We start from the raw sequence: 248,177 nt of genomic DNA on the forward strand, positions 1-248,177 counted from the left end.
TTTGCACGGCGGTGAAGTATTCAGATCCTTTACTTAATTAAAAGTACTCATTCTGCAGAAAAATGTTCCCTGTCAGTGTTTTACGATATCTGATGTGTCTGGATCAATATCACTGCTGCATTCATGTGTATGTTGCACTGTACTGCTGTAGATGTTTAAGGCTGAGCTCATTTTAACTACTTTATATAGTGTTGGGTCGTTTAATCTACAGCAAAGCATCGTATTCTATAAGATCATCATGTGTTTGTAGCGTCGCTGTCCTGTGAGAACCACGTATCTCTAAAAAGTAAACTTTTCATGAGCTCAGAAAAACAAAACAGCCCCGTTTTCAGCTTTGTGCATTTTCCAGCTAATCCATAAAGGAAGACTTAATCCTTCAGTTTATGAGAAACATTCAAAATCACCAAATTTGGAGATACGTGGATGTACGTTTTCACTGGACAGGAAGGGTACAAAAAATTGAAGCTGTCAGACAAAGGTAGTGGAGTAAAAAGAACAATATCTGCCTCTCAAGTAAAGTACCTCAAAATTGTACTTAAGTACAGCACTTGAGTATATGTACTTAGTTGCATTCCACCACTGCTTTTGCACACTGTTTACAGTGGGATTCTCCATTTGTCAGTGCAATAATATATTGAAATTTAATTTAACAGCCATTTTAGGTTACCATAGTTTTAGTAAGGGTAGGGCTGTAGTACAGCACATTTATAGGCCTTCACTGTATTTATGCATTCTCTGAATTAAACAAAAGCTGCCCTTCTATGTAGCAAATTATGTTTTTGTTGTCTTTATTTTTCACAGTTCATATTGTTGTCTTTTTCAGTCTTGTGATACTTGTCACTTTACAACAAGTGGTGTTGTGTGTGATAAATAGAAATCCTTGAATCCTTGAGTACTTCCATTTTAGGCTACTTATACTTCTACTAAAATACATTTCAGACTCAAATATTTTACAATATTGTATTTACTTGCAGATTAAGATTTTACATACAAAGTACTTTAACAATGATGCACTGCTGTAGTATAAACTACCCAACAGTATGTAAAGTAGTTACAATCAGCTCTCTGTTGACCAGCTACAGAAAATGAAAATGCTTTTTAAATGTTAGTGCATCAATAATATAATGAAATACTATGATATACACAGGGTTTACTCTGCTGCATAATTAGTACTTTTACTGTTAATATATGCATTTTGCTGATAGTACTTCCATACTTTTACTTAAGTAAAATTCTGAATACAGGACTTGATCACTATAACATTCATGTAGAAATATGATCAATATGTGCAGTTTAAAAAAATATAAGGTTTATGTGAACATTTCTATTTTTAGGCGTAAAAATGTATTATTTATATGTATTTTATCATTATTGTCTATTCATTCTATTTTATTTTATTAATATTTTACTTTTTATTATTGTTTTTTATTATCATAACTATACATCTTTTATTGTTGTCTTATTCATTTAACATTTTGTTTTTGATTGTTTTGGTGCGCATTAGTCTCTAAATCCATTTTTAAAATCCTATATTTTGTCAATCTCTTGTAAAGTGCTTTGAATTGCATTTAATTTGTCTGAAAGGTACTATATAAATAGTGTGACTGGTTGATTGATTCAACCCCCTGCCTCTCTGATCATTCTCTGCCACATATGCATCTCAAGTCAAGTCTTTGTAGAGGTCATCAGATGAAGGTAATCCAGAGTCCAGAGTCTAGAAAACAAATTGGGTTTATCCTCAAATGTTGAGAGGACTCAGTCAGTACAGAAATCAAAGAGATTTGATGGATTTAGAGATGCCAAACACGTGGCTGCACCAACAGATGGTCAGAAACCTGGATAATATTAGAATCAGGTGTGCAGAGAGCTGAATAACCAGGTTTAACTGTAGTCCATGTAAACATTATATCCCAAATATGATCAAAACCAGGACAAGACTTAAAGGAGCAGTGTGTAGGATTTAGTGACATCTAGTGGTGAAATTGCAGTTTGCAACCATTTGAATACCGCTCGCCTCACCCTCCCCTACCATTCGTGTAGGGGAAACTATGGTGGCAGCGAAACTCATGAAAAACGCGAAAGGCCCTATCTAGAGCCAGTGTTTGGTTTGCTCGTTCTGGGGTACTGTAAAAACATGGCGGTGCAACATGGCGACCTCCATGGAAGGGGACCCGCTCCCTCTGCAGATATAAACAGCTAATTCTAAGGTAATGAAAACGCAACGATTCTTATTTTCAGGTGATTATACACTAATGAAAACATACTTATAAATATTATATTCCATTTCTGCCAATAGCTCCTCCTAAATGTTACACACTGGACCTTTAAAACCAGGATCCTAGTTTGCACCTCCTATAAGAACTCATATAATTAAGATCTCAAAGTGTGTTTTGTCAGGCTGCAGCACAGGTTTAGCAGGTCCTCCTATAGAGAGAGAGTTTTGCTTCTGCTTAACGAGATCACCATGATAAAAGTAAAATAAATCAACACTATCTCGCCCCTGAAGGTGAAGACGTGTACACTTTATAGGTATATAAAAAGATCTGTGGCTATAACAGCAAATGTGTTATTGCATTTGGCTCATGAGGTTATGCATCATTTTATTTGACATAAGAATATATCCTGTTTCCTTGAATTTTGATGGTTGAAATGGAATTTACCTTTCGATTTTCTTTAAAAGGGAAATATTTTAATATTGAAACATGACAAAATAATGAATATTAAGTAGATACTGGCAAATATAAATATGTTAAATGTGACTTTTTTATATTCTCAAAGATACTTAAAGGAATTTTTACGATAATTTCATTGAAAATTGGTTGTTTTATCGTAAATAAAGCAAAACTGTTTTCTGTGCCAATATTCCTTAATATTGTTAAAAGAGGTTCTCGCCGCTTCCTTCCTTGATGTTATTCTCAGTCTAAAAGAAGTTTGTGGTTTTCTGCAAAAGCACACATCCTGTAATATGTTAACAGTCCTTTAAAAAAAAACTCTTCTCTTGAATAGCATCACGCTGTGTCTTTCACATACAGTATAATAAGAGTGACATGCACAGAGAGAGATTGTCTTTGGTTAAAGCTTCATTGCCATGGCATGCAGTTGCAATGGGACAAATGGTAAGTCTTGACTGAAGATATAGAAAATCTCATCTAAATGTGAGCTGTAACATGATAATTCTTGATGTATGGGTTGCTGTGCTTCTCAGGTCTTACATATTCAGTATTCACAATTAAGAATAACACCATCAGATCAACACAGACATTCAAAGTTGATATTAAGTGAAAGAGTTGCAACTGGAATAGCTAGAAGCTGATTGTTCCCTACACTGGATTTACAGTATATTGAAATAATACAGGGGAATCAGTTATACCTTTTTGACCGTAGAAGGAAGTTAAGAGGCAGTCAGCCAACAAGCAGCGACATGTCGTACGGCTTATCGCAGTATATCTGATAGTGTGGAGACTAGATAGGTCTCAGTCCATATTCTTTTTGAAAAGCTGAGTCTTTTCCCAGGAGATCATTCAATCACTGGGTTAAATAATAGACACACTGTAGGATTTGTTAATTAATTAATAACACAGTTTTAAAAGATAAAGCAGAATCCACAAATGAATACATTGAGTAGCTTGGTATTTTGAGTACTGATCAGCTGCCCATTTGCTTTTGCACTTGCCATTTGCCACCAACGGCAACCCAGAGAGTGGTGTATTTCTCCAGTTAAGTGTCAGGAGGTTTCAGCTCTCAATCATCTATTGCACAGCCAACTCTAAAACTTTGCTAATCAATGTTTTTAAATGAACAATTGCTCAAATGACTGTGTGTAATGTGAAAGGGGTCACTTGTAGTGACAAACTCTCAGAGGATTATCACCTGACTGCAGTTCTCTTCAGCTCCATGGAGACAATGTCAGTGACTAACTAGTGAACATAGTGGAGCATTTTGCAGCTAAAAAGACAAATATTTCCTTCGGGAGTTGGTGGAGACCAAAAACACATCTGAAAAGAGAATGAATATTAGAATTCGATCCATCAGGTGGACAAAAACACAACTCCAAACAAATGAAATGTGAAAGAATGTCTGCTAGATATCTGCAAGATATGTAAATAGGCAATAGGTTTGCTAACACGTTTACTATAACAGCTTTATAAGGTGATAATATATCAATGTTGTGTTTACAGCTTGTTCTTCTGTTGTTGTTTTTTTTGCTGTTGGCCAAAAAAAAAAAAAGAATGCTGCTTTAAAGAAATTATGTCTGTACCAAGCCCAAAGAAAGACACCAAAATTGTGGGATGGATTTGTCAGCCCATGTGTGGATCCTGAACAGATTCAAAACAGACAGAAATAAGAGGCTTGCACAAGGGTGTGATCCCTTTTATTTATTCCAGATTTTTTGCGGTCCACTTAAATATATGGTAGCGTCTCTGTAGAGGCCAGGGTGACAGGACTAAAAGGTCAGCTTGTTTTTTATGCATCTCTCTGACACTCCTCACTTCCTCAACACCCCCACCTCCACCACCACCTCCACCACCACACACACAGGACTGATCCAATACATTGTGAATTATTTTATCCAGTAAACATCAGCAGTTGAATACTTGATCTGTTCACATCAGTCATTATGATATTCTGTAATCACCACCAGTCAGAACTACGGAACCGTCACAACTAACGTCTAATGTAAATCCATGGACAACTTCATAATTACCCAGCACTATGAGTACTCTGATGTGATGCTACCATGGTAACAATGTGATATAATTATTCCTTTCAGAAACTCTCTGATGAAACTGCAGCGAAATGAAGGCAGTCAGTGAAACACACTCAGAGGCATGTTTAAGTATCACTCATTGGGTTAATTAGGTTGGTGCTGCTTCGCCCAAAGGCGACATACCACAATGTAAATAATAACATTAATATTATATTATGTATATTAAAAAGATACATATTTTCATACTATAGCCTATAACAAAAATGAGAAATGTTACCTCTAAGCCTCTGTATTGTTAAAGGTGCCCTGTGGAGTTTTCTTGTGCTACTCACTGAATATCCTTGTGTGTATCCCTCCGGTCAAACAAGGTTCCTTCCTCATAAAACATTTACAAAGCCGATTTTTTAAGTATTTGAAATCCTGTATTGTTTGCATCCATGTTTGTTTGTGTTTGCTAGCAGCCTGCTATTGCTGGCGCATTGCTGCATACTTGTTGATATCTTGGCGTCTTACTGCCACAGTGGAATAGTGAGAAACCTTTGGCAGGAGTGTGTATGGCATCACCCGTGTGCATGTGTTTCCTCGTTTGCGTGCATGAGAGAAACAAAATGGGGACCCACTCATAGAAAAACAGCTCCATAGCACTAATAGAGGTCAAAAACTCCACAGGGAACATTTTGTCAAGCTGAATTCAATTGCAATTTGTATGAAATGTTGCATAATACATCTAGAATTTTTCCATTTGATGTTTTGGTGTAGCAAAACAAATATTGTATTCATTATATATTTTACTTTATTCAAGTCTGATATAGGTTCAGTGAAATGTTGGAGTGAAACAAGGCTTTACAAATGTTTTCTGAGGTAGGAAATGCATCCATGCTGAGCATGTATTCTTGCAACAAAAATCTGCTGCACTGCATTCACACAGTTCATACATTCATGTGTGCAAGCAGCTCAGTAAAACCACATCTGTTGCAGATGACTGAGCTGTAACTGTTGAGCTGTTATCTTTTTAACAAACCTTGTTTCTGGCTCATGTAATGACCAACTTATTTAGCTGAATTTAGCATGAATTTCATTTGTATCCAAAATGTCAGATGAAGTGTTCAGTGCTAAAGTACTGAGCCTGGCATTTATTAGGCCTCTTGAGTTTTATAATACGTCCAGTTAAACAAACCCAAATCCCTTGATCCTTGTCTCACTTCTAATGACAAACCAATTGGCAGCAACTATTGCATTATTTTTATAGTGTTGTATTGGTACGTCTACTTAAGTTAAGGATCTGAATACTTCTTCCACCACTGCAGAGCCTGCAGCACTCTCCAATTATGTGCCCAACTTACAACTTACCTGCCCTGATAATGAGGTTGGGGATTGGCTCAGGCTTGGTTTGTGTTATAAACCTTGTTTAATTCTGTGTTTGGTGGTGGTGCTGTGTTACTGTGTGGGTGGGATACATTTCCTATTTGAATTTTTATGTGCGTAGTAGCTTTCGCCTTTCATACACAGGGTGGAAGGTGGATTCAGTCAGTGTTGTTCAACAAGTCCCCCTCCACTCAAGTGTGAAATGGAAACTTAGAGCCTCCAGACACTGAGAATGGACATCTTGTGGTTTGCAGTTAAACTTTTTTAAATTAAAATGTTTGCATATTCATAGATTCTGGATTTTTCAATGCAGGAGGAGTCGATATGATTTCAAAGAAGAGTATTTTCACCTGTGTTAAAACAGGTCTGGAGGGCATCTTTAATTACTTTAAATGATCAATAATAAACATAGTTCTTTTTCTCTCTTTCTCTAGAATGGACCATTTTGTGTATGCCAGTTTTGCAACAGGTGATATTCTGGGTTATCGCCGCAATGCTGATCCTCTCACTATCTTGGAATATTTTTTGCTGTGTATCAAAATATTGCTCAGGTAATTACATAATTTGCTTTTTAAAAAATCCAGTGAAAACAAATTAATTTCCTGTATCTGATGGTGAATGTATTATTCTTTATATTGCAACAGGAAAAGGGATATGTCAAGCAATGATAACACGAAGGTATGTAGCCTATATTCCCTGTCCAAAGAAAAAGGAAAAGTTACATCCTCCGTAATGGTCTGCATTTTTAGAAGTCACTGCCAAACTAAAAAAAACAAAAAACAAAAATATTTCCTCTCTGTTTGTCCTATTTAAGACGGAGCCTGAGGCACATGGAAGAAAATCCTATCTACGGAAATATAAGCTACATGCAGACAAGTAAGTGTGTTGTACATGTGTGTCTCTCTCCGTTATCTGTGTCTGTTTACAGTGTGATGCTGTTTTCCACAGGCATGGCTTTGACCGAAGTTGATCCTCCACACTCGTCACTCAGCTCTATATCTCTGAGAGTCAATCAACAGAGAGTCAATTCTGACTCACAGGTAGAGTCTTTAAACTCCTTTTACAGAGATTACAGGTCTTTCCTGTAGGTCTACCATCCTTCTCTGAATCTGCTGTAAATTCACACACATCACTAACCTTCACAGCAACATTTTGTTATAAAGAATAAAGGAAAGCAGCAGTAGCATATAAAAAAGTAAAAATCGGTTCAAAAGGCCTTTGCAAGGACAGGACAACTTTGCTAAAATTTTCACTGTCAACCTGTCCTGTACACATAATGTTGTGTAAAGACGTTACATTACTGGTTTTTGTTTCTCCTTCCAGTCCAAAACTCAGGACTGCTACGCCAACCTAACTCTGAAGGCTCCCAGGGTGCAGTCTGGCCGCAGCTCTCCACAGATACATTACTCAGATGTAGTTCAGTTAGAGGAGCTGCCGCCAGAGTTAGAGAAGGAAGATGAAGGCAACACAGACGCTGTCTCCACCATGTCTGATCTGTATGCTTCTGTGCAAACTCAACGCACAAAAACCGTCGACACTGCAGACAGTGGAGATGGCTACGCCAACCATCTCTGAGAGAAGCACGATTGCTGAGGCTGAGATGCCACAAATGGCCTTTGTGCAACTTGACCTGCCACCACAGGATGGCACTGTTTGTTGTTTGACAACCCTTCTGTGTAGCTATGACAAATCATACCTCTCATGCAAACTAACTGAATTGTACTAGTTTTACTGTTCTATGCATTTCTTTGACTTGCCTTGTTCTGATGTTGCTGATGTTTCTGTAAGAGCAAAGCATTTGATTGTTAATTTCCTGTATTTTTAAATTGTTGGTTCTATACTAAATCACACTGGGATTAATTAATTGTGTGATCTTTACTGAAATGCATTATTAAAAGATTCCCTCCAGACATGTTTTAAGACATAAAAATACTCTGCTTTGAATAATAATTTGCCTCATATGGTTTTTCCACCAAAAAGTTCATTTCAATTTCAAGTTTCAGTTTTCAGGTTTTCTCATCACACTTGGCTTCCAAACTAGTTGTAATGTTACAAAACCATGCTCGTACAGTGCATACATGTGTCAAACACAGGTTTAAGGTGAGCTCAGAGAAACTTTCCCCCTTCATCAGACGAAAGTGAAAACAGCCTTCTAGTGTCAAACTCCAACATCCAAGTAACAATGAGCAAAACGCCTTATTTTGTGGAAACGGACTTTAAAATAGACTCCAATTCTCTACTAATGAAGTCAGTGGTGTTATAAATGTTTCCTCTCTCTCCCCTGCCTTTCCTGGCTCTCTCCAGCTATCACTATCATAATAAGGCAGAAATGCTAAAAAAAGAAAATGTGATGTGTGTGCTTATTTAGTACCCAAAATCATTCGCTGCCATCTGTAAACGTGACGCAGAGGAGCGATTTTCCATGAAGAGGAGTATCAAATCAGTAAAAAGTACGTATCAGCACTTTGTGAGTTATAGACTTTATATAGAATGTAATTTACATGGAAACTGAACCATTGTCCATGATTAGATAAGGCACTTTGTCGACCCTACAAAAAGACACTGTGATGATGGGGGAAAAATTCTTTAACCTTTTTAACTAATGGCACTTTAATGTAGGTATCACAGTCCTGGCTGGACAAACCAACACCTGTTATCTGTTATTTATCATCTTTTTTCTTAAGGGCACAATAAACTTTTTATGGACTCTTGTCTTGTTAAGGTACTAATCTTGGTTTAAGCTTTGGAGCTTTGCCAAATTTTAATAAAAAAATAAAAGAGCTAAAGTGGCCTAATAATCTATAGATAAGAAAGTAGTAAATAAAATGCAAGCACTTAAAGTGTAAATCAATACATTTTCTAACTGAGGAATCAAATAAAGAAGAGTTCGCTTTGCCTTGATCTCCAGACGAGTTGGCAGGATATTTGGCAGGCGTTTATAGGTTACTTAATGAGATAACTATATCTCATATGCTTGATATTTTACACTCTTTTAGCTAGCATGAGCAGGACACACTGTATTGTTAGGGCTGGGTATCAATAGCTTTTGAATCAAACTGTGCCCCTATAGCACTGTCAAATACCGTCAAGAACTTGTTCTCATCACAGTCCTGTCTGAAGTTAAATCTCTGAGAGTAGATTTTGAGAGCATGATTTAGGGTAAATTAAAGATTAATAAAGATACTGTAGAACAAAGGCTTGACTTAATTTGACACAACAAAAGCACAATGAAGGCTGCATTCTAACAGTAAATGCTGTGCCACTCTGCACTTATTAAATTTCAGTTTTATTCACATTTACCTTGAGAGTAAAAGGTGTAAAATAGGGAAGTTGTGCTGGACAGAAGAATTAAGCAGTAAAGATGGAAATATGGTGCTCATCTCAATTAAATGAGCACACAATTTTCAGCAGTGTGTTACAGTATTATTTTGTAGTTAACAAAACAATTTTAAGATTCAATTTTTGGATTTTTACCTTTGTTGGATGGTGTTTGACAGTAGAGACTAAAAAGTGACAGAAAACATGTGGAAGGACATGCAGCAACTGCTAGAGACAGGGGACATTATGGTTAGGCTAGATGGTATATGCTTACTGTTAACCGCTGGTCATGAAGATGCTCCATTTTCAAGATTAATGGGATGAATGGATAATCAAGGTGAAACCTAAATTGAATTCACATTTGTTCTATGTATTGATGAAATTCATGTCAATATTCAAATATTAGCTAAGCATGTATGATAGGCTATGTAGTTACACTGAAGATGCAAGACAAGTTTATTTGCATAAGAGCTTTCAGATGTAATTCAAAATGCTTTACTTGAGGCAAAGAAAGTGGGGAAAGTATTGCAGGCATGAAAATGGGTCTATCATGAACAGCCTGTTTCACCGAAGACATTTTGACATGTCACAGTAGAAAAAGCAAAGTAAATAATAATTAATGATGGCTGAATTCCATTTAGTTGCTTCAGTTTCAGGGTCTTGTGCATGCTGGCTCACTCTCACGCTGTGGCTTACTGGGACACTTGAATAAAACAGTCATTGTTAATGTTTTTAGTAACACCTGTGGTTTTCCTGCTATGACAAAGTCAAAATGTCTGCTGTACAAAGGACCTATTGTGATGAGTTGGAGAAAGACATTTCAGTTTAGCCTACAAATTTCTGCTAATTCTGCCCAGACCAAGACATTATTTTTAAGATGTGACACTGAGAGGTGATAGCTGAACTAAAATTTAGATTTTGTGTATTTGTAAGATATGCTTCTATGAAAGAAATGTAGCTTTATGGATATCCCGGGCTGGTCCACGTTAATGTTCACACTCCGAAGCAGTGGAGGTAGCAGAGACAAAAACAGGGAGAGAGAAGAAGAAGACGAAGAAGAAGCGGAAAAAAATGAAGGAGGAGAAAGAGGACTCCCATGATGCATTGCACTGCCAACGTATGCAAACAGGAACATGGCTACCGGTGTTTAACATCAGCAGTCCATCGTAATAATACATTTCTGTCGGCCTGACACAGTCTGTGACAGTATAATATTTGCTGTGCCTCCGCCACAGAAGAAAAGCCTTCGTAGAGTTTATCGGCGGAGCCAGCAGACCCTCTGAAAACAGCGTCTTCGTTGTTCGTCAATCACAGAGAGGTAACGGATCAGTTAGCTCGGTCCACAGCCAACGTTAGCTAGTCACCAAATCAATTCACTCAAATTTGATCATTTTGGTGTGATGTCCATTCGGAAACAAGCTTTAAATGATAAACTGAAGCAAGACATCGCACAATCATCATACTGTTTTAGACGTATATTGTTAATTATACACGGAGCAGGATGTATGACATCTGTAGTGTTTGTTACGACTCGAGCAGCGTTGACACGACTGCAGTTCTGTGTGGAAACATTTCGTTTTGACATTATTGAATTTCCTTAAGAGACGTCAGCATAACCTCAGACATTTGCGACATGTTGTTAAACTAATAATTATATAACTATGGCTATTTGCATTTAGGGCCTTGCTTCGAGAGAATCTTGACAAAATAAAATGATAGATTAAAAAAATCTGAATAACGTTAGTTTAACCAGCAACCTTGCTCGAGGACAAAACTGGCTTTGTTTTCGAAGAGAATATCCATCAAAACCAATCACTTTTCTTCCAGGACTCCCAAAAATTTCCAAAGCTTGTTTGAGACGAGAAACATTTTGTTCCCTATCTTGTTTATCTTGTTTGAGGAATGTAAATTTACCAGTCGACTAAGAGTTTTCTTTGCTGATGTTTTCCCTCGGATTCACCTGAATGTCTGCCTTAAATTGCAAAGAGTGCCTCTCTGTGAAAAAATCACACTTGTCTGAGACTTTGATGCTCTTATATGTACTGTATTGTATCTACGTGTGCCATGCACCAGCGGCAGACATTTCCTTTATTGTCTGCACTAATGGAGAATAAAGTTTTGAACCTTGGAATTTTTAATCTTTAAGAAGAATCACCCTAATACAGAAGTTGTAATGTATATTGTGCTGTTTCAGTGATTTTTGGATAGTAACATCAATATCTTTAAACCACTGCTGAACTGATTAGATGGAAAATGGATTAGGCGATCATTATCGTTGTAAACTTAATATATTTGGCAATTTTAACGTGTCACCACGTGATAGGAAGTTTTCACTATTTTCTCACATTTTATAGATTAAATAATGTATAAGTTAAAACATACCCGGAGGTTTAAAGGATAAGGCTGGCGTTTTCTATATTTCTGTTATTGTTATCAAATGGCATGAAAAGACCAAAACCAACAATGCATTCTCTTAATACTTTCTGACTTTCATTTCATGTGGCTCTCAGTCCCAGGCCAAGTCATTCCTGCTGAATACGTAAATCTTTAAAACATTCACTCAATTCATTCAATATATAGTGTAATTCCTAAAAAAAATGCCGAGTCCCTTTCTAAAACAGATGGACACTGTAGTTTTCAGCTATCATTATTTAAACAGGACTAAATAGTGCATTTATGCACATTTGGTGCTCTAGTGAATATTTACAGCAGTAGGACAGTGTATTTAGGACTGGCTCTAAATAAATTACGGTGCCGATGTTCATTGAATTGAAGGGTCACTCAGTCACCCAGTGCAACAGTGTGGCTGACTGATGCGTTTTAATAGTCTTTGGATGACAATAGAGGTCTGTGGCACAGAGGAATATGATATCTCATGAGAATATACCCTTTTTACAGAAGACATTTTGACATGTCACAGTAGGAAATGCCCAGGTGTACATAATACAATTAATGATGGCTGAATATGATTTAACTCACTGGGACAGAGCCATTGTTAATGTAATTAGTAACACAAAGGTATATGTCTCAAATTCATTTGCTTCATTAATCACTAAGTTGGTTTAAGGTCAGCCAGGCCTTTGCAGTTAACAGTCCTTGGTGATCACTGAACAGTGCATGCTGGTTAGAGGTCTGTACAACGTGCTGCTGAGTTGCTGTGGCGTCATAGTGCCATGGGCAACGATAACCTCTTGAGATTGAGGCGGCTGCAGAAATTTCTTTATTCTAAGATGGTAATAAGTTTGGGGTGGACAGGGTCATTACCTGAAATTTCTTTGTAAAATAATAAATCTTGAATTAAAGAAATAAAACCTCACAACTATTTCAGAAACAATCAGTCGGTTAATCGATTAAGTCGATCAACAGAATATTAGTTAACAACAATATTAAATCATCAGTTGAATCATTGAAGCCATTTATCAAGTGAAAAACATCCACTGGTTCCAGCTTATTACATGTGAGGATTTGCTGCTTTTCTGTTCTATATCATTGTAAGTTGAATACCTTTGGACAGTTGTTCCAACAAAACAAGCAATTGAAGACATCACCTTGGAATGTTTTACTATTTTCTGACACATTTTATAGACCAAACAAATAATTGAGTAATCAAAAATATAATCCAAAAAATAATTGATAATACAAATAATCATTAGTTGCAGCCCTACACACAAATTCAATTACATTTATTTTTTCTGGTTGTCAGCTGTAAATTGCATTCTAATGAATATTTTTCTGACTTCCTGTATCATTCTGGGAAGGTTTTAATGCAGCTTTTTGTCACTTACCATGGCTGCAGCCTGCTGCTTTCATCCACTTTTCAGACGAAGCACAGTTCATCTCAAACAAGTCTACTGTCTATGAAGCAGTTCCAGGTTTTTGTTAGATGACATCATCAAAACAGTTTTTCTCACCGTTTTCCAGCTTTTGGAGAGATTGGTTCAAGTTCACAAATTAAAACTGACCTCTATTATATAATAGAAAATAATGTGTCACTTATATTTTAGGGTGGATGTTCTCTTGAAGAGACAGTCCAATAAGAATATGTGATTTCAGCAAGTGAAATAGTGCTCTGGTATTGATACGATTTTATTCAATTATAGGCTGTCCCTTCAACATGTAGCTTGGTAACATAAAGTTGGGTTCAGGTGTATTAATTGCCAGGAGTATGATTTGTTGTTTTGTTGGTAATTCTCGTTCTCTGAATTCTCTTTCAGCGTGGGTCAACATGGCGAGTCCAAGGACCAGAAGAGTTCTGAAGGAAGTGAGAACCCAAGACGAGAATAATGTAGGTCTTCGCTTCTTAGTCAAAATAGTGTCACCTCACTGCAGCCTTATAATTCACACAGCAGGTAGCTGGCAATGTAGCACCTTCCCACAATCCTTCACAAAATGTCCCCGCTTTCATCCTTGTTCAAATAAATCGTGGGAGTAATTTTAGGTGGCAATTTCGCTGCCAGTGGACATCTTGTTGGCTTGCATCTTTGGCAATAACAGTAGGACAGATATAATGTCTCCTAGCCTAAAAATAAATGTATTATATAAATACATGTATTTTTCTTCTTCTTATTATTATTATGGATTATTTAAATGACTTAAAGAATATAACTTAACATTTAAACATTAATCAAGTAAATGTTTACAGTACAAAGAGGTTTTTAATTGTAATAGTTTAAAAGTCATTGTTTTTGTCTTTTGACAAGTTAGGATAAAAAATTTAAATTTGAGATCTTTGCTCCCAACAACTTCATTGAGTGTGATGATGCTGTACAATATTAAAATACATAGGTTTTAATGAACTTTTTGTAACATGTCTTCTTTATGCAAAATGAACATTAGGTCTTGGATATTTTCCTTATAAATGCAGGGTCAGGCTACACTTCAATGTACAAAAGTCTGGAAATCCTCCTCTGTAGTTTTTACTGAACAGATGTCAATTGTCCAATGTGTGTTGCTCTTTTTTCAGCTATGTTTTGAGTGTGGGGCTTTTAACCCTCAGTGGGTTAGTGTGACTTATGGGATCTGGATTTGTCTGGAGTGCTCTGGCAAGCACAGGGGCCTGGGAGTACATCTCAGGTAAGAATAGTGGAATGTATTATCGTGTTGATGATTTTTGGAGGGGTTCACGTGGCATATGGCGTCTGTTAATCTCACATAACCAGTCTGACTTTAGGGGACAGCACTGATGATTGCATGTTTATTGATGTTTGCAGGTTTTTATTGTTTTATTCAGCAAACTATGAAATTAAATTCTATAAAGGCGTACACTGAGCTTTTAGACAAACTTACCCTCTAAAAGTTCAGCACATAGACATCAAAAGTATCCTTGGAACACCAAGGTGTATGATCTATTGGAAATGCATGGAGGAGTCTGGTGAATATGTTCCATTATTGTAACAACTTTGCTCACCAATAGCTGAACAGCCCAGAGAAGTCTGAAATATTAGAGCCATATAATGATTTATTTATCTCTTCTGCCCTGTCTGCAGTTTTGTGCGCTCTGTCACCATGGACAAGTGGAAAGATATTGAGCTTGAGAAGATGAAAGCAGGAGGAAACGGAATATTCCGCTTGTTTCTTGAAGTCCAAGATGATTATGATCCCAACTGGACTTTACAGGAGAAATACAACAGTAAAGCTGCTGCACTCTTTAGAGACAAGGTGAGCTTTCATTGACCTAATGGTCTATGATTAAAAGATGTTCAGTTTTCTTGCATAATAAAGACCACAGGTAAATTCATTTTCTACACATTTTACATTTAGGACTAAATGCTCCATTATCTCATTCAGGGAGTTAAAGCATTTTAGTGGAGGTTTTTTTTCCAGTAGAAATCCATTTGTCCATTTGAAAGATTTAAACTTTAACAACAGATCAACTAACACTGCGTTTCCACCAAGCAGTCCAGTCCAGTTCAGTTTGTTACACATTACAACGGTTATTTTCGCATTTCCATTGGCAAAAGTTGTGGATGGTACCAATAAATTCACTGCATACCATCACAATTTTTCGTTACCCCTCTGTTAAGGTACCTAGCACGCTGACCCGGGACTTAAAGGTGCTCAACAGAATCGTCACTTCTTGCGCGACAAAGGGCTCTTCAGCATTTCCCAAACTCTCGTTTTTTTCAGAAGTATTTTTCTTTGCTGCCTGCAGCCTTTTCTCAAACAGAGCTTGTCTCCTTGTAATAAACAGCCCCATACCGAGAAGAAAGAGCACGAAACATTTGATGTCCTCAACTGTGCATTTCTTCTTTTCTTGTGTTCCTTTGTTTACTGTGTCGCGTTAGATATGATGTCATGCTACTTACGTGGTCGACATGGCTATTACCATCTGGTAACAACCCCACCAGCATTTAAGAGTACTGTCTGCGGTGGAAACACAAAACAGATTTAGGGGTTTAGGTACAGGTTAGGTACAGGATTCAAAGGTACTATACCGAAAGTGTTTGGTGAAAAGGCGGCTTAAAGTAACAGCTGACTATGAAATGGACTAAAGAGGGGACTTGATTTTAAATTCTTAATTGTAAGTGTGTATGTTAAATAAATAAATTAATTAATTAATATCTTTAAATTGAAAGCTGGATGCAGAATGGTCCAGTTTTGGCTGAGGCTTCTGTGATATTTCTAACTTGTGAAGGTGTCTTGTGTTCATCAGATTCATTCACCCTCTTTTGACACTGTGTATGACAGGTCGCAACTTTAGCCGAAGGTAAGGAGTGGTCCATTGAGACATCTCCTGCCAGAAACTGGACATCTCCTCAACCCAAGACCAGCCTTTCATCCTCTCACCGGTAAAACTAAAGGAAATTTTTAACACACACAAGCTGTGTGAAATGCCAGATACCGGACATGCGTTAAAGCAGTGAATTCATGTTTCTGTTATACAGCTCTGGAGGACCTGGACAAAACTCAGCGAAATCTAGCGACAAAGCTTTTGAAGACTGGTTGAGTGATGACGTTAACTCATATCAGAGGTAAGAGCTTCACACACCTGTCTTTTATTATGCACTCTTCTGTTGTTTTCTGCAAATTAAGTGGTTTTTTTTTTTAAATTTTTATGCTTCTTCAGTGGTGGGGGTTACAGTGGGAATCAAGAGAATCGGTATGTTGGCTTTGGCAACACGGTGACCCCAGAGAAGAAAGAGGATGACTTTATCAACAATGCCATGTCTTCTATTTATTCAGTAGGTCACGATATACATCTTTTGGCTGAGTTGTTCTTTTTGTTGTATTTTTCTTCCCCAGTGATTTTTTTTCTTCTTTTTCTTTTGGCAGGGTTGGAGCAGTTTCACTGTTGGAGCTAGCAAGTTTGCTTCTATCGCTAAAGATAATGTAAGTGTATTTACACAATAAATGCTGTATTGTATTTGTGAAGCATTGAATTTGGGTTAGAATTTCTGCGTGAAAACTCATAAAAAATATATTTTTTAAAATTATTCCCCTCATACAGACAACTAAACTGGCAAACCAAGCAACCTTAAAGGTAAGACTAATATAGTTATGGGTAACCCGTTACCAGTACTGCTAATAAAGGGTTTTTGTTTGTGAGGATTACATTTGAACTAAGTTTTCCAATACCTTTCCTTTTCTGTCCATTGTATTGTATCTTACTTAAGGGAATTAGTTTGGGTGTTCATTAAAATGTATGCCATTTTGCTTGGTACACCTCTCAACATATAATGTAAACTTTCAAGCTGTAATAACTGTGTTACTACTTTAATATCTCTTTGCCTTCTCTGGATGTAGTTAAAGGGCTATAAAGCGCCTCCAGAACCGGTAAAGCAGATAATAGGTGCATGGCGCTTTTTCAGCATCATGTTTTTTTAAGATACATATTACCCATTGTATTTATTTTAGTCAGCTTGTTAGTCTTTCTGTGTTTTTTTTGTTTGTTTTGTTTTTTTACAGTAAAACTAAACATTTTGCAAAATGGTGAATGTCATCTTCATGTGCTTCTGCTTGGATATGCCAGCACATGGCATTGTGTCCGTCTTGGTACCTGTACTTGAGTTTATGGATAACCTGTGAAAGACAGCTGGCAACTGTATTGTGGGATGGGGATTGCCTTTAATTCCTACGCCTAATATAGAAATGTTGTTCCATGAACTGTTCGCTCACATCCATTGACAATGGTTTATCCATTCATGCATGACAGTTTTTGTAACTGACTGCTAACAGTACTGTAGAGGTGTAATGGTATGTAAAAATATTTACATTTCAGCACACTTAACTGATGTTTGGCACTTAATTGAAATCAATGCATAGCAACATTTGGTAGGTTTTTTGATGCATAGGTGTTGGCTGCTCAACTATTGTGTTATTTTTCTATAAATATGGCAACAAGAAAACAATCCTGAGGGACAATCATAAATCCTTTATGCAACAAGTTACTCTGCAGACCTTAGGAGGCAGAGTAAAAAAGCTAAGATGATGTCTTTTACTGTACACTGATGATGCAAGTTTGTTGAACCATTACACCCTCTAGTGCTTGTTTGGTGTCATGGTGAATGGGAATGATCAGTCACTGGTTGAACAAGCAGCTCAGTGTCTTGCTCTACTGTGAATGTTAAAATGTGTTTCATTCAAGTGAATTCTCCCCTCTGACTTCCAACTAGGCCACAGAGTTAGGACAGACATTAAATGAGAATGTTATCAAACCTACCCAAGAAAAGGTAACATTGATGTTTGAAGTTGTTGACTTGGTGGCGGGATAGAGTGCTTTAGAAATTAAAAACAGCTTCAGATGTGAATGTGCTATTTTCTACATTGCTCGTCTGTGCCAGTTTATCTGCTTTATGCCAGCTTACATTAAACGACAAAAGCTGCGGTTTCAAGGATGCAAAAAGAAATCAAAGCTTTGTTTCTCCCTGTTAGTGACTTAGCCATGGGATTCGCAGAAGCATACAGCTGTGAACTGTTTATTTGGGAACGGGTGTGAGTCAGTGTGAACTCCAGCTCAGTCACTGGACAAGGCTTAAATGTACATTTAAACATTTTTAGGAGCCAAAGTCTTTGTTCAGATATGGGATTAGTCAGTTTTTAGTTTCAAAGTATTACCAGGGTAATTTATTGAATGCGTTTTAAACATTAAAGTAGGTTGTCAGTTACATAAGCCGCCTTTACGCTTAAACTTACAGAGCATGTTACATTGGCATGGCTGCTGGAAGTAGGGGTGGTTCACCCGCTAAAATCAGGCATAATAAAAACCGTCACTTTTTTACTGGGATTTATATGCAATAGTATTTGAAGTAGGAAAGAGGTTTGACAATCCTCGTCTCCTGTATGAAATGTGCGTCCAGGTGCTGTCTCACTCCCTCTTCCTCTCCTGAGATGCATTAGTGTTCAGTGTTCCTGTAGTTGCTGTGGCTGCTTTGCCATACAGTATGTTGGTGTTCATGTTTGCTGTCTGCTCGTGAAAAATTGTGTAAATTGTTAGATATAATATACATATACTAAGCCTATATTAGATATAAATGATCCTGGCCATTCAAATTAATGCAAAAACCGTGAATGTTGTACAGCATTTTGTATGACATCATTAAATACACTGAGTTTCTCTCAGCACCCCCAACTCTGACTGACTTCCAGCATCCCTGTACATTGGCATCAATCCTAACATCATTGCTACATTTAAAAAAAACTTAGCAATTCAGCTTCAGAGCTGGGCCACACCCACCTTCACAAATAAGGAAATTGACATTTAATTGACCAAATTTCTTTTCCCATTCATCAAACAAGGTAACTGAATTAAAAATCTCTTATTTGGCCTGAAATTTAAGCCAAGCTTCACTGGTCTGTGGTAAAAGATAAAATGCCACAGTCTTGGTCCTTAGGTTTGTGAGATTTTCTTGTTGTCTTTCCATAGACATGAAATGACACAACCTGGAGCTCTTCACTTGACAATTAATTGCTTACCTGCTTTGCAGTTTTGGTGTGCGATGAGCTTTTGCATCGAAATAAGCTGTTTTCGGCAACATGAAATGAATAATATGTCACCTTCCCTGATGTCATGGTGAGTGTTTCCACATAACTGCTCTAACTCTTACTGTCAAGTGAACAGCTCCTAGATGTGTCTTTCAATGAGATCAAATGAGTCCCGTGTAGCTACAGTATAATAAATCATGCTAATAAGTCAAAATACAAGAAGATAAAATAAGAGAGAGACTGGTATTAAACAAAATGTTTTTGTCTTCTAATGTACAGCTGGCATTGGTGAATCAAGGTATCTATAGTATGTGCTTTTGTAACACTCTTCTTACTCTCTTGCAAAATGGTTGTAGCTGCATTATTTAGGAGTTATTTCCTCTTGAGAAGAATAACCTTTTGTCAGGCTCAAACAAAATGTTATTGCTTTCTCATGTTGATCATCAGTGCCCTTAACAAAACACAAATCACTTTTCTCACAATCAAAAACAAACTGTTGCTCACTACATGTTCTGTTTGGCAAACATATGTGGATGGAGACTGTTGTTTTTATGAGTTTTTAATAACAATTTGGCTCATCCAGGTGAAAGATGGCAAATTGCTAGATGAAATGGCTGTCAGCATGACTGGGCTGGCAAACAAGGTAGGATGGGCAGACCTCTGCCATGCTGTACAGATGCAAAACCAGTCTCCTGAGTAAGGAACGGCAGCTCTGATCCAACACTTCTCTGGTCATACCTGGACCTCTTAGTGCAGATATGCAAAGACTGCAGCCCCCCCCCCCCCCTCCAAACATCATAACCCTCAAAGGAGACTGGTTTTGCTGTGATTATGAATGTTTGAACAATACTAATTTAATGTAATCTCTCATTTTTTTTGCTGCCCTTTTTAATCTGGTGGTGAGTACTCCGTAGTCGACCTTTCTGATGTAAAGTGTTAGAAAACAAACATCTGTGTGCAGTTTTATTATTACTGCCTCCATGACTGTTGCTAAAATTAAAATTGCAGCATAATATATTTTTGTTGTTCAGCAAACATCGATTGTTGTATTTAAGTTCCTTCATTCATCACTTCTACCACCTTTAGTTTGAGCTTTTGGATTCAGTTTTCTGATTAAGACAAAGAATATGTATCAGTAATTGTCTTTAAAAAGTAATGATGTTTTAACACTTGAAGTAACAAATGCATAAAAATGTCAGCCTAAGAGTTCTCTGTTCTTTAGGTTCAGGGAGCAGGTGCAAAATTGACTAATCTCTTTACGGGAAAACCGGAAGATGGGTAATAAGAACGTCATACAATTGAATCTCCTTTTGTACTGTGTGATGTGATGCTATGCAACATGAATTATTCGAGCATCTCTTCATGTTTTGACTGTGTCCAGGTCTGCTGGAGAGAGCTACCAGAACATGGATGCCACTGAGGGATATCAGGGCAGTTCTAGTCAGCCTATGGCAAAGGACTTCTGGGAAACCTTCGGCAGCAACAGCTCCTTAAAAGCCAAGAAATCTCCCAGCAGTGACAGCTGGACCATCGCAGATAATTCTGCAAAGAAGAGCTCTGACAGTTGGGACAATTGGGGCTCCGAAGCAGCGTCCAACAACAAACACAGCACAGAGGAGAGCTGGGAGGCCTGGGACAACAACTGGGAGAACGCGGAGGGTAAGACGAAGAAGAGTCCCACAAAACCTGCTGAGGAAACCTGGGATAATGCGGACTGGTAGTGACCTCACAACCATACATCTCTTCACCTTTTTTCCCACTCTGGCCTTTTCCCTCTGTTTTCTCTCTCTCTCTGTTCATCTCACTGGCACTTTCAGGGAAAGAGCTGAGTCAGCTTAGTTCATGTCAATCCATTCAAAATAAATTTATGATAAACCCAAGCAACAATAAATGAAGCCCAGGGTAAAGGTGAGCTCATTAAATTAATATTCTTAAAATGTACAGCTACATTGAGCTGCAGTCATTTATTTTATTGTAAATTACCTTCATCACAAAGAACTAAGATAAATCAGTGTAGGTATGGTCATAACCTTCTGCCTGTGCTCCCCAAATATAATACTCTTAATGGTAAATAAGCCTGTGAGTTTAATGATACTGGTTTTCAATTCACCACATAAAAATGATGCATGAAAGAGAAAATCTGACATTGTAAATATATATCCTTGTAGATACAGTATGATTGACTAAACACAAATGACATTATTTTCTGTTTCTTCAATCAGATTGATTTGCTCTACTCCTGGACCTTTTGCACATTTTATTTTTGTAAAATTGATTTTGAAAAGCCTTTTTGACGGAATAGAACCCTTTCCACACTGTAGTCACAAAGTGTTATGTTAAATTAAAGGAACAAATTGGCTACCATTAATCAAAAGCTGTGTGGATATGTAAAATTTAAATGAAATAATCTAATGTGTAAAGAGTTTGGGCTAAATGACCTTTATAGTTTTATTTGTTTTTTAAAATATATTTTTTGTTAAAAATGTGCAAATAGTTTAGGGGTTTGAAAGCAGAGAGCTGCTGATGCATCATTATGATGTTATCAAGACCAGAAAATGATACAACAGCCTGCTTAGAAGTTGAACTTGGTGTATTCTAAACAAATTAAGTTTTTCAATAATTGTCCTTCTGGTAAAATGGTTAAGTTGCTTTATAATACATACATGTATTGTATCACATTGGTGACAAGCTGACTTAAAACTTAGCTTTTTCTCAAAATGGATGTATTTAATTTAAGATCGATGAGCTGTTGAAACTGATTTTGATTGGTTGATAAATTAATGTGATTGTACTTTTTTTCCTGTTGTTAATAGCATCTCCAGATCCGTCTGTGACTCCCATTCAAATGTTCATTGCAAAGGTCTTCAGTGACAGTATTGTTTTAAGCACATCCCTAACATCATATTAGCATTATTAGGATTTTTTTTTGTTATGCAACTCCTCAAGTAATTTTACTTTATACTGCAACATTTAGCAATTTATCACATTGTTTCTTCCTTAATTCACAGTGGTAATTAATTTGTTTGTGTTGAAAATTTTCAAGCTAAAATATGCCAGAAATCAATCGGTGAATGAAATTCATTATAATAAACTGTCACAATACCTGCCAATAGTTATTGATCTACTGGGGGAGATGAGGGGAATTTATTGTAATATTATGTTATGTATTTTTTATTATTTTTTTCTGACCTCGAAGCTGGCCGATACTATTTGAATCGGAATTTAGTGCAGGCCGACTTTCAAACAACGGAACCCAGGCTCATGTCGGGCCAGGCATTTTGACAAACTTGCATTCTCTTATAATAACATAACACTGAGTAATGGCTCATATTTTATATATATATACAGTTTATTGTAGATAATTTGACACAGAAATCACTCATTGCACGGTGATATACTGTGTGTACTGTATGCGAGGTGGAGGTTGTGTTTCAATAACTGGACACAGATCGGGACTGTAGACTACATTGTTAACTGCATGGTGTGGCCTGTGAGTCTGCAACATGTGACCTCCACCGAACCGACAGTGTCGATGTAGCTCTGTGTGAACTGTTCTCTCCACATCTGTGTTATTGCACCTTGGTCATTATGTATTGTGAGGATTCGGTGTCACAGATATCTTCACCCTTGTATTAACATCTGAATTGTGGAGTGATGTTAATGAGGTTTATTATACCCCGGATGCTTAGATGGTCATAGCTCTCAAACGCTTGTTATGAATAAATTTAATCAAGCTAGTACATCCTTCAGTCAGATGAAATGGCAGCTGCACTCACACTGTTCATCGTGGATGCAAATGTATCATGACAAGCTCATTGTTTCTACAAGCAGGAATGTAATCAGTGTGAAATTGTGTATTTTACAAGCCTGATAATCTGGTAATCTTAAAATTTAAACTAGCTGTCAAGGTTGAGAACTAGGCCGATTTTGCAGCACCTCACTTCCCGACGTGGCCTTTAATTCCCTATAACATAAGGTGTTGCAACTTTATCATACTGTAAATGACTGTAAAGTTTCATTTGTTTGTACATGTAATAACCTACAGTTGCTCAGTCTTCATAAATGATGCAAACCACTCAAACTAAGCTCAAGTTAAGTTACACTTGAACCAATTCCAACCCCAGGGTTGATTTGTCTACATTTGTTTAAAATTTCACAACAAGAAGGTAAAGTTAATTACGAATATCAGAAGACATCTTAACATGCTTGGTTTGCATCTGATTCTTCGTGTCTGTGATCATGAAATGGCCAGTAGTTAATTATTTACTGCCCACGGAGCAGTGTACCAGTCCAATATAGCTGCTGGATTGTTGTTTGTGATTCTGGAGTTATAACATCCTACTGTTCTTTTGATAGGCAGTACTCATTGGGCCTCATGATTGGTAAAAAATAATGTTTTACTATCACAGGTTTTAATGTGTAAAGGATATATCCTGGGAACTTAGTCCATACCCATTTCCTACCTCTAAGAAGTCTTCAGTTTACTGCCGAGTTTTCAGTATGGAACATGCTCTCTTTTTTCTTAATCTGTCAGCATTGTTTTGATGTAGACTTTATCACAGCAGGCTTGGTTTGCTGTGGCTCATTTTGTCTTTGCTTTGAAAGTGTTAAAGCAATGTAACAAAGATGGGTCTACAGTGTTGGTGTGTTCTCAGTGACAATGCAATGGTGTAAAAAAAAAAAAAAAAAAAACCTACAAAAGATCACTCCTGGAACATTAGTGTCGCTGAACCTCTGCAGTCGTGTGCTCATGTATGGTCATGTGTTAAAAAACCTTAAACAGCTGAGATTGCTTTCTGTTGCTGTGTGTGTCTGATGCAGTGAGGTGTACAAGTCAGTAGATCACCATCAAAGATAATGTCAAATGATATATTGTTACCCTCAGCCTTCCCTATATTACTGAAGTTTATGTCAGTTTTTGATTTTCTATTTTTTTATTTATAATGGCATGGCATGAAACATATAAATTGCCAGGAAATTAATGGAAGACGATGTGCTGTGATATCTCACAGTTCAAAAAGGGGAAATGTTTGAACAAAATGTTGTCACTGGTCTGAAATCTGTAAAAGAGCTTATAGTTCTGAACTTTTTTATTGGTGAATGTCCTGTTGGGGTTACTGGTACACTCGATTCACGGAAGTGATATAAGGTGATGATTTTTTTTTTATAAACCCCATGAAATCTGAATCTAATTCTAAACTTTCCAGAGCAGCAGTTTAGCTCAGTGTCCGTGCCTGTCGAACATTTGAGATTGGGTATGTCTGTGTTTGTTGAGGAAACTATTATATCAGAAATACTATTTTTGATGTCATGCATGAGATGTAACGTGGAGCTCAAAACATTCAGCTGTTGTTTAATTTTCTAAAGTTGTTTCCTCAGTGAATTTAAGTGCAGTTGTCTGCTTGCCCCTTCAAGTTTCACCAGCAGCCATCCCATGAAGTGAGCCATTGTTAGATGCTCAGTTGAGGCTGTGGATATTCTTCCTGTACACTTGGTTTCTGTGCTCAATAAAAATGTATTGTGCCGTGAATGCAATGGTCTTTTACTTCCTGCCTGTGTGGTGCAGAATCTAGAGGCATTTGTTGACTTTGTTTGTTGTTTATGTTGGTTAGAGCCAAGTTTTCTTAAGCAATACAAAAATGTTAGGGAAAGGGATTGCTTTGGGTCAAAGAGATAAGTTGTTAAATGATGGGCAAGTTTGTATGACAAAATGTTACACAAGCTTCTTAACAAAGGTTTAGAGATGCTTATTTATTTGCATGCATGTCAGACTATAATCATGCATCATGCAACAAAGAATTTTAAGCAAGTGGGTGCACAATGCTACACTATATGTTGGGTGTTGTATCGTGCATCATGTTTAATGTGGGTGCTCTCCAGCCATACAATGTTTTATTTTGAATGTATATGAATTGCTGCCTGTTAGAACTCTGAGAGAAAAAGATAAATATTTAATGACGACTACAAAAATTGTGGTGACCGTGGGAAAACAAACTGGTCAGTCTAAAAATTTAGAAAAGAGTAACGTTATCTGTATCATATCCATATAGTCCACAACAAAGAGATAATTATTGATTATAGCTATTGGCCCTGACATTCAGTACAAGTGCATCTTTAACATGTTTGCAGGATTTGCACTGGACAGTATTTATGGATGTAGTTTGACTTTTTTCCTAAGTAAAATGCACCTGTGAAATTGTGTGTTATAACGCAAAGCGACCAGAGAGTAAATGTTACATTTATTAATCAATATTGAGCAAAATTAACCAGTCCAAGATCTGAAAAACACACGGTCCACATATTTTAGGTTTGGCATCTTATTTAGTGATATTCTCAGCCTTAGGTTTTCTTGGTTCGGGCTTAAATGGTACAAACCACTTAGGAAGAAAAGCCTAATTTTATTAAATAAGAAAAAAAAAGAAGCAAATTGATCACAAGTGTTCCTAATAGAATATATGATAAATGGACACCCACATCCTGTGTACAGTAGGAGGTCTAATTAAGCCTCACTAATATACTTCTGTCAAAGATCTTGACTGTCAATTACTGCACCTAAATCAGATGTCGCAGCCTCTCATCAGTACCAGACTGTATTTGAGGAAGATGTCAGTTTGAGTGCACAAATGAAGAAGAATGGCCTGCCTCGTGTCGCGGCGGTGACATTTACATCGTGTCCCGCCTACAAGGCGTGGACTTGTGTCTCCTTTCCCAAAGTATCTGACTGGAGAGAGAGAGGGGGGATACCGAGAGCATCATCGATGGCGCAGTCACAGCAGGGTGAGTAACACTGAGCACCGACATAAGCAGCCAAGTACCCTTCAGTAAAATCACACAGCCGTTCAAAGTGGAGCCCGAAAGCATCAGGACGTCATCTGGACAGCCGACGGGAGACGGGCAGCATCATGACTGCAATGGAGGAGCAGACAGGGACTGGCTGGATGACTGAATAACATTAGCCGCCTTTTGAGGAATAACGCTGCTACTGGCTGTAATAGCGAGTGAGTTTACTGTTTAGTGTTACTTTCAGATAGATAATAGCAAGAGGTACTACTGTCTGTGTTAGCCGCTGTTTAATATACCGATATTATCGCGAGTTGTGATTGATTTCGCTAAAGATCACAAGGTTGCAAATGCAGCCGTTGCTCCACCAGTCTGTTAGCTCTTTCTGGCTACCATTAAACCCAGCCTGATCCATCACCTATAATCAGACCTTAACCCTTTTTACAAGTTAGGTTAAAGCTTCTGATACAAGAAGCGTGTATTAAAGGTATTAACAGTGACTAAAAGCGTCTGTGAGACGATAGCTAACAGATCATGCCAACAAACCGTCCATCCCCTATCATGCACGCGGGTGACTGTTATCGCGTTTCATGCAAAAAGACTGTAAATTTGCATTCATTAAATAATCTTTTTATGTGAAGAGGTTAAAGGAAAATTGCCAAAGCTGTTTTTGTGCACTAATGGAGCAGCCATCTTTTAATAAGCAGTGTAACCAGAGGGGGCGCCACTCCACTAGCTTACTTGCTATTATAAAAGTTAGGCGCTTCACAGCCTACATGTGTGAATCCTTGATTTGATCCAGCCTAGACAGGAGCCCCAAACCACATTATAAGAAAAGTAAAATGGCGTCAGAAACATCCGGGTCGCCGTGAAAAGTATGTGGAGGGAGGACAGGAGAAGTTGGGAGTCTTTTGAAATGAAGCTCAGACCACACTGTGGGATTTCTTTTCAGCCTGGCGCTCCTTAGCAGTTGTTGCTATGCTACCACCACAGCGCGTGCAGCCAAATAACTGCTGCTAAGTGGTCGCAGTTAAAACCTCCCAGTACAGCAGCCCAGTGCCCACCTCCAGTCAGTGACAGGAAACTGTTCCCATCACTCCACTTTGCAGTCATACGCATGTCTCTCGGTTCTATGACGCACTGAGCCACCAGAAAAATAGACACACTTGTACAGTGCAATACAACACAGTAGGACTTTTTTAACAGCAGATATTGTGACATGTTACAGCAGGAGTGGCACAGGTGTAATTAACAGCAATAATTGCAGGTGTGTCAGTTCAAGGGCTTTTTGCATGCTGGCTAACTTGCTCTGGCTCAAGTCAATTCTATTCATAAAGCCCAATATCACAAATCACAAATTTGCCTCAAGGGGCTTTACAATCTGTACAGCATATGAATATGACATCCTTAGACCCTCGATTCGGATAAGGAACACCCCAAAAAAAACCTTCAAGGGGAAAAATTGCAGAAATAGATAGTTTGCAAGCATATTTGAAGAATATGAATCTGGGAGGACATCAGGCAACTTTATATATACCTTATACCTTGATAATAAGGTATAAGCAACTAACTGAAAGTTAAAGCTAGGGCAGGTAACCTAACCTAGCCCATTTCTGGATGGGCTTATTACAAGCCTGCGACAGCCACAGATACCAGATTGTTTCAGAGCATTTGATTTATTGATTGCTGTTGGGATACAAAGAGAATTTCAGCAGAGGAAGAGGGTATGACAGGAAAAGGCCCTGCAGCCTGGTGACTTCCTTTTAACTCTGGGGACAGAGTTCTGAGAGCGGATGAGAGCGTTTCATGCAAAAAGACTGTAAATTTGTAAATTAAATTAACTTTTTATGTGAAGAGGATAAATGAAAATTGCCAAAGTTAAAATTGGTGTAATATGATCAGATTTTCTAGTTTTAGTTAAAATTCTAGTTGACTTTTAGTACTGGCATACAGCAGGCCTGACAACAAAAAGTTCCAGTATTCAAGTAAGGATGAAACAAAGGCGTGAATTAGGGTTACTGCATCAGCCATGGACAGAAAAAACAGAATTTTAGCTATGCTGCGTAGGTGAAAAAAGGCTGTCTCAATCACATGCAGTGAATGGAGCCAGGACCACAGGAAATTGCTCACCAAGTGCAGTTAAAGTTCAAGGACCAATGTGGTGAATGGTGAATACATCAGCACCAACATTACAAAGACAGGCTAGTGTCGCTTCAAATTTAATAAGAAAGTGATCTGACACCACAGAGCTCCAGTTTCATCTCCAAGTGTTGGACTGCTCTGAAAGTTAATAAATAGAAAATGTTGGGAAGTCAAACCTTTCATTTTCAGTTGCATTCTCAATTTTTTTCACAAATAATTCATGGAGCAATCGAATGGTCAATTACTTTTTGAAGTGTTTTAGACAAACAATTATTTATCATTATTCGTAGTATTACAGAAACTCAATATGATTCTATTGATAGATGATAAATCATAAATATCAATAATATGTGCATACTGCTCGGCCCCACAGGGAAGCAACTATGTTGCATAGATAACAACATAGCTATAATATTTTGCAAATCTTTAGCCAAACGTCAGTGCTGAAAAATGTAGTTTAGTACCAGAACTTGTGGAGAGCATGTTTTTTGTAGGAGAACAAACTTTTCAGCAGGGCAGGCTCAGAGATCACACATTATGTGATGTGATTCACAGTCCGCTTGAGGATGTGGAGGCGGTGCAGTCTCTCCATCAGATGGCTGCTTGGAATCTGAATTTAATTGGCAGTTTTTACTCTCTATCATTTGCAGAATCCACCTTAATTTGTTGTAGATGTTAATCACATACATGTCACCCTATCTCAGGCTGGTAATCTCTCTAACCTGTGACAAATCATGTGGAGAATTCAATGCAGCCATCCCGTGGTTCAACGCTCGAGATGAAAGGATGCGGGCATGCTTATTATTCATAGTGCCACAGCTTAAATTTTTATTCCAACTTTGAGATGTTTTCATCGTGAGGAGGCAGCAGCCGCAGACAACCGAGTCTGTTGTCTCAAAAGAACAAGCTTATGTTTGAGAGCAACGTTTCCTTTATTTTATGAGTGATCAAAGGACACCGGTGTCAGACGCCAGAGCCATTGCTGATGTAAACTGACAGGCGAACATATTTATAGAATCAGACAAACATTCAAACTCCTCAGAAAGACTGCGCTGCAGTGCAAGAAATTCACAGTCACTGCTACATCTCTAAGGGAAGATAGTCGTCGATTCAGGCTGGTTCAGATTGGGTTGTTTCACCTGTAACAGTTTGGTAATGATTAAGGTATCTTTTGAAATGAGCAGCTGTAAGCTGGAGAAAGTGTTTTGTGTCCTGAAAGCCCCCTGAATGCAAAGAGCCATTTGGAGAACAGCAGTGCCTTTTTCTCGTTCAGAGACCTCTTTCTGTCGCCAAAGACCTGCTGTGTCCCTCTTGCTCTTGTATTTTAGAGCTGTTGCTGCAAATAATGAAATAAGTTTAATAAGTGCCAGTGCACAAGTACATTTTAGTATTAAAGGTGAGGTAATGTGGCTAATAAAATAAGCAGGAAATGTTTCTGGGTAGATTATAGTGTGCCTATGCAATGAAATAAATTAAACAGTTGTACAAATTGAGTCAGTATAAATATGTGATCTACATGAGCGTTAGCAGTAAAATGTCATTTGAGAGCAGATGGCCACAGTTATATTCCATTTTGTTCTAATTTGTAACTATCTTTGCATGGTTTTTGGGGCATGCAGTACTGTGCATACAATTCATTTGTGAATTAATTTATTCATTGCTCAAATGCAGAATGTGAAGAGAGTCAGGGGACCCTGTTTTTTTTCAAGTATGGTGAGAACAAATAGGCCTTGTGGTTACTATCATGCCATTTTCTTTCACATACTTCTAGAGACCGATACTGGATTTTTGAGGCTGATAACGACATCAATAAAAAACCTGATAACAATATAGCAGCTGATATAGAGTTATAACTTGAATTTGGTTGTTGTGAGCAAGAAATGTACTGAGTGCGACATTTTACAGTTAAAAAATAAACTTGTCAGTGCTCTCTGGTGGACACAGTATGTAACGACAAATTTCTTTCTAAATGACCTCAAACATATCTTTGGCATTTCAGTACTGCAATTTCTTGTTACTTATCGGCCAACAAATTAGATATATCTGTGAAAGGCTAAAATCAGGCGATAATGCCACTATATAGGTCAGACTCTACTTTATTTAATGAGAGGTCCCACCATTAAAGAGTTGTGTTGCAAATTAAATTGTGTCTTTTTATTTCTCCACAACAGAAACACAGTTTGATTCCTTCAAGCTGTACATGATGCCACAACGACTGGAACAAAACAATTTTGACACTAAGAAGTAAAATGTCAAAAAAGTTGGTCGAGAAGGGTGTAACACAAATGGGATGTAAAGATTGTTGGCATATTTATTGGCAATAATAATAACATGTCAAGGGCAACAAAGCACAGCAAACCCAGAGCCCAGTAGGCAGAAGGCTCGACCCAGTAAATATCTGTTTGTGTGTGTGTGTGTGTGTGTGTGTGTGTGTGTGTGTGTGGTGGGGGGGGGGTTTGTAAAACAGTCAGGCTTATTGATCCGTTCACTAACAGCTTCAGTTCAGTGGAGAGAAAATGTAGGGATGGAGCAAAGTGAGCTTTTGAGCTTTTAGGAAAATATGGTTTTGCGCTGACATGACCGCTGTGTGGGATTGTGTGTTCCCAGGCGAGCTGACACAGTGGTTTATACAGCAGAGCTGTGAGAGTGATTGACCCCCTCAACACTTCTCCATTAGGTGATGTATAACCTTTAGTTCATATTATTCTGAAGTTAATTAATCATCCGACTGAAAACCTGAAACTCAAAAATGTTTTTACTTGGCTAGGGTCCAAACAGTTTCCCATACTGAAGAGGGCAGAATAAGGAAAGCACTGAGTTATAGCAATAAAATAATACTTATATTACATTTTGAACGGGTGAGTCATCAAACATGTTTCATTATTTATGATTTTAATGGAATTTATTCTCAGGGTCACATTTAAATGTAATTCAGTGTTCAAGTGACAAGTGTTACAACGACTGGTGTTTTAAAACCAAATACTGTCTAACAGGTGACGTTGTATTAGAGATAAAAACAAATTTCTTTTTTCTTCTGTAGGGTGCTACGATAAGACAGCCATGCCGCCACCCGCTGACATCGTGAAGGTGGCGATTGAATGGCCTGGTGCTAATGCTCAGCTTATAGAGATGGACCAGGTCTGTATTTGCATAAAATGTGACATTGTTATAAATACATCTCCAGTTTGCCTCTAATAACTCAACTTCCGCCAGCTGTTAGTGGCTAAGCCTTTAGAGAGTAATTTGATTGTTGAATGTGAAAGGCATGAGTAATGCCTGAGATGTTAGTTATGCAGTATACAGGTACCTTACATAACAAATAACTCTTTATGAGTAATAAGAAATGTAATTTAGCTTTTTTTAAAGTATATGTTCTCGCCACAAGCTGTCATCATTGAAATATTAGAAAAAAATGGCAGAGTGAGTAGTGATGATTTATGTTTACTGTTTAATTTAAGTTTGCAATGTTTTTTTCTGTTTGTAGAAAAGACCTTTGTCCTCAATAATACGGGAAGTATGTGATGGGTAAGCATCACTCACACACATTATAATAGTTTCCTGAAGATTTCTATTGTCTTTTATTTTCTTTCTGTTCAATTGCCAAATGATTCAATATTGGCAAACTCGCAATTTGTTATGCTCTTTGATCTTCCTCTCTATTTTAACTAAAGGATATAAGAGGTTTTATTTAGGTCAAGTGTAGGAATTATCTAAAATTGCAATCAATATGGTCATTGGTGGTTTGAATGGATAGATTAGTGCAGTCACATGTTAGCATGTCATTATCACATGCAAAGATTTATTCCAGTTGACACAAAGTTAAAGTTAAAGCTACTATTTTTTTATGAACACTCTTAACCTGGTCTATATTCAGTAACAACAACCTGTTGAACTTGTTTTTTATGTTGTGTTTTAGGCAAAACATTAGGATGTCCAGAGAGAAAAAATGTCCCACTTCTACTTATGTTTTAATTCTGACTCAAAGTGTTTTTGATTGACTGGGGGTGGCGTGGTGTAAGGAGTCCAAATGTCTGTGATACTTGCGCTTACCTTTATGTTAAGTGTGTGGTTCTTAAATGTACTTTGTAATAAAAAGTTGGCATGTCTATGATGTAAGACTAAAATAAATCAGAATGGCAGCTGATGCCGTGTTTTATCACAGCACTCCAGTGGGTTCACACAGAGAGAAGATCTGACTGTTGATATCTTACATAACCATTCTCACCCATTATTTCTTTCCTTTTATCTATTATCTTTTCTTGTGTTTTAACCTGTGATTTGGGGCTTCACTGTTGTCTTTGTGTTTTTCTTACCTGCTCTTTTGTCTTGTACTTTAGGGATGAATATTGCAAATTTTATTTCACCCTTCCACCTTGTGGCTGTATCTACCCACTGCCTCCCTTTTCTATTTGAAACTGAAAATTCTTTGCACTTTAATGTTTACACCCACTGAATAATTCTCCTCCACAATCTCCCAGCTTTCTGCTTGTGTAAATACAACTGCTGGAGGGACTTTCGACAACATTTTGTTCATGCATACTAGAGTATGCTGCATTAAAACATTCAACAAGTTTACTTTATGCCCCACTGCTGCTTTAGCAAGTATCTAACACTTCTTAACAGACCTTTCCTCTCTGTCCTTATCCTCAGTTGGTCTTTGTCAGGCTCAGAGCAGTTTGCTCTGCGTTATGCTGATGGCCCTCAGCTTTATATCACTGAGCAGGTGAGCTTCACTGTTTGCATCCTAAGCTTGTGTTGATGGCATTGGTGGCAATCAGTGTTGAATGTGTAGAAACATTCTTCCTTTGTTATCTTTTAGAGCCGCGGTGAAATCAAGAACGGGACCATCCTTCGTTTAGCCATTTCACCTGTGAGTCAGCTTTGTTTATTCCTCTTCAGTTGTGTCTTTACTAGGAAGTCTTGAAATCGTAATTTCCTTAAAACAAGATACGGGGAGCTATTTTTCACATATGAACATCACAAAACTCTGTCACAAACTTTTTGTGTCTTGCAAGATTCATCTTAAGACACGCTTGTCCGTACACGATAACCTGACTGTCAGCACAACATGGTGGGAGAGCACTGCTTTTAAAAGGATGAAAGGAGTTGATGTGATTTGCCATGGTTGACACCAGCCTCCAAGTGCTCTGTGGGTGCACCTGACGCCTCCACCACCAAAAACAAAAGTGCTACCCAATGCACTGTGCACTTGGCTGTTCTTTAAGGAATAATTCAGATTTATTACAACTTTTTCTGGCCATCATTGTTACTGATAAAAATAACATTATTCTTGCCAAGTACATCACTGAGATCTGGGAATGTGGTAACATCACAAAAATAGGTCAGATGGAGCAAGAAACACAAGCAGGCAGACAATCAGACAGGTTTTAAACATTCCCAAGTTAGAAGAAAAGATGTAGGTAAACGGTAAAATGATCAAACCCAAACTGTCTGTTGTAAACATCTATCATAGTTTACAGACCGACTTCCTGGTTCAATTTTGACCCATCACTCACCCATACTTAAAGTAGTTGCTCTGCACCTAGATTGCCAGAAATAGAGCCCTTTATGTTTTATTTTGAAGTTATCTTGCTAGCCTTTTATAGTCATCTAAACTCAAAAAAATATTTTGGACATAGTCAGGTAAAAATTTATACCATACAGGCTTCATTAACCATGTCAAATGGAAGCTGTAGTGACACCCACCTGTCATTACATAAAGCATGTCATGTGTACAGCTTTTCATAGATTATAGTCTCATCAAATTAATTCAAAACAGCTAAAAATGTCCCTGCAGTGCAAAAAGACTTAGGTTAACCTCTGGCACCCCAGGTTTGGTTGGTCATTTTTAAATCACTATAGTTATTGTTCAAATACGTGAAACCAACAGAAAGTACAAATACAACAACAAACCTTTCATAAGTACTTTTACATGGGTCTTATTAGGAACGACCTGAAGCATAGCCTGGATTATAATCATAATCCAGTGTGTGTGTGTGTGTGTGTGTGTGCGTGTGTGTGTGTGTGTGCGTGTGTGAGGTAAACTTATCATGAAAGTGATGTTTCTTGTGGCTGACAGGCTCGTGCTGCTCGTCAGCTCCTGGAGAGGATCCAATCCCACGGCATTGACGCTCGCCTGGAGGCTCTAAAAGAGCTCGCCAAGCTGTCCGCAGACCCCACCTTTGCCACAGAGTTCATTAATATGGAGGGCATTGGCACACTGGCACGTCTTGTTGAGAGTGGCACCCAGTGAGCAACTAATTTAGTTTTTCTGATGGCGATGATATTTTGCACATTGATGTCAGTGTGAGGTCTGTGTAAGAGTTGCATGTTGTAAGCCAGGCTCATCCTGCATTTAGTGCTGAAAATGGTTAAAGCTATGCTACTGAGGCCAATCTGAGTTTAGTTCTTTATAGTTGTATTTTTATTTCTTTAAAGTTGGACCAGGTCAGATGATGTGCAAAGGCCTGTACTAACTGCTCTTTGCTTCCTTCAGCTTTGGTGAAATGCTGGCCTTCACTCTCACTGCCTTCCTGGAGCTAATGGATCATGGCATCGTGTCCTGGGACCTCATCTCCCTCTCCTTCATCAAACAGGTACCTCCCCAACAAAAGAGCAATTCAGTTGACACATTATAGTTTCACAGGGAGCACACTGGACAAATCTGCACTGTTTAAAATGTCATGGTCTAGCTCTTTACTGCTTTTTATTAATACACTTTTATTTAATTACTTTACCTTCCGGTCTTCCTACATGCCGGAAATGAGTGGGTGCTATTGCCTAGCAACTCGCATTATGTGCAGCTCCTTCAATGTGTATGTGACTAGTTTTCTTCTGAACACTTTAGTGTGGCCTTGACAATCACTCAGGGGGAAACTCCTGATTTACTTTTCTTTTATAGATAGATTGCATTTTTTCAATAGAAGAGGGGACTCTATTGATTTGACTCAGAAACGCACAGTTTGACATGTTAAAGATTCAGAGTTATCTGATTCAGAGTCTTCTCCTCTGTCTCAGATTGCGGGCTATGTAAACCAGCCGATGGTGGACGTGTCCATCCTGCAGCGCTCTCTAGCCATCCTCGAGAGCATGGTCCTCAACAGCCACAGCCTCTACCATCGAGTGGCACAGGAGATCACCGTGGGACAACTCATCGGGCACCTGCAAGTGTGAGCACACACACACGCACAGGGGCTTCACGCGCTCTGATATCGGGGGTAATTTAAGAAATAAATTATTAGAAATCTGCCACAATATTTGGCTTGTGGCATTATTTAAAGGGTGAGTTCAGGATGCTTAGATGACTCCAATCAAACATCAAGGCTGGTGTTATTTTATATTTTACTTATTGTCAGCAAATCCCATTAAAAAAAACAAAAACAAAACCAACAATACGTTAGTCCTTCTCTTAATACTTTCCTTGGTTTTATTGAAGACATAAATCTTTAAAAAACTCTTTATGTACATTTCATGTACATAGTTTCCTAAAACAGCTGAGCATTATAAGTTTTTAGCAAACATTACTCAAACTGAAGCAAATAGTGAATTGTTAGGGACTACTTTCAGCAGCGGATTAATACACATTTGGTGCTCTAGTGAGTATTTACAGCAGCAGGATGTTGTATGTGGGATCGCTAAAAATAATAAAAAAAATACACGTTAATTGTAATGGAACATGTCAGCCAGTGCAACAGTGTGGCTCTTAGATGTGTTTTTAATAGTTTTTGGATAACAATGGAACTCTATGGCACAAATGAGTAAGCTATAATAGGTTTTAGCTACTCAGGCAATACTTGTTCGCAGGATCAATTTATTGTTGGTTTTGGTCTTTTTATGGTAATACAGATCTTGCCAATGTTCTGTAAAATTTCCAAGATACTCCTGCACCCATCCATAGTATTAGTAGTGATAGCATTAAAAGTAAGATGAATTGTTATGTAGCATAGTTGTTAGCCTGTAGTTTAAACTCTGTGTGGAGATTCGTGGAGCATGATGCTTCTAACTGGTTGTTACGTTACTTGATATTCCTTCAGGTCAAACCAGGAGATCCAAACCTACGCCATTGCCCTCATCAATGCTCTTTTCCTGAAGGCACCAGAGGACAGACGGCAGGTCAGTGCCCAGCACCCCACAGCACAGTGTGCTGTATTAGAGAAAAGGACTGAGCACACATAACAGATAGCCGTAACTAGAATACTAATAATGTTTCATCCTCACATTACACTCTAAAAAAAGCCACCCATACATAATAGACTGACATTTATTCATAATAGGGGTCTGTTTTTGTCAGAGAGCTGCAGATATTGCCTCACCCTGGCAGCAGTAGATTAGTTACTAACGCTAATCTCGTGAATAGACGTCTGTCTGCCAGCTGTCATGTTGTGGATTCTGTCTGACAGTCATTGCTGTAATGACACACGCACTCAAAATAGTGCTTGCTTTCCTTTGAAGTTTGCACATTTGTTATGCTGCAGTTATTTCAGAATTGCTCAGCGAGGTAGACCAGCAATCCAGCTGTAACTGAAGGATGACTTGATATTTAAGGACTTTTTTTGTAGGTTAAATTCAGTGAAAAGTGCTAATTTCTATTAAACTCAAGGGTTAGACTCGATGCCAGCCAGTGGTACAGTATATCACATACTTTCCAATGTGCTTATTATGGAGAGTAAGTGTGAAAAAAAACACTGAGATGATTGAGTGGCATTCAGTTTGATTTAACAGACAGAAACATCCCAAACAAATGCATTCTGATTCTGAAATATCTTTGTAGCAAAGCCAAATGTACAAAAACTTAAGGTTTAAGTGCTTCTTAAGATGTCTGTCCAGTATGTTACTCGTCACTGTCATAATGTCTCGTTTGTCTGTGCTCTGCTCGCCCTGCAGTGATAACGTCTATCCCTGCTCACATAGTGCACTAGCATACTGCAGCGTGTCATCCTGTTTCATACACTGTCTTATCCTGTGTGTGTCTCGTTTATAAATTGGGGTTTTCCATGTTGAACTTTGTTTTGTCAGTTAATGCCACAAGTTAAATAATGTGTTTCTTGTGTATTTTCATGTTTTTACCGTAGAAAAAAACACAAACTCTGTTCTATTAAAAGCTGTTCTATACCAGACCTAGAAATTATTATTTCAGGAATTAAACTGGAGGAAAATTTAGAGAATGAAAATTAAACAGTAGATACCTGCTAATTACATCATACAGCATGATCAAATCTCATTTAAATAGAACAAGTAAAACAATAAAAATATTGTTACTTGTAGCAGCCATAGTGTCATAAAGTATCATTTAAATACCATACATTTACAACTAACTCAAAAGATATATTTTCATTCTTTTGTTTTCCAAAATTATTTTCCAACAACAAAATAAACAAAAAAACTTGAGGCAACCATCTGTTTATCCATGAAAAACTGCACATGCACATGCAAAAATCCTCAATCCTCAAAAAAAATCACTCAAATTTTTCAGTTTTGAAAGTGCTAATGAAAAATGCAAGAGAGTGGGTATGTTAGATGTGAGAAGAGGAGTTGGAATGTTTGTTTTAATTTTATTGTGGGTTGTAACAGTTCCTCTTTTTTTTTTTTGGCCATATGACGTACAGTATGTTCGGACAGTTGTCCTTGAACATGCATTCATCTCCAGCTGCAGTTGTTGACCACTGGAGGGCGAACTGAGTCAGTTCTTTTGAGATAAATACAGCAGAGGGACACACAGCACATACTGAACTGTTTAATTAATTACTAACATTACGAAAAGCCAGGTTACAGCTCCGTAAGTGCATTAGACTGAAGTTACTCTTTAAAATGTAGATTTATGTATATTTTTTTTTTGTTGAAAACCGTCCAATACATCACACCATAACTGATGGGTTGTCACTCCAGTTTTGGTGTCTTTCTCATTATTATGTTTTTTACAGTGAAGAAAATCCTCTACAGATCAAGGTTGCATGATAAACATTTCCGCTAATGGAGCTACAAGGACACCACAGTGATTTTCATGCCTAAATTATGGTTTAAAGATAACCTTTTCCTCTGCGGGTTGGTCAAATTTTACAGCTCTTAGGTTTGTGAAATCCTTTCCGAAACCAGTTGGACAAACCAATAAATGCATGGTCGTGTGATACTGCATGTAGGGCATGTGAGGTTTTTTAAGCAGCTATACAGTATGTCGTGACTACTTAATGTTCTTATTTGACACTATGTTGTTTCATGTTCTTATTCCGTCGCATGCTGTGCCGGTGATGTATCCCTGTATCTCATTGTCCGTGTGTGCACTCTTTGTTTCCATTACTGTTACACCCACGTCCCTCCTCCCTCCCTTCAACCTGTAGGAGGAGTATACTAACCCGCTGGAGCAGCACCTCACTGTGAGTACACATCCCTCTGCATCTCATACCATCCTCTCTCCACCCCACAGCCCTTCTCCTCCTTCACTCTCTCGCTCTTTCTGTGTCATAGAAAGCCACTGCATAATCCATGCAAATTAAGATAGAGCCATAGCTTGCTGCAGCAGCAGACAGACTGTATTGACAGATTGAAGTTAGACCATGTTGTCATGTTTTGCAGAAGGTGTGAAGGGCAAATGGTTCAAACCAGTGCTGGAAATGTAGTGTCAGAGTGTTGTTGCATTTCAGAATTTGTCTAAAATTCCCATTTATTGTAGGTTGAGTCAAGTAAAGTTACCTCATAAAGCATCTTCCTTCATCTGACTTGGGCGCTGAATTGATGTATCTCTTTATTTCCCCCCAGGAAATGGCAAGCACTTTGGCTCAGAAACACCTGCGATCCATCATCCTCAATGTGAGTATCAAGTCTGAAATGCAGAAAACAAAGTATTTCTGGCTATTTCGGTTAACGCTCTGCTCTACTGGCTGTTAAGCTTTCAGACGGCTGTGAAATATCCAGGTGTGAACACGGGATTTTAACAATTCCCAGAGATTGTGTTTGAAAATAGTTGCTATTAAAACATCGGAAAACATTCTACGTACAAAATATTTCTGTTCAAGCTCCTTTGAGACTACCCTATGTTGGGGTGTGGTGGACGTTGGGGGTTGGAAGTTTCATCCCTAGGACCAGTAGTTCACAAAGTGGAAAGATTTACTCACTTGGAGAGCTGTGACACAGAACCAGTAAATGTGACATGGCATTAAAGTCATGAAAGTGCTCTGAAAGTGATTCCTCTTGACATTGACATTTCTGGAAGTGCCTAACTGATCTGGCTGAAAATGTCAGTGAGGAAGACGCTGCACTGCTGCTTCCTGGAGCAGGGAAACATCCTGAAGCAGCTCCAGCATTGTGTGCACTGAGTCTGTACAATGTTAATGACACCTGCTTACCCGTCGGACTCTCACAGTGTGTTTTATGATGCCACGTTATTTTCTTAGTCATTTTGTTTCCCTTTTTTGTTGCGGTTGATAATTAACAAACGTTATGTATGGAGCATAATCAGTCCATAAAGGCGATTAGCATTGTCAGCTTTCTGTCTTGAGTCTTCAGGTGATTTTCCAAACATTACAATCTTTAGTTCCCCTTTAGAGGAGGAGAACAATTTATTAGACTTTTTCTTTTTTTGTTTCACAGGTAGACTTGTTTTGTGCTGTGTTATTTGTTGTGCAACATTGTAGCCGAAACAGAGTCGTTGCTCTTAACTTTGTGCTCTTCTTTTCCAGCATGTCATTAGAGGAAATCGACCAATCAAAGCAGAAATGGCACATCAGCTTTATGTGCTGCAGGTATTGACCTTCAACCTTTTGGAAGAACGAATGATGACCAAAATGGATCCTAATGACCAGGTAAAAATGTAGATAATGAATTTTCTGTTTTGGCAGGTCTTTAGCTTGTGTATTTCTATAATCTCAGGTAATGTGTTAAAACATTCTCCCACATTACTAAGTGAAATACAACAAATACCTTTTAAATGTAAAAGAATATAAGAAATCTTTGGTTTGTTTAAATTAACTACATGGTTAACTGAACAATGATAATCTGCATCCTTAAAAGTTCTAATAATCAGAGACAACATTCTTTCAGTTGGCTTTAGACTGATAGATCTGCTTTAAGTGTAAAAAGTAGAGACTAGAAAATTAAGTGCACTTACTGTATCTCACACAGTATAAAAGTGTAAAAGTTCCATAGACAGGAACATAATTTCTGATCTATTTTTCCTGAGATTAGATTTTTTATTCCAAAAAACATCAACAGTCAAAAACCGTGTTCTGCCATCTGCTGAGCACTGATTCTCCTAACTTTTTTTGGGTTTCTTCACTATTTTGCTGCTATAATGTTAAAAGTGTCACTTATGCTGATAACTTGTTGGCTTGCTGTGGTTCAGGCTCAGAGAGACATCATTTTTGAGCTGCGCAGGATTGCTTTCGATGGAGAAAATGACCCCACTGGTACAGAGAAAAGAAAGGCCATGTACACCAAGGACTATAAGATGCTGGGGTTCACTGTGAGTCTCCACTGCAAATCTCAGTTTCCTATGTAATACTTGTAAAACCAGCTGTATAAATAGATTTAAGATAGAAACTGCTTTATTGCCTCCTGTCTCATGTTATTTCTGTTTCAAATGCAGAACCATGTGAACCCGGCCATGGACTTTACCCAGACTCCTCCGGGGATGCTGGCTTTGGACAACATGCTGTACCTCGCCAAGGTTCACCAGGACACGTACATCAGGGTTAGTTTTGACCTCCAGCATGACTTTGCTCATCTCACAGAGGTGGAAAAGTCAGCCACACCTAACATGTCTTCTCATTCGTGACAGATTGTCCTGGAGAACAGCAGCCGCGAGGACAAACACGAATGTCCCTTTGGCCGGTGTGCCATCGAACTCACTCGAATGTTGTGCGAGATACTCCAGGTTGGAGAATTGCGTAAGTAGATCTGTATTTGACAAGAAGTGTAACTGTTTTAGTAATCCACAATCTTAACATGTCTCTAAAATGGGATTAAGTTAGAGAAGTCATCAGAAATTGTGGTATGACATGTCATTACTTCAGCCCATGTGTGTGTGAGAGAGGAAAATACCTCTCATACTAATTTTCTATTATTTTATTTTACAATTGAAATATTTTCTTTTGTGTAGCTAATGAGGGCTGCAACGACTACCACCCCATGTTTTTCACTCATGACCGGGCATGGGAGGAGTTCTTCTGTGTCTGCATCCAGCTGCTTAATAAAACCTGGAAGGAAATGAGGGCCACAGCTGAGGACTTCAATAAGGTCTGAGATTAAAGGGCTTTCACATTTGTCTTTAACACATTCACATATACATGTTTACATTCCCTGCTTTGACCCAACTTTCATTGTGTACTTGCCTCCTAACCCAAACCTAAACACACATATATATATATATATATATATATATATATTCAACAACAATGGACAATATACTGAATTTGTTTAGGCATGATCAAAGGAAGCATCCAAACAAAAGTGCTGAATTAAGGAATGAACAGTATAACTAAGAATGCTGTGCTGCCTTAAAGTTTCTTCTTTTTAATTAAATTTAAAAAATCTTAATTAAAATATGAAAGCACATGACTAATTCAAAAAAGAGAACTGGGATTAGGACAGGAATACTCAACTGTGAACTTTGAGTGTCAAAACAGCAACAGTGATCAGGGAAGGAAATTGGCATTTTGGGTGCTGTTCAAGTAAATTGATCAGTTAAATGATCATTTACATGATGCACAATCTCTTGTCTACTCTCTTGTTTTAGCTAAAAGTGCATAGGTGCTGCTTTATGTTTGTACAGACATTCATGGTCCCCAAACAATGAATCCCACTGACTTTGGTCATCCCCTGGCTTTTCCCCTGGCACCACCATTCACGCTTTATGTGAAACGTCCCCGTCAGAATGAATTATAATAACTTTGGTGATCCCCTGACTTTCTCATCTAGCTCCATCATCGGGTCAAAACTATGTTAAACTATATGACATTCCCATCAGCCTCTGCTGTACTTTGTGTTTAATGCTAATTAGCAAATGTTAGCATGCTAACACACTAAGCTAAGATGGTGAACATGGTAAACATTATACCTGCCAAACATCAGCATATTAGCATTTACACTGTGAGCATGTTAGCATGCTGACGTTAGCATGGTGGCTGCCACTAGCATCACTCTTACTCTTGTTAAAATAAAACATTACTTTTGTCGGTGTAGTCCCTCATTCGTCCAGGAGTGTTCTATCGTAGAAAAGGTTTCAGTCGTAGTCATCTGGACACTGTTTTCAGAATCAAGACGTTTCGGCTCCCATCCGGAACGTCTTGATTCTGAAAACAGTGTCCAGATGACTACGACTGAAACCTTTTCTACGATTACTTTTGTCAGATTTTTATACAGGGTAAATGTCATTAGTTCCAAAAAAAGCAACACAGACACTGCTAGACACATACTTTTATGTGAAAAGCAAACATACAAAGAGGTGAAGGAAGATGAAATGTTTAACTTGTCAATTACTTAAAATGAAAAACTGTTTCAGTAGGTTGTTTACAGTGGGTGACCTCATTACCTAATACCCATCATCCTTCCAGATGAGGTTTGCTCAACATGAATGTGAGTGATGTCAGGCTTCACATTTAAATGCTTAAAAACTGCTATAGCGGTTCTATTCTTCTACTGTCTGTGACTGAGCAGCCAACTGAAGCAGACAGCTGAAAGGTTTTTGGTTTATTATGTAATACATGACAATTATATCCTTAATGCTGTCTATTTCAGTTCAAATTACATTGTCAAAATGATCACATTTAAATCAATTTACTACTCATAGAGACATTTATTGTTACAGAATACCTTGGACCATCTAGTATATATTTTAATTATTCATGCCTTTAGATGGGGAAAGACGTCTGTCAGCAGAATGAGTTTCTGAATGGGAAAATAATGGTTCTGTGAATTACAAGTGTAAAAATATTCATGGTCTGAAAATGTGTCAGTGACAGCAATATATCTGCCAACTGAATACCATGTCCATCACCTCTTAATGTGTATGTGTGTGTGTGTGTCTGTGCTTAAACTGACCAGGTTATGCAGGTAGTCCGTGAGCAGATCACCAGGGCTCTGGCGATGAAGCCGTCATCTTTAGACCAGCTGAAGAATAAACTGCGAGGTCTCAACTACTCAGAAATTCTGCGTCTGCGGCAGTCAGAGAGAATGAGCCAGGATGACTTCCAGTCTCCACCCATTATGTAAGTCTGTGTCTGCACTACCTCTAATTGTAGTGTCATAGTTTTAAACTGGCTGTTTCTAGACTTTCCTATAGCCTTCCGCAATTGAAGATTATAACCTCACTTAGCAACTTCAGGTTTTCAGCCTTTTACCTTTTTCTTAGCAACAGATTACGTTTGTTGCTGCTTAATTCATCTCAAATCCGAACCCTGCTCTGCCCTAATAATAGTATATAGTATAGTGTTGTAGACATTTGTGTGCATGTGTGTTTGTCCCTGTTGCTCATGCTGTGTTTGTGATGCAGTGAGCTGCGGGAGAGAATTCAGCCCGAGATCTTAGAGCTCATCAAGCAGCAGCGACTCAACCGGCTGTGTGAGGGAAGCTGTTTCCGTAAACTGGGGAACCGCCGAAGGCAAGGTAGATACAGTATCAATGCACTCTGCTTTTTTCTACTGTGGGAGTACTGCTGCTGTTGATTATGAGCTAAGCATTGTGTTCCCTGCCTCTTTTGTAGAGAAGTTTTGGTTCTGCAGACTCTCACTGAATCACAAAGTGCTGCACTATGGGGACCTTGATGAGTCACCTCAGGGTGAAGTGCCTTTTGAGCTACTCAGTGACAAGAGTAAGATACTTTGAAACCTTTATTTCTCCAAGTGGCTCCATCTCCCAACTAATAAAGTTTTTCATAACACATATGATGACTCATTCACTAGCAGACCATACTGTATCTGTCAGTAGGCTGACCTTAATAAACTTCTCTAATTATTAAGTTGTTTCTTTTCTATTCTTCCTAGTCCCCATCTCGGATATCAAGTCTGTGGTGACTGGGAAGGACTGCCCTCATATGAAAGAAAAAAGTGCTCTGAAACAAAACAAGGTAATATGATTTTCATTTGTTTTTTATTGTCATTCTAGTCACATGGCTGTTCTTTCATTCTTTGCTGTCACTGAGTGTAGGAACATTGTGTTGTTTGTCCTGTTTGCTTCTCTCAGGAGGTGCTGGAGTTAGCCTTCTCTGTCCTCTATGACCCCGATGAGACTCTCAATTTTGTTGCACCCAACAAGTATGAGGTAAGATCAGCAACAGTGAGGCGTGAGGCTTAAACTGCACTATTCAATATTTTTGTATGAACAAGGGGTCAAATATGTGTAACTGGAATGGCGTAGCTTGTAGCGACGGGCCAACAGAGAATTATCACCCAACTCTGCAGTTCCGCTCGGCTATAAGGACCATTTTAGCATCTTTCAGCTCATTGTTTTCTCGTTGTTTTCTGGCCGCAACTTTACTGCTTTGGTTCAGTCTCACCGGCTTTCATCAACTACACTTCCAGCTGCAGCAGGCAGTTCTAAAAACTCACCTGCCTAATACCAAACAGCAGACAGACACAGTTAGCAACTAGCTAACTTGGTGCATTTAGCAACTAAAGAGCCAGATATTTCCCTTAGGTGTTGGTGGAGACCAAAACAGAGGGAAAATGAGAGTGAATATTGGACTTACATTCATCAGTTGGCCAGAAACATGACTCCCACGGAATGCTAGGTAACACTTTATTTGGATAGTCTGCCTACAAATAGTTATTATTATAGTATTTGTAACATTTCAGCAGTTTTGCTTTGTCTGTGGATGTGTAACAGATTATCAATAGAGTATATGTGACAATTTATGAACATACCCTAACCTATGTTTTTTGTGCCTAAACCTAATCAAACCTAGAAAATGGTTTTATTTGTGAAACAGTTGCATTGTTGAATCTCAACTAATAATCTGTCGAAATGTTACAAATACTCTATAAACTATCTGTAGGCGGACTATCCAAATAAAGTGTAACTGAATGCTAATGTTTTTCCATGTCTGTTGTAGGCAACTATTTGTTAACATGTTCGCTATAACCACTTTATAAGGTGATAATATGTAAGTGTTGTGTTTTCAGCTTGATTTGCTGCCCTCCAGTGGCCAAAAAAGTTATTGATGCTGCTTTAACTAAAGAACTTGGACCTAGTAGTATTTGTGTAATAGCTGCTCAACCATGCAAATTTTAGGGTATTATCATTTACATAGCACAATGTTGCCACTGTGACTGACCATTTTGACACACTGTTCTCTGCCTTCATGTATGTTCCTTCGTGTGTGTGTGTGTGTGATGTTTTCGGAGCAGTACTGCATCTGGACTGACGGGCTGTGTGCACTGCTGGGCAGAGAGATGGGCAGTGACCTGACACGCAGTGACCTAGATACTCTCATCAGCATGGAGATGAAGCTCCGCCTCCTCGACCTTGAGAACATCACAATCCCAGAAGCCCCGCCCCCCGTGCCGAAGGAGCCTAGCTCTTATAACTTCACCTACAACTACAGTTGAGATGTGTGTGTGTGTGTGTTTGCAATGCATGTGTGTGCTTGTCAAGGATGAGTATTCTCGATCTTTTGATGAATTTAGCTGCAGATGTGTGCTCCGGAAAAGGTTACTTTGAATTTTTTATTTTAATTTCAGAATGCTGGAGACTTCTCTCCATCTGTGTTTGTGATGCTGTGTGGTTTGTCAAGTAGGAGAAATATGTTTATAGCTCCACAGGGAGTTCAGAGGTCAGGGTCCACTACAGAGCAGTACTCCTGGAGCTGCTAGACATTCAGTGAGTGAATCCCATTTATCAGTGCAGTCTCCAGGCAACGTCTTGATTTGTATTCTCCATTGTTTGTTATTTAAAGGTATAAACCTGCCTTTAAAGTTAAGGACTACTGTGCCTGATGGTGAATATGGATGACAAGTCTGCAAATTAGTCTTCACTCGAGTATATTTTAGTCAAATTGTGGCTTAATTGGTCAATCAAGCCATGCGTGTGGTCTCCATGGCAACAGCAGATGAAATGGCCACCATTCCAGTTTTAATACTGTGTTCTGTCCTTCCCTCCACATGACGGACGTACAGTGAAACATCACACAGAATAGAGTGAGTGGGCAGTTCAGAAAAAAAATGTGCTGAAATTCAGTGATAAAGAGAGCTAGAAAGGAATAAAAAAAAATCATCACAATCTGTTACTTTTATCATGCCTATCATACTGCGACACAAAAGCCTAGGGCTGCTACTAACGATTATTTTTATGATTGATTAATCTGCAGATTATTTTCTCTATGAATTGATTGTTTGATCTAAAAATAACAGAAAATAATGAGAAAAACCCATCACAATTTCCCAGAACCCAAGTTAACATATTTAAATAGCTTGTTTTGCCTGACTAATGTTCCAAAACCCAAATAAATTCAATTTGCTTTTATGGAAGACTAAGAAAACCAGCAAATATTTGAGAAGCTGGAACCAGTGAATTTTGGTATTTTTGCTGAAAAAATTACGTAAAAGAAAGTGTTTGCCAACATTTTTGCAGCATAATTGTCTGTCGATCAACTAATCAATTAATCGTTTCAGCTGCATAAAAGTGGTGCTGTCAGCATATATCTGTTAGAGCGTCTGTTTACTCAATATTCATGCTGCTTCAGATCGTGTGACTCACTTCTCTCCTCAGACTTGCACACCTTTCCATATCCTGTTAAACAGTGTGAGTAAATATATCCCATTGAATTGAAACTGTTCAAGTATGTGTGGTGTGTGAAGATTCTTGCCTACTTTTTGTGTCTGTGAGTGTGTATCTGTGTGTATGTCTGTTTGAGATTTAGTGTAAGTTGTTTATGTTGAGAGGAATAATCTCAATATTTCATGAGCATGATGCTCATGGAAGTTGGGGCCAAAGCTCTGACATCCAGTGTATTACAAAACATGAATGATAGGACCTTTTTTTGTTGAATCATAGTCACTGCATTGCCTTTCTTGTCATACACTCACTATATATTTTGGGTAATATTAGCATTTATATGCAGTATAGGAATAGGAATATAACACATTATAACTCTATATGCTAACACTATAATGAGTAGTAGCAGATAAGAACATTTTTAACTGTGTACTAATGTTTCTGTTAATAACTATGCCTTCTCCTATGAAACATTCATAACTGGTGTTAATGAATGTTTGATAACAGTATAACATAGTTATAATCATTTATAAACATATATCTTCAATAGTTAACAATTAGTCATATGTTGGCTTACAGTATAACAATTTTACAGTTTGTTAACTGTTGTAATGTACAGCAGGATTAAAACTATTCATAGGTGTATTTAAAACTACTGAAAATAATTATGTATGATTACAACTATGTTATACTGTGTTATCAAACATTCAATAACTGTTTATACACCAGGTATGAATGCTTCATAGGAGGAGTAACAGTTGTTAGAAAAGTCTTTAACAATTAAAACTGTCCTTATATCTGCTACTACGCTACAATTACATTATAGTGTGTTATAAACCATTTATTACTTGTTTATCTACTGCTTATAAATGCTAAATTGGGTTTGGGTTAGTGTTACCATATTTGGAATGATTATGTTACGGTGGGGTTTCTCTTCGGTACAGCCATTTTGTTTAAAACAAACAACTTATATTCCAAGAGTGTCTGATGCCCCTGATGTTAGAATTAATCAGCAGTTTTGAGGCTTGATTTCAGACTTTTTGTCATAGCACAGGCAAACGGGACAAAAGAGCTGCTCTGTTTGCTTGTTTTACTTAACGTGCCAAATTATTGGCAAATTAATAGCAGGTCCAAAACAGCTGAGTGACACGGCCGTGGGCATCAGGACATCTAGTACTGCTCATGTAACATATGAGCATACAGTATTGTGTGCTTTGTGTACAGTGATATAAAGTATCGTACTATTGCTTGATGTCATCTTCTTATTTACATTGTGTCACTGGTTCTAAACTTTTTTGTGTATTTTATTCATGTCATTTAATGTCCCGTCAACGTCTAAACCAGTACTAATCACTGCTGTCATTTGTTAATGCAGAATAGAAGTATATTTTTGTAAATGATTGTACAATCTTATCAGCTGTGAAGAGAATGGGTATCGAACTAGCATAGCATTTTCTCTTTGCGTCACTCTGTACAGTACATTCAACATGCTCATTACTGTGGAAGGACATTTCACACTGAAAAAAAAGTTTTTGGTCTTCACATTTTTTAAAGTCACAACCACGTTTTCATACCACAAGCACCTCATATTGTTTAGGAATGACACCCACTCCAGCACCTAATGATGATGTCAGTGTTAATGTATCTTATATTGCTAATGGGAATAATAAAAATTGCCATTGCTATCGATGATTTGTGAAAAGGAATACAATTGAAGTTTGTTTTTTCAAATAATGTTTTTCTGTTCGATTTTTAACTAATGTTGGAGATTTTAAAGGTTCCCTGTGGAGTTTTTGACCTCTAATAGTGCTATAGAGCTGTTTTTATATGAGTGAGTCCTTGTTTTGTTTATCTTGTGCACGCATAGAGGACACACGTGCTGCCAATGGTTTCACACTACTCCACTGATCAACAGGTGGCAGTAATTCACCAAGATTTACAGCAATGCGCCAACAAAGGCAGAATAGAAAAAGACTTGCTTGCTAGTAAATATGGATGTAAACAATACAGGATTTAAAATACTTAAAAATGCTTTTCAAATGTTGTATGAGGAAGGAAATACATTCAATACATCTTTTAGACATCAAAGATACACACAATGTGTTTTAGTGGGTAACACTGAATGTAAACATAACTTTTGTTTGTTTACAAGAAAACTCCACATGGCACCTTTAACTGCTTAAAAGGGTTAATATTTTTTATTCCAGTAAGTCATCGTACCCTTAAGCTGCTCTCAGAAAACTACAGCTAAAATATATCAATACCACAGTGAGTAACGGATTGTTGCATTGGATGTACTAACAGTATGACTTGAAGTTTTCGCATCTGGTACTCTTTTACATGACTTGCTAAACTATTTATTTACACTTGCTAGTGATAGTAAATAATGACATGTTGTTAAGAAATAACAGCATAAAATCTAAATATGGTATACATAAAGATCATTGTATGTATATACAGTATTGTGTTGCCTTATTGAAGAAAATGTATTATGTTTTGTGTGAATAAATACAAAGTCTAACTACTGTTGAAAGTTTGTTTTTACTGACCAATGCTATTCCTTATCTACCTTTTTCATTAAAGACCCAACCTGTATTTTTTCAACCACATCATTTAAGGTAAATTCAAATATCTAACTGAAGAGTGAGTTTAAGATAGGAAAGCAGGATTCATGAACAGTTTTTGGAAACACAAACAGAGAATTTCATACTGAAAAGACTAACTTTGGAAGATGATTGATCTGACTAACTCAGACTGCTGAAACCTCATATTACCCGTGGCCGATCTTTGGAAGTAATTTCTACACAAAACAAGGACTGTGGATTTAGTCCCCCATCTCTTATGTTGGTGTCACGCTAAGAAGAGATCTCTTCACTTCCAGTATGGAGAGGAGGAATGATCGCAGTGACCAGTAACTCAGCGTACAATTAGGCATGTGAGTATTGTATTAGGACAGACTTGAAAAAATGTGAACCTATCCTTTAACCTGGCCGAAGCCTCCGCTCAGTTCCAGATCTTATCCAGCAGGGGACACACTGTGTCTTTTGTTTACTGAGTAGGTGTCAGATGTCCTGAGCTACTTACTCTTACTGTGGAACAACGGCAGCTGCATACAGATAAGCAAGGAGTTGTAACTGCAGATGAATCCCTAATATGTGAGTTTTATGTAGAGAGTTTGGTTTAAGGTCTCTCATCTGCAATGCTATGTTTACACCACTGTTTATTGATTTAATCCCCTGTCAAATCATATTATTATATTTTCTGTATAATCTAAACTAAATGTGGTAAAAAAAAGAGAAATAAACAGTCAAATTGTGTAAATTAAAAAGATTTTATTGTATAATAGCTCAAAATAGAATTTAACACAATCACTTTTAGATCACTTTTATACTGAAAGAGAATGTGGGAGGTTAGGAATCTGGATGAGCATACTGTTTATGTACTGCAAGATGGACAACCCAGTCCAAGGTACTGAAAGCTAAGCAAAAAGGTTGTTTACATCAATGCAGGAATTTCATTCAGTATCAATTTCAAGACAGAGTTTCATCTGTTTGGAGAGAGTACGGTTCAGTCTGTGGAACAAGAAAGATGACAAATACCCTGAAGGTCTGAGCCGCTCTCCTCTGGATTGAATCAGGTTTTCTTTTGTTTCAGTCCAGTGGTCATCGGCAGCTCAGACTCATTTGTTTCTCCTGTGTTCATTCACTGTGCTGCAAGAGCATGATTGTCCAGTTTAATTTCCCTGGTTAGGGTTTAGGCATTCTTTACAATACATCTTAACACAGAAACAATGTCAATATATACTTTATATGGTATATAAAATAAATACAAATCTCTTTCTACACCACTACTCTGATCTCTGACTCCTCTCTTCTAGCTGTGTTTCACAAAGTGGATATTTGACATTTTGTATGTGTGTGAGAGTGTTTTTTTGTCTGAATTTGAATGTACACAAACATAATTATCTCAGCAGTCCTGATGTAATAGCAGTTTCTCACTCTGCTTTGGCTGATGTTCATTCCTCCCTTCTGTCTTTTGATTGATGATCAGAGACTTGGGACTTTTGATTTCCTGGAGGATGGTACTGTGGTGCTTTCCTGCCCCCTCGCCAGACTCAGTGTCCCAACCCTTGCCTGCCAGCAGCAGCAGTATGAGTGCGAGGAGCAGTAGTGTGACTGCTGTGGAGGTCAGCTCTGGGCTTAGCTGCAGGCTGGGCTGAGGCTCTGGGACATCCTTTGTCCTGAATGAAACACACTGAGTCTTTCTGCTCTCAATTGATCTCCTGCTGGTATGCTTGGCACCTTCACTGAGCCCTAAATGTAGACACACTCGGTAAAACGTCTCTGCTCGCAGGTGGGTCAGGTTGAAGCTCTGTGTGCCAGCCAGGATGCGTGTGGTGTATGTGGGCATGTGTGCATTTGAGTATATGGCTTGCCAGGATAGACGAGTCGAAGGGAGGTTGCGCTCGTTCTGCCAGGACAGGATAGCATAGTGTTGTCCGACCCCCCTCACCTCCAACCTGGCATCCGCTCTGAATAAAGGATATCCCTTCATATTAGCAGCCATCCCCCTCTTTCTTTTCTTTTCTCTGCCATGCACACCCACAGTAACACTGCGTGTATCTGCTCCCAGTGCATTCTCAGCTACACAGGTATACAATCCTGCCTCGCTGGGGGTTACCTTGTTCATCTCCAGAGTTCCCTCAGGCAGTAGCCGGTAGTGTTTGGAGGGGTTACAGGGAGTATCATCTTGAGCCTGGCTGGGAGAGATGCTGGAGGCGGATGTGTGGTTGAATCCCTCAGAGGCTGTCAGGCTGTGGCTTAGAGCAGGAGCTGGTAAACCTTTGGATGCATGGCTCGGTGCAGGACCAAGTCTCAGCCCAGATGGAGTCACCCAGTACAGTTCAGGCTGTGGATCTGCAAGAGCTCGGCAGTGTAAGACCAGTTTTCCTCCTTCTCTTACCCCAACATAGGAAGGGAGGGAGCTGGTAGGGATCATGGGGAGGCATGAGGCCGACATCTCACTGGAGGACACCTCTCTCACCCTGCGAGCTCTCAACTCTGGTGGTTCAGAGCACAGTGTGGCCTGGGGTTGGATGAAACGCACCATCCGAGGTGTTTGTGTGTCCGTTTGTGTGTCTTCAATGTGAGGGTGAGAGGCCTCCTTGGCGGCCCAGTGAAACAGGCAGTCACATCGCAGTGGGTTGGAGTGTAAACTGACCTCCTGAAGACTCGGCAGGGAGAGCATGATGTGCTGGTGCAGAGCACTCAGAGAGTTGGAGTTGAGCATTAGACTCTCCAGCCTGCTCAGCTGGTGGAAAGCCTGCGGATGAATGTAGGACAGTCGTGGGTTGTTGGTGATCTCGAGCTTGGTGAGCTCTGGAAGGTTCTCCAGGGCGGCTCTCTCAATGGACACCAGCTCCTCCATGTTGTTCAGGCCGAGCTCCTTAAGGTGGACCATGTCTCGGAAGTCTCCTGTCTCGATCAGTTTTATGCGGTTCTTGTTGAGGTCGAGGAACTTAAGTCCTGGCACTCTCCTCAGGGCCTGAGTGGGGACCTTTGTAAGCAGGTTATCGTAGAAGGAGAGGCTCTCCAGGCCCTCCAACCCTTCCAGTGCTTTTTCAGCCAAGCCTCTCAGACCCATACCACCAAGGACAAGACTCCGGAGGGATTTCAGGGCCAGGAAGCCTCGCTCTGGCATGGCCTCCACAGGGTTTCCTCCAAGCATGAGAACCTCCAAGCGAGGCAAAGCCCTGAACCACCTAGGGTCAACAGTGGTGAGTCTGTTGTTGTTGATATGCAGACGCAGTAGGGAGTCCAGACCAATGAAGGCTCCAGGTGCTATTGAGTGTAAGTTATTGTGGCTGAGAAAGAGTTCCTGCAAAGTTGGCAGTGAGGAGAAGGAGGCATCGGGGAGACGACTGAGATGGTTTTCCTCCAGGTGTAGAGACAGCAGAGAGGGCAGGGAGGAGCTCTGAGTTATTGTCCTGACACGGCTGAAGCGATTCTGGGAAAGGTCAAGGTCGGTGAGGTTGGGGAGTCTGTGCAGCACCGCAGTGTCGAGCTCAGACAGAAGGTTACTCTGCAGGCGCAGGGTGTGTGTGTTCGTTGGTATGGGTAAGGGGAGCTTGGTCAACAGCAGGTCGTTGCAGTCCACAGTAGGAGCTTCATGGTAGACAGAATCAGGGGAGAACCACGGCTTGATCTGACACACACACTGCACCGGACAGGAGACGTGCCATGGTAGTGCGTGAGGTAGTGAGCCCACAACGCCAGGCACACATAAACCAGCGAACACACACAGGAGACACTGTGTCTGTAGAAACACTAAAGTCGGCCTCATAATCCTCACAGGTCACAGGAGCTAATTCAGACAAGAGTTTGTTATGAGGATATGAGATGAATCATTTGGACCAGAAATGTGTGTGAAGTCGTGTTTCTAACAGTTTCAAGTGTGTATGCAAACTGTAAAAGGTAGGCCAGATGGTTCAGTGACATCATTCATAAAATCTTAACCAATTAAAGAGCAATTATAGTGTTGACAGCATGCTACGGTTGCTTCAGACACAACTAAAAAACTGAAATGTGTATGTTCCCTTTGTAGTTAAGGTCTGTGTTACACCAAGAGTGTTTTTATGTGCAACTTTGATTACAGTGGTAGAACAGGAACACTGTCGCTCGGTGACGGCCTTTGTTGTCACACCATCGATTTCACATCCTGGCCACAGGTGGAGGAGTCATGGCTCACAGCGTGGCAGCTCACTGTTTTGTCAGACACACAAGAGAAAAAAAGACATTCAGAACAAAAAATAGACAAACTTAAAATAACCAACTAAGACTAAAATCAGCTGTTTGAGTGAGTTTGAAAACAGTCTGTTTAAACTGAACGTGTCTATCTGATACAAACACATTTTTAAGCATCATATGTCATCAGTTCCCGCTCTAAACCAAGTTTTCAAGGATGTATTTTGCAGACTCATAAAAGCAGAAATGCTCTGCAGCCAAGAAGAGCAAGGGAGAAGTGAAGAAGAGAAGATGGACGGAGCATGGTGAGAAAAGGCTGAAAAGGAGGATTTCTGGCCTTGACTGTAGTAGCACATTTAGACACGGACAGAGTAATTCAAATGAAGATGATCATGGTAAAAACTGAAAGAAAGAAAGTGAGAAAAACTGTGCTCTGCTGTATTCTGCAGTGTTTCTTTCAGCCTACAGGAGAATAGACAAATATGCAGGAGTGATGAAATCATGTAGCACTTAAATATTTCATGTCACTACTTCACATTCAGTGCCTGTTAGAACATAGCATCTCACAAATGATATTTATTATGTAACAGTTAAAAAGACCCCAAGGATCTTTTATATTATCAGCTTTTTGTACTTAAGGCTATAAATGAGAAAGACTGCATGAATGTAGCTGTTGCTGGAACAAAAGCATACCACAAAGGCACACACACACACACACACACACGAAGAGACACACGCAAACACACCAGTTATATCAGTAATTACATTTACAGCGTTCGGCAGTATTCATCCCACAGATCATCCCAGTAATTAGCTGACCAGTAGCCTGGTGCAAAAACACCCAACAGGGAGAAATTTAATGTGTTGGACTAACAAGTATCATCCTGTTCTCGACAGAAGATTTTAAGGCTAAAAGATTACATGCTAGTTATTGGATATTAAGTTACATTCAGTAAAAAGTACAACAATATTTTTTTGCTTCATTAAAACTGCATTAATTGGTCTTTTGGCCACTTGGGAGCAGCGCAACAAGATGCAAACACAACACTGACAACTGATATTATCACCATGTCAAGTTTTTACGTTATAACTTGTTAGCAGACAGTTGCTTATTTACACATCCAACAGACACACAGCAACATCATCATTCATTTGGAGTCGCTTTTCTGTCCACCTAAAGAATGTAAGTCTGATAGTCATTTTCATTTAAGATCTTGTCTCCACCAAATGCTGAGATATATATCTGGCACTTTAGCTGCTAAATGCTCCACTATGTTTAATAGCTAGTTGCTAACTTTCTTTGTCAGCTGTTTAGTTCATGGCAAGGAGTGTTTAGAGCATTTTTAGGGGTCTTCACTGAAAACAGCTGCCTGCTGCGGCTGAAAACTACACTGAGAAGAGCGGTGTTAGGGAACCAAAACGTTAAAGTTACTGGTCATAAAACCAAAACAATGAGCTGAAACACACTGAAAGGCTCTGTGGAGTCTGATGCTAATTCTCTTTAGGTTCAAAACTACAAGTGATACCTTTCACATTACATGTTATCATTTGATTAATTGTTTATACAATAATATTAAAAATAGCAGCTTTAAGTTCACCAGCTTCATTAGGGCATCCACCTCTAATATGCTGCACTTACAGAACTGCGGTGATGCTGAAACTATGCCCCCATGTGTAGAATTGATACGTCATCTTTGAAATTATTGTGATTTTATACGTCCTGTTCATAGAGACATTAGGTAATTCAAGTCAAAATGAATGCAGTTGTGTTCGCCACAGTCAGAAATGTACAAATCCATCTCAGAGAGGCTTTAACTTTGAGATGACAACAGGTTCAAGACTGTATTTTAAAGGGATCAACAACAGTAACTTTTATTTTGAAGCCTATTAATGGGTTAATTTACATTATTATTGTCGCATGGACAACAGCTAAACTGGTTTGTAGAAGAAGTATTTGTTGTGAATTAATTCTACACCAACATTTTCATCTGATTTTTACTAGTTATACAGTCATTAAAGTTTACTTGTAATTGAGTCAACACTGGGAGCGTAACGTTTTACTGTCCTCTGTCTTCAGAATGATGCTGTTTTTCACCCTGATAAGAAAAACAATATTTGGTGGGACACACTAGAGTTATATTATGTGATATCGGTATCAGACACATGCCGAGAAGCCACGCAAGGCTTACTGCATAGTTGCCATGGAAACAAATCTCCCAGCCTCACTCTGTCTCAGTGTTTTGAGATTTACTTTGGAATTTGTTTTGGTCCAATCTGTGTATCATTTGATAAGAACACAGATGAAACAACACTGACTGGACTTAGGAAACAGAGGAAGCTGCAAAACTGCATGTGTTCTACAAATCAGTCCATTTTCTGTGATGAAGTTCTGTATGATTATAAATAAAGTTGTCATTAGATGAACTTTTTACCTTCCTGACACTTGCAAAGGCTTTCTATCCTGGCATCTGGTGTGATAAAACTCTGCATCTGCCACTGAGGTCTGCAATCTACATGACTAACAGGAAGTACTGTGCAACTCTGCAGGCTTTAACGTCTGGTAGCGGAAGAGGAGAAAGTGTGTAGAGATGCTTGCCAAGTTTTTTTCTACAAACAAGAAGGAGAAAGAATTGACAGATTCAATCTAGCACAGTTATTGAGATGAAGAGAAAAGCTATTAGCACTCACTGTAGTTTAATTTTATCACCAGCACAAAGTGAGCACTGTGCTCACATGACTTTGTGTGTACTAAATGCAGTATGTTATCCAATCTCTGAGCTGTAACAGTAAAAAAACACAGGAGCAGTTCTTACCTCCTGGGGCTCAGACATTCACTTTCATCTCCACTCTCTCATCTTTTCATATGCAACCTGCTCAATAATGGATTCATCATTTAATTTTGATGTCCCCCGTTTTTGTCATTTGCTCTCGAAAGCTCAGTGTTTTTGGGAGTTTCAGGAAAGCAGAACTGTGTGCTGATGTGTGTATTTAAAGGACTTGCGCTGCCTTGTAATTCTATTCTATTCTAATAATTGAACTCATCAATTCAGAAAAGGAGTGTAAAATATATCTGTATGACTCAACGGCTACTGTTGTGTATCACAGAATATTGTGGGAAAATATATGTCCGGTGAAAACAGAGAGAGGAAGTTAGCGAACTACGATGGCTTCTTTATTAGGATGCAGGTAAACATATGTGTGCACTTGAGCAGCTCCTTGTATACACTGAGCACCCCAAAACACCTTAGCGCCACCTTCAGGCAATAACAGAATGTACTGTATTGTAACAGTACATTCTTCTCATTAAGCATTTTTACTTATTTTCTTTACACCACTGCTACTTTCATAACTCTGTCTCCTTCCAGCTCTCCACAATCTCCTTGTCCTTTGTGAATTGTTTTGCTCTTAGTGGCCATTATTACTCCCCTGACTCAGATTTCTTTGAGAGTTTAGTATGATTGCACAGTAGCTCACAAATTATCCACAGCAATACAAGGATGAGTAAAAGATCCTGCAGTCAACAACTGAGGAAGAGGATATTTTTTCTTAAACTATTTGTAAATAGATGCAAGACCTATGTTGCATAAGTAAATAGAAATAGTGACTGAATATAATTGTACTGAACTAAATTTCCACAAGCTCTAAGTTAAAAGCTAATTGTCACAATTCTGTTAGTTTTGGCTTTTGACTCCAGTTCCCATAAATTCTCTTAGCAAGCGCTCAAGTGCATACGTTTCAAAGGAAGATGCAGATGCACGTCAGTCAGTCACAGCTGAGCGGTGAGACAAGAGTATACCTCATGTTTCTGCTAATCTCACAGTAAATATATAAAATGATGCAGCAGAACCAGAGATATCGTCTTTTTTATTCCACGGGTTCTTCTTCCTTGTCAAAACCTGGTGCCTACATTACCCACAATGCAATTCAACCAGCAACAGTTCAATTTGAGATTTGGGTGTGTTATGCTAGTAGCAGCTAATGTTGCCTCGAGCCGCTAACTTCAAGCATAAATGAGGAGTGGTCTACAGAGATCTGGTGAACTCACTCCTTATTAACTCCACACCCACTGATTCTTTTCATTTACAAACTTGTAGTCTTCAGCCCCAACACATGTTGACACAAGTGACATCACTTTAGGCAATTTATCAGATTTTGCGCAGCTCCCTCTGTAGCCACAAAAGGCTTAATAAAACTTTTTTCACAAATGTAATAGTACTCCCCAAGACCTGTAAACAGACTTGGATGGGAAAAATTGGTGGAGCTACCGTTTAATCACACTACCAAATATAAGAATATTATGTCAGTGGTTCCCAGCCTGGGGACTGGGGCCCCCAAAGGCATTCTAAAATCTATCATCGGGGTTACAAAATGATTAAAATGAAAAAAAAAGATTATTTGATTAATTGATTATTTTTTCTTATTTTTCTCAGTTTCTACATGTTGATTGGTTGCTTTTTATGCTTTAAAACATCCATTCAAGTCAAGCTGAAGCCCTCATGCAGATATTTGTTCATTACTGTTGACTGTAAACATAACACTCTCTCAAACCTATCTTTCAAAAGATCCTGTACTGCTCAGCATACAGGGCTTTTGTGCATTTTTCTGGATTGTTTGACTATCATATTCATCCTGAACCCAACAGATGCAATATAAGTTCCTGGATCAATACCTAACCTATCCATGTGTCCATTTGACAGGTTTTTCTTGTGTCTTTTTTCTTTGAACCAATTTTGAACATTATTGTTTCATACATATAAATGGATCTATTTCCCTCCCACACAATCACCCACACACCCAATAAAATGTGCTAAACCTCCACTACTTACTGTACCTACACGTACCCTAGATGGCAACCAATTAAACAAAGAAATAATCAAATATATTAAAATTATATTAGTTTGATTGTTGTTTGTTAGACTTTCTGGACAGTTTGTCTTTTATGTAAGCACCTCACTTCATCTGACACATATACAACAAACTCAGCATCTGAGTTCCTGTTTACAATCAAACCTCTCTGGTACTTAATTAGAAGGATGTAACAAACACTTAACATTTGCTGTACAAGAGAGGAAAACAAGCCAATACAATGATACAGTGAGGTGAAACAAGGTGGCTTAAAAGCATACAATAAAACCCTACACACACTCACACACACTAACACACAATCCTTCGCTTTCTGGAGAGAAAGATGTCAACTTTTAGATTTGTTTTACTGTAAGTCCTACTTTTGGAAAGAAAATCTGACATTTGACGTTCTTAACTAAAGATGTTTTTGACTTTCCCAAAACACTTGTTGCAATATAGCTTTTGCCATGCAATTCTAGATTTAACTTTAAGTTAGGTGTGGGATAATTGATTAGATGGTGGACTCTATCCTCTAATGGGCAACTATCAGGAGGTCAATGGCTTGAAAGTTTTCAGAACCCCTATGGAGGTGAAAACCCCCCCACAGGAATTAAAAGTCTGTTATTTCAGACTAGTCACATAAATGCAGAAGTTAAAGTCAGACATGCCTCTCCTTTGGCTCCATTTGACTTTGATTTTTCAAATCTAGCAGAAAGGGAGAGCCAGAGGGAGCTGGAGAAAAGCTTTTAAGACCCACATTTTCTAATGGATAGAGGGAGAAAATAGGTATGGAATAGAAATACATGCTTGCATGAAACGGTCCATTGCATAAGGTTTGTTTGTTCTGTGCAGCTACGACACAGAGACTCTGCAACAGGGTGAAATAGAGAAAGAGAGGATTTAGAAAGCAGGAGAGGGGGATGTATGACAGAGATAGAGGTGCTGGATGCAGATCCTAATAATATATATATATATTTTTAAACAGACGCATTGCCCTGCAGCTGAATCTGTTCCAGCATGCACACAGACACATACACACAAACTTACAATTTGTCTAACACAAACACACACACCTGCTACGAACACCTTTGCATCCACAGCTGCATGAGTGACTGCTTGTCTGTGAGCGCTGTGATGTCCTGTTTGCTTAGAAAATTCTATCAATATATGTCAGGTTTCTTACCGCAACTGCAGCACCGGCTACATCTCTCTCTGACGTTTCTACCTTTCTTTATTTGCTGTCTTTCTTTGCAAATGCTTCACGTGCCGGGATGTTTTTTCTTCTTCTCCCTCTCAGTCACACGTTTGTGGATCTCTTAAGATTCCTGAAATATCACTTCCCTAGCTCTCCCCTCTCTGAGCTGAAGAGCAAATTGGCACAGACTGAATCTCTCTCCCTTTCTCTCTCCCTCCAGCTAAAATGGAGATGAGGTGTGTTCTGCAGCAGAGCTTCTGTCCCTCTCAACTCTCCTCCTTTCTTGCTATTGCCTGCCTCACTCTCTCTCCCTTTCTCTTTTCCCGTGTCACAAGCCGAGGGAAAAAACACTTGTGTTAGTTACAGTGTGTTACTTTTGCTGGATGAGAAGTTTTCTTTGGCTCCTTGCGGCATTTTAGTTTTCTGCCATCGTCTGCAGATTAAAGACCTGCTTATAATGCCAGGTCATTGATAGCAGTTTGCAGGAGAGACACAGTTTCAATTATGAAAGTTATTTTGTTTCTGTATTTCAGTATCTTTATTAGTATAGTTTCTATACATTGCTGATTGTCTCACAATTCAACCAGAATGTGAAACATTTTTTCAGAGCTGAAGCCTTATGTCATTAAAGAGACTTGTTGAGCGATTTAATTTCTGTCTGGTTTCAATGTGGAATTACTCTAAATCCTTAAAAACCTATAGTGCACATTGCAGATCTCAATTTTTCTCAATTTTTGTGAGCTTAAACAATTTTGTGAGCTTAGACAACTTCAGGTTTCAATAAGGTTTTAATGAGCCTTATTCTAATGATGCTCTGAGAAGAAAGCTCTCAAACACCTTGAGCAACGGGTATGCCTAAAAGTCTGTATCATCAAAACAAGGAAATATATAAAATAGCCAAGAGTAGAAACTGATAAAGTAATTAAACCATCTGTACAGACTAGCGAGCAACAATAAACATAAAAAAGAAATCAATTTAGCATTTTAACATTTTACTACTGTTGTTTAGATTCTGGTTGGGAAGAGGGAGGGTGGACAGTTTTTATATTATCTCCTAACATCTTCTGTATAATACCAAATTGACAGGTTGTGGCTACTGGTGGTAATTTATGTACAAAAGAACAGGAATTTAGTCCACAATGTGTGCAGATGTTGAGATGCTCTCTGACCTACTGCAGCATGCATATATATTGAATACATTGAAAATGATGAAAGCAATACAGTTTGACTGGACTGTAATGGAGGTATAACTCTACTCTGTGTATTGCTCCAGGCTGCAGCAATACAGCAGTAACATGATAAATAGCATGCATGCAGCAGTTAAGTATCCCCCCGTGGGAATTAACTTGGAAGTAAAAAACACTCCACACTTGATACAAATGCTGTAAGGCAGATGGAAACTGAAGGTTGAGGAGGTAACGTCTGTTGACCATGATGCTTGATGTTAGTTTAATAGTTAATACCCCTACTTCCTATGGCCCTGGGAGTCCAGTGAAAAAGTTTAGAAAAAGTTCTAAAAACCCAGTGTACGTTACCTGCTCAGCACCAAACTGCAGACAAAGTTATTGAATAAATGGTGAACATAGTGGAACATTTAGCGGCTAAAGAGTCAGATATTTCCCTCCGGAGTTGGTGGAGAAACAGAGCCAAAAGAGCTATAAGTCAATACTGGACTTACATTCACCAGGTGGACAAAAACACGAGTCCACGTGAATGATAATGTTGCTCTGTATCTGGATGTGTGAATAGCCAACTGTTTGCTAACATGTTAACCATTTCAACTTTATTCAACGTTTGTTTGCTTGTTTTTTACTGCCCACTAGTGGCCAATCAAAATCTAAATTAACCACATTAACTAAGTTGACTCTACAAAGCAAAACTATTTTGCATAAAACCTAAGTCCTTCAGTACCCCTTCTCGTCTGTATCACTGAAGAGCCCCACTCCTAAAGTTGTACACAAATTCAGGATATTACAACTTAATCCTGATTCATGCAAAATATTCTACCTGTAGTGTCAGAACTGTATAATCAGGGCACACTCTGCATTGCCACCATATCTAAAAAATATATTTGGCCATTAGTGGATTCTGAGACTACATATGTCAAATCTCTGGATTACCAGATATGGATACCAGAGTCTTTACTGGGTCAACTGATGCTGGCAGTTGCCAGAAACGTGCATTTTTTATTTTAGCACTAAGAGCGCTTATTTAATTAAGTGCTTGTGAAGAGTGAAGTGAGGAAACACAGCCTCTGGTCAGTGATAAAAAATACACCAATGCTGATGTTGAATCACACAGTATGAAAACATGAGTTACGTACAAAGAGGGTCTATGTTGTATGTTTGTGTACTCACATATTTTTTTTCGTTTGCTTGAGACAATTCGAGGAACAGTTGCGACCAGTGTAACTATAGTAAAGCTGTCTTTCTCTATGAAGTGAATTGAATTGCAATTTTTTTCCACACAGCAAATGGTGGAATTTGAGGGCATTGCATACTTTGTAGCTGTGATGTTTCAGGGTATAGGACTCACCTTCTGCTTTAATGATCACTGACCTTTAGCTAAAGGGGGGAAAAATATGGACACACTCATATAGCTCCCTATTTATCATTTTTCTTTCATTGTAGTTCACATTTACAGAAAGTAGTGGTAGAAAGGATATATCTGTATTTGAGTGGGTGTGTGGTTACTGAAATTCAGAAAGAAAGAGAGGATAGAGAGGAGCTGCTGCAGAATATACTGTGAGATGAAAGAGTAAAAAAAGAGAGAATGAAAAGAAAAGAACAGAGAAGTCATTAACTTGAAAGTATGAAGCATTTTTGCAGCTTGAGGGCTTATATTAATGTGTATACGTGTGTGAGTATACATGTCCGTGTGTGTGTGTGTGTGTGTGTGTGTGAAACAGTCTGACTTGGCTCTCTAATGGCTTTCCCCTTCATTTGCTTTATTCATTCAGGAGCCAACACACAAAAGCACACACACCCACATGCCCTGCTGACTGAAAGGCAGCAAGGATAAGTGGTAGCTCGCTGAAAGGAAGGGAGAGAGAGGAGGTCGCCATAGCAACACTGGGGGGTTGTCGCTTTTATTGAAAAGAAAATCAGCCCTGCCTATATTCTTATCTCTCCTCACTCTCTCAATTCTCCTTTCTCTTTCTCACCTTTGTTTTTCTCTGTGTGTTCATTTCATCTTCCATGAGCTGACGTCAACTGCCCGGGACGTCTACGGGTGCCGTGAAAATTCAAGTCACGTCTGGTGTTGAATTATTTTCTTGTTTGCACATTTTACAACGTGGCTGAAGATACAGTATCATGTATGATGCTGTAGTTGTGTTTTTTAATAGTTCTGCTGGATGAACAAAATGTCCTAAAGTGAAAATCTGTACAGAGAAATAACTGTGTGTGTCTCATATTTTAAGGATAAGAAGTGGAATTAAAGTATCCTTGCAGCAATGGTGACACACTGACACCATGTTCTGACACCATGTGACAAATATTTGAGAGTGTGTTTTCAGCTGTCAGTGAGTCAAGGTCCTAAATCACATTCACTGGTATTATTAGTAAATTTAGAAATGTGGCTCATTTATCAGAAAAAGCTTGCATGCACACACACACACACACACACACACACACACACACACACACACACACACACACACAGAGTTGGGTGCAAAAATCTGCCACACGATACATGAGAGCACATAATGGCACATGCTATCCTATAACAGGTTACATGTGAAAAAGTAGAAAATGTGACATGCTAATGTGTGGCATAGCATCCCTTCTCTGTCACGGCATTTGAATTTTGTTCCCCAGCTGGACTCAAGGACAACCCTCCCACATCACAGCTAAACGTGTGTGAGTGTGTGCAGACAGAAACATGGCCAAGAGAAAATGATTGAGAATTTGCTGCCATGGTGACAAGCCCAGCACTATCAAATGGTGGTGGTGGTGGTGGTGGTGGTGGTGGGGGGCGACAGTTTTCACATTTTGATCAAGTTTTTTTACAATATGTGAGTGACATCATACTGTTCATACAGTTGAATGCTTTTTGACATTCTCCCACTTCAAATATGCACTCCTACATCGCTGAGGAAGTTCACAGGATCAAGAAAAATCACACTTACTGTAGAGAGCAACTGCTAATTGTACAACTTTATCACACCTGCTCTCCAGCTGGTCTTATTATTACAGAGCTTCACATTATTCTGTAGTATGAATACACAAGAACAGATGGGTGTATTTCAGTGGCTTCATCCTGCCTCTCTGACAGAACAGACAACACAAAGACAACTTGATTAATTATCATTTCCATGTGTCATATTTCAATTAACTTGTACAGTATATGTGTGTGTGTGTGTGTGTGTGTGTGTGTGTGTGTGTATGTGTATTGCGGGGAAGATGGCAACAAGTCTGTGTTTATCTTCCAGTTCCCTGTGCATGGTTGCCATGGCGAAAGATTTTAGTTTGTGGTTCAGTAAGTTATTTATATCCACTGCAAAAAAAAGAACAAGATCTGTTCTTTCAGAGGTTAAGACCTGTTTTGCTTGCAGCTTACTTGAAAGTGTTGACCATTTTAAAGAGCAGATTACATCAGGGGAACTACATTGATCCAAGCATAAATAGTCTCATGTTCTTGACCACCTTATGCAAAATGGACCAAAATGGACTCTACATGGCTTATTGACTCTCTCTCGTGGTGAGATTTGGTAGTGCATCTACCACTCTGGTCTGCACATATTGTTTATTATTTTATATCTTCAATATTGGCCATAAAATTAATTCCTCCTTCCAACTGCATTCAAATAACTTCTGCTGACATAAAAAGTAAAACTCTGAGGGGACATTTGAATACTGCAATCCTGCCAGAGATGTGCTGCCCACTTACAGTAGGTTCGATAAGACATTGGAAAAAAACCTAACAAGAAAAGTCTCTTTTTAAAATGGTCCCATAATATATTGCCATATGAGTAATGATGCAACAGTGACGCAGCAAAACAATAACAATATATAGACTTCAGTATGGGTAGAATGAACTGCAGTATACTGAAACCCTCATGCAATAGGTTGGTGTTTTTCACACTGCGTTTATCAAGCAATTTAGCACTGAGCTGTTAGCAGGGATAATACTTACTACTGCTGTTGACACTCAAATTATATTTAGAGTTACACATTTAACATTTGAAAGCAAGGACTGACTGAGCTGTGATTATGTGTTTATTGAAAATGGCATTTCATGGCATTGTATGGAAATTATATCAATCCACATTGCAGTGTTGATGGTATGCCCTGTACTCATCCTAGCACTGTGGCTCTCGGGATGACAGTGGCTTTTCCTCTAGTTAAGTTGACATTTTTGGTTTTTAGTGAAATGTCTCTACATATACAAGATGGATTGGCAACATTTTTGCACAGACTCTAATTTTTAACCAGCAGGTCAAAATTTTGCCCAATACATTGGTTTGTGACCAAATACCATAGGTTGTTTAAAATATAGACGTTGTCTCCATGACGTCGCCTATAGGTTTCTGAAGAGCCATTGTGAAGCTCAGTGTGGTGACTCTGTCCGACGCCATGTTGGCAGTGCCTGACTCCACCGGCTCCCAGCTAATCCAAAAATAATGGAGCGTGGGTGGAGCTGAGGTGGGCCGAATGAACCCAGGTTGCTGAAACCAGCCACCTGTGACGGTACCCACAGGTGGCTCAAAGTGGGCCCGCTCTTAATTATGCATAACTTTAAGCCTTAATATAATTTAAACGGTTTAAAGGGTTGTTATATAAAAATTCACCCCCGTAGAGTTGTCATGAAGGGGGACATTAGCTATAGAGACCGATACCATTTTTTATACCAGGCTTTAAACATGTTTATTTCTGCTATGAAGTTGGGCATTTTAACATGGGGGTCTATAGAGATTGACTTGCTTTTAGAGCCAGCCTTTTTGGCATTTCACGTTGGCTTCATTTTCAGCCCCGGAGGTTGCCGCTTGCCAAATACTTGGAAAACTAGATGACATTCCCATACTTTGTGTTTAGTGCTAATTAGCAATTGTTAACATGCTAACACGCTAAACTAAGATGGGGAACATGGTAAACATTATAACTGCCAAACATCAGCATGTTAACATTGTCATTGTGAGCATGTTAGCGTGCTGATGTTAGCTGATGTTTAGCTCCAAAAACAAAGACGTGGAGCGTGGGTGGAGCTGAGGTGGGCTGAATGAAGCCAGTCATTAATTAAGCAATATCACAAGAGAAGGTGAGCTTTAACGTCATTATTGGCACAACAGTGGTCCTGACACTTCTTTGAATGTAATATTGCAATTAAACAACAGTTACCAACAAAATAAAAGATCAAATCAATCAAAATGTATTCATGTTGTGGGGCAATTCACTCTCAAAATAAAAACCACTAGCTTTGTTTCCCTGGAAACACATGGGAAATCAAGGGTTAACATCTAGACAGGACCAGTAGAATCCTATGTAATGAAACCTAGTTTACTGCTCCAACAAGTAGGCTGACCCTTAGTAATAACCTAGCAACAGAGACGATTTCTAGTCCCTGATGAGTTAGCCAGCCAACTTAAGCTAATGCTTTCCAGAGATCGTGGGATTTCCCAAACTGAATAAATACCACACATCTAAACACAAAACTGCCTTGCCAGCTAAATCTTGAAACTAAGATATCTGTTGCAAAAAATAATTCATAATATATATTATAATAATGTAATATAATAATAACCTTTTTATTGCAAATGTGTCCCTTTTAATGAACAAACTAAAACTGGACTTTCACAGATGGAGAATAAATGGCAGCTTTGAGCTTGAGATCGTACAACCAGCGTAAGACTAATTTCACAATCCACATCACACTGCAATCAACAAACTGCTGAGCCACAGTCAAGGACAGGAAAGGACAAAAAGCCTCTTTCCATTACAATATGATGTACAGGGGAGTTCATTTATATCATATTAAACCATGTCTAATGTTGATAAGGCATGCACTTTAGCAGATAATATGAGGATAACTGAGTAAACATCAGTATCAAACAACTTGTGTACACGGAAAATGATGCAATGCAAATTTTGCTGTCTAAGAACTATTTGGGTTTGAGTGAAATTCACTTCCATTATAAGAAGCTTTCATAAAACTGAGTTACTCATAATAGAAACATTCATTAGCCAGTAATGTACATACTCACAATACTGAAAAACTTGATGGAAAACGTGAAGCAAAGTGTAAACTAAAAAACCTGATTTAATATTGCGTCGAAGTGTGCTGCACTTTTTGGCCAACAGCAATAACCTTGAAAATATCTAATTTAATCGGATGATATCGTTATCAAAAGGCGTTTGAAGGTTATCAGTACTTTCCATAAGTCTTGACCAAACAAATATATGAGTTTGACTTTTGAGTTTTAGTCAAACCACATCAAACATAATTTAAATATATTGCAGACATGGGGAGCAACCCAGGAGTATAAAAGAGTCTGCTGGTCCTCTGTTCGTTGTACAGAAGCAACATGGGCAAGCTACTCATCTGCGTCGGTAAGCTGAGCTCCTAGCTCATCGAAACTTTTGAAACTTTGTTAATTTCACTTAATTTTGTCCATAATGCAGATTGATTCTCATTAACTACTTAACCTGCCTCCTCCTCATCCTCTCTAATTCTGTCTCTTCTCTGCAGGACTGGCTCTCCTGCTGCATGTGCAGCTAGGTAATTATATCCTTTATCCATTCAGTGTTTGGTGTGATATGTGTAGACGTATTTAAGTTGGTAACATAATGTAAGAGAAATTGTTACATATGTTGCAGGATCTTCCTACATCCTCTCCTGTTATTTCACTAACTGGGGACAGTACCGTCCTGGTGCAGGCAAGTATTTCCCCACCAACGTTGACCCATGTCTCTGTGACCACCTCATCTATGCCTTTGCTGGAATGGACGGCAACATGATCAAGACCTACGAGTGGGACGATGAGAAACTCTACGGAGAGTTCCAGGCCCTGAAGAACCAGTTAGTACACACTAACGCTCATAGTGATAGTGTGATTCCAGTACACATGAAAACACACATTAATACATTTAAGCATGCATGCACACACACAGATTAAGTGTGAGAGGTTACAGTGGATGTTGTTGCTGCTTGCAGGAACAGCAACCTGAAGACTCTGCTGGCCATCGGAGGATGGAACTTTGGTACTCAGAAGTAAGTAGTAATGAAATGAGGATCACTGCTCTCACGAAGAGTCACTTGTAGCACAGGTAGAAGCACTCAGACTGTCTTTCTGTCTCCAGGTTCACAACTATGGTTTCCTCTGCTGCCAATCGTCAGACCTTCATCACCAGCGTGATCAACTTCTTGCGTCAGTACCAGTTTGATGGTCTGGATATCGACTGGGAGTACCCTGGCTCTCGTGGCTCCCCACCTGAGGATAAGCAGCGCTACACTGTCCTGGTCCAGGTCGGTCATATCACTATTCAGTTTCTAGCTATAGACAAATCCGGGTTGTAGGCATGTATATAGGATTTCACTTTTTAAGGGCTTTGGCCAGTAAATCTGTCCATTAGATCCTGTAGAACCGGTTACAAGTTGAAAATAAAGTGATCAAATTCCATTCAAATAAAGGTAATTACATAATTTACTCTGCCCGTCAGTAGGAGCTGATGAGCGCCTTTGAGGCGGAGGGCAAGAAGACCAACCGTCCCCGTCTGATGCTGACTGCTGCTGTCTCTGCTGGAAAGGGAACCATCGACTCTGGATACCAGATTGCCCAGATTGGAGCGTAAGTACATGAGCAGACACATGCAAACATTACATACCCTCACATACCCTCAAGACAGCCCCTACTAAACATTAATTCTCATGTCTGTTTGCCAGTGTGCTGGACTACTTTCACGTCATGACCTATGACTTCCACGGTTCTTGGGAGCACAATGTTGGAGAGAACAGCCCTCTGTACAAGGGCCCCGCTGACCAGGGATCCATGATCTACTTCAATGTGGTGAGTAGGGCTCCTGCTGTAACTTAATAAAAAATTTAATTACAGAACAGATACTCACACCAGCCTGTACGCTCTCATGTGTAGGACTATGCTATGAACTACTGGAAGAGCAACGGTGCCCCAGCAGAGAAGCTGCTGGTTGGTTTCCCCACCTACGGCCACACCTTCCGCCTGGCTTCCTCTAACACAGCTGTGGGAGCTCCTGCCAGTGGACCCGGACCTGCTGGACCTTTCACCCGTCAGGCTGGCTTCTGGGCCTACTATGAGGTTTGTGCTTCTTTTTCTGAATCTGTATGCACAAGTATTGTGTAGATCCCTAACCTTAAATTTCTCCCTCCCATCAGATCTGCACTTTCCTGAAGCAAGGAGCGACTCAGGCTTGGGACGGCCCCCAGGATGTGCCATATGCCTACAACCAGGGAATCTGGGTTGGATATGACAATGTTAAGAGCTTCCAGATTAAGGTACAAAGTTGTATTTCATTATCTAAATTCCTGCCACAGACGTTTATGTTTGAAGGTTATTTAACCCTCGGTTTCACCTCTCATCCGCTCTACAGATTCAGTGGTTGAAGCAGAGCGGTTTCGGTGGAGCCATGGTGTGGAGTTTGGATCTGGACGACTTCAGTGGCACTTTCTGTGGCCAGGGAAGATACCCCCTGATCAACACCATCAAGAGCGGACTCGGAACTGGAGCTTGTACGCATGAACCACATAACCTCTGATAATAAACACAATAAGGCTGTTTCCATCTTTAAAAATTCTTTAATTTCTCTCCTCAGCCTGCAGTGCTCGTACTGACCCCCTGCCTCCAGTCAAACCAACCCAGCACGCTCAGCCCCAGCATGGCGGTGGTGGCAGCAGCGGCGGCGGCAGCAGCAGCTCAGGATCTGGCTTCTGCGCTGGCAAGTCTAACGGACTCTACCCTGACCCAACCAACAAGAACCACTTTTATGAGTGCAACCAGGGAAATACCTACGTCCAGCACTGCGCTGTTGGCCTGGTGTTTGATGACAGCTGCAAGTGCTGCAACTGGGTTTAAACAATCCATGGTTGAACTTCATACTGGTTGTTCTTAAGTTGCTTAAGAGCTGGGTCAGCTATTATGTAACATAAAACCATCCATCATGCCCATTCAAGAACAGCTCTGTAACACCTGTCACTGATCTAACCTAAATAAATATCGCATTTAAAGCAACTTCAGATCTCTGATGGTTTTGTGTGCCTCATGTATGTTTCTAGTCAGTAAAATCATAAACTACAAATCCGGGAAGGAAATTTAAGTTATTTATTGCAGAATAACTTTGAACAACAAACATGGGCGACAAAAAATGTTTATTCATCCATTCACTCTCCTTATATATCGCATAGAGCAGTACAATGGGACTATGTGCGCGACTACAAGTGGACTATGTAAATAACAAGTAAAGACAAACATGATTGTAAATAACAATAAGGGTCACTGCAGATAAAACCATGACAAAATTCAGTATAGAAGCAGTAAACTTATAGTAGCAAAAAGACAAAGGCAACAATATAGGTTATTTCGGCATTATACTAAATATAGACAACACACTCGAGTACATATTCTCTTTAAAACCATGCACACACCACTACTTTGGATAAACTCCTTTCCATGATTACTATAATTTGTCAACACAAATAGTGTCTCAATGTCTTGTTCCTACTCTATTAGCCTGTGGCTGCATCAAATAAAATAAGATGAGTTTCTGAGCAGCATTTAAAAGGATTTTAGATTCTGGCTTTACTCCCTCTGTCGAACTCATATAATGACAACTTACACTGATGTACTAAGCTCTGAACCAGTAAAGTGCCATTAAGTATTGCAAGGCAGAGCCAAATTGGAGAGTGGTCAGAGATAAACATCAGAAACTAATTGGAGTAAGAAACACATTTTTAAAGGGGCATGGACATATAATTTAACTATTTTTTTATTTACTAGATGACCACCAGATGGAGCGCTTGAAAGAATGATAACAAGAGGAGCCCTTAAGGCAGGAGTTATAAAACCTTCAGGTCTACTGTGGGGAAATTATGAGCATTTCAATCTTGAAGGCACAGACATTTGGTGTCATAAAGCTGAAATTATCCATTAGGTATTTTAACAATGTAGGTAGTTATCCTGAAACCCATAGAACAAGAAAGACAAAACACTTAACACAAACCTACCAATAAAGCAGTGATTAATATTATTAAATTCACTGATAATGGCAGAACTTTGAGGAGGTAGCTCCAAAGGAAACTAATGTGGCTGTCTGCTTTTTCATAACCACATTATCATACTGGCTGACTGGTTGAAAGGACACATGAGCATGTCCATGTAAGCACACTCAAAGCACATGAAAGCCATGAGCTGCATATAAGATTTACTTTACCATTTGTTTTGGCAGTGTTTCTTCTGAATCACATTTACATTTGCTTATCGTTTGTTGACACTGCTCTTCTTTGGTGACAGCGGTCTTCTGAGTAGCGTTCTCCTCGATGGATGTTCAGGTAGGGATGCCAGTCCTCAGAGGGAGAACACAATGACTTCAGACGCTGTAGAAAGTATGGTACAATTAGGATCACAAATATGGGTACACACTTAAAAGGACATCACTGCCTAAAATTTACAGAGGAAAATCTCAGCATGCTTTAAATGCTTCCTGTGTTATACAAGACAACATACACACCTTGCAGGGGCTTCCCTTTGCTCTCATCAGCTTATACACAGCGACGACAGGGATCCAGATAAGGATAAACATAACCATGCACCAGCCCAGAGCCATACCCCAGTCTGGGTACTCAACCTTTCCATAGGTGGGGGGTACAAAGGTTATGAGAGACCAGACCAGGACCACCTAGTCAACAAAGTTATTGGTAAATATAACATCCAATCATATTAATACAATCATCCAGAGGCCTTTATAACCCGAAACCCTCATGTCACAGATGTTTGCTGCTTTTGGTTTTGTTGAATTTAGAGTGTCTGTTCAAGATGGTATTTCTACAGCACAATATAAGGGAAAAGAACACAAGAGAGGTAGTACTCACCACAATGATGCAGGGGCTGACGAAGAACCAACATGCTCTCCACCACAGCCAGAAGCAGAAGCTTTTTTTCCCAATCATCATCTCAACGTCTTTAATAAAACGGTTCCCTCCTGTAATGCATGAGAAGAACAGGTACGTGTGCACAACTCAGGTCTAGTGCTAATGCGTAAATCAGTCAAACACTCAGTCAACAGCTAGCCAAGCTGTTTGCCATGCTATTTTATTTTTGGCCATAGAGAATCAGTGTTAAATTGATAGAGGGGAAATCAATCTATGGTTATCTGAATTATTTACATGCTGATCCTCAACTTGTCCATTTCCCCAAAGAAGAGAGAACTCACCGATAATAGCTTACTGTGAAGTGGACTATTATTTGCTGATGTGATATTCTATATTTTACTTATTGTCAACAAATCCCATTAAAAGACCAAAACCAACAATTAATTTATTCTACTAAGATGTATTGTCTGTGTAAACAAAGCCTGATATAACTAATTTCTCTGTGCTACAGATCTCCATTATTGTCCAAAAATCATTAAACACACATCAGTGAACCACACCGTTGCACTGGATGACATTTTACTTCATTACAATGCACATGATCACTGTAGTTTATTTTGAATCAATTCCACATACACCATCATGCTGCCTAAAATACTCCCTACCATATCAAATCTGAGGCTGAAAATAGTCCCCATGCTAGCAGCATGGCTAAAAAGGAATTGCAATGTCAGTTGGTCGTTCCACCACTTCGGTCCAGACTGAAATAACTCAACAACTACTGGATGGATTGGCTAAAAATGTTTTACAGACATTCATGCTCTATATTAAAGGTCCCTAGAGGATGAATTGTACAGACTTTGGTGATCCTCTGACTTTTCAAGGTCAAAGTTTTGACTTATTCAGTGAAATATCTCAATGTCTACTTGATGGATTGGCATGAAATTTTGTACAGACATTCATGGTTTCCAGATGACGTATCGTAAAAACTTATGTGTTAAACCTAACTTTTTCTCTAGCGTTGTTAATGAAATATTTTTGTTGAATGGATTTCTGTAAAATTTGGTACAGACATTCATGGTCCCCAGAGGATGATTTGTGATAACTTTGATCCCCTGAACTTTCATCTAGCACCATCATCAGGTAGCAATTTAAATTGTCCAATACTTGGGTTTATGACCAAACATCTGCAAAACTACTGACATTCCCATCAGCCTCAGCTGCACTTTGTGTTTAGTGCTAATTAGCAAATGGTAGCATGCTAACATGCTAAACTAAATTGGTGAACATGGTAAACATTATATCTGCTTAACATCAGCATGTTAGCATTGTCTTTGCGAACATGTTAGCATGCTGATGTGCGCATTAAGCACAAAGCACTGCAGGGCCTAAGTACAGCCTCACAGAGCTGGAAGGCTGTAGACTCTTAAGTCTTGTTTAAAAAAAGTATGTATTGGTCACGAGCTTTACCTCTTCACAAGGAATGAATGGGGTTGAGGCTGAGTGCCACAGAGAAAATAGGGAAATCTGAAAGTATTGAGAAACTGATTAATTCATATCTGGTTTTGGTCTTTTTATGGGATTTGTTGACAATAAGAAAATCATAGAATATCTGCAGTCTTATCCTTTAATCCAGCAAAAAATAGCTAAGTTAGGTGACAAAAGTAGTTGACACCTAAGCTAACACCTTAGTAGACAAGTTGGACACATCCAGCAGGACACACAGACCTATGACACCTAAGTAGCACAATGACTGCACTTTACGTTTTAAATGGGTTTGGTTTGGAAGTGATTTGCCTGGTCCTTAACTGCTTTAGGAACATCACTGACACTGACATACACACAGGTACATACATTTATTAAATATAGCCAAGCCGATGAAACAACTTACAAAGTTTAGTTTATCAAATGTTTGATATATCTTTTACATATCACTATAGCTGTCATTTATACTCACCATATATGTAGCAGAAGCCAATGACTTCTATGAGAGCCAAAATAAGCAGCAACCAGTTGGTTACAAACTGGTCAATTAGATTTGCCCAGTATATTCCTGCCTATCCCAGACAAACACACACACACACACACACACACACACACACACACACAGATACTGCAGGTAAGCAGGGTAATAATATCAGACAGTGGTAATATAGAGCGGTAATATAGTCAATGTTGGCAGATCTAGAGTACCCTTGTGACACATGGCAGGCCCAGGAGGTAGATGATGTAACATGTCGTAATACTCATTAAAGCTCGTTTGGGTTTGAAGATTTCAGGAAAGGCATCGAGCAGGCAGGTGGTCAAAACCTCTAATGACAAGAGATATGAGAATCAGTGAGCCAATGGATGAATTTTAGGCTGAGTGGTAAACAGCGATTTGCTGCTTAAACACAGATCCAGTGTGGTGAAAAAGATGCTTTGCTAGGTTAGGTTGAGATCAAAATGTATGCCAATTAGCGATGCATGACAGCAGAGCCACTGGATGATGACAATCTCACCTAAGTGTGTAAACTGGGTGTCCAGGCCAAGTATTAATAACATTAAAAAAAATAGGATAGACCAGAGAGGGGAAATGGGAAGCTTAGCCAAAGCATCTGGATACGCAATGAATACCAGGCCAAATCCTGCACAAAGATAGAGAGACAAAACATCAGAGAATATATAGCAGCTTTTTGACATTTTTTTTAAAAAGTAAGTGGTATTATAGGTGTCTGACCTTCCTTCACCACTTCTCCAACAGGCTTTCCATAGATGTGAGCCATATGACCCAAAATTGAAAAGATAGCAAAGCCTGCAAACACACTAGTCCCTAGGAGGAGATGAAAATAGTCACAGACTAATCAGTTTAGAGACAATGTGCTCTATTTCACACATATTTGAGATTTGTATGTACCTGCTCAGGTGGCCAGGATGAGGTTACTCAACCATAAGAAAGCTTCTTGTATAAACCACTTGTATACCATTTCCTAGCAGCTTATATCTAGCTACAGAAAATTAAAGCAACAGCTATGGATAACTCTCCGAGGACTCAGTAGTCCCACTGGATTGCTGTTCGCCACAGTGTCTTTTTTGATACTACCACTTAGGGTGCCTAAGTCAGACATTTTCAAAATCTATACATAGTGGTTTTAATATTTACTAAATGAAGTACTTACAACATGATATTGTTATATCTTTACTTGTTATATCTTTACTGATTATTCTTTCACTGTAGTGAAGACGCAAAAATAAATAAACTTGACTTGAAATAGTGCTTCAACTGAAATGATGTTTTCCTACCATGGTTAATGAAGGTTACAATAACTGCATCCAGGAACATGTTGTTGTGGAAGTTGCTATAGGAAGCAAGAGTCAAAATTCCACCCGAAGCAATGGATAGGGAAAATATAGTCTGAGTTGCTGCATCCTTCCAGACCTAAAACACACCAACATGTTTTAAAAGAGTGATATAGGACAAACTTAAGATACTAAATAGGCATGGCAATGTTGGTCTGTCAGTCAGTCCACCAATTTGATCTGTGAAATTTCCCCCTCAGGATGAATGAACATTGGTGATCCCTTAACTTTTCATCTAGTGTCATCATCAGGTCAAAATGTACATTTTTTCCAATACTTTGGTTCATTACAAAATCCCTGCAAAACTAATGATATTACCATCAACCTCAGCTTTGTGTCAGCAAATGTTAGCATACTAACCTAAGATGGTGAACATGGTAAACATTATACCAGCTAAACATCAGCATGTTAGCATTGTCACTGTGAGCATGTTAGCATGCCGATGTTAGCATTCAGCTCAAAGCACCGCTGTGCCTCAGTACAACCTCACAGAGCCGCTAGTATGGCTGTAGACTATTAAGGTCTTTGTTGTGTTGTAAACAAGGATAGTTTGGGTCCTACCTGTCCTTCAGTAAGAGTAGTCCAATTGGATTGAGAACCAATGAAGAATTCTATTCCATCTCTAGCTCCCTCTAGTGTCACACCTCGGATCAGCAAGATTACAATCACCACATAAGGAAATGTAGACGTGAAATACATAACCTGGAGAGACAAAAGCCATACATTCATACACTGAATGTGTGAGCTAAACAATGCACGTGCCTTAATTTTAAAGAGATGTAAATTTGCCACAAGTGCAATGTGCAGGATAGGGTAGTCTTTCAGCTATGAAAATTGGTGTACCATTCCATAAGAAAATGAATATATGAACCATTGCATGTATGTTCTTATACAGCACAAAGTTTGTTTCCATGTACTCGAGGGAGAAGCTGATTTTCACAAACTGTGGATAAGGACTTGCTATGAGGTGGATGTTGACTTACTTTGCCTGAGGACTTGATGCCTCTGATGAGCGCTGCAGCAACAAGCGTGGAGCTCAGCAGCAGACAGAGGGCCAAGTGCCAAACTACTGGTCCTGTTTCATCTAAACCACTGGATCTCTGCAGAGCCACACGACTGAGGAGGAGAGACAGCTGACTGTACAGCCACAGCAGTATGACAAGTGTGTGTATTTGTGCTTGTTTGAAGGAGTGCACGAATCTTACTCCCAGTACTGCTCACTCGGGCTCTGCACTGGAACTGTGGTCATGTCGGATGAAGGACAAGTGCTGTTTTCCTGAGTCCAGTTGGCCACTAAAACACCACTTACATTGCAATACACTAGAAAAGGAGAGAGGACCAGTGAATGGCTTGCTTAAAATATCAGTCAGTGATGTGTGCATACAAATATTAAATCCCAAGAAGCAGTGTTTACATTACATGGCTTTATGGTGTTTGATACAGATAAAAGACACTGAACTGCCCTTCTTAAATGATTTTGAGGATACTTTGTACAATCTTTTCCATCTTTACCAAATTATGCTAGTTAAAACTGAAAGTGGAACTAAGGTCAAGACTGACAGATCAGCATTCACCAAACAGTAGATTTGATCAACACATCTACACAAGTAAAGGTGATGAGTGGAAAAGCACCTATAGGCATGCTGCTGCAGTTGCTGTCAGCCCAACTGAAGCAGCTGGACCACGGCAGAGGAGACTGGAAGGAGGCAAACATGTAGTACAGGCTGTAGGCGACGATTACGTTATAATAAATTGACACCAATGTGTTCACCATAACAATGGAAAAGCCAACACCTGGAGAAGATAATAGATAATAATGCACTTATAATAACTTACATGGCAATATAAACGTTTTACTAAAAAATCTAGTATTTTTTCCCCACTGAGCCCTTACATCACAAACTGCCATTTTCTCTCTTTTGTCTTTTCTGCTGGGCAGAGAAAGACCCTGAAGCAGTCTCCTTTGATATTACCATATCCTTTAAACTTTAGTTTGAAACAAATATTATTGATTAAGATTAAATATTGAAATTGCAATTATGCTAATTCCATCACTTATTTCACCAATTCTTATTATTATTTGAGATCTTGATTTGACAGTCAGTAAACTTTATTAGATAATTTGCAGTCATATGTAATATCTCTATTTTAATTATCTTAAGTGTGGGAAGTGTTCTACTGCTCTTTCAGGCTTACCCTGCAGTATTGGCACTGCTCTCCATATGCTGATTGGGCCTTGGCTGCAGAACTGAGAGATGGCGCTTTCCAGGAAGAAAAGAGGAGTTCCACACAAAACCAACATCAGGAAATAGGGAATGAGAAAGGCACCTGCTCACAGGGATAAAGGCGAGTTTTGTGATATTCATAATACTTATAACACTGTTATCATAAGTGATTTTCTAAACACTGATGCCAAATAATTACCCCCTCCATTCCTGTAGGCCAAATATGGAAATCTCCAGATATTTCCCAGGCCAATAGCATAGCCGATCATGGAGAGCATGGACTCTGTCTTGTTGGTCCAGTTTCCACGCTCAGGATTCTCATCACCATCATCCACATGAGAGTCCTGCTCAAAGCAGAGTTAACAAGCGTTTTTTAAATTGTTAGATATAATCTATGGTATAAATTAACTTAACAATAAATAAGAAAAAAAAATGAATGCATAAAGAATCACTACAAACCATTGCATATACTAATATTACACACATCGTCCATGTTCTCAACCATCAACAGTTTTACATTCCAACCAAAAACAGCAGCTAATTTCACTGGTGAATACCCTCAACCAAGAAAAAACTAACAAACAAGATCCATTGCTACGGTGTTTGGTTGGAGTGAACACCTGCTGATTCTTACATCTCAGTGGCACACAGTGGTAACCATTTTTAAAGCAGACATTTTGACTTGTAATTGTAGAAAAAGCACAGGAGTTACTAATAGCATTTCGATAGCTCTGTTGCACTAATATAAATTCAGTCGTTAATTAATGTTATTAGCACACCTGTGCTTGTCCCACTATGACAATTCAAAATGTCTGCTATGAAAAAGGTCTATAGGAGATCTAAAAATATCATAAAATACAGGACTATATAGTCAATAGAACCTCACTGTGAATTATACAGACACAAACACATGGTGGTGTATGAAACAAAGTCAGTGGATACTTTGTTACTGGGAATCTTTTAAATTAACCCTATTCTTATTGAGGTTATGCATCAAGATGGCATTCACAGCACCATGAAATTGCAGGGAAATTCACTGTTGGTCTATTTATCAATGATACCTGTCACCACCACCACCACCACCGTGTCAGTTATTATGTTAAACAAGGGTGGGGAAGTTCAGTAGATTAAGCAAATGTTTGATGAAGGGTTTATTTGCAAAATCTACATATCTCCGTTTTTGTTTTGTTTTTTTCCAAAATGATGTGGTTTTTTTTGGCGCTCTCCTGGGAATATTAATCAAACTGGTGTTTATTTATTTTAAGAATGGTGTTTGTATGTTTTTGCAAATTAACGTTTTTGACAAATGACAAACTATCCTAATGTTATCATATTATTTCTTGTAATTTGCTATATGGGCTGTAAATAGTAGTCTGGAACACTGCTGTATATTAGCTATGTTTCACTTTGTTTAGTTTTGTTCCCGTCCTTATGTTTGTTGCAAATTTAACCCTTTGTAGTTCAAACGGAAAAGAAAAATTTCAGACTTTCACTTAGGTCTACAATGTGAAGAATGCATATTTTTAACATTGCGATAGATAACGTTCATTTTTAATATTGGAGAAAATATTAGTGCCGTAGTAAGCTACAGTTAGGCCCAGTTATTCAGGTACAGGTGTCTGCAATCCTACCTGATCCGAAGGAATAGCAGGGTCCTTGGAAATGTTCGAGCCACAATTCCACATTTCGTTTCATCTGCTTCTGATGATCTGTGGAAGAAAGTTCAAATACTCAAAAAGAAAATTGACTCAAGTCAAACACACCAAACTGGATTTCTGCTAATGATCGCTTTAGGAGAGAGACAGGTCCGCTTTCATCTGGAGGTGAACCTGCCTCAGTGCACAAGTCCTGTGCTTGTCAATTTAACGTCGCAAGGTTTTCGGTCAGCCAAACAGCGAATGTTTCTATTGTTTAAATCACGAAATCGTTATCAAGCCTAACGCTATATCAAATGTCAGTGACTTGTGAGGCTTTTGGTAAACTGCTAGCTAAATACTTTTTACCTAGCTAGCCTTGGCTGCATTGTACAGTAATTAGCTACATTAAAGTTACACTAGAAAGACAGTAGGCATAGTTTGTGTGTAGACCAAAAGCTAGCATCTATAGCCTATTACCTCAGGAAGCTTGTAAAGTTTGTAAATAGTCTCAGTAAAAAATGTAACCTAACATTTAACAGGACACCCCATCTGGAGTCAGTGGTCACCATTCTGCATCACTGACAAGTTATCCCATAGCCTAATTGATCTCTCAGTATACATAGCAACAATACTTGCTACAGTTACTTGCTAACAGTTAGGCTAATTCTTACAGGTGCAAAACCGGCAGCTATGCATGGATTAACGTAGCTCTAAACCAACTTTTAAAAATAGTTAACAATTTGGGCATAACCTTTTGTTATGGTGTAAGCAGTGGTGGAAGGAGTACTGAGATCTTTTACTTAAGTAAACATCCTTTCGGCTGTTCCCTTTCAGGGGTCGCCACAGCGAATCATGTGCCTCCATCTAACCCTGTCCTCTGCATCCTCTTCACTCGCACCAATTAACTTCATGTCCTCTCTCCCTCCTCTCCTTCTTCGTCTTTGACCAACAGTAGTCCAATTTCCACCGGTACCCTGTAGGTCAACAGCACTGGTGGCGGTCGTTGTTAACCCGGGCCCCGACCGATCCGGTATGGAAGTCATTTTCACGATTCGCATTTTTAATTTGGCATGTGTTTTACGTCGGATGCCCTTCCTGACACAACCCTCTGCATTTATCCAGACTTGGGACTGGCACAAGAAGACACTGGCTTGTGCCCCCTTGCAGTTGCATTTTTACTTAAGTAAAAGTAGCAATAATATATCCATAGCCAGTCTTGTTGATTATTTGGCTGAGGGGGTTCAGACCTATGCAGAACAGCAGTGGGGACAGAGCATCTCCTTGGTATATGCCACATTTGATGGATACTTGTGCAAGTGGCTTGCCATTGGCCTCAAGGGTGGTTTTCCACAGCCTCATCGAGTTTGCAATGAAGTCTCTTAGAGTCCTGTTGATGTTGTACATCTCCAAGCATGCAGTGATCCATGTGTGTGGCATTGAGTCATATGCTTTCTTGTAATCAATCCAGGCAGTGCACAGGTTGGTGTGTTGGGTTCTGCAGTCTTGGGTGACTGTTCTGTCAACCAGGAGTTGGTGTTTGGCTCCTCTGGTTCCTTTGCCAATGCCCTTCTGTGCTTTGCTCATGTATTGATCCATGTGTCCACTTATCTTAGCCGCGATGATGCCTGACATGAGCTTCCATGTTGTGGAGAGACAGGTTATTGGCCGATAGCTGGATGGGACTGTACCCTTTGCAGGATCCATCAGGATCAGGATTGTTCGTCCTTCGGTAAGCCATTCAGGGTGCGTCCCATCTCTTAGCAGCTGGTTCATTTGTGCTGCTAGGCGCTCATGGAGTGCAGTGAGCTTCTTTAGCCAGTAGGTGTGAATCCTGTCAGGGCCCGGTGCTGTCCAGTTCTTCATACCTGAGACTCTTTCTTGGATGTCTGCCGCTGTGATGGTGACTGGATTCTGTTCAGGGAGGTTGCTGTGGTCCTTTCTCAGAGCCACCAGCCACTGTGCATCACTGTTGTGTGATGCCTCCCTCTCCCATATACTTTTCCAGTACTGTTCAGTTTCCAGCCTTGGTGGGTCTGCTCTGATGTTATTACCCTGCCATTGAGCATACACTGTCGCAGGTTGAGTTGCGAACAGCCGGTTTATTCTTCTGGCTTCATTATCTCTCGTGTACCTCTTTAGGCAGCTGGCCAAGGCTTGGAGCCTTTGTTTGGCAGTTTCGAGTGCTTCAGGTATGGGCATCTGGTTGTACTTCTTGGGTACTTGCTTACTCATTGCACCTCTCTCAGCCTCTGTCAGTTCGCTCACTTCTCTCTGGGCCTCCTTAATTTTTGCCTCCAGCCTTTGTTTCCATGGTGGGTACTGTTTCTCATGGCTTCCATGGTTGCTCTTGTAGCCAAGCATCTCGAGGATCACTGCTGCTGAGGCGTGTATCAGCTCATTGGTTTCAGTGATGGTTGTGGTAGGGATAGCTCACAATGCTGCATTCACATCTTCTAGGAGACTTTCTGATGGTACTTCACTTAGCCGTTGTAATTGGCGTCGGGGTTGCCTTGTATTCATCCTCACCATGATCTTATCTTTCAGGTCAGTTGCTGCCTCGTTCAGCGTTATTTCACTTGGGGCTTCGTACCCAATCTCTGGTTGGGGAGCCGCTCCTTGCTCCCCTCTGACCTGTTGTCCTGGCTCCCCCTTGCCGTAGCATTTGTATTGTATCTTGTCAATCTCAAGTTGTGATAGCAGTTGCTGCTTGTGGATGTTGGAACACTGAGCTACTAGTTGCTTCGCTGTAAGCCTTGATTGTGGGTTTCGAAGTAACCATATATATATATATATATATATATGTATATATAACAAGAAAAATAAGAAAAACAAGTGCCATTCAACATACATAATGCACAAACTTCACAATAAACAAAAAAGTGTCCAAATTCCAGGCTTTATTTAATAAACACACTTAAACAAAAGCAATTAAAAGTGTATTATTGAAAAATAAATAAAATGAAGTAAATAAATACATAAATGAACAAACCAGTGAAGTTCTTGTGGTGTGTGATTGTATGTATGTATGATTGTATCTTATCTCTAATTACCACTGCAATACAGACCTCAGTTTGTTCAGTGATGTCAGACAGCTGCATAATGACTGGACGCAGCTGTAATAACAGGATGATGATGTGACCACAAACATGACAGATGACATAACCAGTGACACTGAGATAAATGTAAAACTCCTCAACAGCTTATTACATTACCTCAACTCTTATTATGGCCACAGTCAAACATGCACAGTCACACACACACACAGACACATTCATTTTCTCTGACAGCTAATATGAGCCCTCAGGCTTAATCAAATAATATTTTGCTGTTCACACATACTTTGTCACATCGGTAAATACTGGATAATAATAATAATAATGGAAAATACAACTAACAAACCAATACAATAAACCAATACAATAAAAATCTTATACCTAATCATCAATAAAAGTGACCAGTTTGCCTGGATTATAATAAAGTTTTGACTCTCCTGCTCACTGACAAAAGTCAGACGTGTTCTAATGTGGTGGAGGGGGGTCCATTTTAGGTCCAATCCTTTCATGTGGCAGGCTATATTTGCTACTGCTTAGTTGTAACTTTGGAAACAAAATTAGTTGCTGCTGCTTTGTAAAGGCTTACTGTATGATAGAAGAACAACATGATATATTACATGCCAGATAATGACACACAGTATACAGCATACACAGTTTCCTATCAGACTGCCTGGCGATTCCTAAATCTTGTAATTCCCTCCACTCATATCAGTGCCTTCATAAAGCAGGGAGCCAACCACATGTGCAACAGCCAGAACATATGGGTCGGATATAACAACATCACAAGCTTCCAGATGAAGCTATGAACTTGTTATAATAAGAGGTGTTTCTAATATTTAGTCTACCCTTGTTCAAAATATTAGAAACACTTCTCAGTACTGTACAGTACAGCTCAACAGCAGCACAAACTACATGCTCCAAAACGACCATACAGTTGAATCAACACCTCAGTTTCAACAAAAACTGAATATTATAACTGTAGGATTTATTGCAGGACTGTTGTATTAGACTGGGTTCATATTAGCTAGGTGTACATAATAAATTGGCAAAGAGTGTATATAACATTGTTTTGGACTCTAATACTATTTCTGACTTTGGCGCCCCCCAATGTTACTATCCAAAAATACACTGTGGCAGACAGCAATGCAACTTGTTGGCAGGAAGAACTGCTAACACACACACGACACGACATATGTAATACTCATCTAGTTAATGAGATGAGTTTAAAGAGTTAGTTGGGAGATGGACTGTGTAATACAAGACCCTGCCACTAAAGCCCATAAGAGATCAGCTGTAACACATTTAGTAATATTGTATCTACTATATGGCATTTAAAGCAGTCTGTCATCTGATGTTTTTGTTTGCCTCAACCATGGTACATAACTAGCTAGTCTAAATAATTTCATCACATATCAGAGATGCAGAAATAAGTTATTTATTGTAGAATATCAGAGGTGAGGAACACAGTACGTGCAGTAGTTAACTGACAGGAAGCTATACTTGACATGGAAAGACAAGCATGATTACTGACATGCAAACAGTCTGATAGAACATTAAACATTTTGGATGAAAGACATGGATCCTTGACAAAATAAGAAACACTACCTGATTCTACAGCCCCATTAATATATACACTGAATCAATGGATTTCCTTTAACATGAAAGCACTGCTATTATTGTTCTAAGTAGCTTCCAGCCACACAAACTTGTTGTTATCGGTCATTGGTCTGTGTGGTTGAGTCCTGAATGGCTCTGTAAATACTGTAAACACATGACCTCACTCAAACTTGTCTGCCCCAGCAAGAAATGGTGGACAGGAGATGAAAGTGTGACTGGTGATATTTTTTTCCATGAAGGTAGTAACCAAAGCACAGTCAAAAGAAAAGAGAATGTTGGACCTGACATTTGGCAGATGGGACATTTTAACAGAAAGAAGATAGCAATGGGATGCCCATGTCACTCTTTTTCTGTTTGAGCACATTAGCCGTAGATAAGATAAGATAAGATATTGATAATCTGCTGTGATTAGGTTACACTGCTTCACCAAAGGGAAGAAAATGACACACATCAGAGCCATGAGCTCGAGATTACATTTACATTTACTGCTGGTTCGTTTTCAAGGTTTATCCTGCGGCGGCAGCGTTCTTCTGAGTAACGTTCTCCTCGATGGACGTCCAGGTAGGGATGCCATTCTTCAGCTGGAGAGCACAACGACTTCAGACGCTGTGGAAAGTCAGAGATTAGCATCTTTCCCCCCACTTCTTTGAATATGTGGAAAAAATCTTAAGTTGTGCAAAATGCAATGCTTTGAAAAATGTCGAAAAAGACAAGAGTGGTGTTTTGAACCACCATATTTCTTCAGATATTTTAACACACATACACACCTTCCAGGGGCCTCCCTCTGCTTTCATCAGCTTATACACAGTGACCACAGGGATCCAGAGGAGGATAAATACAACCATGCACCAGCCCAGAGCCAAGCCCCAGTCTGGGAACTGGACTCCGTCATAGGAAGGTGACTTAAACGTCATCAGAGACCAGACCAGGATCACCTAGACGACAAAGTCATCCGGTTTCATTCATCAAACCTGATCAGAACTAACGTTATGTATGTGTGTAAGAAGGTTGAATCTGAATTTACAGAACCAATTTGGACATGGGTCAGTTTTATTTATTCACTTTTTTAATTTGCTCAAAAGCAGTTAGAGTTAAAATAATTCTTGATTAAACTCTTGGATATAGATTCATATAAAAGCAGATGCTGCCAGACATGTGATTAATACAGAGTCTTTTGTATCAGGCATCAGGCATTGTGTGATGTTATGCTCACCACAATGATGCAGGGGCTGATGAAAAACCAACATGCTCTCCACCACAGCCAGAAAATGAAAGTCTTATTTCCAAGCATCATCTCAATGTCTTTAATAAAACGGTTCCCTCCTGGAAAGCATGAGAAGAATGCACACATGCACATAGCTGAAGTTTTAGGCTCTCTGTCACCTTTATATGCACATATCTCCAATTAACATATTTACCATATATGTAGCAGATGCCAATGATCTCCAAGAGAGCCAAAAATAGCAGCACCCAGGTGGCAACAAACTCGTCGATTAGAGTCACCCAGTATATTCCTGCCTATCTCAGACACACACACACACGAGCTGAGTAGGTTAACTAAGCCTATGTCAGACAACGGTAACAAAGTTACACTAAGGCAGACTTACCCTTGTGACACATGGCAGGCCCAGGAGGTAGAGGATGGAACATGTGGTTATAGTCAATAAAGCTCGTTTGGATTTGAAGATTTTAGGGAAGGCATCGAGCAGGCAGGTGATGATCACCTCTAATGACAAGACGAGAGATTTCAGGATAAAGCAGTCTATTGCAACAGCAACGGTCTGAATGTTATGTGAGTATGAATTGCAACTAAATATATCACCTATTCCTGCAAACTGAGAGTCCAGACCAACAGTCAAAAGCATGAAGAAGAACAAAATGGACCACAGAGGGGAAAAAGGAAGCTTAGACAGAGCATCTGGGTATGCAATGAATGCCAGGCCAAATCCTGCGCAAAGACAAAGAAACAAAACATCAGAGGCCACCTAGTGGTCTTCCAAATTTTTATTAAATGGGGCCCACATGATGTATCTGTCTGACCTTCCTTCACCACTTCTCCAACAGGCATTTTGTAGATGTGAGCCATGTGACCCAAGATTGAAAATATGGCAAAGCCTGCAAACACACTAGTCCCTAGGAGGAGATGAAAATAGCAAAATAGAATAATGAGGTCAAATGTGTAAATTATTTAAACTTATCTAAAATAATGCTGTTATGCTGTGCTCCTACCAGCATTCGTAAGTGTTACAACAAATGAGTCCTTGAACATATTGTTGTGGAAGTTGTTGTAGGAAGCAAGAGTCATGACTCCACCCCAGCCAATCGAGAGAGAGTAGAAGGTCTGAGTTGCTGCATCTTTCCAGACCTAAAAAACATAGTTAAGCTTTAAATCAGAAGAGAGTTTTATTTTTCAAACTTAGATCACTGTACTGTGTTGCAGTTAAACAGGGATAGCTGGGTCCCTACCTGCGCTTCTGTCAGTTTAGTCAAATTGGATTGGGAACCAATGTAGAACTCTATCCCATTACTAGCTCCCTCTAGTGTCACACCTCTGATCAACAGGATCACAATCACTGCATAAGGAAATGTAGCTGTGAAATACACAACCTGGAGAGACAAAAGCCAAGAGTTACAATTTGTGAAAATGTAATTAATTTATATTTTCTTGCATTGCTGCTGGGAGTTTCAAACATAAATGTTGCAATTAGCGCACGCCTGTTACTTTTCCGGTCTTCATCTAGCATTCACACAATTCTAATCTCAAACTAGTCTGATCTAAAATCTGCTCACAAATGTGTACATTTTTATGGAAGAGTTTGACATTTTGGGCAACATATTTATTTTGCTTTCTTGCAGAGAGTTACAGTAAGATGACAAGATTGAAATCACTCTCATGTCTGTATGTTAAATATGTAGCTGCAGCCAGCAGCTGGTTAGCTTAGCTTAGCACAAAGACTGGAAACAGGGGGAAATCAGCTAAACTGCTGCTATCCAAGGACATTTGGATGTTTATTTCTGCAGTGGGCTTGATATATGCATTGGCCCTGAAATTGGACTGTGGATAAGGACTTGCAATGAGGTGGATGTTGACTTACTTTGCCTGAGGACTTGATGCCTCTGATGAGCGCTGCAGCAACAAGCGTGGAGCTCAGCAGCAGACAGAGGGCCAAGTGCCAAACTACTGGTCCTGTTTCATCTAGACCACTGGATCTCTGCAGAGCCACACGACTGAGGAGGAGAGACAGCTGACTGTACAGCCACAGCAGTATGACAAGTGTGTGTATTTGTGCTTGTTTGAAGGAGTGCACGAATCTTACTCCCAGTACTGCTCACTCGGGCTCTGCACTGGAACTGTGGTCATGTCGGATGAAGGACAAGTGCTGTTTTCCTGAGTCCAGTTGGCCACTAAAACACCACTTACATTGCAATACACTAGAAAAGTAAAAAATAAAAAAGGTCTCTGAAGTGAGTATGTGCAAGCATTAATTTCACAGAATGGAAGAATTATTAGATTATTTAGCTTTGACTTGAAGTAGTTTTAAATTGCTTTAATTTCTCCAGAATATTGCAAGAGAGCACCATAATACAGATAACAATTGCTCTGAACTGCACATCCTGTTTTGAGCATACTTTTCAGTCTTTCATTTATATCAGATTATGTCATCCTTTCAACATTAATTTTTATGTCACCCCACCCCAGAAGAACGTCACACCTCAGCTTGATTTTAACCTCTTCACAAGAATTGGAGATGAAAAAAAGCACCTGTAGGCGTTCTGCTGCAGTTGCTGTCAGCCCAGCTGAGGCAGCTGGACCACGGCAGAGGAGACTGGAAGGAGGCGAACATGTAGTACAGGCTGTAGGCGATGATGACATTATAGTAAACTGATACTATTAGAGTCACCATAGTCATGGCAACGCCAACACCTGGAGAGGTAGAGAGATTCAATTCATGTGTAGGTACTTACAACTGTCCTGAAAACTACAATTCCTTTTGTAAAGAAGAACATTTGTTTTTAACTAGGTTAGAGTCTCCTGTGTTAAAACATAGTGGAAGCTTACTGATTTTAGATGAATAAATCTAACCCCCTAGAGTAGATTAACTTCCTAACATGAAAGCTGCTAACAAGCTGTCCAAATGGGAAACGTCAAAAAGTGTAATCGTTTCCAACCTGTTAAGCAGCAATAATATTAACTCAGCAGTCTCCTCTCAAAACCTATTGAGCTCTGTGTGCAACTGGATACAATTTAAATTGGCTGTCCACAAAACTAGATTACACTTATGTGCTTTTATCCCACAGCAGTCTGTGCTGCAGTAATGTATGTTTTTTGTTATTTCCTGCTTTGTACAATTGTGTGTACTTCACATACTTTACAACTTTCACCTTAACATCAGCCCGAACTTGGAAACTTATGGAAATCTTTTATCTTTTTTGCAGCAAAACGCAGCAGAAACCATTTCAACCAACATCTGCCTCTGGCATGGGGAAATATTTGAGCCAGCAAGTACTGAATTAGTGAATATTAATTTCTATTTTAGAATTTTACATAGTTTTGGTGTTTTTTTACACATTACACAAAATTAAATCAAATGGTACCAAGTGTTGCTAGCACCGCCAAACTCCCTACGAATATCAGGGTTGGATAATCATTTTCTCATCATTTCTTTTCAGTTCTCAAGACAACATTTCACCTTTCATTCAGTGTCATTATGGCTTCAAATCACATAGATATCTTTCAAGGTTACTGTCTTTTTAGTATAAAATTTCCTGTTTGTGTTTTCCACAGACAGTGTTTCCTTGTTGAGCTACAGTGGAGGGATAAAAAGACGAGTGATTTTTGTACTAAAAAGACTGAAACTTTGGAAGATAACCACTTGATTGTCTAACTCTGACTGCTGAAGTCTCATATTAGCTTCATGGATTTAGTTTCCCATCACTTACATTGAAAGAGCATTAGGAAGCAATATTTTAATGTCTAGAATGAACAGGAGGAATGATTACAGCAAAAAAAAAAAACCTGATTGAAGCAAAGGAACAATAATCACTGTGGCTCTGTCCATTTCTGGACACTTAAGAAAACCTTAAACCCAAACAACCAAAAGCTCATCTGAGGTCAGGAGTCATAAAAAAGAGACAAGATTTTCTACTCCAAAGCTGACATTAACCAACAGACTCATTAAGCTGTCTGCTTCTCCAAACTGGCTATGCGCCGACCCCCATCTACTCTACCTCATACAACCCCACTTCAGAAAACCTGAACTATCCCTTTAAATCCCTCATTTTTGACATCTTCACCTTCAGATGTACCTGACTGATCTTTCACAAAACTTGAATGGTAGTCTTACCCTGCAGGATTGGCACTGCTCTCCATACATTTATTGGACCTTGGCTGCAAAACTGACCAAAGGCGCTTTCCAGGAAGAAAAGAGGAATTCCAGCCACCACCAACATAACAAAGTAGGGGATAAGAAAGGCACCTGCTCAAAAGTAATGGAATAAAATACATACAACATAAACAGTGGTGCTATCAAACAGGATTTCCAACACTAATGGATTAGAGACCAAATACTTACCCCCTCCATTCTTGTAGGCCAAATATGGGAATCTCCAGATATTTCCCAGACCAACAGCATAGCCGATCGTAGAGAGGATGTACTCCTCCTTGCTGGCCCAGTTCCCACGCTCCGTATTCTCATCACCATCATCCACATGTGGGTCCTGCTCATTGAAAAGTTTCAAAACTTATTAAATGTTAGAATGACGCAATACAAATTTCTGCAACGCTACGTAATAATATCTGACAAAAATATACAGATATCATAGAGAGTCACTACTGCAGCTGATTTCACTGTTGATCATCTTGAATCAAGAGACCTAACCAGTGTGAGTGAACTGCAGACAGGCTTCACTGGCACATAGCAGAGAACCACTGCTGTACAAGATTTAAAATACCTCAAATACATTAATTATACAATCATTATAACTACTGTTATAATGTATTGTCACTGTCTCAACTGTTGTCATGTTTTGCCACAACGAATACAGTACATAATGTATAAAAACATTAAATGTAGTAAATTTTCACTGGGAAATTTTTAGATTATTTCCACTCGTGTCACATTAAGATTGGATTGTAGTAGTTTCAGCACGTAAACCATCAGTTCAGTCCCTAAGGAGAAAAAAGTGACATTGGCTCCATCATCCCTCCAAGACAATTTCACTTACGTGGCCACTTAAACAGAGCCATTATATATTTAATTAAGATCTTGTTCCACCTTCCAGCATGTAGCAGCATGTCATAAAAAACACATTTTCACTTAGTTATTACAGTTAAAAACAGAAAAACAAGGTATTTTTCTAAACTAAATACCAAATTAAGCAAACAATGTGTTGTGTTCCTCAGCTGATTTACACTGGGTTTTATTTTTAGAAATACAGGCATTCCTCAGTCCTATTCAGTGTAACTATTGTGTGGTGAGTTATCGAGTGAATGTCTGGTCAGACAGGTTTGCAACCCTACCTGGTCGACAACAGCAGGATTTCTGAAAATTAAATCCTTGAAACTGTTCCAGCTGTATTTCCTCATGTCCTTTCACCTGCTTGTTAATGGTGTGTATAAGAAATTCTAATCAGGTAGGTCTGTTTTAAAGCCTCCACCCCTTCCGACAGACAAGGGAGTGATGTTTTCCAACCAATCACCTACCCAGACCCTCCCCCACAACACCACTAAGATGGTTGTGTGTGTGTAATTAATATTTTTTTTTACTGGAATCACGATTTAATGCACATTAGCATTAGTGACTCACCTACACCCACTCAGTCTGACATATAGCTGGTTAGTGTTGCTTTCTGTATTAGGTATTATAATTCTGACCCTAATATTTCCTACGGTGCTCATTTCAGCTCTACTATATCATTCTGCAAAAATAGAGCTACACTGTGTATGACTCCTCACCTTTTTATTGTGTTAGGAGTGATAACATTATTTTCTTTGTACTGATAAATAAACAAAACAGCAGAGCTGTGACTGCAGCTCAGTAATACAGTGTTGTGTGGTGTGTGTGGGTGTGTATGTGTGTGTGTGTGTGTGTGTGTGTGTGTGACTCAGGTGAGTGACTCTATACCAGTAACCATGTTTTAACAACTACTCCCTAAAGCCACTGCTGTGACTGATGATGGATAGATCTCATTTTGGTCTGTGACATCTACACATGATCCCTGTGCTGTTAGCATACGTACGTCTGTGTCACCCGTAATCACAGCCTGATGATGTGACCACAAACATGTCAGATGACACGACTGATGACACAGAGAGATAAATGAAAATCCCATTAATCAAAAGATCATTATAACACCTATTACACTTAAGGTAATGGTCATAGATAAACAGACACAGTGTGTTGAATGAATTACTTTCTTATATGTTATAAGCTCTGTATGGGTGTATTCTGCCCCTCATGTTTCTTAACAAGGTGTTTGTCCTTACATGATTAATGATTCATCCTTGAATGTACAATAACAAATTTTTTGGCCACCTGGTGGCAGCGTAAGCAAGTTGTGAAGATAACACCGACATCATCTCTTAACTTGATATGGCAAACTTGTTAGAAAATATTTTTACTATTTACATTACTATTTACTATTTACACATCCAGCAGATACGGAGCAACATTAGCATTCATGTGGAGTCGTGTTTCTTGTCACCTAGCAAATATAAGTCCACTCTCCTTTTAGCTCTGTTTTGGTCTCCACCAACTCCTGAAAGAAATATCTGGCTTTTTTGGAGCTAAATGCTACACTATGTTCACAAGCTAGACACTAACTTTGTCTGTCTGTCATTTGGTGCTGAGCAGGTAGTGTAAAGTGGGTTTGCTGCCAGCTGTGGTTGAAAACAACGCTGTGAAAGTGATGAGACTGAACCAGAACAGTGTTGTGGGCCGTAAAAACCAAAACACAGAGCTGAAAGTCTCTAAAACACTACACAGAGCTAAAAGGAACTGCAGAGTCATATGATCATTTTATGTGGGTTTATCACTACGAACAACCTCTTTCACGTTTTACATTGTCATTTGATATATTGTTAAAATGAAAATATTGATTATAGCTGCTATAGCTGATTATAACACACAAGTCATCCTTGATTACTTCAGTAAGTCAACAGTAACAGTAATAACAGTATCTCATATCTCTGGCCCTCATTGTACCTGTGTGTAATGTACTCTGCTTGATGCTCCTTTGGTTTCTGAGACATTTTGGTCAGTGACGTGTAGCCATAACCTAACCGCTGTAAACCTATTATATACATTAGCTGTAATGACGGTATCTGCTGGTGTGGCCACAGATTACAAAACATAGTGACAGAGAAAAATATTGTAAATATACTGTAGACAACCTGTGTCCTCTGACTGTCCCACCACTGGCTAGCTGATACACAGAGGGTTTGGCCCTGACAGCTCATCGCCTTTCACATTGTCAGAGTTAGACAAACATATAATTTACAAATCAATCTCAGAACAACCTGGTTCATCTTAGAAGACATGTGGTAGGCATAAAGAATTTAACAAGAAGGTATGGCTTGCTGTCTACAGTAACAGTTCCCTCCATGTGAAGACCATTAAGAGGGAGCTGAAAATGAGATGAAATGCCATGATTGTGGGGAACAAACAGTCTCCAGAATGGAAGGTGATGAAGAGCCAGATTATTTCACACAGCTGGTATCTGTTGGGGTTTTCAATTGAAATACATTTACAGTGCCTTGCGAAAGTATTCGGCCCCCTTGAACTTTGCAACCTTTTGCCACATTTCAGGCTTCAAACATAAAGATATGAAAGTGTAATTTTTTGTGAAGAATCAACAAGTGGGACACAATCATGAAGTGGAACAAAATTTATTGGATATCTTTTTTAACAAATCAAAAACCGAAAAATTGGGCGTGCAAAATTATTCAGCCCCTTTACTTTCAGTGCAGCAAACTCTCTCCAGAAGTTCAGTGAGGATCTCTGAATGATCCAATGTTGACCTAAATGACTAATAAATAGAATCCACCTGTGTGTAATCAACTCTCCGTATAAATGCACCTGCACTGTGATAGTCTCAGAGGTCTGTTTAAAGCGCAGAGAGCATCATGAAGAACAAGGAACACACCAGGCAGGTCCGAGATACTGTTGTGGAGAAGTTTAAAGCTGGATTTGGATACAAAAAGATTTCCCAAGCTTTAAACATCCCAAGGAGCACTGTGCAAGCGATAATATTGAAATGGAAGGAGTATCAGACCACTGCAAATCTACCAAGACCTGGCCGTCCCTCTAAACTTTCACTAAACACTCATACAAGGAGAAGACTGATCAGAGATGCAGCCAAGAGGCCCATGATTACTCTGGATGCAGAGATCTACAGCTGAGGTGGGAGACTCTGTCCATAGGACAACAATCGGTCGTATACTGCACAAATCTGGCCTTTATGGAAGAGTGGCAAGAAAGCCATTTCTTAAAGATATCCATAAAAAGTGTCGTTTAAAGTTTGCCACAAGCCACCTGGGAGACACACCAAACATGTGGAAGAAGGTGCTCTGGTCAGATGAAACCAAAATTGAATTTTTTGGCAACAATGCAAAACGTTATGTTTAGCATAAAAGCAACACAGCTCATCACCCTGAACACACCATCCCCACTGTCAAACATGGTGGTGACAGCATCATGGTTTGGGCCTGCTTTCTTCAGCAGGGACAGGGAAGATGGTTAAAATTGATGGGAAGATGGATGGAGCCAAATACAGGACCATTCTGGAAGAAAACCTGATGGAGTCTGCAAAAGACCTGAGACTGGGACGGAGATATGTCTTCCACCAAGACAATGATCCAAAACATAAAGCAAAATCTCAAATGGAATGGTTCAAAAATAAACATCCAGGTGTTAGACTGGCCAAGTCAAAGTCCAGACCTGAATCCAATCGAGATCTGTGGAAAGAACTGAAAACTGCTGCTCACAAATGCTCTCATCCAACCTCACTGAGCTGTTTTGCAAGGAGGAATGGGCAAAAATTTCAGTCTCTCGATGTGCAAAACTGATAGACATACCCCAAGCGACTTACAGCTGTAATCGCAGCAAAAGGTGGCGCTACAAAGTATTAACTTAATTAATTAATAATTTAGCACGCCCAATTTTTCAGTTTTTGATTTGTTAAAGTTTGAAATATCCAATAAATTTCGTTCCACTTCATGATTGTGTCCCACTTGTTGTTGATTTTTCACTAAAAATTAGTTTTATATCTTCATTTGAAGCCTGAAATGTGGCAAAAGGTCGCAAAGTTCAAGGGGGCCGAATACTTTCGCAAGGCACTGTAACTGTGTCTGACATCAGTACAGATTCTTACCATTTAGAAACATTCATATCAGCCCCCACAGTGTAACATTGTTGAAAAGCTTTTCCTTTTCTCTTTCTGTTCATTGCTTATACTAACCTACAACATCCTCTTAAGAGCTGGCTTCTGTGTTGTCTATTGGTTTTATTTAGTAGACAAACATACCATCAGTTAGAGTGTTTTGACTCTTTCCGGCATCCTCTTTTTGGATGTTACTCATCTTGCACCTCTGGTACAGAGAGTAAATAAAGAACCATTTGACTGGAGAGGGTTCACCCTCCAAAAAGTCAAGTGTCCTGAATGACTTTGCTGATCCTCCACCTCACAAACAACTTGGATGTGGAGCAGGAAGTTACTGACACCATCTACAGTGAGCAGAGTATGTGTTAATGTATTCTTAAGGTATGTCTCATATCCTTCACATTAACTTTTGAGGTAACAAGTGCTGTGTGTATTTAACAGTGAGAGATAATGTCTAGATAAGCCTTAATTCAAAAGATAGCTGATGTATTGCATCACTTCAGTATGAACAAAAGCTGACTGTCCTGAGCAAACTAAGTGCTCCTGTGTTTCTTCTCAATCCGCTTTTATACCACCTTTTTATAAAATCACTGAATCAAACCCACATCACACACACACACACACAAAGCTAGTAAAATATAGTGCACTACAAAGACTGGATGTGCCATAAAAAGACAAAGTACAGTGGTCTTTTTGAAAATCGCAACTTTTATTTATTCTTTTCCCTTTGTCAGTATGATAACCAATCCATGCAAGCATACAGTAATTCAAGATTTAGAACTCATACACCCAGAGGCCTCTGTATTTTGAGATTCACTACAGTACATTATGGAGATATTTTTCACATGGTACATAGATATGTATGTCTTTAAGGAAAGTTGATTTCACTGTGAAAAAGAGGATCCTCTACAGAAACAAGTAGTCACAGCATTTTTATCACAAAGAAAAGAATGTACCCAAATGCAATAAACACTTTGGGACATGGTCGTCAGAGAAGTGATGAAGATATTGTTGTGCTTTTACGACAGCTAATGATTAGAAATTAAACAGTTCACATCATGCATGATAGATAATAGTTTTTATAATCAACTCATTAGAGAAAACAATTGAAGGCATGCTTTGTAGGAAGACACAGATAAATAAACAGATAAAGACAGCTAAAAACACTGATTACAAAGATCATTGATCCTCAAAGCAACATACAAGGAGGATCAGGGTCAGATAATTTTCAATACGCAAAAAAGAAACATCACATGTGGCTCATACAGTATCTTATTAGGCTTATATACTGTATTTTGTGGCAAAGGGCTCATTTACCTTTATTTAATGAAAACAGACTTGGCCATGTGCCCAGATTTTTTAGGGAAACTCATAACGTTTAAAGATTTACTTGTTTATATTTTCCACAGAAAATGACCTGTGAAATGTCTGGTAAAGCTTCAGTTGCCATGTAAACAACCACATATCTTTGCTTTCACTGTGATGTGAACAGTGGATATTACAGTGAGAACCGCTGCCACCTGCTGTCAATATTTAATTATAACATCACATCTGCTGTGCTTTGGTTTTGGCACACGTCACACAAATAATGTGTCACACCGTTGGGGCATGCTGTAAACTGAGCTGCGTTTGTGAGCAGAGTGCAACACATTGTATCATACACACAGTTAGACCTCAATGGTGGAAGCCTGGCGCAAGCAGAGGGATGACTCTGAAGGGATGTCCTGGCGACTGATCTCGTTCCCGTCCAGTCGCAGCGTCTGCAGTTTCGAGAAGTTGGTCACATCCACAATGCTGCAGAAACTACCCAGAGTGAACTCTAGATGGACAGATGGAGAGGCGGTAAAGGATTCATTTCTGTACACATACAGCAGCGTTGCAGTAAGTCTTCCCAAACTACTCCAAACATCCAACATCTCAGCACTTGGCCTATATATCAGTAAGCAACAATCAAATTTCAAAACGTTTAGAAAAAACATCCTCAGTTATTTTTTTAAGAGTTTAATGCTAGAAAACCCAGATAATCTGTTTCATCGGGACTTCGTGGTTTGATCAGGTTAGATTGGCAGTGGCCTGAAAACATCAGCTACACATCTGTCTGTTTTCAGGTCCTTTAATAACTTTAGCTTTTTGAATACGTTTTCTAAAAAGATGTGTGTACACAAATGATGAATAAAATATGTATGCATTTTACCTTTGATCTGGTTGGCTTGCAGATAGAGATGCTGTAGTGTGGTGCTCACTGGGGGGATTCTCTCCAGTTTATTGAAGCTCAGGTCCAGCTCCACCAGCCCAGTCACATTAAAGGTGTTGGGAGGGATACCCTTGTCTGTTATCTGGTTGTGGGCCATCCTGACGTACTGCAGCTGTGTGAAACGGCCCAGGAAGCCCTCTGGTAGAGAATCAATGGCGTTGGACTCCACGTAGAGTTGGTGCAGATGTTCGGGGAGTGCCTCTGGGACCTGGGAAAATATTGTGGGAGGACTGGAGATTATCCTTTCACTTTATTTGCAAACACACAACTGTACTTTACTGTACACACAATTACCTTTGTCAACTTGTTGCCGCTAATGTCCAGCAGTGTGAGGGATTTCAGTGTCTTCAGTGATGTGCCCATGTCCGTGATAGCGTTGTCATGGAGATACAGGACAGTGAGGTTATCCATTCCCTCTAGGACTGCAGGTGTTACCTTGGCAACAGTAGAAAAATGTCAAATGTCTAATGCCAAAACAGTTAACTCGAACAGAGGGGGGCTCTGCATGAATGTCAAACTATGCAAAACATTACCTTTTCAAGCTTGTTGTGGTTGATTCTCAGGTCTCGCAGGGTGCGAGGGAGGTTTGAAGGAATGCTGGTCAAATTGTTGTGTTGTAGATATAAACGATCTAGTCCCTCCAACTTCAGAAATGCCTACAAAGTGATTTGGGGAATGAACACCTCACTAACGTCCACATAATAGTTGCCTCAACAGCATGAGAAAATCCAATTGAAATCACATTAAGTTATCCCTTTTTGCAGTCGGTTTAAATTTACTGATAGATAAATATGCATAGATAAACATCAGCCAGCTGGAGTGGTGTGTTTGTGTTGACAGCAGCTGGCAGGTTGAGAGCAGGCACGGGAATGAGAGACAAAATAAACAAACTTGTGTTGTTAGCAGTGGTATTGAAGAGTAAGGACCACACCAGCATCGAAACTGACCTAAGTGACATTTGCATGTACGTTTAAATGCTGTTCAATGTGCTGCAGCTGACCAGCTAATTAGCTATCTAGCCTGCAAACTGACATTAGCGGTGCACTTTTCTCCAATGAATGGTTGTTTGGTGGCTCATTTAACAAGCTAAGGTGCAGGACAAAACATTTGTTCATGTTTTCAAGTTAGATAAGAAAGAGACGCAAGGATAAGGTAATATAGGTTGTTGCACGTTTTAATGCTGTTTTTAATATTTTGTTTTATCTACATGCTAAAATTTGATTGGCTGTATGGAAAAAAATTCTCCATCTATGTATAAGTATTCTGACGGATTAACGCAAAGACAGGTGGCGCATCATGAAACCAAAAATTAGAAATGTCTCTGTTTTGGTGTTTGTGTGTGGTGATTGTTTTCTTAAGGATAACACAGGACATGTGGTATACTGACCAGATATGTATGCTGTAGCAGAGGAAAACAGGCAAATTAATTTCAGTTGGACTTTAAATCACACGTCCAACTGCATAAACATCCACCTTTTGTTAACTCACATATGCAGCAATAAAATTAAACAGCCTGCTAGCCACCTGACAACCATTTACACCAGCATCACTGTTTCATACTCTGAGCTCACATGTGTGGCTCTACCTGACTGAGACCAGATGTAAGTTTACCTTCTTGCCAATGGCGTCAGATGTCAGCTGGTTGTGGTGCATCATGAGCCACACCAGATTGGTTGCATTGACTAGAGCTGAATCGGGCACAGCTGTGATGGCATTGTTTTGGAGGTACAAGTATTTCACACGGGAGGGGATGGTTGGCATGGCTGTCAGGCCCCGCCCATCACAGTACATGGCGACTGGGAAGGAGGGGGGGCAGTCACACTCATCTGGACACTCCCCTCCTGTGGTCCCTGCCTGCAGGGAGCCAAAATAGTGCCCTTGGCTCCCCAGGCCATACAGCCAGGCGAAGGGGTCCCGTCCATGGGAGAGAGAGAGTGGAAGCAGGGCAGACAAGAGGAAGACCGTCACCACACGCATGGTCACAGTCACACAAATCTTCACTGTAATCTAACAGAGACAAAGACAGAGAGACAAGGCAATACAATTCAAAATAGAAATAAAGTAATTCACAAATTGACAAAATTATTTCATTAATGAGGCTATACTGACTGACATTTTGAAATATTTTGAAACAGATACAGCTCAGAGTAAACTGATGCTAAAAAATGTGTGCTGACCCTCTGTATCCACTAAGGGCAAGTTCGTCTCTTATATAATATAAAGCTACAGGATTTGCAAAAATAGATGAATGAAATGTTTATTAAGCCTCCAAAAAGTCAGAAAAAACTTAACATAACTTCTCTCACACCTTTAGAAATCAAGCTGCTATTCTTCAAGCATATCTTTTTTTATAATAATAATAATAATAATAGCATAAACCCAAACTCACTGTTATCATATTAAGTTTAAATGAATAGTCAAAGGTGCAGTGCAGCTACTGACTTTGTTTTATAACTGCCTGCAGAGAGGCACATTTTTAGGGGTCTTAATCCACAGGGAATCCAGAGAGGAAGCATTAAAAAAAGAAAAAAACTAGCCATGAATGCCGGCTTTGTTAATGGTTCTCACTGCTGCCCCAAAATTGTGAGAAAATATCAATAATTACCCTCTGATTTGCAAAAGAAAAAAAGCTCCAACTAAAATATGACTCTATCATCATGTGTTTATTCATCTCCTATAAGGTTTCATAGAAAAATACCACAGAGACTAACAGACACATGTTCACACACATGCATGTACATACATACAAACACACACACACACACACACACACACCTACCTGATCAGAGAGACTGACCCTCCTTGTCCCCTCTCTCAGAGTGTGCGCAGGACTGGAGGGGACTCTGACAAACACTTTGTAAAAAAACTTTCCTCCCCTCCCTGCTCTCCTTTCTGTTCTGCCATCCCCCCTCTCCACCCCTCTCTCTCTGTTCCTACACTGTTGGTTCCTTCCACCCTTCATCCACCCACCTGCACCCCATTTTGTTCGTTCGGGCGTGACCCTGCACACCCCACTCTGGAGCCTCATTTTCCACTAATGTGAGTGATGTGGGATGCAGTGGCTGTAAGGGATTGTTTCCATCTGTGTGCAGCACATTCAGTCCCTTTCAGCTGAACCCCACTATTTCTTCAATATTTAGACCTTTGCACCTTTGCTTTTGACCTCTTTGGCTCACTGGATCACAAATGCTAAATTATTAATTATTTCTGAACAATGCAATACACGTGACACAGGGGTAAAGACCCCCTATATTGTTGTTACAGCACCTGAGTAAAAATAATGAGTGGGTAGAGTGTGAGTGAGTGTGTGCCTGTGCAATTTGGTATATGATACAAGTGTAGTAAATTGTAACTGCATTATCACAGCAATGATAACTGGCAACTTAATTCCTGCTTACTGTAGTTGACAGTATAAAGGGTCATGTCATTGTTAAAGCTGATTTCAGCATTTGACTTATTGTCTTACTCTTGACAATACTAGGGTAAGCGACAATACTATACAAAGACAATAGTTTTTTGCTTTTTAAACATTATTTAGACACATAGACTGATAATGGATAGCAAAAACTATCATAGTATTAAAATGCTCACTTAGCAAAGATCCCTGTGCCAGAGGCAAAATTTTTGTAGCACGGGTCGATCCAATTCTCTCCATTCCTCTCCAACAACCTTACATCTTGTAAAGGGTTAAATGAAAACATGTGTGACAGTCCTCTCATGTTTTCTGTCTAGTCTTAATGTGGGCCTCTTCCTGCCTTTTCTCTGACACGAGTTTCAGCACAATCAGAGTTTTTCACTCACTTTTAGCTTTCGTCTCTGCAAACAATTGCAGATTCTCCACATTATTGTATCCCTTTATTCATCTCTACATCTCTTCTCTGTTTCTTGCTATCATGGGACCCCTTTCTATGTGACAAGGGAAGAGTAGTGTGATTTCTGAATAGATAGCTAAACATGTTTGCACAGGAGGAGGATGATGTGTCTGGGCTGTATTTGTTTAGAGAAATAAAATAAAATTCCATGCTTTCAAATATTCAACACATGGAAATATTCTGTGTGAAAAATAATGTACCAATGGTTGAACAAAAGCAGCACTAAAAAAGTGTTTCCTTTCCTTCATGTTGATTACAAACCCACTGCCATATGTTTCCTCCAGAGATCCACGTACAGTCCATGTACAATATCTTTACCATCATTGCATCTTGCAGTGCAATCAACAAAAAAAGGCCTGTGAACATGTGGAGGTGGCACACCAAATGTGTAAATGTACACTACCAGTGATGTAATTGGGTACTGTAGCAAAAGGAAAACCTGTGGCCAGTTGACCTGGCTTATTCGCTTTCTTGCTGAGAGTTAGTCTGTCCACTAAATATGAAGCAAGAGACAGTTAGGGACTGTATGAAAATGATTTGTGTGGTGAGGTGGCTATGCAGAATTATTAATGTTTCCTTTGAACCCTCCTCTTGGCATAGAAAAAAACAGCAACATCATCCCCACAGAATAATATAGTAATATAATAAAGTAATATAATATATACAGTGTTAAATTGGTAGAGATTTTTTTTAATCGTATACCCCAATTTAGACCTTCAGATCTTAATAAAAGTTCTAAAAGTCAGAAGTCAGAATACCCTACCTCTGGCCAAAAGAAAAATTCCAATACCCTCCCCCTTTTCTAAACCCTTCTCCCCTCCTAATAATAATGTTCGGACAGTCCCTTACCTTAGCACAAAATTTGGAAACAGGGAGAAACAGCTAGTCTGGCTCTGTCCAAAGTTAAAAAAAATCCACCTATCAGCACTTCTAAAGCTCAATAAGTAACATTTTCCTGACTTCCCGAAGTGTTCACTGGTTGCCTGGCAACCTCACATGTTTTTTCAGTCTTTATACTAAGCTAAGCTAATGTTCTCCTGACTGTAGCTTCATATTTCATATAGACATATATGACAGGGTCATCAGTCTTTAAATCTAACTCTTGGCAAGAAAACAATTAGCATATTTGCCAAAATGTCAAAACATTCCTTTAAGTCTGTTATATAACTTTTAACTGCATCATCTCTGTGAGTGATCAAAGAGCAGTCCTGTCAACACTTGACTAAAGTATCTCTGAAGAAACAGAGGATACATAGGAAACTCTGCTATGTAAAGTGGCTTAGTACCTTACACATGTTATTTAAGTTGGTTGTTACTTAGTGTAGCCATTGTGTCTGACGTCTGCCAACAAAAGGTTTCACACATCAGAAAAGGGAAGAAAAGAACAACCAGATGGCCACATTGCATTACAGCTGAGCTGGAGAAGTGTTGGGAGGAATTTACAGGGCCAAGATTGTGATTGGATGAGGAATGAACACTGGCATGAGACCCAAAAAGATGCAGATACATAAAGCAACATATTCTTTACTGCTTTTCTGCAGTTTGTTACAGCAGCATCAGGAAACCCTTTTTTCTTTTCTGTGTGTCCGCAGGCATCTGTGGACAGCAGATGCTGCAGAACAGACTGGTCAGTGCTCTGCCCAGCCTTGTGAAACACTACACCAGTCATATTTGCTATTTAAAATGTGATTTTTTATGGGTAATGGACTTACTACTCAGCACAGCTTTGTTTTTCTCTAAACAACTCAAAGGAGCTGTTTGGAGAAGCCCCTGAGTACTGAACCAGGATGAACTCCAACCCTTTACTCATAACTGAGGACTGACAACTTCATGAGCCTTATGAGGTTAATACCTCTTGCAACATGACATCAAAAGCCTGTCTATATGAGGTGGTTAAGCAGATAAACTCTAATGTGTGTGTGACAGAAAGATACATATCTGCAAACAATATAAAGAAGTGCGAAAGATTGAGAAACAAAAGGTGCAGCAGATATAATTTAGAGTGAGAGAAATTGATTCTCTGCTGACCAAGACTTCAAAGTAAGAGGCCCAAGTGGACTCTGAATAGCCCCAAACACATCCGGCCCCCGACTGTGTCCTGTCCAGGTCATGAGCAGCACTGAGCAGGGATCAGAAGATCAGACGACCAAACTCTTTCCACTTGGGCTGTGAACTCTTCACAGGAATGTCACAGGAATTTCCATGCTTAAGATTGCTTCTCTGGTCACTCACCAGCAGAAAAAAAGCTAATATGAAATACTTAAAACTATACTAAACATCCACTCATTGTAGCTTTCTTCAGGCCTTCAAATGTTGTTATTTCGACAACGAAAGCAGGACAATAAGAGGAAGTTCACTTTTTATGGAGGCCATTGTTTTGCCTGAAATGGACTAAATAGTCTTATAATGTATAGCAGTCCGATGTTCTATTATCTGGTTGCCATACAGATTCATATGGCCTTGAAAATAAAAAATACATGTTTTTCTTTATAAGTAAGATGTAATGTTGGAAATATGTTTTGTTACTTGCCACAGAAGGGAGCCGAAAAGTCAGTGTGGAAGAATGAGACACAACAATAAAATGTAGTATATATTACCAGTCATAACCAACTCATGATGTCATCTGTGGCAGTCACTTATTGTATGCCAAAGAAAATATATTGAGTTATAACTTACATACAGAGATTGTCTGATTTCACATCATCACATAAATAACACATATTCATAAAGAAGATGCACTCATGATGATATACATGAATTTAAAAAATGAATTCTAGAAATTATAGAGATTCGGTCTTAGTAGTCCCTGGACAATGTGTCTCCTTAAGGTAACTTGAATCATGGCACCCCAGGGCACAGAGGGCAGTATAAACCAAGCAATAGAAAGCAGATGTCCATGCACACACACAGATGTTCATGATTGCACCACGTTAAGCATCTCATCTTTTTATCATACAGATAAAAGCAGCAGATTTTTATGTATGTATGTTGGTAATAATTTTAATTATGGGTCTAATCTAAATTCAGGCTTCATCTTGGCAAAATGTATGAAAAGCTGCTGTGCAACAATAAAAAAGGAAATCTTGAAAATACACTTATGTGTGTCCTGATGTCCAACTGGTCTAAGATGCATGTAACTGCACCATCTCCAGTTCAACACCATGCCAGGGACAATCTGTTGTGTAGCAGTAGTGAAACTCGGTCAACGTCAAAATGACTTTGAAAAACATTGAGTTAAGAAAAATATACAGTATAACTAACAGTAATAATGAGAGTTTAGCCTTCTATTTCTTCTTCTTCAGTCTGTACAGTGGTTATTTTTCTTTACATGAATACATCCCATCTCTCAAATGGATATACTGTAAATCATGTATTGGTACTAAGGCATTGCTTGTAATTTTGAAAAGTAGACCTTTTTAGTTTATCCCAAGCTGTACCAAGCCTGTGTGCTGTTGATAACAGATACAATAGTGCCCTCTAATGTCAGTGACAGGAACTGTTGAGGAACAAATGGAGGCAGCAGATGGTGAGTAAAATTATGACAAGAGGAAAAACAAGAGGTGGAAGAGAAAACAGACTTATGTTAATTCAGACTCAGCTGGTGCTGTGGAACACTGATTGTTTCAATTTCTAAAAGTAACATGTTAACTATTGTAAGCATCTGTATTTCAATAAACATTAGGCAACAATTAACAAAACAGTCTCACTTCAAAGTCCCTTTAGTAGCTGTTCAGGAAAACAAACAAAAGAAAATCACACACACAAAAACAAAAACATGGCAAGTTTATAAAGCAGCTATAATCACCAATAGATAATTATCACCAGACTCTACAGTTCTTTTCAGCTCTACACAGTGTTTTAGAGCCTTTCAGCTCAGCTGTTTTCAGCACAGAAGCTCTGAAAACCCACTGCACGCAAACTTCTCAGCACCAAACAGCAGACAAATAAAGTTAACGACTAGCTGTTGAACATAGTGGAACATTTAGATTAAGAGTCAGATATTTCCCTCAGGAGTTGGTGGAGACCAAGCCAGAGCTAAAAGGAGAGTAACTATTGGACATTCATCAGGTGGACAGAAACACGACTCCATATGAATGATAACGTTGCTCTGTAACTGCTGGATGTGTAAATAGGCAATCTTATGCAACCATGTTTGTCATATCAACTTAAAAGGTGATGATATGTCAATGTTGTTTTTACAGCCTTCCGCTGTCCCCAAACAGCCCCCCCCAAAAAAGTAATTGCGGGTTTAAAGTGCTGAGAAAAAGTGAAAATTTGACTGGGCAAACTCTATCTGATGATGAAGATCATGTGATATGAACGAAAGCTCCAGAACAGCTACTAAATGGACCAAACGTGAGATTGTTTTGTCAACAGTTATTTCCAAGGTCAAGATTGAACTTTTAAACTAAAACGTGCCCTGTACAGTTTTCTTATAATCAAACAAAAGTTTACATTCAGTGTTACTCACCAAAATACATTGTATGTTTGAGGTCTAACAAATGTCTTAAATGTATTTCCTTCCTCATAAAACATTTGCAAAGCCGTTTTTTTAAGTATTTCAAATCCAGCATTGTTTGCATCCATGTTTACTAGCAAGCAGTCTTCCGCTTCCCTGCCTTTGTCAGCACATTGCAGCATATCTTGGCGTGTTGCCACCTGTAGATCAGTGCGATTGTGTAAAACCATTGGCAGGAGTGTGTACGGCATCACCTGCGTGCGCATGCACCTGTGACAAAAAGGGGACCCACTCCATTGGAGCTAGATCACTAGAGGTCAAAAACTCCACAGGGAACCTTTAACAGGTAAGACGTTTGGGATAAAAGTTACATTACATGCTAACTGTAGCATACAGACACACTATTTCCACTTTACTACACATCATGAGAGTGTTTTGAGACAGAAAGCACATTTGGACTCTAATTAATGATAATATTTCACATGAGCAGCTTTTCCTCAGAATGTCTTCAGACACTCAAACAAAGGCAAGACTCCTACTTCTAAAATACATCCAGTGCAGGTGAAAACAAGTGTACTGAAACATTATCCGTGGTAACAACAGAGTATTTGAAGAGGTCTCATGGTTTTTAGGGATTGGCTTTAGGCGTGCCCTTACAATATCTGACAAGCTGGTTGAGGATCTGCTGTACCTGCCAGCTCTCAAACAGGAAACCACTTGAGGGCAACTTCTGCTTTGGGAAATGTAATTATTGTGAAAAGATGATGACTCATTAACAAGAAATCATTGACAATTAATAATTACATAGACTGATCTTTGTACTGTGATGTCTTTTCCTCTTAAAGTTACCGCAGAATTGATGTCACATTAATGGTGGTGTAATATGTGTAGCATCATATGTGGTGGATATATGTAACTGATACAGGCAGTCACACTGGATGACGATCTGTTGCTCCTTTTGTATTTTCTATGATTTCATAATGATACTGACTTCCTGTCATTTTATTTCAATGCATTATTGCACATACATGGGTTAAGACCACATAATCAGCTTAGACTAGCTCTTGTTTTGCATAATATCAGTAATGATAACAATAAAAATGAATACTGTAGTCGAAACTTGTTAGTATCAATTATTATTCCACATACAGAGTTCATAGTTATTTGTCTTTTTTATTCCGTTTTGGGTCTTTCTTTCCTGTGCCATAGATTTGGAAATTACATCCCTTGAAATAGAGATATGTACTGTAGGTGAAGTTTGGTCTACTGTATTTACAATCATTATGGTGCAGTTAGATGGTGTGGTGGTTAAATTGGAAGATCCTAAATCCTAAAGCTTTTTTCTTTATTTGGCCTTAAACACTGAAGTGAAACATTGTATGTGTAGATATGGATTTGTATTTTGTGGATTCATTGCTTAATTTGAATGTAGCACTAAGATGTTTTCTGTTTGGATTTGTATCCTGTATGTCTCTAGTTTGTACTTGTTGATTTTCAGATGTGGACAAGCTGAGGTCTTCCATGTATTGGCCTCTCTATGGACTTCACGTTGATTGCCCTCCAAGCTCTCTTGAGCACACCTGCCCTTGTTGGTATAAATGTCAGTCAGGTGATTTTATCCTGCCGAAAGCAGTTTGCCGCAACGCTGATCTTTATAAGATGAAATAAATGACGGCATCTGAGTTAGGAGTGAGCAGCTTTCCCATTCTTTCTTTCTTGTCTGCCTGTGAGCCAGCACCTCGCCAGAACAGATGTGGGTTCTTCTTTGAGCAAGACTCTACCAAATCCAGGGCTGCTGATTGTACCTGACTTTGACTACAAACTTCCCTGTAGAAAGTGGTCCAACTATCAGACACGTGTTGCTTGTGGACAACTGAAGGAGTCTGGCCCCATTCAAAAACTTCATTGTTGTGTTACAGTACCCCCTTAAGTTTCAATTTAGCATTTAGCTCTTCCGTCTTCTCCCTCTTCCTCCATTTGTCGTCAGTATAATGAGAATTTCTCTATGTATCCACCCATCCATCTAATTGCTATACCCACTTAACCTGTGCAGATTTGAGAGGTTGGAGTCTGTCCCAGCACACATTGGGTGAGAAGGAATTGTATTACTATAGTATTAATAATCATACTCACTTACTTGCAGCACTTGTTTAAAAAACATTTTAACGTGACAGTAAATAAAAAACAAATTTTTAAAACCACAGAGAAAATATTAGAATCCATAATTAGGACATGAATGAACATGAATTCCAGGTAGCACTGCCTGTATGTGTGAGTGAGGTTATGCGTATGTAATGTTGTTGTAATGTGTCAGTGAAAGGTGTTAGTCTGGAGCAGAGGGATCAGAGCCAGCAGAGGATGGTAGGAGGCCTTTTCCATTTCCTTCTCCTGTTTATGAGTACACCAGACGGAGACAGAGTGGAGCACAGAGCGTGTAGGATGGTAAGATTCTGCCAACCGCCTGCTGTTGACTGTGTACCAGCTCTCGTTCATGTTTTCAGAAACACTCACTCAAACAGTTAGAAATCAGTTACAAAAACATGACTGTTTGACAAGAAATCTTATTTATAAGGAACAGCAGGGATGGGGAAAGGTAATACAATGTTACAGATTTTAGTGAAATGTCTCGACAGCTACTTGATGGATTGCCATGAAATTTGATACAGATATCCACGGTGACCAGACGATGAATCCTAATGGCTTTGGTGATCCCCTGAATTTTCCTCTTGCGCCATCATGAGGTTGACATTTGTGGTTTTGAGTGAAATATATCAACTATTGGATGGATTACCATTACATTTAGTTCATGTCCCACAGAATGAATTGTTGGAACTTCTGTGATCCCTTAACTTTTCCTTTAACACCATCATCCGATCCAAATTTTTATTTCTCCAATACTTTGCTTTATGCCGAAGTACCTGCAAAACTAACTAACACAATATTAACATGGTAACACGCTGAATGAAGATGGTGGTAACATGGTAAACATTATACCTGCATCAGCATCAGCATGTTAGCATGCTGACATTAACATTTAGCTCAAAGCACCACTTTGCCCTAGTCTTGTTTTTTGGTATTGCATCTATCAGTTGTAGAATTTGTTTCTTTCACGACATAACAGCCATGAACCATCACAAATCTGTTTTCTGGAGACTTGTAGATGGTGTCACACGTACCTGAACTGCACGCACATATTCCTTTGTATTGTTCTCTTCATTACCAACACATTCATAAACTCTATGTAAAATAAACACTAAAAATACATTTGGATGAACTCCATTGTGGGTGTCATTCCACATGTTTTTCCTAGAGGGCGCTCCTCCATGCTACGATCAGGAAATACTGTCCCCACTTCTCCACTTTTGCTTCTTTTCTCACAGCGCTCCCCTCATATTTTTGGGGGAAAGGAATCTGGAATTGTTTTTCTCCCCTCTGCTCTGCTCAAATGCTTGCAAGGAGTTCTTTCCTTCAAGACACACACACACACACACACACACACAGTCAAACACATAGAGATGGACACAGATGCACATACACAGGCACATGCAAAGGTTACACACTTGTACACACAGAATGGTCTCTTTGGCTCCCCAGGTACTTTGTGACTTGAATGCCTCGAGGCAGAAGACACACTGTAGACCCAATTACACACCCACCCACACACCCACCCACACACACACACACACACACACACACACACACACATTCACTGAATCTTGAATGCTGATCAAAATGTTCTCATATTCACTGAAAGCTCTGCACCATCAGAATCCAAACTGAGTTTCCTTCATTTGGTTTCTTTTTTCTTTGCTCCCTTTCTTTAGCAGTTCTTGTCAGTCTTTTTGTGTACTTTTGTGTATCTCCATGGCACAAGCATACATGTTTCCACCAAACGTTGTTCAACCGTCACCGATGGCTGAGAGAAGGGAGAAGGAAGAAGTGAGTGAGAGAAGATTATGGAGGAGGTTTGGGGTCTGGGATGTGGGCAGAATTTGAAGAAGAGGAATGTAGCAGACAGTGGGTAAACATTGCTTGAACACACACACACACACACACACACACACACACACACACACACACACACACGTGCAGACACATTATCACATACACAGTTCCACACAGCTCCCGAGGGTGTCATTGGGAATTTAAGACAACCTGTATCCGTTCTGTGGCTCCTGATCAAACAGGTAAGTGTCAATCTGTTGTTGGTGGTTTCTTGTCTGCTTCCATTTCCTCTCACTGCAAGGCAGGTAAAACTGGAAATGTTCAACGTGCGTCTGTTTAATTACACTTGGTTTGATGCATGAGGCATGATTGCAAAACATAGCTAATCTCTTGCAAAACTTGTAGTAAGAAAGGCAACACTGCAAACATGCTGATCAAGATAAACTTCTAGATGATGCAAACCTTTCTTACAAACTGCTGTTTCATGTGGTAAGTGAGAGTCTCTGTGTGTGTTCGTGTGTGTGCTTTTGTGCATACCAGCGTTGATGAAATTACCGTAACCATCTACAGCTGTGAATGCAGGGAAAAAATGTATTCTTTCCTCTCATACTCAGTTTGAATGCACAGAAGCGTGCATGCAAAAGCAAGCATTTCAAACAGTGCATGCATTCATTTAATTCTAATTTATAAATACATAGAGAGAGGCTGCCATAAAGAGGGTGACCGTGTTTGCTGGACAGTTTTTCACTTTCACATTCAATATTACCCCTAAAGTCCAGTTCTTTAAAGACAATTTACTATAGTATTGCACCTCCATTAAATTGGGGGACAGATTTAACAAGATTAAGAGTCTACAGCCAAGCTAGCAGCTCTGTGAGGCTGTATTCAGAAACAGCAGTGCTTTGAGCTACATGCTAATGCTAGTGAGACAATGCTAACATGTTGATTCTTAGGGGAGAAAAAATGGAGGGGTCACAGAAGTCATTGCAATTCATCCGGAGGTAGATGAATATCTGTCCTAAATTTGATAGCAATCAATCGGGTAGATTTCGAAATATACTGGATAAGTGAAAACCTTTACCTGCCGTTGGCGCTAGAAGTAAATTCAGGGGATTACCAAAATCATTTAGACTCAGTGAAATATGAATGTCAAATTTTCATGGCAATCCAGTTAGCTGATGATAGTTACTGAGATATTTCAGTCTGGATCAAACTGGTAGATTGACTGACTGACCGTCAAACATACCAACATTGCTGTCTCTAAAGCCATGCTGCTAGCGTGTCTAAAAATGAATGGTCAAAACTGATGCTGCAGCGGTAGCATGGCTCAAGCTCCAAAAACCCTGGATCTTCCATTTTCCATAATGCAGCCTGGTAAATGCCCACATCAGACTCCAAACTGAATGCCCTGCAGGGTTTCTGTTAAAAATGTGTAGATCCCATGCCCACATGTCTTAATGTTTCATTTGCAGGATTACATATCTCGCCAGCTGTCTCCATGGCTCTCCTGTACTGTGCCGTGTTGGTGCTGCTGTGTGTTTTTGACTCTGCCTCAGCCACTGTTATAGCTGACATGGACTATGGAGGTGTTCCTCTGTGGATTAATCGCCTGTTGGGTGAGCCCAGTGTGCTGAGCCTGCAGGGACGAATGGACCCAGCCTGGTTCCGGGCCAACAACCCCCAGGCCTGCCCTCGACAGTGCGACTGCCCCATCCAGTGGCCCACAGCGCTCTACTGTGACCACAGAGGCCCAGCAGACATCCCTGACCACCTGCCAGACAGAACTCAATACCTGTTTCTACAGGTAGGAAAAACACTGACACAGGCACTGAATGTGTGTTGTCTTTACAATGGCCTGCCACTAACCCACAATGGTTTTCATTTCCTGTTCACATTGTGCACTTCCCACAGTAGCTGACCTCCACTGCACTATATTGTATATGTTTAATTTTAAAGTGTGAAAAGTCAAAATCCATCAGGCATTTTGTTCCCAGGGCAACAACATCTCGTCCCTGTCCTCCTCTTTTCTGGCCAACATTACTGGTCTCCGCTGGCTCATCCTGGACCACAACCAGCTGCAGACTGACACGCTGGACCAGGCCGCCCTGCAGAACCAGACCCAGCTGTGCTATGTTTTTGCCAACCACAACCACCTGAGTTCAGTCCCCACCACACTACCAGCTGGACTCAAGCAGCTGCGACTGGCCCACAACCAAATCAGCAGCATCGGTCCTGGAGCTTTCCGGAACCTGCACAACCTGACGCTGCTGCTGCTGCAGGGAAACAGACTGCAAACCATCACAGAGGGAGACCTCAAAGGTAGAGTAATGTGTCATTTCCTTTCTATATATTATTGCAGAGACTGTTCTGAACTGTCTATAAATGACTACACACATTTGTCAGTATTCATTTTTGCAGCATGTGTGTGTGTGTGTGTGTGTGTGTATGTGTGTGTGCGTGTGTCTTCCCCTAATCTTGCAGGTCTGGTCAGTCTGAACCTGTTGGACCTCAGTGGGAATTTGTTCTCGTCCGTCCCCAGGCATTTACCCCCTTCTGTCCAGCAGCTCTATCTGTCCAATAACACTCTCTCTGGGCTGGATGAGGACAGTTTTGTGGGATTTCTCAACCTTAAGTACCTTCGTCTAAGTCACTGTGGTCTGCAGAGCCGCAGCATCCACCCGCAGGTGTTCAACTTCTCCAGTTTGGTGGAACTGGACATGTCTTATAACAAACTTACAACCATTCCCACAGTCCCCACCACCCTGCAGTACCTCTACCTGGAGGCCAATGAAATACAAGGTGAGATGCATGCATACACAAAGAAAACATGCACATACACACTGTGAATGTAAAGGTGTCACTGACTTCATGTCTGGGAAACGCCAATTTCCCACACATGTGCACACATTCATACATTTTACAATTCAACAATGCACTCACTTCTTGTGACAGCAAAGAACAATATTAGTGAGTTATGTGGCTGACCACCTGGGAAGGTCTGACACTCAAACCGTGCTGTGAGGGAGAAGAGGAAATGTGGAAAATGTGAAAGGAACTGTAAAACCCCAGCCTCCTCGGACACAGCCGTCCTTCATCACTGCATACGGACACAGGAGGGGCTAGGGCTGGTAAGCAGGCGAGGCAAGTAAGGGATGGAAGAAGAGAAAATAAATGGAGGGGAGGGCTGCGGAGACATGGAAAGAGAATAAGTGAGAGGTGGAGGAGAGAAGAGGAGGGGGACTATGAAGAGAAAGTAGCTAGCAAAGAAGAAAGGAGAGTGGTATGAAAACATCTGTGATGGATTCAGAGTGCCAGATGAGCCAGAAGCACATGCTGTTCCCTGCTTCATGGTCTCCTCTTTCCTCTCTCTCTATCTGCTCCCCATCACTCTGGTCTGTTTTTTAACAGATTTGTATCACAATGCAGCAGACTTATAGCTAGGAAGCCACATTTTGACTCCCATGACCATCTGGCAGCAATGACCTGGTGTGCAGTTTTGGCGCACGGGCTCTGGAAAAGTGAAAGTGTGTTCTTGTTTTCGATCTGTGATGCAGCAGACAGTGGGGCTGTGTATCAACGAGACAGACAGACGGCAAAAAACTTCCACAATAACACACACCTAATTGTCTAGCTAGCAGCCTGACAGCTACTGCGGTTCCTGTCTGCCAAAGCCTACAGTCTGGGCCGAGTGAGGCTCTACTACTGAAATGCAAAAAAAAGGGTGTTGTGGTTTCCTCTGCCTCCGTTTTCGCCACAGCACCTGCAAAACATCTAATGGGAAATGCAGAGTCTTTGAGAAAAAGAGGGACATTTGCAGACTGCACAGACCCTCTTTGATAAGACATAATGTAATTGCTGCACTTCATCTTAATAATTTACATGTGATGAACACATGAAGTGAAATCAAAGCTCTCTGGACAGGTTTAGTATCTACAATGTTTTGACAAGACAGCAATAAGCAGATGGCTGGTGAATGATGAGTCTCCAATGATGAAATATGGTCTGTATATGTTTAATCCTGTCTGCTTTCTGTCTGTTCACCACAGGGTTCAACATGACTAGTTTCTGCAGAGAGGTGGGACCTATGGCCTACTCCAGGATGAAGATATTACGACTGGACGGAAACAAGATGTCCTACCAACAGCTGCCCCCTGACTGGGTCTTCTGTCTGCGAGTGCTTGAAAGTATTTACATCTGACTCCACCTTCTGAACATGCATAAAAAATGGAATTACTGTATGTGACTGGCCAACCTCATCTAGTGATGCAAAGAAACAAAACGTGACTCAACGGTATTTTGTTAGCCAACTTGTCATTTGTGAATTTAAACAACTCCGCCTGAAAGCTAGAAACCAGAGCAGAAGACTCTAATTCATTATGTCTTCAATATGTAGATACACTGCCAGGCACTGAAGGGAAAACTCACCTTCAAAAGATGCCAACGCTTGAACTTGTACACTAAACCAGTGATATTTTATCATAATGCCAAAAGTCCTGATCAAAACATTTCTCATACCACCAGTGCGTTCCCATGGGTTTCTCATTCTCATTCCATCTTTTCCAAGTTCTGCCTCGGCAGGGTTGTACATCTGTGTGTTATTACCGAATAGGAACTGTGACAAACCCTCTCATTTCTGACTGAACACAATAATGTGCTCTGGTTAAACTGAGCTGTCTTAGGGCAAAGGGAAACATGTATGAATGGCAAAATTCAGTAGCTTTCCCATGAGAGAATCTGACTCAGTTAGCTGGACATTGTTAAACAGCCACACCAGTCCACATGTGGAGCACATGGAAAATGTTTTGATCCAACTATTGAAAATGTTCAAATACTCTAAACTTCTTTTTGAAAAATATTGTTACATTAAACTTTGATTTTAAAGCTGATGTCCATGATCGTAATGGTGACATTTGGTTTGCACAAGCAACAGAAAAATAAAATGGACATAATAACATAATATTTTGTACTTGTCTTTTTTTACAAGCTTCTGCAATACTTAACTTGTCAACACCTGAAATACAAGCAATCTAGAACAATGATTCACATTAAACCCTTGTTATTATGTCAAATTTGTCTATATTAATCATACAATTTAGTAAATACGTATAACTGAAAACAAGATTATTTAGAAAATGTTACCAGCCTCAATTAAGGGGAGATCATCTGCCGTACAGATTTTCTTCTTCTTTGTTTGTTTATTTGTATATATAATTAATACCAACAAGTCCTGAAATACAGTTAGCTTCAACTTTATTGCCATACAGTAAGCAGTGGAGTGCAGTTTAGCATCTAACCAGATGGTGCAAACAGTAACAAAGTGCATATCAATGTTTATAAAAAATGACTGGACTGGCATAATAAACCAATGGAGTAGTATAGTAAGAATGGATGTAATGTGCAAATGCACATATCACAGTTACGTCTATGTACACATCTCTGTACAGTATGTAGCTAGATTATGCACAGTATAACCAAGCCGGTATATAATGAAGAAGTGTGAAAAGAAGTGTGAAAAGAAGCCATTATATACAGTTGAAAATAAATACAAACAATGGAAGGAGCAAATGCAGTAGGCACAGAGACCTATGTAGCAGCAGCAGAGTTTGTGGAGATTTCAGTGTTCACTGTCTTTTGTTACCTTGACATTTGGCCTTTAATGGTGCATTAAAGGCTTTGCACCATGGTTGACTTCCATTTGTGCACAATATCTCTGCACTCCTGCATTTTGTCATGACGTCATCTCACAGTTTATTCTTCCGAGGAAAATGTCTGCACAATGCTGACGTACTAATAATAATAATACCATCTACATTTCTTCGAAATGCAACAGACCAAGAAGGAAGTACTAATGAATTTGAGTCACTGTGGTCCTGCATACTCAAATGGAAGACTGTTATAACCATGTAATGCTTTTCTCATAATGACAATACTTCTTATATGATAATAGGTAATGGTAAAGATCTCATTATTGCAATACCATATAGATCATATAACTCTGAAACAGTTTCCTCATAATTACAGAATGCAAAGTCAGAATAATAAGATATGTAATTACAGGAAAATGCCTGGGAATGTTCAGTTCTTCAGTGAATTCAAAGCAGGTACATATAATATAATATGTTTTGTTGTTTACAGTGTAAAACAAAGTGTAATGTTTTAATGCTTAAGGCTGAACTGAAGTTCCCTTTTAGGTGCCCTGGATGTTTCCTAAAACAGTGTTTCCCAACCTTTTTGGCTTGTGCGCCATTAAAACAAAGCATTGCCTACTTGTGACCACTTAACATAGGTCTCATACTTAATGTATTAACAAATCACAGATTTTCTGCACTCAGAATGTTTATTTTGAATATTTTTTAGGGGCCTGAAGAGGTAAAACTATCCAATATTTCACAAGAATATAGCAATGATCATAGAAAAGTCATTGTTTTTTGTTGCAGAATATGTTTTTGATTCATTCCTATCCTGTTAATCATCTTGCGACCGCTTGGGGGTCCTAACACCTAGGATTGGAATCACTGTCCTAGAACATCCCTTTTTATGAACTGATCATTTGTTACATATTAGATAAAAGCATTAAATGTTATAAATTAATGAATCAGCTTTTAAGAGTGAAATTATATGTTTCCTAAAATGAACTTTTAATACATAAGTACAGGTTATCTTACTATTTACCAAGAACTACTCAAAGTACTTATTATTTGTATGTCTGTGTGTCTGTGTGTCTGTGTGTGTGTGTGTTTGTGTGTGTTCAATGTACCATTACTAAAGCCATATTTTCCAGGTGACACCATGTCTTTTAAATGCTGTGAGTGTGTTTGGTGGTCTGATCAGACTTGCGCTATGTCTGGGGCCATATTTACCAGAGGCAGGAGTCACTCACACAGTGTTCTTTTGAAGGACGACTATTAACCATAAAAGTCTGTGTAAACTTGTTCCAATGACGAACAGCCGGCAGTCTACTGGGAATGTATGAAGTCATGATGGAAAGTTCACCGGTTCCATGTTGCTGCTTTTTAAAAGAATAGCGCGACATTTTGGGAAATATGCTCATTTGCTTTTTTGCTGAGCGTTAGATGAGAAGATCGATACCACTCTCATATCTGTCCTTTAAATGTGGACCCAGGAGACAGTTAGTTTAGCTAGCTTAGGGGGAAACTGCTAGCCTTTTTACCTTTGGACAGAGCTAGGCTAGCTGTTTCCCCCTGTTTCCAGTCTTTATGCTAAGCTAAGCTAACCAGCTGCTGGCTGTAGTTTTGTATATAATGGATAGACATGAGAATGATATCTTCCCATCTAACTCCCTTTAACTGGTTGATGCTCATCCTCAGCTGCTCCGAAACTTTTCTTGTTATTGTCACCTGCATGCCCACCTTTATTAATGTGATATTACTTTTCCCCACCACCTCTATTTTCCTTTCCTTACTGCACTCTGTCAGTCCTGTAAATCAGTCGTCCTCGCACACTTAAACCAGACGTCTGCTGCATTCCTCATCTTCCGAGCCATGAAGCACAGTGATCAGATAGGAAGTAGAGCTTTATTCACAGTAACAATACCGGTATTTTAAATGAAAACATATTTGAAATATGGTACATAATCTGTATTAGTGAACACTCACTAGTGTCTCCCAACCAATTGAGAAGACACAGATGCAGGTTTTCAGGAATTGCCAGCTGGCAGGAGGATGCGCTGCAGAGCCAGATGGCATATGTGAGCACCTGACAGGCTCCCTGGCACGTCACAGTGGAATGAACCACTGACTGAAGGTGCTTTTGTTGCATTAACTGCAAGGCATTGAGGTGCTCATTGCCCTTAATAGCAGATAACTAATATAATTTTTTCCATCGCTGCTTCCAGCTCACTGATTTGCTCAGCGAAGAGGATCTAAATGAAGTATAACAATGTAAAAAGGGGGAAAAAATGTAAAAAGGGGGGAAAAGATTGTTTAAACTGGTAGACATCAGTTTCATGTTTAAAAACAAACAGCTCCAATGGTGGAGTCCTTTTCTGGTTTCAAACCTCAGATGATTCATTTTGGATTATAGAAAAGACAGTAACTCATGTTAGTTTAGAAGTTATTTCTAATACAGTGTCACAGGGGGATTATCTTTGCAGCCATTTATAAACAGAAGAAAACTCTAACTAGTGGAATCATTAAAGCTCTCTGGCCATTCCTCTCCTCTGAACTAAACTCTGCCTTGAAAACCACCAGTCAAAACAATCTGCAATGAAGCTCCCTGCGGTGTCATAACAGCAACACAGAGAGCTGAGGAGCTCAGAACCGCTCACATACCACATCCCTTTGCCCACAGACTCTCCAGTATCTATCTATCTACTCAGGTTAGATATGAACAGGTCCAACCAACAAAAACTCTTTGAGTGGATCTTTTGATTCTCGTTTTAATTTTATCTACTGCTGTCTGTGTTAGCACTGTTAATATTTCTTCTACTTCTTGATTTGTTCTGCATTTTATCTGCAAATAAAGAAATAGTTATGTGGGCAGAGATTCAGAAGTCTGGGACCTGGGTAAGGGGAGAGTTGCTGTTATGTATGTTTACTTACATTATGTCATTTTTTAAAAGCTGTACTAATCAATATTTTTATTTTAACTATTAAAAAAAGATTACTATGTTTAATGTGAAAGGGGTTACTTGTAGTGATGAATCCACAGAGAGTTATGACTTGACTACAGTTCCCCACAGCAATTTAGCATATTTGCAGCACCAGGCAGCTGTTTCAAATGAATGAACCACTGTGCACTAAATGCCCAGCACCAAACAACAGACATTCACAGTTAGTAATTAGCTGGTGAACAAAGTGGAGCATTTAGCAGCAAAAGATCCAGATTTTTCCCTCAGAAGTTGGTGGAGACCAAAAACAGAGCTAAAAGAGAGTGAATATTGGACTTACATTAATCAGGTGGCCAGAAAAACGACTCCAAATGAATGCTAATGTTGTTCTGTGTCTGCTGGATGTGTAAATGGGCAACAGTTTGCTAACACGTTATATCAACTTTATGTGATAATATGTCAATGTTGTGTTCACAGCTTTTTGTGCTGCCCCCAATTGACCAAAAAGGCTTAAGTGAATGGCATTGTCAGATAATTTTGTTAAAAGTACTTCACAGAGATCATTTTAATGTTGCAGCTGGGGTTTGAACAAACTTTATTTAAGTTGCCAAGCTAATGTTAACTTTAATGGTAGTATTATGTGCTTTTTAATGCGCCTTCTCAGATGTGACAGTAAATTAGCCAGTTGTTTGTCAAATGTTAGCAGTTCTGACTCAAATAATCATCCTCAAGGTAGAATATTGGCAGTATTGATACATTTTAAGATTTTAGGGTACTGATCTGCAAGCATTGGCTAGTTGGTGTATTTTCTGTTGCTGTACTAAGGTCGAGACTGACTTCAGGTCTGAGTTACATTGGAGGATGGAAAGTGTACTAAAATATTATACTCAAGTAAGAGTACTGTTACTTTAAAGACATTTTACTCAAGATAAAGTAAAAGTACTTGTGTAAAAATGTAAGACAAAGGTAAAAAGTAGGTCAGTTAAAATGTACTCTGAGTAAATGTTCCTGCGATACAATTTTAAAAGGGCACTTTTCCGCCTGTGCATAGAATCTTATAGAATCAACAGTAGAATAAAACAGACAACACAGTAATGTATAGACAATGTAAACTCCACCCCTGCTGGCAGGTCAAGTGTTCCAGTGGTTGCAGAACACTAAATTGGGGGAAATATAGCTTTGAGAAGTCAAACACAAGAGGCGTCAATGCCCTAATTGTTCTGTGAAATCAGTTTTCTTAGAATCCATGTTCAACAAATAAGCCTCGAACAAAACTATTGGACATGCTCATGGACCAAGTGACTCCAAAAGGGAATAATATACAGAGAGGTTCGGACCTCCCAGCTGTGTGAAGAGTCTGTTTGTTGCTGGGCGGAGAAATCATCTCTAAATCCAACGCAGACTTGTATGGTACTTGTGGTTTTGGCTAAATGACTGAGGAAGCCGTTAGTTTCATTTACAGGCCTGTTTACAAGCAAGACTAAGACCTCCAGCCCACTCATTAGACACACACACATAAACACACACACAGATGCTGATTCTGCTGTCTAGTATTTCCATTATTGTTTGAAGAGAGTAACTTCAGTCATCAACTTACAATGCAGTAAAAACTCTTTCTTGCAAAATAGAGAAGGCTCATGTTTATTGACTTACGGCAACAATGAATATTTGAACACATTTTCAGCAATAGTGATGGCCACAAGCTTACAGTAATAAGCCTCAGTAATACGGCAGGGAACACATAATCTTCACAAAATCTTCTGTTCTTGACATTAGTAGCTTTAGCCAAAGAAATGAGCAATAAACATATTTTTGGTACAAATGCCAAATCTAGCTTTTACTCTCTAGTTTTTTACAATAAGCGTAAGCCTGCAGAGTTTGTCATATGTTGAAAAGGACTGTTTATGACCATTTCCTGAGGTTTTCCCACAGTCCCTGCGCTGTGCACCACTGGATGATTTTCTCAGGACCATGTTTAGGCAGCTGATAATGCAATATAACTCAGACTACTACAGTGAGTAGTTGTGGTTTTCCTATTCTCCTTACCCAGATGACACTTTCATTAGCACGCCGACTAAATATTAAGAGATGTGGGGGTGGGGTAGGGGTGTAGGTTAAAGGTGGGAGATGTGGAGTTCAGGGTCCAGACTGAACGTTGCATGTGTGAACTATGAGCGTTGCGTGTGAGAGGAGAGTTCAACTACTTATGGAGTCTGTATCACACATTCCATATTTAACTGAGGACCGACGCAGAGCCTCATATGTGAAACACATGCAGCTTTCCCAGCACATTATGGACACGTGCACACATACACACACACACACATACAAACACACACACACTGCTGTACTGCACCACTACCATTATCATACCATGAAGCATATGGGCATGGTAAGCTTGAAAAACAGCAAACTGAAAATATGCTACTATGAGGTAGATTCACTGAAAATCTTTACTCAAGTAAAAGTACAATTACTCCCATAAAAAATTGTAAAAGTAAAAATTATCATTTGACAAACCTACTCAAGTAAAAGTAAAAAAGTACTTGGTCAATAAACTACTCAAAATAGTTACTTTGTGTTTTAATATTTTTAGTGTGTGTGTGGGCCAGAGCTCTTCACAAGTCATTTTATGCAAATCCAAGTCAGGTCTCAAGCCTCTTCTTGGAATAATGAGTGTTACATCTGCTGTGCATCAGGTTAGAAATAGCCACTGTGCAACATGGTTATTTATTTCTATTGAATGCACTTTGCTTTGCATGTTAATTATCTCTTATTTAGCTATTTCTGTTTAATACAATTTTTTATTTAGTTTTTTAATCTACATGAAGGCATCTGTAAGATCACTTTAAAATATCATTGCTAGCTGCCTAGTCTACTATTGATGCCTGCATCTGTTGTTATCTTGATACGGACATGGAGCCAACCAAACCACTTGCTTCGATATGAAGGGCACTGCATGTGATTTGCCTTCTCCAATAGCACAGGCACCCAATACAATATGATTATTCCTGAAGCATTTATGAACATAATCTTTACAATGTAAAGAATTACTGGGCAACAACCCGGGAGCAACTCATTGTTGAATGAAGTAAGCCTATATATAGAGGGAGACCTGTGCACCAACAGTAAAGCTCAACAGGACTGTTTTATCCACCCATATTTGCTCTCTCCCTACGTTTCTCAAAAATGAATGTTTCCTGAATGAATAACAACTGGTAGGCTACTGAGTGAAAGCCAAGATCAGTTTCACTGGCAACATTCTATTTAATGAATTCACCATCAGACATCGCTGTAAAACAAACAGCAACCAATGCGAATTGGAGAAAAGAAATAGGCTAATTTCCATCAAAAGAAAGCCATGCTCTGTGCAACAAGAGGATTCTGTTAATATATCAGAATCAATCCAATAATCATCTGACTTAGATGTTTAGACAGTGCGTAGCCTACATTTGTTCTGCATAGACTATATACGCTTTTAATACGCCATTAATGGAAAGTGAAAGCTTGTGAAAGGGCGATGCAGGCTGCTTTCCAACCAGTGGCATCGTGTGCAGTTACATTAGTAGAACAACCAAACCTTAAACTGAGCAGGTATTTGCCAGATTTTCTCAATTTTTGCATTTGCCCAGCTTATTAATAATATCTGGCACAAGCGCATGTCTCTTTGTACCACAAGGGAGACCATTTAAAGCTCTCCTGCGTAACCGCGTGCACACAGCTTGGATGACAGCTCATTTCGGTTTCTGTAGCAAAATGTATAATAGATAACAGATTAGTTGTAACAAAGGTATAAATGGCAAATGTAGCTAAGTTAAAAGTAGATAACTGGCCCAAAAAATACTTGAGTAAAAAGTACAGTTTTAAAAAAGACTGTGAAAAGTTACCATTACTAAAAAAACCTAGGCTTTTTTAGGTCAGTATATAATATGTAGTCTTGCAAAACAACGTATTACTCCCAAGTATTTTAAGTGTATTATGAGCACTACATACTGTAGGCTACTACAGTTGCCTGGAAATCGTTGCTTGGCAAAAACTGCTGTGATTAATTGCAAAGCACTAATTAATTTCAGATATAATCAAAATGATGTGGGGAAGAAGCAATAATAAAAAACAACTGTACATGATGCCTGAACCACATGAAAACCAGTACTGGTACGACACGTTTTGGGTGTTTTTATTGAAAGACATGGAAAGCCCATATATTTCACGCAGTTTAAACAAATCAAAATTTCACCAGACAAGCTGGCTTCATCAAGGTTTCTGATATGACCGTGCAAACACTGCCAATATAGGATGAGTTCAATCCAGCATTCACGGTCATCTGAACGCAGCCAGCTGTGGATTAGACCTGGTCACACCAACCCTATTACATTAATGCATATCAAAGAGAAAAACAGAATTTAAACATCATTCATTTTTCTAATCCTGAAAAGTCCAATCCTGAAAAAATAAGTTATAAGTTATTCCAAGAATTTCGTCACTGTTCTCTCACACACTGAGCTGACCAATTGTAACTTAAGCTCATCAGATTGTGTGTAAACAGTGTGTGAGCTGAAGCCTGACTGGGTGGGATAATGTTTGACTTAATGCACGATGGATGAGCTTTGATTTGGAAACGTCCACTATCCAGGTGGCTTCCTTTTAGTGACTTGCTTAACAATATGCTTACTTGAGAAAGTACTCTTCAGTTAATAGCATGCGTAGTATGATCTCATGCATGATGTAATGCTTCTCAGTCTCATCAGCTGCCTTTGGGATCAACATCTACTGATGGTGTTATAACATTTTCATTTTATTGATATGATGACCGCACGACGACGATTGCACAAAAGACACATGGTTTAAATCTATTAGAAGGGAGATTTTACAATTCACTGGTATTTATTTGATTGACAGAAACTAATTTTTAGCAATGTCATAATGACAGAAATATCTGTGTCCTATTCTTAGGCAGGTTCTAGGTGGTGTAGCTAACAGCATGAAAACTGAACATAAACTCCATGCACTTTATCTTTGGTAGATAACATAAGCAGTGAAGGGAGCCAATCAGTGTGCGGCTGAACATTTATGCTCCAAATCCCTCTGTCATATTCCTATAAACACCCTGCATCGTTTTAAGAACAACAAAGTTTATTCCCGATTAATGCAATAATAATGTCATTTGTGAAATCATGAAATGATTTATGAGATAATAAATTTGTATTTGTATGAAAATTTTCAAGGGCAAACACGTTACATGAAAGACTGCTACCATTTGCCAGGGTGGACATGCAAAGCTGTTGATTTTGACTTTACTTTGGAAAGGAGAAACTGGGTGCGGCCTACAGAACTTATGTATGTATACACAATCTGTAGAAGATGCTGTATTATCTTGTTGCAGCAGTACAACACATCAGAAAGTTGTCTGTAAATGTTGGGGAGAATATTAGTATTCCTCTGGGAAAATTTTCTGGCTGAAGCTCATGCGCGTCTCCTTTAAATCAAACAGTTCAATCATCCAAGTCACTCTGTAGATGACAGAACAGGCCATTTTTGGAAAGTTCTCAGATTATTATACAAACCAAGTCATTTTGGGCTGGAGCCTGAGCCTGCCTCGCTCTCTCCATCAGCTTGGAAAACTGCCGTATGTAACTGTATACTGCAGTATGTAATTGCAATAAGGACTGCTGCTTAAAGATTAGCTGCAGTAAAAGCAGGTCCTCTGCCCTTTAAATATCTGTCTTCTTGAATCAACAGGTTGAATTTAGCCCTGAAAAATAGAGCACTGACAATCCAACCATCTCTGTCCAGGCTCATTGTGTGTCTGAATGTGCAGGCCAAACAGTTACATTCCACAGGGCATGTGACTCAGTTTTCACATGAAAAATCACACCACACAGTTTTATCCTCAAAGGTTAGCTAGTCAAGCTTTAATAAACACAATACGAAAACACAATACATAAAAAATGCATTCTTGGGATGGCAGATACATGTATAGTATGGGCAGAATCATGGACGGATTGTGAGTTGATGGGCAGACTGCAATGCCAGAACACTCTCTTTAAAGTTGTCATGGTGGCTTGTTTCCTGAGACAACTTGAAAGCAAATGTTTAGGTGATTGTAAGTTGAATTAATCAGTTTAATGGAGAAATAATAAACAAAGTAGTGCTTTCATGCTAGCAGGCCTATAAAGATTCAGGTAAGTATGATTTAGACAGCAAAATTAAAACAATATAGGGGGTGGACATTGTCTTTTATGTCTAAAACCTCGGGCATCTCTGGCAAAGTTTAACTTGCATCATGATAAAGCTGTTTATTTTGGCATAACCTGCCATTCTCTTCTTATAATGTGTCCACCATTTGTTGGACTGGATAATGGAGTAAATTGCCATTATTATGTCCTAATAATACTAAGTAGTCATTAAAAGAGTGGAACTGGTAATTCTTCGTGTTTCTCTGTCTCCAGTTAATCTGACACAGGCACACACTGTTTTGTCTGAGCTACCTCCCTTGTTGTTTGGGCTCCTGATTCGCAGCTCATTTTGCTTGCATTAAATGGCTTGTACCCTGCATTTGTTGGCCACATCTGTAGAGAGAGCGCTGCAGCCACAGCCTGTCACTGTCAGCACAATGCCAAACAGTAGCTAGATACCAACTATTTGTGGCAGACCACTTCATTCAGAGAATCACCTTTGCTTTAATTTTCTAGTTTATTCAGTTAAAACTTTACTGTTCTGAATTCATTTAACAGACACGGTACGCGTTAAACCAAATCGTGTGACATCGTTGTTAAAGAGCAACTATTTCCAATGATGTCATCCCTTTAGGCAGCACCAAATAAAAACGCTTAGAGAGAAATTAGGTCACTCCAGTTGATCAGAGGAGTCATTAAATAGCATTCTAGGACCCTCTCTTAAATGGTAGCAGGGAAGATGAGAGAGAAAATCAACCACCTAAAAAGTGACACCAGTCTGGACCAGATGTTTGGCCCAGCTGAGCTCAGTGTCTCAAACCTGGTGGCTGAGTGAAGAGGAGACAGGAGTATAGTGGGGAGAACTAATGAAAAGAAAAAGAAAGTGGGAGAAGAAGGAACATGTGTGTACATGTGTGTCAGAAGCTGTTCCCCATATGTTCCCCATATTATACTTCAGCTGCAGCTCACTCTACAGGAATGCGGGACAGCAAACACATGTCCACTTCCTAACCTCCAGTGACACACACACACACACACACACACACACACACATAGAGGCTCTACACTTTGTTAATCACAGTGCCACTTCCTACCCCATGCCTCAGCTGGACCTCAGTAATCAGATTGTTTGAGTTTACTGATGCTGGAGGGAGAAAAATCCTCCAGGACATTTAACTGACACAGAAGAGTCAGCGGAGAGATGCTGCTAATGAAAAGCACATGATTGGATGTGAGTGCAGTCATCTAAACAATAGTGGGGTGGGTGGGAGACAGAGGAGAGATGCAATTATAGCTGGGCTTTCCCTAACAGAGGTCCAGTGTTCACAGCATTTTTCAAAGATTTCTGATATAGAAACACATGCTTGTGCGTACACACAAATATGCAAACATGTGCTCTCGTTTTTTGTCTATTTGAGACAAACATTCTCATGCCATGCTGCAACAGAAGAAAATAATACACAACTGTGACACAGTTCAGAAACATGAAAAAGCCCGCAGTCTTCCAGAAGGAATTAAGATTAAACCTCACTGGCCCTGAGCCGAGCAGAGGGGGAGAAAGAACCACTGTGACCTTCAGAGGGAAAAAAGCCAGGGAACCAACCCAACAGGCATGCTTGTCCACCAAAGGAGAGAGAGAGAGGGGAGGGTTAGGGACGGAGAGAAACAGAGGAAGGGAGAGAGAGAGAGGGAGGGGAAGGAAAAGAGTGAGAGAGGCAGACAGAAGAAAAGACACAAAACTTGTGACTTGACAAAAGAGGGCAGGTACAAGAGGCAGGTAAGAAACTTTATTTGTTGTTTTCAGGGGGCTGTAGTAGATGGGACATGATCAATAAGATAAGGATGCAGGCAGGAGTGTGTTTGTGTGTGAAACAGAGACAGGCAGACAGAGCAATGTGTGTGTGTGTGTGTGTTTGTGGATTAAGGGGGAATCCTGGCACAGGCGCAACTAAGCCATGCTGGTGTGTTTCTATAGAAACGCTGCGCCATACAAAGTGGTACTCTGTCATCCAGGGAGCTGCCACACACTTTGACTCTACTGCTTTTCTCCACTCCTGCGCACTCACCTTGATTTCAGCTTTTTCCATCAGTGCGCAAGGGCAGCAGCAGCTGCAGTACAGTTAAAATATGGAAAGGGAAGCTTCAGTCACGCTTATGAAAACTCCCTGTTGCTCACTTTGGCTGGTGGAGAAGAATCTTTATTCTTGAAGCTCATCAGATGGATCCTCAAGTAATTTCAAGGCAGTACACAAACAAGGAATCTTTGCTTAAGTAAAGTTAATTACTTTACTTACTCTGCAGTGAAGTTGTAATTTTAATTATTTTGTCAGTACAACTTCCGATGGATCATATTCCTGGACTGGTGTTAACCAAAGGCCCAAATAAAACTTAAAAAATGTATCTGGAAATGTGAAAAAAAGTGTAGGCATGCGCAAAAATCACAGGCTGTGATGAATCACTGTTTTCTAAGAGGGTTGAACTTATAAAAATCCTTCTGTGAAGTGTGTGAAGAATGTAAAAGGAAAACAACAAATCGATCTAGGCTGAGCTGGCTGATGATCAGGACAAAGAAGCAGTGGTAACTGGAGCACACAGTTCTGTTTTTCTACTCTCAGTTTACTTTAAATTATACAAATTTTACTTTACTTTATTAACAAATTAATTCACTTGTTTTTGTCACCTTCTAACACCTTCACTACACATCCAGACTGATGTACCATAGATGTAGATCCAGTCTTTGCTCAGCCCCTGCAGGACTGCCCCACCCGCATGAGGAAATGTTTTGGCAATCTTGTAATACTAATGCAGAATATCTGCTGGTGATGAGGGTTTCAAAAGTAGGGCAGATACTTCTGTATTTCCAGTGCATGTCTACCTAGCAATTTTAACATTAAGTCCATCTTTTAGTTAAGGTGAACTTATCTGCCCCTAACTGTGTTTTAGATACATAGAGATGAGTCATAAGATGCAATTTATATGCCGTCACATATATCATCATTTATGTTATTTGGAGATTTTTTTGTAATTGTGTTGATTAGACACAGATATTTTCAGATATCTGAGTTAGATTTCTGAATTCTACTGTGCACGACGTGGCTGTTATTCAAGGCTTTTTTTAGCGGTACTAAACAGTGGTGATCATTTTCAGTTAAAGGAATGACTGTGTCTGGAGTGTCTGTTCTGCCAAAACAAGACTAATATGAAATGGAGAGAGCTCATCATCAAGGAAATGTACGAAAGAGCTTCGTTGGAAGGCTACTCAAAAAAGAGAGTTATGTTTTCTTTACTCTCCTGACACACATAGACATAAACAGCAGTAGAGATTTACAGCTCTGATGTTGACTGAAGATATTAATAACTCCTCTGAAGATCTCTCAAGTGGACTTGCACCCAATATTAGTGCTCTAATAGTGCTAAAATGTAAAATATCTAAACTGTAGTTTTCACGTGCAAACATAGCAGCAGTTCAAAATATCAATTGACAATCAATAATATTAATAATAATAATATCTTGGTCTTAGATGTCAAAAAGCACAATTAAGACATATGTAATCATGAGATAAGTAAATATTTTTAATGATATGTTTTTTATGATATTTATGTTTGAGTCATGGCTAGTCTTAAGTTTAGTGGGCATATTTGGAATTTACATTTTAGATAAGGAAAACTGAATTGTAGACGAGGTTCACTATACACTGTTGACCTTTGAAATAGCAGCTGAGAAAACATTCTCACCAATAGGTCCATTTAGTAGCTGTTCTGGGGCTTTCGGTCATATCACACATGAGCTTCACATGAGCTTCATCAGCAGATGTAGTTTTGCCAGTTTGTCATGGAATTGTGATTCTACAAGTCCATGACAACTGGGCAAACTGCATCTGCTATACAGATATAATATGATCAAAAGCTCCAGGACACCTACTAAATGGACCTTGAGGAGGATCCAATTAAATAGCACAATATTTTTTGGTTTTAAAGTCAGAGTGTAATAAAAAACATTAATTAGTTAATAATGGCTAGGAATAAATTAATTACAGTCATCTGTAATGTGAATCTGGTCAATGTTTGATGGTGGTTTGCCATCCTGACCGGCAGAGATGTAATACTGTACAGGGATCTCTGACCACTACAATGAGTGTAGTTTTCACACTGATCAGATTTGCATATTGAGGTTACAAATAACAAACCAATGAGTCAGCCATCTTTGACTTTCAGTATTTAGTTGCAGCACGAGGGAAAGGAAAGATGGTTCTGGTTTTGAACAAGGGGCTGGGAGGCTCTGGGTGGCTGAGAGGGAAAAGGAAGGGCAGTGCCAGGGAACGTTGTCAGAGAAAAGTTCAGTTTTGTTTTTCCAGGCAGGACAGATTCTGGCTCTGGGCCCCATTCCTGCCCTGTGATTCATATGTGATGTTTATCAAATTGGCTGGAGGCTTGCCTAACTGGAGGAAAGTGAGTGGAAACTAATGGTGCATTTGTGGCAGAGCATTATGTATTTTGACAGCTGTGTGGTGATTATTTACAGCAGGCTTATGCTGATGAGATACAATGCACAGTGCAAAGAAACAAACACACAATCTAAAACTTCAGGATTAATAGATGAGTGAGTTTATCTCTACTGTGTGTGTGTATATATATCTTTCAGTCTCAGTCGGAGGGCACGGAGGTCATTACATTGTACACACACAGGAGCTAAGCCGATTTAAGTTGCACACATCTGTTTTTGGACATATTTTTAAAAGGTCATCAAGTAGGCCAACAGCACACCTTAAATTACCTCCCCTCTGCTCACCTCAAACTCTTGGGTGTCTCTCGGATGAGTCCTTATACCATCAACATGCTAAAATAGCCAAAGTAGAAACTAATGTAAAAGGTTAAAGTTCCACTCCAGACACATTTTAAAGTATGTAAAAAAATACACTGTGATTAATATTTTGTTTAAAATGTTTTTCCCACGTAAAAAGTATAAAAAGAAATCTAAAATTGGGCCTGGAAGCACATCTACTCTTTCTCCGTCATTGAGCAATTCTGGCACTATGAATGTCCCGTCCACTACCGCTGCTGGTTACGTTGTCCAGTGTTAGGTTGACCGATGCGGGTGAAAGCATGGATGTGGGTAATAGAGCGGTGCGCGTCAAGATGGCTAGGAAACACTTGAGACATTCAGCAATACATGTTTGAGCCTCAGAACCCACATGAAGAATCTATTATGCACCAAAATAGATAAATAATAAGATTGTTAGCTTGTAACTGGCAGTGGGTGACACAGCGTTAGTGGTTGTGAAACATACAATAATATCTGCTAAGATGTTACAGTGTGTTCGTATTGTTATGTAATGTTAGTAGACAGTGGAAGTAGCAGGCCTGTCACAATAATTACGTTATCGACTTATCGTACGATATATACAATATGTAATTATCGCCTGTCATGATAGACTTATCGTTTATGGACATGATCTTGATCATTTTTGCTAACCTTGATATTGCCCTTTGTGATTACATGCATTTTTATTGACATAAGAATGTCACCAACATTTTAGCCAACATGATGCCAGAATAAACAGTAGGTTTTTCCCACCAAAGAATTAATGACTTCTTAACCTACCCCTGTGCCAAATGTTTAGTATTTATTTAAGAGTCCATTTCATTTATTGTTTTGGTTGTTTGGTTATATTTACGTTTTTATTTAGGATGTTTTAACATTTTTTCACATTCCAATTCTTATATTCTTAAGATTTTTCACTTAAAAAGGGTGTACTTGTATTATTATGCTTATATCAGTGGCATAAAATGGTCTTAAAATGACAATGTAATTTATCACAATTATTTCGGTGACAAAATATCGTCCAGCAAAAGTAGTTATCGTGACAGGCCTAAGTGGAAGGAAGCTCAAGGGTCCGGTTTACATCCAAAACCTGCACACTACCATGTTTGGTGTCAAAACTCTCATTCTCTGTACTGACAAGTCTGCTCTGCGCTGGAGTTTTCGGGTTTCTTTGTGGGTGGCATTGCAATTGGCTTTAGAGTAGGTTTGAATCTGAACTGGTCAGATGATTCAGCTCGATGTGTTGTTTCAAAAATCCGTGACCAATCAGATTCTGTGACCCAAAACACTGGCATGCCGGCTGCCGCAAAATACAGCGCGTGAGTGACTCTCGCGGGATTGAACAATGCTCACATTCACTAGTTGCAAACAGATACTTTCAGTTCACCAAAAACATGAGCACGTTCAATGAACGGCACGCTTTGAGCACATTCATGCAAAACATTGGATACAAGTCAGTAAAATCAAAAAAAGTCTGACATTTTTGGGGACTTAACATAAGAGATTTTGAGTGGAGGGGTAATTACTCGCATGCAACATTTTTTGCATTTACCATGGTTTAACAGATACATATTGGCTCAATCAGAATCTCATTGGGATTTAGCCCAGTTTCCTTTGGGCCTCTCTGGGGTCAAAGAGCCTTAACCCACCAGAACTGCAGTTTTCTCACAACTCTCACTGTTGGCCAGTGTTGACAATCGAGCCTTTATCCAAAAACCATTCCTTTCCCCTCTCTCTAAGTACTAATTTCCTGTATCAGTATATCTGCCCCTCCTCCTGTTGAATTTAATCAGTGTAGTAAAAGTTCAGGCAGAAGACTGCTCAAGGTATAGGTTTGCAGTTTTACAGTCTCAGTGTTTTTATGGGTAAGATCCAAAAGAAACCAGATACTACTGTATTGGGCGGTTACAAAAAACAAAAACAAACAAACAAACAAACAAACAGGACCAATGAACATGTATTTCTGTTATTAAACTTTCTTTGTGGGTAGGATGAGCCGACCCTAACTAGCAGAACCAAAATGAAGTGTGTTGAAGTGTGTGTTGTGGGGAGGTTTTGTTCTCTCTCTTAACCAATCTACGAATCTGTCATAGGACCATGAAGGTCGGCACGGGACTCTTCTCTGCATTGGCTCTGTTCCTCCTGATGGGGGCAGTGTTCACCCAGAGATCTCGGCCAAAGAAGCCCACCAGGCGCCCAGCCACCACGAGGAAGCCTTCTGTCCCCCAGCCTGCTGTACCGGCACAGCCAGAACCCCAGGAGCCTACAGACTTCCCTCCACCCATCCTGGGACCACCCTCCATATTTCCTGACTGCCCCCGGGAATGTTTATGCTCCCCGAGCTATCCCAACTCTCTCAACTGTGAGAACCGGAACATCCGTGTGATCCCTGTCATCCCATCTAGAACCCATTACTTGTACCTGCAGAACAACTACATCTCAGAGGTGACGGCAGAGCCGTTCCTCAACGCCACTGATGTCCGCTGGATCAACTTAGCTAATAACCGCATTCATCGAATAAATAAACAGGTCAGAAAGATTCCTTGATTCATATTCATGATTTGAAAATACCATAATACCATCTAAAACTGTTTTCTGTATCTATCTCTTGTGCAGGTGTTTGAGAAGATACCAGCACTGCTGTACCTCTATGCGCAGCGTAACCAGCTGAAAGAGGTCCCTTCAGGTCTCCCAGCAAGCCTAGAACAGCTCCGCCTCGGTAGGAACCGTATTTCTAAGATCCCTGCCGGAGCCTTCAGCAAGATGGGGAACCTGACTCTGCTCGACCTATACCACAATCAGGTAAGCCTATGTTTAAGGGTACCTTTGTGAACATCTACTACACTGTGCTGTTTAGGTATGAGCAGTGTCAACCACCTGTATGCATTTCTGGAGCAAACATGAGTTTCTGATGACTTCTATTTCAGCTGAGTGACAGTGACCTGGGAAAGAACACATTTAAGGACCTGAAGAGCCTCATGCAGCTTAATGTAGCTCACAACGCCCTGAAAAAGATGCCTGCTGGAATACCTAATGGTGTTATACAGCTTTTCCTGGACAGGAACAGTATAGATGGCATCCCAAAGCAAGTATACTGGCACACTTTGTTACATAACCGATGACCACACGTGCATACACATTGCATGCATTATCAAACACTGGTTGGATGTCAGATTTTACAGTTCTTTTCATCCATTGTTCTCTTGTACAGAGACTACTTCAAAGAGTTCACTCACCTGGCGTTTGTGAGGCTGAACTACAATCAGCTGAGTGATAAAGGAGTTCCCAAGGATGTGTTCAAAATACCCACCCTGCTGGACCTCCAGCTGGCCCACAACCAGCTCGCTTCTGTTCCTCTCTTCAATGGTCACCTGGAGCAACTGCACCTCAATCACAACAGCATTGAGAGTAAGTTATCAGCACCATCTTAAGGATTTTGTGAGAGCTAGAAGAAACATGTCTGACAATTACATAATAAATGGCAATAATACTAATCATTACAAGACATTTAGTGTACGTAAAGCTGCACTAATTTTATAATAACAATGGATCAAATGACTACTGACATGGAATGCAAAAAGCTCATAATGACGAAGCCAAAGAGAATTATCACAAGACTCGGACGTTCCCCTGAGCTCTATGGAGCGTTTGTTATAATGATGCAAAAGGACCCAAATGCAGGACTCCAGGCAGGCTGGATGAATAAACAAAAAGCGAACTTTAATTACAAAAAGCTTTTTCCAGGCAACAAAAACAGAGGGAGCAGGCTGAAGCAAAAATCCAAGAACAAAGCAGTAGTACAAGACTAAAAACAAACCAGAATGGCACAAGTAATGCAGGCAAGAATACAGAGCAAACGCAGGACTGGGGATCAAACACAGACAACCTGACAACTGGCAGAAGGAAGACACATGGAAAGATAACTAGACAAAGGTGAAATTAATCAGGGTGAGGCAGACAATCAAAACTGGAGGGGAAAAAAACATAAAGGCAAGAAGTAAAGTACAAAACACAAGAGCAGAGGTGAGTATTACAAAATAAAACAGGAAATGACTAAACTCAAGACCCATAACCAGAATCAGAATCAGAAATACTTTATTGATCCCCGTAGGGAAACTCTTTGTTACAGTAGCTTGCCTTTACGTCAGTGCACACAGGAGAAAGTACTAAGAAAACGATATGATACACTATAAACACTATAAAACAGGTCAGAAAATAAATAAGTATCATGTCGGTAGTATGTATGAGATAAACTAAGTGTCGAGTACCAAGTGGGATTACTGGTTGATGATGAAAGTACAGTATAAAATACAATGTAACTAAATATGTAATAAGTAATAGTAATAAGCGGAGGTGCATGTACTGTCGGGAAAACTAATATTGCACAGGAGTAGTACACAGAATATTGCACAATTATTATTAATTATGGTGGAGATGTAATGCTCAATGTCCAGTTTAGTGACCTAGGGTCAAACAGACTCACCCTTAGAGGGAGGAGTTAAATAGTTTGATGGCCACAGGCAGGAATGACTTCCTGTGGCGATCTGTGGTGCTTTTTGGTGGGATGAGTCTTCCGCTGAAGGTGCTCCTTTGCTTGACCAGCACGTCATGGAGCGGGTGGGAGACACTGTCCAAGATGGCGTGTAGTTTGGCCAGCATCCTCCTCTCTGACACCACTGCCAGAGAGTCCAGCTCCACCCCCACAATGTCACTGGCCTTACGGATCAGTTTGTTGAGTCTGTTTGCGTCCGCTACCTTTGACCTGCTGCCCCAGCATGCAACAGCATACGGGATAGCACTGGCCACCATAGACTCATAAAACATCCTCAGCATTGTCCGGCAGATGTTGAAGGACCTCAGCCTCCTCAGAAAATAGAGGCGGCTCTGGCCCTTCCTGTAAACAGCTTGAGTGTTCTTGGTCCAGTCCAGTTTGCTATCTAAGTGTACACCCAGGTACTTGTAGTCCTCCACAATGTCCACACTGACCCCCTGGATGGAAACCGGGGTCGCTGGTGCCTTGGCCCTCCGTAGATCCACAACCAACTCCTTTGACTTTGTTGCATTGAGCTGCAGATGGTTCTGCTCACACCATGAAACAAAGTTCCCCACCACAGCCCTGTACTCCGTCTCATCACCACCGCTGATACATCCCACCACAGCAGAGTCATCAGAAAACTTCTGAAGGTGGCAGGACTGTGTGGTAGCTGAAGTCCGTGGTGTAGATGGTGAAGAGGAAGGGAGAGAGGACAGTCCCCTGAGGGGCCCCAGTGTTGCTGGCCACGCTGTCCGACACACAGTGCTGCAGGCGCACGTGCTGTGGTCTGCCAGTCAGGTAGTCCACAATCCAGGACACAAGGGGGGCATCCACCTACATCGCTGTCAGAACCATGACAGTTTTAGCATATTTCAGCTCATTATTTTGGCTTTACGGCCCACACCTTTACTGTTTTGTTTTACTCTCACTGCTCTCATCAACCTCATTTCTGGCGCTAAACAGGCAGTTGTTTTCAGTAAAAAAGCTTGGATAAACCCACTATACACTACCTGCCTGGCACCAAATGGCAGACAGACAAAGTTAGCGGCCAGCTGGTGAACACAATGGAGCATTTAGTAGCCACAGAGACAGATTTTTTTTCAGGAGTAGATGGAAACCAAAACAGACATCGAGATAATATTGGATTTATATTTATCAGGTCACCAGAAACACAATCCCAAATGAATGCTAATGTTGTTCTGTATCTGGATGTGTAAATATGCAACTGCTTGCAATAACATATTTGAAAGGTGATGATATGTCAATGTTGTGTTTACAGCTTGCTCTGCTGCCTCTAAGTGGCCAAAAATAATTTAATGCAGCTTTAATGTTGGCTTTTCAAATGTATTTTTTTTCAAGACCCTGCACACCTCCACAGATTTGTTTGTTATTTTCACTGACTAGAACCCTGCTCAGGTTGATGTTGGCCAGAACTATGCTTGGAGATACATGACGCCACCAAACATCATGTATTAACTAGAATGATAAAGGCGTAAGTTATACTGCCCTAACAAGTGACACAAAGCTGACAGTGTGGGAGATGTCACTCAAGCACAGTCTGTACATGCCTACACAGTCCTGAGAAAAAATCAGGTAGATTAAGTGAAAACACCTGGACCAGGGGTATGTGGGGGCTTTAAAACAAGGGCAACATAATTCTAATTTTTAGTTTGAGTTTGATTTCACTCCAACAAATCAGCTGACTATCAACTATCAGATTTTTCTGACATGAAACATTTTATCAACCAACTACTATGAAGGTCATAGCAAGCTCTGATTAACATCAGACTTCCTGAACTGAGTACATGTTCACTATAAGCTGAAATGTGTTTAATGAGTCAGTTGACTTCCCATAAACCTCATTAACCAAGTTTGTTTATGTGGCCTAATCTAATTTAACCCTAATATTAAATCACTTCACTAATCAATATGTGTAATGTGAAAGAAGTCACATTACCCAACTCTGCAGCTCTAAGAAGCTTTTTGGCCTCTTTTGGCTCAACAAATGTGTTGTCTGGTTGAGTCTCACTGCTCTAAACATCCCTGTCAAGCAAAAAAGCTTTAAAAATTACTTCACTACCTGTCCAATACCAGCGACTGATAAAGTTAGTAACTATGAAGTTGAACATCTAGCAAACTAAGGACCCAGATGTTTTTCTTAGGAATTAGTGGAGACTAAAACAATGCTAAAAAAGAGTGAATATTGCACTTACATTTCTCAGGTGGCCAGAAACATGACTCAAAATGAATGCTAATGTCACTCAATGCCTGATAAATGTGTAAATAGGCAAATGTTTGCTGACACGTTAGCTATAAAACTTTATTTGGTGATAATATTATAGGGCTGTTTCTATCATCTTATTTGTGTTCTTCTGCCCCCCAGTGGCTAAAGAATTATTAATGCAGCTTTAACCTTCTATATTTGCCTAATCCTAATTTATTTATTTTATTTATACACTTAGCACTTTACAATAGCATAGTTTATTGAAAACATGATGAATTTCTGATGATCATGAGCTGATATACTGTTGAATACAGTTTCTAAAGATTGTTTAGAGTCTAAATGAAGACAACTGAAACACATGTAATACCATAAAATCCACCACATTTATCTCAGTTGTTTTGGGAGCTAGTCATACTATCTTGAAGTAATATGGACACCAACACCAAGATAATCTTACTTCATAAAAATCTATCCGATTCTGAGCAAAGCAAACTGCTTTTCAGGCACCTCTGTTAAGAGTTTTTCTGTGTCAAGACTAAAGCTGAACAAGTTTTTGCTGACGTAAAGCTTTGCCTCAGGCTCGCAGAGTCAATAACATGCTTTAAATCACCCTTCAGAAGTGAATTCTAATGTGAGGCGTTTCCATGATAATTGCCTTTTATTAATTTCTCTTTGTTGTCTTGTCTGTAATTTTTTTATCCTCATTTGTTTTATTCCTGTTATACTGTGTGACCCCAGTTGTTTGCTTAACTGATGTGTCTTTTTTTTATCCCTCCCTTGTTTTAAAGTGCTAAATAAATCACCAAGATTAAATGATTAGTATTATAAACAAGACAAAATAATCAATCCTATTAAATTGTCAGATTTTTAATTCTTGCTTGTTTGAAGGAAAACAATATCTGAGGACTAGACATTCATGACTGTCTGTTTTCCCGACAGGCATCAATGGCACCCTGATCTGCCCACACAGCCTGCAGGCCGACCTAAGCGATGACAGTCTGGTGCCCAGACTAAGGTAAGTCACATTATGTCACATCTTGGCACTCAACAATACAAATTTGTACAGTGGCACCCTTTGACAGGAAGTTAATAGGAAAAAACAAATTCTGTTAATCATTGTGATGACATTAAGTTAAGTATCTCTTCTGTTGCATCAGGTACCTGCGCTTGGATGGAAATCACCTGAGCCCCCCCATCCCTCTGGATGTCATCATATGCTTCAGACACCTCCACTCTATTGTCATTTAGGAGAACCATGCCTAAAGGCCTGGGGGAATGCACACAGACACACACACACACACACACACACACACACACACACACACACACACACACACAGAGTCACTGTGTACAAATTGAATTTAAGGCAACACATGCTTGTGTGCTTGTGAGTAAGGCACAAGGTATATCCAACTGTGCATACTGTGGAACTGCGTTAGTGAAAGAGGGACTGTAAATAAATGAAAACAAACTGTAAAGCTTTGATAGTTCAAGCTTTTTAAGTTTAAGTTTCATTGTTGCCAGATTCAAGAGAATCAGAATATTGAACTACGAATCTACAAAGAGTGGATATACCAACATTTAGGGTTAGGTTTTTGTAGGAGTTACAGTTTATCATTTTTGTCATTTTTGTTTATTAAATTACAATGCAAAAAAAAGAGTAAAGCCTGAAAATACAGGTACATTGACAGACTTGCTACAGATATGGAGGGTAGTTATGTTCTCTAGCAGATGTGACCAGAGTAGAGCTGCCACCAAGGACAACAAACAGACCTGCAGTGGATGTCAGAAGAACTTATTTAAAACATAACTACCATGTAGTTGAAACTGTCCCAAATGTGCCTGTGATTTTCAAGGTACTCCATGTAAAAATGTCATTTTATTCTTTTTATTCTTAGTCTTCTGTATATTATTCTTCTGTATAAAGAAGCTTTGTAAAAATAATGGAAAATAAAAAACTTTCTTTGATCATTTGATCATGTTTGATGTTTAATTTAATTGAAATTACAAATTTCCCTTCTAGTATATGCTCCACTGATAACTCAGCACAGTCATTTTGGGAGGAAATCAGGTATGCAAAACTGAGGAAAGTCAGATTCTGTTTTAGAGTGGGATTTTCCTTAAAGGTACCCTGTGGAGTTTTTGACCATTAGTAGCGCTATGGAGCGATGTTTTCACTAGTGGGTCCCTGTTTAGTTTGTAGCGTGCACCTGCATCACGACACACACATTATAGCAAAGAGTAATAATGGTTACAAATACACCATTTAGCGCACAGTCCTTGTATTAGTTCAAGCCAATGGTTCCCAACCTGTGGGGCAGGATCCCCTAAGGCAGGGCTATTCAATTACAAATTCAGTTGGGCCAGATTTTAAAAAAGGAAATGTAGATGGGACAGACATTTTCAGCAGCCTATTTATTTTTTTCAGGGGTAAACTGACGTTTTTCATTGTCACATTTAGGTTTCATGGTTGACAGAGACATATATTTTCAGCAGAGCACTTCCCTACTTGTGACTGTCAATAGCCAGATGTTTTGAAAAGCTACTAAGCGTGGTCGGAACTGACATGAGAAAACGCTGATTTGTGAACGATATGATTAGCGGTGTCGCTACATCCGTAAAACATCCTGCCCGATCGGTACTGCGCATGTGCAACTCTCAGCAGAGATGAGAAGGAAGCGAGATGGCTACTTCCACACACTAGCCTATAGATGTAGTTTACTTATTTTGTCATATATCAGATTTATTTATGCTGGGCCACTTGGAGGTTGCTTCCAGGCCGGATGTGGCCAATTGAGAAGGCCTGGCCTAAGGGGACACAAAATAATTTGCAGGATTGTTGCACTGTAATGTAAGGTGTTTCTGTTATTTTGTCCACTGCTGATATACAAGATCTTTCTGTTACTTCTGTGACAGTAAAGATGTGGCTTGTGTAAAAGCGACTGTAACTCAAACTCAGAAAAATGTAACACGTACTTTGTATTAAAGTAGTAAAAGTGTATTGTATGAACAGGAATATCTTAGACCAGTAGGCGATATATTCACCAGCTGTTGAAGCAGTGTCACAGAGCCAGATACTTGTGACTTGGATCATTAGAGGTTTTTCAAAAAGCTTTGTGACGACCTCTCGTGGTTAGAAAAGGAGCATTAAGCATTCCTGAGCTGGGGAGTGCTGTCAGCAATTTTTTACTACACACTTACATTTACATGTACCTCCTGGAGGGAAATTTGCCATTTCCTTATTTATAGTTATATAGATTCTATTGATTGACTTCATATTCTTCCATGAACATGGGTTATTCCTGTTTCCATTGGACTTCCCTGCTCAGAATTCTTTCCACTGCAAGTACATTTTCAGCAGTCGTCAAATGTGAACCTGGCCGGGCAAGCAGGTGAGCAGGTCCGGTAGGTGTTTCTGATCAGGACTTGTCTGACAGGAGTGAAGTCATTGCCAGTGAGAGTGCTCCTCTGGGAAAACGAGTAGGGGTATGTCTTACACTGTGCTGAAGGAGGTTATATTTTCAGTATATTGCTGAACAGCTATACAACACTAGTGATCGGTTGCAGATCTATGAGAACACAAAAGTAAGTTGTTATTTGTGCAAAACACAACTTTCTTATGTTTCACCCTAAAACAATATAAGCAGCACATTTTAAAAGATCATTAGCCAAATGATGCAGTGAGTACTTTTTAGCGAGGAACACGCAGCTGAATAAATTAACACTGTAGATTAATGACGACACTCTAACAAATGACTCGTTAAATAATTACACAGCACATCACTGACGGTGTGTTTCTCTACAATGACCACACATCAGGGATGAGGAAATGTTCAATCATTTCTTTTCCCTTTCTTCTAATCAGGTATTGAGACATCAGCTGGCAGTTCCTCTAATTGCAACATACTTCCTCCTCCTGTAAACCAAGTTGTGTGCATGTGCATGTGTGTGTGTGTGTGTGTGTGTGTGTGTAAGCTGTGCAACACCTGGTAAAATCCCCCTCACTCCACTATAAGAGGAGACAGCATGGAGACAGAGAGGCACATCTTCCCAAGGACTCTTCCTCTGAGTTACCAACACACAGGTGAGTCTACACACAGGTGGTGCTGGTCGGGGTCATGGTGGTGGTACCTGAATGTCACAATGGCTGTTTGCTTGCTTGTTGGATGGACTTACAACAGAATAGGAAAGTCAACTAGGATGGGAGAATATATTCAAATGCTATGCCATTTTTAAGCACATTTCATATGCTCTAAATGGTTACATGAATGTTTTACTATAATATTAGTTTTTTGACAGAAAAAATAGTTTTATTAATTGATTAATTGTTTATGTCATTTATTAAGTAAGAGATTTTAACAAACAAAATGTCGTCTGTTAGCTTTCCCAACAGATGATGAAGATGCTGCTTGGCTGCTCTCTCTGCCTGCTCCTCCTGGGTCTGAGTAAACTGGTGGAGAGCCGAACTTTGCATATGGGCAGCTGCTCTGTCAATGTTCACACGCACGAACTGCGCAAATATTACTCTGCCATACGATCACATGCGGTGAGTTTAATGCGGATACACTCTCAAAACCACTAACTAAATCAACAAATGCAGCCACCTCATCCTTAACCATCCCTAATTTGCAGACACAGGCAATCACTTTACTCTCTGTGGTCTTTGCATTACAGATAGCAGGAGACAGTGAGATCGGAGTTAAATTTCTGGACAAAACATTGATTAGGAATGTTCAGGTGAGTCTTTGCATTGTTTTTACCATGTAGTGCTGGTTATGTTCTGTCCATCCTTATTTTCTATTTCAAATTTTGAATGTTTCTCTGCTCAAGCCCTTATGAACAGTAAATGAGAAAACAATTTGTGAGAGCTGCTGTAATCTGACCTTTGTGTGACTCTATCAGGAGGGGCAGACATGCTGTTTCCTGCGACTCGTGCTGCGTTTCTACGTTGAGAGAGTGTTCAGCAACTACGCCTCTTCTGAGCCACAGCAGCAACGCTGCTCCAGCGCTCTGGCCAACGCTTTTGTCAGCATCAGGAGAGACATACACAAATGTGTAAGTTAGTTGTTCAACGATAGAATGTGCTTTAATTAAAAACAGCAATAAGTTGTATTAATAATTGTAATTGTCCTTCCTTCTGTTCAGCACTGCCACTGTGGAGAGGAAACACAGAGAACAGTTGACTCACTGCATGCTGAGTTTATCAAGGTATGTAATATGCAGAATAACCACTCACTGAACAAAAAGAAAGTGATATAAATTAACTTTTGCCAAGGTGCTATGGTCAGAATCATTTAGCAGTGTTAATAGAACATATTACATGCCTATATAAGTAATGGGCTTGAAAGATGCGACTCCTCACAATCACCCTAGCTGTAGCAACCAAACTCCACTAACAAGACAAAACAAACAGAAAAATGTCTCTATACAGTTATGCTCATTATTAAATCCACTGTTCTCTCTTTCTCCTTCACTCTGAGCAGCTGGAAATAAACCCGGCAGCAAAGAAAGCTGTGGGAGAGCTGGACACTGTGCTGGAGTGGCTGGAGGGACTCAGCCAGAAAACACACATATGATCAGACGGATGCTCAGCAAAATCAACGCTGTGATCCTAAAGTTCCTGCTGTTTATGAGTCCCTAAGCTAACATGAAAGATGTAACTCTTGACCTGACATTCCTTGTAAGCAGAGTGATGGTTAGAAATGTGTTCACATCACTTTTGTGCCATTGTATTTTTCTCTTTTTTGTTCTTGAATTAACTTAATGTGTGTGTGATCCACTAACATGTGGACTGAATGTTTTGATATAATATTTATGATAAGATATTTAGATTAGATGTTTATAATATACATGACTGTTTTTTATATTTATCAAAAATAGAATAATGTTAGGGTACTGTATGAGTGCTTCTATTGTAATGTTATTATGCAGACTAAAGACATGGTTTAATTTAAACTTTTTAATTGTAACAATAGTTTAATATCAACAGTAAAAAAATACTTTTACCTACAAACATTGAGTGTTTCAAAACATGTTTCTGTAACGTCATCAAATCAGAAAAGCAGATACACAGAGAACAAAACCACCCACCCACATGATTCTCATACTCTCTGGATGCCACACTGTCTGCTATTTAGCAGACCACTGGCTATTTCTGTCAAACACTCTTTTTTCACTGTGCTGTTAATCATAAAATGAGAAAGAAATTAAACTTAAACTAGAGAGTTCTAGCTAAATTAAACTCTAACTTTCGTTCTTTGAAAGTCATGTGGTCAGTTTGCTTTTTCATGGTCATATAATCTTTGCCGAAACCAGGAAATAACTTACAAATGAACTGCATGCTAAAATCAGTGTTGGAAGAAGTACTCAGATCTTTTACTTAAGTAAAAGTACCAATAAAGCAATGTAAAAAAATACTCTGTTACAAGTCCTGCATTTAATATCCTACTAAAAGTACAGAAGTATTATCAGCAATATGTACTTAAAGTATCAAAAGTAAAAGTACTCATTCTGCAATAAAATAGCTCCTGTACTTCAGATAGAGTTAGGTAGTTTAATCCAGTGGTTCCCAACCCAAGGGGTCACAAGCCACAAAGTTTGGGACCCACTGGTTTAATCTTTACCAATGGATTGCATTTTAAAAACTTATCATATAGTATTTTTCAGTGTAAAATCTTAATCTGCAAAGTAGCAATTAACTATAGCTGTCAGATGAATGTAGTGGAGTAAAAAGTACAATATTTCCCTGTGAATTGTAGTGGAGTACAGGTTTAAGGTCGCTTAAGATCAAAATACTCAAATAAAGTACAAATACCCCCAAATTGTACTGAAGTACAGAACTTACTACAGTAAACATATTTAGTTGCTTTCCTCCACTGTACTAAGCACTATACTAGCCTTCAGCCATTTGACTCCTAACAAATGGAACAGCCTCCCTGTTGACCTGAGGTCTTTCCCATCAAGGGCCCTGTGGGACATTTTCTTTGGAGCTCTTGAGATCTACATCAGTTGTACCAGTCTCATGGGAGGAGTAGCCCATGTGTGATGTATGAAACATGTTTAACCGTTTCTCTTCCAGTCAGTCTCCTCCTATCTGTCTTTTGGCTATAAATTAAGACAAGCGAGAGCCTAAATACATGCACTTTTCTCTTCTGAGCTCTTCAGCAAGATCCTACCAAGAAGATTTCTCCTCTCAGAAGTCAGAGAGCCTCTATGTCCATTAAGCCAGCAGCATCTGCACTCCTGAGGACTCCACTCTTCTCTTCTCTACATCCACAAGACTTCAGCAGGTTGTCAGCATGACTCCTCGGTCTCTCCTCCTGTCCATCCTGGTTCTCTTGTCTTTCTTCAGCACCGCCTATAGTCCGATGTGCAACTATAAGTGCTGCGTTTTTGTGGAGGGCTTCCCTGTCAGGCTCAAGAAGCTCTGAGAGGACTTTTCCCAGATCACAGATTACTATGTAAGTAATTTTTCCATGTAGCACTAACCCAGCTGCGTTAGTAATGGATTTACGAATAACTGGTGCAACCCAATCAGCAGTCCTCTCTATTAGGGATGGAAACTTAATTTCATGATATTGACATTTGAAAGCCATTTAACTGACTCCTCAAAAACAGGTAGGACCTGACACGAGAAATACCACTGCAGAGTGCCCATGGCAACATAAAATTTATTAAATTTATTAAGATTTAATTAATCTCTAAATTAAGGATATGAAGTCCAGGGATCGACAATGTGCCATACAGCCGAGCTATCGTGCCTTTCAGGAATACATGTGAAACTGTCAAAATATTCCCCACACTTTTTGACATGAGACAAAAGGCTGACTGTGACAGAGAGGGAAGAGGCCAGTGATGGCTCATAGGACAGGTCATAATATTGCATTAGTCAGTGATTCCTAAACTGCAGCAGCGTGCATAACCAGTTCTTGCAAAAGGGGAAGAGAAGGCATTCTGCTGCCTGCCCTGAGCTCTGCCTCTCAGGCTGCATACAAATCACAGCCAAGGACCGTTTCCTATTAATCATACTGTATTTAATTCATGAGGGTGGAGGAGGAGTTTGGGGTGAATTTAGGGCACTGACATCGTATTCTAATGAAGTGAAGTGAAAACAAGTGTCAATTAGTGATGAGGAGAGGAAGTGAGGTAAAGAAAGTGAGGTAGTAAAGAAAGGAAGAGACCAAAATAAAAGAATATAGGGGTTTACTTCAATATGAGTATGTATCATGAGTGTGTGAGAGCTGCTGCAATCTGATCTTTATTTGTCTTATCAGGAGGGCCAGATGTGCTGTTTCCTGAATCTCGTGCTATGTTTCTACATTCTCATCTCAGCCACAGCAGCAATGCTGCTCCAGCTCTGGCTAACGCTTTTGTCAGCATCAGGAGAGATATACATTGAAGCAAGATTTACCAACTGGGCAAAATGGGCAACTGCCCCGGAGCCCCAGACCTTGGGGGTCCCAAAAGTTCCCCAGGGTCACTGCATAGAGGGTGGTAGGTTAGGGGTCAATAGTGGCACAACACCAAATATTTGTCCTATAAGGTTAATCCAGCAATAATATACATTAATGTGTAATTTAGTTTATTGTATGAGGAAGTCTGGAGTGGCAGAGAAGTATGTTAGAGTGGTGCAGGACATGTATGAGAGCTGTAAGACCGTGGTGAGGTGTGCTGTAGGTGTGACAGGGGAGTTCAAGGTGGAGGTGGGTCTGCATCAAGGATCAGCTCTGAGCCCCTTCTTGTTTGCTCTGGTGATGGACAGGCTGACAGATGAGGTTAGACAGGAATCCCCATGGACTATGATGTTTGCGGATGATATTGTGATTTGTAGTGAGAGCAGGGAGTAGGTGGAGGAAAATCTAGAGAGATGGAGGTCTGCTCTGGAAAACAGAGGAATGAAGCTTAGCCACAGTAAGACAGAATACATGTGTGTCAATGAGAGGGACCCAGGTGGAACGGTGAGGTTACAGGGAGCAGAGGTGAAGAAGGTGCAGGACTTTAAGTACTTAGGGTCAACGGTTCAGAGCAGTGGAGACTGTGGAAAAGAGGCGAAGAGGCGAGTGCAAGCAGGTTGGAACGGGTGGAGAAAAGTGTCGGGTGTGTTGTGTGATAAAAGAGTATCAGCAAGAATGAAAGGAAAGGTGTTCAAGACGGTGTTGAGACCAGCGATGTTGTACAGCTTAGAGACAGTGGCACTGAAGAAAAGACAAGAGGCAGAGCTGGAGGTAGCAGAGCTTAAGATGTTGAGGTTCTCTTTGGGAGTGACGAGGATGGACAGGATCAGGAATGAGTACATCAGAGGGACAGCTCATGTTAGATGTTTCGGAGAAAGTCAGAGAGGCCAGATTGAGGTGGTTTGGACATGTTCAGAGGACAGACTGTGAATATATTGGTAGAAGGATGCTGAGGTTGGAGCTGCCAGGCAGGAGGTCTAGAGGAAGACCAAAGAGGAGATTTATGGATGTAGTGAGAGAGGACATGAAGTTAATTGGTGTGAGTGAAGAGGACGCAGAGGACAGGGTTAGATGGAGGCACATGATTCGCTGTGGCGACCCCTGAAAGGGAACGGCCGAAAGGAAAAGAAGAAGAATGTGTAATTTAGTTGTAGATGCATGATGTAGCGCCTTCAAACTTCCCTACATTTTTTAAAATCTGTTATTCTTTTCCGCTTTATTGCTGAAACATCATTGAATGATGTCTGATTGGATTTGTTTTAAAGAGCTAAGTCAAAATTGTTCAAATCGACTGGAACAGGAGATTTTGACTATGGCAACAGCTGCGCACGGCAGATACTGCGGCCTGTAGCTCCTTCAAACTTTTTTTTGGCTTTATTGCTGAAACACGTATTACCTACAACAGAAATGCATAATCGTCGTCATCAGAAAAGGAAGGAAGGTTTGGATTAAAGAGCAGTGGCCCCTGAGCCAGATCAACCGGAATTTACTGGAGTTTTACTGTTAATATTACAAATTACAAATTGTTTAACTTCCACTGTTTAACAGCAATTAAAAATATATGTTTTGATTTTATTTTTTCTTTCAGATCACCTTTAAGGAGGTACTATTAGTTAGTTTGAGGTCCCATTGAGATCAATATCTCTTTTACAAGACAGATCTGAGAAAATAATACGTTGTATATGTCACTACTTATATGTAATGTCACAACAAAACAATTCTGTCACACATATCAAACACACACAAACACACACACACACTACCGCTACAGGAATAAGTGTCTCTAACTTTGTGTGTAACAATTTGTTTTGCAGTTTATACCCATAGTGAGGTGCATAATACTGGAAACCAGTCTTTCCCAGTCCAGAGTTGAGGGAAAGTTAACCTATTCTGTGATCCGGTGTCATGGTTGTTCACTTTGAACTCAACTAAGGATGCTACAAATCTTGCCAACTTAGATAGCAAGTCCTTATACATGAAAACACAGGTATGCTGATGCTTTCTGGAAATCAGTGCAACCATCCAGCATTTTCATAAAACTCACAGCCGTGATTGTGATAATGGCAGCAAAAGGAGCAGAATCCAGTGTAGATAGTTTAGTAGATTGTATAATGGCATTTCAGTTTATAAAAGAGAAACAAGCTCTGTTTCTGTATAAGAAACTGTATAAGAGTACTTATAATGCTGAATTTCCATTAAGAGTATGGATCAGAGTAGTAGTAACATCAAAGCTCTGTGCTTTTGTATAATGCAAACATTTTGTGTTTTTGGAGTTTAGAACAAGCTTTAAATCAGTGAAATAGGTCTGTATTTGGAGAAGGCCTGGTTTGCAGTGGATCCGATTGCATACAAGATGTTCTTGTCAGCATAAAATGTATGTATATAGTATATACCAACAGAAACCATCAGCAAGACTGAACTCTACCAGTGATATATAAATTTGAACCAGATATAAGCAGAATCATCAATGAAAAACAGATTATTTAACAAAATATTATAATCAACACTATCAAAAGCCTTGAACAGATCTACAAAGAGTGCAACACAAGTGATGACTGTTCTGCATTATTACCCTCTAGTGGTGATCAATGAAAACACAGTGTTTTATCCAATACAGGTGGGAGACGTAACACAACCAACGTCGTCAGCAGCAGCAGCAGCAGCAGCAGCAGCATGATGATTGGCCATGAGGGTTATATCTCCTCTTTTCATTTCTTCACACACACCAGGTGCTATATGGCTTCACATCTGAGCATCAGCAGATCAAGAACCAAATTGGCGTGAATAAAAAACAATGAAACTGTGATTCATCATTCAAATTGCATTGAGAAACTGTGTTATTTTTTACTTTCACCAATTCAGCACTCAGATGTTTGAGCACAATGGGAAAATATGAGCTGTCACAATGAGCACTGCTTACATAAGTGCGGTTAACACCATCACAGGCACATATGCGAATGGCCATATGCACGCATGTGCTTACGCACTTGCACCCAAACAGATAAAAACAGTATGGAGAATGAAGTATCACACTTTTGGAAGCATCACACTGGAATGTATCAATCACTGATTGAACTGGAAAGCTGAAGCTAATTTATACATTACTGATAATGTCCAGGTCAAACTGAACACTGTGTAGAGAGGGAATTTTGAAGTTCCATCTCCTCCAGAAAAGATACTTGCTCAGCAGAAGGACAGGGCTACTTTAGTTTCAGGTTACAGCAATACATTTATCTAATGTTGCTTACTCATTTATGTAGAAATGATAAGGTTTCTGAGAAGGTCTCTGGTTATCTTTTTAGCATGTTTGCATGCTAATATGCATGCTAATATTTTAACCATTTCCATCGCAGTTGCGTTGAAAGATCTGTCACTATACAGTTGTTCCAATCCACCAGCCAACCAGAGGACAGCTCACATTTGCAATGATGGGAGGAAGTCTAAATGACTAAAAAATGTATCTGAAGTCCAGAGGGGTCTCTGTAGGTCATTCACAGGAAACACAGATGAAACTCCAAGAATGTTGCCTTTTCCGTTCTCCACAATCCTCATGATGGACATCCGCCCACCCAGATATCAGCTGTCATTCAACCAGTTACAACAACACCCATTCATGCATGAGTCTATCAGTGCTTGGGCGGAATGCTGTCACCCTGTTGTAATGACCCCAGGACACCTCATACAGATTTTTCATAGTTTCCTCTTTTCTTTGTAGCCTTATTGACACAACTCTAAAAAACTAGCACGCACACACACACACTTTACTACTGTTATTCATGTTCACATAATAATAACCACTCAACATAAACAAAAACAGAAACAGCTCTCTGAAGGATTCGATGTGAGACACACACACAAAAACACAACCATCCGCCGTCAAACAGACGACCTGTGTGAAAGTGAAAGAGGAATGTGGTGAATCTATTTGTAAAGACAGATCGATTTCCTCTAAAGCAAGTACACTGTGCCAACACACAATGTGTTGCTTAAGGTGGAGGAAATGTAAAGGCATAACTACAGGACATTATGCAGCTTATCTGGTCTGCAATGCACAAGGATTCACAGTCAAGATGATCATGCAAACAGTCACCAGCATCCACATCGAATTTCTGTCAATTTATCATTTCAGTTCAATGTAGTCTGGTGTTCTGCTGTGATTCATGTTCCAACAGGAGGCTGAATCAACCAGATATAATATCCACAGTCAGGTTTCAGGTAATGCTGTGCTGCAGTATTGCTGACTGCAGATTCTGAACACTGGTTAGTGACGACATCAGAAACTAAGTTTAGAGAGAACACAGAAAAGAGATACCCTAACCACATTCGCACCTGATCATTTCCAAAGCGGACGACATTCTGCTGACTGTTGCTCAGAGATAGACAAAGTGATAAGATTTGAGTGATTCAACTTCAGCCCCGTTTTGAGGGAGGCAGTGTGAACGGGACATGGAGAGGGTCACTGGTTCCTGGTAGAGCTGACTGAAGGAAACAGCTTGATAAGAATAAGCAGTGTTGATTTGCTGTTATGAAGCCCCCACTGGATCAACGCATTTTCTAACTTACAGTTCAATGTAGTCTGGTGTTATGACCTAAAAACGTAATCAAACAATTTTCAGTAATAATATATAGTAATAGTAATCATCTCACACTCTATGAATCCTAGGTAAAACTGTCATGTGGTTTGCTTTTTTAGTGCTAAAGACTATACACCAGGAAATAACAAATAAGTACAAATAAATATCTCACTATATACGGTAATAGTAATACTACACAGACTGCTGACGCATGATGTTGGTTTTATCACTCAGTAGTTTCTCTGGTCACTTCTGGCACACTGGGTTTGATTATTAGTTGTGTGCGGGGGAGACGCACTCTGACTAACAAAAATGAGTTACTTTATGAAAAAAAAAAAACTATATGACATAACAGCAGACTCTCAGTGTCTCTCTCAGTGGTACATAAACAAAGCCACAGGCTGGACAGAAGCATCTAAAATGCAACTGCAACCACGTGAAATCATGAAATCAAACAGCTAAATGAAGAGAGCAGACATGTAAGCTCTCTCTCTCTCACACACACACACACACACAATAAGTGCCAAAGTCAGAGAGGTTTCCCATAAACTGGTTACTGCTTACTCATCTTAATGTCACATGTGAACTTTCATGTGCATATATAAAATATGTACATATATTTAAATACACAAGATCTACTCAAGAAAAAAAGATATTGCATGTCATGGCAATCTATAACAAGTTATTAGAATTAAATGTTCTCGTTCTTACATTTTGAGCCATTTGCAGAATGATTCCTGTAATTAGTATGTGCAGGCAAAATAACCTCATTTTCTGCATATTGGTGCAGTTTTGTCCAGTATTAATTGCATTTTGCAATTTCCAGAATTTTCTGGGAACTAATTGGACAACTTTGACAAATGGTTTTTTGTCTTCTCTCAATCCCAAACCATTACCATCTCCCTTTGTCATCAGTTTGTATGCCATTTTGTACTGTGCCACAGTTGTCTTGGCCTGTTTATGTTGTTTGTATTTACTGTTGTAAGAAGGTTTTACTGCTGCCCTCTTGGCCAGGCTGGTCATTTCTGAAAAAAAAGAGATTTCAATCTTAACATGACCTGGATAAATAAAAGAAACATTTAAATGAAAAACTGTACTGGATGTAGACTGATTTCTGTTCGTTTCACTTGCTTCTTTGCATTCCTTATGTTTTGACTGTGTTTGACAAATAATAATAACTTCAAATACTATTTATATATAAGCAAAACTACAACAGAACACTATTTCTGGTGGAATATTTGTTCAACATCCATGTTGCTCACACTAAACTGTCACAACGTTTGAAATTCAGAGTTGACAAAAGACTATTTCAAATGCATGTTGACTAAAATCTTTGAATCTTAGGATATTTTTTAGTCTAGGTAACACATGCACCGAACTATGTACTACTACGACGGTGTAGTCCCTCATTCGTCCAGGAGTGTTCTATCGTAGAAAAGGTTTCAGTCGTAGTCATCTGGACACTGTTTTCAGAATCAAGACGTTTCGGCTCCCATCCGGAAGTCATTCTCAATTGTGAAAAAATTGGACGGGAACTGGAAATTTAAGCTAATCTGAGTTACATAAGCCCTGCCCTCAGGAGGGAATCTGCCTGAGTATCTGTTAATAGCTAGTTTCACCTGAAACTGACCTAATAGTTATGGCTAGCCATGACTGCCATCAGCGATATTAAGGCCCACCCACGGTCATTCCCCAAAGCTGTGATTGGATGGTTGATTGTTTTTCATTTTGGCAGTGACAATGTATTTCCATTTCCATTGTGATTTTAATGTGACATGGAAAAATCATGTCACAATGAAAAACAATTCAATCTGTTATTAAAGACAAAAATCTGAACAATTGTCATTTTAACATATATTTTTTATTTCATTATGACACAGTAAATGCATACATAAAAGGGAATTACAATGTATATTGCATTTCACTTTCTTTGTTGGATTTGTTTTAACGCAGGCATTTTAAATCTTCCATACTGTAGGGCCTTTTTAAGAACAAATTCAAAACCTTTTCGTTAAACCTTTAATTCTAGTATTCGTGCACTGTTTTTCCACATTTGTCTGTGTTGCCTGGTTGTACACACTGTATCATGCCTTTGTTTTTATTTGCTTAATTTTGTGAAATCACAATGTGTTATCTTCAGTATGACACAAGCTTAATCCGGTAAATGAACTTTAACTTGAACTGTGACCAATCATCCTGAAGTTTATTTGCACAGATTGTGAAGTCTGCATCGTGCAGAGATAATAACTGGGAATGATTTTCCCTACAACAGTTTTCAAAATACCAGTGTTGCCCAACATAAATGGGCTAAGACAAAGTGTAAACCGAACAGGCAGAGATACATTAGTTGTGGATAAGTGGACATTCCATAAAACAGAAAAAGTACTGAAGGGAAAACACCCCTTACGCTGCCACTACAAAGAGTCCTGAACCACTTCTCTATATGGTTTCTTCTTTTACAAATATGCATGTATGTATAAATTTGAAAGAATACCATGAGTCCAATCACCTACGCTGAGTGAAAAGCAAAGATGAGTAGATGTCACCTATCCTCATTCTTATTACGCATGTCTGACATAAAGAGAGAATCCACAGCGTCATTAAACTCAAACCACAACTTAATATCATTTCCATCTGGGTGGCACTATTTCCTCGTTTTGTTATTGTGTATGCATGGAATAATATAATGTGATTTACTGCACTTAATGCAATTTTAAAAACCAACATTAAGTATCTATTATAAGTTCTATATCTGTGCTAGTTTAGTGGATACAGGCATGTTACTGTACTGTTGTGTTACTGATTTGTGTAGTCATATTACTATTATTGATACTACTAGTACTAACACTGATAATAATAATAATAATAAGAGTAAAATGAAAACACAATAATAATAAAAATAATAATACCTTGAAATGGTATGTATCATTTATATAATTTTATAGTATATATTGTATACAGTATAAATAAAATAATATAAAATAATATTAAAAACATATATAATGATAATAGAAAATTATCATATCAAAATTCCATAAGTGCTATGTCATATTTTTTTCCTTGAGAGTTCAAGATCTTGAAATCTCAAGGAAAAAAATAGTATCAGCACATCTCATGGGAGGAGTAGCCCATATGTGATGCATGATTCTGAAAAAAAAAAAATCCCCCGCATGTATGAAGCATGTTTAACCGTTTCTCTTCCAGTCAGTCTCCTCCTATCTGTCTTTTGGCTATAAATTAAGACAAGAGAGAGCCTAAATACATGCACTTTTCTCTTTTGAGCTCTTCAGCAAGATCCTACCAAGAAGATTTCTCCTCTCAGAAGTCAGAGAGCCTCTACGTCCATTAAGCCAGCAGCATCTGCACTCCTGAGGACTCCACTCTTCTCTACATCCACAAGACTTCAGCAGATTGTCAGCATGACTCCTCGGTCTCTCCTCCTGTCCGTCCTGGTTCTCTTGTCTTTCTTCAGCACCGCCTGGTGCAGTCCCATGTGCAAGAACCAGTGCTGCCGTTTCGTGGAGGGCTTCCCTGTCAGGCTCAAGAAGCTCAGAGAGGACTATTCACAGATCAGAGACTTCTATGTGAGTAAAAGCACAGCACTTCACTCTGCAAGTACCTTGCCAGTAAGTGCAGCATCATTTGGATAGATTCCCACCGCCCATGTGGTCATGTAGCTATGTCCTGTCAGTCCCCAGGTGATGCTGCACTTTCTCACAACTGTCTGTCTGTCTGCCTCTGCACCTCTGACACTGTCTCACAGCACACTGAGCACAAGCTTTTTTCCGTTTTCAGGAAGCAAACGATGACTTGGACACAGCGCTGCTAGACCAGAGCGTCGATGACTCTTTTAAAGTAAGTCCACGAAGTAAATTCATTATGGTAAAAAAAAGAAGAAAGAAAAGCTTTAATCCGAAGCATCGTGCACACCAATAAAGAGTTAAACGACATCATATAACCTGCTGGTGCTTTCCTCCCCCTTCAGAGCCCGTTTGCCTGCCACACCATGAACAGCATACTGGAGTTTTATCTGGGCACGGTTCTGCCCACAGCCATGGCCGGAGTGACGGAGGACATCAAGGACTTAAAGCCGCACATGGAGTCCATCCAGCAGATCTTCGACGAGCTCAAGAGGGATGTCACCAGATGTGTAAGTAGCTGACAAGCCTGTTATTCCTACAGGAGAATAAAGATGTAAATACGTACCGATTGCGCGCCGAAGATTCCCATACAGTTTTATAACGTTCAATGTCGTAGAAAAGGTTTCAGTCGTAGTCATCTGGACACTGTTTTCAGAATCAAGACGTTTCGGCTCCCATCCGGAAGTCATTCTCAATTGTGGGTCACAATTGAGCCGAAACGTCTTGATTCTGAAAACAGTGTCCAGATGACTACGACTGAAACCTTTTCTACGATAGAACACTCCTGGACGAATGAGGGACTGCACCGTCATAACGTTCAGTGCGCAATGTGCAGCAGTCCATATACCGCAAGATGATTTACTTGTCCATGTGCAAAAACGCTGTGATATTGTTATATACTACTAATAATAATATTTAGTCAGGAACATAATTAAAATGGACCTCCAAGGTTAAAGTATGAAGTCCCAACATTAAAAAATGGAACATACTAGTCCTGGAGGTTTCTGATTCAAAATCATTTTCAGGTATTGCACTGTACTGAAAGGTTACATTTGGTCAGTGGACTATTAGTGTGCATTGTTGCTCATAAAACACGTGTATACGTTTTTGTTTTCGTACCTGCCTTTCAGGAATACATGTGATTAGCTGTCACTAACTCATGTCTGACAAAGCCAAACCATCGAAACCATCTTATACTCTGGACAACAACCAAAAACTGTTAAAATATTCCCCACACGTGTTGGCATGAGACAGATAACTGAGAACATTGCATTAGTCATGAATTGCAGCAGCTGCATCCAGTTTTTGCAAAAGGGGAAGAGAAGGGAGGACATGCTACTCACCATGTTTCTTGCCCTAACTCTTACTCCTTACTCCTTTAATAGATTGGCAGATCCAAATCCCAACCAAGGCATTTTGACCATTAAGAATAACCAGTGGGTCTGAGAAGGACTGTATGGGGGGGGGATTCAGGGCAGGACAATCGAATGAATGTTGGTAACCCCTGTGGTAACATTATCTTTCCATTGTTCCTCTTACAGAGAAATTACTTCTTCTGCAAGAAACAGTTTGACATAAGAACCCTAAACTCTACTTACACTCAGGTGAGTGCCACAAATTCATCTTCAATTGTGAAACTCTGTGCAGTGTGTACATGTGTGCATGCTTGTATTGTGACAGATAAATAGATTAATAGATTAATAAAGTGATCCATGTGTTTGTCCACAGATGGAGAGTAAAGGGGTATATAAGGCCATGGGCGAGCTGGACCTGCTGTTTAACTACATTGAGACATATCTGGCTTCTAAACGGCATGGAAACCAAGTGGCCTTGGTTTGACCTGCTGACCCTAATCAAAATGTGACCATGTTCATCTCAGGAAAAAGAAGACAGTCACTGAATGTTGCACTCTTTTGCATTCAATCCATTGTTTTCAGTGGTATGAGTGTTGCCAGATGTTGATTTTCTTTTATGAGCTTGCTGAACTGATGTCTTTATTGTTCTGAGACTTCTATTTACTTTTTTGTCCTGAGGACAAGTTTCTGTTTTAGGACCATATTGAGTCCTACACATATGAAGTTACAACCAAAACTGTCACTTAAGAAGCTGTGATATTTATTTTTTATCATATATAATATGTATTTTTATATTTATTATGACTAAATTTGTATTGTTACAGATGAATAAATGATAATTGTTGATAATGAATGACTTTTGATTTTATTACCATTTATTAGGAATGGGTAACTGGTAGAGCACTAAATGCATCACATCCTGCAGTCTATATGTGGGGAACAACTAGAGCGTAAACTCAACAGGCTGATGCACTAACCTCAAACGTGACCCATATACATCACTTACCAGCAGCAGCCTTGCTGTATCTTAACTTACAGTAAGTGTAAGTAACCAGCCTCACCCTCATGGCATATGCACGCTTGCACAAGCACTCACACACGTGCATGCAAAAGCAATCTCACTTAGTCACATGCAGACACACATAAAACAGAACTAACACACAGGGTAAAATAGAGCCACCCTGCATTAAAACAAAATGTCAAAATTGTATTTCTTTCTCTCATAGTGCCAGAGCCAGAAGGGGGAACTGCAGGTTTTTTTCAGGGGTTTAACTCACCAGCTGTTCCACAATACATTGATACCTAAGCAACAAGACTTTTTTTTTTTTAAACAAAAAAGGCACAAAAACATGCTCTGCATCCTGTAATACCATTTGAATGTACATACATGCATTACTCTTGAAAGCAAAGTTACACAAGTGTCTGTAAAAAAAAAAAACTTTATTTATATAGCACCTTCAAAAACAGAGTTTACAAAGTGCTTTGACAGACAAGGCATAGCAGAAACAGGATAGCCGAAGGGCAATATAACAGCAGAAAGTCAAACAGAAATGTGAAACAAAGCAAGACAAAAAAATTAAGACAACTTAAAAAACATGACAAAGGAAATAAAACAAATGGAAACTATAAAAGCAATAAAGAGACAAATAAAAAGATGACATCACATAAAAGCAAGTCTATAAAGATGCGTTTTAAGAAGTGATTTTTTTTTTTTTTTTTTTTTTAAAGGCACTGATTCTGCGAGCCTTATCTCCTCAGGCAGGTCGTTCCACAGCCGAGGGGCCCCGATGGCAAAGCGCGGTCACCTTTAGATTTAAGCCTCGACTATGGAGCAGCCAGAAGGGCCCCACCTGAGGATCTGAGGCTGCGAGCTGGCTCATACGGGGTTAACATTTCCATGATGTAGCTTGGGGCCAGACCCAAATGTGCTTTAAAAGTGATCAGTAAAATCAATTCTAGTAAGCTTCCTGACTTGGCTGATTCCTGACTTGACTCAGTGTAGTTTCAGTGCAGAGACCTAAGACATTTCATCAGTCACTTGCTAAGTCACCGTGGGATGATCTGAATAGTATCATTCCAGCAATGACGGTACCTTATGCAAAAATATCATTCATAACATTTGTCTGATAGAGCATGACTTTTTCTTCTTTTTTTTTTTTGGACCAATGTTGATAGCAGTTTCCTTAAAGATGAATAATGTTGATCAGTGTTATGTCAACTCAATTCTTAAATTCACAAAAATTCTTAAATAAATGTTGATTCAGTCTCCATCAAACCAGTGTTTATGTTTTGAATCTCCTATCTGTAAACATGCTGCTGCTGGTTGAGATCATGTCTGGCTGTTGTGTAATGACTGGATCATTCTGTTCAGAGAGCAATGGTTTCGAGGCGAGGTGAGAAAAAAAATGGTGACAATCATTGTCGTCAGTATTATCGTTAACTAATACACCATCCAAAATGTCATATAGGAACTTTGATGCAAAGTGTCGAATCACTATTTTGAATGGTCGCGATGATTGATAATGGTAATGGTCAAAAATGGTTACTTTAAATATAATAAATATGGATCTAGTACCATGGCACACCACTTTCCACTCAACAGTTAAGGGGTTTTAAACCCCACTGCCTTTATTTAGATATACAGGATTAAACTGTTTGGCCTACTTCAAAAGACTAGCAAATTATCGTTAGGGACTGTACAAAAAAAGTGGGAAGGGGGGATAAATCTTGAAATTTAATTAAACAAAAAAGCAAGGCAGTCCTTATCAATATTTTCTTTGGACCCTCCTCCTAGAATAGTGAAAAAACATGATTCTAGAATGACACTTCTGCAATAAATAAATATACGTAAGAGTCGGAATTTGCTCGAAAAGAACTAATTCGTAAAATCTCCGAATCTTTGCGATCATCTGAGAAGCTCCTCTGAAGAAACATAATAGTAACTTAACCCTCCCTCTACTCTGACCCCCCTCCCTCCAATACTTTTCATACAATCCCTTATTATGATGATGTGTGCCTTTAAATTTCTTTAAAAGTGTTAACATGAAAATAGTTCCAACAGTTTTTATAGATGTCTCTTTTTACTTGCATTGAAGACATGGTTACCTGCGATAGAACATAGCAAAAGTTGTCAAAAATCGTTCTGATTCACTATTTTGAATAATGAAGTTTTTTGTATGCACAGCTGATGAGTCAAATACAACATCAGATTGTTCCAAAATAGAGATGCTACAGATATTCAAATATGCTGACGCTGCTTTAGTGCCAAGTGACGCACTCTTTCTATTATGAACTGAGTCAATTAGTGTAAGATATCCGTCCACTGCATCACTTCTGATGCAATACACCTGGAAAAATAGTAGTATTGTATCATCAGTCCAGCCTTATGGCATGCCATGATAAGTAAAAGTTCACTTTACACTATGCAAGTCAGGTATTTGGTATCTTCACTGGAAAAGGACACATGAAAGCTCTGACCAAGGTGTGTCAAAGTAATATTTGACCTATATTTTACCATTATAATATTTCGCAACACCAATCATATAAACAGACAACTGCAAAATAAGTCAACTATATCATTGTGCAAAAAGGGGCACTCTGGGTACTTCCTGAACATGGAGGTTACATTTTTCAAGTATGCACATGTAAGTGCCAGAAAAAACCCCTCTTATTACCACTTCCGTTTGGTACCAACTTGGATAATGTATAGTCCATTTTATTATTATTAGTAATTTCTTATTGGCACATATGTATATTTATGTTCTCTATGTGAGTATCAAAGGACCTGAAAAAACATCAGTGGCACTAAATGAAGGCAACTCTACACACTATACAATTAATGGCAAAATGCTCTTACATGAGGAGCCTAGACCCCATTCATTCTATCAGAGCTACTCCGTGTCAAACAGTACAGCATACTTTTTACTGTATGTATTCATATAAACGTACAACTTTTCTTAGAAGACAATGAAGGATGTGTTCCCACAAAAATTGAAGCATGTTTTTTGTTTGTTCAAGAGAAAAAAAAATCAAAGCAACCACAGTAACCACAACATGCACACGGAGCTGTACTTGACAGTAAGAACAATCCGATTTCCAGCACATGTGAAAGACTAGCAACTGCTGTTGTACATGTAAAACTGACAACGAAAGGCTTTCCATTTGATCATGTCTGAAAACCTTGCCAAGGTTCACTCTGAGCTGTGAGTTTCTTGCGTAAGTAATGTGCGGTAACTCACTACTGCTGCCTTGCCTGGGACAGGTTAACCAGCTCCATCTTGTCTGAGAGGATGTGTGTTTGTGTGTGAGAATCAGGATGGCATGCCACTTCAAAGAACTCTGAGCTGTCACCAGCTCAGCTGAGTCTCCATCCTTCATATTTCCCCACACCTTAAAAAAAAAAAAGGTGTACACAGTAATGACAGGCACGTTTACGCTAACAGGTTTCAGTTTCCAACCTAGAAAAATGAGTTTATCACTTGTATTTGTGATTGTGAATTAATTAATGTCTTGTGCAATTTTCCTTTGATGATGCAAAACTGTTGAGAAGATGACTTGGTGATTAATTCGGAAGCTACATGTTGTATGAACCTCTAACCTCTCTTTGTTTTATACCACGTAGTCTGTTTCCCACCTCTCAGACAACAAAATGCTGAAGGGTACAGGGCCCTTCCTCCTTCTGTGGAGAGCATGTGGGTTTGTGTCCTGAGGTTTGTTGTAGGAGTGGTAAGGGGGTAGAACCTCAACAGGACTACTATCACAAGGGACTCCCCTGAAGCCCCATTTAACCCCTTTCTCACTTACCTGACACACGGCTGAGAGAGATGACTGTAGGTTTCATCACACTCAAAGCTGGAAGCTGAAGGCCTACGGATGCCTAACACCTGAAGAGAAATAACCTTATGCATTGGCGAGAAACTCTCAACAACCCAGTGTTGGCAAATGTTCGTGTTGACTCAGTGCCACCACTGTTTTGCTACGCAAATGCGTATATTCCAGGAGTCACTCATGCTAGCAAGTATGATTGTCACGAGTTGAGTCTGTGTACTCCGTGTCAAAGCCACAAATCCCAAGCCGACCCGACAACTTGAGTCATAGCTGGAGACGTGATTGAGAAGACAAAATTCTCTAAATGTAGAAGCAGAGGTCAAACATGCAGAATTTAAATGTTATATTTGTTTCCTTCCGGGATTTAGTCAAGATATTTAAATAATGACCAACAATCCAGAATAGGTAACAAACATGTAACACGTAGACAAGTTGGCTTTCATAAGCAAGCGTTTGCATTACTTTCAAATTTTAATAGTAGGTTTACTTTATCTGGCAACACAGATCCAAAACAGCTAGATAACTTTAACCTATAGATCATTTTAAAATGAGTTTCTTTTCTATATTTGGATACAGAGAGGCTACTGAATATCACTTTAACTCATTACATTTACTTGCTGTCATTATACACAAAGAATAAAAACAAGAAATTTCATATTACTTTGATATTAACTATTTAAATAAGTCAACTGCTTGAAATTAAACAATTTCTACAATAGGAGCTTCTGAAAATTTGAAACTATTTTATAGAAAAAGACATTACTGTTGTCGTCCATCACATTCTTTACATGCTGTACAGTACTGTGTGCTACTGAAGGCCTGTTATTCTTTCCTTTTTCAATAGAATTCAGTCAAGAGGGTCACCTCTAGAGATGTACAGCCTGTTGTCTATTTTTCTTACACTTTCAAAGTTATTTCATATTCAGAAAAGGAGATGAGAGCAGGCTATTTTGTTTTATGTGTTTTTTAATCCAAAGCTGAAGCAGACAAAAGTACGGCAGGTGGAGCTGAACAGACTCAATGATAGGAAAAAAAACCCCAGACACATCTGTGCTTCCACTACAAAAAAAGGTGTTGAGAGGGATGAAAAGAATAACAGGAGGGACATTGTCACAAACATTCAATGAACATTTTTACAGTGAGAGATTTGTAGGTGCGATGTGACAGGTAATGTGGATGTGATTTTACAAAGTGAAGTGGACCAAACCAACAAAATTAACACAGTCATTTCCCATGATCCCAAGTGACATGGAAGTGTCCTGTTGCATTAACAGAACATTGAAGAGAAACCAACCATCACACCAAGCCTGAATGTGATGACAGCTTGCTGGTGGTATGTCAGATTCTGCTCTGGGACGAGGAGCAGCTCTTAAGTACTTTCTACTTCCTAGCAATCCTCCAGAAGTGTGGAGAAGAAGTGTTGGGGAATACTGGCAATGCACCAGATTAGTCCCACTGAGCCCCCTGACAGTTAAAGTGGTGCAACCGACAGAAACTGAAGTGATCGTTTCAGAAAGACCTCTGGAGCTTGACCAGTCTGTCTGAACCATGTATTCCCTTAGAGGGTGCTACTGCTTACAAAAACACACACAAATGCTCCCCATTGTTGCTCGACATCTCACCGACACATTTGCAAACAGAAATCAACACTAACAAAAAGGTCCTAGCGGTCTTTTCAAGCTGACAAACACATACATCTGCATAGCATTAACCTGAAATATAATCTGGCAGTTATAATTTCTGAAGCATAACATTGGTAAAAGCCTGAACCAAATGATAGGAAGGGGTTAAAAACTAATCTTCTGCTTTAGCAACACTCAGTAAGGCCTATGCTAATATGTTCATAAAATCCATGAAAAAATACAGTATCAGTTGGCTCCTGCTCTCCTATGAGCTACATGCAGGAGAAAGGTCGAGCCAGTTTCTGTTCTTAAACGTGGCGTCCTTCTCTGCCCTAAAACTACGTACCTGAAAAACAAGCGTAGATTAAAGGTAGGAGAGAGGGGCCAAGAGTGAGGTGCTCTGTCAGAATGGCACATGGCCCTTGTGTGAGTGCATAGGCCTCCGTTAGACATTCACAAAGACAAACTGAACCTGACAAACACTCCCAGTTCAAGTCCCAGAAATGAGTGACTATTTCCAGCTAATTCCGACAGTCAGGGACAGAGTCCTTACATTCCACTTGTCAGTTCAAAATACATCTGCTTAATTTGCACGTACGTAAAAGAAACCTTCCCTTGCTTTTATTTTTGGGATTTAGCCATTTGATTTAACATTCACAGGTTTGGGGTTAGAGCTAGAATAGGGCTGTGGGGTGAAAGAACTACTGCTAATGCTAAGGCTTCATGTCTTATTCCAACATTCAAGCCCCTCAGAATACACAACCTGATATTTGGGAAAGGAGAGGAGGGAGATCTCACCGATTCCCTCTCCTCTCCTTTTATATAATTCATAATCTCTTCACTGATGTAAAAACACAGATAAACATCCTCTCTGCCAGAGCAGAGTGGTAGGTTTGTTAAAATGGTAGAGTAATAAAAACAAACACTCCTACAAAACATTAGAATTTGCCATGAAAAATAAAACACTGAGAAAATCCATGCAATGCGGCTCACTTGTCGACAAATTATTGCTTCCTTTTTACAACCTGTGTTTTTATGTGCATGCATTCGTGCATCTTTCAGTGGGCAGCAGACTGTGGGTCCGCCATGACATTATTGGCTTTCTTCCTCCGTTTCGTCAGCAGTGGATTGCTTGAGTCCTCAATGGTCTTGATCTTGATTTGCTCGTAGTCAACCCTCATTGTTGCCAAGGCACTGGTCATTTCCTCCTGAAAAATGGGAAGAGAAGAAAAAGAAGTTCATTACGCCACTTGCTTTACCCAACCAGTCTGCTGTTTTTCTATATACATCATAATATCACTCGTCAAACTAGCTAAGCAGGTGCCAGATTATGATGTCTGTCCAATGTGAAACTAGTCACATTATTTTAAGTTATGAAGTTCTATGGTATAAGCAATATCTCTGATATTTCTTCAGGGAAATTGTTGAGGACAAAAAAAGATAAAACACCAGACTTATCCTTTTAAGACTAAATAACATTAACTGTAAATTAAGTAACCAACTAGCACGGGGTATACAATGTAATTTATTAAGCTAATCATAGTAATATTTCTGGTATAATTGGCTGGATTCTTTTATCAGTAAAACATCAAAAATTGAGAGCATGATAAGTGGTAGGTGGAAACTCCTTAAAACACAGGCAGATAATTTTACTATTTAATGTAGCTACCATACAGGCAGAACCGTCTTTTCCAATATTTTTAACAAGCAAAACTGATAGCAAGAGAACCAGACGTCTAACCTTGACATCCTCCCATGCGTCCTTCTCTTCCTTTAGCACCCGGCTAGTGTGAAGCGGGGTCTGGGGAACCTCCATTGATTGCTTTAGCGAGACACACAGACACACATCCAAATGTTAATTCACTGGAGGGATGTCAGCCAGAGCAATTGAGTTCAAACAGAAAGTGAACTAGAAAAATGCATGATAGAGTACGTGCTTACATTGATCCATGGATGATTCATGAACTCTGTGATGGTCATCCTTTGTGTCGGCTCAGTCTTAAGGAGGGTCCTAATCAGTTGTTTAGCTGCAAACAGAATTATTATTTAAATCATTAAAAAGAAACTAGAATGCAGAGCCCCAACTAAACACTGAGTCCCTTTTACTGGCCGGGTGTGGTTACACGTTGTGACAAATAATTGCTTGCTGGGTCTGGTTTTTATAGAAGTTCTTTGGATGTATAAAACCTCTTAAAGCTCACATGACATGCTGCATCATTAGATCGGTTAAATTCTCCACAATTCAATCGTTCAGTTCATTTTATGGTAACCATGAGCACCTTTAGTATAATTCATTCAGATTTACCGGCATGGTGGTGACTCCCTTCCTTTGAAGCAGTCATAAAGTCCGAATATATGATCATTCCTCAATTATTTACCATATTTCCAATTTTTGCTGAGTAAGAGTTTTGTGCGAAAGGAATTTAAGACGTCCACATAGACGCCTGTCCCAAAAATAAACAGGTTGAGTTCAGTGATTTAAGCAAATAAAATCCCAGCCTATTAATTGAAGTTTCACGGTGTGTAAAGATGGATTCTTGTAGAGTATAGCTACACAAAATGTCGTACTTTTATTTTCTTCTGGCATTTTTAAATGCGAAGCCTCTCTGTGAGCTGTAGGTGGAACTCACTCACAGGATTACAATAAGCTAGGCGCGCTCCAATATGTTGTTTGCAGTCACATGATTCCGATGATGCTCGGAATTCAGAAATTCGGAATGAGTCAGGAAGTGAAAGGCAGAATGGACGAGATGGAGGAAAGCCCGTACTGTGCTAGTTATTTGTTTATTCATTGTGTTGTCCCAGTCAACGTGTGTGTGAAATCTGGAGTCGCCCAATTTATTCTTAAATTATAGTTAAAAACTTATTTTGAGGTCGCAATGACAGTGGTCAGTTCACAGTTGATCAGTGTCAGTGTCCACTGACCAACTGTGAAATATGGTCACAATCTCCCCTTCTGTTCCTGAGTTATGGTGTTGAATAATGGCCAAAAAAGGACAATATGATGTCGCAGTGAAGTTGACCTTTGACCTTTTGGGTAAACAATGTCATCACTTCATTGTTGTAACCCATTACACATCTGTGTGAAATTTTGTCATAATTACCGCATCAATTCTTGAGTTATAACCAAAGTGTTTGTCAAGGTCATTTTGAGGTCACAGTAACCTTGACTTTTGAGTCAAAAGTGTGACCAATTCATTGCCGGACCAACTGTGAAATATCGTTATCAATTCTTGAGTTATGGCCAAAATCTTGTTTTGTGAGGTCACAGCGACCTTTGACAACCAAGGAAATAGCGCACCTCGACAGTAAGGATTGCACTGGTTCTTGAGTAGTGTATTACAGTAAGTACAACCCATCAGCCTCTTTTGTAGTTCCACACATATACCCATACACACCTTTGTATTACTCAAGAAATAAGACATCACTTTCAATTGTAGTGTATGTGGCTGATGGCAGCAAATAGGAGGTGGAACACCTGCATCAGTTTCAATTTCTTTGAAGTTTGAGAGTTAAGACCAAAAGGCCAGTTTGTCTGTCATGTTTCGGTGAGACGTTTTATAAAGAGTGCCTGCAGGAGCTTGTGAAAATATAATAGTGCTGAAATGTTATTTCTGACTTGTATGAAAGTATATTAATTTAAGACCAATTTACAGCAGGTGCTCCTCTGTTAGTCAACCCAATAACTGACACTTGAATTGTCACATACTACAAGAGTGATACATTTCTTTATAAACAAAGTACTTCTTCACATAATTTGGTTTTCGAATAATTTCAGGAAATCGCAACAGTTCACCACATTTAAACTCAATACCTCCAGTGCCCATATACATAAATACTGCCTTACCTTCCTCTGAGACATCAGACCATTCAGGGTTGGGAAATTCATATTGGCCCATCCTGATCCTCTTCTTCATCCCAGGAGAGATGGCTAGACCATGGTTAGAATAAAAAGGAGGGTACCCACACAACCTGTTGAAGGTTTAAAAAGACAATATTAGTTATAGCAATAATTAATCTTATGTGATGAAGGGTTCAGAGATATTGCCAAAAAAAAACAACAAAAAAAAAACAAAGGACTTACAGGATATACATAATGACACCCAACGACCACATGTCACATGACTTGTCATATTTCTCTGGGCCCAGAACCTCTGGAGCTGCAGACAGAAAGGAAGGAATAAAGGGGAGAGCAAGGGATAAAAGGGTAGAGAAATGTGTTATGTGACATTTTTAGCTGTTTATTAGTAAGCAACGAGTGGAGAGTATACACAAACCGATCCTTACCAACATAGTAGGGCGTGTAGCAGGGAGTAGCTAAAGAGTTGTGTGAAGTGGTCTCCTTGGCAAAGCCAAAGTCTGTGAGTTTGAGCAGGGCACTGGGCCTCTTCGTGGAATACAGTAAATTCTCTGGCTGCAGGGAGGATTCGGGAAGCCAGCCAGAAGGGAAAAAAAGAGAATGACGTTAGTTACTGCTATGGAAGTCGTCATTTAAACTCCCCTCCCAGATTGCTTTAATTTCTCAATAAAGGGCAAGGAAACTGATTGTTGAAAATAATACAAAGTTATGACACAAACCTTCACATCTCTGTGTGCAATGTTGATTGCATGCAGGAACTGGATGGCCTCTCCTATGCTCTTCATGATGTCAGATGCCTCTAAAATAAAGAGACAAAAAGCTCTTTTACATAAATTACATGTGACTTGAGTGTTGCGTTAACTAGCAGGCATACTGGCCATATATCTCAACACTGCCAGGAGCAGCAAATGTAAAAGTCATGCATGATGTTGTGGACCTTAAGGTGGGACTTATATTTAGCAGGTGTTAGCATGTGCCACTTGTATATGTCTGTGTGCAGTGGTATATTTGAACCAGTTTGCTATGTAATCATGTAATAAAATACAGCAGCATTGTAACAAATGCTGATTGTTTTACATCAACACAAGCATATTACCTCTCTCTGTGAATGCCTGGTCTCCTCTGTCCTGGATTCGACTAAAAAGCTCACCACCATCCATGCTGCAAAAAAAAAAAAAAAAAAAAAAAAAGTCAGGATCTGGCTTTTGTATGTAGATAACCTCTTACTCACTGACCTCAACCTCGGTTCTAGTCTCTTTTTGATAAGACTTGAAATCAGTGCACATGAAACCCAGAAGTTTAATAGGCCAATCATGGATCAACAACAGCCAACAAGCACACGTTTGCATTGACATGTCACTGAATCATGTCTGCACTATATGAGGCGCCACCATGTCTGGTTGCTCTGTAGAGACCCGGTCAGCCAGACACAGTTATGGTGGCGAGTATTGACAGGAAAGGACACACAGAGGGAAAATTGACCCCCCTTATTTCTGAGCAGTAAACTAAAATTATCAGAGAAAGATTCTGGGTAAAAAAAAGAACATATAGATTGGTTCATTGTAACCACCAGAGCTACTGCATGATCACATTTTAAGGCAAAATAAAGTACTGAGCCAAAAAGCATGCCATGCATGTCATGATATAAGATCAAGCCTAATTGTGCCCAGGCTACCGGCCCTGACAGTTGTTTCAAAGCAATGAGGGTGCAGTCTTTTTCTCTCCCTCTCTTTCTCAGATTGGTTTGCTGGTAAAGGTGGTCTTTTGCAAACTAACATAACTATGTGACAGACCAGGTCAGCAATCTGTTTGCTATTTAAAACTCTACACAGCAAGAGATACAAAAGTTCATACCCATTTTAATGGTTTTTATTGGCAATTTATCCAATTATTTATGAGGCTATGAAAAGCATAGAAAGTATGCTGGTACAGTCCAGCACATATCTTTTGTCTAGGTATCACCACTACGAGCATTACAATCAACCTGTGACCTAGTAACTAATATGTTGCATCTACATTTTGCCTGTGCTGTTGGAAAAGAGAGAGAGAGAAAAGTGGTAGTTGACGTCAATGTGTTTTGGAAATGAGAGAACATGGAAAGCACAATTCGGAAAATGTTTAAAGAAGCAAGAAAATAATAGTTTCCAGAGCTGTACAGCCATTTAGCCAGAACCTGATTTCCTCCTGATTACCTTGTGCTCGGTTACTTTGTGGAAAACAGACCAAAGATTTTGACTCAAAATTTGTATTTAATTTTTTCCAAAACATTACTTGAAATAGTTGAGTTTTAAGTACCTTTCTACTGCTCAATCACACACATTTTACAGTTGAAGAGCCTACTGTATAAAAAAAAACATTGCACACACATTAATAGTTAGATTTCATAGAAGACTACTGACAACAGCATGACTTTTTACTATAATACTAAAATTATTACTCAGTATTCCCTGAACCCCTGAGAGATTGGTGCATTTGTAAACACAGAAACATCCAAGACTAAGAGTTTTAGAAAAGGTTTTTGATGTAAGCAAGTAGTGTCAAATACAAAGTGTATGAGAGTATGAGAAATTCTTACTCAAATGTACTTGATAAGTTTCATTTAATCTTTTTTCTCTTTATGACTGAGAGTTTCAGGTCCAATCATCAATGCCAATTTTGTGTGTGTGAGACTAAATGTGCATTACAGCACAGACCGATTCTTCAGCCATGCATGTGTGTTGACGGGAGAGCAGGACTCAGAGACTCAGAGCCATGGGACGTCCCTCCTAAACCACAGCCCACTTCAAACTTCTCAAATCAATCATTCACATTCACATTTTGCATAGTCAGAAATGGACGTTAGCTTGATGTATCGTATTTTGATATTAAAATAATCGCAATGTGAGAAACCACCAGCAGTGAGTTAATCCCTCAACTCTGCAAACGTTTTTCACACTGGGCTGACAGTGTTTCTTATGTGGTCAAAAGGTGGAGATGAAATGGGTTTGGCGCCACCCTCTCTCTCTCTCTGTTTCTGAAAATGTCTAGAGGTGAAGTGTGAATTCTCAGCAGAATAGATACTTAATGATTCTGATGAGAATGGGAGTACTAACAGCGCAAATCTTACACCATCAGAGCAGAAACACTGTAACACCCTTACATATTTTCAATCTACAGTCTTTCACATCTCATGTATAGTGTGGAGACACCAGTAGGAAAGATACAAGATGTACTCGCTGGAGATATCATACCGCATAACCCCAATGTATATCAGGTGCTTTTTTATTGTATTTCGAAACTGATTGTGACGACTAATACTAAGCATAGCCTCGTTTCATTAATTTATTTTCTTATATCAAATTTGTCTCCCCTTACTGACATTCTGACCAAGCATGGCCCTGTGAAGTGCATTAGCCATTTATTCTGCTGGTGGACAACAGATACACCTCGCAGGTGGCACTCACTGCAGAGACCTGGTATTAAGCTCTCCTGGTGAAGGAGGTGAAAAAAGCAGATGGCGACATCAAGAGTCACAGAGGTAGCACGTGGCTGTCTGCAGCCCTCCCCAAAGAGTAGAGTTTGCAATGGCAAGGACTGCAGTGTATAAGGGATTAGGCAATCCAAACATGTTACAATATAATGTTGTACAACAATTCAACAGCACAACACCATATAGCCTAGAAAACAACAACAGAGTTGAGTTAACACCTCTGACCTCTCTGGTAGTCTCAAGCAAATCTGAATATGATGAACTTGATATTGGTATTTATTGCAGACTGTTGGATTGGGTTACTTAACAGACTATCCTTAAAGAATAAGGCTGGTGATTTTCTGCATTTTTGTTGGTGTCAACATTCTAATTAGGGGTGGGCGATATGGCCAAAATCTTCTATCACCGTATATGTAATTTTATATCACGTAACGGTATATATTACAACAGTAATTGTTGGTAATTAATTGCAGAATTTTGTTAATGAAGTTTACAGCTACCACCCCCCCCCTACCCCAGGTGCTATTGGATACAGGGTTGACCACAACAGAGCTGCCTTCTCATGCTCACTGAAATTTTCCTAAATTATCAAGGTGACTTGACATAGTGACCCCTTTATACAACATGGGGAAATACTGAAACAGCAGAATATATGTCAGACTGACTCAATTTTTGCAGTGTCAGAAGGAAAGCAGACAGAATAACTAGATCTCCAAGTTGCTATGTCTCCTAGTGTGATATTCTAGGAAATGTTTTAGTTTCATCAGAAAAACTACTTTTCTTTATTGGCATTTTCTGCTGAGCTCGTTTTCTCAAGGAAATTACTCATCAGCTGCAGCATTTTTGCATGTAAGTGAGAAGGAAGACAGGTCCACTACATCCGCACTACAATGGTAACCACAAACCTAACTGCACGTGTGACAAGTTGATGGGGGTTTGGTGGTTAAAAGTGCTGAAAGATGGAAATACAAAAAGGCGAGGAAAAAACTTCTAAGCTCATTTAGAAGAAATGGGTCATTTTCTACTAAAGGTCATACACAAGAGATTTACAATAATTAACATGGATAAAATGTGCTTTGAACAATTGAGGAGGCAAGATGCTCATCACTTCTCTTTTGCTCAGGGTAATCAAGGCTTTCTTGTACCTGTCTTCCCGATTGTGGGAACTGACTGAACTGACAGACTGCAATACTACATGAAAGTTCAACTAATACTCAAAATATTTGACTGAATGTACAAAACAAGCAAAATCTATATAAATCATATAGACTAACCCAGGTTGTAGGTGGACGTAAACAAGCCGCCGTTACTGCAGTGGCATCTCACTTGTAAACCAGCGCAGTAACACTGATGTATGTAAAGGATTTTACTTATACCCGTTTTGCACAAATTTTGCCAAAAAAATATATGTCCAGGAAATCCCGTAGAGCCCTTTACGTTACAAAAACATAGCAACTGAAATGTCATTTAGCTAAATTTTGTCCACTTTAAAATACGACTAGGCGCCTTTCACAAGCAAATCACTAAAACCACAATGATTGGGCTGTGCTGTTATCAGATGCTCCAACAATTAACTTCAACAAAATCCACAAGCCTCTGCTCCATTAAATCAATCTCCATCAAATCCTCACATTTGCATTTTGAGCAGCATACCGACAAAAGACCAACCAGTAACGGGCCGCTAAAGGCCGGTGTGTGCCTGCAGTGTGCCGCTGATATCGTGCTAGCTGGGCTGGTGCACTCTGCACCATGTTTCATGTTTCCTGGTCCAAATCCCACCTTTACAATTTTATGTATTTTAGATTTGTATTAAATTATGTATTTCACCTGATTACAACACAAGAAATCCCAAATTGCAAATTTGTTGATTTTTAATCATACATAAACAAGTAATGCCGGCTGGGCTTTACAACTTAGAACTTTCCCATCTAGACTGAAAGGCTGGACAAGAGCAGTACGTTAATGTGGGGGTTTTATTCAAAGCCTGTGTCATAATCAATTTCTCAGTCAGGGCTCCAGACTAACTTTTTCCACTAGTAGCACTGGTGCTCCCAACTGAAAATTTAGGAGCACCACTTAAATTGACAAGCAATGTAACACTTATTTATTTATTTTTCCATCTTAACTGTATTACTGATAAATGCTTTGGTAATAAATATAACCAGATGATACCACCACCCACACCACACTTTATGTAGCCTAACTTAGTAAAACAGATGTAAAATATAACACAGGGAAGGTGGCTGGCTAGAAGGAGCACATGTTGGCACAATGGCACTGGCATTCTGGCTCTGACTAAATCTACTGTCCACTGCAGATGCACTATCCACAACCTGGATGAGTAACTTTTAGTGTATTAGTAGAATATTATAACATTAAAAATAAATAGTATAATGTTAATAGTATAATGTCAGTATTATTTTAATATATAATGTTAGTATAATCATTATAATTTCAGATTATAGTATATAACCTACCATTAGTATTAATTCCAGTTGGACAATACAGCAGTTTAAGAAACACACAACCAACATTTATAATTTTTGTATTCATGCATAACAATGAGTTCAACATTTTGAACGTTTACTGTAGCACGTAAACCTCTTTGTAATGTCCCGCCCCATTCAGGCTGTGATTGGTCGGTTCACAAAATGTGACATTGACGAGTGTATCGGCTTTATGAAAAGTTGAACATGTTTCATCAAACGGAACCTGATATAGCTAAATAGCCAGCTAGCCAAACCCAAACCTTGCTTATCTTATTCCTATTGTCTTCTGTCTTACGGCTTGAACAGTTGAACTAGTATTGAGGATCATGAGGAGGAGACTGTGGGCTGGTGCACAATCAAACTTGATCAACGTCGCGTCTCTCTCACTCTTGTTTTGTATAATGGGCTGCTCAAACAGCCCACAGATCGACAGGCTCACCAGGATTTCTCCCGATTGCCAGTCCGACTATAAGAAGGTCTGAATAATCTTTTCTTTTGAAAAATGAATCGATTGTTTGTTTCATTGTCACCAAAGGGCCAAGCAACCAGACACAGGTTTGTTTATTATTTTTATTTTATATATATATATATATATATAAATAAAATTATGTATTTGAACACCCTGCTATTTTGCAAGTTCTCCCACTTAGAAATCATGGAGGGGTCTGAAATTGTCATCGTAGAAAAAATCACAACGTATGATTTTTTTAACTATTTATTTGTATGATACAGCTGCAAATAAGTATTTGAACACCTATCAGCTAGAATTCTGACCCTCAAAGACCTGTTAGTCTGCCTTTAAAATGTCCACCTCCACTCCATTTATTATCCTAAATTAGATGCACCTGTTTGAGGTCATTAGCTGCATAAAGACACCTGTCCACCCCATAAAATCAGTAAGAATCCAACTACTAACATGGCCAAGACCAAAGAGCTGTCCAAAGACACTAGAGACAAAATTGAACACCTCCACAAGGCTGGAAAGGGCTACGGGGAAATTGCCAAGCAACTTGGTGAAAAAAAGGTCCACTGTTGGAGCAATCATTAGAAAATGGAAGAAGCTAAACAGAACTGTCAATCTCCCTCGGACTGGGGCTCCATGCAAGATCTCACCTCGTGGGGTCTCAATGATCCTAAGAAAGGTGAGAAATCAGCCCAAAACTACACGGGAGGAGCTGGTCAATGACCTGAAAAGAGCTGGGACCACCGTTTCCAAGGTTACTGTTGGTAATACACTAAGACGTCATGGTTTGAAATTATGCATGGCACGGAAGGTTCCCCTGCTTAAACCAGCACATGTCCAGGCCCGTCTTAAGTTTGCCAATGACCATTTGGATGATCCAGAGGAGTCATGGGAGAAAGTCATGTGGTCAGATGAGACCAAAATAGAACTTTTTGGTCATAATTTCACTAAACGTGTTTGGAGGAAGAAGAATGATGAGTACCATCCCAAGAACACCATCCCTACTGTGAAGCATGGGGGTGGTAGCATCATGCTTTGGAGGTGTTTTTCTGCACATGGGACAAGGCGATTGCACTGTATTAAGGAGAGGATGACCGGGGCCATGTATTGCAAGATTTTGGGGAACAACCTCCTTCCCTCAGTTAGACCACTTAAGATGGGTCGAGGCTGGGTCTTCCAACATGACAATGGCCCGAAGCACACAGCCAGGATAACCAAGGAGTGGCTCTGAAAGAAGCATATCAAGGTTCTGGCGTGGCCTAGCCAGTCTCCAGACCTAAACCCAATAGAGAATCTTTGGAAGGGAGCTCAAACTCCGTGTTTCTCAGCGACAGGCCAGAAACCTGACTTATCTAGAGAAGATCTATGTGGAGGAGTGGGCCAAAATCCCGCTTGCAGTGTGTGCAAACCTGGTGAAAAACTACAGGAAACGTTTGACCTCTGTAAATGCAAACAAAGGCTACAGTACTAAATATTAACATTGATTTTCTCAGGTGTTCAAATACTTATTTGCAGCTGTATCATACAAATAAATAGTTAAAAAATCATACATTGTGATTTCTGGATTATTTTTTAGATTATGTCTCTCACAGTGGACATGCAGCTACGATGACAATTTCAGACCCCTCCATGATTTCTAAGTGGGAGAACTTGCAAAATAGCAGGGTGTTCGAATACTTATTTTCCTCACTGCGTGTGTGAGAATATATAGGCGAGTCCCCACAATGTGCCTGTGTAAACAGATTTATGTCTCCACAACATGAGTAATACACACTCACACAAATGCACACCAATTCTCGCACCCTGCTGGTGTTTCACATGATATACGATGATGATTTCAAAAAAACTAAACTAAACAAGGGGGAATATTTGCAGTTCGCACTGGTGCTCCTAGTTACAAAATTTAATAGTGTCCCCTAGAAATGGTCGCAAAATGTGCCCCTGTTCCCTTAGAGCACTTCTTGGCTGAATTTTGAAAGATATGGAAAGTTGCTCAAATTCAGTGAGTTGTGATCTTGTGTGTGTGTGTGTGTGTGTGTATTTATGTGTATATTACACTAAAATGTACAATACAATAAAGTGAAATTGCTTTATGCAGCTCTGTGTGTCGCGTTCATAGACTATAATAAATGTAGACGGACAATTCCAGCAAAAATGGGAGAAGAGTCCGCACCATAGGCGTAGGGATTGGAGGGACTTGTTCTTGTGCTCCACAATAACTAACATTGCTGTCTGGATAGTTAAATTTTGTGTTCGAAGTTTGTGTTTCAAAGACAATTCTGGCCAAGTTGATTTGCTGTTAGATAGGTATGTGGTTATTTACATGCATAAAAAGTCATCAGAATGCAAGAAATGGCCCTGACACCCCTGCCCCATAATACTGGGCCACACTGTGTAAAGAATGGCTAGATAGCATATCTGCTGTCACTGTCAGTGAAAATGCGCTCAAAAACCAACAACTTGGCAGTAAAGTTTTTGACAGGAGGATAATGAGCTGCATTAATTTATGATAATTTTATTCACCACTACACAATAGGTATCTTAGTGCGTGTGTGTGTGTGTGTGTGTGTGTGTGTGTGTGTGTGTGTGCGCATTCACCACTCCATGACAATAAGCAGACACTTCCTGCCCTGATAGAGGTTCTCATAGACATCAATGATGCGCACAATGTTGGCACAAGGTGACGCCCTCCAGTGGAGCTCCACTTCCCTACGAGCCTTGGGACAATCCTGCAGCATCTGGCCATAAAGGACAGAGAGGGTGAGGCTGATTAACATCAAATATAAACATAGCGGATCAATTATAAAACATACAAGTTACCAATAATGTAAATAGTTCATTTCCTTCAAATAATAATTAATGAGCAGTGAGAAAGAACTGGACCACAGGTAATCATCTGTTTTATGGTGGGATTAACCAGGTGTGAGCTAAAATGATGTATTGTACTAGGTAACATGAAACCAGTTACAGACCAACTGGATGCCACTACTAAATCACATCAACAGTAAACATAAAAGACAGAAGTTCAATGCTGCCATCTGCTGGTATACTGTTGAAAAGATGTTGTAGAGTTATTCCAAACCAGTCTTGTGTAAATGTAGCACCCTCTGTGTCCACCATGTGTGCACCATTCAACAAAAGCACCTGCAATTTCAATGATTGTGTCATAATATATTTATGTATTCATTGCTGCCACATTATTAATACCTGACGGCAAAATGTTACTCTTACTCGCTACCCTACACCAGGAAGTCAAACTGAGGGTCAGTTGCAGAGAAATGTTTCTGAAACACTATAGTATGCTGCTCAAGGACTCTCAGGGACCCTGACCTTATGGTACCTGGCATGACTCCAGCCTTACGGCCAGGTGTAATTAAATTCAGTATTGCACTGCTCACAATACTGATTAGACAAGCAATTTTGTGTGGGTATATTGTTTTTCCCCCCTGCAACCCAATGTTATTATGTAGGCTTGGACATCTGAGGATGTTAATTTACGCAGTTGTCATTTCTGTTAAATATGATTTCAGGTTACACACAAGTTTATTTCTTTGTTGTTGTGTATCATGCTACAGCTGATACACAACAACTGGTGCACTGCAAAAACGTTCCAGGAAAAACTTGTGTTCTAAAAGCGAGGTTTTTTTGGTTTATTGCTGTGATTTCAACATAGATTTTTGTTCACAATGTAGCATCATCAGAGAAAAAAAAATAGTGTGCATCCCCTGGACGCTTCCATAGTGAGTTTACTGCATTCTTTCGGATTTCACACAGGATGAGTACCTAGCAACATCATTGTACATCTATAGTCTCGCATAGCCAGACCTATCTGCACACTTCGTTTTAGTGCTGCATCAGCGCTGGAGATGACAGCTATGACACCAGAGAGCAGAGGGATGGAGACACCGGTGTAACCTGCTCAATACATTTTTACAGAGTCCCAACCTCACAGCCTGTGCGCTGTTATTGGCTGGGGGCTACACACACTGTCCAAAATAAATTTTTTGACTCACTGGCCAATGGGACTGGTTGATGAAAAAAATCCACCGGCCAAGCATATTTTTTTACCTGTCAAAATAATAAATTGCCTTTTTGTGTCACATATACATTAATTTCACTACATTTTATTGAGATAATAAGGTATTATGTTGAATACAAACTTAAAGAGGCCAGAGCAAAATTTAAAGCAAAATTATTTTAATACATTCATCAAGCCTGAATGCAACTCAAGAAGTCTTGATCTCAAAATTCTACTAAATTTGCTAAAGGATTTGCTATTAAATGTACTTAAGGATCAAACAAAGATAATGGGTCAAACATAGGACTTTCACACAGGAGACTGGGGTTAGTTTTTAAGGAAGTAGTTTTTTTAAACATACAATATACAATAGAATACCACAAGTAATCCCTAAAATATCCTTGTCAGTCAATGGAAAGAATTTAGCCTTTTAGCATTTCGTGGTGTATTACATTCCAACTCTGCCCACGGTCACAACACAACAGTGGGCTTCATTACAGCGTGCAATGAGAGCTGGGAGAGCCAGAGTATCCAGACTGCTGTCTGGCCTGGCACACAAGACTGTCAGTGCATTTACACGCACATAAGAAACCAGGTTAATCAGAAAAACCTGGTTATATAGGAAATCAGACAATGTGTTTACATACACTGGAGTAACACTGATTACTGTGAAGTTGCAGGTCAGTAATATCAGAGTTCTCCCCTTCCTCCAACCTTATTTTTGGAAGCATTACTTATTATAACTGCATTAGTGATAAAAGGACACTGATTGTTTGTTCCGTGTGTGCTGGAGGGCTGGTGGTGCTGTGTCTGAATGTTAGTAGTCAAATGTTTGGTGGTGGAGCATGACTTATTTAGAATTCTAGAGGCCTCATTTTGAGTTGGACTTTGGATGCAATTATTTTGAATACAAGGACGTATTGCTAGTGATATAATGATCCCTCCTTTCATCCTATCCCTCTCCTGTCACAACGATACAGACAGAGGTCTGAAGTGTTTTTCATGCACATGCGTACATGGAACAGTCCAATAAGAAACCTGCATAAACATGTCTGAGAAATCGTCTTTCTCCAGGAGTAATCTAACTTACCGTGAACACACCGCTTTGACTCCACTACATCTGCTCAGCTGTAGCGGCACTCTACTACATGTGCTGCGCGGTGCTGAGAGTATTGTAGCAATAGCGATGACCCACATTTCCCAGCATGCACTGCCTAGTGCTGAAAGCAGTTTGTTAAATTAGCTGCCTTATGTTCCAAAATGCAAATGTTACTTTTTGTTAGTGTTTGTAATGTGTCTGTTCAGAACATGGTGGTTTATGTTGGTAGTTGTCATTTTTGTGCTGGTTTATAGTTTTAACCATTAGTGAGGTGGCTGTTACATTTCATGCCACCAGCTGTGCTTTACTGGTATGACAGGAATTCTTAAGAGCTACTTTTCCTCTCTCATTTAACACTGCTTGTCACTGTAGTGACAGCACACTCTGCTGGATGAATTTTGTAGTAACACCAATATATTAACACATGCAATTCTTTCTGCCTAATATACTGAAAATTAAACAGTTTTATATCTGCTCATATCAGATAACATATGCACCGATAACAATATATCTGAGAGGCCTGCCTCAGGTCTGCTGATAATGTCGCCCTACCAATAAATCAGTATCTACTCTTGATTTCTTTTGATTAAGCAAAGAGCATATTTAGGTGTGGCATTTGTTTGCCTCAATTTTCCAACCTCAAACCGTAGCACAAGGTCTCTCTCACAGCAGCACAGAGTTCAGGCGCATGTCAATTCCAGCCAGGTTTATACACTTTTTTTTACATTTATAGAAGGGCTACAAAAGAGTAATTTTATTGTTTCTCTGGGTCACTCTTGCATACCAGGTTTCTGAATACTTTAAAAAGCTACCAAATTCATATTGACAAACAAACATCCATGTTTGTTTTCCAGGTTTGGTATTCTGACAACACAGCTTCTGACAATAACTCTGTTCTGATTTGCACCAATTTGAAGTAAACAACAAAAAATAAAGGAAATTACCAAAAAAAGAAACTACCCAAGAAAGATAAGACAGGTGGAGAGACAGGAAAGAAAAGACATCATAGACAAGAGATAACATTTAACATGCAGTTTTACTTAATATTCGTGTAATGAATAAGGTTTGTACTTATGTACTGGCATGTTACAAAATAGATAAACTGTTCAGTTGAGAAGTAAGGGTTTGAGGGGTGAGTGTCTGACCAATAAAAAGTGACTGTCTTTGTTACCAAGAAGAGTTGGTATGGCATAGGCGTGTGTTACTCTATGTTTTATCTCAACAGTGAACACACAGCACAGTTCAACCACCCTTTGGGACAGAACAAACAAGGGTGGGTCTTACTTTCTGCGTCACAGCAGAGTGAAAAAACACCCCAAACGGACACGTGAACCCGCGGACACAAACACTGTAAGCATAGGACGGAAATGATGCACTGTGATCCGGTCATACTTTCACCCTCTATAATGTACTGACATAACTTCAAGTGCCAAAATGTTGTGTACATTTTAAAAAGTAACATGAAATAGGTCATTAAAATTATTTTGAAAATGAAACTGAGCCACAAATTCTATTACTATAAATGTGATAATCAATTTACAGACAGACAATATTGTTTTACTACTGGGAGGCATGAAAAATTAATTTATAAAACTTTAAACTGCAGGATAATACAATAATAATGTAATAATACATAAAAATAGCTTGATGATTTCTCTCTCCAGTAAACTGTTGGTGTGGCTCCCAGAGGGGCCACGACAATGTAGCTAGAGAAAGAAAATTCAAGCACTGTATAACAACATGATTTCTGATATTTTATCATTGTGGTCAAGCAGTATGAAACAGTTCTGAAAAAATCTGACTTTTGCACATTGTCGGATATCCTGGATATACAAAACTCTGATGCATCAAAAAAAAAAAAAAGATGCTCCAAAGCAGTGTTTTAATTTTAAAATCTTTTCTCTGTTCAAAGTTCTGTTATGTCCTCCACCTCATTGCTTACTATCACAGGCTCAGCATTTGCTAAGCACTAATAGCCCAAAGTTACTGCCAACCCGAACACATCTGGAATCACAACAAAGTCAACAGTACCACATCAGGTCCAGGTCTGGTTACCTACACCCAGGTAACCAGATAAACTCTCAAACATCTGTGTGTGTGCAAGGATGGATAGCAGTGGCAGATAAGGTAAGGCCACAAATTAACACACTTACATTAAGTAGTCTGACTAGAATTGGCTTCCAATCAATCATCTAATCATTACTAATCATTGCTAGATTTTTATTGTCTTGTGCTAAGTAATGTATAAATTTTGGATTTGCTCAGTTACGCGCAGGGCAGTTCATGTTTTGAGATTGGTACCCTGATGTCCAACTGTCAAAGAATAATTAAAACAGATATATGTGCATGTATGTACTTGAACAAGAATCATGTGCTGAAAACTAATATTAGCACATCTAAATATAGCACGCTTCCTTCCACAAACAAAGACTTCACACCATCTTCTTAACACATGCGCAATCGTATACGCCTGCGAGAACACACCCCCGTCACCTCTCTGCTGGTGCTTGTGTGACTGCATAGCCCCCCATCTGCTGCTGGCCCTTTGAGGCTAAACAGTGAAGCTGGTGGAGAAGGAGGGAGATGAGGGGGGCAGATGGGCACACAATGCCGCTTCCTCTAGCCAACACAAAAGCTCCCAAGCCCCGGACAGGACTGTGGGATGTGGGATGGGGTTAAGCTGATAGAGCACCCATCCTCCACTTGCCACTTGTGAGCCAAGGAAAAGTGGTGGAGATAAATTATAGAGGCGTGACAGGTTAAGCTTGGCTCAATCAGAAAAGCCTCTTAACCTGACAAAAACAACAATCTACCAGAAGAGGTGTCTCTGTATGCGTGTCAATATGACATGATCTGATTAAAGACATCTGGTAGGCCTCACAAGACCATCACATATCCGTGTGTATGAAATGCACATAAACAACTGTACTATAACTTGTGTATTGTTCCATTACTGACATTTCAATGACGTTCTGGCCTAAGCAGCCATGAAATCCGTGTGTCAAGTTCTGCCAGTCAGGCTCCTGTAGTAACACTGTTTCATGTGGCTACAAAAGAGTACTATGTTGAGTGCAATTGTTTTCAAACTGAACATGAAGTGAATTTTTGAGAAGATTGCATATAAAGACAATGCTAAGACCCAAATTCGCCCTGCGCGGTGGAAATTAGACATCCTCATGAGTTGACACAGTTTCAACTTCAACAAAAGATTTGTTGAACCTGTATGATTCCACTTCATGAACGTACAGAACCAAGAGGAAAAATTGATCGAGACGGGAGAAAAATAACACAAAAACTGGAGTTCCTGGTGAGTTCTGAGATCAGTTGGTCTTAGCTAACACATAAACACTCACAGCTACTCTCCACACACACAGTTGGTGCAAACATTCCTAGCTAGCTACAGCTAATTTCAGTACAGTCGGCACAACAGGCTGTTCGGGGTGAATAAACACAGAGCGCAAAACCACTCTAGAAGTCAAGTGTACCACTAATGCAAGGTAAAAAAAAAAAAAAAAAAAAATCACATTCAATTTGAACATACCTTTGAAACACAAAATCATCATATTATTATTATTATTATTATTATTATTACCACCACTCAAAATAAAGCTGCGTTCGAGTTCTGTCAGTCACTAGCTCTCAAGACAGATGGGTTGTTTGCAGGTGAGTATCTTTAGCCAGCAGGTGTCCTAGTACACAACACACATTCATAAAAAAAAATTGTGGCTGACAAGGGGGAGGAAGTGAGAGAGTATGACATCTGTACGACACATAGAAACAGCTGTCTCACTTCCTGACATAGGCTGGAAGATCTGCATGGAAACAAAGGAGATGGAGTAGTCTTTTAAGAGGAACAGCAGGGTTGTGAGAGACAAAGACAGATGGAGATAATGAACAGATCAGTGTTGCTAAAGAAGTGAACTAGAGACTAAAGGCAATTTGTATGGCATATTTTTTGACAACCTCTACCGCTATCCGTTCCTTTGAGCTAGATTCATTAACTCCTCCCTGCTGACACCTTATGATTCATGGTGTGAATCCCCCACTGAACCTGATGCAACAGATGATACTTGTGGCTTTACTGTATAAATACAAACAGACTGGTTTGTTATCAGCTGCTTTCAAATGACAGAGGGTTCACACTATGAGCTGTTGATTTGGCCCTTTGATTACTCGCGTGTGTATACATGTACAAATATACAGAGTATGTTTTCAGACAGACTAAATAAAACTAGGGAAGCAGAATACAGACCAGTTGCCAGGCAACCAGCGAAGACTTCAGGAAGTTACTGGTCCCGACCAAGAGATAGTCTGGCACAAAAACCCAGATAAAACTACATCGCGTCATTTTTACACATTTCCGCTTTTGTACTGATTAAACAATAAAACGAAATATAACGTGTTAATTAGTGACCTTTAGAGGTGCTGACATGCGCTAATAGACAAATTTCACTACCTTTTAACAGGGTAGCTGTTTTCCCGTGTCCAGTCTTTATGCTAAGCTAACCAGCTGCTGGCTCAGCTGCACATTTACCATACAGGTATGAGAGTGATATTGATCTCCTCATCTAACTCTCAGCAAGAAAGCAAGTAAGCTTATTACCCAAAAATGTAGAAGTATTCCTTAATGTAAAAATGTTTCCCATTATCTTTTCCACAATGTTAGAAGCTTAAGACACCAGCTAAATCAATTAGGTGATTCACATAAAATTAATCAAAATTGATTTATGAAGTAAAAATACAAACATTTTGCTGTTTACAGCTTCTGGGAAGTGAGGACTTGCTTGCTTTTCTATGCACCAACCGCCAAATTTAGCTTCAAATTAGTGTATTTATGCAGTCTTTTGGCTAATATTCATACAAGAGCCACAGAGCATGTAGTATGTTTTTGAATGAATAAACTCTGGAAGAGAGAAAAACATTCACTTCCCTTTACCGTTAACACCATTCAGCACTATTCAACCACTTTGCTTCTTTACTGGGAACTGATCATGAGACCCAAGCAGAAAAAAAAAAATAGTTGGTGGAGAATGAGTCAAGCACATATAAAATTATTAAAAGGTTACATCTATAACTGTATTAGTGATAAAAGGACACTGATTTCGTTTGTTCCGTGTGTGCTGGAGGGCTGGTGGTGCAGTAAAAGGACCAGCAAGGCTGGTCTGAAGGTTACGTCCCATTAAGGAAATATTCACAACCAGGAAGTATTCACAACCATTCATAAATAAGTGCTGTTTCAGTATGACAGAGTGCTGCATCAGCTTGGAAATTATTCTGTAGTACAGATAAAGTTGGCTAGCTAGTTCTGGGTCCATCTATGACAACCACAATACCACATCCTTCCAAATATACTACACCCAACCGAAAGGGAGGCAAGAGAGAAAGGCGAGAGAGAAAGACCAGGTCGACGATATATCACCATCATATGTCAAAGGAGCTTACAACACCAAGATAATTGTTTACCAAAGGGGCTTTTACGACATTTGTCACAAACAGATTTTCACAATAATCTGAGGGGAGAAATAAGATAGTATGGCATTAAATGATCTGTCAGTTTTGCCATAGCAAATCCAAACACTACAGACTTAAACACCACAGGCTGTAATATAGATCCCCTCACTGAGTTATAGCCAGTCCAGCATGTACTAGCCATAAGCACTGCAATCACTGGACAAAAGGGAAAAAAATACAGAAAAAAGACAACACGTCTCTAAAAGAGTCAATAAACAGGCTTTTTGTCTCAGCCTCTCGGTCTGTATGGCTGTAACTACTGGCCAACAAACAAATAAATAGTCCACTGACTGAAGATAAGGTACACATTCCTCCATAAACACGCACAGACACACACGCATACATAGGGTTGTGTAACACCTTGCCAATCAATTTAGCTCTCCTAGTCCAGACAGTGGACAGAGTGAGAGTCTTAAAAGGACTTATATTCAGATGTGATTTTCTTACAACTTCATGCTTCAAGTTTCCATTCCATTTGACCAATGTGCCAATTTGTAAAATCGAATTTTGTTCTTAAAGACTCTTGTGCAGCCCAGGACTGGGCAAGGAACATGCTAATCCATACTAACGTAGATACAAATAATGTTAAATGGCTGCCACAAACAATTATTTTCATAAATGATTGATCTGCCGATTATTTTCTTGATTAATTGTTTGGTCTTTAAAATGTCAAGAACAGAAAATATCGAGGAAAGTACACACACACACTTTCCCACAGCAGTCAGCAGCCAGTCCAAAACCCAAAGATATTCAGTTTAATATCACACATGACAAAGAAAAGCATAAAATCCTCACATGAGAAGCTGGGCCCAGCAAATTTTTGCTGTTTTTGCTTAAAAAAAAAAAAAAGAATTCAATTCAAAAAAGATAATCAATTATCAAAAGAGTTGCAATTAAATCTTCTGTCGATCAACTAATTGATTAATTGTTGCAGCTCTAAAATCATCTTTCATTTTGGTATTTTTGCTTAACTGTTTTTTATATTTTAGGTCTGAAGATGCATCTTTTGACGTTTGTATGCATTAAAATACTGAAGCATTAAAGTATTTTGCTTCAGAGTAGGATAATTGTTGAAAAGTACTTCCTCTTCTAGAGTGGAACATAAGGACAGCATTTGTAACATATAAACTGTCACTTTCAATGCCAATATTGTCATGTCAATATGTATCCCGCAAGCTAAAAATATCACCATCACCACCAACAGCTTTTACATCTGATGGCTCAACACATGAAAATGGGTTAAGGGCATTATGTAATAAAATACTGAGTGAAAACACTTTCTCACTTTGAACATTTCTTGTCAGAATCAGAAAAACTCATTTTCCAGAACAGTGCAAAACGACTGACGAGAAATGAATTTTATGCTGAAAGCAGGGGGATTTTGCTCTTGCTCAAGCTGGTAATCAGTGGCATAGTGGAATAATGAGTAAGTACTCTTCCAGCAATGAACAAAAGGCATCTCTCATAAGGGTACAGTTTGATGGGGTAAAGAAACAACTCAAAGAGAGCCACCAGAGAACCTCGTCCTCCCTCCTTTTCCTTCCTTTCTCTCACCATCTTATGATTGAAGCATGGGCCTGGCGCTTCCTCTGTATCACTGTGTAACCTTTAATCAGACATGCTGACAGTGTGAAGGCTAGATTCAGAAAGTTTTAAGTTGTGTAGATAGTGGGTGTCACTAGAAATACACTGATTTTTAAGCTCACCATTTAAGCAAGTTTTCTGTTCTACAGTAATCCAATAAGACATTTCAGAAATCCAAACCCCATAAACAAGGGGAAAAAGAAAAACTCAATTGGAACTGGTCAATGGTTCCAGTTCCTCTTTTCTCAGCCAACTCTTGACAGGTGTGTTGACTTCACTGCAGTGACTTTCCACACTTTCCAAATTTCAGGAAGCACAAGTTCAACGACTCACAAAATGTGTCATTCTGTCTATGATTACATCATCTTAACGACACGCATTTCACGAGTTCCTTTCCAGATGAAGCAAGGACCAGGCTTAAGGAGTCAGTGTTGAATCCCTACTCTCTAAGAAAGACTAGAATTTGTTTTTTTAAAACCTCTTGGTGTGTTGAATAGCTTTGCATGTAAACTGGTTATTGTCAGCTTTTTGCAGTAACCACATAGCTTCCACATCATGTACACAAGAAACCTTTACTTAATTGAGGTAAGGGATTAAGAGAAATTTGGTTAAATAAATTCAAATTAAGTTCAAAGCCCAACTAAAACTGAAATATACAGGACAAGTCAAACTGAAAGTTTATAATGCTGAACAGTAGACTGTTTATACAATTCAGACATGTGGAGTAAAAAAAAAACTGCTTGCGCACTACAGAGTAGAGGTAGTCTTTACGGTTTGTTTGTTTTTTTAAGAGATGTGCTTGCATCAGACACAGCAAGGCTTTCTCATCCAAAAAAAGATTTTCATAATATAATTTAGAGACTATTTAGAGATTGAATTTAAAAAAAAGGCCCAACTGCATAAAAATTGCCATATAATGGTCATTTAGCTATTCCTAACGAGAACACGTTTAGTGTCAATAATTCGACACTATTTGCAGCCAACTACAAACACAATACTGTAGCATCTCATAATAAACCATCTGCTTTACTTAAGCTCAACTTTCCCTTTCCCCAGTATTGGCTGAACAAAGCAGCTGGTGAACTTCGTTCCCAATTAAACTTGACAGTTCAATCATAATGTGGCTGCAATGAACAAGCCTTACTCAAATCATTGGGGATTTTGATAAGTTTACCGTAAGCAATTTTTTTTCTTTATTTAACCAATGCCATAGCAGGCACACGCAAGGGATAAGCTATGCTTTGTGTGTGTGAGTGAGTGAGAGAGAGTGAGAGACAGCAAATTTTATGCAATAAATAATTAAACGGCCCTGAGCCCAAAAATTTAAACTAAATGGCCCGATGTGTGCGCCAACTTCCTGCCTTAGACCATGTTCAGACCAACAATTATTTTGCATTTAAAATTGCAGCCTCCTCATTAATTGCAATGAGACCACTGCGTTGGCACAGTGGGGGGTACTGACACTAAAGAAAAAATGCCTGGCAAAAAAAGCTGACCACACACACACTGCTCAACTTTTGCTGCAAGACAATGCAATGTTATGTGGCAACAAAGTGTGCTGTTACCAAGGTAGAATACCTTGGTTATGTCAACTGCATAATTTTACTGTTTACTACACAAAAATTATTGCCCCTAAGATCCAAAATGACATTCCAACATTGTAAAATGATGGACGTCTTTTGACATCTGGTAAGCCTTCGAACTAATGGATGTATTAGTGTGTTTTTTTAAACTGTGCTATTTCCGGTCAGATTGTGGCCTTAACCTGATTGCTCCCGATAACCTGGTTTCTCGTGTGCATATAAATGTAGTCACTGTAAGGCGATACACTGCAGATGCCTCACACCCTTTGAGAGTGTGCGTATGGTATGACAGGACACTTTAAAGGCAGGCCAATCAACACAGAAGCACACATAGCTTTGTCACAGATAAAAGCAACAAAGTCAAAAGATATTTATTCTCAGTATTATATTAAGCATAATGCATAGAAGTTAGTAAAATATTACTTTAGGACTTTCAAAATTCATTTCTCTGCCACGGTCTCTCTCACACAAACACAGACACTAATAGTTACAAATTATTCAGCTGCATTGTTAGCACAAAACTTTCAGGAGCAGGTAAAAGTTTTTCAAGGTGATGTCACCTTGGCCCAGGCTGGCAGACTCCTGGTCCTGGCGTCTACTGCAGACCGAATGAATACAATAGATGAGATGGGGCTGACTCAGCTGACATCAGTGAAGGGAACAACAAGGACATTAGTTCATTTAGTAACAGCATCAATCTATTTGGCTACAGTCTGTCTTACAACACCATGAGAAGATATCAGTGAAGTATATTACATGCCAGCTCAAAAATGGTAAATGGACTACATTCATATAACGCTTTTTTACCTTAACAGACAAACTGCTTTACAATGTAACAAGTTTTAAGAGCTGCATGGGTAATTGGAAGGGGTTGAAGGAAGTATATAGGAGCCTTTTACAATCACATCACTTGGTGGCCTTTAAAACAAGTGTGTGTGTGTGTTTTTATACATGTGCAGCTCTGACAACAGAGAGGGAGCTCACAGATGCCATCTGTCCAGAAGCTCGAACACTTAAATATTTACCCCACATTCGTATGTGCTGTTATCGTGTCCAAATTGTGCACAAACTCTCCTGTTGCTTTAATGCATCATGGCATTTCCTGCTGCTGAAGCTGGGGTTTTATGTTGTTTTTAATGAATTAATGTCTCCTCTGTCCACACATAGTAACCTTTGGTTTTTTAATTCTTCAATTTTTGGGGGTTTTCTGTGAGGCAGAGGCATTAGCAATTAAAATGTTTTTTAAAAGTGTTTAATTCTAAAATTCAAATGCACTGGGAACAGTTGTATAGAAATGTATTTAAGAATGACCGAACTGCAGTTAAGTAGCACCGAGCTCCTATCAGTAGTTTGTTTGTAATGTGTGATTTTGCAACTCCTAAATGTTTTAACTCTCATTGTTTGAAGTTAATTACTCCTCATTAAATCTTAACATAGTACTTGCCTTCTGTTCTGCTTTCCTTTATTGCACTTTATTGGTGATGTCATTAAAATCTATTTTGCCCTTGCAACTTCAACTCGTAATATTAGTTAAACTCAATCAACATTTGTCAACATTTAATTCTGGCTTATACTCCTAAGTAAGTTCCTATTATGCTCAAAGAACTATCATGGCCCTGAAAATTCAGGGATGGCAGGATGTCACAAAGGCATGAATGTAAGCAGTCTCAGCAGTCTAAGTATAGCTCCAAGTCATACTGGCATAAAAAAATGAGAGAAATGCGGATGAAGTATTAAAACCACTCCTAAATACAAGTGAAACCAAGACAACTTCCTCTTCTTACAAATATCCCTAAATTCTTGAACTCATAGTTCCCTTGTGATCTAGATCAAAATTTACCAAGCAGCACCCTGATTGTTGTCAGGCTAGATATTCAGTTTCACTAATACTATGCACAAAGCTTTATACACGCAGCTTGGCTCTACTTTAGTTAGTGAAACAGCAAATGATTTACATCAAGAATATATATTTTTGCACCAGTGCCACCCAATTTTATTATAAACAATTGAGCTATATTTTGAAATCACAGCTTTCTTTTTCTCATCTTTTCTTTCTGCAAACCATAAAACAAAAAGGACCAAATACAGCTGTTGGGCAACTGCTTCACACATTTTCCAAATGTTTTGTGCATCATACTATAGACATTTTCCCACAATTTATCTACAATATATTTCTCTTTCCTTTCTTTTTTTCCCTCTCTCTCTTTTCAGCAAGTCAGTAAAATACCATCTTAACTTTGGTATCCTTGAATTAATTTCCATTCCTTACAGAAACACCAGTTCCAAGTAGTGTCCAACCCACGTCCAACCCAGGTTAAGAAGAGGGTCATGACATGCGTTGACTCATGTAGATAACTGTACTTACAACGATGGCTCACTGTAATTATAATTCGGAAACAGGTAGATGACTGGGGAAAAGTTTTGAATATCAATGTATGATTGCATCTTCATATCCCTGACAAAAATATTTATCCTTTTGTGAAGTGCAAACATTTTTCGGATGGGACGGTAAGTTTACCACTGGATGTTTTAGCTGGGCTGAATAGGAGGAGAAATCTTGAGTTTTTGACTATCTGCAAATGATTTAAAAAGACATGTTTGGATGTGTAATTGCTTGCCTGACGAAGACCTTACAATATTCAGAGAGCAATTTCTTCTTTTTTTTACGTTGTATAGCCTACTGCTTTGGACCTGAACACAATTCGCACAGGAGGGACATGACAAAAGCTCTCTTCATGTGCCATATCATGTCTATATGAAATTATAACATGTTACATTTCACCAACTACAGTCTTAAGCATTAATACTGTCTAACAAAATTGTAAGATGACTTTCTATGTTTAATACTAATTATACATGGCTCACCAACATACAAAGACATCGAAACATCGAACAGGTTTGAGTACGAGCGTGTGTGTTTATGTTTCATACACACACACACACACACACACACACGAGTGGAGAATGCTGTGACCCAATTTTTTACACTGAATTTCAGTTTGAACCACCACACCGGATGTTTCCAGGCTGTGATTCACTTGGGGAAGATTTTGTGTAATATGTATTTTAACAAACTTAGCACTACAATCCCTTCTATAATGATAAAGTAGTAACTAAGTTAGCCTACAGTAATAAATGGTTTTGTGGGCTGTGTTTCGGTCACCTGTGTGTGGATAACTATTGTGACATTTGTCCTTTATCAGTCATTGGCCAATTCAGAAACGGATCTCTAGAGGTAGTCCCCGATACTGCAAAGTGCCTTTACAGCCCATGCTAAGCTTTTTCTCATTTACAGAATACAGGAGAGTACCTACATTTAAATCGAGAGCACAAACAGAGAGCTAAAACTACCAACCAATGTTTGCTTATCACAGTTTTATCTTATCACACTAAATTGTGGATTTCAATGCAACACAACACAATTACAGTACATAATGCAGAAAAATGCTTGAGCACATACAGCGCATTCGGAATAAGCGTCTCAGTTGGGGTTTTTACAGCAGTTTGCGACACACGGGCTCTTGCCTGTTTACAATCAGCTCTGTGCATTGTAAACAAACCAACAAGCCAACAGTTTGCAAGGCTGGGGTAGAGATGCATGCCCAAAAGAAAAGCCCACATTTCTGGTCAAAGGAGAGACGCCTACTTTTAAACATTATGAAAGACTTGGAAATCAACAGTTTTTTGGATATGCGCAAATATCGCAACGCTTACCTTTTCAAGAAGGTTAATGAACGGACGACAGAGGGAGGCTGTGTTCGCACGCTCGAACAAGTCCGCCACCGGTGAAAAACCCTGAATAAATCCTATTTTGACGCAAAGAAGCAAAATGGCTCAAACGGCTTCAGCCTTTCCACTTTTCCATATTTTGACGTGATAAACGACATGTTAGGGGTGCATGTAAATGGGAATATTAGTGGAATACTAATTTTCATTAGTCATGTAAAGAACTTAGTTGGAATGTTTTTTTCAGAATAAGGGCAAAAACCATAATATTTTGTGCATGTAAACATAGTCACTGTCAACATCACATAGCATGTCCAACAACGTGCTGTGGACTCCACTGTTCACAACACTCTGTGACACCTGTGATACGGGGCAGCACAATCACAGCTGAGATGGTGATGTACCTGTTTTAAATTGTTCGCATAGAAAATACTCCAGTATATCTGTCTCTACTTGACATATGAGAAGAAATCCCTTTATTCTTTATAAGTTTAGTTTGAATCACAGATCACCTGCTAATAACTGATCAGCAAACACCTGGTTGTTGTTGTTGTTTTTTGGTATAGTAATCATGGCCAGTAAGGATAAACAACTAAAAAGGTGAAAAATCACATTTTCCAAGAGCTGTAGGTGATGTCTTCAAGTTGCTTGTTTTGTGCGACCTACAAGTCAAAGTGTAAAGGTAATCAATTTACTATCATAGAAGACTAAGAAAACCAGATATGTACCAGTTAAATATTCACATTAAAGAAACTAGAGTTTTGGGCATTTCTGCTAAAAAAAAAAAAAAATTAAAAAAATTAAAAATGACTTAATTAGTTATCAAAATCGTTGCCGATTAATTTTCTGTCAGTCGGTTTATCAATTAATCGACAAATTCAGGTCTTTTTATATTAATAATATTTGAGTGAGCCTTAATGGGTGTGTAGCTTGACTTGAGATGGTATAGACTGCCGCTGCAAGTGGTGACAGCTCCAGAAACTAACAGCTGGACACAAAACTTCCAGGAGAATTACTCTATTTAAAAACAAAGGGGGCCTAATTATCTTTCATGGTACCCAGATTGTCTGTCTTTCCCACAGTTCTGCACCGACTTAACATTCTTGCTTTCAGACCAGTTTATTTCTCAAATATAATTTACCTTCAGCGCATACTTGTCTCCAGTCTTCTTCTGGAAGATTTCAAGCACCTTGCCATTGATGCCCAGCCCCAGCACCTGGCTGGTTACCTTGTAGTCATCTGTTATGGCGTTCTTCTTGATCTGTAAGTTGGGTCTGGCGTGGAAGGGGAGGAACTGGCCCGCAGGGTTCTGCTGTCCCGTTCCCGAGTTGGGAAACAGTGGCTGGTTCTGTGCGTTGGACAGCATGCTCTTGGTCTGGGCTGAGAGACGAACAACAGCCGCCTCTCAACAGTACTTCTCTGCCTTTTCCTTATAATACAGACCGAGTCTTCTTCCTGGGTTAGCTGGCCTGTGACGAACAGTTCACTGTGTAGCAGCCAGGCCCGACAAATAACCGGCTGTAGTTATGACGTTACAGGTTAACTAAGTCACTTGGTTAGCTGATAAAATGCTAAATTAGCTAGCTGTTAGCATGCTAGCTTGAACCTATTCTTGACCTGTGATTCTCGGCTAACAACTCAGCTATCGGTTAGCTTATCCATCTCCGGTGGTGTCCGCCGTCCACCGGTTCCTCAAAGAGCACTTCAGGAACTTTTCTAAAACATCCCATAAATCGGCTACAGGACTGGTTTTCTAAATTAGTAACGTAAAAGCTCGCGAGTGAAGTTAAAAACCGACAATAACACTCAACGAAAGACAGACAACAGAGGAGGAAAAACTCCGATGCCAGTAGCACGCCAAACACACTTCACTCTCCGACGGACAGAAACCCAGGAGGAGCAGATTTTACTGCTGACGTCATGGCAGGGCTTTTTTCTGCGCTTAAAGGAGAAGTACGACAGAGGAAAGGACTGGCTTTATGAAACAGACAGGCTGGATCATGAAGCAGAAACTGGGAGGACACAAGGCAGGCAGAGCTACACACAAATGAAAAATGTAGTGTTCTGATTACCGTAATGCAGTCAAAAGTAATCAGCACATTTTCATTTTTTATATATCAGTATTTACATTCCTTTAATCTGTAGGTGGGCCTTAACATCACCCTACAGGCTAAGAAAGGGAAATTAACTAATTAATCATCTGCTGTGCTGAAGAGAAGGAACACTTGCAATGTTTTGATAGTAAAAGATAGAGGGACAAAAATAGACCGGTAATCTCTGACCAGAGTCTGGTTGCCTCAAGGTTAGACTGCTATGGTGGTTTTCAGCCTGCTTTTCGTAATTAAAACTGAATTCACCTATTTGTGCCTCATTTCATTGGCTTTAGTCTTCAGTTTTCAGTGTTTCTTCATTTTTCTGGCTTTACTGCTGACAGCCCAGAAGGTAAGACTCTTCACTGGTCAAGTGAAACTCAGAAAATTGTTAATTTACTATACAATCTACCCTCATAGCCAGGATTTTAGAAATTCCAGTCATGAGTCCAAGTTTCTGCCCCCCCACTCAGACACCAAAGTCTCTGTCTTTTATTTTTCCTAAATTATTTGTATTTCGTTTGTTAATTTATATTTTCTGTAAATGTTATTCCCTTAGGGCTAAAGCCCTTTCCACACTGCCTCAAATACAATTCTGGTGGTGAAACACTGAATCCCTTGTAACAATTTATTTGTTGACTTAAAAGTAGTCTAAAAATATTACATTAACCTATACAACACCCACCATGTGTACATTTTTAATTGTAGAACTTCCCCTAGGCTGGTAAAACCACCCAAATTATCAGGAAAACAACAAAGACAGGAAATCAGTGTCCTCACTAGTTTAGTCACTACTTTAGTAAATGTAATAATTCAATCATGGCACATTTTCACAACATGTTGCTTTGAAAGTCTGAATGTCTCCAACACGGTCCCATTAACAAAGCACTGTAAGCACAGTCATTTAGCCTTTAAGCTTACCATCAGTCTGTATTCAATTATTAATACAAAATATCTAGAAAACAAAAAACAATGAATAGTGCATTGTTATTTGATTATGGTAGTGTGTATGATGTATGTTTGATTATAGTTGGATTTTCAAGACAGTGGAAAAGCCAGAAATTACACCTGGCTTTAAATTTTCTTGGAACGAACATTAGATAGTATGAATCAAACATATTTTCCCTAAGCAGTTCACTTTTTCACAGGTTTAATGAGAAACAACATTCAGCTTAATTCATTCATTCATAAGTCACATTTTGTGGATCTGAATGTTGCATCCTTTAAAGTCAAGACACGCATAAAATCAACTGATTGAGTTATCTAGCATAAAAATGAACCACTGACAGTGGATAAATACCCTGACTTCAAGAACATCATAGTACCTTATTTTCTAAATGTTCATCTTTAAATAAGCCTATGTAAGAGGGCTATCACAGGTACACTACCAGATGCAGGCTACCATTTTCTCCATTAAATCATCCAGGGTCACAGTAATCACAGTAATTTCATGCTGTTTTACTTGTCCATTTTAATCTCATCTTATCTCACACTAATGTGCCCACACATCTGATATTCTGCGCTGTTTATTCTGATTTCAGTAACACTTTCTCTGCTCTGTGTATTTCTTGGACTAATTTAAATGCAGCACTTCTTGTAACCACTAGATGGCAGACCAGTCTAAGTTTTTATTAGAAGCAAATCCTTGCCTTGAACAAAATCAGCGCTCACCTCAGTGTTTGCAATGAAAGTGTTTTTGAACCTGCATGAAGCAGATGAATAGGGAGTGTCACACGGGACAATACAGTGTGAGTCACATAATCACACAAATTATTTAAAATGTATTATCATTGACCATCATTTGTCTGACACTGAACTCAAATTGAATTGTCCTCCTGGAATACACTCCAAACACCTCAATCTCTGTCAAAATGGTGACTCTGTTTTTGAAAATACTCTCAGCCCTGAGGGACATGTGTTGATTAAACTTCACGGCCTTGATGGTTTAAAGAATTCATTGTTGAAATGCCTCGGGATGCAGGGTAATGATACAGTTGTGTGAGTCAAGCTGTTGTCTGGAATCTGAAAAAAATGTGTAAAATGTCTGAAACCCTCATTCCCCAACAGTGCGTGTGCTTTGGTTTGGTCAGCTAAGCGATGCCCTCAGCTAACCTCAGTTGGATTTAAGATCAGCCACATTATGCACTGATGAAAATGGCACCATTAAGAGAGCAAGGACATTTTTACAGAATTCACAGAACAAACAGCATAAAGATGTGTTGTGAAATTTTTCCTGGGCCATCCTGTGCTTCCACAGTACACACTAGTCTTGTGAATGCAATGTATAAATAGGATGGAGAGGCCAAGACTCAGCTCCTCAACTCCACTTCCACCTATGGGAACACACTTCACTCTGCTGCCAGTACTTCTTCTTGACAGCTAGATCTAAAGTTTTAATAAGTTTAATGTGTGAATCTAAGATTTAGGGTTATCTAAAGTAGTAGCACATTGATAGAAAGACTTTAATATGTGGTGTAATTGGAAATCCACATCACTGTCAAAGTGCCAAAGAAACAGGCACCAGTGATTGCCTGTGTCTTCAGATCAAGATCTCATTTAGTGGCTCTTCGTTCCATTCTAGTGATATAGTTTAGGTTTTTAGACTGGTTAACATTATGCAATAATTCATTTTCCAGATATAGGCCACACATAAAATTATACAGTAGTCGTGCCATATCACCCAAATTAAGTACTATAATATTTGTCTTATCTGACATCCATGTGGAAATATTTTTTTCTTCCAAATGAAGAGGACATTGTATATGTAGAAGTAAAATGTAATCTTGACCTTGTTTTATTGTAATGGGGTACTCCAGCGATTTAGTATTATATGACTTTTAGTCACAAGTATTGGTCAAGCTCCAAAAACACTGGATCCTAAAATTCCGGCAATGCAACTCATCCGTAAACCCAAGCCGAGATAACTCTGATGACACCATCAGGGTTATTTTATCAGACTTTAGAAAGTTCCTCCGGAGCAGCAGAAAACATTATTTTCACCAGATTAATGGGGCTTCCCATGATGACTAAAGTGATTCTTGGTAGAATGCTCCTTTCGTAACTTTTTACCTCTAAAATGTTATGTATGATTGCTGAGTGGACTGTCAAGAATTGTTTGCCATTTAGATCAGAAACTGCACTTCAGCAACAATTTGCTGAATTGCCCTATACATACTTCACCAGAAAGAGACTGAGAGAATTCAAATGTATTTCTGAAATACTGTATGTTGCTTGGCAGCTAGAAAAACTAATTATCTGGTCTGTACAAAGATATCTTTGATACAGTTTTTCCATAACAATGTAGATTTTGCTTCTTCTATGCTAATAATATTCAATATTTACACGTAACTTGATCTGATAACTTCCTATAAGTTTGAAATATGCTGTTCCAATCTTCAGCAAATATTATGTTACACCTCTACAACAAGTAATCCCCAATTTTTCAATTAATGGCCTGCCTGTAAGCTAGAAGATAATATATTTCTTGATTAAATAATGTACTATAAGGATATTACATAACTTCCCAACCTATAGAAAGTTTTGATGGCAGAGCATGGAGGAGTGACATGGTCCTTAAGCTTAGTTTCCACTTACATTTCACTGTTATTATCCTCAGTAATGTAAGAAAAGCACATCACATGTCCTCATGGATCCCATATATACATACACCTTTTAAAACACCTATGCACAAGTACACACACACAAACAGATGGACTATGTGAGAGAGGGGTCTGAAATTGGAAACTGTTGCCTGAGCTTTGGTAGCTTTGTGCTGATGAATTAACACAAGCTACAGAGTTACAGTTACTTTGCATAGCTCCAGGCTCACTTATAGCTGCTCCCCAGACACCCAGGACGACCTGTTCTTTACAGTGTTCTCCCTGGGGAAAGTGTCATGGCTCCAACTATTATTCTCTTTATTCATTATCAGAGAATGCTCACATCACACTGAACATCAAGGAATTCTGTTGGGTTATGCACCAGTGTCCTGAAGATTGCCCCCTGGTGTACAAGGATCAGGAATGCGTGTCCCTGTGCACAGAGCTGTAGAATCTGGCATGCTGACATTTTCCTTTTCTCCACTCCTTCCCAGAAAGCTCCCTCGACACTCTCTCCAGTTTCACAGCACTTCTTTTAACTTCCTGACAGGAAGGAAATCTCAGGGGCAAGAGGTGCATCTCCCCTCGCCTCTCCCTCCCCTCCCTCTGTTCTTCATTAGTGTGCGAAAGTCGGGGCAAGTTTGGATCAGTTATTTCAGGCTGGCCAGAACTCGTCTTTGTCAGAATAATCCTCCATCGCCGCCTGGGGCTGAAACCCTAGCCGTCTCTTGATTTAGACCCATGGTCAGCACTGGCTCTGATATAGGATTCTAGCACCTGAACACTCGCAAGCCTCCCGCCCAACATGGGACCTGTTGAACCTGCTCACCCCTCTGATGCACACAGACACACACACACACACCACTCGCTTTTGCTCTTTTCTCTTTGTCTCTCCATCCCTCTCTAATTGCTATGTAGAGCACCAGGAACCCACATTTACACATGATCTCATTTTACCCCACTTTATCTGCATCCTTCAGCAGCTGAAATGCATTTGTTTACGCATGGCCTGTCTTAACTTAGCCTTAAAAGAGACTACAGAAACTAGAAACTTTGTCAGTCAGTCCATCTGTCAGCCTGTTTACTTGTCGCTCTATTTGCGTCATGATTTCACCTGACCTCAGTGAAGCATGATAAAACTCTGAGGACCTGAGAGGTGGTTTCCCTGTTCTGGTTGCGTTGGAGATGGATGTGCAGTTCCTCAGAGACTGCAGCTCTTAAAGGCAGCGGCTGACTAAGCTCCCTCTTCCTCTATCCTCCCTTCGCTTTTCTGACACTCTCTTTCTTATTTTCACACACATACACAAGGTCACAAAAACCCCACTGACGAGTCACGAACATTATCGGCTCCAAGGCAATCCAGTCTTGTGATGGAGCAAAACACAGTGTGCAAAGTCATTTCAGCTCTGCAACACAGGCCTCTGGAGGTGGAAGTGCACCATGGCCTGCAGATGATTGTAGTTTGTGTGTGTGTGTATGTGTGGGTGTGCTGCAGGAGTCTATTGAATATTATTTATTAATATAGCTCATATATATTTAAGTATAACTTCAGCAGTGGTTCATTCACATTATTCTCATGGAACACTTTTGGCTGCTAGTGCATTCCACTTAAAAACCTTAAGAAAACATTGATTCCTCTTTTCTTTCTCTCTGTCACACACACACAAATACACACACATAAATACCTGCACATGTGAAACCAGACATGAAAAGGAACGTATCGTATACACAGGTTGCCTTTAACAGAAGAGCTGCAAAATGCCATAGAAATCTGCACATGCATCCACACAAAGGAAACCATGTACGGCTCGTCATCCATTTAAATGGGTGGCCTCCTCTATAGCCCTGCAGGGAGCATGTGACCGCCACCGGAATCCCCCTTTCATCTATGAACAGAGCCTGAACAACATGGGTCCCTGCAGAGGCATGAGGGCCCTCAGTGGTTGTGTGCGCTGGCCTTTTCAAACTGACCGCAGGCGTGCTGTGGAGCTGAGGAGAGAGGGAAAGTTTTTGGTCATTGAAAGAGAAACAAAGAGATAGAGGGAAATGTGGAATTGATGCAAAAACAAAGAAAACTTAACAACTTAACAAAATTAAATGAATAAAAATTGGGCATAGAGACTAGAAACACGAGAAATAACCCGCTGTGAGTTCATTCTTTCTTTTTTTCGAGGTTAGTGGGACAACAACTTGTTAGCTTATCTGCTCTCACGTTTTAGTCACATGGACATTCCTGTTCCCCCTCTTGCCCCCAATAAACAAGAGACCATTTGATGATAGGGGATGATTATGTAGCCTACTTCTGTTGCCAGCTCGTCTTCTGCCCTGCTCAGCTGTGAAGAATGCCCTAATTTCATGTCCACCCCGCTAACAAACAACCCCACACATACTGTACACACTCACCCACACTTATTTTTTTCACTTACATACTTGTTCTTTCTCACATTTGCGCACATATGCAGGTCTGATTCTGCTGACCCGGGCAGCAGGATGCTCCAATTCTCCAGCACAGAGAGAGTCTTTGCAGGTATTGGTGCTTTGGCACAACACTGGTTTCCTCATAGACACAACAATGCCATGCTGCCTTTTCTCTCCATGATTCACTCCAGGCCACTGACCCAATCTTGGAGAGAAGATACAAACTCAGGCTCACACACTCATACAGGCACTTGAATGTGTCCAGTCTGAATGTTACTGAATGATGACCTAGAATATGATTGGGCTTATAAGGTGACTTTCATAGATATGTATATATATATATATATATATAGTGACTGTGAATATGATGTTCTTATCTAGGTGTGTATATCTATCTTTGTGTAGAGTGTGTGTGTGTGTGTGTGTGTGTGTGTGTAAAAGTAGTGTACATATACTATCTGCAGCTCTGTTTGTCCTTGACAGACTGACATAAAGGTAACACTGGAGATTTATGCTTATGCATTCAGTTCAATTCAACTTCCTGTCTGTCTGTTAAATCAAGAAATGTCTCAATGACAACACACCTCTTTCTCTTCTCCACTAGTCAAGTCCATACAAAATGATGGTACTTGACCCTCAGCCTCTCATGGCTGTCTGTTCTCCTTTCTGTTCCATCCTCAATGTCTGATCAATTTCCTGTTTTAATGTCGCTTTCTTGCTGAGAGTTAGATGTGAAGATCGATGCCACTCTGTCGCTAAATATAAGACTACAGCCAGCAGCCGGTTAGCTTAGCTTAGTAGCTTTTGTAGTAAAAACAACAACAAAACAACGTGTCATTTTTACACTTTGTTTTTTGTACAGATTAAACAAACATCATATAACATTTTAATTTCTGAGCTTTAAAGTGCTCTTAGGCAGATTTTGTTACCTGTGGACAGAGCCAGGCTAAGCTGAAGTAAGCTTCATATTTATCGTACAGACGTGAGAGTGGTATCAATCTTCCGATCTAACTCACAGCAAGAAAACAAATAAGCATATTTGCTAAAAAGTCGCACTATTCCTTTAAAGGTCCAGTGTGTGGGATTTGGTGCCATCTAGTGGTGAAATTGCAGTTTGCAACCATTTGAATATTGCTCGCCTCACCTTCCCCTTCCAAGTGTGTAGGAGAAACTACGGTGGCCGCGAAACTTGCAAAAAACACAAAAGGCCCTATCTAGAGCCAGTGTTTGGTTTGTCCATTCTGGGCTACTGTAGAAACATGGCGACCTCCATAGAAGGGGACCTGCTCCCTATGTAAATAAAAACTGCTTATTCTAAGGTAATGAAAACACAACAATTCTTATTTTCAGGTGATTAAACACTAATGAAAACATACTTATAAATATTATATTCCATTTCTGCCAATAGCTCCTCCTAAATGTTACACGCTGGACCTTTAAAGGGAGATACAAGGTGTAGCCTAGAAATATGAGAAATGGAGGGAAAACGGGGAAATGTCATGAGCTCGCATAGCAGAAGACATGCTGTACGATGGGGAAATGAAATAAAATGTCTCTATGTTCTTTCTACCTCCATAGGGAGGCCCTTGTAATCCAATAATCCATCTTAATCCAAACTGAGACTACGTGAGGTGAAAGAGCCACTTTGTGCATGAGATTATCCTCCAATTTAAATCATTCCCATAGTTTATGTTAGTGTATGTTGACTGGATGTGCACTAACATGTTTTTGCATACGCCTGTGTGTGCACATGTATTAATATATACACATGAGTGTGTATGTGTTGTGTGGGGAGGAGGGTGTATAGTGTGCTGGTGCATCTTTAATGAGCAGCTGTTGCTGCAGCCCCCCCTTTGGTTCTTCATCCCTTCCCTCTGTTCTGTGCTTTAGCAGAGGTCAGTCGAGTGCTCTTTAATCCTGCCAGTCTGATCCCCATCACGTTTCACCTCCTACACTCAGCCTACTGCTCCACTACCCCTGCATGTCTGCTCGGCTTGCTTCGCCACATACTCCGTACTTCTCAGCTTACTGGCCCTGTGACACCTTTAACACAGCCCCACCTGACATACCTGTAACACTGCCCCTAACCTGCAAACAGCACACTCAGACAGACAGCTCTGATAGATGCCTATAAGATAACTCACTTTAATCATCATCCTCTCTTGTCTTGTCAGTCAACACAAAGCTGAGAGAAATCCGCTGTGAATTACTATTGGACTGGTGGTCATGTGTTCCTAGAGTCCCGTGCAGTTGCAATGCCCCACTCTGCACTATAATTAAGCTGCCCAGCTGGCACTACCACCCCATCACTCCTCCCCCCTGCCACAGATGCACACACACCCACATAGATGTGTGTGCATGTGCAGGGCTGGTATGATGGTCCTCTGCCTCTACTATGCCCTTGTACGGTTGTATGACCCACAGACCAGCATGCCCTTCTGGTGTGGATTTCCATTCCTGTAGCTCGCTCCTCAAACATATATTGCCCTCAGCCAATATCACGTCCTGTCATGTCTTATGCCTACTAGCTTGAGGCACAAGACATACATATACAGTGTGTCCATGTGTGGTCCATACAGCATATACTATACATAATACTGCCTCACATTTCCAGTGTACATTTCACCAACTGACAGGATTAGTAACATTAAGCCCTGAACACTTGAATTTGGAACTTAATGCACTCAGAAAACAAAGAGGATGGACTACCACTGTTCAATCCGGCAGGCCTCACATTATTTTGTTTTGTATTTATCTGTGTGTGTGTGTTTGTGCCTAAGTCTTGACTCTGACCTTGACCGTGTGCACCATACAACCACCATGAGAAAAGATGCTTTTTCTAATACGTGTACACAGGTTCCTAGAAATCTGTGGGACAACGATGGGTGTTAAAGCAGAAGTGACTGGTAAGACATGACTGGTAAGAAATAATCTGGCACATAACCCCCCGTAAACCGGCAAATAGTTGTTTTTACACTTTGGTTTTTGCACGGATTAAATTAACAATATTTATATCAATATTTTTGTGTTAATCAGTGAGCTTTAGTGGTGCTAGTAGGTGGATGTTGTTACTAAGGAAGATGTTGTTAATGTTGGACAGAGCCAGGCTAGCTGTTTTCCCCTTTGTGCTAAACTAAATTAACTGGCTGCTGGCTGCAGCCTTGTATTAAATGGACAAACATGAGAGTGAAATCAATCTTCCTGCCAGAAAGAGAATAAGCGTATTTCCCAGAATGTCACACTGGAAAAACAGTAAAAACAGACCAAAATAAGCCACTGTGCCCTGCAAATCTGTTATTCTTTTAGCACTTCCAAAAGGTTTCTGCCTTTGATGTTCTCGATAGTTCTGTGATGTTTTACAAAGCAGCCAGTTTTCCTCTCAGAACCATGCTCTAGGTCTTAATATAGCACAGAGTTTCTGTATTCAGCCATCAGTGAAACATAAACATTAACGCTGTGCAGAATGACTGAATTATTGATACCCAGCTGATGGGCTGTGTTCAAACATTTCCTCAGTCAGAGTATGTGTGGGGGTGTGTGTCAGACAGAAAGCCAGACAGGGAGATAAAGGAAAAGGAGAATACATGATGTGATCATCATTTTGGCTGCCAAAAGAAACCTTCCTCCTCCTCTCCTCTCCTCTCCTCAGTAGGTCAGCAAGCTTCCTGTCAGAAGCAGACGGAAACTGGCTCTCCACACTCTGCCATGGAAAAAGCTCTTAGGACAACAATTCACCCAGCAGCTGCTACAAAGGAGAGAGGACTGGATGAGAGAAAGAGGGCATCAGAGAGAATGAGGCAAATGCCCCCCGCCCCAAACACACACACACACACACACACACACACACACACACACACACAAACATGTAAACATATTTATAGATATCTACTGTATACACTACTGGTGCCATTCTGTCTTGCAAACATTGCCACATAATATACTGTTTAATACCGTCAGGGAACATTTCAATGGAGCTTTTCTCTCTTGTGACAAAGTAATGCAGTGTGTTGTCTAGATTAACCATAATCAACATTGACTTGACTTTACAAGTACCCATGGCCTTGGTGGATGGCCTGACTGGAGCACACTAAATTGTTGTTCTTGTTGACCAACAGTAGCACAAAATGTCAATTTCACAGAATTCTTTGTTCTTGCAGAATAACATCGCCGTATATTGAATTTTATACTTGGAAAGCAGTTTCAGTGAAAGTACAAACAAGACGAGGCATGTGACAGAAATTGATTAGTCTGTGTTTGCTCTGTGCATCCACTGATGCAAACATAGCACACAAGCTCATGTCATGTACATTCACATATGCAACCACAAACTTGGAGGGACAGGCTAGCACCAGACATCTATATGTTCTTTTGGCTTTTGTTTTTTTGCTTTATAAATGTAATTCCCCTGATTTACAAATACTGCAAACCTAGATCAATTCATGTGAAGTGACCTGAATGTCAGTATTGACCTGAGCCCCAAGAAGAAGAGATAAACAAAAGGTAGCTTTGCAACAAGGGCCAAGGTTCATGCCAGTATATCACTGTCTCCCAAACTCCAAAAATTTCCTGCTAGAGGTTGTCTTTAGCAGGGTTTCTCCGTGAAACCTGAAACTTGCCATAAATATCCCCCTTACCCAGCAATAGAAAGGTTGTGACAACGGCATCCAGACTGTAGGTGCCTTACCAGACAATTGGAGCCTACAGCTTCACCACAGATGACCTACAGTCCCATTCTGTTAGTGACAGCTACACATCTAGTACACAACATAAGCACTTGCAGCATCGTAGTGGCATGTTTAAAGCGGACATTCTTTGGTCAACCCGCTCATTAGAACATACTGTAACCTTGGCAGTGTGGGAGTGGATGTGTGTGAGGAAGAGAGTGGGGGAATAACAGGTAGAAAAAAGAGGAGGTTTGATAGTATCATACAGTAAACTGTGTTTTCTGAAGTCTTCTGAGGACAGTAGTTGGGCACTGCTGGGTGAAGTAGCCGTTTATGTCTTTCAGTGAGTACATATAAGGACATGCACTCTCTCGCCACCTCCCTTTCATCAAATAGGCTGAGCTAAGAACATGAGTGCACGCATATAAATGCAATGCAGGCAGCACTAGATGGATTCCTATAATTATTACATTAAATGTGGGACTCTTCATTCATATCTTGTACTGTAATTTTATTCACCTATTTAATCGGTTTTATACAATTTTAGCTTCTTTTCATTTCAATCTTTTAAAATCCTATTTGTATATGTGTATTTTTTATGTTGCCTTGTGTTTATTTTATATCTTGTCTTAATGCATTTTTATGTAAAGCACTTTGAGTTGCCATGTTGTTGATAGGTGCTATACAAATAAACTTGCCTTGCCTTACGTTGCAGTTAATAGAAGAAAAATAGGGAACAGAGAGTATGAAGATGTTGAAAGAGTGATGCATCAGATGTGAATTTAGTTGAGTGTTTGTTTATGGCTAAGAAAATTATAAAAAGGTGCAAATTTGCAAGATTGTTTTTGTACAAATGCATTTCATGCAGTCATGGGTTATTATGAAACAATATTTTGATCAATCACAAGAGTAAAACTCTGAACTATATGTTTTATAATAAATATATTCATGTGCCTCTTTGTTCTAAAAAGTCAAAGAAGAACAGACTGTGGAAAATAATTCTGCAGAGCTTTGAGTGGGTAGGTACACAGATATTGCAAAATGACTGCTTTGATGTCCCCTTGGAGCTTCTTCCCAGTGTTGCTATGCAGACCTGCTACCTTGAGGCTATAAGAGAACTGGAGAGACACAACCATAAAAACATATGAACTTGCACACACAAAAACACACGCACATATAGAGAAACAGACAGACAGTCAGATTCATCTCTGTAGCCAGGGGATGAGTCATCCTCTATTCCAGTCCCAACTGTGACCCAGCCGGGTCATGTAAACAAGACAAGGAAACTGAAAACCTAAATATGGGGGCTGCATATGCAGGCAGCAAATACAGAAACTGTAGGAAGAGACAGGCAGCTAAGGTTTCAACCAGTAAGATGTCTCAACAAAATGCCTTGCAAAAAAAAAAAAATCACACAGCATGCACATGTGCACAGCTCCTCTGCATCGCAGTCTGTGTGGAATGTAGATTGGTGGGTTGGGTGGGCAAATGTTCCTGGAGCACAACCCCACCTCTCCCAACGATCTGCATCTGTTCAGCTTGTATAGACATGTGCTCAGCTGTGCATTTGTGTGTGTGACTAGTGTGCGCTCAGCTGTGAGTGTGTCATTGTGTGCATGTGAGTAAGAAACAGTAGGCTATAGTCTGCTTTTGTACATGTGGGGACATGTGTTGTCTCTCTTTCTGTGTGTGCGTGTGCAGGTATGTGTGTGTGTGTGTGTGTGTGTGTTAGTGCAATGGGGTGGGGGACGACTAATGTGACATTCTCCTGCTTCTTCCACCGCCTGGTTCGTACCTCAGCTGTCCCAGTGGGCCGAAGCCAGACGACACACATAGCTCTGGTGTGTGTCTGCACTCTATGACCCAGGACTGTGTGTGTTTATAGTTGTGTGTGTGTGTGGGACTTTATTGTCCGTTCCAAGATCCAGCAAAAAAAGGCTTGTGTAAATGAAGGAGTGTAGAACACAGGAACCTGCGTTGGGAGTGCGTGTGGAGCAGTGAGTCACTGTTCTGGTTGAAGCTTCAGTCCAGACAACACGAGTTCTTCTGGTGGATCACGACAGAGCTTGCAGTGACAAACCACATAAAGAATGTTTTATAATACACAATTATGTGAACAAACAAAACATCATGTAAGCTCTGCCAGCCCTGAGGGAAATCCTTCAAGTTTTCAGTCACTCTGTCACATTCCTAAATACAGGTTGAGTAAGTCTGCTCACAGAAGAACAAAGAAATGTACAAAGTACCAAGTTCTAGTTTGTATTTTTTTTTTTGAAAGACACTTTTGAAGCCTTTGTGTTACAAGCAAAAAATACATTAACATATCTAAAGCAATGTAGGTGCAGATTTATGTTCTTAAACTGCAAGATTAAAGGAGCTTTGTCTTGTTTTTGGTTCCATCATCTAGAAAAGAAGCTCGCACAATGGCAAAGAACTAGTAGAGGCTCTTTAGATGAAAAAAGAATAAATTCATTTCACAGGTGTTTCTGGCCACTTTGGTCCTAGTTATGCTCCCAATCAAAGCCAAAATACCAAAACGTACAGCCAGTAGTTTAGGCAAACAAATAGAAATATAAAACATATCTAATTAAAGGGTTGGTTCATCTAAATTACCAAAAACATTTTCTCATTTACCTTGCTTGGTATCTAGCCACAAAGACAGTTTTGCTTTTCTTAGAGACTATTTCTTCAGTAGGAAGTAGCTCCAATGAACACAGTTCTCAGCGAGGTGTTTGTGCTATCCCGTGTAACTGTAACATCGTATCTGGAAAGACAAATCATTATTGAACTGTAGGTACAATATACAACTAATCCCATCTAATCACAGGTATCCACATGGCAACATCAACAAGGGAATAAAGAGATAGATAGAGGGATGTTTACACTTTGAGCCAAACATGGCAGGCAAAGATTTGTTAACCTGCATGGAAATCAGAGAGCCGTCACCACTCTGCCCCTCCTTGTTCCACGCTCACCACCATATGGTCTGAAGGCTTAGACTTGATCTCGTACAGGAGAGGAGAGGAGAAGGGAAACACCATCTTATGTGTGTGGTCCAGAAAATAGAAGTCATTGTGCCAAAGGTGCTGTAGGGATGTATGAGCTTTAGACCATATGTTCAGAAGGTGACTGGATTGGTGTCTAATGGGATTTATCTAATCTGCTTTTACATTAATAGAAAGAGGAGGAGAGAGAAAGACAGACAGACTCATTTAGATTTAGAAAACAACTTAGGGTAGGGTAGCTCTTTATTTATCCAAGAGGGGAAATTTCAGTCTCACAACAGCAGAGATATGTAGGGAATAGAAAATGAATAAACGATGAATAGATAAGGAATACAATAAAAAAGAATAGAAATATTTATGTGAAAACATATATAAATACAGTGCAAATAGTGTCCACACGTATAGTCAGTATGGTATAGTACAGTTCATGAGGGGTGACCATCATGCAAGGCCTCAGAAACCACTGAGTTGGCTGAGACTGAAGTCATGGCGGCAGGCGTCATTGTGTATTCGAATGGCTGTTGGTCCTTTGAACACCTCGGTAGGATTAGACAGTTATTGAAGGTGCTTCTTAGGCCATTCATCTCCTCATGAAGGGGATGAGATGGGTTCTCCAGTAGGTTCCTTATTTTGGACCTCATCCTGCCCTCAGCCATCTCCTCCAGGCTGTCAAGGCTCACTCCTATAACAGAGCCTGCCTTCCTTACCAGTTTATTGAGTCTGTTTGCATCACCAGCCATAATGCCGCCTCCCCAACACACCAACAGCAAAGAAGATCGGTAGAGAGAAAATAGTTCCTACATGCAACTGCTCACAAATGTGTGGATTATCTTGAGTAACCGGGTCATGATTTCTGAAAAGAGACATTGGTGTTAAGTTTTTCAAATGTATTTTTTATTGGCGCTTTGAGCACCACAAACCGAGCACCATATAGTTTCATTATATTAAAAAACGGCAGACATCTCTATGGGTGATATCTCCAAAACTCTGCAACTCACACCATCGTCTGCTCGCTTGTGTGTTCAACCTGATCTCAGTCATTTGAATAAACATGTTAATGAGGGCACACTGACTTTGCTGTTGATGGAAAGAGTGAGCCACGCCCAGGCTGATGAGAAATACTGATACCCACGTCATTTAACCACAAAGCTTTCTTCATACTTTCAAGATCAGCTGGTATTAAACACCTAGGCTAAATTCCCCTTCACATACCCAACCACCCACTCACCAAACAGCACCTCTCTCTCTCTCGTCTTCTTCAGTAGGTGATGTTGCTCAACCGGTTAATCCTCCTCCACCTGTTGCGCGTATACCTGACTTTTTCTTCCCTCGGGGCACCAGCCTACCAGTGTAAACATCCACAAATCATCAGTGTTACAGGAAACGATCAGTCTACCGTCATTATTACCCAGTAGTCATCCTCAATCTTTTCCCACTCTCTTCCCATAGATGTACATCTGTTCTGTTACCCATACAGATAGGACGGAGGACACATAGGATGGTATGAGGGGCAGGAGCAAAGCAGAGGCACATTACGTGCGATGTACTTTCACAGATAGATACTAAAATAATCTAGGAAAAACAAGATAAATATGGCTAGTGCAGGGGAAGGACACTAGACTGATTTGATTGCAAGGAGCCCCTCGCTAAATGTGGTGGGGCACTATAAAAAGAGCTGTTTTAGGTTCTAATCAGTGCAATGATCCACCTCCAACTTAGTCCCTAAGATGTCCAGATCTCTCAAAACTTTCCTAGACTGAAAATGCTGAGCACCTGCGATCACTTACTGACTGGAAGTGACATCATTATACATCCAACAGATCTGCTTCACATGTCACAGCAGGGTAGACGCAGCTGCAGCTATAAATTAACAATAATACCAATTATTGTCAACGCTTGCTCATTAGCTCCCTGTAAACAAACCTGCACCCATCATTAATTTCATCAGCTGCAGCTGTGTCTACCCTGCTGTGACACTTTTATAAAGAAAACGCCATCAGAAGCAAATTGAAGTATTATTACTGTTACATATCTTATGTATCATATGTGTCAGTAAAAGGCAACTGTGACTTCGATATACTTTAACCTGGATGGGTGAGAATCTTCATATGTACGTTACACGCTTTGTTCAGTCTATTCTTTACTTTTCACAACTTTCATAGAAATGCTTAACAGGGCAGTGTCAGTATCACACGCTGCCTTGAAGTTGTGTCACAGGCCACTGAGTCATCAGTGTCCCAGTGTTCACTGAATCTGTAACCTAATCGCAGACTGAAATCCAATTCACTTAATAGGGAGTCACTATACCCACTGAACCAGGGGCCGTCTGGAGGAACACTTTTGTTTTATAACACAGGCCGGCCCAGGTGTCGAATAGCAAAAACAACACTGTAACCGCTGGTTACAAGAGCTTCAGGTTAGGTGACAAATGAGAAATGATAATCTGAATCCAAGTCTCTCTTGATCTATTGTCTCACTATCTCTGCAAAATCTCCCCAGAAAACAGTTTTCCTCAGAAAAGAAATGATTTGAATGATTTAAAAAAAAATCGTTTTAGGGTTCATGGGTAAATCTTATCTGGCACTCCGTGGACAGCATGTACTGTATTTTGCAGATCTTGACATAAAAGGGAATGTTTGCTTCACTCTGCATGTTAAACAGATACACTTATGGTTTTATAATGTAACCTAGCCATTTTCGGCAATATCAAAAACATGTGTTTCAAACCAGAAATCAACCCAGAGCAGCACATTTCAGTTAATAATAATTTTTATTTTCTTTAGAAAAAGAAACTATCACAACTTCATTTGGTTACTGTACAGTTTCTCTTCTCATAGTCACTCAGTCTGAAAACAGGTTGTGATTTCATGCTAGAACACCAAACACCCTCCTACTAACGCACACCACTAGTACAACATGACAGTATACAACTTTCTCTTTTTCCGCTTTTGCATTTTACATCCTCTGATATTCTGGACTGAATAGAAATAGAAACCACTTCTATAAAAAAAAACGGAGACAGAGTAGAAATCCCTGACAGTTTCACTTAAGGAAACGAGGGACGAGAGAAAGAACTCGATGAGCGGTGTGGTCCATACAACATGCACCTGACGTGTCTCTGTGTGCGTGTCTGTGTGCGCGTTTTGGACAGCACCATAATTCACTATATATGACACTATGTGTGAGTTTAAGAGGGTCCCTGCCCTATATGAGTGAGGAAAACGAGAGAGAAAGAGATTGTGGGGGAGGAGAGAGAATCTAGGTCAGATTGTGGAGCATGCAGACCCCCTTCGCAGAAACACTCTATACATACTCTCTCGCTCTCAGTGGACAGAACTGCATGCATGTTCATCCATAGTCGGGACTGAGGACTGTAAGTAGAACACAGTTAATATAAGATTAAGGGATGTATCAAGTATGTCTCCCTGAGAAACACTTCTTTCTTCAGTACAATAAAAACCCTCCTTTGTCACCCGTCCTGTCAACTCTTCTGCATCTCCCCCTGAAAGAAAAAAAGAACTTGGCTCATATTGAACATACCGCCCTTCATTTTATCCCATAATCTCTCACCTTGCACTATTCTTACATTAGGATTAATGCACCACTGCCAACTAGGGGCGTGGGCAGGTGACATTCATGCAAACTTTAACTTTCCAAAGCCAACTTTCTGTTTATGTGAGCCAGCCCCATTGTGTAGTACCAAGTGTGACGGTGATACCTTTGTGACAGTTCGAGTGGCGCTACTGTACGCCCAACCCTCCCACCTTTCATTCAAATGGGGGAGTTAGGAGCAGGAGGGGGCTGTAAATAGGTTGTCCTACGCCCTCTTAATGTCTCCCACAGTAGCACCACAAAGCACGCACACATACTAACGTCACATATTGAGCTGACATGCAAGCACCAGGGATAAGGAAAAATAGGAAAAAGAGCGCAATTAGAAAAGACAAAGAAGTGAAGACTTATTGCTAAAAAATGTTTTCCTAATTATTCACTACATAATGCCAATCCCTCATTACCTGTGTGAAGGCATTCATTTTGTATAGATGAGGGATAACTGCGTCAGTGTGTATAGGGTCCAATCATGGGAGCATGATTATTTTTTTCCTATTAAATTATGTTGGCTGAACTCTTTTAATCTCTGTAGCCCTTTTCAAGTTTCTCTTGCCAAGAAAGGGTGGCGTACTCGGTGTTAAAGAGTGTGAAGTGAGGCAAGTGACAGTGCAGGTGTGCTTGAGTGTGTTTTGCTAAAACACTCATGTGAGAACACACGCAGGTTAAAAACATTTGCTCATTTACCAAGCTGTCCACTCACACAACAAAGTTTTTAAAAAGCATTATCTAAATCAAACCTTATCAATGGCTGTATACAGAAATTCCACAGCCGCTCAAGGAAATCCTTTGTATAAAAACTTATTTTATTGTCTCTCTCTCTCTCTCTCTCTCTCTGTTCAGCTAGTATTAAAAACCAGGAACTGGGGTGTCGACACTTCTCAGTAGAAAACAAATAAAAGAACAACCAAACAAGTTTTAAAACCTAGGCTCCACTTTCTCCTGTACTCTGATTCCTCCTGAGGAGTGCAGAGGAGGAAGAAGTGGCAGGAAAGAGGAGATTACAGGACTCTCTCTCTCTAAGAGACAAGTTTAGGTAGGACCGTGCGAAGAGGTATGGCCTCCCCAGAATCTCCAATCATGTTGCTCCTCAGTTTGTTGTTGGCAGCTATGGTGCCTAAGCCAGGCCCCCCTTTGGCCAGGATAGAGGGGAAGGAGGTGCTGTGGTGCTCGGGGAGTCGTTTCACCGTGGCCCCATGGCTCTTATCGGTCCCAGGTAGGGGCTTGGGTAGGCGCCGATACAGCCAAGGGTGTCTGAGGGCCTGGTTAGGGGTGAGGCGAGACGAGGGGTCCCAGTCCAAACACTTTTTTATGAAGTCAGTAAAGGTGGGATCCTCGCAGCCCTTGAGCGCAGCACTCCACTCCTTGCTACCTGGAGGACCTCTCATCTTGCCACGGCGAGAGCGAGACCCTGTCAGCACAGTGGCACCAGTGGGCAGGGTGTTGGCTCCGCAGTAGCGAGGGTGGCCCTTGGAGTTGATGAAGTTCTTTGCCCTTTTGGCCTGCTCCAGGATCTTCTGCGGAGGCATGCCCAGCAGCTCCATGACACAGGCCAGCTGGTCACCCTCATCCTCGCCGGGGAACAGGGGGTAGCCAGTTAGCAGCTCAGCCAGTATGCAGCCAAAGCTCCACATATCAATAGGAAGGCCGTACCGTGAACCGAGGATCACCTCTGGAGCTCGATAGAAACGAGACTGGATGTAGGTGTACACCCGCTGGTGTTCAAAACAGCTGGAGCCAAAGTCAATCACCTGGCAGAAACAGGAGAGGAAAGAATTCTATGAGTGAACATAAAATGTACAAAACCTATTACAGGGCTTGTACACAATTTCACACCCATGAATGTGCCAGGAGTCCTACCTTGATGCCACTGCGTCCCTGCTGTTTGAGGAGGATGTTCTCTGGTTTTAGGTCACAGTGGATGATTCTGTGCCTGCTCAGTGCCTCCAAGCACTGCAGAATGGAGTGTGCAAACTTTCTGACCAGTGGCAGGCTGAAGCCCTGGAACTTGTTGCGCTTGATAAGCTCATACAAGTTCATGCTCAACAGCTCAAAGGTCATGCAGATATGGTTGCGGAAGGTGAAGTTTTCAAGCATGTGCACAACATTCATGGTGCCATTACGATCCTGCTTGCGCAGGTGCTCCAGGATGCGGATCTCCTCCTGCGCCTGCCGGTGGAAACGCTTCTCGTTGCGCACCATTTTCAGAGCCAGGTGCTGCTGTAGTTTGTGGTCGTATACCTTAGCCACTTGGCCAAAGCTACCTTTACCAATAATCTGAAGATGGCAAGACAGGAAGATCAAAACAACATTATTAGTTTCACAGACACTCAACTCTAATTGTGATAGCCTACAAACACTTCACAATATGACAATATATTTGTCTGACCTTGAGGAACTCGTAGCGGTAAGCCAGGTGGTCATGGGGGACATGAATGTATCCTCCCTGCTCATCATCGTAGCCACAGTTGTTGTTGCCTCCAGCAACGGCAGGCCTCTTCTTGGCATTGGGTCCCACAAAGTAGATGTCTGGGTAGGAGTGGATCTCTGTCTGCTCCAGGGTGGTCAGTTGAGATCGGTACAGTCTCAGAGCCTGATCAGGAGTGAGAGGGCCACACAGCTTCCCACTGTTCCCTCCATTCCCAACTCCATGTGGGCCAGAGGATTCACTGGAGCCCTTACTGGATTCAGTGCTGTGGCAAACAAGCATGACAGAAACATGGTGATGAACAACTTCCGCTTGTAAATTTGTTTTTAAGTTTTTGGCCACTTAACATGATTGAAAGGTGTTTTTAAAGTTTTAAAATGTCTTCGCGTGCGTATCTTTCTCACCTATCTATACTGCGCTCCTTGGACAGGCTCGAGACCGGGGCAGCTTTACTGGGCATCTGACCAGTGGTCCCACTGTTCTGGGTGGTTGCTGTGGTTATGGCACTGATCTTTCGGTTGTTGGTGGAGTCGTCATACAGGTACTTGACCTTCAGCTGGCCACCTCGCACAGTTACCTGATCTCTCATTACAGTCTTGTTGCTGACAACCTATTAGAGGAAGGAGAGAGACAGACAGACAGTGGACAAAAAGAAAGCTATTAGAAAATCCATTAGGTAAACGCTACACTGGAGCTTATTCAGTCTATGAATAGGGTGTACATATTGTCTTTCATTGTGCAGAAGACATGCAGTTTATTGCGTTGTATGAATGTATTCAATAGAGTGAAGAGAGAACCTGTGTTTTTGAGAGTGTGTGTCTATCTACAGACTAGTGACATTGTGCACAACGGAAGCTACTTGTAACATGCAAGACCTCAACTGAGAGGCAACTGAACATAGTCAAACAAAATATTTCTTTGTTGGCTTGAATCATGTCAATATTTCATGTATAAAATAAGAGTTAATGAGTCGTCACCACATATTAAAATGGAAAGAGTTTCCCAATTAACTCATTCATCCCACAAACACAAGTAGAATGTGCAACTAGTTAGAAATCTAGCTCAGCTTTTGTTTGATGCAGGCCTAAATATCAACAGCTAACGGAGTTGGTGTCCGGTAGGAAATTCAGAATAGCAGGCCCACCCCAAACATAGCTCATGCAAAATTACCCACATCCCTGCTTATTTGTTTTTTTGCTAGCTGTTAGCAATTAGGTTAAAGGTATAAGCAATCTTTGGCTTAGCATTGCAATAAAAACAACTCAGCTGTTGCAGATTAGCACAAATAGGGGTGTGCCATATCATATTGTTCACGATAATACCGGCACAATTTTTAAGATAGGATTTTTTTAATTTTTTTTTTTAAATCATATCGTGATAATGGCAACATTCCGACTTGTTGACGTAATGACGTTGTACTGTTACGCACAGCAACAACAAGCATGGCTGAAAGTGAAAATAACACTGCTACTGGCTCCAGGGTGGAGGAGTTGGTTCCAAAAAGGGTAGCTACTTTAGTAGTGGAAGTGGTTTGGTTACAAAAGATCAAGCAGTGTTTCCCACACATAGACTTTACTTGGTCGGGCTACCCAGGTATATTTACGGGCCATCCACAATCGATTAACTAGTGGACAATCTCTCGTCGCTCAACCCCTACCGTGCGGCCTACAGACAATCGCACATGTTTTGCAGAGAAACACACACACACAGAGAGAGAGAGAGGGGGTCTACTACTAACGTCGATATTTAGTAAAAGCTTGTAAGTGCACCTGTTGGTGCCGATGTCATTCGGTACCACGTCGGTTACGATAGGCTACGCCGTTAACAACAAACCTCATCCACACGTGGCTCACCAAGCTGCTGTGAAAACGGACTTGCAGGTGAAAAAGTCCAAAACATGAGTTGTGTTTTTTGGGCGACTTTATAAAACATACTACTGACGAAGAAAGTCAACACATAAAGGGAAAAAGAGAAACAGAAAGAGGCGGCACGGGGCAAGCCGGTGTGTGTGTGGGGAAAAGCCCACTGAGGGGAAAAGCAAGGTGAGCAGATTAAAGTAGTTTGTGAGTTAACACTACAATAAGGTGGAGGATTAAGTAGAATTAAAATGCTGAAATAAGAAATAATTTACTAGAAATAGAGTAATGTATTCTTTCAAATATTTACTTTTTCAATAGACAAATACATATATATTAATATTTTTCAGGATTTTTGTCATCAAGAATATCGTTATTGCAGATATACCCTGAAATATTATTGTAGGGCCATATCGCCCACCCCTAAGCACAAATGACAAGTGCACAAAACAAAAGCAATTAAATTCCAATTGAGCAACAGCAATTATCATCATCATCATTTATTATTATTATTATTATTATTATTAGTTACAATGACCTTTAAAAGGAGTGAGAACAGAAGGGGCTTTTTGGTTGAACAAACACCATTATAATTTCACAAAATATTATGTCCAGACAAAACTTGAAACTTTTTTTTTTTTTAAATGGAAGTAGGCTATGTATAAAAAGTCTCCCTTTTGAAAATAAACAAAAAGATGCACAAGTGAGATTCTCTGTTCAGCTGCATTTTTTTTTCAGTAACACAGATAAGCAAATGTACATGGTATGATAACCGTCAATTTTCATACCATGGTATACTCTGAAACCGGTATACCGCTGCAACCCTAGTCTGGACTAAACAAATCACTGTACATTTTGTAATGCTTTTTGAACATATTTGCCCACGAACAACCTGAAAGGTAAGAAGAGTTTCAGGAAAACTCTAGCCATGCTCTTGCTTGCCAATAAACAGCTTCATTTCAGCAACCAAAGGAATTCATTCCTCCTCACTCTCTGTCTCTCCTTCTCTTCCCAGCGGAAAGAACCCTCCGCAAGATTATGGAGCACAAGGGAAATGACAGTCATTAAAGTTAGATTATACTCTTAAACTATAGAAGCAGTGTGGCTGTTAATAAGACACGCTGACATAAACTCAGTGTGGCCTTCCTATATAAAGACACACTGGAGAGGCATATTTACTGCGTCTGTCTCGCTGTCTCTCTTTCACATGAGCACTTCTTATTTTAATGGCAGTTTGGTTTCACCCATCTGAGTAAGGGGAGATTTTGATTAGATTGCTATGCTGCCCTGTGGAGCTTCTGGCTTCAGCTTGTACACACAGCTGAGCAGGTCTATGACTGAAACCATCTAACTATGTCAGCTGATAAAGATAAAACAAGGAAACGTACATTAAAAGTAGGTGTTGACATGTTCCACTGAAAGAGGACTCAGCTTGGGGTGTGTTTGTGTTGTAAGTTTGAGTCCTAAAATAGAGGTGGAATGTGGGATGGGTTTCCATACATGTAACCATAAAGTCTTAACTTATTACAACAGCCCTACTGCTGACCCAGGGTCCCATGCAGCTGTTGTCCCAAAGCTGTACTACAAACAGTGAATGTCATTGATTGAGCCCCTTCACCCACACCCACACACACAAATGCTGGCATTAAAAAAAAAAAAAAATCAAAGCTTTCTACATGTGGAGCACCAGCTGTGATGGAGTATTGATTGATCAGTATTATCACCAGGTAATACTGAGGGTGGAGAGTCCTCTGTGTGCAAATCTGCATGGTGCAACAGATGGAAAAGTGCTAATCTCTTTGCTGTCAGAGAAACACTTAAGTATGCTTTTCTCCTAACTCACAGAGTTTAACAACTCAACACATGTAGACATTTATCACACACATCAGCAAATCATGGCCATGCAGAGATATACATTGAGTCACAGACATAACAGAATCTATGTCTGTAGTAGCATTGAGCAGAGCTTTCTGCTCTCTCGCTTATCATGTTGTATTACAACCCAGAACTAAGTGTTACTGACATTTATTTTATTAGTTTGTCTCTTCCTTTAACAAGGAATAGGGATGACATCAGTTTATAACTTGAATAGAGCACGAGGCAACTCTGAGCAGAGTACAACATGCTGAACTGGGGCGAGCCACTGTCAGTCACGTTCAACAGGAGGATATTACCTCTGTGAGCGTGAGAGAAAATACAAAGGAAAAGGGACAAGACTAGAAAAGAAAACTAGGCCTAACCTCTGTGTTAGCCCACTGATGGCAGATTACACGAGACAGAAAAAGGGGAGGATGGGGAGAATGTTGATTGGTGATTTTGTTTGTGGGTCACATTTTCAAGCCCAATAAATCCTTACAATATATGAAACCAGCCCTTTTCCTGTTGTGGGAGGCTGTGGAGTGTCATTGTCTATGCGTGTGCATTTTCTGGCAAAGGGGCTTTTCAGAGAGACAAACATAGCGGAAAGATACCCCACTTGGGCTGCAACTGTCATCTTTGTGTGTTGATTAATCTATGAATCATTTTTTGGATGATCAATTAATGTAAAACATGTTAAAATAGACAAACTCCCGTCACAAGTTGTTACCAGATCTCAAAGTGAAGAAGCTAAAAAGCAGCAAATATATTTACTGATCAGTAAAAAGCAACTTATAAGATATATGGGTCAATCTACTAAAGCCCATGAACGGCATCTTATGAATGAGAGTTAATGGTATCCCCATAAATATGCATGACTACACGCAGACCTGCAGATCAAAAATGGTTTATGTCAAGTAATTTGTCTGAGCAGATGAGGGCAGTCATCTTTCAAGCAAATGGAGATCATACAGTATGTCAATATACTGTACATTGGTAAATTTGCATCCTGTGAACTGCACTGTTTTGCACATTCAAACTACAAAAGCTCACAAGGATGGTAATTGCTGTTGGATCTCTCTATTTACTTTCGACGGAGACACAAAATGGCTACTTCAGCTAATCTGACACAGTCATGAGATTGTCCGTTGCAGCGGGCAAATCTCATGTCTCTTCAGGCAGTCATCAATATTACTCACATGATCACGTTATTCTTGAAGGGTATTATTATTATTGAAGGGTATAAAAACTTGACAGGTTGGAGACAAGAGAGATAAGACACGAGATAAGCTACCCGCACTGCGAAACAAGACTGAGGAAAGAATAGGAACAGGGCTGAGTTGGGAATCTCTCTCTGAAGAACAGGATGTCTGAGACAGAGCGTGCTTCAGCACAGGAAATACAGCTTTGCTGGCTTTGTGCGTATGTGTGTACTTACTGTGTGTTTGGGCACAGGGGGCAGCCCGGACGGACTGTTTGTATCCGCTTCGTCTTTAAGGATGTGGTCTGTCCTCATGTACGAGTCATACAGACCATCGCCATGCCGTGCTGAAGGAACAAAGATGAACAACTAAATCAGTGAGATAATGTAGAACCATCAAATCTGCAACACAGACACAATCAGGGATAAAAAGCAGGCTGACAATGACGTTAAGAGATAACGCCTACAGAATGCAATGTAATCTCCACAGACTATCCCTTGTTTGTTCAAACCAGGTGAAGTCCCATTGATTATTTCATTATTTCATCATTTCATCAAACTACCAGTTCCAATGGCCACCTTGAGACTAAAACCAACAGTGTGGTATGGCCCAAAAAAATCCCTAGAGCTAACCTCAGCCGGACAGCCCCACAACACTGGTCTCTGTAAAGCAGTGGGGATGCACATTGTCTGCCACAACATCCTACCCCACATTTACTGTGAAAAGGCCATTATTAGCAGATACATCCATTGTATCTATTGTGTCCAATACATTGTATCCAAGGCCAGAGCTCCAACCTGACCAGCTTAGATAGGGCTTAGGGTCCCAGATCGCTAGCGCTGCAAGTGGTATTATTGGCCTAATAGGGGTAACAGATGCCTCTGCGACGACAGCATCTTTCCGTCTGCCCATCTGTCTATTCAGGCCGAGTCATGTAGTGCACACACCAGGTGTGCTCAGAAATAGAGCTCATATGGAAGGATGCGGGTGCTTGTCATTCAATAGTGTTGCGTGTGGGTGCTCACCTCTGTGGCATCGAGCCAAACACCTAATGTGAGATGATACAGACAGAGTAGATGGATGAGGGGAGCATCTGGGACTGTAGGAGGAAGCCAGTTACTCAAATGACAAACCTCCATCAGCCGGCTGTTCATCTCACTCATTTATCATACCCACAAGTTGCTACTTCAATAGAAGAAAGCAGCCAGTATTAGTCTCTTGATAGCTTAAAATAAGGCTGAGTAGCCTGTTAGCATAAGCCATTTATAGAGCTATTGTGTTGGGTTAGCTCATTAGCAAAAGCCCAAAACTGTGGCAGGTTTGGTGTTCTCTCCGATTAGCCCTTGAGAGAGTGTTGTAACCATGTGCAGGTGCGTCAGAGCCCATGTCCCTAGCTCGTCAACAGCTCCGGGACAGATTAGACCTGCTGCCTGGATACTGATGCATTAGACCTACACAGCACAGCAAACAGAGGCATTAGGGCTCCACACACAATATTAGCAAGCACAGACCCCATTAGCCCTCTGTAAACTCCTAATCACTCAGTGGGGGCTCAGCACTTTCTGTACAGCGTCTGACTTTGTTGTCCAAGCAAACTCTCATGGGGGGGGGTTAAACAGAGCCCGAACTTCAAAACATCCAGCCTACTACGTCCAGCTGGCCTTCAGCTCTCCACAAATTCCTCTCTGCACAGCAAAGGGTAGAGAACAAGGTTCAAGCAAACAGACATACAGCAGATCATGTGTCATAAAGCCTGTGTGGGGTAAAGTCACAGCTTTTTGCCCCCTCGTCTTCCTGGTATCCTGCACAAAGTGTCCCTTTACAGATAGCACAGCCAATGAAAACCACAGGGTACATATGATAGAAGCGTGAGAGCAATGTCACAAAATGTACATTTTCTAGTATATCGTTACATGCCAGTTTAAAAATTGCTAGTACCCCAAACACATAACACGGAGGCAAACAAAGGCGAGGTCAGCGCCAACATACATATAAAACAATAACAACGATGACAGTCATGGTACAAAGTCCAAAACAGTTGTTAAAAAAGTAGCCGACATAGATATGAAAGGCTTATCAAACTTTAATAAGACGATAAATGCTTACGAGGAGGATGTTAAAAACAACGCAGAGCTTCCTGGACACTCTTCCGAAACAGAAGTCTCGTGATTGATATGGAGTTGCAAAGCAAAAGTAAACATGTTTACAACCCGCGTCTTGTGAAGCTGTGACATGAGCTACATCTGTCCCTTCTCTGTCCACGGGATGACACGACGTGACATTTAAACCGGGAGCCAAGAAGAAAATGCGTCAATCAAAGCCATTTTAGGCACAAGATATTCCTGCAAATGCAGAGAGTTGCTTGAGCGTGAAACTAATGCCACAAAACACTAGCTGCCATGCTGGCAGTGTTTCACTTTAATGCCAAATCAGCAAGGCAAACATATTTCGACAACATTTAGGAAACAAAGGTATGTTACTGACAAAGACTGCAACACTTTGTTGTGGTTACCTGTTGCTATTGGGCCCTCTGGTTTTCTGCTTATTATCATCATGATTGCAATTAATATGTGATGCCAGCATCCGAAGTGAAAAGAAAATCCCGAATAAAAAAGTGGAAAACAAAGATTCAAACTACAGTCACGTGAGAAACTTAGCTAATAGCATTTATAAACGTTGCCGTTTGCTAAAAAGTGGGAGTCCGAGAGCCCTTGAGTTGTGGTTCCGATGGAACTCAAGTTATTTTCTCCTTGGGGTTATCTAGCTTTCTTCTTGGCTTTGACTGCAATTTATCCTTGTTTTAATAAAACCACAGAGTTGTATGTTCAGTGTGCAGCTCTCACACTCGCCCTGGCTAACATTAGCCCTGGCTGCAGTTTGAAAAACCTGAGCAGGCGGTGGGGGTCGTTTCCCTCAGTTAGCTAGCCAGCTAGCTCACACAGCCACAAAAACACTCGTCCGCCCGAGAGCCGCTCCCTCGGTTAAAAATAGTTTGAGTCCAAATGTTACAGCTTGGTGGTCTGACCCGTGTGCCCCTCGCCTTGCTCTGTCGGTACAGTGAGTCGATCCAGAGCACCATTCCCGTGCTTATTCCCGGTTAGCTGACTTTGTAGTTAGCAAACAGCGATGGTAGCACTCGTTGAACCCCCAGGATTTTGTCCTCCTTCGGGACAGCTTGGGGCTGCTTCGCTGGTCTTCGGGGACGGCTAGCCAAAATAGGCTAGCTCGCTAGCTGTACTCAAGCCCCATGTTAACTGCAGAAACAACCGCGGCATCGCCTTCGCAGGAAAGCTCCACCTGTACTCAGTACAATAAAGCGGCAGTGTTTAATCCGTCTTCCCTGCGGTAGGAGTATCTTATTCGACGCAGCTGTGTGGTGTTGCTAAGGGCGTCTTCGCTGAGCCTAGAGTCAGCAGGCGAGCGGAGGGAGCAGGGCGGTGCTTAGCGAGCACGCAGACAACAGGCAGGCGGGCGCCCCGCAGCGGCCAACTGGAGCTCTGCATGGCAGCTAGGATGAACGTGCTCTAGCAATATAATGTGAATTTGCTTTATTATAAAACTGCCAGTACTATACAGCGTGAATTATATACCACGGTTGTGAAAAGTCTTTCTGGCTGTTGAGTCATTAATAGTCATTTATAATGGGTATTAAACGTCAAGTCTGTAGTTATAAATGTTAGTAAACCATTAACAAAGGGTAATTAGCATTAAGTCTGCAGTTATAAATGTTGACAAGTCATTTAAACAGGGTGATAATAACAATAACCCTAGTCTGCAGTTGTAAATGTTAATAATTTGTTGATAAATTCATCACTTTCCCAAAGGATCAGAGGTCAGGCAATGCATTGGCAATTAATAGGGCCACTTGTTCCAACTTATAAACCCTTTATAAAGTGGTACCATTTATATAAATTCAGATGTTTGTCCACATGCCATTTATTTCACAGATGCAATTTTGAGATGTAAGGAGCCAAGCAGAGTTGAAACCATTATTCGATTTATCAGTTAGTTGATCAACAGAAAATTAAGTCCCAACTAAGTCCTTTTTGAGCGAAAGTGCCAAACAGTCACTGGTTCTGTCTTCTTGGAGGTAGTTGGTGATTTTCTTAGTTCTCTTGAGTTTGGGACTGTTGGTCAGACTAAACAGGCAATTGTTAGATGTCAACTTGGCCTTTGGGAGATTGTGATGGGCATTTTTCACAATTTTTAGACCAAAAAATATACTGATAAATAATGAACAGATGGATTGATAATGAAACTAATCCCTAGTTGCAGCCCATTGGCTAAGAGGACTTATCCTCAGGGCCCACACAGTGCTGTTGGTCATTCACTTTGCATTCCCTGTCAGGAAAGCTGAACGGTGGACTGAAACTGGAGAGGGTATGGAGATCTATACAGGGCTAGATATAGTTAGGGGCAGGGCAGAGGACAGGCATGAGAAGGGGTACAGGCTAAATTCAGACAGTGATACATGCTGGGCAGAGGGTGATGCTAATCTTAGCTCTTTCTCAGAGGTGAGAAAAAGGGTCTGTCTATATTTGCTGCCATAAATAAGCATATTGACACAGTTTCAGGCAGCCCTCTGGGCAGCAGCCAGCTCTTAAGGCCAGCCATGCTGATTATTCTTAGATGGTGGTGTACAGAGAGAGTAGGGTGACAATGCCTATAAATTGATCTGCACTTTCCTCTCAAAAGGGTTCAAGGTGTAAGTGTGTGGACCAAGCAGCACTCTAATCCCAGCCAGTGAATTTACAACCACAGCAAGACATGGTACCACGTGCAAAGCTACCTAAAGGTCCTTGTGATGGGTTGGGGGTTCTGGCTCTATTTGGTCTCAGAGCCCGTGACAGACACTGACACCTGTGGGTTTATTGGTCTAACACCTTATTTCGAATGCCCTTAGAAAACAGAATAAGCCTAAAAACGACCATACCATGGAAAGTATTGCGTAAAACTGTGAGTGTCCCTGCAGAATCTAAATGTTTTATCGAGTCAAGCATATCAGCACATATGGAAACAAAATCACACACACATGCATCTGCGCATACACACACACAGCATCCATTCTGCATGTTAACACAGTACTTAGAGTTTAGATGAGGTATCGCCACCTGCTGGTGATTTGAAAGCAATACAAGCTGGCTCATGGTGAAGAAAACTTGAGATGAAAAGCTCAGCACTTTCTACTTGGGGCATGTCTGGACAACACATTCTTCAACACTAAATGATGCACATCTGTCTCTCTTCACAGATATGAATAAATACATAAATCTAATCCCGCAAGCACTAAAATCTTGAATTTACTGTCTACAATATGATGATGACATGCACATAATAGCAGTAATAACAGCAAATTATTGATTACTTTGCAGCAATTCTCACTACACAGGTTTGTTGGAATTCTGTATCTACTCAAAAAAACTTTTGCTGAACTGACCAACATGGAGAAGTGAAACTAGTCTATGTTTGCTTTCTTTTTTGTGACCCTTGTCAGTCAAGGTAACTCAGAGGTATCTGTTCTTCTAGGATACCCCCGTGTGGTTTATAACTTTCTGTGAAACAGTTTCTATGTGAGAAAATGTTTCATGTGATGGGATAAAGGCCTACATGAAGTGATTTTCTGCTCAAGTTAGGGTTGAAGACGTATACACAGGGAGCCATTTTGGGCCTCATGATGTGGGGACACACTAAAATATGACACAACTTAAAATGCAGAAGAAGTACTCTATGGCCTTCAGTGAAACCACGTCGAAGCCAGAGACATGAGGGTATGAGAACATTTGAATAAAGGGATGACCTTTTTATTTCATTTTGATACTCTGTACAGATCTACTGCTATATTTATACACACTTCTTCAAATAAATTGCAAAAAAAAAAGCATTAAGTCTCAACATCCTTGACATAATATCATATGGAGGAGGTGGACCATGAAATAAATAACACGCACACACACACACACACACACACACACACACACACACACACACACACACACAGAGGGGTTGTGGAAAGACAAATGTGTTAAGGGTAAGGGAAAGAAAGAAAAATTACATGTACACCACCCAAGAAACAGATTTGCACACATGCAAAAGCACCCATACATACAGTCAGGCACCTGTGTGCTGAAACACACCTTACATACATACAGGGGCACATGAAACAAAAGGCACTGCCAGCAGGAACAGCTTGGGCTTTGGGTGGTGGTGTTAAAAAATATAAACAGGTTTGGGTTTACTGAGAAGCATGTGCTTATGGACAACGGGCCCTTAATTTATCAGTACTTCTATCGTATTAAATAAAAGATGAAAAATAAGGGTGTGTGGAAAATAATTACAGTAAATGCTTTGGTTAAGTGCATTCATTTTATGATACATACATGCCAAATATCTTTTCCAAAACAACCTAATTTGCACTTGTAATGTATTATGTTACATCAATGCGTGTTTAAGACTTGATAAGTGAGGCCCAATGAGGGAGCGCTGATGACACAGACACTCATTATAAAACACTATTCACATTATCCTCACTGCCCTAGATGAGCACAAACACCCCCCACACACACACACACACACACACACACCCCAACCAGTAGGAATGAAAGAATGTTAATATTTATCGTAATAACAACAAAGGTCAACCTTGTCACTCTTTTTCCAGTGTCTACATAATACATATGCATTGCAAACACATCATTGGTACATCATAGCCATTATCATGAATTTTATATATATATATATTTTTTTTTTTGGGTGGAAGGTGGGGAGATAAAAGAAAAGAGAGGCAGAAATGCATGCCCAGCCCCAGAGTTATGGGCCATTCAGTGACACGCATCTATATGTGCAAAAACAGAAGCTGGTTTAAGTTTTTCATACACCACCTTTAATTAGATAAACGTCCAAACGTCTCTCATCCCTTTAAAATCCTCTCAATAGATCTGTCCCTCTAAGCTTTGGTGTAAAAATCCTCTCACATTCAAATGCAACCCATATACAATGACAAAATCACTTTCACAATAAAGTGTAAAATCTGTAAAGGTATGTGGATTGCCTCACTCAGTAGGCTTCATCTGCAGGTAGAGTTCATGCAATGTTGGTTAGATCAGGATTTAGGCAGGGAAAATGAACTCACAGTTATCATCTGAGAAAAGGTTAAGTTTGTGTGTGAGAAGAGGATTGGTAACTGGGTTGGATCTTTCCATCAGCAAAGCACCTGACAGCATCTTTTCACACGGCGTTAAAGTAGGCAAATGGAATGATAGGAACAAATAAAAAGGCAGAGATTTTGGACAAAATGGGGTGGTGTTTTTGGGTGGAATTCAATTTCTTTCCTCCTTTAGGTTTTCTCTTTGCTCAACACATGCTCCCTGAGAAAAAAATCAGAGAACGGATCTCGCTTTCTTATCTTTCCATTCCTTCTTGTTCTAGCATCCAAAGCAAAATGCAGCCTTCTGCCTCCAGCCCCGACCCTAAACATTCCAACACAAAAATAATACATCAGTATGATTGTCCTTCCATCCCAATGAGATATTGAAAAAAGTAACCATGCCTTCTGTTTTAATTCTAACTCTATGTGCAGGGAGATGAGCTGAGAGAGACTCATGCATAAGTAACACTTGCAGTAGCAGCAGCAGCAGCAGTAGCAGAAGAAGAGGGAATCTTTAAAAACACCACTGGTTACTATCAGTCCCAAATGAGATTTCAAGTCGGAGTTTCATATCTTGCCATGATCTTTCTGTGTGTGTCCTTGGCAACGTAAACACTACCTGTCCAATGAGCAAGCAGACCACACACCCAGTAGTCTATCATGTCGTTCTCGCATCTCCTCAGGGGAGTGGATGTATGGATGGTGGGGTTGGGTGGGGGCTTGTATGCATCCTGAGAAAGGGTATGCGTCTGTGTGTGGATGTACTGCATGTTTGGGTGTATATGTGGAGGGTGGAGACAAGTTCAGCTCCGGCTCCAGTCTCTGAATAGATCAGGGGTCTTGAGGGGTCGGCGTTCAAAGGGTCAGTCTCTCTCTGGGTTGAGGTCGTAAGGTAACAGGTGAGGGGTCAGGGGTCGTGTTGTTGTAGGGCCCGTTGTAGTTTCTGTCGGTACACAGAGTATTTTTGCTTCACTGCCCGCACGCGCTCCGACTCCTCTTTCTCCAGGATCACCAGGAAGTTTTGTAGCTCAGGGACAGAGAATGCATGCCACTGTCAGAAAGAGGGAAAAACAAATTATACCACTGCAAAAAGTTGACTTTTGCTACTAGCCTTCTATGACTGTCTATCAAAAAGGAATATTGCCTCAGCAGCCTGTATAATTCCCCTTTCATGCCAAATAAAGCATGAAAATTAATGTTAATTGTGAGAAAAATTAGAAACCACAGATACCTAAAATGTGCCTGTAAGTGTGTGTGTGTATATGTGTGTGGTTTCTCACCTGCACCTCTCCAGTCTCATTTTCCTTAAGGACAAAGCTGAGCTGCTCTGGGTCAGGCCCTGCGATCAACCTCAGAAGAAGAGGACGCTCACACAGAGAAAGCTTCTGGAACAGATCTGGAAGGGGGAAAAAAGCACAAAGAAAAACATAGAATTTAATGCTGTATATTACATATGTTTCCTGCAAATGAGCTAGTAACTAGCTAGTAACTAACTAATCTTTTCCTCACCCTGTCCGTCACGGTGCGTCTGCCTGTACAATGCAAACTTGCGGGGATTGTCCAACACCATGAACTTCTTCAGCAAGCCCTGGATGACCTCTCCTGTGGTGGTCAGAGAGCTGATGTGGAGCTGCTTCACACAGTCACATGGTAGGTAGAAGGATGTTCTGTTTTCACTCTGGCAAGAGTCCGTCCCTTCCTGGCAGTCTGATGGTGCTTGATTGCGGCTACCCGTCTGCCTGGACGCTCCCTCTGAGCCCGCCGCCTCCACAGCGGGGACTGTGACTGGTCGACTGAGCCTCAGATGGACCTTAATGAAGCCTGTGTAGGATCCGTCTGAAGCCTAGAACACACAGAGAGGAAGAGGGAGACGGTAAGAGAGTGGAGCTGTACAGTAAAAATGAAACTACTGCGAGGAACCAATTAGCTAGCTTAGCATAAAGACTGAAAACAGGGAAAAAGCTAGTCTAAGGTATCAAAATTTCTTGGCAGTCACGAAATAGTCCGGCACATAAACACTCTATATAACCACAACGTCTCCTTTTTACATTGTGGTTTTTGTACAGATTTAATGAACAAGACGTATGGTGCTAATTTGTGAGCATTAGAGGTGCTGGTAGAGAGATTCTGTAACCTTCGGACAGAGCCAGGCTAGCTGTTTCCCCCTGTTTCCAGTCTTTATGCTAAGCTAAGCCAACCTGCTGCTGGCTGTAGCTACATATTTACCGCACAGACATGAGAGTGGTATCAATCTTTTCATCTAACTCTTAGTAAGAAAGCGAATATGGAAACTGTGTTTTTTCACCTCTTTCACCATGGCCGGTTTCCAAGACATTACATATACATATTTAGAAATAAAAAATAACAAATATAAAAATAGATTTTATTCTCATGTATATCAAAGTTACTTCATTTTGATGAAATCAGGGATCTTTAATGGTTACCTCACTGTACATAATTTAGTGTTAAAAAAATTCTAATCAGTACCACGCTCCTCTTATCTGTTTCACACTGAAACTGGTACTTTCATTCCTACTTTTGCATAATCGCTTGCTCCATTATGTCCCAGCCCAATTTCCTGTTTCTGTTTATCAAATTATGAAAGTGAGGAAGCTCTAACAATCTAGTTTCATTGTTAGTTTGACATTATACAGTACAGTACATTCACCAGCTACAGCAAGTGTTCAAAACTCACCAGTTTCATGCCATTTTCAGAGACTTGAGCGTTATACTCTTCTATCCTTGTCCGCACCTCTTCCTCTGACAGGTCCTTTGCTCCTCCCTCTTCTTCCTCCTTTGCTTCATTCTGCTGTACGTCAGAGAGAGGGTGTCAGTATTAAAATGTCAGTGTACTGGTGGTATCAGTGTTTGTTTTTTTAAACCAGCAGATGGTGCTGCTTACGCCACAAGTCCTGTAAAATACAAATGCTAATTTGAATACACCAGAATCAAGAGAAACCCTTCCACCATGCAACCCTTTAAAAAAAGTGGACTGACTGACTTGCAGGTATACCAGGTGTCATATTTGAATGACTAAACAGCATCCTGGCCGATTCCTACACTCTGTGGTCTCTCTCTCTTGAGAGCAACTACTTGTGACAACACCTCCCTCTCTTATCCTCCATCTTTGTCAGCCTCAGTCTGCTTCTTTGACTGTGGCTGATGGGGATTCTTATAGACACTGTATTATCTCTTCCACCTCAGCGTTGACACACAACTCTACAGCTCTACATAGGAGACAGGAAATGTTGTGAATGGAGCAAATCACACATTCAGCATCACATCACGAGAATATTGACAGCGTTGCCTCCCTCTCACCCAGAGGGAGGGAGGACAGGGAGGCAAAGAGGGGGAGGCAGAGAAAGAGGCGAGTAAGGGGTAAGGAATGATGAAAGAGTGGCTGCTGAGCCAGCCTTAGCAACACAGAGTTTGACTGGGTTATTTATAGTACAGTGGGATGCATCCTCTCTATCTCACAATAGCATTTTTTTTCCCTTCTCCTGTTCATTTGTATTTTCTGGGGCAGAGAGAGAGAGTCAATGTGTGTGTGTGTGTGTGTGTGTGTGTGTGTGTGTGTGTGTGTGTGTGTGTGTGTGTGTGTGTGAGAGAGAGAGAGAGAGAGAGAATGCAGGGCAGGAATCGTTTCTGTAGGAGAGTCCTCAGGTTGTGTGATGAAGTCACTGTTTCATTCAAGACAGATGTGTGTGTCTCTGTGTGTGCACACATATAGACTGAGGCGCCTTGTGGTAATAAACAACCCACACAGCTCAGCTCATCGTAGCTTAGCTCAACCTGGCTGACATTCAGCAAAATAAGGTGATAACATTATAACATTTAAATGTTCAAGGCTGACATCTGGCGATAGATGCCAGGACAGAACTGTGTGTATGGTTTTATGTGTCCATGTGTGAATAGGAGCAGTGAGAACAGGGGGACTTTTGATTTTGCCTATCACATAGCTAATTCTTTTTGTTGCTGTCTTTATCTCTTCTACACTCCTCTGTGCAATTATGGTCCTACTGTCATGATAAATGTCCATGTTGCAGTGAAACAGCAGTGGAAGCTGCTAATGCTATTATGGCCACTGCATGTCGCAAATTCAATCATTGAAATCCCTTTTAATTAGGACACAAACACATTAAAATATTGAGAGTTTACATCCCTGGTTCTGTATCTCCACAGACTCATAAAGAGTCAATGTGTGTCCTGATCTAATCGCATTCATAGAAGAACAAAATAAAAACTCATACATTTAATAAAACTCTGGTGGATAAACATTAAGTGTGCATGGCAAAATCCAAGGTTAAGAAAAGAATCTGAGGGATACAGAGAAGTTGACTTGTATCTAAAATTCCTCCCAGTCTAAGACAACAAAGTGAAAAGAATCTTGCAGGAATTCCTGCGTTTGTATGCGAGTTTCTAAATGTATCAGAGGCAGTGCCCTGCCCTCCCTTTCTGCATACCAGTGAGAGTGGTCAGGGGACAACAGAGCGGGACAATAGAGCAGTTTCCGCCCCTGAGAGTTCCACAAAGTCCTTGGACACTGCTCTGATCAGACCAGGTCATGAGGGAGCCAATGACCAGCAAGACACGGAAGCAGAGAGATGTGAACCCTGAAAAGACTTGCTCAGCCTGCACTGTGGTTACAGGAAAACACCTACATTTTGAGGGACTAGCACCTTGGTGGACTTGCTTGTGAAGTGATGAAAAAAATATGACATGGAAATAATTTACATTCCCAACGTGCATGATTGGTTCCAGAACTCAATTTTAATTGGTTAGTATAAATGAGTGATACTAAATGATGCAAGGTAATTCATTCATTCATTCATAAACATAAAAAGCATAATCGATTCAGTGTACGTTATGCAGCCAGGTTGATCTTTAGAACTATTCTAGGTGCTTTACAATGTTTCGCTCTATCAGGGTCACTTCTTGTCGAACAACTTATCTGATCGTAGGTTTAAGCAGCACTTTGTTTTTTGATTTTATGTCTAAACTGGTCCAATCTCATACACCAAACTATCAGGTTTTGCTGCATTTAGTGCTTTTATAAGTTATTATTTTGACTCTTAACTTCACTCAACATACACAGTGCTAGGCATGGAGCCTCAGGGCAAACAATGTACCTGATGACACAGGTGATCATATACGACAACTAAAGGTGAATTCTACACAGAAACCACTAGCCTCTGGCATTAAGTGTACCCACTGACTGATTTGTCACTGTCTGATAATAACAATATTACAGGTGACAGGTCCAGGCCATTTAATCCAGTTTAATGATTAGTGATTCAGATAGATGTAAAGCAGCTTAAATGTGTAAGATATCTAGGACTGTTACATAAGTGTCATACAGGCATATGAATACATGTCATGCAGATACACACACCCCCTCAGGGTGACATGAGTAAGTGTTGATGCTCTCACTCTGATGAGATCAGACAAGAGAGATCATACGACTGCTGCAAAGTAGTCAGTATTAAACCATGTGCCAAACCTGTCTGTGTGTATAACCTGACCACCTTTTCGTTAACTTGAACTTACCCTTGACTTAGTCAGTCAAACCTGCAAGCATGTGTGTGTGTGCGTGCGTGTGTGTGTGTGTGCGATTGACATCATGATCTTCAGGTAACACTAGACTCTAGGATCTATTACAACTGGCCAAGATTGAGGACAAAGCGAACACTGTCAGAACAATACTCAAATAATACAGAGCAAGAATGTGGACAGAATTCAACAATAATATGCATGTATGTATGTGTGTGTGACACACACACATACACATATGCACACACACCGATAACAGCGTGTGTTAGCACAACACCTTTACTAGGTCAAGTAAGGTGAGGTGGTGAAGCACGATTGAGAACACACGTGCTGATTCTATTTCACAGCTCAGAGACCGCTGTGTAGTAAATGTAAAAAGTAAATGTACTCATTATGAAGAATGAAACATCAAATATTTACTGTGTTAGTAGTATTTTGATATTGTATCTGGTCCAAATGTTGCTAATCTAACTACTTTTTATAGCATTTTAATGCATGGCTATGCATCATATTTTAAGGTTTAGAGTATATTATGTTTCGTACATATCATGTCTTTATTGGTGACATAACTAACTACTCCCTCAACACACACAGGAGTAAAAACATCACACATTTCCATCTGAAATGTAGTGGAGTGTAGGTGTAAAGTTGTAGAAATAATCTGTACTTCAAAACTATACTTAATACAGTGCAGTTATATAATATGTTCTGTATTAAGTCCACCCCTACGCACAGGCAATCTTTGTTTCCCACCAATGTTGCCTGATGTGTGCTGTGTATGACATGCTGTAGAGATTAATACTGTAACAGGTGTCTGTGAAAATGCATTTTATAGTGTCGATGATCACCAACAGCGATGTAACTCATATATTTTCACTGCATCAAAACGCAGACCAGAAAAAACTGAACAAACCCCTGCTCATCACAGTTTAACACACACACACACACACACACACACACACACACACACACACACACACACACACACACACACACACACACACACAAAACACATTAAGGCTGGCTGGCTAATCTGGAGCAAAAAGCTCAGCTCTGGAAATAATTCATAAAGAAAAGAGAATCTGAACTCCCGTTCCACTGTTTTGATGAATGTAAGTATCTCCCAGTGTCCCTGTGTAAGACTTAACACAGTGACACATTTTCAATTCCTTATACACAAAATACATGATAATATCTCTATCCACAGGATGCCACACAGATCTTTGCATATCTCCTTTTCATATTCAAACACAGGAAAAAAACAGGACACTTTCACAGCAGGGCCACTTTTAGTGCTCTACCAGAGGACACAATTCAGTTACTATCGAGGATGTAGAACCCATCCCTCCTATGTTGTTTAGCTGACTGTGCTGTTATACCAAATGTCAAACCATTTTTCTCTGGCTGTGTAGTGCCAGAGAAATCAGCTGGCAGCTTCTACGCTGGCAGCCCAGACAAGCTAACCCCAATACCCTTCTGTCTCAGTACATCAGCAACCCTAACTCCACACGCTGACAACACAGCTGGTCAATTATTCAGAGATTATACCTTCTCCAAGTCAGACACCAAAGGCACTGCCAGGACAAGGGCAGCAAGAAGAGGGCTGAGTGTGTTTTACATGAATGCAAATGTCTGTGTAGTTTCAAGAATTTCATCTCCAGGCTTCTTGTGCAACCAGAAACACTTTTCTATCTGATACACTTCTCTCTCCCTCTTTTACTATAGAAAATCATTCGCCTACTGTGCATCATGGGACAAGCTCCAACAACAAACAAGCATCACATAACAACCTGCAATGCAACTAATTCTGTATAAACTGTAGTTATTGTATATGACACAATTATGTGTGAAGTAATCGAACATGCAGTAGACGAAAACCAAGTCTCAGGAAGTGTACAGAGTGCCAACAAAACCATGAGTTGCTATGGTAACTAGGAAAATTGTTTTTTACAGTTAAGTAGTTGCTTTACACACACACACACACACACACACCCTTGCTCTAGTGCAAAAGCATCAGCTTTGTTTCTACGGAAACCTCTCCCACGCACTGTAGAGAAGAAGCCTCTATGGAATCTGTAAGTTAACATCATTAACTCAGTATCTCTGCTAAAACACAGCAAACACATTATCTCTGTCGACTGCTGAGATGAAACCACACAGCAGTGAGTCTTCACTTTCCAAACAGCGTTTTCAGACTATGATGCTAAATCTATGCAAGCCACTCACACTCACATGATAAATGAGCTGCCAAAAGGTATCAAGGTTGATGAACAAGGCTGACAGGCAGGGAGATCAATGTTACACAACAAATGTATGACAGTAACCCCTTCATACATGCTCACATTCACACACACCTAGAGGCCTACTTAAGCATGCACAAACACCACCACTTCCTCTCCACACTTCTGCTTTTTGGTTGCATGTTTCTGATATAATGGCAGTTTGTTGCCCAGCCCAACTGAAACCCTAACCATCTGAGTTTGTCTTACTCTTACAATTTCATCTATCAGAGCGAGTGTTGTCCTGATTCTGTACCTTAGCTGCACGCTTGGGCTGGCGGAAGAACGTGGTCTTGGCTGTGAAGAAAGTGAAGTCTTCGCTCTCATCATCCAGGCTGCAGTACCCGCTGCTCATGCTGTTACTGCTGGTCATGGAGGGGGTCAGCACTGTATTGACAGTCATGGAGAGGTCCAGAGACGGCCTCCGCAGCACCAGAGCAGCACGTTGACAGCTTGAGGAAGTGCTGGTTTATTTTTTTTGAAAAAACGCTGGGCTGATGTGACACTTAGCAACAATTAGAGTTTACGTGCATCTAACTGTCTTTTACTCATCCAGAAAAAGTCAGCGCTCCTCTGCTGATGCATCCAGAGAGTTTAAATCCCACCTGTGAGGGGGAGACAGGTGAACTCGGCTCAGATTCTGCGCTTTGCGAGCCACCGGAGAGGGGACCAGGAAATCCGAGAGCGAGCACAGACGTGTCACTTCCTCCTGACGTGTGCTTGTGTGTGTGTATGCTCTGACGCCGGTGTCACAAACACTGTACAGTATATGCACTTGGTCATTTGCAGCTAATACACACATGGACACTCTCATACACAGTATGTAACCGTCTCACACACAGACACACACATGTGACACGCTGGTGACATGGAGTCAGTTTACCGGTTGGTTTCAAGTTAATCCTGCTCACCTGAGAGCCCCTGTTATACCAGCAAAACAAACGCTCATAAAGGCATGCAAGCAATACCACATCCTGCTTTCTTTCCTGCTCTGTGTCTCTGTAACGACCCACTGCGAACAAACGAAGAACAGTTCAATTCAATTGTGTGAGAGCATCCATCCGTCCCTGGAGTCCAGAGTAAACAGCGGCAGAAGATCTCTTGGCGCTCACAGACCCCGTACTGCCTCCTCTCTCCTCCTCTCTCAGTTGCTTTGGCAATACTACCACAGAGACAGATGCCTCCCACTCAGCCTCTCTCTTTCTTACTCTCTCCCTCCCTCTCTTCTCCTTTCTCTCTCTCTCTGTCTGTCTGTCTTTGCAACCGCTTTGCTCCCTCACTCTCTTGCTCAACCATCTGTGGTTGAGTGTGTTATCAGCCTGCAAGCACCCTCCCCCTTCTCCCTCCACTCTCTCTCTCTCTTCCTGCAAGCGACTGCACCCTGCAGAGCACGGCCACTTCCTCTTTCAGAGAGAGAGAGAGAGAGAGAGAGAGAGAGAGAGAGAGAGAGAGAGAGAGAGAGAGAGAGACATGGGTAAGTAGAAATAGAAAGAGAAATGCTGATGAGTGAGAGATATGAAGCCTCAAAGCTCCTGTTTTACATACGTAAGAGCAGCAGTGACAGGAAGCAGCAGAGAGACTGGGGAAGATGGCTGCTCTTCTAGTGTGATTCTGCAACGGTTCACCAGAAGCCATCACAACCACTGAAAACTTTTGGCTTTTATGTAGGAGCATGCCATAATTGGTGCTAATGTTATAATTAGGGCTAATGTTTCAACACCCAAACCAATCGGGGACAGATTGAGACCAGAAAAAAAAACATAACCTCCACAGCTGCACTGCCGCGGCTGGTTTGTTGGTGAGGGGGAGGGCTCACTCACAGCGCTTAAGGTGAGATTAAGAAAATAATAAATGACTGCCTTCAGGATAGAGATTATAGTGACCTCTAACCTTACACTGACCCCACAATCTACCCTCTGACTCTTGCAGTGACCCCCTCATCAAAGCAGCTAATGCCCCTGTCACTGTTGAGATTGATGGCCACATATGTGCGTCTGTCTGCACATGTCGTTTCTGTGTGTCTGTAATATGATTTTAAGATCTACTCAGACGTGATTATAGGTAAACCTATATGCTACTGGAGGCCTGCAGCATGCAGGGACAGTGTCACCCTTTCACCCTGTCTTTCTGTCAGGTTTGAGTCAGCTGAAGACTGATTACCCGCGGCTCTGCTCCTTGCTTCCATCAGTGTAATCACTAAGGGAGAAGGCAGCGTGCAGGGGGTCGGATGCTACATACACACACACACACACACACACACACACGCATACTGAACGACACTGCTGCTGGCTTCAAGTCGATGACTGTGTCAGTGTGCTGCATGTATGTGCTTCTTGGGGGTAAAAGCGGATCAATTTCTGCTGATGCACACACTATAAGGACCTGTAAAGATAGAGGGGAAATAAAACACAACCACACACACAGCTGCAGCTATGAAACAGAGCAAAAGGGGTGAAAGAGGACTGGAGGAAATTAATGATCATATCTCCTCTTGTCTGCAGTCCTAGTGTACTCTATGAACCAAACAAGAGTGTGGAGAGAGAGAGGCCTTAGTCACAAAGTTCACATACCTCCAAGACAGACATCATCAACGCTCACTTAATTCTGACTTTCAGCTCATTATCTTTAACTACACAGTCATTAAAACTCAGAAAGAAGTAGCAGTGCTAAAAATGGCTCTACAAAAAAATGATATGGTATTATTTCATTCCAGTAGATGTAGAATATTGAAAGAAATTAGCATGTTTTTGGATACACAGCCAGAACTGTATTTAGAGCAGTTGCTGCTAGACATTTGGTCAAATTTACTTGATTTATCCCCCTGCTCGCTTGCTCGCTCCAATTCTCGCCATTGCCATCCACATGTTTCAGGGTAGCACGATTGTGTGTATTTGTTCACGCTCTCTCGAAGCAGAGTACTACCTGGCACATAACCAGGGGTCTAATTTTGTGTTATCTGCCCCCTGGGCGTAGAGAAGCTGCCAACATTCTGCTGCAGGCCTGCGGGGTTATCCAGCTTTCTCTCGTGCATGATGTGTGTGAGTGTGTGTGTATTGACCACATTGTGTGGGTGACTGAGGCTGGGATGCCAAGAGCAGCATGCAGGCGCACAGTTTCTCAGGTTCCTGTCCTCACACATGTGCTTACGCAAAGAGTGGGTGAAGCACTATTTTGAGGATGAATTTTACATAATTACTGTATCACTGGATAGCCTGTGGCTTGTACAGTATAAGAGTATAAAAGCTGAAATGATATAAAATATAGAAATAGAGGATAACTAAAAATACTCCACTAGCATGCATAACATCTGAGACTAGGTTGCACTAACACAGCTATGCCATAATGGAGGTCCCTAACAGTGATTAACCTAATTAGTTTGCAATCACATAAGAGAAGCTGAGGAATTGAGGACATTGGGATCCACCACTGATTGAATAAATCAAACCCATACTACAGGGGAGAGATGACAGAGAAACTGAGGGAGGCCATGAGAGCAGGTGAAGGAGAGAGGGAGGCACATCAGATGCTTAGGTGACATAGTGTATTCTGTGCTGGGAACATTCTGTGACCAAAAAAAAAACAAATGAGTGCATACATAAATAAATTCATAAGCAGACAACCCGAGGAGGAGGAGGAGGGACAGCATGTTGTGAAAGAAGAGGATGGTTATGTAAAAGTGTAGGCTTGGAGAGATGCTGCCGAATGAACCCTGCCATTACCAAATAGTGACTCATGTATACCTCTGCAAAATAACACACGTAAAGAGTTCAACACACTAAATGTTAAGACGAAAATGTTGGCTCTTCAGCAGTGCCCCTAAAAACTCTTAATTCTACTAAGTAATACTTTTTTTTTTGTATTTGAAATGCTCACCTTGTGTTGATGGGCTGTGGAGGAGGAGTGGCTTCTGGGAGACGGAGTTTCTTCGGGCTCTCTGTCCCTCTGGTTGCAGTCCAGCTGGACTTGGCTCTCACACTCCAGGTGACAGGTGTAGCTGCAGTCTGATGAACACAAAAACACACCAATCAGAGACAAGAGCACATGCAGCAGGACAGAACCAATAAAACACCAACAAACATTGATCTAACACTGTAAACTATACTCTGTGGAATGTCATGTCGGAGAGAGTAATGCTGATTTTGAAATCAGGAAGAATTCTGATGTAATCAAACATGTATAGTCAAACAAACACTCCCTTTACACAGAAAATTAGCTCCATCTAGTGGCTAATGCCAGACACACACCTACAAGGTACTGGACTGCAGTATTAACAAAACACACCAACAAACAATACATGTTTGTGTGTAGACTGACTTAGATTGAATAATAATTTTAGAGATCTGCACACACAGCTACACCTATCAACTTAACATAATATCACTTAATATCTAATAACCTGTTGAGAGCTCACAACTTAACCTACTAATTACACCAGTAAGATCCACTTCTATACTTCTCATTTACCCATCAGATGGCAGGAAACACTAAGTACAACTGTCACAAACAAAATATGGTATCTTCTGGTGCAGACACATTACACAATGTATAATGGACAAGGTCCAGCAAAGATCATAACAGAAACAAATACATAATGTAATACAGACATACTGTATCGTAACAATGGATGGACACGCTCCTTTTACACACTCAAGGCCAAAAAAACTGTACCAGTATAGCAGCCATGGTATGGTCAACTCACATCTTACTGCTCAGCTAGAAAATAATAGATTTAGGTACTTCCCCCAAAACCTCCCCAAATAGTCCACTGTTCTTTCATTTTTAGTTGGTTTCACATTTGACAGCCTCAGTTTGTTTATGCCTTGGGAACTTTATTGTGGCCAGAGGCTTTTCCACTGAAACGCAGAGCCTCACATCTAACTTCTCCTCTGTTGGTGAGATAATCCATGCTAAAGAAAAGAGAGATTTTCAAACCGCATGGGAAAAGAGGACCGCAGTTCGGGGGAAACTCTGAGTCAGATCCTTTTTATGGTCCTCAAGCAGGAAAGCTTCTTAAATAAAACGCTGTACAGTAGATGACAGACACACAAGAAAAACATAAACTATTTCAACAATGTTCTGTTTGGAAGCCAATACTTAAAGTTGCTTCTAAACAACACATTGTTTTCTGGTACAACTCTTTGTTGCTGCAGTCAGTGCTGAATGACTAGGCTGAGCTAAGCCTGGTTGATTTCCTGTCTACTGATATTAGTGGCTCTGTCTGTATCCTACTAACAGAGGGACACCACTGCGTCTCTCACACTCAGCATCAGCACCATAACCATGGCAACAAGCTTCTTGATGACCACTGTAGAAAGAGAAGGGCTCTACTTACATAAGGTCACTGATAGAAGTGTGTGTGGAGGGTTTTAAGTTATTAATTAGCTATACATTTAGGATTAATGACAAATTACTTCTACTTTCATGCCCTGGAAATGCAGATATTTTCAAAATAGCTTGTTTGGGAATTAAATGCTCCATGTGTTTTGCACTGGCATGGAAAATAGTAGGCCTGATAACTGAAGCAAGGACAAAGAAGAGAGAGTAAAGGGAGGCAGGACAGGGCTTACTGACAGGAGGGGTATGTCTAACAAAGAGTAAAGTTCAGATAAAGGATACTTCACTCATGACAGTTTAGAGGTCACTGCATTAAGAGAGGGAGATAGACATAAGTATGTGTGTGTGACAGACACAGGTTGGCAGAGTGAGAGAGAGAGTAAGAGGGGAAGGCTGCAATGCCTCACCGACAGGATGGATGTGTTGAGGAAAGAGTTCAGATAAGGGATATTCTGCTCATGACAGTTTAGAGGTCATTGCATAAAGAGAGAAAGAAAGGAAGCACACGGGGGGATGGAAGAGAGAAACTCCTTTCCTGTCCAGCTTTCCTTCATTTACTCCATCCATCCTCACTCTGGATTACACACTGTGCCTCTACTTCCATATTTGGCCATATAAATATTCAGTATTTTGGGAAATGTGCTTCTTTGCTTTCTTGTCTAGAGTTAGATGAGAAGATCGATACCACTCTCATATCTGTACAGTAAATATGAAGCTGCCATGAGCAGCCCCATAAAACAGCTAATGACAAATAGCCATTTAGAGGTGTTGGTAAGTTGATGTTACCTCTGGACAGACCCAGGCTAGCCGTTTCCAGCCTTAGTGCTAAGCTAAGCTAACCAGCCGCTGGCAGAAGCTTCATATATATTTTCCTTAAAAGATGCCCTGTGGAGATTTTTGTAAACAAACAACAAGGTTATGTTTACATTCAGTGTTGCTCACCAAAATGCATTGTGTATATCCTATGTATCGTAAAGAGTACAAAGAAAAATGTAAAATACTTGAAAAACATCGCTCCATAGTGCTACTACTCATCAAAACCTCCACAGGGAACGTTTAAACTTCCTCTGTTGTCATTCTCAAGACAGAAATCAGTGTTTGTGTTGGGTGGTGGCTACTTAGAGAAGAACCTGCCCTTGGTCTTTCTCCTGATAATTGATTTACAAGACAGGAATTACTGTTGGGCGAACTATAAAAACAATGGGAGGAACGCTTAGAGATTGAAACTTTTCCCCTGTTCCACACCTACAGTAAGATACACCACTGTCAGCAAGTCACAGTTTACCTAGGATACAGACTATTCCCACACTGATAAGACACACTGTCTGTCTCTCACTCACACACATATAAAGTACTGGAAATCAGCATTTTGGACCTGAAGTTCAGCCTAAACTGACAGGCCTACACATAAAAAACAAAAATTAGTTGTATGATTTTGTGACTGCAAGGGAAGTGTGTATTTTTTGCTGAAATCCTTGTGAAGACATGTTTAAGTTTGACACCTTGTTTTACACCTTAAACAAACCCCAGGGTTTGGACTTATGTTCAATTAAATTATAGGATTAGGTTTAATTTAGAATAGGTGTTACAGTAAAGGTACATGGTTCTTCTTTCAGTGGATTCAAGGCCACTAAATGTGAAACTCAAGTGATTCAGGCTTTTTCTTATATGTATGCATACTAGGTGTGTGTCTACTTTTATGAAGGTGTGGATATGTGTGCAGGCCTAGTGGCCACACCTAGGCCTTAGGTGTGCCTGCTTGGGATGCTGTACCATGCACATGTTAGTGCTAATGAGCAGGTAGAGAAACTGCAGCAATGATCAAGTGATCCAGCAGGGCTCTGAAGGTTATGCAGGCGTGCTGACACAGGCACAATCACATGTGTGTGTGTGTGTGTGTGTGTGTGTGTGAAGTTTTTTGTGTGAAAGTTATTTACATGCCTGAGACAAAACTCCCCTCTGGACTCCATGTTAGGACTTGCAGGGGTTTCCCTTTTGCTCTTCTGTGGAAAGTATATTGTTGCGCAGACCATCAAATGGGGAAGTTGCTTTATTTAAATACAGCGAGGCCACTTCTTCTCTGCAGGATTTTTAGGAGAAGTCCACTTATGGGAATGCCACAGCATCAGGTTTTGTTAGAGCTCCAAGCATAGATTCATTCACTGGTACATGTTTCTTGTATTTGTAATTGTATTGTAACTTCCATATTTATAACTCCAAAGTTGGATGGGAACTACCTTTTAATCCCTATATTTGCTTTCTATTCTTAAAGTCTGTAGTGAATAAGGGAAAAGAGCCTTCATGTATTCTGCTCCTTTTGACTGGATAGTTCTTTAGTCACACATAACACTTCAAGAACCTGTCTCATTGGACTCTTTTAAAAGTATTTATGATTTGAAGGCGAGCTAATCTAGCTGTCAGTGTTGTTTTTATTTGACTGACCTTTTAAGATACTTTGTCCGGTAAACTGCAGTACTATGATTCTTTTGATTGTTGAATTATATGCTTTGTAACTTCTATGTGCTGCTGCGGTCTTTGCGAGGAAAAATATGTAAAATATGCTTAATCTCAGTGAGGTATTTCCTAGTTAAATAAAGCTATTATAAAATGTAGACACTTTGATGACAGTGAACACACAGGACACCAAGAGATGACTGTAATGACGTTGAGCCATAAACACTCATCAGCATCTGTTCCTCCTGCACAGAGCCATGGAGTCTAGAGTCTGTGTGTGTTGTCTCAACACGAAGATGGGCTTTGGTGTTACGTGTCGCCATGGTAGACTGGCCTCGGAAATGCGTGGACAGACTTCCCCTTTGTCTCTCATCTCATCATTCCAGTCTGACTGCTTTTAAACTGACACTGCCTCCAGACAGAGTGGGACGATAATGCGGACAGATAGAGAGGGAGGAAGAGACAGCACTAGGAAACTCCATCAGTGCAACGGAAAGAGATGAGGGAGCTTAGATGTACAGTATGTAAAGATCTATATGTGGTGGCTGTGTTAACTTCCACTGCTGCACTTTGGGTCGATAACATCCGTGCAAGAGAAGACGGTAAAAGAGGGGCAACGATTATAGCGTGTTAAATAACGACAAGTCTGAAGTCAAAAGAGGACATTCAGATTGTCTTAGTGGAGGCAGCTGAGTGAAACATTTCCACGGTCATGTTTCTGTTTTCTATCTCCTAAAATGTCTTGTCTTGTTCTCTTTCCACTCCCATTGTTCTTGGAAGGCCAAGGAGCCAGAAAATTGTCCCGTTTTTGCATCATCTCCTGTTACTTTTTGGAAGGTAGGGGATGTGGGTGGTTGTTTTTTATCTGCAAGACAGTGGGTGTAGGACAGACAAGGGGAGGGTAAAGACACAGATTAGCAGGTCATGGAGGATGTCTGTATGACACCAGATAGAAACAGAGGGAGGGACATACTGTATTTACTCTTTGTTTGGGTTAGGAGGGAGGGGGTAAATACGGGTAAGGTAGCTAAAAGATAGGGGCGAGGATATTAACACGGTCACTAATGAACCTCAACAGAGCTCTGCAGGTTTTACGAGGGAATTAAGAGCAGCTTTGGGGTCTTTAGGGGGCTTTAGCCAGTCTGATCCCATCATAGCTCATTTGGAGCAGTTATCCATGTTTTCCTACTGTGCGGCTCACACACACACCAAGCTACTCATAGTCATCTTGTTTTTCATCCCTCATTCTATCATTATAAATCAAAATATATGCTTCCAGGATACACACTTCATATGCTTACCTACCAGACATGACCAAACAAATCTCTCCTAACCTAAATAAAATCTGGCTCTGTTCACCCTGACATCTGTGTGTATCTGTGCAAAAAAACAATAATTTCATATTTAATACTGACATTCTTTATCTCCATCACCACAGCATCTCTATCTTCCTCCATCTGTCAAGCTATAGATGCTCCCTGAATTAACCAAGCAAACAGCAGAAGAACCAGGCTTCGTTTTGTTTGTATTTTTAAAGGCTTATTCTGTCCAGTGAACTGCAAATGGATGCAGCTGAATGCTTAAAAGGGTATTTTTTGTTTCTTCCCACATTACTGATGTTTTAGTGATTTTGTGTTAAACTTTCACTGAAATGCTCTTCGGATGGCTGAGAGTATTGGACTTATGAAAACTTTTTAGGATCAATTATATAATCAAGAATGCAAAGTTGTTTGTTTTGGCTTTGGAAAACATTCTGAAGACATTTCACATGAATGACAGTAATATGGATCTTTTAACTAACTACTACACATATATCAGAATTCTGATATTGATATACTGTATATATAATGATATTGCAAATCCCATGAAATAGTCAATAAATGGATTCGACAAACCTTCTTAACTCAAGGGCCATTTAGTAGATTTCTTCCAGAGCTTTCAGCCACATCTTGTGGCCTTCACCAGAGGATGGGATTTGCTCACTTGTCATTGAGATAGTTCATACTTTGGTCACATGACAACTGAACCATCTCCATGACAACTGAGCAAACTCCATCAGCTGATGAAGGCCACAAGAAATCAAATACGATGTTGAGTTAAGAATTTATTTTTTGACAAATTACTATTTCCAAGGTCAAGAATGAACTTTTAAGTTAAAGTTGAAGCTCAATCACATTGATGTTCAGTGCAGTAAAATGTGTTCCGCTGTTATGCACCTGATCAGACTAAAATTTTCAAATGTGTATAACAAAAACCTTAATGCAATTAGTTTATAATTACAGTTTGCTTGAATTAAAGGGGTACTCCTGCAATTTAGTATTGCATTTCCATAAAGTTGGGGAACTCACAATAGAAGACTAAAGATCAAAATCGAAGCAACAGAGACTGAGATATCCTGACTTTTAGTCCCTAGTATGAGTCAAGCTCCAGCATCCTACATTTCCCATAATGCAATTTAATAGCATCAATTTGGATGACCCTCCATTCTTGATAAATGTCCATGTCTTTCAAACTACATGGCCCAAGTTTGTAACACAGACTTTCTGTTAAATATTTTTAAGTCTCCAAGCCCAAGCCTGATGACATCATCAGGGTTATTTTCTCATACTTTAGAAAGCTCCCCCAGAGCCACAGAAGACATGCTGAGAAGTACTCTTTATGATGAGTAAACTAACGCTTATGTGTAAAATCCGTGGCGTGCCCCTTTGATTTGGACAACAGATTTTTATAAAAACGATAACATGATATGACGTGGTCTTCACAATACAATTCCCCAACTCTTCATATACAGTAATACTGAATCAATGTCCGATGACATTGACAGATGTAGTTGTGTAATTAACAGTTTAATCTTGGCCCTGAAGAGTCCTCCCCTAAAACACATTATCCCCTCCAACCATGAGACTACAGTCACCAAGTTACTATATTTTTTTTAGCAATTTAGAGAATTTGAGAGGAATTTCCAGACAGATTATAATCATAGATAGAAGAAGCAATAGAAGAGGAATAGGCCAGTTTATTCTTAAAAGGATTTACTGGGTTTCCTTACAGGGAACACCATCTAAAAATACCCATTATCTGTCTGCGGCAGCTCGTGCTGTTGATGCTGTTCCTGAAGCTTTATAGGCTGCAGCATGACGTTACTCAGGTGGAGTGGTGAGCTCTTGATGAGCAGCTCCCTGAGTCATGTTTGGTCAGGGTCTTATCAGGCTTACACAAGAGGGCGCACACACACACACACACACACACACAAAAGAGCTGGAGTAACATCTTTTTTTATTCAGCTGTCAGTCTCTTGCTGTGAATGAATCAATAATTTTGCAGCACCCAGCCATTTTGCTCCCTGCCTCTTCTTACCCCAGCCACACTTTGTGCTAATGTTACATTATGTATTCATCACCCCCATTGCATTAGGCAGTCCTTTATTTGGAGAAAACATGGGAAAAATCGATACCATGCAGCCTCCAGCAGGCTCACTCTTATCTCAAATTCCTGCTACAAACATGAAAGTCAATATGATAATCCACTTACATAGCATTTTCTCGACAGTTTAAAATTGTGTAGGTTTTCTGTGTTTGAGTGTGTGTCTGGAGCAAGAATATACTGTAGATCCAACTGCTTTCATCTAATCTGTTTACTGGACTATTCTGCCATTTACAATCAATCTGCAGCCTGTGTCCTCACTGTTCACACACAGTCTTACACACATAAACAATATGTGCTCTTACACAAAAGCGAGGGGGATAGATCAGCCGATGGGGGGCGGATGTAGACAAAGAGTAACAGGGCTTGAGGGCATTGTGGTTCACAGATAGACAGACTGATGCACACAATACCCAAATATTTTGGCCCACAGCGTGCCTTTGAGGCCAACCCTGCTCAACCTGTCTACTCATCATCTTTCCCTTTTTTTCCCTAAATACTGCCCGCTATCACTGCCAAACTGATCAGGATTCAATGTACAACTTCTAAGTCTCAAATCCCAGTTTTTACCTGAGGTGGTGAGCAGAGATCCGTTAGAGGATGATCGTCGGAGGATCCGCAGGCTGTCACTCCAGGAGCGAGACTTGGGCAGCCTCTTCAGGAGCCGCCCCAGCCGGCGTGACACCTGTCCGAAGCAGGCGCTGCCAGCCTCCCCTTCCGAATCGCCCCTGACCTCCTCCAGATGCAGTGACACGTGGCCGAGAAACGTTCTGCCCACCCCGACGCGTTCAACTCCCCTGACCCGACCCCCACCCCTGCCTCCCCCTTCGCCTCCTCCTGCCCCGGGACGAGAGGTGCTATCTGTGCCATGGATGGAGCATGGTGGCACCATCCGGCAGGCACCGTCCTGTGTGCGTAACCCTCGATGGCTCTCCTGTCCTGCCCCCGGCTGCCCCTGTCCCTCTGAGGACTGCCCCAGCGCCAGCCCCCCCAGTTCCCCCCTCTGCCATCCCAGCGTAGCCACTCTGCCACCGGTGCCACGCTCCGAATAAACAGCCCCCTCTCCACTCGCTCTGCCACCCCTCCACCTGTACTCCTCACACACTCCCTAATGCTCTCACCTCTCTACTCGCCTCACACTTTTCTCCTCTGGTCTGCACCTGACCAGTCTTCCTCACACCTCAGCGTGCGGACATGAGCCCCGAATCTCTGCTGTACCACTTGTTCCTCTCTAACGTCTCTCTGTTATCAATGCTCCCTCATCCTCTCTCTTCCTCTCTCCCCTCTTTCTCTCTCCCTCTCTCTGTCTCTACTGCAGCACCCACACACTCTGCAGTAACAAACAGTCAGCTTAAAGAGACAGAAACCCCCTCACAATCCTGGCTTCTCTATTCCCCTCTCTCGTCTCTTTCCAGCAACAGGACCCTTTCTCCTTTTCGTTCCCTCAGTGGTTGACGGTACACACTTCATTTAGTAGTAGAGAACATGGTGGGATCTCCATACAGTAGAGCAGAAACGTCACAGACCACTGCAGAGGTGGTTACCAACACTACCTCCTCTCTTCTTCCCCCTTTCTGTCTCCTTGGTGTGAAACCCTACAGCCTGGTTGAGGGGAAGTGAGTCAGCCATCCTGTCTAACCCCACAACAGTGACATATCTTGTCAGTGTGAAGGACATGCATCACCTCAAGTGTGTGTGTGTGTGTGTGTGTATATTGGTGCTTGAAAGTGTGGGCTGAAGTGATGCGCAGTCCGTTGGTTATTAATATGCACTGTGAAAGAGAAAAAGTGAGAGAGCTACTGGGAGTTCTTCTGCCCTACTTCTAAAATTTAAGTTTGGAGGAACAGGATGTGCTCACTAGTTTCATACACAAGCATATGACATAATCACGAGCAATGCCATAAGAAGGTGATGCTCTGATGTCACCTTTTTTTTTCACTGCAGTGCAGAGTATGGCGTTGTGTTTTAAAAAAAATCCAAAATCGCCCTCAACTAGCATGGGCTTAAGAATTTCTTTGTCCTGTCATTTCTGCCCTAACCACCTCTTCCTCTGCAGTCCTTCTATCACTATTCACCAAGGGCGACCTAAATATAGCCTGGCTGAAAATCCCCACTGTTCTGCCATACATACAGCTGAGCAGCCATACACAGTGAGCAGAGCACAAAACATGCATGTCTTTCTGCAAAAACAATGCCCTTATCTGCATGGCCCATCTTGTCACTCGCTTTTCTTTTTTAAATTAAGGTCAAATGATGTTAAGCAGTGGGCGAATGGGCAAATGGGTGAAGACTTTTTCCATGTATACTGCTTGTTTCTAAGAAACTGAACAAAAACAACTTAACCAATACTTTAGAAAAATACAGCATAATATTAGTGCAATGTAGTAATTTGATGAACATGTGTTCAGTAGCTTTCTTCAATATTCAATGCAGCCTTGTATTCATCTTCTGTTTGTTTTCAACTTAAGACATATGAGCTCTGAAGGAATGTTTTGGCTGAAGTCTAGTTAAAGCTATATTCAACGCAGGTCTGGCAGAGCGGCAGCAATGGTATGTCGGGACACGAAGGTTATGAGCCATTTAACACAACCCTACTATGTTTTCTTCTTCTACTGTGAATGGAGCTTTGAGAGGACCAATGTGAAACAGCTAAAGGGTTCCTAAGACAAGGTCGGTATTGTGTAGATCAGGGGAAGTGGTAAAATAAGGAAGAGATGGAGTTTAAGGAAAAAAATACATCCTCTAGACATCAGGAATGCCATGGGGCATAAAGAATACACTCGGAGGGTTACTGTGTAGGTCTGTAGCAAATGTGTGAAAAGTGAAAATGAAATGAAATGAAAAGTGTGTGTTTGGGTGTGTGTGTGCATGTGGGGCTTCCTGGCAGCCATGTGTCAATGCGAGTACCCCTCCTTGTCTCTGCAGTGACCAGCACACAACCCCACATCTGCTGCTGTAGATGCATTGTAATAACCATCTCCACTCTGCTTGCAAATATTTAAGCACAAATACTAGTAACAGGTCTTTATCAAATTCTGAGATCTATGTAAGCTAACATTGTTCACATACTGTACATTGCTTGCGAATGCTTTTTCTTGTTGTGAAATCGTGTTTGGAGGAGCTCTGATCTCTGTAGCATTCACCTTGTCATACAAGAAGCAGATATACATGCTAACATGCAGGACCAATAACAAGTAGTTATTACAGTACACAGTGGTGGTGAGAAGGGTACAAATTCACACAAACATCTCTGGAGTACCTAGTTATTGAATGTAGTTAGTACTAAATTTGCTCACTAACTGATGAGTGACAGAAATCTAATTGACAACTATTTTGATAATCCATTAATCGTTTGAATCATTAATCAAATCAAAATGCCAAAAATTCTCTGATTCTAGCTTCTCAAATGTGAGGAGTTTTTCTTCTGTTTTATATTATATTAAATGCTAATTTGGGGTATTTCTGACATCTTATAGCCTAAGAAATCAATCAAATAATTGCTAGAAAGAAAACAATCATTAACTAGAGGTGCATGTCTTATTGCTTGACAGAGATTGAGGAGAGGAGAGGACCAAACCTGTTGTGTCACAACAGCATGGTTCCCTGAAAGCTTTAATTAAATATTAATCTGACGTCTGACTCTGTCTGCCAGTCTGTAATCCCAACCTCTCCATCCCTGAGACATAATCCCAGGCAAGACACACCCAGACCTGAGATTAAGGAGGCTGCCCTTCCCCTCCCTCCCTCCCTGCCTCCTTCCTGCCTTCCCTGACCAACATGGAGAGCTGACAAATCAAATCATGGGAACAAGAATAAACAACAGCCACTGACAGGATACAACCCTAATCTACTGTACAAATTTATATAACTGTTACACATTGGACTTCTCTGTACAGTTGTATTTAAAACATTTTTATAATAGTATTTATCATTCATTCTGTGTGTGTATAATACTGTATATGTGTGTTTTCCTGTGCATAGAGGAAAGGGAGAACAGCAGAGGAGAGTGAAAGACAGTGGAGTTTGTTCCCTAAATGGGCCAGATTAGTGTCGGCAAAGCAGACATATAGAGCTCATAGATGTCTAGACTGACACTTATCAGACATGTTGGTCATATGCTTCATTATTTTACGCCCCATTAGGGCCTGATGCCACATATGGCTCTCATATGTATGTGTGTAGTGTATTTATGCATATATAGTGTGGAGGTTGGGCGACACACCACAAAAAAAAATAAAACACTCCCATCTAACTCCCAAGAGGAGCAATAAAGATTTTCGATAAGCACTAACACGGACGAAAGCCAGCCATAGGAATAAATTCAGAAGATTACACAACAACAGAAGAGCAGACTATGAGAGTTCTGGCTAGATTGACAGATTCCACTGTAGGGCAAGGCCACATCACAACAGTCCCTGCAAGCTCACGACTGTCCCAGGGGAGAAGGGCTGCATAGCTGTTTCTATAAGCTTCATAGGCAACAAAGCCAACTCAGATACAGGGAGGCTGATGAATTAAAAACAGAGGGAGCGAGGCGTACAACAAGACAAAGACAAAGAATGATGCTTGTTTATGGTTGCAAGGCCTCCGTCTCTACCCCTGTTATTTGCTGGGTGTAGTTGAAAGAAGAGCATGTGTGTGCGTGTGTGCCGTTTCTATTTTGGCAGTTTTGGTTACGTTACTCCCCACAAAAATACCCTGCAATGACCCCCATGACTGTACACCACACTCACCTCTGATGTTTTCCGAGAAAAGGGAGAGGAAAGGACAGTTTGCTCCCGAGGAGAGCTGACTGGCAGCATAAAACTACAGCTAATTAGATTGATCCATAAAGAGACTAAAGAGGACAAAAAACTCTGGGTTTTTGGGTTGTAAAGAAACTCATGACTGTGTGTGTTTCTCTGGGTGTGTGTGTATGTGTGCGTGTGCGTATGAGAATAGCGCTCCAGTAATCTCTGCTCTCGCTCCACTGATCTCTTGCTGATAGCACACTAAATCAGACAGCTCTGCAGTGCTGGACAAACTCTCGCTCTTTTCCCCTATCCCTCACTCTTTCCTCCCCATCGGTCTTGTTCTAGCTCTCCGTCTCTCGTCATTCCTATCACCCTGCCTCCCTCCACCTCTCCTCTGACTCTGTCCACTATTTTTGCAACTCCAACTACTTGTCATCCTTTCCCTTCCTTGTTCCCCTCGGCTTCTGTTGCTTTCAGCCGGTCCATTCTTTATCTGTCCCGTTCTTCCCTCACTTTCAATCCTCTCTTCAATTGCTTTATCTCACACTGCTCTGCAGCCGCAGCCTCCCCCGTGACAGAGTGCTGCTGACACAATGCCAACTCAGCAGCCACATGCACTAACAGACACACACATACACAGCATGCATGCACGTGCAGTATGTGCATGGAAAAGCCAACACACACAATAAAAAAAACTCTTCTAAGTTAAACACATATCCACACTGCCAGGTCAAATTGGCTTGGCCCAAACTCTCTGTGTCCCAGAGCTGTGCAGGTGGGAGTGATGTCATCAGCAGCCTGAGCAGCTCTCAGCAGTACAGCATATACAGCCAGTACAGTCAGGTATGTGACTCCAGAGATATCAGGCACAATCACTGTAAAAAGTTTTAAATGGCCTTAAATAGGAACTCCAATACACAAGCAATGAAAAATGCTGCTTCCAGTGTCCCTATTACATCTGTACACCACCTCATCAATCTAAAATACCAAAAGACAGTTCACACACAAAAAAATCAGTTCATGCACACTTACAGCTAAGTGTGAGCTTTACAGACATTTCCATTGTGTCTCTGGATTTCACCAATGCATGAATTCTACTATCTTTCCTTCGCTCTTTGAGCCAGGGCTGCAAACCATGGGAGGCAAAGCTGGAAAGACAAGATAATAGGCTTTCCATGGACAGTTTCTGGCTTTGTCTACGGAGCAAAATGCTTGGAAATGTCCTTCCTCGTCATACTGGCTCACTCACACAAGCACATACACACTTTTTTTTGTGTACACACATACAGCCACCAGTATGGAAGAGTTAAGCACCTGGCTACTTGTGCTTTTCACAAAATAATCTAATAGTGTGCCAGAAACAAGATACAGGTCAGCAAGTCAAAACCCCCTGCATTATTCTGCACATACAACCCATCACACAACTGAAAGAAATGTGTAGGTTATATATTTAAGTGCATGTTTTGAATTCACATACTATGAAACAGTAGCAATGGGTAACTAATATTACTCATTTCCACTAGGTAGGATATGCACAAAAATACTCTCAAGGCAGATAAATACATGATTTGGAGAACTACAACTACTTACTTTGACACTTGAGTGCCTGTGCAGTGATCTGACGGCTACAGGCGTCACACCAGTCCCGTGTAACTGGCTTGGCTTCGAACCTGTGTCCTTCACCCTTCTCGGTCCTCACCCGGGGGTCCAACCCGCGGGGAAAGATGGACCAGGCCTCCCTGCGGAGAGGCTCGGTGCGGGCCAGCCTGACGACTCCAGTCCTGCCCTGTGTCAGCCGCTCCATCGGGAGACCGCCGCTCTCTCCTTGTGCCGGCACAGAGATGCTCTGGTGTCCGCTGTCTCTGCTCCGGCTGTCTCGTCTCCCGAGTGGCGCGTCCCGGTGCCGGTGCGCTCCTTTGTGTCCTTTCGTAACCGACCCGCTTGGCATGACATCGATGCCCGGCCTCTTGAGCGAAGTCCCCCTTCGACCACCTGTGTTATGGTTCGAGTTACAGTTGATGTTGCTGTTGCAGTCACCGGTGATGTGGCCGGTATGACTTTCTCGAGTCCCGGCTTCGGTGCTCCTGTCGCAGTCCGTACTGTCCATCTCTCTGTCCCGGTCCGGGCTACGTGGCGCAGCAGGGGCCGCCGGAGCTCCGTATCGTTCATCGGGTATCATTCCTCCTCTCACCGCCTTTTCTCCTGCCGGAGACAAGGGATGAGTTCCCGATTCCCCGTCAGTACTGACCGACCCGCACCTCCCCGAGCTTCTCCTGGACATCATCTTCTCCCAGGACAGTTTCCTCGGCAGGGTGATTTTCTTCCCGCCGCCGGCCAGTTTGAAGAGCAGGAGCTGCGGTTCCGAGTCCAGCCTGTGCGGACCCGGGTGCTGCCCCACCACACTAACAGACGCCATTAGCCCGTTTCCCTGTAATGCGTGTGTGTTTGGCTGTTTGGAGTGTGTATTAGTGCGTGTATTTATCCGTGCCCTGAATGTAAACTCAACTCACGCCCGCGACAAGCGTGTAGTAGTGACGCAAGGGATCTGACGGCTTTAAATGCCACGAGCGCGCTCGTTTTAAAGCGACAGGAGCGCGCACTTAATCCCTGATTCATACTGTAGGTTTCATTTGGCATTACTTAATGACTTATTAAGCACTACTTTACTGGATAACGGCACTAAACTTTCTGATGACTCATTGTAATTTGTTAGCTGTTTTGTTACTATTGCTACCAGGCCTTAACTCAACATTTTGTTATGGTAAAAAATCTTCTGAAACCGCTTGTACTAAAAGTAGGCTACAGAAAGTAGACTGGCATAAACCAGAAACCACAATCACAGATGAAGAATCTGTGGAGAGCTAGCAGAGACTGGATTAAGAAGTATGACACATGGAACATAATAATAATAATGAGGATTTAGGGTTTCCTATTTAAATTGCCATGATTTATGCCAAGATACAAAAAAGTAATCTTTGACATATAGAACCTGGTTTTGACAATGGAAAGTCATCTATTGCAGGCTATGTAATTCATTTAATACTTTTTTGTAGGTGCTAAAGAGGGCTGGGCAGAAGTGTTGTGACACTGAAACAAGATCAACCAATTATGTCAACAAAACCCCTATGACAGCTAATGAAATTGATGTGTAGGTATGAAACAGGATTGACACAGGATTAACTTATAACTACTGAATATTGCCATAATGCAGAACAGTGAGAAAGTCTACGTGATAAAAACACAATGTCATGCTTGTTTGTGTAGGCCAGGAACAGGAAAGTTATCAAATTTTCCACTTTGCCAAGAGCACGTCATATGAGCGGCACAAAACCACAGAGGCAGTTGTGCTCGTCCCCCTAACCAAGCCAAGAAAGCCCCTG

At 40.1% G+C, this 248,177-nt stretch overlaps 15 protein-coding genes across 45 annotated transcripts; 8 read left to right on the top strand and 7 right to left on the bottom strand.

Annotated features, from left to right (window-relative positions):
• The first annotated feature begins 2,964 nt into the window (after nt 1-2,964).
• LOC122867591 lies at nt 2,965-8,022 on the top strand. 3 transcript variants are annotated; one of them, XM_044178589.1, is made up of 6 exons: nt 2,965-3,116; nt 6,508-6,624; nt 6,718-6,751; nt 6,888-6,949; nt 7,022-7,113; nt 7,397-8,022. In XM_044178589.1, the coding sequence occupies exons 1-6, from the start codon at nt 3,089-3,091 to the stop codon at nt 7,646-7,648; spliced, it is 585 nt and encodes a 194-aa protein (XP_044034524.1). In that variant the 5' UTR covers nt 2,965-3,088; the 3' UTR covers nt 7,649-8,022. The 3 variants fall into 3 exon arrangements, with proteins under 3 accessions (XP_044034524.1, XP_044034507.1, XP_044034516.1); XM_044178572.1 differs by having other exon boundaries at nt 6,888-7,113; XM_044178581.1 differs by lacking the exon at nt 2,965-3,116 and adding an exon at nt 4,946-6,319 and having other exon boundaries at nt 6,888-7,113.
• A 2,457-nt stretch (nt 8,023-10,479) lies between these two features.
• arfgap1 (ADP-ribosylation factor GTPase activating protein 1) lies at nt 10,480-24,842 on the top strand. Of its 5 annotated transcripts, XM_044178600.1 has the most exons (13): nt 10,480-10,709; nt 13,606-13,676; nt 14,355-14,464; nt 14,878-15,049; nt 16,079-16,179; nt 16,276-16,362; nt 16,458-16,572; nt 16,664-16,720; nt 16,839-16,871; nt 18,004-18,060; nt 19,896-19,955; nt 20,535-20,590; nt 20,694-24,842. In XM_044178600.1, exons 2-13 carry the CDS (start codon nt 13,617-13,619, stop codon nt 21,031-21,033), a joined length of 1,248 nt encoding a protein of 415 aa, XP_044034535.1. In that variant the 5' UTR covers nt 10,480-10,709; nt 13,606-13,616; the 3' UTR covers nt 21,034-24,842. The 5 variants fall into 5 exon arrangements, with proteins under 5 accessions (XP_044034535.1, XP_044034560.1, XP_044034552.1 ...); XM_044178625.1 differs by lacking the exons at nt 18,004-18,060; nt 19,896-19,955 and adding an exon at nt 17,135-17,164 and having other exon boundaries at nt 20,541-20,590; XM_044178617.1 differs by lacking the exon at nt 19,896-19,955 and having other exon boundaries at nt 20,541-20,590.
• A 1,166-nt stretch (nt 24,843-26,008) lies between these two features.
• elmo2 (engulfment and cell motility 2) lies at nt 26,009-49,458 on the top strand. Of its 7 annotated transcripts, XM_044178656.1 has the most exons (24): nt 26,009-26,310; nt 30,842-30,911; nt 31,002-31,092; nt 31,275-31,372; nt 31,719-31,759; nt 32,885-32,957; nt 33,054-33,104; nt 34,314-34,483; nt 34,731-34,830; nt 35,252-35,403; nt 36,268-36,346; nt 38,569-38,604; nt 38,987-39,037; nt 39,907-40,029; nt 40,569-40,688; nt 40,812-40,916; nt 41,004-41,112; nt 41,325-41,461; nt 43,268-43,431; nt 43,716-43,828; nt 43,926-44,033; nt 44,206-44,288; nt 44,405-44,482; nt 45,568-49,458. In XM_044178656.1, the coding sequence occupies exons 4-24, from the start codon at nt 31,295-31,297 to the stop codon at nt 45,766-45,768; spliced, it is 2,172 nt and encodes a 723-aa protein (XP_044034591.1). In that variant the 5' UTR covers nt 26,009-26,310; nt 30,842-30,911; nt 31,002-31,092; nt 31,275-31,294; the 3' UTR covers nt 45,769-49,458. The 7 variants fall into 7 exon arrangements, with proteins under 7 accessions (XP_044034591.1, XP_044034582.1, XP_044034619.1 ...); XM_044178647.1 differs by lacking the exon at nt 31,002-31,092; XM_044178684.1 differs by lacking the exon at nt 31,002-31,092 and having other exon boundaries at nt 35,252-35,397.
• Nucleotides 49,459-50,245: 787 nt separating this feature from the next.
• lrrn2 (leucine rich repeat neuronal 2) lies at nt 50,246-60,004 on the bottom strand. 2 transcript variants are annotated; one of them, XM_044178727.1, is made up of 3 exons: nt 59,705-60,004; nt 53,586-53,694; nt 50,246-53,296 (listed from the first exon to the last, which is right to left on the bottom strand). In XM_044178727.1, exon 3 carries the CDS (start codon nt 53,273-53,275, stop codon nt 50,900-50,902), a length of 2,376 nt encoding a protein of 791 aa, XP_044034662.1. In that variant the 5' UTR covers nt 53,276-53,296; nt 53,586-53,694; nt 59,705-60,004; the 3' UTR covers nt 50,246-50,899. The 2 variants fall into 2 exon arrangements, with proteins under 2 accessions (XP_044034662.1, XP_044034653.1); XM_044178718.1 differs by having other exon boundaries at nt 50,246-53,694.
• A 7,128-nt stretch (nt 60,005-67,132) lies between these two features.
• On the top strand, nt 67,133-69,917 carry LOC122867680 (acidic mammalian chitinase-like). 2 transcript variants are annotated; one of them, XM_044178793.1, is made up of 11 exons: nt 67,133-67,263; nt 67,403-67,432; nt 67,531-67,732; nt 67,868-67,924; nt 68,014-68,179; nt 68,377-68,501; nt 68,597-68,720; nt 68,805-68,987; nt 69,065-69,184; nt 69,280-69,418; nt 69,509-69,917. In XM_044178793.1, the coding sequence occupies exons 1-11, from the start codon at nt 67,239-67,241 to the stop codon at nt 69,796-69,798; spliced, it is 1,461 nt and encodes a 486-aa protein (XP_044034728.1). In that variant the 5' UTR covers nt 67,133-67,238; the 3' UTR covers nt 69,799-69,917. The 2 variants fall into 2 exon arrangements, with proteins under 2 accessions (XP_044034728.1, XP_044034736.1); XM_044178801.1 differs by having other exon boundaries at nt 67,134-67,263; nt 69,502-69,917.
• A 76-nt stretch (nt 69,918-69,993) lies between these two features.
• Nucleotides 69,994-79,793, bottom strand: LOC122867667 (sodium- and chloride-dependent neutral and basic amino acid transporter B(0+)-like). 3 transcript variants are annotated; one of them, XM_044178769.1, is made up of 16 exons: nt 79,775-79,793; nt 78,969-79,046; nt 77,537-77,681; nt 77,309-77,440; nt 76,745-76,906; nt 76,318-76,432; nt 76,096-76,228; nt 75,674-75,814; nt 75,056-75,191; nt 74,493-74,585; nt 74,275-74,400; nt 73,967-74,085; nt 73,731-73,830; nt 71,774-71,883; nt 71,413-71,580; nt 69,994-71,278 (listed from the first exon to the last, which is right to left on the bottom strand). In XM_044178769.1, exons 2-16 carry the CDS (start codon nt 79,020-79,022, stop codon nt 71,150-71,152), a joined length of 1,863 nt encoding a protein of 620 aa, XP_044034704.1. In that variant the 5' UTR covers nt 79,023-79,046; nt 79,775-79,793; the 3' UTR covers nt 69,994-71,149. The 3 variants fall into 3 exon arrangements, with proteins under 3 accessions (XP_044034704.1, XP_044034696.1, XP_044034714.1); XM_044178761.1 differs by lacking the exon at nt 79,775-79,793 and adding an exon at nt 79,726-79,744; XM_044178779.1 differs by lacking the exons at nt 76,745-76,906; nt 79,775-79,793 and having other exon boundaries at nt 78,969-79,347.
• A 3,653-nt stretch (nt 79,794-83,446) lies between these two features.
• slc6a14 (solute carrier family 6 member 14) lies at nt 83,447-90,272 on the bottom strand. 2 transcript variants are annotated; one of them, XM_044178742.1, is made up of 15 exons: nt 90,165-90,272; nt 89,218-89,362; nt 88,990-89,121; nt 87,408-87,569; nt 86,962-87,076; nt 86,740-86,872; nt 86,111-86,251; nt 85,874-86,009; nt 85,685-85,777; nt 85,467-85,592; nt 85,252-85,370; nt 85,063-85,162; nt 84,858-84,967; nt 84,412-84,579; nt 83,447-84,250 (listed from the first exon to the last, which is right to left on the bottom strand). In XM_044178742.1, the coding sequence occupies exons 1-15, from the start codon at nt 90,228-90,230 to the stop codon at nt 84,095-84,097; spliced, it is 1,902 nt and encodes a 633-aa protein (XP_044034677.1). In that variant the 5' UTR covers nt 90,231-90,272; the 3' UTR covers nt 83,447-84,094. The 2 variants fall into 2 exon arrangements, with proteins under 2 accessions (XP_044034677.1, XP_044034685.1); XM_044178750.1 differs by lacking the exons at nt 85,467-85,592; nt 85,685-85,777.
• A 4,440-nt stretch (nt 90,273-94,712) lies between these two features.
• fmoda (fibromodulin a) lies at nt 94,713-99,182 on the bottom strand. The gene is made up of 6 exons (XM_044178813.1): nt 99,058-99,182; nt 97,890-98,285; nt 96,812-96,934; nt 96,573-96,713; nt 96,219-96,486; nt 94,713-95,843 (listed from the first exon to the last, which is right to left on the bottom strand). The coding sequence occupies exons 2-6, from the start codon at nt 98,253-98,255 to the stop codon at nt 95,692-95,694; spliced, it is 1,050 nt and encodes a 349-aa protein (XP_044034748.1). The 5' UTR covers nt 98,256-98,285; nt 99,058-99,182; the 3' UTR covers nt 94,713-95,691.
• Nucleotides 99,183-107,029: 7,847 nt separating this feature from the next.
• zgc:113307 (uncharacterized protein LOC553753 homolog) lies at nt 107,030-113,511 on the top strand. 7 transcript variants are annotated; one of them, XM_044178880.1, is made up of 5 exons: nt 107,030-107,051; nt 110,027-110,358; nt 110,549-110,873; nt 111,036-111,353; nt 112,601-113,511. In XM_044178880.1, exons 2-5 carry the CDS (start codon nt 110,053-110,055, stop codon nt 112,750-112,752), a joined length of 1,101 nt encoding a protein of 366 aa, XP_044034815.1. In that variant the 5' UTR covers nt 107,030-107,051; nt 110,027-110,052; the 3' UTR covers nt 112,753-113,511. The 7 variants fall into 7 exon arrangements, with proteins under 7 accessions (XP_044034815.1, XP_044034807.1, XP_044034798.1 ...); XM_044178872.1 differs by lacking the exon at nt 107,030-107,051 and adding an exon at nt 107,922-108,630; XM_044178863.1 differs by lacking the exon at nt 107,030-107,051 and adding an exon at nt 107,922-108,548.
• An 11,429-nt stretch (nt 113,512-124,940) lies between these two features.
• On the top strand, nt 124,941-136,855 carry LOC122867726 (proline/arginine-rich end leucine-rich repeat protein). 2 transcript variants are annotated; one of them, XM_044178897.1, is made up of 7 exons: nt 124,941-125,076; nt 130,215-130,650; nt 130,738-130,923; nt 131,049-131,206; nt 131,333-131,529; nt 135,819-135,894; nt 136,037-136,855. In XM_044178897.1, the coding sequence occupies exons 2-7, from the start codon at nt 130,219-130,221 to the stop codon at nt 136,125-136,127; spliced, it is 1,140 nt and encodes a 379-aa protein (XP_044034832.1). In that variant the 5' UTR covers nt 124,941-125,076; nt 130,215-130,218; the 3' UTR covers nt 136,128-136,855. The 2 variants fall into 2 exon arrangements, with proteins under 2 accessions (XP_044034832.1, XP_044034827.1); XM_044178892.1 differs by having other exon boundaries at nt 124,979-125,072.
• A 1,799-nt stretch (nt 136,856-138,654) lies between these two features.
• Nucleotides 138,655-141,252, top strand: il19l (interleukin 19 like). Its single transcript, XM_044178909.1, has 6 exons — nt 138,655-138,963; nt 139,261-139,425; nt 139,554-139,616; nt 139,782-139,934; nt 140,025-140,087; nt 140,363-141,252. The coding sequence occupies exons 2-6, from the start codon at nt 139,273-139,275 to the stop codon at nt 140,453-140,455; spliced, it is 525 nt and encodes a 174-aa protein (XP_044034844.1). The 5' UTR covers nt 138,655-138,963; nt 139,261-139,272; the 3' UTR covers nt 140,456-141,252.
• An 8,499-nt stretch (nt 141,253-149,751) lies between these two features.
• Nucleotides 149,752-153,751, top strand: il10 (interleukin 10). The gene is made up of 5 exons (XM_044178922.1): nt 149,752-151,490; nt 151,702-151,761; nt 151,892-152,056; nt 153,089-153,151; nt 153,276-153,751. Exons 1-5 carry the CDS (start codon nt 151,326-151,328, stop codon nt 153,384-153,386), a joined length of 564 nt encoding a protein of 187 aa, XP_044034857.1. The 5' UTR covers nt 149,752-151,325; the 3' UTR covers nt 153,387-153,751.
• Nucleotides 153,752-158,677: 4,926 nt separating this feature from the next.
• On the bottom strand, nt 158,678-189,087 carry mapkapk2a (MAPK activated protein kinase 2a). The gene is made up of 10 exons (XM_044178935.1): nt 188,294-189,087; nt 172,230-172,369; nt 164,307-164,371; nt 163,930-164,009; nt 163,639-163,765; nt 163,436-163,511; nt 163,199-163,323; nt 161,293-161,378; nt 161,093-161,173; nt 158,678-160,559 (listed from the first exon to the last, which is right to left on the bottom strand). Exons 1-10 carry the CDS (start codon nt 188,516-188,518, stop codon nt 160,410-160,412), a joined length of 1,155 nt encoding a protein of 384 aa, XP_044034870.1. The 5' UTR covers nt 188,519-189,087; the 3' UTR covers nt 158,678-160,409.
• Nucleotides 189,088-205,679: 16,592 nt separating this feature from the next.
• dyrk3 (dual specificity tyrosine phosphorylation regulated kinase 3) lies at nt 205,680-217,352 on the bottom strand. 3 transcript variants are annotated; one of them, XM_044178948.1, is made up of 6 exons: nt 216,393-217,352; nt 214,117-214,226; nt 209,370-209,575; nt 208,927-209,230; nt 208,398-208,814; nt 205,680-208,288 (listed from the first exon to the last, which is right to left on the bottom strand). In XM_044178948.1, exons 1-6 carry the CDS (start codon nt 216,433-216,435, stop codon nt 207,557-207,559), a joined length of 1,812 nt encoding a protein of 603 aa, XP_044034883.1. In that variant the 5' UTR covers nt 216,436-217,352; the 3' UTR covers nt 205,680-207,556. The 3 variants fall into 3 exon arrangements, with proteins under 3 accessions (XP_044034883.1, XP_044034892.1, XP_044034901.1); XM_044178957.1 differs by lacking the exon at nt 216,393-217,352 and adding an exon at nt 215,987-216,310; XM_044178966.1 differs by lacking the exon at nt 216,393-217,352 and adding an exon at nt 214,906-215,131.
• Nucleotides 217,353-219,665: 2,313 nt separating this feature from the next.
• rassf5 (Ras association domain family member 5) lies at nt 219,666-247,332 on the bottom strand. 5 transcript variants are annotated; one of them, XM_044179008.1, is made up of 6 exons: nt 246,388-247,332; nt 232,727-232,854; nt 223,720-223,830; nt 222,534-222,867; nt 222,305-222,420; nt 219,666-222,075 (listed from the first exon to the last, which is right to left on the bottom strand). In XM_044179008.1, exons 1-6 carry the CDS (start codon nt 247,211-247,213, stop codon nt 221,932-221,934), a joined length of 1,659 nt encoding a protein of 552 aa, XP_044034943.1. In that variant the 5' UTR covers nt 247,214-247,332; the 3' UTR covers nt 219,666-221,931. The 5 variants fall into 5 exon arrangements, with proteins under 5 accessions (XP_044034943.1, XP_044034932.1, XP_044034952.1 ...); XM_044178997.1 differs by having other exon boundaries at nt 223,720-223,833; nt 246,388-247,331; XM_044179017.1 differs by lacking the exon at nt 246,388-247,332 and adding an exon at nt 240,635-241,728 and having other exon boundaries at nt 223,720-223,833.
• Between the last annotated feature and the right edge of the window lie 845 nt (nt 247,333-248,177).

This window comes from Siniperca chuatsi, linkage group LG2 (assembly GCF_020085105.1).
Source record: "Siniperca chuatsi isolate FFG_IHB_CAS linkage group LG2, ASM2008510v1, whole genome shotgun sequence".
Classification (NCBI taxonomy): Eukaryota; Metazoa; Chordata; class Actinopteri; order Centrarchiformes; family Sinipercidae; genus Siniperca; species Siniperca chuatsi.

What these genes read in the sequence shown, in the direction of transcription:
- LOC122867591 (XM_044178572.1), top strand. Translation starts at nt 3,089, where the DNA reads ATGGCATGCAGTTGCAATGGGACAAATG. An exon ending in CAGTTGCAATGGGACAAATG is followed by an intron (nt 3,117 to 6,507) that starts GTAAGTCTTGAC and finishes CTCTTTCTCTAG; the next exon opens with AATGGACCATTTTGTGTATG. An exon ending in CAAGCAATGATAACACGAAG is followed by an intron (nt 6,752 to 6,887) that starts GTATGTAGCCTA and finishes GTCCTATTTAAG; the next exon opens with ACGGAGCCTGAGGCACATGG.
- arfgap1 (XM_044178600.1), top strand. Translation starts at nt 13,617, where the DNA reads ATGGCGAGTCCAAGGACCAGAAGAGTTCTGAAGGAAGTGAGAACCCAA. An exon ending in GAACCCAAGACGAGAATAAT is followed by an intron (nt 13,677 to 14,354) that starts GTAGGTCTTCGC and finishes CTCTTTTTTCAG; the next exon opens with CTATGTTTTGAGTGTGGGGC. An exon ending in CTGCACTCTTTAGAGACAAG is followed by an intron (nt 15,050 to 16,078) that starts GTGAGCTTTCAT and finishes TGTGTATGACAG; the next exon opens with GTCGCAACTTTAGCCGAAGG.
- elmo2 (XM_044178656.1), top strand. Translation starts at nt 31,295, where the DNA reads ATGCCGCCACCCGCTGACATCGTGAAGGTGGCGATTGAATGGCCTGGT. An exon ending in CAGCTGAGGACTTCAATAAG is followed by an intron (nt 41,462 to 43,267) that starts GTCTGAGATTAA and finishes TAAACTGACCAG; the next exon opens with GTTATGCAGGTAGTCCGTGA. An exon ending in GTGCTCTGAAACAAAACAAG is followed by an intron (nt 44,289 to 44,404) that starts GTAATATGATTT and finishes TGCTTCTCTCAG; the next exon opens with GAGGTGCTGGAGTTAGCCTT.
- lrrn2 (XM_044178727.1), bottom strand. Translation starts at nt 53,275, where the DNA reads ATGAGGCCGACTTTAGTGTTTCTACAGACACAGTGTCTCCTGTGTGTG.
- LOC122867680 (XM_044178793.1), top strand. Translation starts at nt 67,239, where the DNA reads ATGGGCAAGCTACTCATCTGCGTCG. An exon ending in CCTGCTGCATGTGCAGCTAG is followed by an intron (nt 67,433 to 67,530) that starts GTAATTATATCC and finishes CATATGTTGCAG; the next exon opens with GATCTTCCTACATCCTCTCC. An exon ending in TGGAACTTTGGTACTCAGAA is followed by an intron (nt 67,925 to 68,013) that starts GTAAGTAGTAAT and finishes TTCTGTCTCCAG; the next exon opens with GTTCACAACTATGGTTTCCT.
- LOC122867667 (XM_044178769.1), bottom strand. Translation starts at nt 79,022, where the DNA reads ATGTGGAATTGTGGCTCGAACATTTCCAAGGACCCTGCTATTCCTTCG. An exon ending in CTGCTATTCCTTCGGATCAG is followed by an intron (nt 77,682 to 78,968) that starts GTAGGATTGCAG and finishes TGCTTTGAGCAG; the next exon opens with GACTCTCATGTGGATGATGG. An exon ending in GCCTGCCATGTGTCACAAGG is followed by an intron (nt 73,831 to 73,966) that starts GTACTCTAGATC and finishes TGTCTGGGATAG; the next exon opens with GCAGGAATATACTGGGCAAA.
- slc6a14 (XM_044178742.1), bottom strand. Translation starts at nt 90,230, where the DNA reads ATGAGGAAATACAGCTGGAACAGTTTCAAGGATTTAATTTTCAGAAAT. An exon ending in TGTAACACTTACGAATGCTG is followed by an intron (nt 85,778 to 85,873) that starts GTAGGAGCACAG and finishes ATCTCCTCCTAG; the next exon opens with GGACTAGTGTGTTTGCAGGC. An exon ending in TGGAGAAGTGGTGAAGGAAG is followed by an intron (nt 85,593 to 85,684) that starts GTCAGACAGATA and finishes GTCTTTGCGCAG; the next exon opens with GATTTGGCCTGGCATTCATT.
- fmoda (XM_044178813.1), bottom strand. Translation starts at nt 98,255, where the DNA reads ATGCGTGTGGTGACGGTCTTCCTCTTGTCTGCCCTGCTTCCACTCTCT. An exon ending in ACCACAACAAGCTTGAAAAG is followed by an intron (nt 96,714 to 96,811) that starts GTAATGTTTTGC and finishes ACTGTTGCCAAG; the next exon opens with GTAACACCTGCAGTCCTAGA. An exon ending in GCAAGCCAACCAGATCAAAG is followed by an intron (nt 95,844 to 96,218) that starts GTAAAATGCATA and finishes CTGTCCATCTAG; the next exon opens with AGTTCACTCTGGGTAGTTTC.
- zgc:113307 (XM_044178827.1), top strand. Translation starts at nt 108,566, where the DNA reads ATGGAGGAGGTTTGGGGTCTGGGATGTGGGCAGAATTTGAAGAAGAGG. An exon ending in GAAGAGGAATGTAGCAGACA is followed by an intron (nt 108,627 to 110,026) that starts GTGGGTAAACAT and finishes TTTCATTTGCAG; the next exon opens with GATTACATATCTCGCCAGCT. An exon ending in CACAGAGGGAGACCTCAAAG is followed by an intron (nt 110,874 to 111,035) that starts GTAGAGTAATGT and finishes CTAATCTTGCAG; the next exon opens with GTCTGGTCAGTCTGAACCTG.
- LOC122867726 (XM_044178897.1), top strand. Translation starts at nt 130,219, where the DNA reads ATGAAGGTCGGCACGGGACTCTTCTCTGCATTGGCTCTGTTCCTCCTG. An exon ending in TCGACCTATACCACAATCAG is followed by an intron (nt 130,924 to 131,048) that starts GTAAGCCTATGT and finishes CTTCTATTTCAG; the next exon opens with CTGAGTGACAGTGACCTGGG. An exon ending in CAATCACAACAGCATTGAGA is followed by an intron (nt 131,530 to 135,818) that starts GTAAGTTATCAG and finishes TTTTCCCGACAG; the next exon opens with GCATCAATGGCACCCTGATC.
- il19l (XM_044178909.1), top strand. Translation starts at nt 139,273, where the DNA reads ATGATGAAGATGCTGCTTGGCTGCTCTCTCTGCCTGCTCCTCCTGGGT. An exon ending in GGAGAGACATACACAAATGT is followed by an intron (nt 139,935 to 140,024) that starts GTAAGTTAGTTG and finishes CCTTCTGTTCAG; the next exon opens with CACTGCCACTGTGGAGAGGA. An exon ending in TGCATGCTGAGTTTATCAAG is followed by an intron (nt 140,088 to 140,362) that starts GTATGTAATATG and finishes CACTCTGAGCAG; the next exon opens with CTGGAAATAAACCCGGCAGC.
- il10 (XM_044178922.1), top strand. Translation starts at nt 151,326, where the DNA reads ATGACTCCTCGGTCTCTCCTCCTGTCCGTCCTGGTTCTCTTGTCTTTC. An exon ending in CACAGATCAGAGACTTCTAT is followed by an intron (nt 151,491 to 151,701) that starts GTGAGTAAAAGC and finishes TTCCGTTTTCAG; the next exon opens with GAAGCAAACGATGACTTGGA. An exon ending in TAAACTCTACTTACACTCAG is followed by an intron (nt 153,152 to 153,275) that starts GTGAGTGCCACA and finishes GTTTGTCCACAG; the next exon opens with ATGGAGAGTAAAGGGGTATA.
- mapkapk2a (XM_044178935.1), bottom strand. Translation starts at nt 188,518, where the DNA reads ATGCTGTCCAACGCACAGAACCAGCCACTGTTTCCCAACTCGGGAACG. An exon ending in CTGCTTATTGTCATGGAGTG is followed by an intron (nt 164,372 to 172,229) that starts GTGAATGCGCAC and finishes TTTTTTTTGCAG; the next exon opens with CATGGATGGTGGTGAGCTTT. An exon ending in GGTGTCATTATGTATATCCT is followed by an intron (nt 163,324 to 163,435) that starts GTAAGTCCTTTG and finishes AACCTTCAACAG; the next exon opens with GTTGTGTGGGTACCCTCCTT.
- dyrk3 (XM_044178948.1), bottom strand. Translation starts at nt 216,435, where the DNA reads ATGATGATAATAAGCAGAAAACCAGAGGGCCCAATAGCAACAG. An exon ending in AGAGGGCCCAATAGCAACAG is followed by an intron (nt 214,227 to 216,392) that starts GTAACCACAACA and finishes TTGTTCCTTCAG; the next exon opens with CACGGCATGGCGATGGTCTG. An exon ending in AAGGAGCGCAGTATAGATAG is followed by an intron (nt 209,231 to 209,369) that starts GTGAGAAAGATA and finishes TGTTTGCCACAG; the next exon opens with CACTGAATCCAGTAAGGGCT.
- rassf5 (XM_044178997.1), bottom strand. Translation starts at nt 247,213, where the DNA reads ATGGCGTCTGTTAGTGTGGTGGGGCAGCACCCGGGTCCGCACAGGCTG. An exon ending in CTGAAAATGGCATGAAACTG is followed by an intron (nt 222,868 to 223,719) that starts GTGAGTTTTGAA and finishes TGTGTGTTCTAG; the next exon opens with GCTTCAGACGGATCCTACAC. An exon ending in ATGAGACTGGAGAGGTGCAG is followed by an intron (nt 222,076 to 222,304) that starts GTGAGAAACCAC and finishes TCTTTCTGACAG; the next exon opens with TGGCATGCATTCTCTGTCCC.